The sequence below is a fragment of the Gorilla gorilla genome, chromosome 1 (assembly GCF_029281585.2).
Source record: "Gorilla gorilla gorilla isolate KB3781 chromosome 1, NHGRI_mGorGor1-v2.1_pri, whole genome shotgun sequence".
NCBI lineage: Eukaryota > Metazoa > Chordata > Mammalia > Primates > Hominidae > Gorilla > Gorilla gorilla.
Genome location: NC_073224.2, coordinates 136239583 through 136527940, shown reverse-complemented (window position 1 = coordinate 136527940; position 288358 = coordinate 136239583). Strand labels below are relative to the sequence as shown.

General features: G+C 35.5%; 3 protein-coding genes, 1 non-coding gene and 1 pseudogene across 11 annotated transcripts; 4 read left to right on the top strand and 1 right to left on the bottom strand.

Moving 5' to 3' along the window:
* Positions 1-49343: 49343 nt before the first annotated feature.
* On the bottom strand, positions 49344-164048 carry RNPC3-DT (RNPC3 divergent transcript). 2 transcript variants are annotated; one of them, XR_008675268.2, is made up of 6 exons: positions 163906-164043; positions 101752-101800; positions 100883-100970; positions 65307-65513; positions 61707-61793; positions 49344-50590 (listed from the first exon to the last, which is right to left on the bottom strand). It is a non-coding gene; the product is annotated as an RNPC3 divergent transcript (transcript). The 2 variants fall into 2 exon arrangements; XR_008675290.2 differs by lacking the exon at positions 101752-101800 and having other exon boundaries at positions 163906-164048.
* Positions 164049-164470: 422 nt separating this feature from the next.
* RNPC3 (RNA binding region (RNP1, RRM) containing 3) lies at positions 164471-194069 on the top strand. 4 transcript variants are annotated; one of them, XM_055375347.2, is made up of 16 exons: positions 164471-164629; positions 164873-165068; positions 166501-166548; positions 172539-172657; positions 173566-173649; positions 174122-174233; positions 174922-174990; positions 176141-176283; positions 180153-180278; positions 182105-182256; positions 183756-183917; positions 185066-185160; positions 185796-185854; positions 189770-189902; positions 190550-190621; positions 193864-194069. In XM_055375347.2, the coding sequence occupies exons 2-15, from the start codon at positions 164877-164879 to the stop codon at positions 190607-190609; spliced, it is 1554 nt and encodes a 517-aa protein (XP_055231322.1). In that variant the 5' UTR covers positions 164471-164629; positions 164873-164876; the 3' UTR covers positions 190610-190621; positions 193864-194069. The 4 variants fall into 4 exon arrangements, with proteins under 4 accessions (XP_055231322.1, XP_030863209.1, XP_055231119.1 ...); XM_031007349.3 differs by having other exon boundaries at positions 164483-164629; positions 192103-194069; XM_055375144.2 differs by having other exon boundaries at positions 164495-164740.
* On the top strand, positions 193864-218858 carry AMY2B (amylase alpha 2B). 3 transcript variants are annotated; one of them, XM_031007502.3, is made up of 11 exons: positions 193864-193939; positions 210625-210838; positions 211186-211332; positions 212139-212336; positions 212786-213016; positions 213749-213882; positions 214693-214815; positions 214910-215009; positions 216960-217078; positions 217190-217315; positions 218635-218858. In XM_031007502.3, the coding sequence occupies exons 2-11, from the start codon at positions 210671-210673 to the stop codon at positions 218822-218824; spliced, it is 1536 nt and encodes a 511-aa protein (XP_030863362.2). In that variant the 5' UTR covers positions 193864-193939; positions 210625-210670; the 3' UTR covers positions 218825-218858. The 3 variants fall into 3 exon arrangements, with proteins under 3 accessions (XP_030863362.2, XP_030863335.2, XP_030863412.2); XM_031007475.3 differs by lacking the exon at positions 193864-193939 and adding an exon at positions 204568-204697; XM_031007552.3 differs by lacking the exon at positions 193864-193939 and adding an exon at positions 209360-210049.
* Positions 208571-210459, top strand: LOC101134165 (actin, cytoplasmic 2-like; annotated as a pseudogene).
* Positions 214923-265033, top strand: AMY2A (amylase alpha 2A). 2 transcript variants are annotated; one of them, XM_031007661.3, is made up of 11 exons: positions 214923-215009; positions 256738-256951; positions 257297-257443; positions 258253-258450; positions 258896-259126; positions 259893-260026; positions 260839-260961; positions 261056-261155; positions 263126-263244; positions 263355-263480; positions 264810-265033. In XM_031007661.3, the coding sequence occupies exons 2-11, from the start codon at positions 256784-256786 to the stop codon at positions 264997-264999; spliced, it is 1536 nt and encodes a 511-aa protein (XP_030863521.2). In that variant the 5' UTR covers positions 214923-215009; positions 256738-256783; the 3' UTR covers positions 265000-265033. The 2 variants fall into 2 exon arrangements, with proteins under 2 accessions (XP_030863521.2, XP_063552568.1); XM_063696498.1 differs by lacking the exon at positions 214923-215009 and adding an exon at positions 249679-249698.
* The last annotated feature ends 23325 nt before the right edge of the window (positions 265034-288358 follow it).

Genomic DNA, 288358 nt, shown 5'->3' with positions numbered 1-288358 from the left:
AAAAGTCCAAGGTCTCAGAATATGTTAGATGAAATGAACATGAAGTGGTACATAAATGGTATCTGCTCTACAACCAGGCAATTCACAGAAAATAACTGCAAAAATGGCCAATAAACATACCTTGTTATGTGCAGAAGTTCACTATCAGGAAAGCATGTTGTAAAATAATAATGAGAAATTTATCATCCATCAGATTGGCAAACATTAAAAAGACTGATAACTTTTAGTTTTAATATAAATTTATAAAAATGGTCTTCCCAGTGATAACTACTCCATGGCAAGTAGAGCACAGAATCTAGATCATAGCTGGCAACTTTGCAAAATTCTGCCGTTACACCTTTCTCTTACACATGAAACACAGTTCTCCTCAAGGAAGGTGATATGATTTAGCTCTGTGTCCTCACCCAAATTTCACCTCAAATTGTAATCCCTATGTGTCTGTGGAGAGTCCTGATAGGAGGTGAATGAATCATGGGGGTGGACTTCCTCCTTGCTGTTCTGGTGATAGTGAGTGAGTTCTCAGGAGATCTGGTTGTTTGAAAGTGTCTGGCACCTACCCCTTTGCTCTCTCTCTTTCCTGCTCCACCATTGTCAGACTTGCTTGCTTCCCTTTCACTTTCCACCATGACTTTAAGTTTCCTGAAGCCTCCCAGCCATGCTTCCTGTACAGCCTATGGAACTGAGTCAATTAAACCTCTTTTCTTCACAAATTACCCAGTCTCAAGTAGTTCTTTATGGCAATGTGAGAATGAACTAATACAGAAGGTAAATCCAGTTATCTTATCTAGCTCAAACTCCAAAACCTCATGCTCAGTACCACCCTTCTGGTTCAAATATCACTCTTTATAATCCAGTAAATTATAAATTAGAAAGATAAATTATTTGTCTTCTGCTCCACACCCAAAATAAAGTGCTGAGGCAGAAGCAGGATATCTGCATTAAAATCTCTCTTTTGGAAAGAAAAAGTGGGAATACCTAACTGCGAGTGACTCATAAAAGTAATGGAATTCTGCTGGTCAGGCATTGTGAGAAATCTTTCCTTGGGACTTTTCCAGTGCCCTCATGGATATTCTGCTTTCTGGGAGGAATTCTTTTATACATTGTTCAACCTAATGCCTTCCCAGTGGCTCTTCCCCGTATATTATTTTCTCTGGAAAAATCTCAGTCAAAGCCTTTTTCATGTCAGACTCATAGTTTATCCAGCAATACAATTACAAAGATTAATGAACTTCTAATCAAGTTTCTTGTAGCCATTTTCATTTGTCAGTAACCTCATCAAAAACTATTTCTTGGACATAGTTCACATGCTGACTTTTTTCCTTGCTTTGTCATCTAAATGCCTCTTTTCAATTTGATTATAGCTACTGGCATCTGAAACAACAGACTTAGAGTGAAAGAAAACTCCTTAATATGATCTCTACCTCAAATATAAACCTATTTGTCTAACTGGAACAATTTAATGGGGTTTTATAGCACTACACTTTTTAAAAGTTTATTTTCAGTTATTTGGGGTTTCAAAAACAGATTGCTTTTCCAACTCTACAAGAACAAAATTCTTGAATTTTCATAATTTTCTTTTATTTCTTCTCTTAAACCACTTAATACCTGCCTTAGCTCATATCTTTTCTAGTACCTTGTTACACATAGCAAATAAAAATACACTATAACTTTTTTGAGTTTTCTAATCTCTTTCCTTAGAGGTACAGGCTCTGTGGGTACCTGGCTTGTCTTGATGGTTAGAACAGAAGGTAATTTGTTAAAGGTTTTGATTTCTTATAACAGGGTCTCTATATTTCTAACCTCCAACACCTGTTTTCTCCTTAACACAAAATGTTAAGCCAGTGTAACATATTTTTTGGTTTTGTTATAATAAGACTTGACTTCAAGGTACTAATATCTGTACTATTTGGAAAAAAACTAATGGTTGTAGCAAATAAATATATTAATTCATTGGTAGTTTATTTTTAACTCATAACAGGCTGAGACAAGTGCTCCTGGTCTGTCGTGGCTTTCTGCAACATAATGACCCATGACCCTGGCTCATCTCATCTTTTGACAGCACCATCTTACTGTGGCTTTTAAAAAATTAAACTGTAAGTGATGAATGGCCTACTTCTTGAATAACCTAAGAAAGCATAAAGTTTCCATCTGTTATTTCTAAGTTTATATTTAAGAGAATTCTATATTTGCCAAGTCCAAATGTCAAAGTTTTAACATTGCCTTCCATCAGCCAAGTTTAACTAGGAAGGTAGAGAAAACATTTCTGCAGTCATCAGAGAAATGGTGATGCATAGCTTGGAATTATGTTGCTTTGAGCCAGTGAATATTCCTATATTTCTTCCTAAAAAAAAGAAAAGAGAAGAACAAAGAAAGAAAAAATAGAAAAGGAAAATCGTCATAGGAGATGATGTCTCTCATAGGAGAGACATGACCACTTAATGGGGAGGAGTTTTTACTAATTAGAGTTTTTTGCCAAATATCCTCAGTCATTATTACATTAGATCATTATTGAAGTCAAATAAGTTTATGAAATCAATTATATAAATATATAAAATTTTTATTTTTACATTTTCTTATTTTGCAAAATTTCAAGTCTTCAGAAGTGTTAAGACAGTACAATACATACTCACATACCCTTTATTAGATGCACCTGTTTTTGATCCATTTAAAAGTAAGATGCAGATATCATAATCCATCACCCTAAATATTTCAGCACATATCTATTAAGAATAAGAACATTTTTCAGCACATGGGTAATACCATCACACTCGCGACATTTAGCATTGATTAATATTGTATAAAATAGTTCACATTCAAATTTCCCCATTGTCTCAATAGTTTTTATGGTCATTTTAACATTTATATGGGATCCAATCAAATATCACTTTGCATTTAAGTTATCAAGTCCCTTTACTCTCCTAGAACTGTCAACTCCTTTTCTTTTCCTCCTTCTTCCTCTCTTCCTTCTACTCCTTCTTTTTCTTTTTTTTCCCATGACATTGCCCTTTTTTTAAGTCTGGCCAAGTTATTCAGTAGATCGTATTACATTCTAGAATTTTATAATTGTTTCTCCTTGATTATGTACATATTAAATATTTTTTCAAAAATATAATAGGTATTATATACTTATATTGTAACAAAGTAACAGAATTTGGCATGTCTTCCTATTATTGGTATGATGTTATGTATATACATATACATATTATATACATGTATGCATATGTACATATTATATACATATGCATATTGTATACACATATTTATATGTCATATACATATATGTGTATATATATATAATATCATACCAATAATAGGAAAATATGACAATTTTATATGTACGCCCACACACACTGCTTTTTTTCGTAGTTCCTTGGCTCATAACTTCCATAGCCCTTGTTACAACCTTCTGTTTTAATTTGGGTAGTTAAGCCTCAGGGGCAGGCTTAAGGAAATAGAATCACTCTGATCTTCTGCCTCCTTTTCACCTGCCTCAATGCAGGACTCCAGTTTTACCCAACCTCCCTGACTGTGGGTTTTAAGACCCTTTCCACAGAGGGTCCCTCCCTATGTCTTGGGGTAAAGAATGCTGACATCATGCAGCTTCCACCAAAACCCAAGAGGCTGGATTCCTGGGCTTCCAGATAGCAGAAAATGAGGAGGTTCCTGGAGGGTGGCACACCCAGGGAGGGCATGGAATTCCAGAACCCCAATTTGCAGCCAGTTGATCAGAAGTTCTGGAAGCCCAGACTAATTTCTGGGGTTTGGGGAACAGTCCTAGGGAGTGACCTCTCAGCCTGCGGGATCTAACATTATCTCCAGATAGTGTTGCAATTGAATTGGAGGACAGCCAGCTGGTGTCTGCTACTTGGTGTGTGGGGGAAAATTCCCAGACATTTGCTCACGTAAGTCTTCTGTGTTGATGATTGCTGTGGTGGTGTAAGAGCAGAAGAGAAACACAGTTTTAGAATTTTTCTCTAAATAATTGATGACATTACTTTTGAACGTGTGATTAAGGTCATGTTCATCAACTATCTCATTGCAAAGGACCCTCTTCTCTTCATAATTAACAAGAAATCTGTGGAGTAACACTTTGACCCTGCATGAATATCTTATTCTCAAAATCTGTAATCCAATAATTTCAGTGTTTATTGCTAATCTTTGCCTGAATCAATTATTACAATGATACTTGCAAATGGTAATTTTCTATCTCTATCATTCTTTCTACATTTATTAGTTAGCATTCTTCTATTAAGAAAAGTTAGCCATGCATGCTGGTTCATGCCTATAATTCCAGCATTTTGGGAGGCTGAGGAAGGAAATGGCTTGAACTCATAAGCTTGAGACCAGCCTGGGCAACAAAGAGAGAACCTGTCTCCACAAAAAAAGTTGAAAAATTATCTGTGTGTGGTGATGTGCGTCTGTGTTCCAGGCTACCTAGGAAGCTGAGGTGGGAGGATCTCTTGAGCTTGGGAGACTGTGAGTACAGTGAGCTATGATCGTGCCATTGCACTCCAGCCTGGGCAACGGAGAAAGACTTTACCTCAAAAAAAAGAAAAGAGTAAAGAAAAAGAAAAAAACAAAAGCTTTTCTCCCCTCCTTCCTCCCTCTTATTTAAGCAACATAATGGATCCAGTAACAATCTTTCATTACATTTTAATCCATTGATGTAATTATAATTTTGATGTTCAAAATATTTCATATTTGGTTAGAGGAAGTCCCTTCAAGTAGACTCATCTATTTTTTTATGCATTTCCATCAGTTTTTGATAACTTCCTGCTTTTAAGTTTTATTTTGCAATCTGGTCCTAATTGAAAGATTTACAAAAATTCATATCACTTTTTTGTCTATTGGAAATTTATTAAATTATTGACACACAAATTAGAATAATTGCTAAGCTTAGAATAACTTGGGTTAAAGGCTGAATCTATGATACACTAACTGCACATTCATGGATAAGTAACCTATCCACTTTAACTATCAGACTCTAAAGTATGGATAAATATCATGCCTACCTCATTGAATTGTTTGGAAGATTAAGTAAGATAATACATAAACAGCATTAGCAGTGCCCAGTATTAAATACTTAATGTGTTAGCTATTCTAGAATTACATAATATTGTAAGCTATTGGGCAGTCCGTGGAATATTACAACTTTAGAAATACTTATCCTTTAATCTCCTTTATGAACTGAAGCCACCTATTTCTTATACCAGACTTTTCAATCAGTCTGTCCCCCCCAAAAAAATTTTATTATTCACTTAAAAAAGATTGGATCACTAGAGCCTCACAGGTGACCTTTCAAATTTTGACTATGCAGTTTTCCATTTTATAGTTCACATTATTTTACTAAAATTTGTATTTAATTGACAAGCAGCATTATCTATTTTTACCATCTGATGAAGCCTTGTTTCCACAGGAAAACTGGGTCAGTCAAAGCAACAATAGACTGGCTCATTGTCACAGTGGTTTGATTTCCTAAGAGCTAAATCTTGTGGGAATTTTTGAATGTCTCTTAGGAATGAACAAATATTTTGTTTCAAAATCAATATATATCACAGTCAGCTTCGTACAAACAGAAGGCATTGTATTTTGAGGATTCACATAGTGTCTGGCCCAATACTTAAAGCCATCTCCAATCAATTAAATGGATTTTTTTTTTTTTGAGACAGAGTCTCACTCTGTTACCTAAGCTGGAGTATAATGGGGCAATCTTGGCTTAATGCAGTCTCTGCCTCCCAGGTTCAAGCAATTTCCCTGCCTCAGCCTCCCAAGTAGCTGGGATTACAGGCGTGTGCCATCACACCCTGCTAATTTTTATGTTTTTAGTAGACATGGCGTTTTGCCATGTTGGCCAGCCTGGTCTTGAACTCATGACCACAGGTGATCCACCTGTCTTGACCTCCCAAAGTGCTGGGATTACAGACGTTAGCCTGGCTGAAATAAATTTTTTTGTAAATGTCCACTGACGGTTCTATCTTTCTTAATTCCTGATCACCCAATACCCACTTTAATTAAAGGCTTCAGAAAGAAAAATAGGGCTATCGAAAAACTCTTATCAGGATAAGAATAATGGAGTATTCAAGAAAAAGTGTCAAAGATTATCTTCAAATGAAGCTTATTTAGTTCTTAAACTATTCCATGACAGCTTTTGAGCCTTGGGAAATAAGATAAAAATCTTTATTTCCAGTCTTTTCTGTAATGTCAGATGTCTCATTTTAAATTATATTTAATGGACGATTATGGTCAAACTATTATGTGCATGGTTAGATATACTACTACTCCAAACACATATCAATAGCAATAAAGCATGGATCTGAAGTAAAAGCACAAAATGGTAACCTGGAAGAAAATTACAGGCCTAATGGCCTTCAAGGCTAGAAGCAGGCAGTGTTGCCCAACAGTTTGATAACTATGTGGTAATTAATATTTAAATTATCCATATGAAATGGAAGGCAAGAGTCAAAATCATTGCTTGAGGCAAGAGTTACTATGAGAATTCTCAGTCACACAAGAAGACGTTAAAAAGCTACTGAAACACTGCCATGGGCTAGATTTTCAAGGGAATATTTGTACCTAGGGTAGTGAGCAAAAAAAGACGCACATTCATGACTCAGGAACTGAATCAACTACTCACTATTTATATGACCATTTCTTGGGGCTCCGCTATGTTACAGTAAGACAGGAGACTCAAACCAATGTTATACCAGCTGATACTTCAGTAAGGTCACAAAGACAAGTATAGGAAAACACAAAACCCCCAAATCTTCTATATGGAGAGAAATAGAGGAAAGTTAACAGAATACAAATATGAAACTAAAAATCTTTCATTTCCCATGGATTACCAAACCAAAATATAAAATTTTCATTAGATATAAAAATTAAATGCCAAGAAAGGTAACCAAGAAAGTTAGCAAAGTGTCAACCCATTCCAGATGAAAAGAATGTGGGTAACACTCCAAAGGAGACTTCTCAAAAGCATGTCTAGGTTGGTCAGAGAAGTAAAGAAATAACATTTATTAAAAGCAATTTAAAAAGCAGTACATATAAAACAAAATAGAGAATATGAAAAAGAACCAACAAAAATATTGAAAATGAAATCTATTTTCTGAAAAAAAGCTCAATAGTTAGAATAAATTTTATATAATCAAGATAAAATTTAATTTAAAAATTAGTCTAAAAATATTTACCAAAATTTTCAACATAGAGAAATAAAGAGCAACTATGGGAATTGTAAGATTGATTAAGAAAAATTAAATTATTTAATATTAATTGAATGAAAATCTGATGGAGAAACAATTGTATTTTAAAGAAATAATGACAGAATACTTTCCACAACCACAAAATACCCAAGTCCTCAGATTGTAGTAAAAGTTAATCACTAAAAACATTAAATTATGCTGAATATAAACTAATGAAAGTTTCATAAAACTGCAATCAAAGTGAAAGGGAAGATACAAGTTTATTACAGAGAAAATGTATTTCCCACAAATAACTATTATGCTGAACACAAAATATCCAGAAAAAAACATAAGCCACTAAGTATTTTATTTTATTTATTTTGCATTTTAATTTTAGAGACAGGGTCTCTGCTCTGTTGCCCTGACTGGAGTGCAGTGGCATAATCGTAGCTTCCTGCAGCCCTAAACTCCTGATCAAGGGATCCTCCCAACTTAGCCTCTGGAGTTTCTAGGACTACAGATGTGGTCTACCATGACTGTCTAATTTATTTTCTATTTTTTGGTCTCAAAAAATAGAAAATATTGAGTCTGGTCTCAAACTCCTGAGCTCAATCAATCCTCCCACCTCAGCGTCCCAAAGTGCTGGGATTACAGGCATGAGCCACCACACCTGGCCCTTCTAAGCATTTTGTATCCAGCTAAAAACAACCATGAAATGTGTGGGCAAAATGAAGATTCTCTATAAACAAACAAATGAAAACTACAGTTTTCTAAAACCTTTAGATACTCACTAAAAGAAGAAATGAATATTTGCCAAATGCAATAAACTACGCTCATTTTAAAATAATTTTACATTTTTATTGTAATAAAATATACATAAAATAAAATCCTTCATTTTGACCATTTTTAGGTGTAATGTTCTGTGGCATTAAGTATGTTCACATTGTAGGACAACTATCACTGCCATCCATCTCCAGAACACATTTCATCTTAGAAAAGTGAAATTCTGTACCTATTAACAGTAACTCCCCACTCCTCTTCTCCCAGCCCCTGGAAACCATCATTCTACTTTCTCTATAAATTTGATTACTATAGGTACTTCATATAAATTGAATCACACAGCATTTTTCTTTTGTGAGTGGCATTATACATTGTTAGATGTGATTACATTAGAATTGAAATAATCTGTTTAGTGAAAGACACTGGAAACAAAGTTTAACTCAGATATCAATGCTTATAAATAAGGAAACCATGTAATTCCATTTGCCCAGTGTAGTTCTATTTTCTTCTCTTATCTGGACATAATTATTAAGGATGCACTCTTTCATTCTTAAAAATGTTTTGGTTTAAATAAGTGATTATGGTCACCTTAAATAAAACTTTCTGAAGTTTAATGTACAAATTTTATAAAGAATATTTTAAAGTCTACAAAAAAGGACTAACTATGTTAGAGGACAATGGTTAGTGACTACTGAACAAAGAACTCATTGAAGAGAAAAGCTATATAGCTAATCAACAACAAAAAGATGCTCAATCTCCTCAGAAATCAGGGATATGCAAATACAGTAACTGTTAAACACCATTTCACACAATTAAAATAGGAAAAAAATAAAATCTGACAACTGGGAATGCTGAAGATGTTCTGAAGAAACAAAAGCTCAACCTTACTTTTAGATGTGTATATGGGTATAACCAATTCCAGGATAATTTTGTTATCTAATGTGTATAATCTTTTTTTTTTTACATTTTACTTGTTTTATTGGTATTTTTAAAAATAATGTGCCATGACTATAGTACGATTAATTTTGCAAATCTGTTTGATATGACTGACCTTCCATATTTTTTTTTTAATACTTGAAGTTCTAGGGTACTTGTGCACAACGTGCAGGTTTGTTACATATGTATACATGTGCCATGTTGGTGTGCTGCACCCATTAACTCATCATTTACATTAGGTATTTCTCCTAATGTTATCCCTCCCCACTTCCCGCACCCCACGACAGGTCCCAGTGTGTGATGTTCCCCACCCTGTGTCCAAGTGTTCTCATTGTTCAATTCACACCTATGAGTGAGAACATGCGGTGTTTGTTTTACTAGTTCAACCACTGTGGAAGACAGTGTGGTGATTCCTCAAGGATCTAGAACTAGAAATACCATTTGACCCAGCCATCCCATTACTGGGTATATATCCAAAGGATTATAAATCATGCTGCTATAAACACACATGTACACATATGTTTATTGAGGCACTATTCACAATAGCAAAGACTTGGAACCAACCCAAATGTCCATCAATGATAGACTGGATTAAGCAAATGTGGCACATACACACTATGGAATACTACACAGCCATAAAAAAGGATGAATTCATGTCCTTTGTAGGGACATGGATGAAGCTAACATGTATAATCTTTCATTTAAAAATTCTATTTTGTCTGGGAGCCAAGATGGCCAAATAGGAACAGCTCCAGTCTACAGTTCCCAGTGTGAGCAACACAGAAGACTGGTGATTTCTGCATTTCCAACTGAGGTACTGGGTTCATCTCACTGGGGAATGCTGGACAGTGGGTGCAGGACAGTGAGTACAGTGCACCATGCATGACCCAAAGCAGGGCGAGTCATCGCCTCACCCGGGAAGCACAAGGGGTCAGGGAATTCCCTTTCCTAGTCAAAGAAAGGGGTGACAGATGGCACCTGGAAAATCGGGTCACTCCCACCCTAATACTGCACTTTTCCAATGGGCTTAACAAATGGCACACCAGGAGATTATATCCCGCACATGGCTTGGTGGGTCCTACACCCACAGAACCTCGCTCATTGCTAGCACAGCAGTCTGAGATCAAACTGCAAGATGGCAGCAAGGCTGTGGGAGGGGCACCCTCCATTGCTGAGGCTTGAGTAGTTAAACAAAGCAGTCAGGAAGCTCGAACTGGGTGGAGCCCACCACAGATCAAGGAGGCCTGCCTGCCTCTGTAGGCTCCACCACTGGGGGCAGGGCATAGACAAACAAAAGGCAGGAATAACCTCTGCAGACTTAAATGTCCCTGTCTGACAGCTCTGAAGAGAGTAGTGGTTCTCCTAGCATGCAGCTTGAGATCTGAGAATGGGCAGACTGCTCCTCAAGTGGGTCCCTGACCCCCGAGTAGCCTAACTGGGAGGCACCCTCCAGTAGGGGTGGACTGACACCTCATACGGCCGGGTACTCCTCTGAGACAAAACTTCCAGAGGAACAATCAGGCAGCAGCATTTGCGGTTCAACAATATCTGCTGTTCTGCAGCCACTGCTGCTGATACCCAGGAAAACAGTGTCTGGAGTGGACCTCCAGCAAACTCCAACAGACCTGCAGCTCAGGGTCCTGACTGTTAGAAGGAAAACTAACAAACAGAAAGGACATCCACACCAAAAACCCATCTGTACATCACCATCATCAAAGACCAAAGGTAGATGAAACCACAAAGATGGGGAAAAAGCAGAGCAGAAAAACTGGAAACTCTAAAAATCAGAGTGCCTCTCCTCCACCAAAGGAATGCAGCTCCTCACCAGCAAAGGAACAAAGCTGGACAGAGAATGACTTTGACGAGTTGAGAGAAGAAGGCTTCAGACGATCAAACTATTCCGAGCTAAAGGAGGAAGTTCGAACCAATGGCAAAGAAGTTAAAAACCTTGAAAAAAATTGGACGAATAGATAACTAGAATAACCAATGCAGAGAAGTCCTTAAAGGACCTGATGGAGCTGAAAACCACGGCACGAGAACTACGTGATGAATGCACAAGCCTCAGTAGCTGATGCAATCAACTAGAAGAAAGGGTATCAGTGATGGAAGATGAAATGAATGAAATGAAGTGAGAAGAGAAGTTTAGAGAAAAAATAATAAAAAGAAATGAACAAAGCCTCCAAGAAATATGGGACTATGTGAGAAGACCAAATCTACGTCTGATTAGTGTACCTGAAAGTGACGGGGAGAATGGAACCAAGTTGGAAAACACTCTGCAGGATAATATCCAGGAGAACTTCCCCAATCTAGCAAGGCAGGCCAACATTCAAATTCAGGAAATACAGAGAACCCCACAAAGATACTCCTCGAGAAGAGCAACTCCAAGACACATAATTGTCAGATTTACCAAAGTTGAAATGAAGGAAATAATGTTAAGGGCAGCCAGAGAGAAAGGTCGGGTTACCCACAAAGGGAAGCCCATCAGACTAACAGCTGATCTCTTGGCAGAAACTCTACAAGCCAGAAGAGACTGGGGGCCAATATTCAACATTCTTAAAGAAAAGAATTTTCAACCCAGAATTTCATATCCAGCCAAACTAAGCTTCATTAGTGAAGGAGAAATAAAACCGTTTATGGACAAGCAAATGCTGAGAGATTTTGTCATCACCAGGCCTGCCCTAAAAGAGCTCTTGAAGGAAGCACTAAACATGGAAAGGAACAACCAGTACCAGCCACTGCAAAAACATGCCAAATTGTAAAGACCATCAAGGCTAGGAAGGAACTACAAAAACTAACGAGCAAAATAACCAGATAACATCAAAATGACAGGATCAAATTCACACATAACAAGACTAACCTTAAATGTAAATGGGCTAAATGCTCCAATTAAAAGACACAGACTGGCAAATTGGATAAAGAGTCAAGACCCATCTGTGTGCTGTATTCAGGAAACCCATCTCACATGCAGAGACACACATAGGTTCAAAATAAAGGGATGGAGGAAGATCTACCAAGCAAATGGAAAACAAAAAAAGGCAGGGGTTGCAATCCTAGTCTCTGATAAAACAGACTTTAAAGCAACAAAGATCAAAAGAGACAAAGAAGGCCATTACATAATGGTAAAGGGATCAATTCAACAAGAAGAACTAACTATCTTAAATATATATGCACCCAATAGAGGAGCACCCAGATTCATAAAGGAAGTCCTGAGTGACCTACAAAGAGACTTAGACTCCCACACAATAATAATGGGAGACTTTAACACCCCACTGTCAACATTAGACAGATCAACGAGACAGAAAGTTAACAAGGATATCCAGGAATTGAACTCAGCTCTGCATCAAGTGGACCTAATAGACATCTACAGAACTCTCCACCCCAAATCAACAGAATATGTATTCTTTTCAGCACCACACCACACCTATTCCAAAATTGACCACATAGTTGGAAGTAAAGCACTCCTCAGCAAATGGAAAGGAACAGAAATTATAACAAACTGTCTCTCAGACCACAGTGCAATCAAACTAGATCTCAGGATTAACAAACTCAATCAAAACTGCTCAACTACATGGAAACTGAACAACCTGCTCCTGAATGACTACTGGGTACATAATGAAATGAAGGCAGAAATAAAGATGTTCTTTGAAACCAACGAGAACAAAGACACAACATACCAGAATCTCTGGGACACATTCAAAGCAGTATGTAGAGGGAAATTTATAGCACTAAATGCCCACCAGAGAAAGCAGGAAAGATCTAAAATTGACACCCTAACATCACAATTAAAAGAACTAGAGAAGCAAGAGCAAACACATTCAAACGCTAGCAGAAGGCAAGAAATAACTAAGATAAGAGCAGAACTGAAGGAAATAAAGACACAAAAAACCCTTCGAAAAGTTAATGAATTCAGGAGCTGGTTTTTTGAAAAGATCAACAAAATTGATAGACCACTAGCAAGACCAATAAAGAAGAAAGGAGAGAATCAAATAGACGCAATAAAAAAATGACAAAGGGGATGTCATCACTGATCCCACAGAAATACAAACTACCATCAGAAAATACCATAAACACCTCTATGCAAATAAACTAGAATATCTAGAAGAAATGGATAAATTCCTCGACACATACACCCTCCCAAGACTAAACCAGGAAGAAGTTGAATCTCCGAAAAAACCAATTACAGGCTCTGAAATTGAGGCAATAATTAATAGCTTACCAACCAAAAAGAGTCCAGGTCAAGATGGATTCTCAGCCAAATTCTACCAGAGGTACAAGGAGGAGCTGGTACCACTCCTTCTGAAACTATTCCAATCAATAGAAAAAGAGGGAATCCTCCCTAACTCATTTTATGAGGCCAGCATCATTCTGATACCAAAGCCTGGCAGAGACTCAACAAAAGAAGAGAATTTTAGATGAATATTCCTGATGAAGATCGATGCAAAAATCCTCAATAAAATTCTGGCAAACCGAATCCAGCAACACATCAAAAAGCTTATCCACCATGATCAAGTGGGCTTCATCCCTGGGATGCAAGGCTTGTTCAACATACACAAATCAATAAATCTAATCCAGCATATAAACAGAACCAAAGACAAAAACCACATGATTATCTCAATAGATGCAGAAAAGGCCTTTGACAAAATTCAGCAGCCCTTCATGCTAAAAACTCTCAATAAATTAGGTATTGATGGGACGTATCTCAAAATAATAAGAGCTATCTATGACAAACTCACAGCCAATATCATGCTGAATGGACAAAAACTGGAAGCATTCCCTTTGAAAACTGGCACAAGACAGGGATGCCCTCTCTCACCACTCCTATTCAACATAGTGTTGGAAGTTCTGGCCAGGGCAATCAGGCAGGAGAAGGAAATAAAGGGCATTCAGTTAGGAAAAGAGGGAGTCAAATTGTCCCTGTTTACAGATGACATGATTGTATATCTAGAAAACCCCATCATCTCAGCCCAAAATCTCCTTAAGCTGATAAGCAACTTCAGCAAAGTCTCAGGATACAAAATAAATGTGCAAAAATCACAACATTCTTATACATCAATAACAGACAAACAGAGAGCCAAACCATGAGTGAGCTCCCATTTACAATTGCTTCTAAGAGAATAAAATACCTAGGATTCCAACTTACAAGGGATGTGAAGGACCTCTTCAAACCACTGCTCAATGAAATAAAAGAGGATACAAACAAATGAAGAACATTCCATGCTCATGGGTAGGCAGAATCAATATCATGAAAATGGCCATACTGCCCAAGGTAATTTATAGATTCAATGCCATCCCCATCAAGCTACCAATGACTTTCTTCACAGAATTGGAAAAAACTACTTTAAAGTTCATATGGAACAAAAAAGGGGCCGCATTGCCAAGTCAATCCTAAGCCAAAAGAACAAAGCTGGCGGCATCACACTACCTGACTTCAAACTATACTACAAGGCTACAGTAACCAAAATAGCATGGTACTGGTACCAAAATAGAGATATAGACCAATGGAACAGAACAGAGCCCTCAGAAATAATGCTGCATATCTACAACTACCTGATCTTTGACAAACCTGACAAAAACAAGAAATGGGGAAAGGATTCCCTATTTAATAAATGGTGCTGGGAAAACTGGCTAGCCATATGTAGAAAGCTGAAACTGGATCCCTTCCTTACACCTTACACAAAAATTAATTCAACATGGAATAAAGACTTACATGTTAGACCTAAAACCATAAAAACCCTAGAAGAAAACCTAGGCAATACCATTCAGGACATAGGCATGGGCAAGGACTTCATGTCTAAAACACCAAAAGCAATGGCAACAAAAGCCAAAATTGACAAATGGGATCTATTTAAACTAAAGATCTTCTGCACAGCAAAAGAAACTACCATCAGAGTGAAGAGGCAACCTACACAACTGGAGAAAATTTTTACAACCTACGCATCTGACAAAGGGCTAATATTCAGAATCTACAATGAACTCAAACAAATTTACAAGAAAAAAACAAACAACCACATCAAAATGTGGGTGAAGGATATGAACAGACACTTCTCAAAAGAAGACATTTATGCAGCCAAAAAACACATGAAAAAATGCTCACCGTCACTGGCCATCAGAGAAATGCAAATCAAAACCACAATGAGATATCATCTCACACCAGTTAGAACGGCGATCATTAAAAAGTCAGGGAACAACAGGTGCTGGAGAGGATGTGGAGAAATAGGAACACTTTTACACTGTTGGTGGGACTGTATCTAGTTCAACCATTGTGGAAGTCAGTGTGGCGATTCCTCAGGGATCTAGAACTAGAAATACCATTTGACCCAGCCATCCCATTACTGGGTATATACCCAAAGGATTATAAATCATGCTGCTATAAAGATACATGCACATGTATGTTTATTGTGGCACTATTCACAATAGCAAAGACTTGGAAGCAACCCTAATGTCCATCAATGATAGACTGGATTAAGAAAATGTGGCACATATACACCATGGAATACTATGCAGCCATAAAAAATGATGAGTTCATGTCCTTTGTAGGGACATGGATGAATCTGGAAACCATTATTCTCAGCAAACTATCGCAAGGACAAAAAACCAAACACCACATGTTCTCACTCATAGGTGGGAATTGAACAGTGAGAACACATGGACACAGGAAGGGGAACATCACACACCTGGGACTGTTGTGGGGTGGGGGGAGTGGGGAGGGATAGCATTAGGAGATATACCTAATGCTAAATGACTAGTTAATGGGTGTGGCACACCAACATGGCACAGGTATACATATGTAACAAACCTGCACATTGTGCACATGTACCCTAAAACTGTAAGTATAACAATAATAAAATTAAAAAAAAATAAAAAAATAAATAAAAATTCTATTTTTAGATACACTTCTTAGAGACACTTTTGCACATGTTCACGAAAGGTGTACAAAAAACTAAGCACAACAGTGTACAATAGCAATAATTTGAAACACCTCAGTCATCAATGTTCATCAACAGAGAATGAATCAATACATTTTAGTATAAACATATCATTTAATATTATATAGTAATTACAGTTAGTTAATTAGAGCTGAAAGTATTAGCAGATAAATGTCCTATCAACATAATCATAGTAAGGGAGAAAGCATGTGATGAATAAAACAAATTACAGCATCACTTATATAAAGCTTGAAATCATATAAAATAATATTATATATTGTATGTGGTACACCCATATGTTGTTATGTATACAAATCCATGGGAAAGCCAGATATCAAATTTAATATAATACATAACCAAGGGATGTGGTAAGAGGAAAATTGGATCCTTAGAAATTTCAAGAAGTTTCACTTGTATCTCTAACATTTTATTTTATTTTTTTCTACCAAATTATGAGAAACAAATATAACAAAATTTTAAGGACCTGATAAAATTTATTATTCAGCCCACAGTCACTTTTTATATGTTTGTCTTTTTCTATATAATTGAAATATCTCATTCAAATTTTTAACATTAAAGATAACATAAATGCATAACCTCATGCCTAACCAAAATAGCGTGGTTTTTGTTAAGTTTTATCTTTCCTTGCTATTTTTCTTTTTTTTTTCAACTTTTAAGTATGGGGCTACATGTAAAGGTCTGTTGTACATATTATTTCATCACCCAGGTATTAAGCCCAGAACCCGAGTTATGTTTTCTGCTCCTCTTCCTCCTCCAACCCTCCATCCTCAAGTAGATCCCAGTATTTGTTGTTCCCTTCTTTGTGTTCATGAGTTCTCATCATTTAGCTCACACTTATAAATGTGAATATGTTATTTGATTTTCTGTTTCTGTGTTAAGGGTTGCTGAGGATAATGGCCATCCATGTCCTTGCAAAGAACATGATCTTGTTCTTTTTTACAGCTGCATGGTATTCCATCTTGTGTATGTATTTTTTTTAATCCAATCTGTCATTGATGGGCATTTAGGTTGATTCCACATCTTTGCTACTGTGAATAGTGCTGCAATGAATATTTTCATGCATGTGTCTTTATGGTAAGACGTTTTATATTCCTCTGGGTACATATCCAGTAATTGGATTGCTGGGTTGAATGGTAGTTCTACTTTTAGCTCTTTGAGAATGTGCCACACCGCACAATGGTTGAACTAATTTACAGTCCCACCAACAGTGTATAAGTGTTCAATTTTCTGTGCAACCTCACCAGCACCTGTTACTTTTGGACTTTTTCATAATAGACATTCTGACTGATGTGAGATTATATCTCATTGTGGTTGCGATTTACATTTCTCTAATAACCAATGATATTGAGCTTTTTTTTTCCATACTCTTGTTGACTGCATGTATATTTTTTTTGAAAAGTGTCTGTTCATGTCTGTTGCCCACATTTTTATAGGGTTGTTTTTCTGTTGTAGATTTGTTTCAGTTCTTTATAGATGCTGTATATTAGGCCTTTTTCAGATGCATAGTTTGCAAATATTTTTTTCCCATTCTGTAGGCTGTCTGTTTATTCTGTTGATAGTTTCTTTGGGCAGAAGCTCTTCAGTTAAATTCCATCCCATCTGTCAATTTTTGGTTTTGTTGCATATTGCTTTTGCAATTTTTTGCCATGACATCTTTGCCCATTTCTATGTCCAAGATGGTATTGCTTAGGTTGTCTTCCAGGGTTTCTATAGTTTTGGGTTTCATATTTAAGTCTTTAATATATCTTGAGTTGATTTTTGTTTATGATATAAAGAAGAGGTCCAGCTTCAATATTTTGCATATGGCTAGCCAGTTATCCCATCACTATTTGTTGAGTAGGGAATCCTTTCCCCATTTCTTTTTTTTGTGTAAGCTCTGTTGAAGATAAGATGGTTGTATGTGTGTGGACTTATTTCTGGTTCTCTATTCTGTTCCATTAATCTACAGGCCTGTCTTTGTACCAGTGCCATGTTGTTTTGGTTACTGTAGCCCTGAAGTACAGGTTGAAGTCAAGTAACATGATTCTTCCAGCTTTCCTCTTTTTTCTTAGGATTGCCTTGGCCATTCAGGCTATTTTTGGTTCCATATGAATTTTAAAATGGATTTTTTTCCAATTCTGTGAAGAATGTCATTGATAGTTTGAGTCAACATAGTATTGAAAGTCCTAGCCAGAACAATCAGGCAAAAGACAGAAAGAAAGGACATCCAAATAGGAAGAGAGAAAGTCAAACTATTCCTGTTTGCAGATGACATGATTCTGTATCTAGAAAACACTGTAGTCTCGGCCCCAAAGCTCCTTCAGCTTATGAACAATTTCAGCAAAGTTTCAGGATACAAAATAAATATTCAAAACTCACTGGCATTCCAGTACACCAAAAGCCAAGCCAAAGAGCCAAATCAGGAAGGCTATTCCAATTACAATTGCCACAAAAAGAATAGAATACTTAATAATACAGTCAACCAGGGAGGTGAAAGATCTCTATAATAAGAATTAAAAAACCTTGCTTAAAGAAATCAGAGAAGACACAAACAAATGGAAAACTAATGGAAAAATATCCCAAGCTTATGGATAGAAGGGACTGGCATTATTAAAACGGCCATACTGCCCAAAGCACTTTATAGGGTCAATGCTATTCCTATCAAATTAACCTAAATCTCATCATTATTCTTAAAATAATCTTGATTTTGGAGAAAATATAAAAATGTAAACAAGAAAAATTCTTACTATATCCCTAAGAATTTTTCTGATATATGAGAAATTCCTCATATCTATACTCCTGAAAATGGGACTCTGAATTCCAACAACTTTTCACAAATTTTTTTTTACAAAATCCATGTGCCAAGCACTGTTCTAGATGTTGAAGATACAGCGGTGAACAGACAACAAAACATTTTTCCTGTTGGCGCTTTTATTACAGAGATGAGAGGCGGATAATTAAAAAAAATAGGTAAACTGGATGCTTGTTTGAAGATGCTTAGCATGAAGAAAAGTTAAGTAGGGTAATAATTCCAGAGTAATAGGTGTAATTTTAAGTAAGGTGCTCAGAAAACAACTCATTACAAAGTTGTGATCAGAGTGAAGATCTGGAAGAGATAAGGGAGCAAGCCATGCACACATCTGGGGTGTTGGGGCGAAGAAATGTCCCTGAGAAAAGGAGTAGCAAATGCCTCAAAAGACATCAAGGATGCCAGTGTGCCGGGAGCAGGGCAAGTAAGGGAGAAGAGGTAGGAGATGAGGGCAGATTGTGTGTGGAGCCTTACAGCCTGTTTAAGAATTTGAGCTTTAATTCTGAGTTAGATGAGAATTCTTTTGAGAATTTTGGGACATGAGATGACATTTTAAAAAGCTTAGTCTGGCTGCTGTCAAACTACAGGAGAGAAAGAATGGAAGCAGAGAGGCAAGTTAGGAAGCTATTGCCATACCCCAATGAGAGATTATGGTGCCCTACATCCTGGTGAAATTTATGCTTGAAAATACATCTGAAAATCTTTTGTGAAATATTTGGAATTATGGGATCTTTGGTCCTCTATGTTATTTTTTGAACCAACACGTGGAATATAAAGTTAGAGTGAACCACACAGTAAGGAAAGACACATAATGCTGACACATATATGGTGTGGTGTGCTATGGATAGGTGTTTGAGTGTACGTATTAATGATTTGACCAGAGAAAAGCTAAATGACCACAGGGAACAATCCCTTCTTTCCTTCTTAATCTGAAATATTTGCAAAGAGTTCTGGAAAGTTTCGTAGATGTGCCATACAATGAAAACAAATTAAATGCTGAACTAAATGATTCTTTCTTCCCACAGTGTGATCTTTTTCCTTTCTTTCGGATATATTCATTTGTTTCTGAGAAGATAATCACCACTGTTTTGTCAACCTTTATGAGATGGGTTATGTTAGTGGGAAAAAGTCCTAGGGTCTCTATAAACGGAGAAAATGATCCCTCGTTGGCTAAGTGCTCATTGTACGGACCAAACAGTCTTACACCTTCTGAAAAGGCCTAAGGAAAGTTTTGTAAGTGTTTGGGAGTTGCTGTTTTTGAGCCAAATATCAAGTCACTTTGTGCTTGGACCTAGTTCTCTTTGTTCTCCACTGTGGCAATAAAGAACAGAAATATGTGCAAGATGAGGTGGCTCCTGTGAGCCCAGAAAATGCCAATTTATATGAAACCTAAATCAAATACTTGCTGCCTTACACCAAAAAGAAAAAAAAATCCAATTTTGAGGTCAGTAGACACTAATCTGTGGAATTTGAGGAGATATATTACTCAGTATTATTAACATTTGAAATTTCTACTATGATACTAAATTCATATTTTATAAATTACAAATAACACTATATTGTATTTTACTTATGTCACTAACTACTTACAAAATAATTTTCAAATGAACTATTTAATCATTACAAAGGTTTATTTATGTCATTTTAGAAGGCTTAAAAAAACTTTGTTTCAATTACTAATGAATATCTTAAATATGGTATTTTTAAGAATAATGCAAACAGCTGAGATTTTAATAAGTGACTATCATATCCAGATGATGGCCTATTGTTTCCAGTCTGATGCCTGTGAAGCTGCCAGTCATGAAGACTCCCTCCCACGCAGCAGGCAAGCAAAGTGCAAGCCTCCAAGGTGTTTATGAGTCTCATGCAGCCTGCTACCTACATGTTGATCAAGGCTGACAAAGAAAATCTGTCAGCCCTGGGTTACATTTCAAATAAAAGTTTTAAATACTATCTAAAATGCACATATTTTAATGCTTGCATTATTTACATTCTCACTCAAATTTTATTCTAGCATTAAAATGTATCTTTTGTATACCCAAGATTTTGGAATGGCCAATGTTTTTTAAATGTAAATCAAATTCTATGTGAAATAGAGCCAGCAAATTTAAATCTCAGGAAAATATTTGACTCTATCAAAAATGCAACTTTCTATACTGTTTCAGATATTTTTTTCTTTTGAGATTATTGTCATTAAATAAAACTTACATTTGAGAAATTCATATTTTCATTTGAAATGTAATTTTACTTGTTTATATTTAATTATTTTAATATTTCTCTAAAAATTAAAAAGTATATAACACATCTTATATCCTCAGACTCAATCACTTATATGTGGCATGATCATGTCCTAATATCCCCAAGTTTCTATCACCGGGAAAAGAATCAGCCATCACCAACAAGTAAATAATTTTTACTTTAGTTTTCATCTAGAATCTGACCATTGAGTACACTGCACCAGGCTCTAAGCTCATACCTATCACCCTTGCTATTATTCAATTGGTAGGTCTTCTGGTTTTCTCTTTCCACATATTTTCAACTTCGTATTGCTGTATGTTTCCTCTCTCCTTACCCATCCTACCACTGCACCCTTTCCTCATAGTCTTCTATACTTTTGCTTTTTAGAATTCTATTCTACCCTAAAGATTCTCGTCTAGGTTTCCAATTCCTTCATAGAATGCTAGTTCATCTTACGTTTTCCAGACACAAATGCAGACAGAGGAGACAGATGTCAATATTTGGGACCTTGTATACAACGTTGATTTTACCTTCAGTTTGTCAACCTCAGTTTCAGTGATCTTCACTTCCATTCAATTTCAATCTCCTACTACAGAAAACCTTTTGTCTTCTGTAAGTATCAGCCTCTAAAATCTTGAGACTTAATAGGCTATTAAAAAAAATCATACCTTCTTTCTTTGTGTCTCTCTTATTTAAGTCATCTTCTCCAATTTCACTGAAACATCTTTTTTCTTTACCACTTATTTTCATCCCAACCTATCAGGCTCTTTGATTTTCTTTCCTCCTGATGTAAAATAGATGAAATAGTTTATTGTTTCAACCAGTCTTTCAATCCACTTCTTACACTAATTAAGAACTCCAAACCCTTGACTAATGTACACTCTATCTGATTGTATACACATCACTACAGAAAAATTGTGCATCTATATTTTTGCGATCAAAAAAGTTTAAAGTCTCCAAACTGAGAAGTACCAAACTGGGAAGTGAGAAGTACCTTCCTCACTCCCATTTTCATTGCAATCCAATTCAAACTTCATTATTCTCAAACTGCCTATAGCACCGCCTTCTTCCCTCTGGCAAATGTCTACATTTCCCAATTTGTAAAAGAAAATAAGATCACTTTAGCAAAATTTCATCAATTTTCCTGATACCCCACAACCAGATTTAATTGCATCCATCTCTACTTTTAATTCTATCTCAAAGCAGGTTGTCCTGTTCCTGTCTAAGGTCTATCATTATTCCTGTGGTCTCCATCAATACTAACTGTTTTCATGTCATTAAATATTTTCCCTCATCTAATTCCTTTCTTGCAATCCGCAAATGTGCTGTCTCTCCCACCTTAACAAACAACAAATATGTTCTTTGTTTATAATCGCCTTTACTATTTTCCTTCTCAACACATTCACTTTCAAATCACTAACACACACACACACACACATACACGCATTTATATACAGAGAGAGAGAAAGAAAGAAAAAATTTTAATTACTAAAATCTGAAACCTGGTTTTACTCCACTGAGATGGTTCTCTGCGTGGTCAACAATCCCTAGCTGGGAAATCTGATGTGTACTTTGCAATCACTTTACATGACCTGTTTGTAGTATTTGACTTTTTGATCTTTTCATCTTTGTGATTATTTTTATCTCTTGGTTTACATAAAACCACATATTTAGCCACATACTTATTCCTTCAACAAATATTGATGGAGAAGATACTGTATGCTGCCTCTGTGCCAATTCAGAAGGTTATATTCTTGTCCCTATACCTGGAGTTCTGCCAATTTAATCCTGCCTTTCATGTAGAATTTGCCTTCTCCAATAAGACTTCTGACAAACTCAACCCTAAGTAATCTCTCCAGCCTCTATAATCGTATAAGGGTTACAGTATAAACTAACTCCTTTAGTATTTAATTATAACTACTTTGAATAGTTGAAGTATATCCTTTTTGGTCTTATGTCCTGAAGGAACTCACAATTGAGTTGAGAGTGCTTTCAAGGCAGTGACCACATGTTATGTTTTCTCTTTTCTGTTGCCTTTTAAGTGACAGAAAAATATTCAGTAAAACTATATTAATTTATATTAATCTTCACATTCATGTTTCTCAATTATAAACCTCAAACGACACCAATTTAAACTTTCTTTCTCTAAACTTCTACCTATATGAATCAATCTGGCTACAGAACGATTATGCATTCAGGATATTTGTGCCTCTTCAGAATTTAAGGTCTTCAAACTGCGTTTGAACTGAGTCAAATTGCTCACTATAATATTTCATTTATATTCTCATTAAAAATTTGGAAGTATAAATAAAATTGATAATTGTATAATAAAATAGAATAAAATAAATTTCAGAGTAAGAGAACATTAAATGGCCAATTTCCATTAAAAAATTCCCTTTATCCCTCCATAAAGCAAAAGATCCCATCAATTTCAAAATGTTAAGGAGTAGATAATACATTATTTTTAATAAAATTGATTCCAACACTTAGGAGAAATTCCAAAACATAAAACAACAAAAATACAGACCAATCGTATTCATGAATATTGATGTAAAAGTCCATAATGACATAATTTATTTTACTCTAGCTTAATTTTTATTTTAAGGTCAGGGGTACATGTGCAGGATGTGCAGGTTTGTTACACAGGTAAACATGTGACATGGAGATTGTTGTACAGATTATTTTATCACCCAGGTATTAGACCTGGTATACAAAAACTAACACAAGGTGGATTAAAAGACTTAAATGTAAAACCCAAAATTAGTTATTAGTTATTTCCTGATCGCCTCCCTCCTCCCACCCTCCAACCGCTGAGAGGCTCCCGTGTGTGTTGTTTCCCTCTATATGTCCATGTATTTTCGTCATTTAGCTCCCACTTATAAATGAGAAGATGAGATATTTAGTTTTCTGTTTCCATGTTAGTTCGATGAGGAAAATGTCCTTCAGCTTCACCCATGTCCCTGGAAAGGACACAATCGTGTTCTTTTTTGTGGCTGCATAGTACTCCATGGTGTACATGTACCACGTTTTTTTTTTATTGAGTCTATCATCTTTGATGGGCATTTAGGTTGATTCCATGTCTTTGCTATTGTGAATAGTGCTTGAGGGAACATACACACGCATGTGTCTTTATAATAATAGAATGGTTTATAATCCTTTAGGTATATACTCAGTAATGGTATTGCTGGGTTGAATGGTATTTCTGTCTTTAGGTCTTTGAGAAATAGCCACACTGTTTTCCACAATGGTTGAACTAATTTACACTCCCAAAAACGGTGTATAAGCATTCCTTTTCCTCCACAACCTCGCCAGCATCTGTTGTTTTTTTTTTAATAATGGTCATTCTGACTGGTGTGAGATGGTATCTCATTGTGGTTTTGATTTGTATTTCTCTAATGATGAGTGATGTTGAGATATTTTTTCATATGCTTGTTGGCTGCATGTATGTCTTCTTTTGAGAAGTGTCTGTTCAGTCTTTTGCCCACTTTTTAATGGGGTTGTTTGTTTTTTTCTTGTAAATTTGTTGAAGTTCCTTATAGATGCTGGATATTAGACTTTTGTCAGATGCATAGTGTGCAAAAATTTTCTCCAATTCAGTAGGTTGTCTGTTTACTCTGTTGATAGTTTCTTTTGCTATGCAGAAGCTATTTAGTTTAATTAGATCCCATATGTCAATTTTTTGCTTTTGCTGCAATTGCTTTGGGTGTCATCATAAAATCTTTGCCTGTGCCTATGTCCTGAATGGTATTGCCTAGATTGTCTTCCAGGGTTTTCATAGTTTGGAGTTTTACATTTAAGTCTTTAATCCATCTAGAGTTAATTTATGTATATGGTGTAAGGAAGAATTCCAGTTTCAGTTTTCTGCATATGGCTAGCCAATTCTCCTAGCACCATTTATTAAATAGGGAACTGTTTCCCTATTGCTTGTTTTTGTTAGGTTTGTCAAAGATCAGATAGTTGTAGGTGTATGATCTTATTTCTGTGTTCTCTATTCTGTTCCATTTGTCTATGTACCTGTTCTTGTACCAGTATCATGCTGTTTTGGTTACTGTAGCCATGTAGTATAGTTTGAAGTCAGGTAGCATGATTCCTCCAACTTTGTTCTATTTGCTTAGGATTGCCTTGGCTATTTGGGCATTTTTTAGGTTCTATATAAATTTTAAATAGATTTTCCTAGTTCTGCACAAATGTCAGCAGTAGTTTAATGGGAACAACATTGAGTCTATAAATTGCTTTGGGCAATATGGCCATTTAAATGATATTGATTCTCTCTATACTTAAGTGTAGAGAGTGTTTTCCATTTCTGTCATCTCTGATTTCTTTTAGCTATGGTTTATAGTTCTCTTCATAGAGATCATTCACTTCCCTTGTTAGCTGTATTCCTAGGTATTTTATTCTTTTTGTGTCAGTTGTGAATGGGAGTTTGTTTGTGATTTAGCTCTTGGCTTGATGATTGTTGGTGTATAAGAATGTTAGTTGGCACATTAATTTTGTATCCTGGGACTTTTGCAAAGTTGTTTATCAGCTTAAGAAGCTTTTGGGATAAGATGATGGGGTTTTCTAGTCCTAGGATCATGTAATCTACAAACAGGGATAGTTTGACTTCCTCTCTTCCTATTTGAATGCCCTATATTGCTTTCTCTTGCCTGATTGCTCTGGCCAGAACTTCCAATGTTATGTTGAATAGGAGTGGTGAAAATAGACATTCTTGTGTTGTGCCAGTTTTCAAGAGGAATGTTTCCAGCTTTTGCCCATTCAGTATGATGCTGGCTCTGGGTTTGCCATATATGGCTCATTATTTTGAGATATGTTCCTAAAATACCTAGTTTATTAAGAGTTTTTAACATGAAGGGATTCTGTGTTTTATCAGAAGACTCTTCTTCTGCATCTATTGAAATAATCATGTCCATTTTTTTTTTTTTGGAAACAAAGCCTTGCTCCATTGCCCAGCCTGGAGTGCAGTGGCATAATCTCGGCTCACTGCAACCTCCACCTCCCATGTTCAAGTGATTCTCATGACTCAGACACCTGAGTAGCTTGGATTACAGGTGTGTGCCACCACATCTGGCTAATTTTTGTACTTTTAGCAGAGATGGGGTTTCACCATGTCGGCCAGGCTGGTCTCAAACTCCTAGCCTTGTGTGATCTGCCATCCACAGCCTCCCAAGGTGCTGGGATTACAGGCATAAACTACCATCCCTGACTTTGTCTTTAGTTCTGTTTATGTGATGAATCACATTTTTTGTTTTGCCTATGAACCAAACTTGCATCTGATAGATGAAGCCTACTTGATCATGGTGGATAAGCTTTTTGATGCACTGCTGGATTTGGTTTGTCAGTATTTTCTTGAGGATTTTTGCATTTGTGTTTGTCAAGGATATTGGCCTGAAGTTTTCTTTTTTTGTTGTGTCTCTTCCAAGTTTTGGTATCATGATGATGTTTGCCTCAAAGAATGAGTTATGGAGGAGTCCCACCTTTTCAATTTTTGAAATCATTTCAGTAGGAATGGTACCAGCTCTTCTTTGTACATCTGGTAGAATTCAGCTGTGAATCCTTCTGGCCCTGGGCTTTTTTTGGTTGGTAGGCTATTTATTAATGCTTCAATTTCAGAGATCATTGTTGGTATGCTTAGGGATTCAATTTTTTCCTTGTTCAGTCCTGGGAGGGTATATGTATCCAGGAATCTATCCACTTCTTCCAGATTTTTTAGCTTATGTGCATAGAGGTGTTTATAATATTTTCTGATGGTTGTTGGTATTTCTGTAGGGTCTGTGGAAATATATCCCTTATTATTTCTGATTTTGTTTATTTGAATCTTCTATCTTTTCTTCTTTACTAGTCTAGCTAGTGTTCTACCTATTTCATTAATTTTTTTTTCAAAAAAAAACTGCTCCTGGATTTATTAATCTGCTGAATGGTTTTTCCACCTCTCTATTTTCAGTTAAGCACTAATTTTGGTTATTTCTTGTCTTTTGCTAGCTTTGGGATTTGTTTGCTCTTGGTTCTCTAGCTCTTTTAGATGTGATGTTAGATTTTTAATTTGAGATTTTTCTAGCTTTTTCATGTGGCCTTTAGTGATATAATTTCCCCCAAACACTGCCTTAGCTGTGTCCCAGAGATTCTGGTACATTTTATCATTTTTCTCATTAGTTTCAAAGAACTTCTTGATTTCTGCCTTAATTTCATTATTTACCCAAAAGTCATTCAGGAACAGGTTATTCAATTTTCACATAATTGTATGGTGTTGAGAGAATTTCTTAGACTTGAGTTCTAATTTGATAGCACTGTGGTCTGAGAGGCTGTTTGTTGTGATTTCAGTTCTTTGGCATTTTCCTAGGAGTGTTTTAATTCTGATTATGTGATCGATTTTAGAGTAAGTGTCATGTAGCGACGAGAAAAATGTATATTCTGTTGTTTTGGGGTGGAGAGTTTGTATATATCAATGAGGTCCAATTGATCAAGAGCTGAGTTCAGGTCCTAAATATCTGTGTTAATTTTGTATCTCAATGATCTGTCAAATATTGTCAGTGGGGTGTTGAAGTCTCCCACTATTATCGTGTGGAGGGTCTAACTTTGAAGATCTCTAAGAACTTGCTTTATGACTCTGGGTGCTCTTGTGTTAGGTGCATTTATATTTAGGATATGTAGCTCTTCTGGTTGTATTGAACCTTTTATCATTATGTAATGTCCTTCTTTGTCATTTTTGATCTTCGTTGGTTTAAAGGCTGTTTTTTTGGAAACTAGGATTCCAACCCATGCTTTTTTCTGTCTTCTATTTGCTTGGTAAATTTTCCTCCATCCCTTTATTTTGGGTCTATGTGTGTCTTTTCATGGGAGATGGGTCTTTTGAAGACAGCATACCAATGAATCTTGGTTCTTTATCGAGCTTGTCACTCCATGTCTTTTAATTGGGACATTTAGCCTGTTTCCATTTACGGATAGTATTGTTATGTATGGATTTGATCTTGTCATCATGATGCTACCTAGTTATTTTGCTGACTTGTTTATGTGGTTGCTTTATAGTGTCACTGGTCAGTGTGTTTTTGAAGTCAATGGTAGTAGTTTTTCCTTTCTATATTTAGTGCTTCCTTCAGGAGTTCTTGTAAGGCAGGTCTGGTGGTAATGAATTCCCTCGGCATTTGCTTATTTGAAAAGAATTTTGTTTTTCCTTCACTTATGAAGCTTAATTTGGCTGGATATGAAATTCTGGGTTAGAATTGCTTTTCTTTAAGAATGTTAAATATTGGCCCCCAATGTTTTCTGGCTTTTCGCATTTCCACTGAGAGGTCTGTTGTTAGTGTGATGAGCTTCTTTTGTAGATGACCTGGCCTTTCTCCCTGGATGCTATTAACACTTTTTCTTTCATATCAACTTTGCAGAATCTGAAGATTATGTGTCTTGGGGATGATCTTCTCACAGAGTATCTTACTGGGGTTGTCTACATTTTCTGAGTTTGAATGTTGGCCTGTCTAGCAAGGTTGGGCAAGTTCTACAGAGTGATATCCTGAAATATGTTTTCCAAATTGGTACTCTTCTCCTCAGCTCTTTCAGGTACATCAATCAGTTGTAAATTTAAGATTTTACATAATCCCATATTTCTTGGAGGTTTTGTTCATTCCTTTTTATTCTTTTTTCTCTATACTTTTCTGCCTGTCTTATTTCAGAAAGACAGTCTTCATGCTCTGAGATTCCACTGTTTGATCTATTCTGCTATTAATACTTGCAATTGCATTATGAAATTCTTGTATTGTGTTTTGCAGCTCTATCAAGTTGATTATGTTCTTCTCTATCCTAGCTCTTTTGTCAGCTTCAGCAATGTTTTATCATGATTTTTATCTTCCTTGCAATAAGTTAGAATGTGCTTCTGTAGCTCAGTGAAGATCATCTTTATCCATGTTCTGAGGTCTACTGTTATTTCAGCCATGTCAGCCTTAGTCTCATTCCAAACCCTTGCTGGAGAGGGATGTGGTCATTTGGAGGAGAGAGGGAACTCTGGCTTTTTGAGTTTTCCATGTTCTTTGTGCTGATTCTTTCTCATTTTTGTGGGCTTATCTACCTTCAATCTTTGAGGTTGCTGACCTTTAGATTGAGTGTTTTTTGTTTGTTTGTTTGTTTTTTTCAGTCTGGCCACTTTTCTGTAGTGCTGGTGCAGTTTTCTGGGCATCCTCTTGAGTCCCGAGTCATCTCAGATTTTCTAGTACCTGATGGTGTCATCAGCAAAAGCTGTGAAACAGCAAAGATGACAGCCTGCCCCTTCATCTGGGAGTTCCATCCCAGGTGAATACAGAGCTGTTGCTAGGCTGAATGCACCTACAGGAGGGAGGAGGCTTGAGACCCTGGCTGGGATGTCTCACCCAGCCAAGTGGAACAGAATCAGGTACCTACCTAAATAAGCAGTTTAGCCTGCTTTTGTAGAGCAGCTGAGCTGTGCTGTGCTGTGTTGTGCTGAGATGCTGTTTCTATCCCTCATTGGTTTGGGCTTTCTAAAGCCTGGAGGCTGGAACTGCTAAGTTGCCAAAACAGCAAAGATGGCAGTCCACCCCTCCCTTTAGTAACTCAGTCCCAGAAAGTTTTCAAATCTCTGTCAGCCAAAGAACATCAATGGGAGTGGCTGGAGGCCTTGGTTCAGAAGTACTGCCCAGTGATGAGGAACAGATCAGGGAAATGCTTAAGGAAGCAGTCTTTCCATGCTTTCATAGAGAAGTTGTGCCATGCTGGCATACCACTTCCATCCCCAGATGGTTTGGACTCTCCTAAGCCAAGAGGCTGAAATGGCTAAGTTTTCCAAACAGTAAAGATGGTGGCCCACCCCTTCTGAAATATTTTTAAAAGCCCCAGCATCATATTAAGAGAATTATGACCTAGTGGGATTTATTCCAGAAGTACACAGATGAATCAATATTGAACATGGTGATAACTCCAAGAAAAAATATCCTATGATGGCTGCCTCCATAGATGCTAATGTAGCATTTCATAAAATTCAACAATCTTTTGGATTTTTTAAAAATCACACAATAATTTAGTCATAGATAAATACTTCCTTAACATAAGAATTGTATATTTTTCCTTCAAATCCAGCATCATGTTTAATAGAAAATACTAAAAGCAATGCCACTAAAATAAAAAGAAAACTCAGGGTCTCAGTGATAACATCTTTAGCTAATAGTGTAACTGTGATATTTTGTGCATATATATTCATAAATTTATGATTTAATTATAAATAGAAGCCTTTAGCAAAAGAAATATTCCTTCATCTAGTTTAACGCTTTGGGGTCTGAAATTTATTTGTTTTATATTAAGATCACCACTCCTACTTTTTCTTTTAAATGTGTATTTTCATCATTTATTTCTGTTAGTCACTAAAATTATCCTGCTTAATATTCCCTTTTTGTGTCAGCCATAAACCAAAGCCACTGTAAGTATCATAGCAGTAAAAGGGTTAATTTAGCAATTAATTAGAAATTACACAAATGTTAGAGGAGCTAGAAAAGTGAAGTTCTGGAAATGCGGAATTGGAGGCTCAGAGAAATAGGCACCTACCACACTGCCTAAAATACAGGCATGGGTGTGATGTCTGAATTTGTCAGAATATCCAAGAAGCCATGCACATCTGTCTACAAACATGGTCTGCACTGGGGGTGTTTATAGAGTGACTAGAGAAAATGGCCTGCTGTGTGGGCTCTGCAGCCTCTGCCTGTGCATAACCATGGCCCTGATGGTGAACACTAAGTCAGTGTTGGTCAGCAGGTCAGGTGTTCAGGAGATACTTTGACTCAAAGCAGGAGGAGGACAAGAATAGCTGAGGTCTACCAGGTAAGCTGCATTTGACCATTACCATGTCTGACCACCACGGTCTTCCGAAAGAAATGTCCTTGGCTTCCCTTCCACCCTCCAGACCTTGCAGGAATTCCTGCCTTTGACCACTTCTAACCAGGCACCATTGAATGAAGCGGAATCTGGGAAACAGTTTCCAGACTTAGACAGTAGCAGTAATATCAGTTTGACAACAGATAATTCAGTATTCCTTCATGTGATTTAGTATGCTTATTTATATACTACATAATTAAAATTTTAGAATTACATTGACTCACAGATATTTCAAATATGGCAATCAACAAACTTACTCTATTTTCCATGTTATTTCTCTATTCTTCTCCTACTTTGTAAATGGTTGACATTTTCCCATTGTTAGGGCATATTAAATTTATATTTGGTTTGTCTTCATCTCCACATTCCCTCTAGTCTTGGTTCTTAATAAGATACAGAAAGGAGGAAGGAATAAACCAGTCAGGCATGCAGTAAGTAAACCTCTTTCAAAATAAGAACACCCTAAAAATCAAGCTGCAGCTCCAGATAAGAAAGAGCCCACATCCTTGAATGGAAATGCCTACTCTCTGAACCTAGATGAACAAATTCCACTCCTTTTTTGGACACATTTCCCTCTCCTGTGCACCTTTGTCTCATTTCACGTGCTTCCTCCCAACTGGTCCTTACCTTCCACCTATTTTATGTATACCTATCTTTCTGTGATTGGCCACAGGATGAATCTTCATTTGCAATAAGTGTAATGTCACTCCAGCCCTTGACTGATTGGGGGCTAAGCCTTCATCTCTGCCTCCAATTGGTTCTTTTCACTATTGTGTCTCTTTCTGAGTGGTGCTTTCTTCAAAACAGCCCACAGACCAGTGAGCACATTCCTACCCCTTCCCAGTCCATAAATACCCCAAACGTAGCCCCACAGCCAGCAACTGTCTTTCAGGTCCCCTCTCTTTGCTGAGACCTTTTCTGTCATTTAATAAATCTGACTGTGCCTTACTCTCTTGTGTCCATGTGCCTTATTCTTCTTGACCGTGGGACAAGAACCCGGAGCTCACTGGTGGCAGGAGTAAAAGAGTTGTAATACTCCCTCCCTCTCACCAAACAACGACAGGAGTGCAAAAGTTAGAACAATGTGTTCCAAGTTCATTACTTTTACATTGCTTTCCAGTTGCCCCTTGTTTGATTAAGGTTCATCAGTCAGCAGTTTCCTCAATAAGCACTTATGGGAGCAATAACTCCTGAATAAATTATATATTCAAAACAATTTATCTGTTGAATTTTCACTTGAAGTATAACTTGGCTGAACAGATAATTATTGGCTTACACATTTCACCCTGCCTATCATATAGGTATCGCTCTATTGTCCTGTGATGCTGAATACTGCTCAAGAAAAACATGTTTGGATCGATTTGTTTTATTCTCTTTTACCTGACTTGATATTAGGCCTACTTTTGAAAAGCATTCTTTTTTTTATTTTTAAGAATCAATAACTTTATTAAGATGTACCTCAGTATTGACCATTGTGGTTTAAGTTGCCCTGGCATATGGTATGCCTTTTCAATAATACAAAACCAAGCCTTCTTTTATTTCAGGAATGTTTGCTTTAATTATATGTTTCTATATTCTGTTCTATTATTCTGGCTTTCTTCTTGCTTAACTCCAATTATGTGTATTTTATTTGCTTTGCTTTTCTTCAGTATCTAACCATTCCCTTGACATTTTTTCAACTCCTCTGTATTTCCATTTTATTTTGGTAACTTTTCTCGTTCTGTACTCCAGGTCTCTTCCTCTGTTATCCTCAGTGTATACATTGTCTCGTACTTCTTCCAATTTTTTCTTCATTTCTGTGATTTTTTTTGTTTCTTCTACTTTTTTCCTGTGTTGTGTCAACATACATTTCATTATCTGCTGTTTCCTTACCATATTTTCCCTAAAATCTTGTGTTTTCACTTTTAGGCCTTTCCTCGTAGAAGTGATTATTTTATTATTTGATTTTTCTAACCTTTTAGTTCATGATTAAATTTTTGGTTAGAAATTTCTCCTGTCCCTTTTCATTTTGTGAGTTGTTCTTTGAGGAAGTCTTTCCCATTATATTTCTTATAGTATTTTTTGTGTCAATGTTGGGCTAACTTTTACTTCCAACTATGGAATAAAATAGTTTTTCTTGTCTAGATATTGTAAGATTTTCCTTTAAGAAGTACAATTTCACCAATATTTTCTAAGATATGTCACCATTAATCCATTTTTCTCCTCTGTATATTTATTTTATTCATTTTGCCCCATTTGTCATTTCAGGTTCTGTTTTGTCCTCTCCAGATCCCATGGTCCCTTGTTCATATTGGCCTTTCCTGAGATCTGCTGCTCCTGGGTCACTTTGCTCTTCCACTTCTGTGTGGCTTATTGTATTAGTCCATTTTCATGCTTCTGATAAAGATAGACCCAAGTCTGGGAAGAAAAAGAGGTTTAATGAACTTACAGTTCCACATGTCTGGGGAGGCCTCACAATCACGGCAGAAGGCAATGAGGAGCAAGTCACATCTTACGTGGATAGCGGCAGGCAAAAAGAGAGCTTGCGCAGGGGAACTCCTCTTTTTAAAACAATCAGATCTCATGAGACTTATTCACTATCATGAGAAAAGCACAAGAAAGACCTACCGTCATGATTAAATGATTCAATTACTTCCCACTGGGTCACTCCCATGACACATGAGAATTGTTGGAGTTGAAATTCAAGATAAGATCTGGGTGGGGGCACAGCCAATCCATATCATTCCACTCTAGCCTCTCCCAAATCTTATGTCCTCGCATTTCAAAACCAATCATGCCTTTCCAACAGTCCCCCAAAGCCATAACTCATTTTAGTATTAACCCAAAAGTCCACAGCAAAGTCTCATCTGAGAAAAACCAAGTCCCTTCCACTGATGAGCCTGTAAAATTCAAAAAACAGTTAGTTATTTCCTAGGTAAAACAGGGGTACAGGCATTGGGTAAATACAGTCACTCCGAAAGAGATAAATTGGCCAAAACAAAGGGGCTACAGGCCCCTGCAAGTCCAAAATTCAGCAGCACAATCAAATCTTAAAGCTCCAAAATGACCTCCTTTGACTCCATGTCTCACATCTGGGTCATGCTGATGCAAGAGGTGGGTTCCCATGGTCTTGGGCAGCTCCACCTCTGTGGCTTTGCAGGGTACAGACTCCCTCCCAGCTTCTTTCATGGGCTGGTGTTGAGTGTCTGACTTTTCTAGGTACACGGTGCAAACTGTAGGTGGATCTACCATTCTGGGCTCTGGAGGATGGTGGCCCTCTTCTCACAGCTCCACTAGGTGGTGCCACAGTAGTGATTCTGTGTGGGAGCCCTGACACCACATTTCCCTTCTGCACTGCCCTAGCAGAAGTTCTCCATGAAGCCCCAACCCTGCAGCAAACTTCTGCCTGGACATCCAGACATTTCCGTACATCCTTTAAAATCTAGGTGGAGGTTCCCAAACCTTAATTCTTGACTTCTGTGCACCTGCAGGCTTAACACCACATGGAAACTGCCAAGGTTTGGGGCTTGCAGCCTTTGAAGCCACAGCCTGAGCTATACTTTGACTTCTTTTAGTCATGGCTGGAGCAGCTGGGATGCAGGGTATGAAGTCCCCAGACTCACACAGCATGGGGACTCTAGGCCCGGCCCCTGAAACCATTTTTTTCTCCTAGGCCTCTGGGCCTGTAATGAGAGGGGCTGCCATAAAGACCTCTGACATGCTCTGGAGACATTTTCCCCATTGTCTTGGGGATTGATATTCGGCTCTTCATTACTTATGCAAATTTCTTCAGCTGGCTTGAATTTCTCCTCTGAAAATGAGATTTTTCTTTTCTATCACAATGTCAGGCTGCAAATTTTCCAAACTTTCGTGCTCTGTTTTCCTTTTAAAACTGAATGCCTTTAACAGCACCCAAGTCACCTCTTGAATGCTTTGCTGCTTAGAAGTGTCTTCCACAAGATACCCTATATCATCTCTCTCAAGTTTAAAGTTCCAAATTTCTGGGGCAGAGGTAAAATGCCACCAGTCTCTTTGCTAAAACATAACAAGTGTCATCTTTTTTCCAGTTCCCAACAAATTCCTCAACTCCATCTGAGACCACCTAGCCTGGTCCTTATTGTTCATATCACTATTAGCATTTTGGCCAAAGCCATTCAACAATTCTCTAAGAAGTTCTAAACTTTCTTACATTTTCTGTCTACTTTTGAACACTCCAAACTGTTCCAACCTCTGCTGTTGTGGGAAATCAGGAACCCCAAATGGAAGGACTGGCTGAAGCCATGGCAGAAGAACGTGGATTGTGAAGATTTCATGGACATTTATTAGTTTCCCACTTTAATACTTTTATAATTTCTTATGCCTGTCTTTACTGCAATCTCTGAACATCAATTGTGAAGATTTCATGGACACTTATCACTTCCCCAATCAATACCCTTGTGATTTCCTATGCCTGTCTTTACTTTAATCTCTTAATCCTGTCATTTTCATAAGCTGAGGAGGTTGTATGTCACCTCAGGACCCTGTGATGATTGCGTTAACTGCACAAATTGTTTGTAGAGCATATGTATTTGAGCAATATGAAATCAGGGCACCTTGAAAAAAGAACAGGATAACAGCAATGTTCAGGGAACAAGAAAGATAACCTTAAACCCTGACCACTGGTGAGCCGGGTGGAACAGAGCCATATTTCTCTTCTTTCAAAAGCAAATGGGAGAAATATCACTGAATTCTTTTTCTCAGCAAGGAACATCCTTGAGAAAGAGAATGCATCCCTGAGGGTGGGCCTCTAAAATGGCCCCCTTGGGTGTGGCTGTCTTTTACAGTCGAGCTGTAAGGATGAAATAAGCCTCAGTCTCTCATAGTGCTCCCAGGCTTATTAGGATGAGGAAATTCCCACCTAATAAATTTTGGTCAGACTGGTTGTCTGCTCTCAAACCCTGTCTCCTGATAAGATGTTATCAATGACAATGCATGCTGAAACTTCATTAGCAATTTTAATTTTGCCCCAGTCCTGTGGTCCTGTGAACTCACCCTGCCTCCATTTGCCTTGTGATATTCTACCACCTTGTGAAGCACGTGATCTCTGTGACCCACACGCTATTTGTACACTCCCTCCCCTTTTGAAAATCACTAATAAAAACTTGCTGGTTTTATGGCTTAGGGGGCATCATGGAACCTACCAACATGTGATGTCTCTCCTGGATGCCCAGCTTTAAAATTTCTGTCTTTTGTACTCTGTCCCTTTATTTCTCAAACCAGCCGATGCTTAGGGAAAATAGAAAAGAACCTACATGAAATTGGGGGCAGGTTCCCCCGATACTCTGCCTGTTACCCAGTCCCAAAGTTGCTTCCACATTTTTGGGAATTTTTTCAGCAACACCCCACTCTACTGGTACCAATTTGCTGTATTAGTCCATTTTCACACTGCTGATAAAGACATATTCCAGACTGGGAAGAAAAAGAGGTTTAATGGACTTACAGTTCCACATGGCTGGGGAGGCCTCACAATCATGGCCGAGGCAAGGAGGAGCAAGTCATGTCTTACATGAATGGTGGCAGGCAAAAACAGAGAGCTTGTGCAGGGGAACTCCTCTTTCTAAAACCATCAGATAGGGTAAGACTTACTCACTATCATGAGAACAGCATAAGAAAGACCCACACCCATGATTCAATTACTTCCCATTGGGTCCCTCCCATGACATGTGGGATTTGTGGGAATTGTAATTCAAGATGAGATTTGGGTAAGGACACAGCCAAACCATATAACTCATACTACCTTTCAAGTCATTCATTTTCTCTGCCAATTTTATTTGCCTTTAGCAGCCTTTGCACTTTAAAAATCTATGGGATATATTTGTTTTCTAGTTTCAATAGAAAAGGGAAGCAGTGTTTTTATTTTTTTTTAACTTGCCTTGTTTCTATAACACACATAGTGGGAAAATGGAAAACATTTACTAGAAGTGAATAATTCTATTTTTACCTTTGAAAAGCAATAGTTTCAAAATAATCTGGCTTTATGTTCAGCAGCCAATTATATAATTCCCTTGCATACCATATGCTCCTTTCATTTACAGAGTAGTTTCTTTCCAAATTTCTTCCTGATATATATCTTAGAAATCATCTTTTGTTCCACTGATTGTATTCTCCCTTCAGAGACACTGATTATATTCTCCCTTCAGAGACACTGGTTTATCTCTTTTTGACATATTTACCTTTTCAAGCTGAATGCACTGCATTGATCTCAGCTCTTCCTTTCATATCAGTATTTTAATTTGTATTGCTACTGATTTCTGTGTATTGCTATTTTTAATGGATGTATTTGGGCAATAATAATGTGTTTGCAGGCTCAATTTATTGTCTGGTGTATAATGGATGTTGTGGTGCACCACACACAGAGATGCTAACCTGCCATAAGTGTTAGCTGCTAGTGGCTCACAGCTTAATTTTTGTCTGAGGATTGCCCTGGGTCAAAAGGAGCTTCCTCAATCAAAGTTTCATGCCTTCCCTCCAAAGGAACAGATCATATTAAATGACCGGCCTATGGGAGCCACACACAAGCCTGGCCTCCTTGCCACAATTCAAGACAACAACAGTTACTCCAATTCCAGAACACCCCATGGGATTGCCCTAGGCCCCTGTCGCAGCTTAACTTCTCCCTCTGCCCTACCCTGCTTCCCCCATTACCTAATATGCATTGCTCTGAGTGTACTTATGGCAGATTAAAGATGGCCACACATTCTTTGACACTCCTCCCACCCAGGGGTTGGATCTAAGTTTCTTTCCCTTTAACTTGGGCTAATCTATGACTACTTCGATGAGCAGACTGCAGTGGAAGGAACAATACAACAGTTTAGACCTAATCTTTAAGAGCAGTTAGAACCTTAGGAAGTCCCGGAATTATATGGAAAGAGAGAGGAGTCCAGATGAGTGTGACTTTCTAGCAAGCTCTCCCAACACATCAGATGTGTGAGTGATCTGCAGATCAGTCCAGCTGCCAAGAAAATATAACTCCAAGTGACCACAGTCAACTGCACATGGAATAAAATAATCACTTAGCCAAGCCATACCTATATTCTGACCTACATGATTGTGGGATATATTAAAGCAGTTTTGTAAGCCCACGTTTTTTGTTATGCACCAATAGATAACTCAAACTGCATTTCTCACAGTCTACATTTCAGAGCCTGTATTTTAATAAATTAATTGATATGACAATTTATAAGGCAACCAATATGAGGAGTTATTCTAGGAAGCAGACCCAAAAATGGATTTGCCAATGGTTTGTGTCACCATTGGCAGGTTAGCAATTAGGACATCATTATTTGTTGTTACGTGGAAAATTAATGGCTCCTGTTACACTATGTCACTGCCATTGATGAAACCTCAACTAGAGGTGAATTGGGATCAAATACTAGAGGAAGGGAATGCACTGGCAGATTCAGTGTCTTGAGTGTTTGAGAGATGCAGACGTAATAGTAACTACTAGGACTGCAGATTCAGATGGGTATTGCTGAGTGACACTGATGCATTAGTGAAAGACAATAAAAGGCTTAAAGTGATTAATCACTAGTAGAATTGAGGGCCTTCTTGGCATCATATAAATAGTCTCTTATTTCCTATAGTTGGAATGCAGACAAATGTTGTGAGTGAGGCTTAGATTTTAACTCTAAGGATGGCAAAGTTGAAGAGAAGTTTGCATGGCTAGGGTGTTACGCTATGTTCAGGTCCCTGACTGGACAAAGTGGAACACTGAGATTTGACTGAACCAGCTGGGTTGACACTGTTGAATACATTGAATCTCCAGATTCTTCTGAAACCTCCTGAAGAAGTAGTTCATTCCTTCCAGTTAAAGGCTAGTGTCATCCTTATCAAAGATGGTATAGAAATACCAGAGCATGTGTCCCCAACTTCCCTTTTACCCACCAGATCAAAAATTCTGGCTAAGACAGACAGCCAAGAAAGTGCTGCACCTGCTAAGGGTAGAAGAGAATAAACCAATGTATACAGTGAATCCAAAGGTACTGGATCAAGGACAATAGAAAGTTGAATAAAACACAGCTTAATAAAATACGAACAATTTTCTGCGATACATGATAATCACCCTGGCAAGAACTGTGCTAACACACTGCTTAGATCAGGGGTGCCCAACCCCCTGGGCCATGGACTCATACCAGTCCCTGGCCTGTTAGGAACAGAGACACACAGCAGGAGGTGAGCAGAAGGCAAATGAGCATTACCACCTGAGCTCCACCTCCTGCCACATCAGCGGAGGCATTAAATTCTCATAGGAGTGTGAACCCTATTGTGAATTGGACACGTGAGGGATCTCTGTTGGGCACTCCTTATGAGAATCTAACTAATGCCTCATTAACTCAGGTGAAATAGTTCCATCCCGAAACCAGCCCCTACCCCGTCCATGAAAAAATTGTCTTCCCCAAAACCAGTTCCTGGTGCCAAAAAGTTTGGGAACCGCTGCTCAGATGACCCTTGGAAGCCTGGAGAAAGTGACAGTCCACAGTAAAAGTGATGCAGAAATGCTGGAACTACTGTGGTAGATTGTAAAAGAAGGGATCAAAAAGCTAGAAGTGGGCATGTGATAGTTAATGAAATGCATGTGGTCAGAATTACTAAAATGATAAAAGTGCAAAGCTCAGTGGTAGCTGTTATCTACAACCAGGCTTGTTAAATGTTTGGAATCCTGTTAACAACAGAAAGGAGAGAACCCTGAAATAGTAGAGTCCAGGTGGTATTGACTAAAATTTAGAAGCATGATAAGCATATTCACTATAAAGAGCAGGAAAGTTTGAATGTAAGCCAGATGTTCTTAGAGACAAGATATGTAGATGGGCAGCCAAGAAGGATACTGCTATGTTTATACAAGCAGAAGAAAATAAAGATGGATGATCATGAGCCTGTGGAAACGTCTCTAGTAAAATGATCATGCCTTGCCCAGTTTCTGAAATGAGCCATTTTCTCAGGCCCAGAATCCCATTAATGTAGGAGAAGTCAGGCACCCGTGAGGAAAAATCCTTAAATACCTCTAAATGTATAGTAATGATTCCCACAGTGCATTCCCAAAAAGAACCTATGGCCATTTATTCACACAAACAAACAATGTAGAAAGAGAAAAGCTAATCAATTCACAAGAAATATTGAAGGACAGTGAGCAAAAAAACAAAAGTTGGAAGAGAAAACAAAACAGTGGAAATACATTTTAAAATATCAGTGATTATAGGAAATGCACAATGGATGTTATCAATAAAAGTCAAATTTTGTCACATTTAATTAAAAAGCTAAATCCATGTATATGCTATTTATGAAAGCCACATCTAACACATAAGCACACTGAAAATTTAAAAGTAAAGAAGTGATAAAAAGATATACTAGGTACATACTAATAAAAATGAAGCTGGTGCAGCTATACTACTAGGCTGGTGCAAAACTAATTGCAGTTTTTGCCATTAATTTTAATTGTAAAGGCAAAACCACAATTACTTTTGTATCAACCTAATAATATTAGGCAAATGAACATCAAGGTAAAAAGCATTGTTATGGATATAAAGGGAAACTTCATAACAATGAAGTTTTCAATGTATCAGGTAGAAACAAAAATTACAAACTTGAATATGTATACTAGATAAAATATACACAAAATGCATAAGGACAAAACTTAACAGAACTAACTATAAGGAGAAATAGTTGAACCAAATGTCAAAGTGAAAAATGTTAAAATATCTCTTTTCATAACTTGTATATTCAACAGAAAAAAAGAATAGAAAAGATAAAAAAAAAACAAGTTTAAAATAGTGGACATATATAGAATCCTGCGCCCAACAGTTAGACAAAACTCTGTTTTTAACCAAATTACAAAACTTGATAACAATCTGGCAAAGAAGATACTTTCAACATATTTTAAAAGATTCACAATACGTGTTTGCAAGGTAAAGTTGAAAACTACAAAAACAAACAAACAAACAAATATATTTGGAAACCAATAAGAATATTTCAATAAAACTCATGTGTCAAAGGAAAACTTAATAACAACTAGGCTACATATCTAACTTCATCAAGAAAGGAGATGCTACAGTTAAGCTCATTAAAAACAAAGGAGGCATAAAACTACAGATGCAATGGAAATTGAAAAGATTATAAAATTATGTAAATAAAAATATTCAAAAAATTGAAGTAATTTTTAGAAAATTACTCAAAAATAAATAGAAACCCTGAGTAGTTCTATGACCAGTATATTTATTGAGTGTGTAGTAAATCTGTTCACAAAGAAAGAAACCCCTAGAATTGAAACCTGCCAAATATAAAAGGAACATAAAACTGCCATCTTTCACAAACGTTTCCAGGATCTACTGTTTTTTATCCTTGTCTGGGTAAATTACTTACCTGTCACTATTCTCATCTATAAAGTGGGATTAATAATACTACTCACCTCATAAAGTGATTATGAGGATTAAATAACTTAGTGCTTGTAATGTGCTTTCAACAGAGTCTAGCATATATTAAGCACTTTGTAAGTTTTTCCTATCATTATTATCATAGAAAAATCTTAATACCAGTAAATGACAAGAATAGTATGGGAACAAAAATCATAAGCTAATTTCATCCATGAACACAGAGGCAAAAACTGTAAACAACGTATAGTGTAAATCTGTCATAACACCATTAGTGAAGTCTGAAAATCCAACTTAAAAATATTATGGCTTGCAGTATCGCAGTGAAAAGACCAGGGCAAGTGTGTTGGGAGTTCATTTCCAGCTCTTGCTTATAATTTAATGCCATCTGGTGAGAGTTGTCCACTCTGGACTAAATATCAGTGGAAATGGATAGCACAGGTTAGATTTTCTTAAGACAGGTTTTTCATTGTTGATGCTCGTGAGACTTACTAATGCTGCATTTTATAATTCTTATGCACTAACTTGAACCCTAAGTACGAAAAATATAACTAACCTTTTTTCTCACATAATAAAAGTTAAATGTTCTTATTTCTTTCAATAACTTAACTTGAAAATATATCAAAGTTTGGTGAATTTCAATTGAACCTTAAATTGACTTTTGTCTAGAGAAAGTTGGTTATACTTTTAGAAAAAAATCTATAGCTCAATATGAAATGCCACTCTAGCACAAAATAACTGAAATCCTCTATAAATAAAGATGAAAACAATGTATATCTTTTCTTATTAGTGGTGAATGAAATTGGCAGAGCAATATTAGAAAAGCTTTGAGGTATATATATTTTAAATTCTAATTAAATTTTACCAGATTGGCTGCAATTCACTAATAATAAATATATCATGTTAATCCTGTATTTTTTTAAACACTGGGCTGTTATCCACTTCCATTTTATTTTAACAACATGGAGTTCTAGATTTATTCCTGATCATTAAAGAATTCTAATCACATCTATAAAAAGCATTTTATTTTAATATTTAATGTGCTTTTTTAAAGAATAATATGCATCAGACATCAAATAACTCTATTTTAAAAATAGAAATTTTCTATTAACTGGCAATAAATTCAACCAGCAGAACATTAAATCTGTTCATAGTTATATTTTGTTTTAAACATGGCAAAATATGTTTTCAATTTCAGCTGGTATGTTGGTTGGTGCTAGTACCTTCAATGCAATGACCAGTGTCATTATAATTTTATCTGCAATTTATTACAGAAGACTTCATTTGTTCAGACTGTTGTATGGCAATAGGTCCAATCCGAACCATTTTAGTGACTCTAAAAGTAAATAAATGTCCCACTCAGTCTGTTACATTGGCTTATTTAAAATTAAAAATGAGTCCTTTGTCCTAAAATACCACTGATAATTTAGAAAGTATTATACTAATAAATGTTCCATTTGTCTACATCACAGTTTCAGCAATCAATTTTAATAATATGTGGACAAAAAACTTTGGTTTTCTAAACATATCCTATGTTTGCTAAATAATTATTTCTTAATATTTCATAATGATTGGGTGCCAGTGACATAGGTGCAATTCTAAGAAAGCATAGAATTACATGCAGTATCTAAGAAAGCATTTTTTAAATTAAAATTTTAAATAAAACAGACTTTAAGTACGTAAAAATTTATGGAGAATTCAGAATTTACAAAGATATCCACTTGTAGCTGAGATTTTAAATGCAGTGAAAAATATGCGTTGTTAAATTTGGAAACTATATTTTTTCCAACAAAAAACTAGGAGAATAAGAATGATAAAAAAGTAAAATACCTAGTTATAAGAAAAGTATAAAATTAGAAGATAAGATTTATTCTTGCTATGACATTTCATTAATTGCACACTTGGTTTTATGGGAAGATAATGCCTAATTAACCTTTAAAATGATTATAATTTAATGTCTCTTTTTCTTCCAAGTCTTCGTCATTGTGTTTCAAATCAATTTTATTTTTTTAAGTATTAAATACAAATTAGTAAACTTTTATGCCCCGTAACTATATTAATTTCCCCAATACATAACTCACTTCAAAACACATACTAACCGATACTCAAATGTTCAATCTCCACCTAACATCCATTGTTGTTCAATGGTTTTTGGTATTTAGAAAACAGACTATATTTCTATGACATCTGAGCTAATGACGGTCATTTTGACTTTTGAGACTATATTCAATGTTGGTAAAATTAGAAAAGTAAACACAGGATCTGCACTAAAATGGGAAAGAGCACAAGAAATCACAATGTTTTGTAAATTGGAAAATTCAGGAATGAATAGCAGCCATATGAGCGGACTGGGTGAAGCCGGAAGCTACTTAACTGCCTCTAAGGATGGGGGTTAGGGAAGGGGTTGAAGCACAGTCTGATGTTGAGGAGCAAAGAACATTTCAGGAAGATAATTACCAGATGGTTCTGAAGGCAGGGTCTCAGTTCTAACAGAACAAAGAGGATGATAGGCAGAAAGCCTGTACAAAAAGTCGCCAGAACTCTCAATCAGCTATCCTGTCCTACAAAGCCATGTGAATACTCCTCTCCCTTCACACTTTCACATAATTGTGGATAAGCTCCTGACTTTCAGAAAACCTGTTGTTTATTCTCTGGTAAGTTTGAACTAGAGGTAATGTAAACTTGAGACAACAGGCTCAATGAAGACTGGGGACCTGTATTAAAACTAGCAGGACTCAGTGAAAGTTTGCCATTGGACAGTCAGCCCCCAGGCTCTTCTCTCTATGTGGCCCCCACTGCCACACTAGTACATGGAAAGATTCCTTTCTGGGGAAATTGGCCAAAGAGAAAATATCTTCAAACAATGACATACAGTCGTTCTAAAAGAAAGAGATGAGTGCCTTCCCAGTCATTCATTTTACATTAAAGCTTACCACTCAATAAGTCCCATACTGAAAACTCTCTCTCTCTCTCTCTCTCTCTCACACACACACACACACACACGAGTTATCAATAAGTTTCTTGGTGCTCTATTCACAAATATGGACTGATAGCTGCTAAGACAGAAGCTTAAACAGAGATCAACATTTCAAGAAAATAAAGGAATTTAGAGAAAATAAAAACAACGAAGGGTAAGAATAAAATTTGAGCACAACTAAAATTAATATCCACAAAAATCGAAGATTTTGTATTCATGCATTAAAAAGCTTTTCCTTAATAAAGAAAAATTTAGAGGAAAAGGCACTCTTAGAAACTAAAGTATCACTTTTTAGCATAAATAACTTTAGTATAGAGATGTCTTTTCTTTCTGATGAAATCACTCCATAAGTTGAACAAGGACCAAAACATGTAAACTAGAAAGCTCCATTCATAAATGTAGTATTCCAATAATGGAAGCCTCAGAAAGATTAGAAAAATTAGAAAAAAAAAACAAGTTTTTAACCAAATGATGTGATGACATTTTCTAGAACCAAAGTACATGGACTTTCAAATTGATTGCACCCAGAAAATACAATTAAAAATGTTCCAAATAATAGTAGTTTAGTATGAAATTTAGAATGTCTGAAATAGGTAAAAAATAAGATCTGAAAGTTTGTAAAGAGCATAAATAGGTGACATACAAGGGATCTGGAATAAGAATAGCATTGGACTTAATAATGACAGTGGATTCAGAAGGAGAATGAGCAAATGCTTTTAAAATTCTGACAAATTATTTTCTGTTGTATTAGTTAGGCTTTACCGGAGAAATAAAACAACCTGTATGTGTGTCTGTGTGTATGTACATACACATATATACATGTACATATATAAATATACACCCACATATTTCTCACTATACACACAATAGTAAAACTTGAACAATACAGAAGGAATAAAAGAACAACTGACTTTCATTAGACATTCTAGAAAACGATTGCACTTTTTATACTATATCCATTTCACTTAAAAATAGAATTTCACATATGATTTTGTTATTATGTTATAAAATAATCTACAATTTTAAATCTGAGAGATTCTTTGGAAGTCACCAAATTTTAGAGTTTCCTAAACTAGGTTTAGGGATGTGGGTCAAATGTCTTGAACTCATGGAAAATTCATGACAGTTGTGACTATTAAGAGCATTTGTTCATTTTCTTAGAGAGAGGGTGCATGGCTTCGTTACTGAACATCAGTGAATCTCTCTGTGACCCCAAAAGACGAAATTAAATTATCTTATTTTCTTCTTAAAATCACTGGGGTTCAGAGTAGCTTGAATACATAGAAAATCTTATAATTTACATAGATATTCTTACAAATTGCATGGATATCTTATATATAATATATATCATAAATTACATCTTATGATTACATAGATATTCTTATAAGACTGGAACAAGAGCTCAGGTTTCCTAACTCTAATACATTTTGATAAAGCATTCTTCAACTTAGGTTTCCTAATGCTAATTCCTTTTGAGTGTGAGATATTCTTTTGGCCAATAATATAGTATTGCACATTTCTCTTATATATTTAAATGATACTATTAAAAACATAAAGATAGGATTTTATAGCCCAATGGTCTCGATATCACAGTCCTTATTTTTCATTTGTCTTCTCTTGTTCTTTTTGTTATTTCCATGGTGATTAGGTTCAGGTGAGCTTCCCTGACTGGCAATACTTTGTATATATTGTTACACTCCGTGGCAAGGAGGAGATAACACCATTCACGACTTCATGGGAAGAAAATAAACAGAAACTCCACATTTGGATCTCCCCCAGACTCTGTCTTGACCATCTCTTCCTTTGGCTAATTTTCTGTATCTTTTCTCTGTAATAAATGTAGCCATGAGTTCTGTGGGTATTTTCAGTGAATTATCAAACTAGATGGTTTTCCAAAACTCCTGACCTTGCAATTGATGTCGCAAAACGGGAAGTCTTGTGTCCCTCAGACTTTCTAGGTTGGCTAGCACTGAATACTATGACAGCATATTACTCTACCCTGGGTCTCTATCCTTTTAAAATTCATTCGTTATTGGATAAAAAGAAATGAAAGATACAATACTTTTGTCTCACAAAATTAAAAAGCAAGTGTTTCCAAATTATACTGTGCCTTATATTATCAGTTTCCTTCCGTATTACTTTTTTTGCAAGTCTAGATAAGACATTGTAGGAACTTCATAATTAACAATCAGTTATTTCATTTTCTTTTCTTTTTAAAATGTTGATTGATTGTCTAGAAAGCTGCTTTCAGTATGACACAAACAAATGTTTTGAAACAAAACTGAAAAAAAAAAAAAGTGAGAAATGGGCCGGGCATGGTGGCTCACACCAGTAAACCCAGCACTTTTGGAGGCCTAGGCGGGTGGATTACCTGAGGTCAGGAGTTCAAGACCAGCCTGGCCAACATGGTGAAACCCCATCTGTACTAAAAATACAAAAAATTAGCTAGGCATGGTGGCAGACTTCTTTAATCCCAGCTACTCTGGAGGCTGAGACAGGAGAGTTGCTTGAATCCAGGAGGTGGAGGTTGCAGTGAGCTGAGATTGAGCCATTGCACTGTAGCCTGGGCAACAAGAGTAAAACTCTGTCTCAAAAAAAAAAAAAAAAAAAAGTGGGAAATGAATACTACCATTTATCAACTTATACTTAATTGTTTTTTTTTTACAAACATTGGTTTGCTCATATATACAGAAGTAGGAGTGACAAATAATGAAAAAAAGTGCTGTAGTAGATAAATTATAATGATGCTACATTGCTAATTACTGTAGCAATATTTCATTCTAATTTATAAATTTAAAAAATATCTCAAATACTCTGCAGTTGTAAGTAAATAATCAGTACCTCCATAAACACTGTGATAAACCTAACTGTTGACCTTTCTAGGTTGGAATTCTTAATATGACATGGAATAATGTGTGTTCTTAGTCCAGACCAATGGGCTGCAGTAAAGGCCTTTACGAATAATAACATTTAAAGTTCTTCTCACAGAATGGAAAAAAAAATATGAGTGTTGACTCTGGCAGCTAACAGCATATGCTTAACCACTGATCTTTCAGTGAAGAGATAGACAGAATCATAACTGAACATATTGTATTAATCAAGACCATGATGGACAGAATCATAACTGAACATGCTGTACTAATCAAACCAACCATGTGTTCTTCACAGCTCTTTGCATTTGAAGTGCTTTGCCAAGAGGATCATTTCCCACAAACTGAACAAGGTAACTGCTGCCTACGTTTCAAGCTGCATAATACCTTTTTTCACAAACAGAACTTTATACTTCTTTAAATTAAGAAGCTCATTATAGGGGAAGAAAACCATACACTTAATGTCTCAGAAAATTTTAAATGAAAAGGGCAACCCTTCAAATACTTATTGCAAATCCAAAAGATGTTACCTCTTATTCTACTAAATGGCTCAGGTAGGTAAGAGCATGTTGTTTGATATCATTGTTAGGATGCTTAATCAATGCCATCATACAACTTGAGAAATACGTAGAGTTATATATTGTCAGAAGCTAAAGTCCAGCAAAAGATCACGTTCATCCTAAGTTTTGACAAAATGTATCCTGTGTAGATCTATTATACAAACAAAAGATGTCCTCGGATGGCTCCTGAATGCTAAAAAATGGAAATGGTTGGAGACATTATCGTCAACTGGCTGAAGCAGGCGCCTGATTAACTCCAAGACTGGGTCAGATAAGGTGACGCTTCCTTTGAGGAGCAGTGTTACTATGCACCCTACTGCTGCCATTTAAACAATCTTCACACAGTGACTTTCCCTGGAGGATGCTACTGAGCGTTCAAAAGGGGATGCAGGCTTCGTGTGGTCCCCTCCCACAGATTCAGTTGTTTGTGTAAAGCAGTTGCCTTGCCAAAGACCTCCCGCCCAAAGATTCTAATTTCCATTTATAAACATGGTTTCCAATTTTTTCAACGATCAAATATTTATAATATTAGAAAAATATGTTTAATCAAAGCACTCCATAGTTTAAATAAAAATAAGCATTTAAAATTATATCTCTGCATCATGTAATATGACCATTAATTAGCAATAATAAATTTCTTATTTCACTACTGTAATATATTCCAAAAAGTAGAATATTAAAGTATTAATAGAAAAAGAAACCTTACAGAGGCACAAAAATGTTGAATAAAAAAATTCATTCAAAACAGAATCTCCATGTGTGTAATTAATTCATGGTTACATCAGAAATAGAAATCAGATATTATTTGAATACTCATTCAAAGTATAGAAAGATATAGAAAAAGGAACTCATGTCTCACAGTCTACAGTTGTTCATTCTCAAAGAACACAAATGTGGATTAAAAAATTTGAATTCCTTATCTTTAAATTACATGCTGCCATCTTCTAAATATTTAATCACAAATAAATGAATCACCTATGAAATAGAAGTTTTATTTAAGTGTTATGTAATTTTTGGAAGTATGTTAAAATAATTCACTGTCTTATCTTCAGACTTTACAGAAGACATAACTCACAAAGTAAAATAAACAAATATAATTAAGTAGCTAATTTAACTATCAGGACTAAATATATCAGATTCTACAAAAATATAGCTGTACCAAGACTACAGCTGATTCTACCAAATTAATCCTCTGTTTGGTTAGTAACTCTCATTTTTCAGCCTCTCTTCATTCAAACACAATTTAACAAGGCGAGCATTTACTTGCTATATTGGAACACCCAAAAAAGTAGACACTATTATCTTTGTTCTCAAAGGATTTCCAATGCAGTTAGAAAAACCACCATACACTGAAGAATTATGGATTCATTCATTTTATAGTAATTAGTATTATGAAAATCTGAGTCACAATATTTAATAATGTTTTATTATACTGTTGACCTAAGGATAGACAATCATTGCAGTGCTAGAAACTAGCAGAGTTACTCAGAAGAGTAATGTACTATGTTAGGAAACAGTATTGCCCATCCATTCATTTATTGAACAATGATTTATTGAGCATCAGTTTTGAATCAGATTATCTTCCAAGAACAGTAAAAAAAAATTAATAAAATGTAAAGTTTTATTCTTAAGGAAACTACATCTCAGACTTGGTTAGTTTTCTCCTTTGTCTTATATACACATATCTTCAACTTCTCCTGCCCAGTCTAGACTCATCATGGTACATGCCAAATTCTTCTAGCAATAATTTGTTAAGCATTATGCATATGGTCTATATTAGTCCATTTTCACACTGTTATAAATAAATACCCAAGACTGAGTAATTTATAAAAGAAAGAGGTTTAATTGACTCATAGTTCCACATGGCTGGAGAGGGTTCAAAAAACTTACAATCATGGTGGAAGGCAAAGGGAAAGTAAGGCCCTTCTTCACATGGTGGCAGGAGAGAGAAGTGCAAGCACGAGGAAGTGCCACACTTTAAAACCATCAGCTATCCTGAGTTACTCAATATCCTGAGAACAGCATGGGGGAAACCACCCTCATGATCCAATCACCTCCAACCTGATCCCTCCCCTGACAGGTGGAGATTACAATTTGAGATGAGATTTGGGTGAGGACACAGAGCCAAATCATAGTCTAAATAAAGATAGTAAGAGTCCTTCTCTGGAATTGGTATTTCTACTTAATTGAATGTAAAGTTCTATCAATCCAATTTAAAATATCCCAAGTAATACAACAGATGGGCCATAAATGATCATTAAATAGGCAAATTGGTAGTGCTAAGAAAATTTTAAGTAAATATAAATCTCTGTGATTTGTAGCTCAGAGAAAGGAATAGAGGAAAAATAAGTAATAAACAAACCTTAATAAATGAAGGATTTAATTTGTTAAATTAGTCATTTCATGAAGAAGAAATGATAGAACTTTATTAATCAACAGACTATTCCATTGGACTTATTTTTCCTGTTAAGTAGGAAAAGAGGAACTGATTACAATTTTCAGGGAGCAGAAGAAACAGTAAATTTTGAAGAACTTTATGTGAGTTTCCACTGTCCATGCTGCTCCCTGTAGCTCTTGGAACAAGCTGTAAAGTACTCTGTGCTGTTTCACACACAACTTTCCTTTTCATCTTTGAAATTAAGATTGAAAGCTCCATAAGGACATAAACCTGTCTGAGATAAACTTCCTAAAATAAATCTTGTTAATAGCTTTCATTAGGAAGTAAATGAGTACATATAATAGTAAGTTCTCAGAGGCTATCAAAAGATTTTCAAAAATTCCAAATTCAGCCATAGACTAAATAGGAAGTAAATGGTAGGTCTTTGTTAACTTACGAAACAGCTAAATCATCTTAAGCCAAGGTAATTGAAATTTGTGCTAAATTCGTTATATACACTTATATAATTTTAAAATGTCTTGTGTAATTTTAAATGTACTTTAATAACACCATCTTATGTATGTTGTAGGTATTATCCCCAGTAAAAATTACTGGACATCATGTATCTTCAGCATGTTCATCAGGAGTCACACACAGTATCAAATGTTGAATGTAGATTCCAAAGGTCTACTGTAATCCAAAAAAATAAGAAGCAAATTTAGTATCTACCTCAAGCATCCCAAATTGCCAGAATTAATGAATAGATAATATAGCCTCTCCTTTCCTCTTTACTCTATATATGCATATCCTGAAGCTGCTCCTGAGTCAAGGGAAAACTTCTCCTAATAAAAGATGGCTCTTTTCCAAAAAGCATGCAAGGCACCATGTTCCCTTGTTACAACCACTATTTATAGAGAATTTTATCTATAACAGAGATATACTGGGAAGACTTTTTGGTGAACTGTCAAATGCCCAAGAATTAAAATCAACACTCAACCAGAGTCAACGTTTCAAAGTTAAAATGTAACCATCATAGAATGAACTTCTGCAATGTAAAAATAAATCTGAAATTCTATAAAGTAATTTAATTCTATTAGAAATTTGTCATTAAAATACACTAGTCAAATTTAAAGTTTAACATAATTATGCAGCAACAAATTGCTCCTGTGTTCTCTCTCTTAAATATTTGCCACACAAAATAGAAACTCACTTTCAACTGAGATCAGTAAAGATTCAAGATCTTGTTTGTCTGACTCCTCCAAGAGGTCTGTATGTAGATACCTATGTAAGGTATGTCAGATTACATAACCATTATCAAGTCATTAAGCCTTTCTTGCTAATTAATATAAAGTACATTATTAATATAAAGAAACATACACTCCTTAACTCCTAGAAATAAAGGTTTCGGTTGATGGTGATGATGCAGTTTCAGGATGCAAACCTACAAATTGAAACTTTGCACATAGCTTCAAAAAATAGCATTTTAATATTTTAGATGCAGACTTTAAAAATTCATTTTAACATAGTTATTAATTCTACTATTTGTAGGTATTTTCACATTAAAAAAAAACAGCAGCCAATTCTCCATTCTTCTAATTCATCTGCTTAAGATATAAGGAATTCCCAAGTAGGATATTTGTCTTGAAACACCCATGACCGGGATAGAATTAAATAATTCACTATTAAATATAAATGGTAAAAGTTATTTTGCTCATTCCTGGGAACAATGAACATAGTGAATAATTCCAGAAAGATTAGAATTACAATATGATAGCTTTGAAAAACATCAATGTAGCTTAAAATGTCCTTTACTGTACTTATTGTCATTGATATATAAGAATAGGTCCAGGGTGACCACACTTGCATCTGGTGACCATCTCACAGTGGCCATCAAATATCAAAGCAACAGTGGAAAATTGATACTTCTAGTCCAGATTATTTATCCAGGAACTTAAAGTTTTCAATGGAAAGAGAAAGAGACAGAATTATTTTGAGATGGGTCACATTAAAGTTCTGGCTCCAAAAAGAAGTCCCAGTGTCTCTGCTGGTAAGTTTTCTGGAGCTGTCCTGGTGTCAACCCTTCCTAAGATCTCTGAACCCATTAGGCATCAATATTATCTCAATAAGTTCCATTTTGTTCTTGGCATCTGTTACTTATGACTAAAACTACCTCAAAAGTGAAGATTCTATTACTGTCATTGGCCTTCTGTTACTCGCATTTAAGTATTTCTTATAATATTTAAATATGAAGTTGAATTTTTTCCATTTATAATAAACTTGGAGGACACAACTAGTATATATGAAAATTGTACAATTTTAATACATGAACAAGTAAAAATTGTCTTATCAAGTTTATCTTAATAATAAGTGCTCCAAAATTCATCTGTGATAGTAGTAGACATGATAATTATCTAGGAAAGGTGAAACTCTAGCAACAAATATTTCAAACTTTGTTTTGGAAAGTGAACTTTTAAAAGATTTTAAGATTACATATAGGTCTTTGCAAGAATAGAAAATATTTCTATGTTTTTATAATAGAAACATTTTCTTGATAGAAAACCTCTTGATTTTCAATACCTAAATTTCTGAGAATATACTTATTTCTCAGTACAAAAGTTTTGGTCAATGGTAATAAAGGAAAAAATATATTTTAATCCTCTACACTTTGTAAAACACTTTCATGAAAATGGTGTGCAGGAAAATATTCAAGTTGCAATAAAAATACACTTGACAGGCTGGCAGATTCAGGCATAGATATGGCTGATGATCAGTGCATCACAGTGTCATATGCAAGGCAACTGTACCATTATGTCTTATCCTCTACCATTCTTTCAGCATGATCTTCTTTTTGACTAGTGCTGTGTGTTTAGTATCCACATTTTTGAGAAAGTGTTGGAGGAAATTTTAGAGAATTAAGCAATTTAAGGGAAAAAACTGACTTAAATAGAAGAAAAGGTTTTTCTGCATACAAAGCAGCTAATTTTTAACAACAATGTCAATTACTTTGAAATTAGAAGTCATGTTTTAACCAAATTAAATCCTAAACAAATAGTTCGTCACTCTTACAAATGTTCATATTTCAGCTATACTCTAGGAAATTGGTTGGGTTTTTAGGGTTTCTGTGTAATGTAGATAGATTTTTTTCTAAAAGAATGGCGACAAGCTCTTGCTGGTATTCTCAAAAAGTATATTTATTTGAAAAAACAGTTATCTTTCCGGAATTTAAATTATTCTACAGATAGAGGGGAAAAAAAGTTTCAAAAGCATCCAGCGTGAGACTGCAAGTGATTCTTACTCATTATTTTCAATGCAAAGATTATAAATAAAGGTTAAAAGAGCATAGCAAAGCCAAAAGGGATTTATTCTAGATATGCAAAAAAAAAAGGTTTGGTATCAATTAAAAATCATATAAAATTAGGTCAAATAAAGATCATATAACACAAAGAAGGCATTTTAAAAGTTAAACATCCATATATAATTTTTGAAGCAGAAACCTTATGCCTAATTGTGTAATAAGCATGCATTCTTAGTAAAGTCAGGAGTAAAACAATTGTTACCACTTTATTTTAAATTGTTTGAAAGGTACAATCAATGTAATTAAACAAGAAAATGAAGTGAGAAGCAAACTTATTTTATCTGCAGTGATGGTTTGAATACTTAGAAACAAAAACAATTGAAATTAAAATGAGAATACCTGAAAATAGCATATTATAAAAATCAAAATCCTGCATTTACACAAATAATAATCATTTAGAAAGTATAACAAAAGGTGCCAGGTGCGGTGGCTCACGCCTGTAATCCCAGTACTTTGGGAGGCTGAGGTGGGCAGATCACAAGGTCAAGAGATCAAGACCATCTTGGCCAACATGGGGAAACCTTGTCTATACTAAAAACACAAAAATTAGCTTGGTGTGGTGGCATGCTAATAGTCTCAGCTACTCGGGAGGCTGAGGCAGGAGAATTGCTTGAACCCAGGAGGCGGAAGTCGCAGTGATCGCGCCACTGCACTCCAGCCTGCAACAGAGTGAGACTCTGTCTCAAAAAAAAAAAAAAAAGGAAAGAAAGAAATAAAAGACAGTATAACAAAAGGAAAGATTTTTTGCATAAGTATAAAAAATAATTTTCATATTTCTGAGTAAATCAATCTAAAAATCAATATAACTGTATGGAAGTAAACATCAAAATTCACAAAAGTATTGTAAATGATTTGAATAAATGAAAAATATACTGTTCTCTTGTATTGTCAAATTCAATATTGGAAAGATTCAATCCTTCAAAATTAACACATAAAATTAATATATTCTCAGTAAAAACACCAACATACACCTCAGAGTTCTTGTTCCTTTTCTATGCTTTATAAACAAAACAAGACAAAATAAATCTAAAGTTCACTTGGAAAAATCAACATATAAAATACTCCCTCCAAAATGTGAATATGTGATTAGTGAAGATTCTTCCAGTAACACATTAACATATATTGTAAAGCTACTATAATAAAACAATGCAATTCAAGTCCAAGGACTGGTACAAATTCATAAATCAATACATTAGAATATATCATACAAAACAGGACTCTAGTATACATGAGGATTTAGTGTATGATGAAGTGGTCTCATATTACTCAGGACATTTAGGGTTATAAGTGAAAGAAACCCAACTCAAATTGGTTACTATGGTTTTAATGTTTGTGTCCCACCCAATCCGCCCCTAAATTCTTATGTTGAAACTTAATCACCAATGTGATGGCGTTAGGAGTTGGGGCCATTGAGAGGTAAGTCATGAGGGTGGGGCCCTCATAAATGGGATTAGTGACTGTTTTAGTCCGTTTTGCATTGCTCCAAAGAACACATGATGCTGGGTAATTTATAAAGAAAAAGGTTTATTTTGGCTCATCGTTCTGCAGACTGTACAAGAAGCATAGTGCCAGCAACTGTTTCTGGTGAGGGCCTCAGGAAGCTTTCAACCAGGTGGAAGGCAAATGGGAAGCAGAGGTGTTACGAGAGAGCAAGAGAGAAAGGAGGTGCCAGGCTCTTTTAAACAACTTCTGTCCCATGAACTAATAGAGTAAGAATTCACTCATCACCAAGGGGACAGCACCAAGCCATTCATGAAGAATATGCCCTCATCATCCAACACCTCATTAGGCCCCACTTCCTACATTGAGAGTCACATTTCAACATGAGATTTGGAGAGGACAAAGATCCAATGATACCAGTAATCCCCAGGGAGGTGTGTTGATCCTCCCAGTACGTGAGGACACAGCTAGAAGGTGTCACATACAAACCAGAAAACAGGCTCTCACCAGACACTGAATCTGTTGGCACCTTAATCTTGGACTTTCCAGCCTCCAGATTTGTAAGAAATACACTTCAGCTGTTTATAAGCTACCTAGTCAGTGACATTTTGTTATAGAAGCCCAAATGGACTAAGACATTGGTTTAAGTAAAAGGTGAACTTTATTGACTAGTAAAGCCATACCATGCAAATGCAAGATTTACAGCTATATCAATGGATATCAGGAGTTATTTTATCTGTGACAATCTCTGGTGATTGTCATACTGCCTGGCAGAGAGAAAACAAGCAAAACCAATGTTAGTTGACTGAATGCACGGACTAAGGAGCAGCCTTGAATCCAGTATCAGGAATTGGGATGGAGAATGTAGTGATACATAAATAAAGTGGAACTTGATGCTCAGTCTCAGACAGTCATGAAACTAGAAGTAAAATTGTGTCCAAAATTTTTACTGCCGCATAAGAAACACAAAATTGAGAGTGGAAGAGGAGAAAATATTAAATAAACTCTGGGTCAGACTTTGGGCATACAACTTGGGGGAAAGAGTGCAAGTATATACAGGTATGCGGGGTGAAAACTAGTTTATGAAGTGACAGAGAAAAGTACAGTTTGGAGGGTGAATTATATATATAAAAATAAAATATAAAAAATATAGAAAATAAGTTAAAATGTCAAATGCATGTATTTGAAAGAGAAAATAGCTTATGTCTTAATAAGATAACTTTTAAAGAGATCTATTATTTACTAAATTCTTTCCATGTTCAAGAGAAATTTCTAAGAAATTTAGCAATCAAGAATCACTTAAACAGATCAACTATGTTATCATCTTCATTTTATGGGTGAGAAACTGAAACTCAGAGAGGTAAGCAAGTTGTCCAAGATCACATAGTAAATAAGCTGAGATTCATGCTGTAGCCATCTGACTCCAGAGCCCATACACATAGACCCTACACTAAACCTAATGTGTATGAATAAATTTGAAATGAGAACTAAATGCATTATAAATATATATCAATTTTAAATAAATAGGTTATATGTATTTACATGTGTGTGTGTTTATCACATCACAACACTGCATAAAAGCTTTCATATTCTATTATTGTTTTATATCAAATTTAATCTTCTTTGAACTTGCACCTGCCTGGATGGTAAGAAATTCATTGTCACTCATTTTGAAGTCTCCTCGCCACAATAGATCCACAGGATAATATACAATTTCTGGACAAGTGTCACAATAGAAAAGCAGGGAATGTTCTTGGTCTATGCTCCAAGATTGTTGCCATCTTGACTATTGCTCCCTTGGCCACATTGATGCTAGTCTGAAATTCTGATAGCTACTGTCTATCTGGTAGGCCCTGAGACTTCAGACTGACTGACAGTTACCTCTTAAATGCCTTTTTATTCATCGCAGACTCAGTCCTAGAAACTTTTATGACTGCTTTTAGACTTTAGCATTTACAACTGCAAGAAAATCTGCATGAAACATCTAACTTCCCTACTCCCGAAGTAAAGTAAATACCCCTTATGCTTTCTTGAAATCTTAGACAGCTACATCTGAAATGGTCTTCTTTGCAGTTGAGCAGTATGCTTTATAGTCTTGTGTTAGGTTCAGACTTCCCTTAGAAGTCTTCAGTTCTGTAGTGTATAGCCCAAGCCACTGCAAAATGGTGGATAAAGGATTGCCCAGATACCAAAGTATTGGGATATTAAGGATCTTGTGGAGGAGCACCCACATATAGATTAATGGAATACACAAAGCAACAATCAAGTCTTCAGTTGGTATATTAAGTCTCCATCTGCCCTAGCTGGCAGAGTCTGAAATTGGGTCACTAAAATCATCTCTTTCATGCCTGACTCCCTCTCTCCTGGAGTGAACAACCACTTCCCCCTCATTTTCTTCTCTAATGAGTTTTTAAAGTTGAAAACAGTTGAACAGTTGAAGGGAGGGGTTCAGTTTCCACCAGGCTGAGCTCACAGTGGAGAGTTTACTCAGAGCAGCCCCTCCCTTTGCCTGCTCATGCTGGGCCTGAGCCATACTCCCTGGGTCTATGGCTCCTCTGGCCAAAGCCAAGTCTCCAAAGCCTCTAGCGTCAGAGTCAACGTAGAAACTTTTAACCAACCCTCTGGATGGTATTTTAAAAACTGACCTGAAAAGAAGCTTATTCTAAACTACTGAGACATTCAGCCATGGCACTGAACACTTTTTGAGACTCAAATAGCCTCAGACTCAAGACTTTAACTCCATTTCATCGTTATTTGTATTTCAGGACCCCAGACGCCTTCCATTCTTCTAGCAGTGAATCTTCTCCAAATGGACTTCTCAATTAACCCAAAGTTTCATCCCCTTCAAAAAACAGAGTTCATGGGATTTATCCACTCACTGTCAGTGCAGTTTTCCCTTGTCTAAAAATTTCAGCCCATATTTAAATGATATTTAAGCTAGGAGGAATATGGAAGTTTCCATAAAATAAAACAGAGGTCTCCAACTCATTTGATCTGAATTTCTGTCAGAAATACAGTTTTCATTATGACTCTTTATACAAATTTTTATGTATTTATAAGTGTATATAGGTATATAAAAATATATGTAACAAAAATAAAACAGTACAGAGTCCTATTCTATGTGATGCAATGAGATATTTTCATTTGATTTTTTTTAAATGCCTGTGGTGATTTCCCAGATTGATTTCATAACTCACTAAGGGGCCCCAAAAATAATTTGGAAAACACTCCTGAAGGACACTGAGGACATTGGCTAGTATGTATCCATCTCTCAGATGGAGATGATTAAGTCATTTTTGAAATTTGAAGTCTGAGATAGGGGACTTAAATATCTTCTTCCATGTTCCTTATTTCTCAATAGTCTCTTGGGAATAACAAAGTTATTTATTGAAAAAGGCTAACTTCTCTTCCCTTAATGAGCATTCTGCCAATCACTATATATCTGCTCCCAATTTTTAAAATATTTAATAAGCCCCATTCACACTAAATCTCGTATCAGATCACTGGTATTCCCCAAATCCACAGGGTTTTATGGGAGTTCCCACTATTCATTAATTCTCCAACATAGTAAAAGCCGTTATCTGAAAATTAACAACCCTCAATTCTAAGTATTTTAGTCTTCCTCATAAATATATATTTCATAAAGTTTTATAATAGTGGGCAAATTGTTTCGTGTATAACTGATATTAATTTTACCCCCATAATATTCAAGTCTAAGGAATTTTATTTTGAGTCACCATGTTAAATCAAATATCCTCCAAGCTTCGAAATACTGACAATAATTTCAATTCAGTCAATATTGAGACTCTCTCATTAAACATTGAAAACTCCTGAGTTTATACAACGCCTAAAAAACAGCTCATCATGATTTTCTCCTTAGCCTTGCTCCTTTAGCTTCTCGCTGCTGCAATTGAGCAGTGATGTTGACTACCTTTTAGGCACTGGTTTCCTCTGAGTTTAACCAAATTCAGATATTCATGCCATTCCAGTTCTCTGCACTGACCTTCATCTAAAAGCACACAGCAATCTTGTAATCCACTCCCATTTTGGGGCAATGTATGCCGTCTGGATACAAGTTTCCATAGCAAACTGAAATGCCAAAGCTCCTTTTGTAAATCTCAGGTAACTTCAAACTCTTGGGCTAGTCACATCGGCTCCCACTAAAAGAGGACTTTCACTGCCTACCTCTCTGAAATAATCTCGCCTTTAAAAAATGTTGTTCATTTCCCTCTTGAATATATTACTTACTTGGGGGAACACCGACTTTAAAAAATATTAATATAATGAGGATTTCTGACTTTTAGGGAACAGGGAAGGTATGGAGAAAGAAGATGCTTTATTCTTCCTTGGGAAGAGTCTATAGCAGTAATGAAACCTGAGACACCAGTTCTGTGTCTGGGCGTGTGTGTGTGTGTATGTGTGTGTGTGTGTGTGTGTGTGTGTGTGTGAGAGAGAGAAAATGAGGTGGAAAAAGAGATTCTTGTTACAAATTCACTGTAAGCACTTAAGACTACCCTCTTTTGCAGGTTAGGGGAAGGAAGCTTAATAAGGTAGCACTGGAAAAAGTTACACATACTCTTTGTAAGCACTTTACTTTCCATTTCTTTCATTAGAAAAAATATGAGGTGAGATTATCACTTATTCATTTAATTTCTAAAATTGCATGCCCACTGAATAAACACAAGTTTGGAAAGAATAAAATAGAGCATATAAATTAATACCAGGAGAATAATTCTAAAATTATACTTTCTATTATCCCAGAGGGAAAGAATGTTTATATTTTTGAAGAACCATAAGCATTTGGGATTTAACCACCTTTGCATCCAGGAAACTTCAAAAGTAGGCTTAGTTTAGATTAGGACAACCACAACAATAAATAGGATGGCACTCAATCTTGTGTTTTCATCATGTCCAGGGAAAGCACAGTCCTGACAAGAGAAAGAATTGATGAGAAAATAGGACAGTAGATAAGCAAATGAGTTCTTTTCCCCTTGACTAAGCAGAAATATTACTAGTGGTATAGTATCTAATAGAGAAGTATTGCATTTTCAATTTAGGGATGGTTATTGATTTTCTTTCCATGAATGGCATAGAGGTAGACTAAAATTGTTCTTGGTTGCATTATTATTCTTGCTACCATGTGTATAATAATGACAAAAATAAAATGTAGTCATAGAGTTTTCCTCATTTTATTGAACAAGGGAGAGAAAGAGAAAAGAAAATTGAACATTCAGGAAACAGAAAATTAAAACTTTTCTTTTGTTTGCCCTAGCAATTCCAAGATCTAATTGACTCCATCTACATTTTTGGTTGTTTTTATTTTCATTTTTAAGGTTAGCTTTGTGGTGGTTTTTCCCAGTTTCAATTTCAGCTTAAGAATGCTCAGTATTTTAAAATTATCTGTTCTAAAAGTATTAAAAACACATTTGATTTTACTACGGATAACAAAATTTTTATGTATGTGTGTACACACACACAAACATGAATGAAGAAAAAAATGAAAGAAATGGAGAAAAAGTGGGGAGGAAGCTTATCTTAGAAGGTGAGTATTAAGAGGCACAATTATTCATATAAGAGCTTTAGTTCTTTTTTGAGTTTACGTTAAGTTTGCTAATAGTTTTTCTAAGTTATTTTGCAGTAATAAATAACCCCAACAATCTTAGTGGCAACAACCTTACAGCAACAATGGTTTATTCTTGCACGTTACTCATCCTTCACTGTTCAGTTGTGGCTTTGCCTCATATTGTCTTCACTGCTGGACCAAGGTGTAAAGAACAGCCCTATTTTGATCTTACGAAAGAAGAAAAGCAATGGTGCAACCATGCAATGAATGCTCTACAGGCTTCCAGTGAGCAATGCTATACATCACTTTTACTCCTATTTCACTGGTCAGAGCTACTCATATGGCCAAAGCATGCTGTAAATAAGGCATGAATGAAGCAGGAGTAAGACTCTCTCTTAAGAGGGAGCATTGCACATCACATGGCAGTGGGCAGTGATGTATTCACTCTCTCCAAGTATAAGAGTAAGCAATTCGGAATAACAGTGCCGTCTATCTCAGAGTCCTTGCCAACATCTCATTCTATATAAATTCTATATAAATTTTATTCTAGAATGACTTAGAATGGGACAACTTGGATCTCGCTTTACTCCATTAAAAACATACTGTTGGCCGGGCATGGTGGCTCATGCCTATAATCCCAGCACTTTGGGAGGCCAAGGTGGGCAGATCACTTGAGGCCAGGAGTTTGAGACCAGCCTGGCCAACATGGTGAAACCCCTTCTCTACTGAAAATACAAAAATTAGCTGGGCCTAGTGGCATGTGCCTGTAATCCCAGCTACTTGGGAAGCTGAGGCAGGAGAATTGCTTGAACCCAGGAGGCGGAGATTGCAGTGAGGCAAGATGGGGCCACTGCACTCTAGCCTGGGCGACGGAGTGCGACTCTGTCTCAAAAAACAAACAAACAAACAAACAAACAAAAAGCATACTGTTGGGTTGGGTATCTCTATTTTCTGTTTCCTTGTAACTCAATAAGAGAATAATAGAAAAGGAAAGGAAGATAATTCCAGTATCAAAAAGTTTCAGTTAGAGAACTTTTATTTAAAAACCAAAGACTATTTCTGCTTCCACTTTGCTATGAGTTGCTATAACTCATTGAATGAAATCTTCAATATTACATGCATAGGTAGATAATACATAGCAGGTACATAACTCTCAGCCAAGTTGTTTTTCCTCTTTTCTTACTAGTTGAAGACGGTCCCCGGAAAATACCCCAGAGCACATATATTAAACCAAGAGGGGCTCTGAGCTCCAATATCTTCTTTTTACCTAAAAAGAAGTGTTATTGGGTTTCCCTCAGATACTCCAGAGAGAAATAATCAGTCATCACTAGTAATACCAATTGCTCTCACCTGCATCGATCACCAGCTGGGGGTAAGAGGAAACAATTTTACCAGCACTCACTTCATTCCAGCCAAGGAGGTAAATGGAAATGAGAGAAAGTTCTTACCAATCTGCACATAGAAGTGTGGACATTTCTTCACTTTTAGGGGACATTCAGGTTCGGTTTTCCCTTTTTCTTCTGGAAGAGTAGGACCTAAATATAATTCAGGATGTGGAAGAAAGAAGAATGAGATTTCTCCTTGTATATGAAGAGAAGAAATATGAGGGTCATATGAGAATTGTAGTTATTGAGGCAGACTATAGACAAGTTGCCATGGCAATGACCCCTTGATTTTCGCCTTTTCCTAACTCTGTACTTCTCTGACCATATCTTTTCAGATTTTTTGTTCTTTTACCTATTTGCTTACAAGTATTGTGGTTGTGATAAGTAAAATTAATTTTATTTTTTTCTCTATGTTCTCAGTATAAAGACATAAAGAAATAATATGCTAAGTCATTTGGTGATATTTGAGCTAGAAGTTTTTAAAGGAAAAATTTAAAAGTAATGAAGGCATTCATTTATACATATCTCTTGCCTATTCCAATTAATGGGACACTGAGAAGCAGCTTAAAGTACATGTTGTAAATAACATATATATCAATCCTGAAATAGACATATATAGCTTCAAGTATCTTACAGCATTTCAACAAACGCAACACACAAACGATTACAATTTAAGGGGTTTCTAAATGTAGACTTTTCAAATTAACAATAAACTGCAATTTAATAATTTTGAAAAATGAATGCAGCTTCTTAGGAATACAGAAAAGCATTTATTCAGAATAAATAATTATGGCCCAATATATTAGACATGCTGTCTGCATCAAAACTATTATTTCATTGCAACTGTACTATTTGCTAATATGATAGGGCTTAATTCTATCTGAATTAAAGTATTATATACCCTTTCTACAACCCAATTTTTGGATGTCTAATTGTATGGTGTATCTCTTCATGTGGCTCAATTTTTAGTTATCTTTATTTAAAATAAAATCTATTTTATAAAAACAATACAAATCAATTTTTTGTTTTATATATTATATATAAGTATATAACAATAAATTACATAATTAATAAAAATATTTAATAACATTTATTAAATATTATTTCATAAATTTTAACTTTATAAACTTCTCTTAAGCTGTAAAACTGTACTCCCACTCAATAATGCAGTCATTTTGGTTAGGTACATTTACAATTGTACCTTTGGTTAGGTAATGTATAATTTCTTTGGATGAAAAATCTAAAACTTCAGGGTTTTTGCTGGAGGGTTCCAGGTTATTTAATATTGGTTCATTTCAACTGGATAAAATGTCAGTTCTCTAGGTTCCATTTTATCTCAAAATAATAAAAAAAATTTGTGGCAGTGATCTACATATTTTATAGCTTCCTTGAGTAGTGAGAAAGTTTACCTTGAGACAAAGGAAGATGTAAATACAGAAGGAGTATAAGAAGCATGCTCTAGTCATTTCAGATTTAGATACTGCTTTTTGGAAAAAGAATATGGAAAACACAAGAGAAACAAGGCAAACTTTTAAAAATAACATTGCTTAACAGCATGTTTATATTTTAAACATATAATATATAACGTGCTATAAAGAAAAGTAATCTTCCCAATCAAATGTCAATGACCCTTAAAATTGTGCAATAGATTTGCTTTGCTTTGTTTACATTCTATTTTTCTTCTACACTGTTATTCTTCATCAGTATTTCCTCAATAAATTAAATTTTGTGCTCGTAATACTCTCATCATGCTACTATTGTTATAATTATTAACATGATATCACCATGTTAGTGTGGGTAGATTCGTAACTGCCAAAAGGCTTTTGCACATGAAATACGATAGTCACTAGCACCTTTTGTACCTTTTATAATTTTTTGTAAGCAATAAATATTCTTTTAATTATTAAATAATTATTAATCTTAAAGCTAAAATGTGTACATTTCAACAAGTGATATAGCAGCAATTAGATATCCGTCACCAAAATAAATGCATCTTGAAATAAAACCTCCACTTTATAAAAATTCACTCAAATGAATCAACAGTTTAAGATATAATATTATAAAACTTTTAGACAATGAAGGAAAAAATCTTCTAGGTGGGAGATTAGGCAGAGTTCTTAGATGTGAACAAAACACAATCACTAAAAGAATAAAATAGATAAATTTGACCTAATTAAAGTTTTTTTCTCTACAAAAAAGTTCTGTAGAGAATATGAAAGACAGCTAAAACCTGGAAAAAATATTTGTAAACCATACTTAAAATATATAAAGTACTCCTTAACTAGTGAAAAAAAAACTTTTAACTATCCAATTAGAAAATGGCAAAAGACATGAGTAGACTTTTCATCAAAGACAATATACAGATGGCAAAAAGTACATAAAACGATGTTCAAAATCACTAGCCATTAGGGAAATACAAATTAAAACAACAATTGAATATCACTACGTATATAGTAAAACAGTTATAATTACACATAGTGATATTATCAAATTCTAATAAAGATACAAAGAAATTGTATCTTTTATAAATTGCTGCTGGGAGTGTAAAGTGGTACAACTACTCTGGAAAATAGTTTGGCAGTTTTTTATAAAACCACATACACTTCAGATGACCCAATAATTGCATATCTACACATTTATCTCAAAGCAATGAAAACTTGTCTTTACATAAGTGTTCATAGCAGCTTTATCAATAATAACCAAAAATTGGAAAAAAAAATTTCAACAGGGGACTTGTTGAAGTTACTATGGTACATGGATACAGTGGAATACTACTCAGTAATACAAAGAAACAAGCAAGTTATACATGCAAAAATTTTAATGAATCTGAAAAGCAATAATACAAGCCAATCTCAAAAGGTTACATATTCCAACTCTACTTATGTCTTTTGCATTCTTGAAATGACAAAATAAAATGTCTTGAAAATGAAAACATAAAAGTAAAATAGATTAGCAATTAACAGGAGCTAGTGATTGTGGGGGTGGAGTTGACGAGAAGATGCTTAGCACAAGAGAGCTTCTATGCAGTGATGAAACATTTCTGTGTATTAGTTATATGAATCTATATACACAATAAAATTGTGAAGAACTACACACACACACACACACACACACACACTCACATATTGGTAAAATCTGAATAAGTTCTGTAGTCTAGTTAATGGGATTTTCCCAATGTCAATTTACTTGTTTTAAGATTATATTACAGTTGGCAGGATATAAACATTCAGAGAAGCTGGGTGAACAGTAACAGGACTCTCTTTACTGTATTTTCAACTTCCTGTGAGTCTATAATTATTTCAAAATAAAAAGTTCAAAAGATGTAGCAGGTTAACAAATTAAATTGTCCCAAATATTTAAACCTGATAGAAATATTTAATCAAATGTTTACATTCATTAAGTTCTCAAATTTAGTATATCACATTATTTAAAATGTTAACATTTTAAACCCTACAAGAATCTGAACTTATCGTGTCTGCTTAGTATAGAATAAGCTGAAAAAAGTGTGTGACCACCCTCACACCTAGAAAAAGTCATATAACCTATGTAATCATAACTTTCCATGAACCTATGAGAGAATTAATGTTGCAGGGCAATCAAATAGCCCTAAATCTAAGATGACAGGCACTTTCAGGGAAAGACAGGACACAATTTTTGACTTACCTAGGGCAGTGACAGAAAGGAAATTGGGCTGGAGTTCAAAAGAGTAGGAAGAATTTCGCCAAACTTGTGACAAATTGCTGCTGAGTGTAGGACAGCATGACAGTATAGAGCTGCTTAAAGCCAGAAACACAAAGAGAGTTTGCATCCATTGCCATGCTCTTCACACATCTCATCACGTATTCCGGTGTTGGTATCCCTCGTGCCAATCTGTGGGAGAAGAACAGCCAACACTGTAGAGCAAGAGTTTCACCTGGATCCCTCTTCCCTACAATACACAAGCCTAAACCACTGAGGGAAGAGCAGCAAATGATCTCTTTCATTGATATTATAGATGAAGACATCTTAATATTTTAGATGAATTATAGATGATGACATCTTTCCACATTTTAGGGAGGAAAGAACTGATTTTTTCTCTACCTTTTGTGGGGTGGTAGGAAAGCCTCTGGGCTCAGACTATTTGAGATTCCTTACTGCTTAGGGCAGGACATGATCATTGAGAAAGACACAACCTCAAGAATCAAGGACACAAAGCCTACTTAAGACTAAACCAGGACAACAGAAAACACAAAAGTATATCCTTCTATACCCACCCTCACCCCTTTTGGGTAGGTTGTCAGGCTTATAAGCATAAAATAATAAGAACAAACCACTGGGAGAGGGACAAGAACATATACATATTCTGCATGTACAGAAAGCCTAAGGCTGGGAGTAGTGTAGGAACACAGAAAAACCCTCCTGTAATTCAGCTCCCAATCCTCAAGCACAAGGTAACAGTGGAGCACTCACCTAAACCTGGAGGTGTAAAAAAAAAAAAACAAACAAACCAGCTTCACTGCCAGCTAGATATACTCATAACCTTAATTCACTGTCCAGGAAAGATGGTTGTCACTTTTCAGGCATCAGTAGTATTTCTCTCAGCCTCTGCATGCCAACACATGATGCCTGTGTATAAAATACACAGACACACACACACACATGTACATACCCATACAACACCCCCACCGCCAAACACATACGAAGGTTAAGATACAACTCAATAAGCAATCAACAAAACTAGAATTAGATTAGGCCCTGATGTTGGAATTATCAGTGAATTTTAAATAACAGTGTCTAAGATGTTAAAGGCTCTAGAGGAAAAGGTGGACATCTTTCATGAACAGATGAGGTATTTTGAAGAGATGAAAAGTATAAGAAAGAATAAAATAGTAATGCTAGAAAAAAAATAGAAACATAGTAACAGAGCTGAGGAATGCCTTCAATGGATCCATGAGTATACTCAACATAGCTGAAGAAAATATTAGTAAAGGTCAAGGTAGGTCAAAAAGGATAACCCAAACTAAGACACAAAGAGGAGAGAGAGAGAGAGAGAGAGAGAGAATGACAGAGAATCCAATGCGATGGGACAGCATCAAACAGTCTAACGGATGTGTAATTGGGATACTAGAAAGAGAAGAAGGGCAAAGTATATTTTTAAATATTTAAAAAACATTTTAAGGAATAGTTGAATTTTTTATGTAATAAATTAGATCACAAAACCAAAAACTTGGAGAACAGGAATTAAGAAAAGAAAAAAAATATTAGGTGCAACATATTAAAAGTGCCAAAAGCCAAAGAATAAAACAAGGCAGCCAGAAGAAAAAGGTGTATTATGTATAGAAGAACAATTATATGAAGTTCAAGCCAGGCACGGTAGCTCACACCTGTAATCCCAGCACTTTTGGAGGCCGAGGCGGGTGGATCATTTGAGTTCAAGACCGGCCTGGGCAACATGGTAAAACCCAGTCTCTACTAAAAATATAAAAATTAGCCGGTGGTAGTGACTCACATCTGTAATCCCAGCTACTCGGGAGGCTGAGGCAGGAGAATCGCTTGAGCCTGGGAGGTGGAGGTTGCAGTGAGCTGACATCGGGCCACTGCACTCCAGTCTGGGTGATAGAGTAAGACCCTGTCTCAAAAAAATAAAAACGAAAATAAAAGAAGAAATACAGCAGTCTTCTTGTTAGATAATATACAATCAACCAGAAGATAATGAATTGGTAACATTAAAGTGCTTTAAAAAAACTTTATAAGCCCAGAATTCTATTATCAATAAAAATATATTTAAAAATAAAGAAAAAAACCTTTTTTTTTCCAGAGAAAAATACTGCTTAGAGAACTTATGACCAATGAGTCTGTCTAATGAGACATATTTTTTAAAAATTCTGTCAGGAAAAAAAAAATACCCCACAGTTTCTAGGGCTTTGCAAAATAAATAAATAAATAAGTACCCCAAAGAGAAACTTAAATATAAGTAAATAAATGAAGAGCAATGACAATGAAAATTATACAAATGAAAGTTAAAATATATATATTTGATTTTTATTTTTAATTTCTCCAAAAGGTATTTGCACTTTCTAAGCAAAATTAGAGCCTTCGAATATGTGTTTATAGTATATGTGGAAAATAGAATATATGACAGCAAAGTTCAAAGGTGAGAGGGTGAAATTGGAAGCACATAAAAAATCTAAACTTCCAACTGAACAAACTGGCAAAATCCAAATGAAATATGCCTAAAGCTTGCTAAAAGAATTGAAACAATTAAGATACAAGTAAAAATAACTGAAATTGAAAATAGGAAATCAACAGAGGAAATTGATAAAAAAAAGTTATTTTATAAGATTGATAAAGTTAATAAACTGCTAGCCAGATTGACCAAGACAAAACAGAGAAGAAGCAAATAGTAACTATCAAAAACGAAAGAGATGACATCACTATATCTTCTATGAATACAGACCTGAGATAATTCTGCAAATTACAGATCTAGAGCTAATATTTTCAACATATACACATACACCTTATAACTTGCTAATAAGAAGGCAAACAGGTCCATTAAAAGTACACAAAATGTGTACAGTGACTTCACAAAAGAGCATATATAAATGATTAATAAGTACATTAAAAGATGCTCAATTTTATCACCAAAAAAATACAAACTAAAATTGCAGGAAGATACCACTGCAAAATGACCAAAAAATTAGAATTAAAAAGGTCGATATTGGCTGGGTGCTGTGGCTCATGCCTGTAATCCCAGCACTTTGGAGGGCCGAGGTGGGTGGATCACAAGGTCAGGAGTTCGAGACCAGCCTGACCAATGTGGTAAAACCCCATCTCTACTAAAAATCCAAAAATTAGCTGGGAGTGGTGGCCCATGCCTGTAATCCCAGCTACTCAGGAGGCTGAGGCTGGAGAATCACTTGAACCCGGGAGGTGGAGGTTATAGTGAGCCAAGATCATGCCATTGCACTCCAGCCTGGTCAATAGAGTGAAACTCTGTCTCAAAAAAAAAAAAAGGCTGATATCACTCAGTGTTGGTACATACGTGGAGCAGCTGGAACTCTCATACATTGGTGATCAGAATGCAAAATGGTAAAACCTACTTTGGAAAATTGTTGGGAACTTTCTTTAAAAGTTATACATAAACTTGCAATTTGACCATCAGTTCTGCTTTATTTACCCTGTTGGGGGAAATTCACCCCTGATATTTCACGTAGGTTCTTTTCTATTTTCCCTAAGAGTCAGCCAGTCTGAGAAATAAATGGAAAGAGTACAAAAGAGAGAAATTTTAAAGCTGGGTGTCTGGGGGAGACATCGCATGTTGGCAGGTTCCGTGATGCCCCCCAAGCCGCAAAACCAGCAAGTTTTTATTAGTGATTTTCAAAAGGGGAGGGAGTGTACAAATAGGGTGTGGGTCAAGAGATCACATGCTTCACAAGGTAATAAAATATCACAAGGCAAATGGAGGCAGGGCAAGATGACAGGACCACAGGACCAGGGCAAAATTAAAATTGCTAATGAAGTTTCTGGCATGCATTGTCAATGATAACATCTTATCAGGAGACAGGGTTTGAGAGCAGACAACCGGTCTGACTAAAATTTATTAGGCAGGAATTTCCTCATCCTAATAAGCCTGGGAGCACTAAGGGAGACTGGGGCTTATTTCATCCCTTATCTATGATTGTAAAAGACAGCCGTCCCCAAAGCGGCCATTTCAGAGGCCTCCCCTTAGGGATGCATTCTCTTTCTCAAGGATGTTCCTTGCTGAGAAAAAGAATTCAGCAATATTTCTCCTATTTGCTTTTGAAAGCAGAGAAATATGGCTCTGTTCTGCCTGGCCCACAGGCAGCCAGAGTTTAAGGTTATCTCCCTTTTTCCTTGAACATTGCTGTTATCCTGTTCTTTTTTCAAGGTGCCCAGATTTCATATTGTTTAAACAATTTGTGCAGTTAACACAATTATCACACAGGGTCCTGAGGTGACATTCATCCTCAGCTTACAAAAATGACAGGATTAAGAGATTAAAGACAGGCATAGGAAATCAGAAGGGTATTGATTGGGGAAGTGGTAAGTGTCCATGAAATCTTCACAATTTATGTTTAGAGATTGCAGTAAAGACGGGTGTAAGAAATTATAAAAGTATTAATTTGGGGAACTAATAAGTGTGCATGAAATCTTCACAATTTATGTTCTTCTGCCATGGCTTCAGCCGGTCCCTCCGTTCGGGGTCCCTGACTTCCGGCAACATACCCAAGAGTAATGAAACCATATGGTCCCACAGACTTTATCATGAATATTCATTGCAGTTTTTATTAATAATTGTCCAATAATTGGATCAATCCAAATGTCCATCAATAGGCAAACAAGTAAATTAATGTATATCAATATGATTAAATACTATTTAGCAATATTAAGGAAGTACTTATATATATATATAACAACATGGATGAACATCAATCTTGTTAATAAGCTTTCCTGACACTCATCTGTACCCTTACAACTTTTTAAAAAAAATTAATTTATAGGGAAGGTGAGAATGCTCACAGATAAGCCATGGTATAAGAAGATTCATGTTATAATCATCTAATATGGAAAACTTTCACCATGAAGAAAAGGATGCTCAGACCTTAAAACTTGTACCATGGATCCAAGGGTGGAAAAGTAGAGGAGCTGAGCAACTAAAGTCATCTCAATCTTTCAGTTTTCATGTGCTTGCCTCCCCTCCCATACACACACTAAATATGCTTATTTCCCTCTTCTAGGTACCTGGTGATAAATAAAGTTTAATACAGGGAAGCAAGCTAGTATATTATGGAATGAACTGTTTATTTATTTATTAATTTATTTTTTTGAGACAGAGTCTTGCTCTGTCACCCAGGCTGGAGTGCAGTGGTGTGATCTTGGCTTACTACAACTTCCACTTCTCTGGTTCAAGCAATTCTCCTGTCTCAGCCTCCAGAGTAGCTGGGATGACAGGCACGTGCCACCACACCCGGCTAATTTTTGTATTTTTAGTAGAGACAAGGTTTCACCATATTGGTCAGGCTGGTCTCGAACTCTTGACCTCAGGTGATCCACCCACCTCAGCCTCCCAAAGTGCTGGGATTACAGGCATGAGCCACTATGCCCAGCCTGAACTGTTTATAAAATACATAATACCTCCTCAAAGTCATTCTGCAATGGGTTAAAGGAGATATACCAATCAGAACCTCAATTGAGACATAGGGTGTAGTGGAAAAGAGAGTCAATAGACAATTAGATCCAGTATTATGGAAGGCTCATATATGAATCAGAAGAGTTTGATACTTTGATACAGGACTAGGGCTTCTCAAAATGTTCTGCTTAACTATCCTGAGTAGCAGAGAAGAACATAAATAAATATGCCTCAGTGTTCTCAAGGTATTATTGAAGCTGCTTGCCACTTGCCAAAATACTGAATGTTTTTGTGTTATTGTTAAAACTCAGGAGAAATTTGTGTGTTCATGATTAATACAAGATATTAGTATTATTTATCAAAGTATAAAACTTTCACCTGTATATTAATGTGATGTTGACACTGTGTGAAAATTCCTGTGCTCATGTTGTGGCACTACAGCATGCCACGTAGTTTCTCCTAAGGTATGCACACCACTGTTTCACAAGCATGACATAGGCAATAGCTGACACTTTCTACCTTTTTAAACAGAGGTGAAAGTGCACTTTTTGAAAGATTTACGTGAAAGATAATACCTCGAACTTTATTTTTTGGCAAAGAACTTTCATATTTGACCCTTGATTAACCTCTGGCAGTATGTCAGAGAAAAGTATATTCATGTCCATTTAAAAATAAATGAGAAAATTGAAACATAGAGAATTTAAATTGCACATGTAAAATCAGAGCCAAGAAAATAAAATATTTTCTGACTCTGAATCCAGTGCCAATTCTATAATCCCTACTCATCCTGAGCAGAATATGGTATAAAACCAATTTATCGTGGATCACATTCAAATGAATTTAGTTGTACCACAATGAAAAGCAGGCAGCTTTATAGGTCATCCTAACATAGACCACAAGGACAGTATTACATAAGTCTGCTAGTACAGTAAGCTTTCACATATTGAATTTGCTGGGCAATGCCTGTCCCTGACACAGGGGTGTTTTTTTTAAATACTGAAATGTTACCACTTGTACTTAAAAGAATGAAACTGACATGCTCAAATTTTCTAAAAAGAAAAAAAGCAAAGAAGGTAAAGGAAAGAGAAAAAGAAAAATGCCCACTCTATTGAAAGTAGTTAATATGCCAGGGAGATATTTTTCACAAACCATCTGGTGGTTCTCACAGCTATTTTCAAACTTTTTAGAAGTTCCATGACCAATTAATCTGAGGAATCAACTAGAAATGAGTAAGTTCTCAATTGCATTCTTGCTCTAAGGGATTACACTCTGGTTGACTTTGTGAGATACTGAACTACTCTAGTTGCACTCACTGAATCTTATCCTCATTGCCACAAATTTCTGGCTCTTTCAAAGAGTCTACCTGCCCAGAACCATTAAAAAGGAGGTTTTTTTATTTTTACTATTGCTTTTAAAGTACACTTACTTCTTTGACTAGAGACAGAAGCTTTGAAGGTAGTTGTTGATAACAAACCTGTACCTGATGGGCAACCTGAACATTTGACTGAGTTTTCCACTTGGACTACCTCAAAAGCATTATCATACTAGTTTCTGGTTCCAATAAGGGCAGACTTCCTGGAGTATTCTGAATTGGATTCTCTTGGTCTACTGGGCACAGAAAATCCTGCCAAATTAGACCTGGATTCCTGGACTCCTAGTTTATAAAAAGCATAGAGTGGCTTCCTGGGTATCTATGACCTTCTTTCATATCCACTGATAGCAAAAGTTGCTTGTTTTCCTTTGATCTTATTAGCAAAATTCCCTTTGGAAAAAAACAGAAAAGGAGTAGAGATGATAATAAGAGAATGAGATAAGTAGGCTAACTTTGCAAGTAGCTCCCAAAAGGAATAAACAGGAATTTTCGCTTAAAAATATTTCTCAGGAATTCATATTTGTGTTTTGTCTGTTTTTTCTTAATAGGTTGTCAAAACTAGAAAGGTAAGCATTTAATCTTTCCTCTTATAGTACTTATAAATGCCGATTTATTTTTCACGTTTCTAGCATATGTGATTTCATTGATAAAAACCTACTAATCACGTTTAACTTTATATGTTTAGAGATACCATTCACAGCTTCTGTGAATAAAATTCATGGTAAAAAGCAAATGAGAAGTTATGTTAATGGCACCTTAGAAAAAAGACTAGTTTAGTAGTTTGCATACTCCCAAATTTTGGAATCATCTGAGGATCTTAAAAAAAAAAATACTGCTGCCTGAGTCCCACCCCCAAACATTCCTATTTAATTACTGTGGAGTGCAACTTGAGCACTGGGGTTATTGAACTCTCTTCAGTTAAATAGCTAGTCTAGTGGGATCCAAACTACATGAGAAATCTGAAGTCGAGTTAAATTCAGTCTCTTTTGCTTATTGACTGTAGTGTCTTGAGCAAGACAGTTGACTTCTCCAAAATTTTCTTCCTTATCTGTAAAAAATGGATATTTAGTAATACATTTTCTATATCTCTGATAGGGATTTTGTGAAGGTTAAATGTGATACTGTTTGTCACCTTATAAAGTTTTCATTTGATAAATGTTTGTCATATTTATCGTTAAATGTGAAGTGATATACAAACATCAGTTACATATGTGTATATGTATGTATATATGTGCATATGTACATATATAAACACATACATATACATATTTTCCAGAACTTCACATATTGTGAAGTTCATATGAGATAATGCATGTAAATATGCTTTGAATATTATAAAGGCATGCATAAATATAAGGTGTTGTTACTCCTATTGTTGATAAAACAAACTGTAGAAAATTCCATGAAGTACTTGACTAGTAAAAAACACAGGATTATAGCTATAGCATCTGTTTTAAGTTACTTCTTGGCCCTCATCTTCATCTCTACTTTGGCCCAAACTGTATTAGGTTGGTGCAAAAGTGGTTGTGATTTTTGCCATTAAAAGTAACAGCAAAAACTACAATTACTTTTGCACCAACCTTATAGTTTGAAGGACAGCATGCAGTCCCTGACAAATAATCAGGGAAAAGTCATTTTAAGAGAGAAGTGTTTTTCTGTTCCTTAGCTCCAGAGTTACACCTAGGAAAACATACCTCGGTTAGATTTCAGTGGCTCCTAAGACTGGCCATATGAGTAGGTGGTATGACCTGAGAAATACCAAGAGGTCCCACCTGCTAAACATATCTTTCCTTAGGGACATTCCTGGAATTCTCCTCATTAGAGACAAAGCAGAAAGTTGCTTTTAAAATGCACAGAGATGTTAGCATATCATGGATTAATGTAACAATTTGACTAGAAAATGAATTTTCAAAAGCTTGATATATTTACAAGGTGGAAAAAGAAATAGCTACATTCATCTTTGCTCTGACAGAAAGTTTTTAACTACCAGACAAAAATAACACTGTCTAAATTATTCGGTCTCCTTACCTGAAATCAGATAGGACATAGTATTGGCTATTGTGACCCTATTACCTAATTTCTTACTACCTTGTCCAGGTATCTCCAGGTGTCCATGTTTGATTCTCCATAGTAGGGTCTATAGTAAACTTTAGAGAGATTTCTTCTTGTTGTTAACAAACATTGATGAAGTTTGTGAGCTCCTTGTTTTTAACAGTTAGAGGAAGCATAAATTTGAGATTTTAACCCAAAAAAATGCAAATAGAGAGACATCCACCAATAGGTATACAAGCATATGCAATTAAAATTCCAAAATGAAGGGTATATTTTTGAGAGACAATTATTTGATATTAAAGGACTATCTTTTAAAATTATTTCTCATGCTTGTGAATACCTTTTTTATATTCCATGTACTCTTGGGAAACAAGGGCAAGGATCCTATTCTTTTTTAGCTTTTCACCTTCACTCTCAAAATACTTGTCTCTGAAACTGCATGAGAAAATTTAAATAGTTCATCTTAGCCTAATTTAAATAGTAAGGATTTTTTTTCTCTCTCTACCTAAATACATATGTATAATAGACTCTTCCCGAAGACTACCTCCTGTACTTTTTCACCTCCTCAAAAGCTGGATTTATTCTAACTTCACTGCTACGTTGGCTAACACTACTGTGCATTTATCACTCCTTTTCACTATTCACAGATTACTGTCCTCTCCAAAGCTTAGCCATGAATCTAGTGCTCCTCTAAGTAATAGATTTCTGCAGCATGCACATCCTAAAGTTCTTAAGGAGGTTTACCTCAAACCACACAGCATTTTTTGTTTTGCTTTTAATTTAGAAGGCATTTTACACTACCTTGGGTGTGCTGTTCTCCAGTTGTTCAAGATGCAGAGCAAGTTGCTCTACACAAGACCCTTATAATGCAGCAAATTCAGTGATGCTCAAAATGCTTCTGGCTGATCGGAGCCTATAGCAATCCACAATAAGAAAATCATACTGAAGTCCCACAAAGTTTTGAAGCAAACTTATTCTTTAGCAAATAACTACCTTTCCTTTGAAAAACAGTTCTTATGTTGTTATTAAAATATGCACAAGACTGAATGGCCAACCATGGGATAAATGACCATGTGATTTGCGCTGTCCATCAAAATTGGGTGTTCTATGATGAACCAGAGCCTAAAGTTGAGCATTGTCTAAAAGTCCTTTTTTATTAAGTAGAAGTTAGCTACATAGATCAGGTTAAAGCATAATGTATCCTCATGACCCAGGGAACTTCAACTTTCTTCCTACTGTTGCCATCGTGAGAGGTAAAAGTCATGATGATTAGATAACTTTGTAAATAAATGACATTAATTTCTACACATAAATTGGGTGAATTTTATAGCACAAAGAATATTGTGAAAAACAGCACAAAAATCTTCAATGCATGCAAATTTTACAAAATAATTTAAGTGTCCAGAAATCCCAGGGTGAGATGCAGAATGTTATAAAGAAATCTATTAGTAAATATATTACAAATGTATGAACCAACCTTATTGAAAGGGAAAAGAGAAAAAGACACTGATGTAAGATTTTGGAAATTAATGGAGACTGGAGTAAAGTTTCTTTTCTTACAGGTAAAAAGAACCGTACCTAAGTGCTATACTCTAATTCATACAGTTATTCTCGATTGACCTGCAGGTTAACAATTCTGAAACACAATACAGATAGACTGAAATTGGACATTTAAGGAAATGTATGGCAGATAGTAGGAGCCAAGTTTCTCACTGTTGGAGTAGAAGGTTATAGATAAGCAAGAGAGTGGACCCACTGAAGTGGTCCATGTGGAAATGGAATAGAATTGGACACATCAGTATGCACTCTTCATTTGCTTAATGCAGACACATATGCTGAATCTAGATTTATAGATATGTAAACATACAAACATATATTGACTTGCTCTTTCAGTTGAGAGGGCATAGAAGTAATGGCACCCTATTAACAATGAGCACAACTAGCACCCAGATCTTTGGGTCTAATATCATTCTCTAATAAAAAAAACTTGGGATGCATGGAGAAATGGTTGAATCTAGAGCTGGGACATGAAATATACAAGATGAACACAGCATCTTGTTCTATCAAAAAGTAAAAAAGGGTTTAAAGAAAAAAATGTCCCAACGATGAGGGGAATGACAAAGGGATGCATGAGCTAACTGAAGAACACCCAATGGCAAATTTGCGCAACAATGTGAAATATTATTGGATTACAAACCAAAGTAAAAATAACTATCCATGAGTCAATTTTGATATAAAATGATTAAGCAAACACATAAATGAAAAACAGACAAATCTCTCATACAGAAGAATTACAAATATATTTTTAAATAGTTATTTTCTTAAGGAAGAGCCACGTAACTTCATACTCATTAAGTATGTGTTATATACAGTGATTTATTCCACAAAGTGCAATATGGAAAGGGAGAGAAAAAAAATAAATTTGCAGTGGATAAACCTGATAAACACTAGCTCAAGCCAGGTGGTCAATTAACATTATCAACAGTGATAAGTCATATTTGTGTATGTATCTTTACCACAATGTACTACAAAGACTGGCATGTTACCTATGTGATCATCCTCCCTAAAACACATTACCCCATGTGTAAACTTGAGAAAAACACAAAAATTCCAATTGAGGGACATTCTACAAATATTTAACCAATATTTCTCAAACTACCTAGGTCATTAAAAACAAGGAAAGTCTGCTGAGTGTGATGGCTCGCGTCTATACTCCAAGCACTTGGGAAGCAAAGGTGGGCAGATTGCTTGAGCCCAGGAATTCAAGGTCAGCCTTGGCAACATGGTGAAACCTCATCTCCACAAAAAAAAGAGCTGGCATAGTGGCACATGCCAGTGATCTCAGATACTTGGGAGGCTGAGGTGGGAGGATCACTTGTCCCTGGAGGCAAAGGATGCAGTAAGCTGTGACTGTTCCACTGCACTCCAGCTAGGCAACAGAGGGATACTCTGTCTCAAAATAAAAATAAAAATAAAGTCTGAGAAACTATCAAAACTAACAGGCACATAAGGAGACATAAAACTAATGTAATGTGATATCCTAGATGTGATCCTGATTACTTTCTTTGAGCATTATGTGTAATTTCTTCTTTGATGAATATGTGCATGGTATTTTACATGTAAAATATTGATGGTATCTATTTTACTAATTCTGCCATATTTGAGCATAATCTTCTATAAGGTACAATAGCTATTACTTGCCCTTTCAAGATTAAGGTCTAAATTAGGTATGCAGTTTCATTTTTTAAAATGTTTGTGTTTATCATATTTGAACTCCTTTAATAATTTTATGAAATAGTTCTTTTTTTGTATAGACATATCTCAGAGATACTGCAGATTCAGTTTCAAACTGCTGCAAGACAATGGATATTGAATTAAATCAAGTCATATAAATTTTTTGTTTCTCAATGCATACAAAAGTCATGTTTACACTACAGCCTGTTAAGTGTGCAAAAGCATTATGTCTTAAAAATGATATACATACATTTATTGAAAGATACCTCATTGCTAAAAATTGCTAATGATCTGGTACAAAAACAGACACATAGACCAATGGAACAAAATGGAGAACTCAGAAATAAGACTGCACACCTACAATCATCTGATCTTTGAAAAACCTAAAAAACAAAACAAAACAAAACAAAAACCCAGCAATGGAGAAAGGATTCCCTGTTTAATAAATAGTGCTGGGAGAAATGGTTAGCCATATGCAGAAAATTAAAACTGGACCCCTTCCTTACACCATATACAAAAACTAACCGAAGATGAATTAAAGACTTAAATGTAAAATCCAAAACTATAAAAACCCTAGAAGAAAATCAAGGCAATACCATTCAGGACATAGGCACAGGGAAAGATTTCATGATGAAAATACCAAAAGCAATTGCCACAAAAGCAAAACTGGACAAATAGGATCTAATTAAACTAAGGAGCTTCTGCACAGCAAAAGAAAATATCATCAGAGTAAACAGACAACCTACAGAATGGGAGAAAATGTTTACAATCTATTCATCAAAGGTCTAATATCCAGAGTCTACAATGAACTTAAACAAGTTTACAAGACAAAAACAAACCCCATTAAAAAGTGGGCAATGGGCATGAACAGACACTTCTCAAAAGAAGACATACATGAGGTGAACAAACATGAAAAAAAGCACAACATCACTGATTATTAGAGAAATGCAAACCAAAACCATAATGAGATAGCATCTCACACCAGTCAGAATGACTATTATTAAAAGTAAAAAAAAACCACTGCTGAGGTTATGGAGAAAAAGGAACACTTTCACACTGTTGGTGGGAGTGTATATTAGTTCAACCACTGTGGAAGACAGTGTGGCAATTCCTCAGAACCCTAGAGGCAGAAATACTATTTGACTCAGCAATCTCATTACTGGGTATATACTCAAATGAATATAAATTATTCTATCATAAAGACACATGCATGTCTATATTCATTGCAGCACTATTCACAATAGCAAAGACATAGAGTCACCCCAAATGCCCATCAATGAGAGACTGGATAAAGAAAATGTGGTACATATACATCCATGGAATACTCTGCAGCCACAAAAACGAAGAAGATCATGTCCTTTGCAGGGACATGGATAAAGTTGGAAGTCATTATCGTCAGCAAAGTAACACAGGAACAGAAAACCAAACACTGCATGTTCTCACTTATAATTGGGAGCTGAATGATGATAACACATGGACCCATAGAGGGGAACAACAAACACTGGGGCCTGTTAGTTGGGTCTGGGGAGGGAGAGCATCAGGAAGAATAGCTAATGGATGCCAGGCTTAATGCCTAGGTGATAGGATGATCTGTGCAGTAAACCACTATAGCACACATTTACCTATGCAACAAACCTGCTCATCCTGCATATGTACCACTGAACTTAAAAGAAAAGATGAAGAAAAAATTGCTAATGATCGTCAGGGCCTTCAGAGAGTCATAATCTATTTATTATTTATTTATTTATTTATTTTTATTTATTTATATTTTATTTTGTTGAGATAGGTTCTAGTCCAGGCCAGAGTGCAGTGGCGCAATCTCAGCTCATTGCAGCCTTGACCTCCCAGGCTCAAAGGATCCTCCCACCTCATCCTCTTGAGTAGCTGGGATTACAGGCACACGCCACCACACCTGGCTAATTTTTCGTATTTATTGTATGTATGTATATATGTATGTATGTATTTATTTTTTTATTTATTTTGTAGAGACAAGGTTTTGTCATGTTGTCCAAGTTGGCCTCAAACTCCTGGGCTCAAGCCAGAGAGTCATAACCTTTTCACTGCTGAGATATCTTACCTTGATGTTGATGGCTGCTGACTAATCAGGGTGGTGATTGCTGAAGGTTGGGGTAGCTGTGGCAATTTCTTAAAATAAGATAACAAACAGTAAAGTTTACTCATCAACTGACTCTTCCTTTTATGAAAGATTTCTCTGTAACATGTGTTGCTGTTTGATGGCATTTTATCCATGATAGAACTTCTTTCAAATTAGAATCAATCCTCTCAAAGCCTGCTGCTGTGTTATGAACTAAATTTATGTAATATTCTAAATTCTTGGTTTTCTTTTCAACAATATTCATAGCATTTTCACCAGGAATAGATTCCATGTGAAGAAACCACTTTCTTTGCTCATCCATAAGAAGTAACTGCTCATCCACTCAAGTTTTATCATTAGATTGCAGCAATTCTGTCACATCCTCAAGCTCCACTTCTAATTCTAGGTGTCTTCCTATTTCTACCACATCTACAGTTACTTCTTCCACTGAAGTCTTGAACTGCTTAGTCATCCATGATGGTTCTAATCAACTTCTTTCAAAGTCCTGTTAATGTGGATATTTTTACCTCCTCCCTGAATCATGAATGTTCTTAATGGCATCTAGAATGGTGAATTCTTTCCAGAAGGTTTTCAGTTTGCTTTGTCCAGACCCATCAGAGGAATCACTATCTATAGCAGCTATTTCTTTACTTTTTTTTCTTCCAGACAGGATCTTGCTGTTTCACCCAGGATGCAATGCAGTGGTGTGATCATAGCTCACTGCAGCAGCCTTGAGTTACTGAGCTCGAGTGATCTTCCCACCTCAGCCTCCTGAGTAGCTGAGACTAAAGGCACATGCAAGTATGTCCAGCTATTTTTTTTTAAATTTTATTTTTAATAGAGATGAGATCTCACTATGTTGTGTAGGCTAGTCTCAAATTCCTGACCTCAATCAGTCCTCCCGTCTCAGCCTCCCAAAATGCTGGGATTACAGGCATGAGGTACCACACCTGGCCTCTTAAATCAAAATACTCAAAGGTCAAAATTAGTCCTTGATCCATTGGCTGCAGAATGAACATTTAGTTGGCAGGTATGAAAATAACATTGATCTTCTTGGACATCTCCATCAGAGCTCTTGGATGACCAGAAGCATTGTTAATAAGTAGTCATATTTTGAAATGAATCTTTTTTACTGATTTACTGAGCAGTATGTCTCAACAGTGGGCTTAAAATATTCAGGAAACCATGCTGTAAACAGATGTACTTTAATCCATGTTTTATTGTTCCATTTATAGTGTCCACACAGAGGTTGAATTAACATAATTCATAAGGGCCATAGGATTTTTGTAAATTAGGCAAATAAGCATTCAATTTAAAATCACCAGCTGCCTAAGTCTTCAAGAAGAGAGTCATCTTGTCCTTTGAAGCGAGGCATTGATTTCTCCTTTCTAGCTATGTAAGTCCTAGAAGGCATCTTCTTCCAGTAGATGGCTTTCTTGTGTTGTTTATTGTAGGCAGCTTCATCAGTGATCTAGGCTAGATCTGGATAAATTGCTGCAGCTTCTACACCAGTACTTCCTGTTTCAGCTTACACTTTTATGTTATGAAGACAGCCTCTATCCTTAAACCTCATGAGCCAACCTCTGCTAGTTTCAGACTTTTCTTCTGCAGCTTCCTCACCTCTCTCAGTTGACATAGAATGAAAGAGAGTTACAGCCTTACTCTGGATTAGGTTTAGGTTTACAGGAATGTTGTGGCTGGTTTGATCTTCTATCCAAACCACGAAAACTTTTTCCATATCAACAATAGGCTGTTTTCCTTTCTTATTCATGTGTTCACTGGAGTAGCACTTTTAATTTCCTTTAATAACTATTTTTTTTCCAGTAACCACTTGGTTAACTGTTTGGCACAAGAGGACTAGCTTTTGGCCTATCTCAGCTTTCAGCATTTATGCCTTTTTCACTAAGCTTAATCATTTCTAGCTTTTGATTTAAAGTGAGAGACATGTAATTATATGTAATTCTTCCTTTAATGTGAACAGTTATAGGCTATTGTATGATCATTAATTGGACTAATTTCAATATTGTTTTGTCTTAGGGAATAGGGAGGCCCTAGGAGAGGGAGAAAGACAGGCGAACCATTGGTCTAGTGGAGAAGTCAGAACACAATACAAATTTATCCATCAAGTTTGCCATCTTATATGGGCCTGGTTCATGGTACCCCCAAAACAGTTACAGTAGTAACATTAAAGATCACTGATTATAGATTACTATAACAAACCTAACAATAATTTAAAATTTTGGAATATTGTGAGAATTACCAAAATGTGACACAGACATGAAGTGAGGGAGCACATGCTGTTGGAAAAAGTGACACAGATAAACTTGCTTACTATAGAATTGTCACAAATCTTCAGTTTGTAAGAAAATGCAATATCTGTGCAGCACAATAAAGGCAGGCATGCCACCATATATTCTCTTGTGTATGAGTTTATTGAAACAAAGCATGTGATGTATTCCTCTTAAGTCTTATAATTTCTATAGTTTACATTAAAATGGGTTTTATATAACAGCCTAATAGACTAATTTTTCAGTATTATTTATCTACCATGACTATAAAAAGAGCTATTTAGTCTTTAGCTAATATTTAGAATAGATATATAACTAGCTTTATAAGCCTTTTTTTGCCTGAAATATGTTGAATAAAGTAAACCCTGTATTTTACTTTTCTTAAATTTCTACATTTATTTAAATAAAAATGTTACCTAGCCAAGTACAACACCAGTTTGGTAAAGCTGAATTCCAGCAAAACATGAGCCAGTTCCACATATACAAATGAATGTGGCCTGGTAGATGCTAAGCTTTATTTTTCTCTTAACTACTAATTAAAGCAGTGTCTGTAAAACAAAACCTAAACTATGTGTTGGAAAAACTGAAGATTTCAACTCTATTGTTTTAGGAACAAATATGCTCAAAATACCTTATTCCATTCTTAACAAGCATGAAGAATCTGGTCTCCAGACTGACCTACATCACAAATTTATTTGCAAATATGAGATTCCTCCTGCTCTCTTTATGTACCATGCTAAATACAAAATAAGGTCTAATTTCTCTTTTTAGACTACAATCCACTTGAGGGCAAAGACCTCTTAAATTTCCTGAGACCCACAATCTGCACTTTTGTAATAATTGTAAACTACAATAAAAATCTCTTCTTGAGTTGCTGTGGTCATTTTCTAAATGGCCCCAGTTGTAGTCAAGACAACCTAATCAGATAGCTGGTGACCAAGTATTTTCAACCTTCTTCCAAAAAACAATTTGACCCAAGGCTATTCGATATAGTCTTTACACGGGAGAAGTCACAACACCAAAGACTTATGTTGTCACCCACAGTGAGGCTGAGGTTCGTTCTTTTCTAATTATTATAGTTCTAATCACCCAATATTTCTCCAGACTCATTGAAATGCCCAAAAAGAATTTAAAAAATAAATTTGTAAATTAAGTCTTCAAAAATATTTTACAATTATTCATTATCAGGACTAACAAGACGGTAGGAGGAGTCAGTAAAAATAGCCAGCACTGATAGTTCCCAGGTACATATCATTAAACCAGCACTGATAGTTCCTAGGTACATAACATTAAAAAGTCCATGTGCATATTTTTGCCTGGCTGTTCCTTATAAATATTTTTAACAAGAATCTGACCCACTTTTAGTGCCTGCTAATTGTGAAATTATTAAATGATATGTTTGATATCACTTATCAAATAAAGGCATTGAAACAATGTAAATTCATCTTATCTTTGTGTTGATGGTTAGCTAGAACTGCATCATTCTTTCTTCCCCCCCAAAATGAATTTGTCATGTGTGCGGAGAAGCAATATGATATTGCATACTACATGAAAAACAATTGTCTGTGTAATAGGAGATTGGACTCTTGCCATTTCTTTTTTACTGTCATTTGTGAGTCACTTAACCTTTAGGCTTCTCAATTTATCTATATTTAAAATAAAGGTGCTGTGATAAATGACTTCTAAGATGTGTATCAATTCTGAAGTTCTGGACAACCATATGGAAAGATCATAGTAAACAGATTTTCTAATTAAGATAAAAGAATTCCTGAAGAAAGGAAAATGTCACCAAAAGCAAAATAAAAAATTTCTGTATTTTTACAGGTAAACAATATTGTAAGGAAAAAAATCAATAAATAGAAAAGAATCAACCAGCATCTATTTTTGTTTTCATCTAATATAAATATGAAGAAAATTGAATTTATTGAACTAAATAAAGAGCTTTCAACTGTATTATTTTATTTGAAATTTTTATTATTAAAGCTGTATTTTTTCTGGGATAGTGTGTTATATACAGTTAAGAAGATTCTAGTTTCCCTAGACAGAACTATAAGATCTTGGAGGACAGGTGCATATTTTCTTTTTTCTCTTTTATCATTTGAGTCACTTTTATGGAATAAGGCCACTGTCAATCTGTTTCTTTCCATTCACTCTGAATTGCTGGCACAAGCATGAAGCTTCTCTGTAATACTCCCAAATTTTAAACTGGTATAAAAAACTCCCTGCACAGAAACATCTGGTATAAACACTTGTGGGGCAGATTGGAGATTGTCTGGGACACCTCCCTGTCTTATCTGCCTCCTGTATCTATCACTTGTTTTCTGGATCACTTTGTGGGTTCCTTGGAGATCTCCAATCACTGAGGTCTTGTACCAACGGCTCCCTTGATGAGTGCAAAAACCTAGCTACTGGATAGTTTCCTATGAAACGTATCCTCATTGTCCGTATCTTTCTGTTGTGGTCTCTCCTCTTCCTTTTAGACAAGCGTCTGATAATGGGTCTAAGACAACCCCTGCAGACTCCTTGTTGTAAGAGCCTACATCTGGAGCAGAGGAAACATTCAGCTTTAGTTTAATCTCAGTGAGAGTGCAGTTACCCTCTACCTGCATCCTCTGCTATGCTGCCTCAAGCTGCTTCAGTCAAACTTTGCTGTTTTGATTTCTTAAATGTAAATCAGACACCTGTAAGTCTCTATGTCCCCCAGGCTGCAAGGGGAACTTACCAAGTTGTACTTGTATTGTTCTTAATGTCTTTCTCATTTGACTTGTAAGTGGGAAAGCAATCCATTTCCATTCATGAGGACCCATATTACCTTGGCAGTCTTTCCAACTCCCTACTTTCTAACTGAATTATTAACATTCTCTTATATAAACACTGACCTTTCCAAAGCTGATTTTTAGTAACTTCCTTTGTAATTAGTACTTGATTGTATTGTGGCTCTCTCTCTCAATGAAGGGAAGAAGGTGTACAGTCATCCCTTGGTATCAGCAGGGGCATTTGCTCCAGGAACCTTCCCCTCCACCAGAGATACCAAAATCTTTAGATGCTCAGGTCCATGATATAAAATGGCACTGTATTGGTATGTAACCTACACACATCCTCCCATACACTTAAATCATCTCTTGATTACTTATAATACCTAATGCAAAGAAAATCCAATATAAACAGTTGTTATACTATATTTTTATTTCTATTGTTATTGTTGTTGTTATTTTTTAGTTTTTTAACTATTTATTTTTTGAATATTTTTGATCAATGGTTGTTTGAATCTGTGGATGTGAAACCCATGGATACAGAGGGCCAACTGAATATAGAGTATAAATATAAGAAAACAAATTTATGCTATTGTGTTGGGGGCCCTACTGTTCACCAGCACTGTGACCATGATCAAGTTATTTAAACTTTCTGCATCTCAGTTTCTCCACCTGTAAAATACAGTAAATAATACCATAAATCTCATGGAGTTATGAGAATTAAATTAATTATGTACACATTCTTACACGCAACTCTATACTCATCAGCATATATACCTGCCCAGTATGTATACACACTTACATATATTCTGTACTGTGTTTATGTATATATGTATATATGTATTCATGTTCATTAATAATATACTATATATAATTATTAGTATACAGTATATAGACTTGTCACTTATTTTATCACTTATTTTATTCTCAGTCTATGTATGCCTTAACATTGAGACAAAATTCCCATTTTAAGGTGCAAAAGTGCATAAATAACAAAGTAAGATATAATAAATACATTTATATATGAAGTATAAGAAAAATTTATAAGTAAACTAGGTATGTTGTGTATGTATATTTCACAAAAATGTCTGAAATGCATATGAACGCCAATTTTTGGGCTAAAAAATCATCTTTTTGTCTAACAAAATAGAGTTCATAAGTTCCACTAAAAAGTGGTTGTCATTATTTTAATAATATTTACTACACATATATTGCAGTTAGTGTTCAAAATGTGTTCATTACATTACCTGATTTGATTTATATCATCTAATTTGAAGCAAAAAGCATTTCACACTGCATTATTACACTTTTATTCATTTTTACATGTAAAGAAGCTGAAATTAAGAAACATTGTGAAACTTAGATAAGGTGACCAGCAAAAAAGATGAGGGAGCTAAAAATAAAACAATGCTCCAGCGAGTCCTTATTGAGTGATCTTTAGATTACTCGACAGTGCTTTGGTACAAGAGCTGGTCAGTTTATTAGCTGTGATTGCACAGCATTTGTGAAATCTTTATAAGATATATAATTAGTATGTTGAACATGAAACTTGTAAGATAAGTTCAAATCACAATTCTGTTTTATCTCCAATACCCATTTAAAATTCATTAAGTTTGGCTAATCTTTCCTGCCCCTGGGTGGAAAATTGTTTAGATTTTATTACTTTCCAGCTTACTCTTAGGTAGTAAGTAGTTTATGACTCCTTAAGTCACAAAACACTATCTCAATTCAATAATTATAATATATACAATCAAAATTATTAATCAATATTTCAATGGCCATTCAAATTATGACTTCTTCCCAAAGCCAAGGCCTATAGTTGCCTTCCTCAACACAATGAGAATGGTTGGTTTTCATCTACGCTTTCCCTTTACATGTCTACCTCCTCCTTCACTGAGTAGCTGTTTTCTCAGAACACTCCAGGGTCAAAGTAAGCAGGAATGGTAAGAGAATGAAATGTTCTTGTCCTTGCTGATTGTGCCATATTCTCTGTGCCTGACATGAGGATCAAAGCTTATTCTCTTATGAGATGCTTTTGTGGATTGGATTTGGAAGTTTCCATAGCTGCGGCATTTCAATCTCCTGGCTGGATGCTTCCAATTCAGCCCCCAAAAGGTTTCAGTGAGACCATCCAGGAGCTTTATATGTGTTTCCTGATATTGGAGGGTCTTGAAACTTGGAGTCGGACACTTGCCTAGTCTATTTAAAGGGTGAGAAAAGGAGAAAAGGGCTGACTATCTGCTTGGTGTAGAGCCAGGAGTATTGCTGCTGCTTTCAGACTGATATGGTCTGAAATTCAGGTCTATTTTAAGAGACAGTATAATAATGAGATCTTCGCAAAGTACTTAGAATATCCATTTCTTTTTCTCTTATTTTCTATTTTTTTTCATTGGTTCACGTAGGATCAGAATGAAGGATGTTGGCTTTCACAGCATCACTGGTGAGAATTGCTAGAATTTAGGTATAAATAGAAAATGCCCTGGTTACAGTTAAAGATTTAAGTGACTGCATTGCCCACATTTACAACTAACTCTGATATGTGCCCGCTGAAGCAACAAGAGCAAGAAGAATCCAGATAGTAGCTTGCAGCAAACTGTAAACTGCCAAGGCTTTGGGGTACCATTAAATGTCTAGAAGTCTCAATGTGAGTTCAAACGAGGTTGTAGGAAAGCAGAGATAAATGATTCAATAAAACTAGCTTTGTTAGATTAACTGGCAGGAGACTTAGATATTTTCTTTTCTGTATGTATGTATGTATGTATGTATGTATTTATTTATTTATTTATTTTTTGGAGACAGAGTCTTGCTCTGTTACCCAGGCTGGAGTGCAGTGGCACAATCTGGGCTCACTGCAACCTCCGCCCCCTGGTTTCAAACAATTCTCCTGCCTCAGCCTCCCGAGTAGCTGGCACTACAGGAGCACATCACCACGCCCGGCTAATTTTTTTTTATGTGTGTGTATTTTAGTAGAAATGGCATCTCACCGTGTTGCCCAGGCTGGTCTTGAACTCCTGAGCTCAGGCAATCCACCCGCCTCGGCCTCCCAAAGTGCTAGGATTACAGGCGTGAGCCACTGTGCCTGGCCAGATATTTTCTTTTGAATTTTATTCTTTGTAATAAGTATAGATGGTATGACTTTCAGTTTCTAAAACTTAAGTGTGAAAAATTACTAACTGTATTTTATTATAAATATACTTAATTTATACTATATGCTCCCATTTTGCTGGGGAGTAGAAATAAACTTGGTCTATTTAGAGTAATCTCAATCATTTCAGTTACTAGTCTTCCTTACAAACACTGCAAGTAAGTCATGCACCTCATAACAATTAAGTCATGCACCTTGTAACAATGCTTCAGTCAGCAATGAACACATATATGTAGTCCTATAATATTATAATATGGTACTCTTACTGTACCTTTTCTATATTTAGATGTGTTTAGATACACTAATACTTACCACTGTGTTACAGTTGCCCAAGTGTTCAGTACAGTAACATGTTGTGCAGTTTTGTAGCCTAGGATCAATAGGTTATACCATATAGCATAGGTCTATAGTAGGCTATACCATCTAGGTTTGTGTAATACACTATATGATGTTTGCACAATGATGAAATTGCCAAATTATGCATATCCCAGAATGAAACCCCATTTTTGAGCAATACATGATGTGTATAAGAGGGTATTATCACACAATCAGCAGGTTATATATGGTTCTCTGCAATCACTTCACACTAACTTCCAATGTGTCGTACATATTTTCTCCTGGTCCCTGTCATTGACCTATGCAGATTTCAGCTGCATCATCCTCCTCTTTAAAATAATTTCTCCGCCAGTCTGTTAGTTCTCTGTGCCATGTCCATGCTACCCTCAGCTCACCGGGAAAACATTCTGCTGCTCTGTAGGCTTTATTAATGGGACAAGAGATTCTGAGAAGCCATCTTAGGTCTGTATCTCAGACCTCACCCATCTCTACTCTTTTGTTCTCCATACATGGGGAGGGGACATGGCTGGAGACACGGGAAGAGAAGGACAGTATAAAGCTTGACAAGTCTGTAAGCTCCACTACGGAAACTAGTTGTCTTAATTCTAGAACCTCAAGCTTATGTATTTGTTGTATTGTTAATCATCAAACACAACCCAGGCATTGGGAAAACAAAGTATTTAAGAGCCCTTTTCAAATAATATACCGACATCTAAATACCCTTCTTCTGTTTCTTGTCCTCTCTCCAACCCAGGAAATTTTTCTTGGTGGATTTGAAAAAAACTGGCTTTGACTGATATTAAGTTTAAGTATTAGAAAGTGACTTTTTCCTTCTATCATTTATTGTGTATATGTGGGTGTTTCCAATTATTTACATTTACATCTTTGCTTTTGAAACTTTAAAGTCTATACTTTAATTTTATTGTTGTTTTACTGTTTCATCTCTTTTCTTTTCTTTTTTTTTTTTTGAAATAGAGTCTCCCTCTGTTGCCCAGGCTGGAGTGCAGTGGCGCGATCTCGGCTCACTGCCACCTCTGGCTCCCAGGTTCAAGCGATTCTCCTGGCTCAGCCTCTTGAGCAGCTGGGATTACAGGTGTGCACCACCACACCTGGCTAATGTTTCATCTCTTTTCTAGGACATAAGCTCAGAAAACCCTGCTTCCTTCCTGCTAGAACTGGGGTTAGTACTAGTGGATATTGGGGGTAGGGTAAAGAATACCATGTAGTAACCAAAAGAGGAAAAATGTATCAAAATGTTATACTGCTACAAAAAGATTAGGTAATTGTGTTTCTTAGAGAAGGCCTATATAATTCAATAATAGTTTCATAAATAGATTTGTATTTGCCTTTAAGGAAAAAATAAGTGTTTTCTGAGTCTTCAGTAATATACATCTAAAATCAGTCTTCAAGATAGGACTAAGCTAAATACTGGGTGCAACAACATTCTTGGAACAATTATCAGGATCGTTGGAAAGACTAAAAAAGGAATGATATAGTCACTTGCAGGAAGGTGTGTCTAATAAGCTTTGCCTATTTTATTAATGATAAATATCACAATTGGAACATTCTTTGGTTTTTTCATACATGAAACAGAGTACTAAAACCCACAGTGTACCTTAATCACAGAGAGATCTGATCAAAGTTTCAAAAATAGCTGTGAATTTATTCTCAAAAGTTTAAGCTATGAAATACACCTGAGATTAATTGTAATTACAATAATCAATATGCTCAAATTCTTTCAAATTGGATATAGTCTATGTTTTTATAAAGAATTCCTTAAATTATCTTAGCATTTTAAATCTTTAAATCACTGAATTAAAATATAATTCGACCAAACTCAAATATATTAGAAGAGATGCAAGGTAAAATTATCATATTAGGTTGTATATTATATTTATTATATATGCGTGAGTTTTGTATATCTATTTGGTATTTTAATCTTGCATCTCTTTCAAAATTATTATATATATATTTATATATGTATTTATATATTCACACACATATACATTAGTAGATGTTTATTTTATAGATTCTAATATCATGCCCTAATTAAACTTCTGTATTGCTCTTCTAGAACATGTAATATGAAGTAAAACTCAATTTCAGTGGTTCTGTACTCTGCTCTTTAGAAAATCTAGAAAAAAGAGTTTCAATGTAAGTCGAAGACAGAACATTGAAATTGATTCATATTTCACAGGGATCTGCAGAACTGTGGGTCTAGATTGCAGCTCTTAGCCACTAGCCAGCTTTGCCTGTATTTCCATGATAGGCTCTGTCTTCACTTTTTAAAATACTAACAGGCTTCTTGTGGGTGGGATCAAATGACTGCCCCTCTCCCTTCACCTGTGAAATTTCAGAGCCTATTTGAAAAGGACCATTGTTTCCCAGGAATGCCAGTCCTAGTCCAGGAAAGAAAGTCTTCATTTCAACAGGAATTTGGAGCCTGCCTGAGAAGGGCCAGCCAGTTACTTGGTGAAAACTGTGGCAATTCATTCAAGTTCTGAACAGTTACTATCCTGGCCTTACTTGCTTACTTTCAACTCTTAAGCTTTATGGCTAATATGTTTTTTCCCTTAAATTATAAATGAGTGTGTGTGTGCGTGTGTGTTTGTGTGTGTGTGTGTGTGTGTGCATATCTGTGCTTGCATGTCACAGCAGAGAGAAGTAAGTATGTATGAAGTGCGGCGTGTGCACAAGCAGTGAGCTGATGAAGAAAAACCTCTCTCCCCAAACAGTGAGCTGCTGCCATGAGCAGGACACATAGGTTCCTCTGTTCCAACTTCTGCCCCTACATTTACAGCACTAGAGTGCATTTATGTGAATAAGCTCATATGTTTAACAAGCATTTTGAAATAGGTTCCCAATAAAATATATTTGTACAAGAATACAGAACAAAGATACAGTATTTGTATTCAAGACCTGGACAGAAGGCCCCTGTCTGAAGCACATTAAAAATAATTTCTAAAGTAAAATTATAACTAGAAGCCAAAAGAATACATTGCTTTAGGAAGAAAAAAAAGAAAAAATCACCTTGATACAGAGTCAAATCTTTCTTGTTTGAGTCTACATGGACTAGCAGTTTTACTATCTAAAGTTCTTACTGTTTAGAGTTCTCTCACATTTTCTGCAAAATGACTTGGAAATTCTCCAAGATTTGTTTATTATACTAATAAGATATTTAAGCTCACAGAATCCTTATTAAGAAAATCTACCTTTGCCCCTCAACAATTTCAAATCATCACCCGAACATTCAAACTGACTAACATGTAAAAATAAAAACCAAAAAATAAAAAATAAAAATGAAACAATGATAATGTCAACTTGAAAGCAAAGCATTTCCACTTAATGTGTGTTTATTAACAGAGAAAGAAATAGTGACGCCAATACAGCTTCAGAACAGGACTTTGGAAATATTTTTTCAAGACAAGGACAAGCAGCCCTGAATATGAAATGACATTATTACTAAATTCAACATCTAAAGATTTTGGAAAGCCTTTTTTTATGATTCTGATATGTCACACATTTAATCTCTCATTTAAGAATAAAACACCATTAATTTGTGGTGAACTACCAGAGAATAATTTTCCAAAAAGAATAGTCAAAAATTAGAAAATAGAGTAAAACAGAGGTTAATCAACTCAAACGATGACTTTTTTCTTCTCTTCTCCTTCATCAGATGTTTCCTGTGATCCTGTGCAAAACCTGATGTTGTGACATTAGTAGTCGTTGGACTTGAGGATACATGGTGCACAAAAGGAAGCTTGTCCTTTTGGGACCTGGTTTTGAATCAGTTTCAGACGACAGAAAAATACGCTTTTGTGGCTGCTAAAGTTCAGGAATGAATTCTGGCAGTCTTACCCAATTCCCTAAAGCAGAGTCCACATTACCAACATCTAATTGGCAGGCTTTGCTTGTAACTCCCACTAGGGCCAGGGTAATGAATGGATTTAGTGAAGGTGTCCTGAGTCATCTGTACAGTGGCTGGTCTGGGCACTAAGGCTTTTCCTTATAACCTCCCCAGACATGTCACTCAAGGAGAAGAGAGAGAGGCTTATGTGCACACATAATGGGGACAAGACACAGCAGTTTTATTAAATTGTAGTCCCAAAGAGAATTGTTCTTATTGATCTAGAAAAGTAAAGAAGTCTTAGGAAAAAAAAAACATATTCTTGTTGAATCACCTTATTCTTTAATTTCCATTTTATAAACTTTTATATTTGGCTTGAATATCCAGCTAACTATGGTTGAATGGGACTTCATCCAGGCCTACTCCAGATTATTCTTTAGGCAGGCAGGGAAGAAATTTGGACCATTTCTGTCTAGAAAAGCATCTAAGGGTTTACTTTTATTACTAAGTAACTTTTATTCCCTATGTCTGAGAGAGAGAGAAAGAGTTTGGTTACTCCTAGTTTCATACATATCAATAGCATTAAATGTTTAATGTTGATTCATCATTATTATGTTAATTTTAAAAATCATTTATGCCAAATAGTTTGAATGTAGTATTACATCTCCTCTTCAGTAAAGTTCCACCAGTCTCCCAAATCCAGCAATCAAGATTGGACATTGACAACTTCAGTGCCAATAATAGGGCCTCTCTCAAATTAGGGGCATAGGAGAGAGGTTGATAACAAGAATAAAATGGCAATCATGGAAAATTTAAAAAGTGATTTGTTGATGTTAAAGAAAACACTCTCACTTTCTACCAAGAGAATTTTGATGAAGTAGTATTGCTTATTTTCTTAACAAGCATTTTTAACACTGATTCCTCTTGAACTCATGTATGAGAGACATTGCTCTCTGAAAGTCACAGGGAATTGTATCTTTAGAGTATTTTCAAGCATTGCTATTTTCTTAAGCCCCCTTCATTTCCCAGAAGCAAAAATCAACACATATATGACACTCCAATTTTTTTAATGAATAAAAAGATAAAATAAAGTCTAAGGAACAAAATCCACATTGAAAAGTTAGGTGCTTTGAACTTTCTCATCACCTTACCAGTGTTTCCGCACGGGCAGTCTAAAAGACAACTCAGCAATGTCTGAATGGAACTGCAAACAATGGCTCCTTCACAAGTTGGTCTTTAATTGATTACGGCTGTGTTTATGGAAGCAGAAGAGAATTTACACAAAATGACAGATTCCCTTCATTCTGAGGGCGTTTTACTGGCATTCATGGTAAGGATGGTTTTTCTATTGAACAGTCTTCCTCTCTTTCCCTACCTATATCCACCTGGTTGCCATCTAACTGAAAAGGCTATAAGTTGATTACTTTATATCACTTTTTATTAGTGTTTTCTGCTCGGTTTTTTTTTTTTTAAATGGGTAAAATTCACACTTCCTAGGATACATCTCATGTTCAGAGAATTCAAACAAGGTCTGGTTTCCCTTTGCTTGTCATAGATTCTTATATTAAATACTAGAGAAGATAATTAAATAGAAAAGTATTAAAAGTCAATTCAGTAGGGTCTGTCTTCTGTCAATTTGCTTAAGGAACTATGGAGATTGAGAGTTTAGGAAATCATGATTTGGCTAATTTATTCAGGTAGTAATATCTACTTTAATCATTTAACTATCTAAAAATATAATTTTAAAGCTGTGTTACATTTTTATGATGTCTTAGTGCCAGGTACTGTTATAATCTTTCTACTAATTTGGAGCAGACACAAATTAAAATGTAGCTATTTAACCTGTAATTGCAAAAAGCTTTTCATTTGCCTGTTAATAGTGACCTCTACAGGTCAATCATAACAATAGCATAGACTCCCTAGGTAGCTGCTCTAGACTCAAGATTTATTTAGTGAACAGTGGTATAATTGTACTACTAAATTTAAAATATCTTAGACCCTCAGTGCCAAACTATATTTTAAATTTTTAAGCTCAAGACAAGAATGTAATTGTCTTATATACATTTGTGGAGTCTAATTTCAAAACAAACTAATACTTGACAAGGTCTTAGCTGATTTAGTCAAAGAGAATTTATAAATTTTGAAGAAATAGATTAGAAGCAGAAAACCCCAAAGTGTATGTAATGTTAATCTTTTTATAATGTAAAATTAAGAAGACAACATTATATTATAGATTATTTTTCTGAAAAGTATGTGAATATGGAAAGTTGACATACAAAAATGAATCTATCTTACCTCAGAGCTTTGACAGTATGTTTTTTCTTATTCACCAAGGGAATTACTTTTAAAACAATACTACAAATGAGTAATTGTGGAACATTTGCATTTATAAGACTACATTGTACACTATTGTTTTCTTAATACGTGACTAATGCATGGTTTTTAAGTGACAATGTACTTCGATAAGTCCACACAAGTTAAAGTATCCTGGTTTGAAATACTAAATTTGATAAGTTTACATAAATAAACTGAGAAATATTTCAATATTGCTACACGTAATTAAATTATATATTGGACTTTTATTCTAAAACTTTCTTTTACTCAAGTCAGCTAAAAAAAATTCAATTAAATAACTAAGCTTTCTAGTTTTAATGTTATTTTTCTCTAGTTAAACTGGATGTTTTAATGAACACCTGAAAACTATAAATTCATACATCACATTCTTCTGACTCCAAACTCTTATTCTTTCATCTACTTCCTGTATTTTTGACTTCACTGAGCCATCATGTTCACTGAAATCTCTATATTTTTCCTAGCCATGGCACTCTTGTTAATACCTTACATTCCTTGACTCTATTCTATTTGTGCCACTAGGCTAGCAGAACTCCAACCCTCAATGTCTGCTTTTCTACCTTGGTAGGCCTATTCTCAGAAGGAGGAACTTGACAAAATGAGAATATGATTAAGAAATACAAGTATTTCCCAGTAAAATGAGGCAGAATCTCTTGAAAATAACAAGACATGATTGAAATATCTTTGGCTCTCTGAAGTTAATTTTAGTCAATATTAAATGAATCTTTGCTCTCCCATTTACTTGCTAAGACTCCCTCTAAGCCTCAATTTCCTCTTGTGTAAAATGAGCATAAAAATATCTATATCACAGAAAAATTAGTATGAGTGGATGCTTAATATTTGAAAAGCACTTGGAATAGTGCTTGGCACAGAGTAAGTGCTTTATATGTGTTAAAGAAACTGATTCTACTAAAATTCACACAACAGTAATGAGTCAGAATTTTGAAAAATCTTGGAAGTACTCATTCTGTCTCATGTCTTTAAAAATGTTCTGCTTCTAATCTTGCCATTAAAAATGGAAACCTATTTTTATGCATGCCACATACATTTCACTAATTATGTTATTAACTCTGTAGTGCATTTTTCAATAGAATACTGAAAATGATATTTACTATATTTTTATTTTAAAATTATGCATAATCTCCTCACATCCATTAGAATGGCTACTATTAAAACTAACAAAGAAAATTAAAAAAAAACAAGTGTTGGCAAGCATGTAGAGAAATTGGAACTCTTGTGCATTCTGGTGGGAGTGTAAAATTGTGCTGTGGCTATAGAAAATAGTGCGGAGATTCCTCAAAAAATTAAAAATAGAATTACCACATGATCCAGCAATCCTACTTCTGGGCACACATCTAAAAGAATTAAATGCAAAATATCAAAGATATATTTGCATATTGTGTTTTTTATAGCAGTACTATTCACAATAGCCAAGAGGTGGAAGCAATCCAAATATCCACTGATAGATAAATAAATAAATAATGCGATATTTACACACACACACACAATGAGATATTATTCAGCTATAGAAAGGAAGGAAATCCTGTTACATACACGGAATGTATGTAACACATGGAATAACCTTGAGGACATTATACTAAGTGAAATAAGCTAGTTACAAAAACACAAATAATATATGATTCTAGTTATATGAAGTATCTAAAGTAATCCAATTTATAGATAAAGAAAGTAGAATGGTGGTTGCCAGCAGCTACAGGGAAAGGGAAGTGGGGAGTAGTTAATGGATATAGAGTTCCAATTATGCAAAATAATGATGTTCTGGAGATCTGTTGCACCACAGTGAGAATATACTTAGCACCTCTGAACTGTGCACTTAAAAATGGTTAAGATGGTACATTTCTGTATATGTTTTTTTACCAATATTAAAATTTTAAAAATTATGCAATATTTTAAGCATAAAGGAAATTTCCCAAAATAATATATTAAGCATCCCTGCGCGCATCACATACATAAATACTACGAACTTAAGATTAGAGAAGTACTTCCTGGATCTTCTTGCCTGAATGTCATGAAGATCTGTATTCTGAATATAAGAACCTGTTATAAAAAAGGGTTTGGAGGGAGAGAGCAGATATATAAATATATAATCTGATAAGGCTCAATTTAGCAGTAGATATAAGGTAGTCTAGATGATGAAAAGATGTTCTGAATTCAGATATTTTGTAGAGTGCATTCAGGTACATTGCAGAAGTGATAAAATTTTGTTTAATGATGTCACTTTTTCTATCCCCCAAACTCTCACCAAAAATGCCTAATTCTTTAGAATAAGTTCCATGAGAACAAAGCAAAAAGAATATCTGTAGGAAAATATTAAAGGTAGCTTCACTTTATTTCAAAATCTCATGGCAGATTGCATACCTAATCCAACTATTTATCAATCTGACCAATTCTGACCTGGGATGATTGAAATACACACAGTAACACATTTAATTTATTTTTTAAATAAAGGTAGACTTATAGACAAACAGTAGGCAGAATCTGGTTGATTTGTTAGACAATGAAGATTGTGCTAATTAAATTAATGTTATTTTTCATATATTTAAAAAATAATTCAAAAATATTTCAGGAGCTTGATAAAATAAAAATATTTTTTATAGAATATTAAATTAGCAATTATTATTCTGGCTCCTTTTGCTTAATTGTTCCTTCCTCGATTTATCTCTTTCCTCTCATATTTTACTATAAGCAGCAAAAAGAAACCAGGACACACTTTCCATACTTTCACAGAAATCTCTTCAGCTAAGTATTCAAGTTCATAACTTACGAGTTAACTTTCCACCCACTGACAGAATATAATTCAGCCAAGTTTTCTGCTACTTTATACCAAAGACTGCCTTTCTTCCTATGTCTAATAACATGTTCTTTATTTCCAGCTGAGCCCTCACCAAAATCTTTTTTAACATCCATATTTTTATCAATAGTCTTTTCAAGACAATCTAGGATTTTTCCATCATTCATTTCAAAAGTCTTCTAGGCTGTACACAGTACTCAATTCCAAAGCCACCTCCACTTTTTTAGCGTTTGTTACAGCAGCCTACTCTATACCCTACTGTCAGTATCAAAATCTGTATTAGTTTCTTAGAGTTGCCAAAATAAAATGGTTCTGAACAAGGATTTTCAAGGGACTCTGGACAACCTAGTACAGTAGGCATTAAATTGCCAAGGCATTTTTCATGTTATTAAAGTGGATTTTTTAAAAAATGAAGTGTTTATAATACACAATGGCAATTACATACTTTTGCAACTTATTAAACTTTCAGCTTATAATAAAAAGTTTAGAAGTCAACTTAGAATATGTGTGGTACATAATTTTTCAAAATTATTTGGAGTTGCAGCACTTAGAATAAATACAATTATATAGTGCAAAAGCTTCTTTTTTTTGGAAACTCGAGGAGGTTTTAATAAAATTACCATATGATACAGGACTTTAATATACCATTTTAGGATTCAGAACAAGTCAAAGGTACACAAGCATATATAGATATGAAAAGTTTTAGAATAATTAATGGAAAAATTAAGATGTATGTTTGTGACACAAAACTCTTAAAGTGTAACAAATTTTCCATATGATATTGATTGGTATTCAGTAGTTTGACCACACTGAGATTTGTCTGTCATCAATATGATCCAATACACTTGAATGAAATAGAATGGGGATAGAAAAAGTCTAAAATAGTAAAAGGTGAAAGATTTATATGACTTGAAGAGAAACCAGAAACATATGAAAAAATGCTCAGCATCACTAATGATCAGGGAAATGCAAATCAAAACCACAAGGTGATACCACCTTAATCCTGCAAGAAGAGCCATAATCAAAATTCAAAAAATAATAGATGATGGCGTGATGCAGTGGACAGGGAAAACTTCTATACTGCTGGTAGGAAGTACAGCCACTATGGATAGCAGTGTGGAGAGTCCTTAAAGAACTAAAAGTAGAACTACCATTTGATCCAGCAATCCCACTACTGGATATCTACCCAGAGGACAGTAAGTCGTTATCTGAAAAAGATACTTGCGCACACATGTTTATAGCAGCACAATTTGCAATTGCAAAAACGTGGAACCAACCCAAATGCCCATCAATCAACAAGTAGATAAAGAAACTAGTACATATATATATATATATATATATATATATATATATATATGATGATGATGATGAAATAATAGCCATAAAAAGGAATAATACTCAGCCATAAAAAGGAATGAACTAATGGCATTCACAGCAACCTGGATGAGATTGGAGACTATTATTTTAAGTGAAGTAACTCAGGAATGGAAAACATCATATGTTCTCACTCATAAGTGAGAGCTAACTATGAGGGTACAAAAGCATAAGAATGACACAATGGACTTTGGGGGCTCAGGAGAAAAGGGTGGAAAGCAGGTGAGGGATAAAAGACTACAAATTGGATTTAGTGTATACTGCTCAGGTATTGTGTGAACCAAAATCTCACAAATTACCACTAAAGAAATTACACATATAACCAAACACCACCTGTTCCCCAATAACCTATGGAAATAAAAAAAGAAAGAAAAAAAAAGAAAAAGTCTAAAATAGATTTTATTCACAATGTAATGAAGTACAACTTACCTACTGTAACCAGTTTTATTTTTCTATATCCATACCTTGCAAGGGATATATGTTTCTTGTAGCTATGGAAGCATTCAGAGCTTTTCATAAAGTTTGATTTGACCCAACTGTCTTATAAGAACATCTTCTGTATAAGGAGATATTGTTACTGCTGCTAAAGCAGCGGTCCCCAACCTTTTTTGACACCAGGGACCAGTTTAGTGGAAGACCATTTTTCCATGAACCAAGTGTAGGGGGATGGTTTTGGGATGATTCAAGCACATTACATTTATTGTGTACTTTATTTCTATTATTATTATATTGTAATATGTAATGAAATAATTATACAACTCACTATAATATAGAATCAGTGGGATTCCTGAGCTTCTTTTCTTGCAACTAGATGGTCCCATCTGGGGGTGATAGAAGACAGTGACAGATCATCAGATCATCAGGCATTAGATTCTCATAAGGAGTGGGCAACCTAGATCCCTCACATGCACAGTTCACTTTCTTTCTTTTTTTTTTTTTTTCAGACAGAGTCTCACTCTGTTGCCCAGGCTGGAGTACAGTGGTGCAATCTCAGCTCACTGCAACCTCTGCCTCCCAAGTTCAAGCCATTCTCCTGCCTCAGTCTCCCGAGTAGCTGGGACTACAGGCTCACATCACCAGACTGGCGAATTTTTTTTATTTTTAGTAGAGATGGGGTTTTGCCATGTTGACCAGCCTGGTCTCCAACTCCTGGCCTCAAGTGTTCCATCTGCCCTGGCCTTCCAAAGTGCTGGGATTACCGGTGCAAGCCACCATGCCCAGCCTGCACAGTTTACAATAGGGTTCACACTCTTATGAGAATCTAATGCCATCACTGATCTGACAGAAAGTGGACTTCAAGTGGTAATGTGAGCTATGGGGAGCGGCTGTATATACAGATGAAGTTTTACCCACTCACCCACCACTCACTCACCTCCTGCTGTATGGCCCAGTTCCTAACAGGCCACAGACTGCTACTGGTCTGTGGCTTGGGGGTTGGGGACCCCGTGCTAATGGAATCATTTTTGGAACATAAGAAACCATATCTGAGTTGTCTTAAAAAAAAAAAAAACACTGCTGAGTTTTTATCAAGCTGTGGAAGTGGAGAAGGGCATAGGATATGGAATGAGCAAATGCATGTGGGCATTAGAGAGCATGGTTAATTGGAAGAAGAGCAAATGGTACAGTGTGACTGCAGCTTAGGCTACTCTGGGAGAATGTAGAATGTGGGACCCAGATTATAAAGGTGGATTAGGGAGATGGTGCTAGGTAGAGGGCAAAAGCAGCCTGGGAGGTCACTTACGAGGCCTGATAAAAGCCAATAGCTGTTCAGAAAGCTTTATTTTAAGAGTTAGTAGGGATGTAGAATCAATTAGATTTTGTGATGTGAAAATCAAGTGGGGAAAAAAGTTCTAAAATTAACTCAAGATATATGGGTTGGGTAGCTATTGGCCCCAATGGAGATGAGAAAAGAAAAAGCATCTTTAACATTTTCAGGTTGTATGGTGTGTGTGTGTGTGTGTGTGTGTGTGTGTGTATTTGTGTGCATGTATGTCGGAGAAATAGAAAATGAGACTGACTCACCTTTTTTATTATGAGGCAACAGGTACATAGATATTCATGAAAAAAAGGGTTCATGTTGTTCCCAGTTTTTTGACGTTTATCATTAGAAATAATTTCTAAAAATCATCAAAACTTTGACAAGCTTCAGAATAACAATAAAATAGATAAATGAGGTAGACCTTCTAAAATGTGATACAAAGACATGGAAGCTTATTTATCCACCTCTTTCTAGAATATCATATTAAAGAAAAAACAATGGGCTTAAGGCTATGAAATTTGACTTCCAACCCACAACTCACTAGTTTTGTAACCTTCAGTGGGTCCAAGGCTCAGTTTTCATAACAATATGTTTCTTCAGTCTCTAAAAACTCTGTAATGTTAATCTTTTCCTTGTGTTTTTTTCTGAACTAGACATTATTTTTCTCCATTTAAATTTTTAGAGCCTTACCCCATGTATTCTTAGGTGAATTCCTTTAAACCCGCAGTTGGAATTAGACATCTTTGAATACCCGCCTTCATTTTACTTCATTCTTCAACTGCAATAAATAGTAGAAAATAATGAATTACAATTGCTTTTTGTATAATATTTATACTCATACAATTTAAAAATATAATTTATTTTAATAGGTAGGTATACAAATTAATGTATGCTTGATTTTTTCAATGTTGACAAAATTATGAATAATTACGTATTTTTAATAACATGCAATATTCCATAAAACGTACAGTATTTATTATGCTATATCGGTAAACACATTTTTCTGGAGAATGTTATTTTTTAGAACTTTATTTTTTAAGCCTTTAATGTAGTGCTTGAAGAATTAGAAATACAGGATGATGAAGCTACAGGTGTGAACAGCCTTTAATTACTCCAATGTAAATTAAACTTATAGTTTTGAAAAAACCTAAAGGATTAATCTATGTTTAGTTCTAACACTTCAGAATTTCCATTTATTTCTTAATTTATAAAAAATTCTACTTAGGTTAGGCCGGTGTGGTGGCTTATGCCTGTAATACCAGCACTTTGGGAGGCCAACGCGGGTAGGATCACTTGAGGTCAGGAGTTCGAGACCAGCCTGGCCAACATGGTGAAACCCCCCCCCATCCCTACTACAAATATAAAAATTAGCTGGCCGTGGTGTCACACACCTGTAATCCCAGTACTCAGGAGACTGAGGCAGGAGAATTGCTTGAACCCAGGAGGCGGAGGTTGCAGTGAGCTGAGATCCCACAGAAAGTGGACCTTAAGTGGTAATGTGAGCTATGGGGAGTGACTGTTCATACAGATGAAGTTTTACCCACTCACCCACCACTCACCTCCCGCTTTGTGGCCACTGCACTCCAGCCTGAGCAATAGAGTGAGATTCTGTCGCAAAAAAAAAAAAAAAAGAAAAAAAGAAAAGAAAAATTCTACTTAGGTTAAGCACTCAAGGGTTTCCATAAAATTTTCATTTTTAATCCAACATTATTAAAATTATCAAACTTTTTATCAATTTCAGTTTATAAATAACATGAATTTTTACATTAATGATAGTGATAAGATGGATATATAGAATCCATAAGTAATCCAAAACCTTATTTCAACCAATGTCCTACTTTCCACGCTATTTATGAGTACTAATAATAAATATTATAATTTCCTATATTGATATTTTTATGTTCTATCTCCTCTAAAGACTGAAAGAATTATGAATATCAAAAATTCAGGATAAGTTATGTCAAGTCAAATAATTTGTTTCCAGCTGTAAGGGATTATTAAATTTGTGGTTAAAACATTTAAAGTTTGAGTAAATTTTTTCTTTTTGTTAAAGTTTCGACGTCAGAGATAAATATCTGATTTGAATTCTTTGCACAGGTTACTTGATGTGGTAAATTCCACAAATGGCCACAGTTTTTTGCAATTCTTTCTATAAAAAAGTGAAGTGGTTTCTCTATCTCTTTAATTCAAGCATGGCTAGTGGTTTACTTTGGCTAGAAGAACATGCCAGAAGTACTATTCAGTAAGTTCCAAGAATGGACTTCAAGAAGCTTTGCAATTTCTTCTCTTGCTCCTGAAATTCTGACACCATCACATGAATGATCTCTGACTACTGTAGTGAAAGGTTGAAACAATGTCAGAAGCTTATCATTCCTGTTTTCCTCATAAAACCATCATAAAGGAGCCAGCCCCAGCCAGTATACAAAATGATCATAGACACTTGCGAAAGGTTTGTCAAGATTAGCCAAGTCTAGCCCAGACCAGAACTGCCCAGTGGAGGCCAGCCTGGAATCATAAACAAAATACATAGAAATTTAAAGCTATTAACTTGTAGAGTAGTATGTTATGAAGCAAAGGCTAACTGATGAAGTTGATAAAATTTTTGTACTACAGATTTCTTTTTTTTTTCTTTTTCTTTTTTTTTTATTATACTTTAAGTTTTAGGGTACATGTGCACATTGTGCAGTTTAGTTACATATGTATACATGTGCCATGCTGGTGCGCTGCACCCACTAACTCGTCATCCAGCATTAGGTATATCTCCCAATGCTATCCCTCCCCCTCCCCCCACCCCACCACAGTCCCCAGAGTGTGATATTCCCCTTCCTGTGTCCATGTGAACTCATTGTTCAATTCCCACCTATGAGTGAGAATATGCGCTGTTTGCTTTTTTGTTCTTGCGATAGTTTACTGAGAATGATGATTTCCAATTTCATCCATGTCGCTACAAAGGACATGAACTCATCATTTTTTATGGCTGCATAGTATTCCATGGTGTATATGTGCCACATTTTCTTAATCCAGTCTATCATTGTTGGACATTTGGGTTGGTTCCAAGTCTTTGCTATTGTGAATACTGCCGCAATAAACATACGTGTGCATGTGTCTTTATAGCAGCATGATTTATAGTCCTTTGGGTATATACCCAGTAATGGGATGGCTGGGTCAAATGGTATTTTTAGTTCTAGATCCCTGAGGAATCGCCACACTGACTTCCACAATGGTTGAACTAGTTTACAGTCCCACCAACAGTGTAAAAGTGTTCCTATTTCTCCACATCCTCTCCAGCACCTGTTGTTTCCTGACTTTTTAATGATTGCCATTCTAACTGCTGTGAGATGGTATCTCATAATGGTTTTGATTTGCATTTCTCTGATGGCTAGTGATGATGAGCATTTTTTCATGTGTTTTTTGGCTGCATAAATGTCTTCTTTTGAGAAGTGTCGGTTCATGTCCTTCGCCCACTTTTTGATGCGGTTGTTTGTTTTTTTTCTTGTAAATTTGTTTGAGTTCATTGTAGATTCTGGATATTAGCCCTTTGTCAGATGAGTAGGTTGCGAAAATTTTCTCCCATTTTGTAGGTTGCCTGTTCACTCTGATGGTAGTTTCTTTTGCTGCGCAGAAGCTCTTTAGTTTAATTAGATCCCATTTGTCAATTTTGTCTTTTGTTGCCATTGCTTTTGGTGTTTTGGACATGAAGTCCTTGCCCATGCCTATGTCTTGAATGGTAATGCCTAGGTTTTCTTCTAGGGTTTTTATGGTTTTAGGTCTAACGTTTAAATCTTTAATCCATCTTGAATTAATTTTTGTATAAGGTATAAGGAAGGGATCCAGTTTCAGCTTTCTACATATGGCTAGCCAGTTTTCCCAGCACCATTTATTAAATAGGGAATCCTTTCCCCATTGTTTGTTTTTCTCAGGTTTGTCAAAGATCAGATAGTTGTAGGTATGCGGCGTTATTTCTGAGGGCTCTGTTCTGTTCCATTGATCTATATCTCTGTTTTGGTACCAGTACCATGCTGTTTTGGTTACTGTAGCTTTGTAGTATAGTTTGAAGTCAGGTAGCGTGATGCTTCCAGCTTTGTTCTTTTGGCTTAGGATTGACTTGGCGATGCAGGCTCTTTTTTGGTTCCATATGAACTTTAAAGTAGTTTTTTCCAATTCTGTGAAGAAAGATATTGGTAGCTTGATGGGGATGGCATTGAATCTGTAAATTACCTTGGGCAGTATGGCCATTTTCACGATATTGATTCTTCCTACCCATGAGCATGGAATGTTCTTCCATTTGTTTGTATCCTCTTTTATTTCCTTGAGCAGTGGTTTGTAGTTCTCCTTGAAGAGGTCCTTCACATCCCTTGTAAGTTGGATTCCTAGGTATTTTATTCTCTTTGAAGCAATTGTGAATGGGAGTTCACTCATGATTTGGCTCTCTGTTTGTCTGTTGTTGGTGTATAAGAATGCTTGTGATTTTTGTACATTGATTTTGTATCCTGAGACTTTGCTGAAGTTGCTTATCAGCTTAAGGAGATTTTGGGCTGAGACAATGGGGTTTTCTAGATATACAATCATGTCGTCTGCAAACAGGGACAATTTGACTTCCTCTTTTCCTAATTGAATACCCTTTATTTCCTTCTCCTGCCTAATTGCCCTGGCCAGAACTTCCAACACTACGTTGAATAGGAGTGGTGAGAGAAGGCATCCCTGTCTTGTGCCAGTTTTCAAAGGGAATGCTTCCGCTTTTTGCCCATTCAGTATGATATTGGCTGTGGGTTTGTCATAGATAGCTCTTATTATTTTGAAGTACGTCCCATCAATACCTAACTTATTGAGAGTTTTTAGCATGAAGGGGTTGTTGAATTTTGTCAAAGGCTTTTTCTGCATCTATTGAGATAATCATGTGGTTTTTGTCTTTGGCTCTGTTTATATGCTGGATTACATTTATTGATTTGTGTATATTGAACCAGCCTTGCATCCCAGGGATGAAGCCCACTTGATCATGGTGGATAAGCTTTTTGATGTGCTGCTGGATTCGGTTTGCCAGTATTTTATTGAGGATTTTTGCATCAATGTTCATCAAGGATATTGGTCTAAAATTCTCTTTTTTGGTTTTGTCTCTGCCCGGCTTTGGTATCAGAATGATGCTGGCCTCAAAAAATGAGTTAGGGAGGATTCCCTCTTTTTCTATTGATTGGAATAGTTTCAGAAGAAATGGTACCAGTTCCTCCTTGTACCTCTGGTAGAATTCGGCTGTGAATCCATCTGGTCCTGGACTCTTTTTGGTTGGTAAACTATTGATTATTGCCACAGTTTCAGCTCCTGTTATTGGTCTATTCAGAGATTCAATTTCTTCCTGGTTTAGTCTTGGGAGAGTGTATGTGTCAAGTAATGTATACATTTCTTCTAGATTTTCTAGTTTATTTGTGTAGAGGTGTTTGTAGTATTCTCTGATGGTAGTTTGTATTTCTGTGGGATCGGTGGTGATATCCCCTTTATCATTTTTTATTGTGTCTATTTGATTCTTCTCTCTTTTTTTCTTTATTAGTCTTGCTAGCGGTCTATCAATTTTGTTGATCATTTCAAAAAACCAGCTCCTGGATTCATTGATTTTTTGAAGGGTTTTTTGTGTCTCTATTTTCTTCAGTTCTGCTCTGATTTTAGTTATTTCTTGCCTTCTGCTAGCTTTGAATGTGTTTGCTCTTGCTTTTCTAGTTCTTTTAATTGTGATGTTAGGGTGTCAATTTTGGATCTTTCCTGCTTTCTCTTGTGGGCATTTAGTGCTATAAATTTCCCTCTACACACTGCTTTGAATGCGTCCCAGAGATTCTGGTATGTTGTGTCTTTGTTCTCGTTGGTTTCAAAGAACATCTTTATTTCTGCCTTCATTTTGTTATGTACCCAGTGGTCATTCAGGAGCAGGTTGTTCAGTTTCCATGTAGTTGAGCGGCTTTGAGTGAGATTCTTAATCCTGAGTTCTAGTTTGATTGCACTGTGGTCTGAGAGATAGTTTGTTATAACTTCTGTTCTTTCACATTTGCTGAGGAGAGCTTTACTTCCAACTATGTGGTCAATTTTGGAATAGGTGTGGTGTGGTGCTGAAAAAAATGTATATTCTGTTGATTTGGGGTGGAGCGTTCTGTAGATGTCTATTAGGTCTGCTTGGTGCAGAGCTGAGTTCAATTCCTGAGTATCCTTGTTGACTTTCTGTCTCGTTGATCTGTCTAATGTTGACAGTGGGGTGTTAAAGTCTCCCATTATTAATGTGTGGGAGTGTAAGTCTCTTTGTAGGTCACTCAGGACTTGCTTTATTAATCTGGGTGCTCCTGTATTGGGTGCATATATATTTAGGATAGTTAGCTCTTCTTGTTGAATTGATCCCTTTACCATTATGTAATGGCCTTCTTTGTCTCTTTTGATCTTTGTTGGTTTAAAGTCTGTTTTATCAGAGGCTAGGATTGCAACCCCTGCCTTTTTTTGTTTTCCATTTGCTTGGTAGATCTTCCTCCATCCTTTTATTTTGAGCCTATGTGTGTCTCTGCACGTGAGATGGGTTTCCTGAATACAGCACACTGATGGGTCTTGACTCTTTATCCAATTTGCCAGTCTGTGTCTTTTAATTGGAGAATTTAGTCCATTTACATTTAAAGTTAATATTGTTATGTGTGAATTTGATCCTGTCATTATGATGTTAGCTGGTGATTTTGCTCGTTAGTTGATGCAGTTTCTTCCTAGTCTCGACGGTCTTTACATTTTGGCATGATTTTGCAGCGGCTGGTACCGGTTGTTCCTTTCCATGTTTAGCGCTTCCTTCAGGAGCTCTTTTAGGGCAGGCCTGGTGGTGACAAAATCTCTCAGCATTTGCTTGTCTGTAAAGGATTTTATTTCTCCTTCACTTATGAAGCTTAGTTTGGCTGGATATGAAATTCTGGGTTGAAAATTCTTTTCTTTAAGAATGTTGAATATTGGCCCCCACTCTCTTCTGGCTTGTAGGGTTTCTGCCAAGAGATCCGCTGTTAGTCTGATGGGCTTCCCTTTGAGGGTAACCCGACCTTTCTCTCTGGCTGTCCTTAACATTTTTTCCTTCATTTCAACTTTGGTGAATCTGACAATTATGTGTCTTGGAGTTGCTCTTCTCGAGGAGTATCTTTGTGGTGTTCTCTGTATTTCCTGAATCTGAATGTTGGCCTGCCTTGCTAGATTGGGGAAGTTCTCCTGGATAATATCCTGCAGAGTGTTTTCCAACTTGGTTCCATTCTCCCCATCACTTTCAGGTACACCAATCACACGTAGATTTAGTCTTTTCACATAGTCCCATATTTCTTGGAGGCTTTGCTCATTTCTTTTTATTCTTTTTTCTCTAAACTTCCCTTCTCGCTTCATTTCATTCATTTCATCTTCCATTGCTGATACCCTTTCTTCCAGTTGATCGCATCGGCTCCTGAGGCTTCTGCATTCTTCATGTAGTTCTCGAGCCTTGGTTTTCAGCTCCATCAGCTCCTTTAAGCACTTCTCTGTATTGGTTATTCTAGTTATACATTCTTCTAAATTTTTTTCAAAGTTTTCAACTTCTTTGCCTTTGGTTTGAATGTCCTCCCGTAGCTCAGAGTAATTTGAACATCTGAAGCCTTCTTCTCTCAGCTCGTCAAAGTCACTCTCCATCCAGCTTTGTTCCGTTGCTGGTGAGGAACTGTGTTCCTTTGGAGGAGGAGAGGCGCTCTGTGTTTTAGAGTTTCGAGTTTTTCTGTTCTGTTTTTTCCCCATCTTTGTTGTTTTATCTACTTTTGTTCTTTGATGATGGTGATGTACAGATGGGTTTTCGGTGTGGATGTCCTTTCTGTTTGTTAGTTTTCCTTCTAACAAACAGGACCCTCAGCTGCAGGTCTGTTGGAATACCCTGCAGTGTGAGGTGTCAGTGTGCCCCTGCTGGGGGGTGCCTCCCAGTTAGGCTGCTCGGGGGTCAGGGGTCAGGGACCCACTTGAGGAGGCAGTCTGCCGGTTCTCAGATCTCCAGCTGCGTGCTGGGAGAACCACTGCTCTCTTCAAAGCTGTCAGACAGGGACATTTAAGTCTGCAGAGGTTACTGCTGTCTTTTTGTTTGTCTGTGCCCTGCCCCCAGAGGTGGAGCCTACAGAGGCAGGCAGGCCTCCTTGAGCTGTGGTGGGCTCCACCCAGTTCGAGCTTCCCGGCTGCTTTGTTTACCTAAGCAAGCCTGGGCAATGGCGGGCGCCCCTCTCCCAGCCTCGCTGCCGCCTTGCAGTTTGATCTCAGACTGCTGTGCTAGCAATCAGCGAGATTCCATGGGCGTAGGACCCTCCGTGCCAGGTGTGGGATATAGTCTCGTGGTGCGCCATTTTTTAAGCAGGTCTGAAAAGTGCAATATTTGGGTGGGAGTGACCCGATTTTCCAGATGCGTCCCTCACCCCTTTCTTTGACTCGGAAAGGGAACTCCCTGACCCCTTGAGGTTCCCAGGTGAGGCAATGCCTCGCCCTGCTTTGGCTCGCGCATGGTGCGCGCACCCACTGGCCTGCGCCCACTGTCTGACACTCCCTAGTGAGATGAACCCGGTACCTCAGATGGAAATGCAGAAATCACCCGTCTTCTGCGTCACTCACGCTGGGAGCTGTAGACTGGAGCTGTTCCTATTCGGCCATCTTGGCTCCTCCCCTCTACAGATTTCATATTAACAAAAATGTTGACATCTATAATGTTGATGATCTGTTCTGGAATATTGTAGAATCGAACTATTAATTGAATGACAAAATTCCAAAAATGGCTAGAAGAGTACCATCATAAAAATACATAACTATAAATCTGTATCTCTCATTTGTTGAATTTGGCCACAGTTCGTGTCAGTTATTGTGCTCCTGGGAATATGTCATTTCCTTTCTACATCTGTCTTTGCACATCCAGGTACTTATTGGGGGAAGTCTTCTTATCCTGTAGGACAAAGTTAATGACATAGACATGTAAAGGGGAAGTCAGGTGCGGCTGTAGGAAAGTAGTTGTATGAGACTAGAGATAAATTAAGCATTACTTTCCTATCACTCTGGTAATGGTCTCAAACCTCTGTGGGCCTTCTATTTCATGTGCTGTAGATAATAAAACATAGGACAGAAATTCTAACTTTATCCAGGCTCAGAAGAAAATAGTACTTGCTTATGCAGGGTGTACTGTTTTTACAAGCCATTTCTGAGATGGGAAACTATTAGGTCAGTGCAAAAGTGATTGTGGTTTTTGCTATTACTTTTAATGCAACAAAGTTCTACAACATCTAGTAAAATTAGAGCTTTGATATTAAATTATTCCCATGAATTTTCACAACCTGATTGTTTTGAGTGTGTTTATACTGCAGAAATTTCATCAATAACTTCATGTGATACAATTGATCCTTGGCCAGGGAGATACTGACTTCCAAGAGTACTGTTTTCCATAAGTACTGTCTTCTATTTTTAGCCTAAGTTAGGGTGGGATACCCTGAATTAAAAGTCATTGATGCATTAATGATATCATCTCATGTTTATCTGTTAGGTAATAGTCTTGAAAACATTTCCATTTAATTGTCACAAAAGTTCTGTTTTACCTCTAGAAATTTATTCCTCCTTTCTTTCTTTCTCTTCCTTCCTTCTTTCCTTTCTCCCTCTCTTCCTTTTTTCCTTCCTTCCTTTGACTCTTTCTTTTCTTTTCCTTTCTTTTTTCTTTTCTTTTTTCTTTTATTTCCTTCCTTTTCTCTTTCTCTCTCTCTTCTTTCTTTCCTTTGTATCTTTCTCTCTTTCTTTCCTATTGCATTAGCCCATTTTCACACTGTTATAAAGACATACCCGAGACTGGATAATTTGTAAAGGAAAGAGGTTTAATTGACTCACAGTTCCACATGGCTGGAGAGGGCTCAGGAAACTTACAAACATGGCAGAAGGCAAAGGGGAAACAAGGACCTTCTTCACAAGGCAGCAGGAAAGAAAGAGGAAAGCCCAGGGGAAACTGCCATTTACAAAACCATCAGATCTCGTGAGAACTCACTCATTATCACCTGAACAGCATGGAGAAGACCGCCCCCATGATTCAGTCACTTCATACCAGGTCCTTCCCTTGACGCATGGGGATTGACGGGATTACAGTTTAAGATAAGATTTGGGTGGGGACACAGCCAAACCATATCACAAATATTAGAAAAAAATGAGAAAGTAGAGCTAAAATACCTAGCTTATTAATTATACTGAATATGACCAAAATAAGCAAGAAACACTGAAAGACTGAAAGCTAATATGGAAAAACAAATCAGACAAATATTAGCTAAAGTAATACGCATATTGCTATAGTAACTACAAAAAAAAGCCTTAAGGCAAAAAAAAAAAAAAAAATATATATATATATATATATATATACCAGAAAAGGTCTGGTGGAGAGCACCTGTAGTACCAGCTAATCGGGAATCTGAGGCACAAGAATCGCTTGAGCCCTGGAGGTGGAGGTTGCAGTGAGCCGAGATCATGCCACTGCACTCCAGCTTGAGCTACAGAGTGAGATTCAGTCTCAAAAAAAAAAAAAATCACAAAATATATAGAAATTGTTGATAAATTCAAACACACTAAAAGAATAAAAAAGCTTTTATTTACAAATAGTCAACATAAAGACGGTGAAAAGTCAAGCCATAGGTAGAAAAATACACTTGTTGCATAAATTTGATGAAGTGTTTATTTGCAGGATATGTAACAACCACAGATGTTTCCCCAACTAGTGATGGTTCTACTTACATTTCAACTTTATGGTGGTGTGAAAGTGATACTCATTCAACAGAAACTATTTGAAATACCCATACAACTGTTATACTTTTCAATTTCAGTATAGTATTCAAAAATTACAGGAGATATTCAACACCTTATTATAAAATTAGCTTTGCGTTCAATGATTTTGCTCAACTGTAGGCTAAGTGTTCCTAGCACGTTTAAGGTAGGCTGTGCTAAGCAATAATGTTTGGTAAGTTAAGTGTATTAAATGCATTTTTAACATGATATTTTAAATGTACAATGGGTTTATCAGTATGTAATCAGATTGTAAGTTGAAGAGTATTGGTGTAAACATATTTTTTGCAAAAAAAACATCCACTATGTGGGCAAAGATCTCAAAAAACACATCAATAGGTAAACTAAAAAAGAAAAAAAATGTAAAATTACACTTGAAATTACAAGCAATCAGAGAAATGCAAATAAAAGCAAAATTGAGATACCACATACCAGACTGAAAAATATTAATCTAACTATATTGGCAAGGATGAAAAACAAAAGTGCTTTTCATGCAGTAATTGAGTTGCTACATTCCTACTTCTCTTTTTATAACTTTAAAACACTAAACAGTAGTACAATCAACAAATGTTAGGCTAGATTCCCCAAAAAACAAGACTGAAAGAGGAATTAACATCTAGAAAGATTATTAGGAGAGTTCACTGTGTTACCACACCTGTGAATGGCTAAATAATGTTGGGCAGTGGAAGAAGTTGAATTATTATAAAGTAACACAAGGCTTCAGTCCATCGCCCAAAAAGCTCTGAAACAAGGATGTCACTTCTAAGTTGCACGGAATGTAGGCAAAGGGAGCTGTAACTTTTTTGTTTGTTTGTTTGTTTAGACAGGGTCTCTCTCTGTAGCCCAGGCTTGAGTGCAGTGGTTTGAATACAGCTCACTGCAGCCTCAACTTCCTGGGCTCAAGTTATCCTCCTGCCAAAGTCCCCCAAGTAGCTGAGACCCTAGGCACATGCCACAATGCCTGGCTAATTTTTAAAATTATTTGTGGAGACGTGCTTTGCCATGTTGCCCAGGCTGGTTTCAAACTCCTGTGTTCAATCCATCCACCCGTATCAGCCTCCCAAAGTGTTGGGATTATAGGCATGAGCCACTGCACCAGCCGGGGCAGTGACTTTCTTGCTGGACACAAATCAGTCATTGGATGAAGGCTGCCCGTGCAGAGATAGTAAGGCAGATTCCTTGTTCTAAGGGAGATTTGGAGAGAAAGACTGAGCTATCAGAAACTAACACTGCTGGCATCTCTGTACTAAGAATCTTGGTACTGAAGGGGGAATCTGGGCAGTCTAATACAGCATTATTTACTACAGTCCACTTAAATCCCCTCAAATCCACTCTATATGTATAATAAGTTTACCCTATCTGGTAATATCTCCTCTAATATTCTAGGTGATCATTTTTTTAAGGAAAGTAAAAGAGAAATATTAATGGGAAAGCTTTAGCCCTATTACTACAGACAATGGTTACACTTTTTTTTTTTTTCCTGCAAGTTTCTTGGTACAGGGAACCAGAAGTCATTGTGTAGTACCATAATAGAGTTTATTGAGTCTTTTATTTTGACCTCTGATGGAAGAATTCACACTCTGTCAACTGGAATGTCTAAAGCCAAAGAGCCAAAGCTGTGAGAATAGAATGTACAAGTTCAAGTGTGTAGCTGAGTGATGATAAATCAAGCCACTCCTAATTTTACTCATTATTTTTCTCATCACATTTTTTCACTCATATTTTAAGAATATACATTGTAGCCATAGATAACAAAGTATCAACTACTATAATTCATTTAGCACTTATTTATACTGTGTTCTGGAAAATGGCTATCCATCCTGGCAGAATTTATCTCCAACCTGGAGCCCCAGCTTCAAAATTCTGTTGCATCGTTTTTATTAGACTGGAAACTTTTGGATGAAGCATTGTGTAGACCCTATATGCAAGTGTCTACTACCACCATACCTATTTTGCTGTGAATAGTCTTCCACATTTTGATACAGCAATATGCAGAATCCTTTCTTGGTGATTAAACATTCTCTAAGGACTTGGAAAATAGTTCTGGAAAGCAGTAAGACTTGCACTTGATCTCCCCTAGTATTTTCGCTTTTATCTATATGCTAGGAATCAAGATACAGCTGTAACAACTATTAAGTGTCTCCATTTAAAATTTATGTCAGCAACTAGAGAAATGACCACTCAGTGGGTCCATCAAATCAGTTAACCCACTGTGAAATGGACCTGGACCAAGATTCTATTTATGGGCCACCATAAACCCCAACTCTAACAGAGAATCAAGATAATGCTTTGGATACCTGGGTACCAATGTCAGTTCAGACAAAGAATCAAACCATCTTCAAAATGTTTGAATATTCCCCTTTCTTCAGTGTAATGATACCCTAATAGATAGCTGTAGGTCTCTTGAGGGAAAAAAAACCCTGAAGAATCTTTACTGTACATAATGGCTATAGTGTTTTCATTCATTGGGTTCCATGTATGAACACTTGCTCAGAACCAGAAACTGGACAAGAAATAGTGACTTTTGGCGGGTTTTAACCTCAGTTTCCTGAAAATTCTTCTTTAATTTTTTATAATATAAATTGTGCAATACCCGTTCTGAACACTGTACAATAAAGTGGAACTCATTTATTCAGTAGTTGAGAAGGAAGAGATCAAAATTCTGGGCGCTGAAACAACTAGAACTGTGGGCCAGGTTACCAGAAGGGGGACAGCCTAATAGATAGGAAGCTTATGAGAATTCATGAGGATTACCTGTTTTTTGGTCAGGAGCTAAATGGTAGAAGCAAAATGTGAGGCCCTACATAGCCTAGCAGAGATTGCCTCCCACACATCTGAAAACTGAATGATGATGCCAGAGTGCTGCAACAAACTGGAGTTATAATCCAGGTACAGTGGAGACACTTCACTGAGAATTTTGGTCAATTACTTGAGTTCTGCAAGGCTACATCTCATGAGTACTGATGCCCCATTACAGAAAGAGCTATACCATAAAGATAAATAAATAAAACCATGCCTGAAACATACATAAAATTCACCAGTGATTTAAGAACATATTTTCCAGAACATATTTCAACACCCTGTAAAGGAAGACCACTTAATCTAGACTTTCTGTTATGTACTGAACCACTCACAGTGTCTACTAAAATTATAAATTACTATACCTGAAAGAAACAAGGGAGGGTAATCCACATGAAGAATGTAAAAAGCAGCCAATAAAAACAAACCCAAAGATAACCCAGATGTTGGAATTAGCAGACAAGGGCTTACAGGAGCTCTGTTCAAAGATTTAGTGAAATACGTGGTCATAATGAGTGAGCAGGTTGGAGATTATGGATGCATAGTGTAATCCCTAGAGAAGGCATTAAGAAAAAGAAGTATGAAGGGGAATAACTGAAAAACTGACTTAGTGAGTGAGCAGGTTGGAGTATGGGAATAGAAAATAAACAAATGGATATTCTAAAGCTGAAAAGTACTATATCTGAAATGAAAAAAAATACTGTTTTGATTTAATAGCAAATAAGATATCACAGAATGAACAGTTACTGGGGTAAATATATATCAAAATAAATTATTCAATCTGAAGATTGAATAGAGAAAGGAGATTACAAATTAATAACCAGGGCCTTTGTGCCATGTGAACAAGTATCAAGCAGTTTACTAGGAATTTTAGAGGACAGGATAGATACAGCAAAAAACATATTTCAGAAAACCATCATCAAAAAGTTTCCCAAATTTGGTGTAAAAATCAAGATAATATTCAAGAAGTCCAAGGAATCCAAAGAATAATAAATACAAACAGATCCACAGTATAACTCTTGTAGTCAAACCTCTGAAAAACAGAGAAAAAACAAATATTTCAAAAGCACCTACAAACAAATATACAGGGAAAGAACAGTAAGAATTATTGCTGACTTTTTAGGAGAAAATCTGGAAGACAATCAAACATCTTTGAGGTGCTAATAGAAAAAAGAACTCAGAAGTCTATATTAAGTGATAATATCTCATGTAAATGAAGGCTTAATGTTAACATTTTCAAATAAACAAAAGCTGAGAAAATAAGTCACCAACAGATCTATTCTACAAGAATGATAAAGGGAGTTTTTGAGGTTTATGAGGAATGACACTACATAGAAATCCATACAAGAATAAATGAAAAGCACCAGAAGTGCTAAATTGGTGGGTAAACATTAAAAGAAAAAAAATTATATTTGCTTCAAAACAGCATTTTAAAGTAGAAATAAGAACACTCTATTGTGATGTTTATTACATACATAGATTTAAAGTATATGACGACAATACTCAAAAGAATGGAGTGCAAATGGAATGTTACTGTTGTAAGGTTATTACACTTCATGTGAAGCAGCACAATATTATATTAACTTGAAACAGACTATGTCAGATTAAGGATGCATATTGTAATCCCTAGAGACAGCATTAAGAAAAAGAAGTGCAAAACAGAATCACTGAAAAACTGACAGGAATTTAAAAAGTAATTTTTAAAAACTAGCTTACATGGTTGAGTTGGGTTCAAAGGTGAGGAGAGTGAGACAGAATTTGATTAACAGTAGTATAAGCAACTTAATTAAAGTAGAGGTGAGTAATTAAAAATATTTTGAGCTGATTTCTCCTTTTCACTGTTGCATTTTTACTCTTCAATATACTGTATTACCAGCTAATTTGTGAACTCTTTAACTCTGTTAGCTTTCTTTTCTTTTGGAGTTGTCAGCAGTGTCATATTATGAATGAAATAAGGCTTGATATGTAATATTTATGTTTGCCAAACATGAAGAGCTGAATCCTTGGTGCCAAGATGTTTGTCAAGAGCCAAGAAAGCATCTGTGTTAACAATTATGAGATGTAAGGCACAAAATGCCAAAAATCTATTAGAAGAAAAAAAAGATCACTTGATGAAATATCTGAAGAAAAATACCTGTGAATACAAGGCAAAGGATCCATTTGTAGGCCCACTCATTTGAAGCTCCTGATAACATTAACCCTATAATGGTTAATGGAAAGAGGCTGAACTTGAAGGAAGGCTGCGAAAGATGCTAGAATACAGATAGGATTTTAAACTTTTGAAAACATTTACTTACTGCAACTTGGCTTGAGATATTCTAACTATTTTGATGATGTTGTGGGGAATGGCTTATGTCAATAAATTTATATAAGACTCTGGAAGTCAAAGTAACCAACGGAATGATCCTTGCTATGTTACTCAAGAATCTCAGAGAGACTATAATCCTGTAGAGAATCACCCTTAGAAGAGGACAAATAAAACCCTTACTGCAAGCCCCACACCTGAAAGTTTCCACACTTTGGACTAACATCCTTAATATTTCCCAAGTTCCCTTATGGTTCTTGAAACCATCCAGGGCCATCCAGGAATGCTAAGTCCAGACCAGGGCCCATGTGGACCACAGTCTCTGTTTTTCCCCTTTTGAGGGTTCTCCAAACCTCCATTCTGTGTGTGGTCTTGACCAAATGGTGTGAGTAGTCTGAGATTTTCAGCTATACTAACTATGCTTGAGCCCTGGTTCCTGGGACATGGTTTAGCAAATGGCTCACTCCTGCTGGCCGAAGCAGTATTTCTGTAATGGTGTATTGTGAGATTGGCCCTAGAATCATACTCATATGATAATTTTTGATGACTCACTCATGTTGAACACAAGCCAAGATCAATGCTATTGGCTGTCATTGGTTTATCATCAAATCTTGGCCTTGAACTCTATGTATGGCTCTGTGCATGGGTTATCCTTTGTACATATTTTAACCACAGCATCAACTTTAGTCAACAATACAGAAGGGAGATGGGAGTAGCGGTCAACATTCTTTACTTTGTGAACCTCTGCCAATGGCACACAGAGTGGTCATCCCACCTTTCTGCAGACTCCACATTACATGTTAAGTTATTTTCTAGTGGTGCCTATTAGAAGGCTTTTGAAATGATAGCTCTGTGATGCTAATGGTCTCTTCCAATTGATGTTCTCTATTGTCTTTAATCTGTGTAGTAATGTCATGTTCTTCTGGGTACATTTTAAGACTTGCCCGTTGAAGAACAGCCAATGAGACAACTCTTCTTGCACTGCCAACAGGCCCCTTATCTTTTATCCCCACTGTTGGCAGTATATGTAGGCAGGGGTGCAGTCTGTATTGAAAGAGATTATCTCTTAGGAGTGCAGTCATTATTGCCTACGAGTTCAAGAGAAGACATCATTGAAAATAAGTTGTTCTAAGTTTATACTATTCAATTCCTAGTAGTAAATTTACTAAGAGCAGAAAAGTAATGACAATTTATGAAATTATAATTACATCACATAAGTTATCATTACATATTCTGCTTGCTCTAAGACTTGCATGAGTATCATTACCAGTGAAATACTTTGAGAAAGGCATTGTAAGCCAGTATTCACAGCAGCATGATGGATGACATGGAACCATAAGAAATGACTAACCAGCATTAAATAAGTGGTATAAGAATTGCAGAGGTGAAAAGACCTGCATTGTTTTAATATTAATAGATTCCAAACAGCCACGTCATTGTCAGTAAGAAGTGTTGCTGCCTTTTTCTTGTAATGAGAGATATAAAATTATCCAAGAATTGCACTTTGACAATAAAGAACAAAAACAAATGGTTCCTCAATCTAAATGAGAAAGGACAGTGTCTAAACACTACGAAGAATCCTCTTGCACTGCTTGGCAATTGTAAAAATGTATGTGCTTCTTCTTTATTCACTGCTCTAAATCATCATCATCATGCCTTATAGGGACTCATGAATTTTGCAAATTTTTAAATCAAATTATTTATTTCAATCCCACCAAAAAATATTTTCCTGCTGTCCCATATATTCTAGCAGTGGCCCCACTTCTTGGAAAAGGCTGCGGCAGAGGATGGGCATAAGAAAGTGAGAGAAGAGTAGAATGAACAACTATTTTTGAGTGTCTGTACTAGATGTTTTATATTACCTACTCATTTAATTATCACAATTGCTTATAAAATAGACATGAATCTATTGCTTACTAAGAAACAGTACACAAAAAGGTTAAACAATTTGTTCAACATCATACAACTAATAATGAACAGAACCAGATTTAAAATCCACATCTGTGTCACTGTGTAATTTTTCATTTATGATAAACTAGGTAATGTTTAGAGCTAAGACAAATAATTTACTTCTATCAAGAAGAGTTTATTTCAACAAGATAATTGGTAGAACAAGAATCCAACATTAAAGACATTTCAGCAATAGTCTCTACAACTGTGTAATTTGTCCTTGTGATTTTCAAAGAGTCCTTTTAATCTTTCTTGGCATTCTTCCCTTTTTTAAAAAAACTCATTAGCAATGTAAAGCAAACTTTAAAGTAGCAGTATCTAGCTCCCTAAGGAGGGAATATAACAATGACTTTTCTTGTGACTTTGCTGCCTTCAGTGAGAATAGGTCCATTGAACACCAATTTAAAGAGTAGGGTTAATGTAGTTATAGGAAAACTCATCAAGGAAAATGCTGATCTTTAATTCTAACTGCTCAATTAAATAGAACAACTGAAAAAGACCCATCCTATTTGGTGTCCAGGTAAAAATAAATGTAGGCCGCAGAAAATTTTTTAAATTCCTGATTGATTTTTCTATAATCTCCAAGTTGTTTACTTCAGGGCAAATAATCTTTTATTTTGGCCACTCATAACACAAAGAGATGACTAAGATGTAGATAACCCTAGTCACCACACACTGTTCTAAATGCTTGATATGTATATTATTTTATGTAATCTTTATATCTTTCTAATGAGAAAAATACTATTACTATTTTTATTGCCATTTTGTTGAAGAGAAAAATGAGAATGAAAGTCTTTGTCATTTCTCTAAGGTCACACAACGTTTAATGGCAGAGTAGAATTTTAATCCAGCCAATCAGGCTTTAGAGCCTATCCTTTAATCACTACCCAATACAGCCTCTCCGTACAGTACAGTGGGGATGAGCACAGATTCTGGAGCCAGATATCCTGAATTCAAAATACAGCTTCACCACATTCTAAGTATGTGACTTGGAGCTTAATTTCTCTCAGCCTCAGTTTCCTAATTTGCATAATGGAATGATATATTATACAGATCCTTACCAGGATTAAATCAGGTAGTCCATGTAGAGCACTTGGCTCAGTGCTAAATAATTGCAAGTATTCAATCATTATAAGCCATGATTATGGCAATGAAATAGCTCTTCCCCTCTATTAGATAAGAGGGGTGAGAAAGATTCAATGAGAGATAGCCTAATTCTTTTGTAACATAAGATGGACAGAGAAACAGCCAATATATGGGTATTTTAACATATAAATAATACATATCCTTAACCTTAGAGTTATGATTTTAAGAAAGATCTCAAAAATACTGTACTGTTCATTCATGGAAATTATAATGTTATATTTTATCTAATCCAAGAAGCTATTGATAAGATGTCCCATTACCATTTATTATACAACATTAGCAAAATGCTCCTAATTACATTGTGATAAATGGCTTTTCGCTTATAATTTTATTGAAAACATCATTTTGTATTCAGACAGGGTTTTAACATATATCACATAAGAAAAATGTTAGTAAAACCATTTAATTCATTTACTAAAAACTTTGTTAATGTTGGACTCTATTGGTTTTCAAAACAATATTGTTCTCTGTCCCATCAAAATAATTGGTAAGGCAGCATTTCTTAAAAGAGTCTTGTATTCTAGTCTTCCAAGATTTTCTTTCAAGTTGCTGACACCCAATCTAAAAGTTGTGATGCAGGTGTTTTTTCTATTTTAGTAAGCTCATACTTTTATTTTTTCTCAATTCAATTACATTTTGTTAAAATTGTAGTGGCATCTGTTTGAAGACAACAGACTGTTAACAAATTGATGTTTCAATACTCTAACAGTTATCTTGTGTGATACATTAATATGGTCATAGCAGCCTCTTTTTGCTTTCAAATTTGTTTTATCTACTTCAGTGGATTTGGCAATTTTTCCAGTTTCAAGTGCATCACTAAGTGTATAGTAACAATAGGTCTAGTTCCAACAACACATGTAACTTAACGAGGTGAGTAAAATATAAACTGCTATGCCAGGTTTAGATGTGTACAGGCACCGACTATTATGTCACAATTGAGACTTAGTTGACAATAGTTGTAAGATGCATATTAGCTTCAGATATATTAATATTTGGAAAAAATAAATATCTTCAATTTGATGAAATGCGGTACCTTAATTTACTACATTGCTTATCTGATTATATAAACACATCTGTCACATCCTTCACTACCTTCACTATTGATAGCTTTGCATACTTAACAGGAACATATTTAGCATTCCCAAACTTCATGGAATAGAGATAGCTAGTATCCAGTCACTGTGGTATCAAAAGACATACTGTCTACTAACTCATATGCAAAGAATCAAAATAAAAGCTTATGAGTTGTATTTAATCCAAAGTTGACCTTTTGTACGTCATATTTATATTCAGACCTCCTCCCAACATCCTACACCCATCAATGAACTTAATTGTTCTGTGTTTTGAAGAAATATAATATACCATGAGAGTATGCCCAGTTCTTTCTGTATCTGTAAGGAAATAATAATAAGCCTTACATTAGAGGTTCAAGGTTGTATTGCAAATTTCAAAAACTGTGATCATTTAGTCATCAATCTTTTGCTCTTTCCTGTAAAATCTGCTGAAAAGGCTTACACAAAGTTTAGAACTTGAATTCAATTGGATCTTTACATCTAAACAATAATTTTTTGAAGAATGAACGTTAAGATATGTATCCTCTTAAAATCTTCACATTTATATTGTTTGCTCCAATTGTTAAAGTTCTCCTTTAATATTATTTGTTTTCTGAATATGCTGCTACTTTAATACTATTTGTACTCTGAGTACACCACGCAGAAGCAATCAAAGGCAGTATAATTTTTCAAAGTAGCTACATGATTTACAGATAATAGAGGCTAGAGATTAAAGAACAAAAGGAACATCCTGATTAAAACTGAAATGTCAAATTTAAATCTTTAACAATCTTTCTTAATAAACTAAGTCATTCTCTGTTCTTAAACACAAGGAGAGAAGCATTCTACAAGAATTTGGTCTATAATTACATTTTTAAGTACTTTTTTTATACTGATGTTTTATTTTGTCTCTGGTATTTATCTCTTCCAAGTATTTTAGCTTTCCCAATTATTTTAGAAATTAGAGTCTTTTAATATTTAAAATATTTTAGGTATTTCAAGGTACTTAAGAAATTAGAGGGAATATATGCAGTAAATCTCTGTTCATGCATTTATCGGTGCATCTTAATATATTTATTAGACAGTATTTTGTTATAGGTTGTGAGAAATATAAAAATATATAATTCTAAATATCTGTAGCAAGAAAACCCAAGAAGATGAACAGTGAAATTATATGGTGCAAAATATGATGAGATATAATTTTAAGATTGCTTTAAGAATTAAAAGACCTTTTCATGTATGTTGTGCTAGAACCATATCAGTTAAAATTAGGTTTGACTTTATAACAGAGATTCAGTTTCAATGACTGAAGACAGTGGTGGTTCATTTCTAACCTAGGCCTTCCAAGGACATTCTAGGGAACATCTTCATTTCTGTCAACCATAAGACAAAAAGGAGCACAGAGGATCACTTGTAGGAGGGTTTTATGAGCCAGACCTGGAAGGAGCACAGATCACTTTCATATTCCACTGGCTAGAACTTAGTCACATGACCACTTTTAACTTCAATGAAAATGATGAATGTCTATCAGCTGAGAAGGAAGAAGAGGCTATGGTTTAGGCTGGCACTTAGCAGTTATGTCACTTTTCCTTAGAGGATTTTTGTGATCATTAAATGAATTAATACACATGAAGCACTTAAAAGACCATCGAGGATAGGAAGAAACTGCATCAACTAACGAGCAAAATAACCAGCTAACATCATAACGACAGGATCAAATTCACACATAACAATATTAACCTTAAATGTAAACGGGCTAAACGCTCCAATTAAAAGACACAGACTGGCAAATTGGATAAAGAGTCAAGACCCATCAGTGTGCTGTATTCAGGAAACCCATCTCACGAGCAGTGACACACATAGGCTCAAAATAAAAGGATGGAGGAAGATCTACCAAGCAAATGGAAAACAAAAAAAGGCAGGGGTTGCAATCCTAGTCTCTGATAAAACAGACTTTAAACCAACAAAGATCAAAAGAGACAAAGAAGGCCATTACATAATGGTAAAGGGATCAATTCAACAAGAAGAACTAAGTATCCTAAATATATATGCACCCAATACAGGAGCACCCACATTCATAAAGCAATCCTTAGTGACCTGCAAAGAGACTTAGACTCCCACAAAATAATAATGGGAGACTTTTATACACCACTGTCAACATTAGACAGATCAACGAGACAGAAAGTTAACAAGGAAATCTAGGAATTGAACTCAGCTCTGCACCAAGCGGACCTAATAGACATCTACAAAACTCTCCACCCCAAATCAACAGAATATACATTCTTTTCAGCACCACACCACACCTATTCCAAAAGTGACCACATAGTTGGAAGTAAAACACTCCTCAGCAAATGTAAAAGAACAGAAATTATAACAAACTGTCTCTCAGACCACAGTGCAATCAAACTAGAACTCAGGATTAAGAAACTCACTCAAAACTGCTCAACTACATGGAAACTGAACAACCTACTCCTGAATGACTACTGGGTACACAACAAAATGAAGGCAGAAATAAAGATGTTCTTTGAAACCAACGAGAACAAAGACACAACATACCAGAATCTCTGGGACACATTCAAAGTGGTGTGTAGAGGGAAATTTATAGCACTAAATGCCCACAAGAGAAAGCAGGAAAGAACTAAAATTGGTACCCTAACATCACAATTAAGAGAACTAGAGAAACAAGAGCAAACAGATCCAAAAGCTAGCAGAAGGCAAGAAATAACTAAGATCAGAGCAGAACTGAAGGAAATAGAGACACAAAAAACCCTTCAAAAATCAATGAATCCAGAAGCTGGTTTTTTGAAAAGATCAACAAAATTTATAGACTGCTAGCAAGACTAATAAAGAAGAAAAGAGAGAAGAACCAAATAGAAACAATAAAAAATGATAAACGGGACATCTCCACTGATCCCACAGAAATAGAAACCACCATCAGAGAATACTATAAACACCTCTACGCAAATAAACTAGACAATCTAGAAGAAATGGATAAATTCCTCAACACATACACCCTCCCAAGACTAAAATGGAAGAAGTTGTATATCTGAACAGACCAATAACAGGCTCTGAAATTGAGGCAATAATTAATAGCTTACCAATCAAAAAAAGTCCAGGACCAGATGGATTCACAGCTGAATTCTACCAGAGGTCCAAGGAGGAGCTGATACCATTCTTTCTGAAACTATTCCAATCAATAGAAAAAGAGGGAATCCTCCCTAACTCATTTTATGAGGCCAGCATCATTCTGATACCAAAGCCTGGCAGAGACACAACAAAAAAAGAGAATTTTAGACCAATGTCCCTGATGAAGATCGATGCAAAAATCCTCAATAAAATTCTGGCAAACCGAATCCAGCAGCACATCAAAAGCTTATCCACCATGATCAAGTGGGCTTCATCCCTGGGATGCAAGGCTGGTTTAACATATGGAAATCAATAAACGTAATCCAGCATATAAACAGAACCAAAGACAAAAACCACATGATTATCTCAATGGATGCAGAAAAGGACTTTGACAAAATTCAACAACCGTCATGCTAAAAACTCTCAATAAATTAGGTATTGATGGGACATATCTCAAAATAATAAAAGCTATCTATGACAAACCCACAGCCAATATCATACTGAATGGGCAAAAACTGGAAGCATTCCCTTTGAAAACTGGCACAAGACAGGGATGCCCTCTCTCCTATTCAACATAGTGTTGGAAATTCTGGCCAGGGCAATCAGGCGGGAGAAGGAAATAAAACGTATTCAATTAGGAAAAGAGGAAGTCAAATTGTCCCTGTTTGCAGATGACATGATTGTATATCTAGAAAACCCCATCGTCTCAGCCCAAAATCTCCTGAAGCTGATAGGCAACTTCAGCAAAGTCTCAGAATACAAAATCAATGTGCAAAAATCATAGGCAGTCTTATACACCAATAACAGACAGAGAGCCAAATCATGAGTGAACTCCCATTCACAATTGCTTCAATGAGAATAAAATACCTAGGAATCCAACGTATAAGGGATGTGAAGGACCTCTTCAAGGAGAACTACAAACCACTGCTCAATGAAATAAAAGAGGATACAAACAAATGGAAATACATTCCATGCTCATGGGTAGGCAGAATCAATATCATGAAAATGGCCATACTGCCCAAGGTAATTTATAGATTCAATGCCATCCCCATCAAGCTACCAATGCCTTTCTTCACAGAATTGGAAAAAACTACTTTAAAGTTCATATGGAACTAAAAAAGAGCCCGCATCACCACGTCAGTCCTAAGCCAAAAGAACAAAACTGGAGGCATCACGCTACCTGACTTCAAACTATACTACAAGGCTACAGTAACCAAAACAGCATGGTACTGGTACCAAAAAGAGATATAGACCAATGGAACAGAACAGAGCCCTCAGAAATTATGCCGCATATCTACAACTATCTGATCTTTGACAAACCTGACAAAAACAAGAAATGGGGAAAGGATTCCCTATTCAATAAATGGTTCTGGGAAACCTGGCTAGCCATATGTAGAAAGCTGAAACTGGATCCCTTCCTTATACCTTATACAAAAATTAATTCAAGATGGATTAGAGACTTAAATGTTAGACCTAAAACCTTAAAAACCCTAGAAGAAAACCTAGGCAATACCATTCAGGACATAGGCATGGGCAAGGACTTCATGACTAAAACACCAAAAGCAATGGCAATAAAAGCCAAAATTGACAAATGGGATCTAATTCAACTAAAGAGCTTCTGCACAGCAAAAGCAACTACCATCAGTGTGAACAGGCAACCTACAGAATGGGAGAAAATTTTTGCAATCTACTCATCTGACAAAGGGCTAATATCCAGAATCTACAATGAACTCAAACAAATTTACAAGAAAAAAACTAACAACCCCATCAAAAAGTGGGCGAAGGATATGAACAGACACTTCTCAAAAGAAGACATTTATGCAGCCAAAAGACACATGAAAAAATGCTCACCATCACTGGCCATAAGAGAAATACAAATCAAAACCACAATGAGATATCATCTCACAGCAGTTAGAATGGCGATCATTAAAAAGTCAGGAAACAGCAGGTGCTGGAGAGGATGTGGAGAAGTAGGAACACTTTTACACAGTCGGTGGGACTGTAAACTAGTTCAACCATTATGGAAGTCAGTGTGGCGATTCCTCAGGGATCTAGAACTAGAAATACCATTTGACCCAGCCATCCCATTACTGGGTGTATACCCAAAGGATTATAAATCATGCTGCTATAAAGACACATGCACACGTATGTTTATTGCGGCACTATTCACAATAGCAAAGACTTGGAACCAACCCAAATGTCCAACAATGATAGACTGGATTAAGAAAATGTGGCACATATACACCATGGAATACTATGCAGCCATAAAAAATGATGAGTTCATGTCCTTTGTAGGGACATGGATGAAATTGGAAACCATTATTCTCAGCAAACTATTGCAAGGACAAAAAACCAAACACTGCATGTTCTCACTCATAGGTGGGAATTGAACAATGAGAACACATGGACACAGGAAGGGGAACATCACTTGGGCCTGTTGTGGGGTGGGGGGAGGGGGGAGGGATAGCATTAGGAGATATACCTAATGCTAAATGATTAGTTAATGGGTGCAGCAGATCAACATGGCACATGTATACATATGTAACAAACCTTCACGTTGTGCACATGTACCCTAAAACTTAAAGTATAATTAAAAAAAAAGAAAAAAGAATCCCTTATTAATAGTAAGTGCTCAATTAGTGTTTGTGATTATTATTTTCAATTATTTTCCCATACTCAATTCCAGTTAACTTAGAATAACTAAGTCTTATTAAAAGCATTTTAAAGACAAAGAGTATTTCCGTATTTCTTTTGCTTCCCATGGTATTGTTGATCTATAATAGTCATTTAAAAAGATCTAGTTGATAGACACGTAAATTTAACTTTGTATCAAATATTCACAGTTCCATTGACCATATTGTTACATTATTGTCTACCTAGACTTTTAATTACCCAAACATAAAAAGGTGATGTCATATTGATGTTACATATAAACTTTATGACAAATTAGAAGATAAACATGAATTGATATTTGGTAGATTAAGCATTTTATTTATAACATGTACAATAGTAGTATTATTTCTTTCCACTCCCTGACATTTTGATATAACAATTTAGAAAAAAAATGCCAAAACTAGTTTAATTAAGCTAGATAAAAAAGCGAAAAAGGGATTCATGAGAAAGTTTCCCTATTAAAGTGAATTTGCAATTGACAGCAAAGTACTAAAAAGCTCCATTTACTTAAATGTTTATCTTGTTAAATATTACCATCCTTGGAACTGGTGATTAAACAATTCTTCTAGGCGGTAGTTCAATATGGAAAGTAGTATAACTATATCTCATTTTGTCCTGCTAAAAAATACAGCATTATAAAGTTTACACATAGTACTCTGAAATCACAAACCATTAACTGTCTCAGCATGCTATTAAATGTTGCATTATAATTCAAAATGTGTCTCTAATGATCTCCTAAATGAACTTAAGTAAATTAAATAGTAACTAAGAGCATTTGTTTGGTAAACACAATATGTGAAAGATATTTAATAGAAAGTAACATGTACAGCAATCACTAAATCAAAAAAAAAACCACAGAGCTGAAGTTTTTGAAGCTATAAAAACTATACATAATTTTTGAAAGCTTAATTTTAAAGGACAAGTTATGACTTTTTGTTTTTTTGTTTTTTCGGAGACTGAGTCTTACTCTGTCACCCATGCTCGAGTGCGGTGGCGCAATCTTCGCTCACTGCAACCTCCACCTCCCAGGTTCAAGTAATTCTTCTGACTTAGCCTCCCGGGTAGCTGGGACTACAGGCGTGTGCCACCATGCCTGTCTAATTTTTGTATTTTTAGTAGAGACGGGGTTTCACCATGTTGGCCAGGATGGTCTTGATCTCTTGACCTCGTGATCCCCCTGCCTCGGTCTTCCAAACTGCTGGGATTACAGGCGTGAGCCACCGCGCTCAGCCTAGCGATGACATTTTAAAAGTACCCTCACTATTGGTAAAATGGATAATAATTGATGTTGAACAAAAGTAAAGACAATCTGAGTAGGTTGATAACTCTTATGTGTGATCAATGGTCTTCAGCCAAAGACCACCAGAAACACAATTATAGTTGAACAAGTTAGGGTTATTACTTTTTGCAGTGAGAAAGAAGGGATAATATGGAGAATTATGGAACTTTGAAGGGGGTGTTACTAAAGACTTTGCTTAGGGGATTTGGAGGAGGGTCAAGCAGGAATGCCCTGGACTGGGTTCTGACAGAGGGCAGGGACAATTTTATGGTTGGGTATCTCAAAAAATCTAATCTATAGAAAAGGCAGAGTAAAGTGAGGCTATGGCTATAATTGTTAAAGAAGCAACCGTCAGCCGTATAGCTAGGAGAGGGAAGTGTTTGCTAACTTGCTTCTACATTGTTCATGTTTTGTGTTTAGACATGATTACAAAGTGGAACTCTTTTTGTTTTACTCCACAATGGTCACAGAGTAGACTTGTCTGATGCTTGTGTTCTGTAAAATTTTTCTGTGCTTAACAGAACACTAAGACTTAGCTGTGAATGTGGGGCCAGTGCATAGAAACACCAAAGCCTGGTTGACAGTACCGGGTCAGCTCCCAGATGTCAAGGGCTAATTTTCCTTTCTTAGTATTGACTTATGAAATCAACTAATTGATTTTAATTGAGTAAACATATACATAGTGGCTTTGTTTTTATTGAATTTTATACTATATCTTCACTGCTATTGACACAGATGTGCTACTTAATAAGCAATATAGTTACAGTAAACTCAGTATTACTTTTCCTGTTTATTTTTTATTATAACTAATAATGAGATCTTAAAAAATCAGTTTTTGTAATATTGGATGGGCTTCCACTTTACACTTCGGATCAGGTAGGGGGAATGTTACCATTAAAGTTAATAATCCAATAAGATCTAAAAGCACATATGGAGAAAATAAGGGTGAGGCGAGACATGGATTTTTGATTTGCTTCAAAGAATCAAGGTTTAGATAAAGCAAAAATAACAAAAAGGATATAGGGCAGAAATAATTAATGGCTAACATCTCTTAGCTCTACAAATCAATAATATTAACTAAAATTTGAGTGCTAACTATGGATCAAGTTGCTGACATGCAATAACCCATTTAGCTCTTTTAACAACAATATGAAATGAGTTCCAGCATTACCCTGTATTACAGATGAGGAAAAAGACAAGTTGCATAACTTACTGTAGGTCATCCAGGCTAATGTGTAACAGAAACAAATCTGTAATATGAAACCAAGTCTCTGTGACCTCAGAGCCAAGCCTTCAATCTTTATGCTAATGATTTTCCTTCTAAGGAGTTCCCACTAAGATCACCAATCATAGACTTTAAGATAATGAAGCATCAATATGCAGAGAGTATGCTGCCAGTCATTGATGAGGTAATTATTTTAGCCTAGATAGCACAGCACTACACGAGCATAACAAGTGTGAAGGCCATAAATAGTTTTCTGCTATAAAAGCCCAAGAGACTATCTACTGAGTTACCAGTCTGAAAGGACTCATCAAGTTATGTTTAGGCTATGTTGAGGTGATGGACTAAAGACAAATGATGCAACAAAAAATTAGTTTAATAGATAATGGTTAATTAGATCTTTCACAAAAATGTCTAGTACTTTTCATGATCTGCCTCTATTTCAAAGAGCAAAATTCTAGTTAAATAAAAGTACGAACCTAGATTTCTCTTCCTGGAGTTAAAATTAAATTTCAACAAGATTCATGTTCTCAGGACTATTATTTTTCATTTGTTCATTACTAGATCACAAGTAAAAATGATTAACAGAAGCAAAGTTGTAAAATGATATAATCCTTCCAGAAATTTGGAATAACTTGGCAAAATTCAAAAGCTTTACAAATCATACTGTGCTTACTTACTACATACTTTGAAAAATCTACCTCTCCTTCAAAAAAAGTAAAATATAAAATACAAACAAAAATTTTATTGATCTAAAGAAGTTCATCATACCAATATTTGTATCATTGAAAACAGACCAAATGTGCAATATTAGAGGAATGGCTAAGTTAGTTATATAGCCAAATAATTTAATATGATGTAGTCATTTATAATTTGTCTTCTTTTCAGCTTTATTGAGATTTAATTGACCAATAATTATGGTATATATGTAAGAGGTACAGCTTGATGTTTTGATATATATGTATTAAATGTGTGCGTGTGTATGTGTGTGTGTGTGCGTGTATATATATAATATATATTGTGAAATAATTACCTCAACCAAGTTGAGGTATTAGACATTACCTCTCTGTCTCTCTCTCTCTCTCTCTCTCTCTCTCTATATATATATATATATATATATGCACACATATTGTGAAATAATTACCTCAATCAAGTTAAACACTTTTACCCCCTCATATAGTTATCGTTTTCTCTTTTTTTGGTGAGAACATTTAAGATCTAGGAAATCTTTATTCTTTATATGTAAGTAACAAAAAGTGTATATACACATATGTGTGTATACACACATAACTACAAAATGCATACAAAGACTAGAGAGTACAGCATTTTAATCATTAATATATAATTGAAAGTTTATATTATGTAAATTCTCCTTAAAACTCTCCTTTCCTTTTATTTTTAACAAGTATACTAGACATGTCTATAATTTCTTCTCCTAAACATTCATTTCTAAAATCTGCTATAACCACAGGTCCTAAAAGGACAGGCTTTATGACCTTGTCAACCACCTCCTTTTGTCCAACTATGGAAAATTCTCTGGCCCAAAGCCAGATTTACCATGGCAGCCCAGTGGTAAATCTGAGTCTTTCAAGAATTGAGCTGAGACAAAGAAATTTTAATCAATTACTAACAGGAATACATGCTGAGCAGTAGTAACTTAGAGTTGTTACTGGTGGTTCCAATGTATATCATATAAATGAGTAAGAAGATGGTGGGACAGAGAGAAAAACGGGGTTGCTAAGCAGAAATTAGAAAACTAGAAAAAAGATTTTAGAGTCCACAGGGCTCCTAGGAATCATAGAGAGTGGTTTCAGTTCTTGACATCCCAAATCCAGTCCTCATGAGAACCAACATTACTTATTCCCATTCTTTGGAACACTGAGACATCTGTGGCTTTGTAATAAACAACTCTTTTTCAGTTGGCATAGTTTACATAGGTTTTGGTACCTTAAAACAAAAATAATTGGACAGAAAAAAAACATATTACAGCACCTTAATATATACACCCCTTCATATAAAAACAAGGAATTAGGACAACCAGCCAGCAAAGTAGAAGCCTCAATTTCTACTTTGAGTCCTGATGTTAATGTGTTTTCTTTTATATAACTAGTTGAAGCTTCATTTAAAGGTAGAAGAATGAGTCAGAGTGATTTGCATGTTAATCATTATATACTGGAGTAGGGGAACTCAGAAAGATTCCAAACATGAGAAGGATTCAATACACTGAAGCTGGCTCTGTGCTGTAGGTGTCCACATGCAACAACTGGGGAAGAAACATTCCCCTAGGAGTTAAGGATAACCACCAGCTGACAGCAAGTATAGGAATAAAGACATCAGTTCTACAACTGTAAGGAACTAGATTCTGCCGACAACCTGAATAAGCTTGGGGGTGGTTTCTTCCTAGAGTTTCCCCTAACTGCCCAGCCAGCCAATACATTGATTCTGGCCTTGTGAAATCCAGAGCAGAGAAACCAGCTGAGCCATTCTTGACATCTGACCTATAGAATTGTGAAATAATAAATTTGTATTGTTTTAAGCTACTAAATTTGTGATAATTTGTTCTAGTAGCAATAGAAAACTAATGTCTTCTTTTTATTTTATTTTATTTTATTATTATACTTTAAGTTTTAGGGTACATGTGCACAATGTGCAGGTTAGTTACATATGTATACATGTGCCATGCTGGTGTGCTGCACCCATTAACTAGTCATTTAGCATTAGGTATATCTCCTAAAGCTATCCCTCCCCCCTCCCTCCACCCCACAACAGTCCCCAGAGTGTGATGTTCCCCTTCCTGTGTTTAGGTGTTCTCATTGTTCAATTCCCACCTATGAGTGAGAATATGCGGTGTTTGGTTTTTTGTTCTTGCGATAGTTTACTGAGAATGATGATTTCCAATTTCATCCATGTCCCTACAAAGGACATGAACTCATCATTTTTTATGGCTGCATAGTATTCCATGGTGTATATGTGCCACATTTTCTTAATCCAGTCTATCATTGTTGGACATTTGGGTTGGTTCCAAGTCTTTGCTATTGTGAATAGTGCCGCAATAAACATACGTGTGCATGTGTCTTTATAGCAGCATGATTTATAGTCCTTTGGGTATATACCCAGCAATGGGATGGCTGGGTCAAATGGTATTTCTAGTTCTAGATCCCTGAGGAATCGCCACACTGACTTCCACAATGGTTGAACTAGTTTACAGTCCCACCAACAGTGTAAAAGTGTTCCTATTTCTCCACATCCTCTCCAGCACCTGTTGTTTCCTGACTAAAAAAGGAAAGCCAAAAAAAAAAAAGAAATAAATAACACTGGTAAAAGTAACTACATGGATAAATATAAAAACAATGTAATTATATTTTTATTTGCAACTTTTTATACCATCTAATTTTAAAGACTATTGCATGAAGCTGTAATTACAAATCTGTGTTGATGGGTATACTATGTATAAAGATGTAATCTTGATGACAATAACAGCATTGAAGAGGGGAAGGAAATGGAGTTATGTCAGAGTAAAATTTGTGTACACTCTTATAATTAAGGTTGGAAGTACAGTGGTAAGATGTTCTTTGTGATCCCTAATTTAAAGTAACTTTAAAAACTAGTAAAATAAATGACAATGGAATTTAAAAAAAAAGAAAACTAATAAGTCATCTTAGACCATTCATTGCCAGCTGAACTTTCAGTTGACTGCAGCCTTTGAATATAAGGATCCAAACTATGCCTAGCTTAATTGATGATCCACAGAACTATTTGATATTTTCAGCTGCCAATATTCTATGTGGTTTGTTAGGCAGCAATAAATAATTGATACAGACATAGGTACTAATAATTTGAGTTTGCAGTATTAAAATTGTAGAGCAAATGACATTGACTTTGGAATTGAGTTAAGGGTGGAGCCTTGAAAAGTAGAGATAAAACTATGGGTGAATGTTGAAAAATGGTAAGAAAATTGTTATAGGATTCTAGAAGTGGAAATCATGTGCCTACTTGATATATCTTGGTGAAAATATATATAGTGAGAAGAGTACAATCAGATCCCGGGAAAACATTTTAAGGTGTGCATACAGAAAGAATCTATGAGTAAAGGATATTGACAGATAATGTTTGAGGAAGTAGATATGTAACCAGGAAAGAGTGATTTAAGCAAATCAAGTAGGGGCCAGAAATTTGTTTGTGAGAAATTTGACAATATGTACTCCAGGCTTTAAACATATGTGTAACTTTACAGTGGAATTCTACCAGATCTATAAAGAAAAGTGGTTCTACTCCTACTGAAACTATTTCAAAAAATTGAAGAGAAAGGGCTTCTCCCTAACTTGTTCTATGAGGCCAGCGTCATTGTAATACCAAAACCTGGCACAGACACAACAAAAAGTAAAACTTCAGGCTAATACCCTTGATGAACACAACTGCAAAAATCCTCAACAAAATACTAGCAAGCCAAATCCAGCAGCAAATCAAAAAGCTAATCCACCATGATCAAATAGGTTTTATCTCTGGGATGCAAGGTTAGTTCAACATAAGTAAATCAATAAATGTGATTCATCACATAGAACTAAAAAAAAACCCCACATAATCATCTCATGAGATGCAGAAAAGGCTTTCAATAAAATTCAACACCCCTTCATGTTAAAAACCCTCAACAAACTAAGCACTGAAGGAACATACCTCAAAGTAATAAGAGTCATCTCTGACAAACCCACAACCATACTGAATGGGTAAAAGCTAGAAGCATTCCCCTTGAGACCTGGAACAAGGCAAGGATGTCTACCCCCACCACTCCTATTCAACCTAATTCTGGAAGTCCTAGCAAGACAATCAGCCAAAAGAAAAAAAAATAAGAGGAATCCAAACAGGAGGAGAATAAGTCAAACTATCTCTGCAGATCATACGATTCTATGAGAATTTGGTAAGATTCTATATTATAGTCTCTGTCCAAAAGCTCCTAGATATGATAAACAACTTCAACAAAGTTTGAAGATATAAAATTAATGTACAAAAGTCAGTAACATTCCTACACACCAACAACATCCAAACTGAAAGCCAAATCAAGAACACGATCCCCTCACAATAGCCACAAAAAGAATAAAATACCTAATAATACAGCCAACCAGGGAGGTGAAAGATATCTACAAGGATAATTACAAACCACTGCTCAAATAAATCAGAAATAACCCAAACAAATGAAAAAACATTCCATGCTCATAGATATGAAGAATCAACATTGCTTAAATGGCCATACTTCACAAAGGAATCTACAGAATCAATGCTATTCCTATCAAACTACCAATGACATTCTTCACAGAATTAGAAAAAAAGTATTTAAAAATGTACATGAAACCAAAAAAGAGCCTAAATAGTCAAGGCAATCATAAGCAAAAAGAACAAAGCTGGAGGCATCATGTCACCCAGCTTTGAACTACACTACAAGGCTACAGTAACCAAAACACCATGGTACTGGTACAAAATCAGACCCATAGACCAATGGAACAGAATAGAGAGCCCACAAATAATGTCACGCACCTACAACCACCTGATCTTCAACAAAGTTGACAAAAACAAGAAATTAGAAAAGGACCCCCTATTCAATAAATGATGCTAGGATAACTGGCTAGCCATATGCAGAAGGTTGAAACTGGACCCGTTTATTACACCATGTACAAAAAAAAAAACCCTCCAAATGGATTAAAGACTTAAATGTAAAACCTAAAACTAGGCTGGGCATGATGACTCATGTCTGCAATCCCAGCATTTTGGGAGGCCAAGGCAGGCGGATCACCTGAGGTCAGGAATTCGAGACCAGCCTGGCCAACAAGGAGAAACCTCATCTCTACTAAAAATATAAAAAAAATTAGCCGGGCATGGTGGTGGACACCTGTAATCCCAGGTACTCAGGAGGCTGAGGCAGGAGAATTGCTTGAACCCGGGAGGTAGATGTTGCAGTGAGCCGAGATCGCACCATTGCACTCCAGCCTGGGCAACAAGAGCAAAACTTCGTCTTAAAAAAAAAAAAAAAAAAAAAAATTCTAAAACTGATAAAAACCCTGGAAGGTAATCTAGGAAATACCATTCTGGACACAGGCCCTAGCAAGGATTTCATGATAAAGATGCCAAAAGCAATTTCAACAAAAAACAAAAATTGACAAATGGGACTTAATTAATCTAGAGAGCTTCTGCACAGTAAAAGAAACTATCAACAGAGTAAACAGTCTACTCTGTGAGAATGAGAGGAAATATTTGCAAACTATGCATGTGACAAAGGTCTAATATCCAGAATCTTTAAGGAACTTAAACAAATTAACAGGCAAAAAGCAAACAACCTCATTAAAAAGTGAGCAATGACATGAACAGACACTTTTCAAAAAAAGACATATGCCTGGCCAACAAGCATATGAAAAAATGCTCAACATCATGAATCATTAGAAAAATGGAAATCAAAACCACAATGAAGTACCATTTTACACCAGTAAGAATGACTATTACTAAAAAGTCAAAAAATAACAGATGCTGCCATGGTTGTGGAGAAAAGGGAACTCTTTTTTTTTTTTATAGCTTAAATTTCTGAAAACTTTATTTTCGAAAATAAGCAAGCATGAGAATGGAACAAAGAACACTATGTTGTTCCATTAAATCTGCAGGACACAAATTCATCTACTGTTGATATTTTATGGCATTTACTCTTATACACTGCTGTTAGGAATGTAAATTAATTCAGCCATTCTGGAAAGCCTGTGGTGATTTCTCGAAGAACTCAAAACAGAATTACCATTCAACCCAGCAATCCCATTACTGAGTACATACCCAAAGGGATATAATCAACCTGTCATAAAGACACATGCATGCATATGTCCATCACAGCACTATTCATAATAGCAAAGACATGGAATTAACCTAAATGTCCCTCAGTGCTAGACTGGATAAAGAAAATGTGGTACATATACTCCATGGAATATTATGCAGACATAAAAAGGAATGAGATCATTTCCTTTGCAGCAACATGGATGAACTTGGAGGCCATTATCCTAAGTTAACTAATCCAAGAATAGAAAATGAGATATCATATGTTCCCATTTATAGGTGGGAGCTAAACATTGAGCACACAGAAGGGAAGAACAGACATTGGGGCCTACTTGAGAGTGGAGGGTAGGAGGAGGGAGAGGATCAAAAAACTACCTTTGAGGTACTATTCTTATTACCTGTGTGATAAAACAATCCATATACCAAACCCCTGTGACACACAATTTACCTATATAACAAACCTGCACATGTACCCATGAACCTAAAATAAACGTTAAAAAATAACTATGATAAAAAGCAAATGAAAATATGAGTAACTTTTGACTTAGAATTATACTTTTGGCAAATTATCCTCAGGAAAACCATAGCATTTTTTAAAATAGCCAAATAAAATTTCAAAAACAAACTAAAAATCCAATAATAGAGCTACTGGTTAAATACCTAACAGGAGAGCCATTCTGTGAAACTACCACATATTTATGATGGAATTTAGAATATGCTACCTCATATAGCACCTTGGTATTTGACAGAACAGCAGAAGCAAGAGAGTCACTTGCACCCCTTCCCCCAATCTGCTCCTCTGCAACAGACTGCAAAACCTACCTGATCTTCCTCCAAAGTGAGTAATAAGGCCCTCATTCCAAAAGGATCCTCCCTGTACTTGGAGGAAAGAAATGTTCTTAATGTCTGAAGGCACAGAGATGCCAAGAAGAATCTGAACAAACATGTCCTGCTGTTTCCCCCAGTTTTTTACTAGATTATAACGTTTTGTCCTCCAATCATAGTTCCCCATGACTGACCATAAAATACACAGATTTTTCTTGTTTATTTGAGTCTTCATTCCAAAAGGCATGAATGTGATTTTAATGTCATGTAAAACTTACATTAAATAAATGTATATGCTTTTCTCTTGTTAATATGCCTAAAGGTCTCAACCATGTACCTGGCAATGGGTGAGGAAAAAAGATATTACTTTTCCAAATATGTGTGTGTGTGTGTGTGTGTATTGTGTGTGTGTGAATGTGTACCAGAAAAAAATTGAAAATATATACAGTAAAATGGTAATGGTAATCATCTGAATAGTAGGATGATTGTTGATTTTTATATTCTTCTTTATGTAAGTATTTTTCAAATTTTTCTGTTACAAATATATATAAGCCACGAAGACATCTTCCTCCAAAAAGAGTGCTCAGAAATAGCAAATAATATGGGGAATAAATAAAAAGAAAAAAGAAGTGTTCACTTTATTCACAACTTTAAAAAAACCATTTCATTTTGAATTTGAGGGAATTACAGAGTTGACTAATGAGAGTACCCATTTCACAGGGAATGTCATAAAGACTTAAAAAAAATGGGCAGAAAGCTTGATAGTGCCTGATACATAGTAACAGAGTAGGCACCCAATCAATGAGCACCAGTTGAACATTTTAGGCGAGGATGACAATATCCACATTCTAGTGGGCAGGCTTTGGATTCCAGTTGCCTTCAGCATGTCCTTCAGCCTCTCTCAGTCTCAGTTTCCACATCTATAAATTAGGAATAGGAAATATCTACATGTATTTTGTCAGACACTTAAGAATTAAATTTTATAATGTATACAAAGACCAATCCCTAAGGCTTGGCTTAGAAATATTTCTGGATGACTAAATAAAGTCTTGGAGAGAGCAAACCTGTACAGCCCTGACAAAAAGGGTGGTTGGGAGGTGAAGACATGAGTGTATCTGGGGTACACAGAACTAAGGGAGATATTTTCAATACAGGAGAAATTGAATACATGCATTTATTTTTTGAAGAGAAGGAGACAGCAAAGAGCGAGAAAATGAAGCCAAGAAAAAATAATGGTAATCTGTGAAACAATACCCTTGATGAAATGGGAGTGGATGGAATTTAAAGCATAAGAAATGTATTTACCTAAGTCATCTTTCCCTGTGAGACAGGCGGTAAGGATGGGTATCAATATGGAAGACCCAAATATTTGGGAAAAGATTTTCATGGAGTATCTCATCTTGAGTAAGCTTCCACCTAAAACTCGAAGAATATTCATTTTTGACCCACACATTTATAAGTATCTGCTATCATTATTATTGTCATTTCCTGTTATCCATGGTATATTAGAAAAGCATCCACACCCTTTTAGAAAGCATCTTTCTAAAAGGAAACTTAGAAAGATACTTCATTAAGTAAAAAAAAAAAAAAAAAAAAAAAGGAAAGAAAGAAAGAAGGTCTTTACTTGAGTAGTGCCTTATCCAAACACCTTACCCCAAAGTTATTTATATGTTCCAGCTACCTTCACAAAATTAAGCCTCAGTAATTTGAACTCCCACTTCATATAAATACTGGTTAACACAAGGTATGTGCTTGTTCCCTGAATACTTTGAATTAACATTTTGAACACGAATTTTTTAACTTCCTTAAAAGAAACATTTTAAAGGTGTTTTTGGCAGGTGCTTTGGCTAGCTTCACTGAATCTATTCATTAATACAAGACAGCATTTTCCACTGGTTGCAGACAAAACTGAAGGTAAAACTTACTGGGTAAACATTCCTGTTTACTTGTTATGGTAAATTATTTTATTTATGGTTCAACTAGTTCACTATACACAATAGCTTTGTGTGATAAATTAATAAATAACACATAAGAGCCAGGATAGATGGCAGGTACTAAGTTAATGACAATATAACACTGTGAATTCTTAAAGTGAATTATAATCTAAGTATCTAGTAGCAATTATCATTTTCATCACAATCATCACTTTACGTTTATGTAGAATATAAGTTTCTTCTAGAAAATGCATATGAACATATTTCATATTTAGTAACTTTGGTATGCCCTCTATATATCAAGGTTCTCCAGAGAAGCAGAACCAATAAGATATGTATATGTTTGTGTGTGTGTGAGAGAGTGTGTGTGTGGTGTGTGTGTGTTGTAGATCAACATTCTGTTCAGGCCTTCAACTGATTGGATAAGGCCCATGTACATTACAAAGGGCAATCTGCTTTACTCAAAATCCACAGATTTAAATGTTGCTATTATGCAGAAACACTCTCACAAAAGCATCTGGAATAAGGTTTGATCATATATTTAGGCTATGTGGCCCAACCTCTACAACCCTGCTTAAATGTAACCAATTTTAGTGCAACTTCAAAATTTGAAGTAGAATTATATCCACATATGAGAAAGAGCTGAGTGAAATAAGTCACTACCAGAAAAAAACAAGCAAAAACAATTGTCAAGTACCCATCCCTGTTTCAATCACTTCTGCTATGCTGAACAGATAAATCATGTGCAAGCCATGCTGCCCTGTCTGCCATTGATCTCAGCTTCAATCTCCAATGCCCACTCCTACTAGGAAAAGACACACAATATTAGTTCACCATCAGCCCTCAAAAATGCAGCAGATAGTATTCTATCATACATTTCTTCCGTCTTTTCCCCTCCCCTGTTCTCTCCTTTCCTCTCCTCCTCTCCCTTCTTCTCATTTGTGGTCTCCAAACTCACTTTGCCTATGCCTGAGAGTGAAAAACCTTTGAATTGCTTGCCACCACTGGCTTTGGTGACAAATATTTGACATATAATGCCTTACACAGTTGGGAGTAGGGTAAAGACAACTAGCCTAGTCTGGCAAGGCAATAATAGTACCAAATTCATGACAATTCCTAGAGAGCAGAATTCAGACAGTAAAATTTATATTTTTTACTCAATGAACAAGTGCATTAACACGCATATGTTAATTTTATAATTTCTAAAAATATTTAATTAAAAAATTAGGCCCCCTAATTAGAGTAATTCAAATGAACAGGATATATACCTTGCATTTTTATTACATACATTTTATATACAGTATTAGCAATGGCTTAAACAAGGCAGACATTTATTCCCACATGAGTTAAAGGCCCAAGCTAATATGGTAGCTGTGCTATACAAAGTAATCAGAGTCAGCCTTCTTTTACCTAGTGTTTTGCTCATCTCCATTCTTAAATGGCTTACCACCACCTATCCAAATTCTAGCTAATAGTAAAAGGGTAAAAGAGGAAGAAGCAGCATTTTCCTTTCCTTTAAGGTATTACATACAAGTGGCAGAGATTATGTCTTCTGACATCCTGTTGTCCAGTACACAAATTCACTTAGCTTGAAGGGAAACTACAAACCCTCTTCTTTAGTCCAGATGGCCTTGTGAGGAACTATGTGAAAAATGGAGGAAAGAGAAGATGGGACATACATATGCAGCAGTATTGACCACATATCTAAACCTTAGTTTAATAATTATGTAGATATATACGTGTATGTATGTGTATGTGTGGATGTATACGTATGTAAATATTTAGAGGAAGAAGTTGGTAATGTTATCAGTTAAAATTAATTAAAATTATGGCCATCTATCTGTTAATATGGTGATGGTGATTTAATTTAACTCTGTGAATAAAGCATTCTGGATTCATTTTGATTACGACAATTTGCAAGCACTAGAAAATTTCTCTTTGGATACAAAATAAACTGTGATTTATTCATTAGTTACATGAATAAAAAATCTCTTCATAGATAAGTATCAGTTCTTGCCACAATCGTTCTTGTAACAAACCACCCTGCAACTGAGAGGCAAAAAATAACTACCATTGATTCTCCCTCATAAATGTGTGTGCTTACTAGAGGCTGGCTGATTTAGGCTGAGCTTGGCTCCAAATTACAGGTTAGATCCAAGTTCTCTTGGTTTGTTTTTCTTGGACCAGTGGGACTAATGGGCTACCCAGGACATGTTTTGCACATGAAAATAATAAGCCCGAGGGTAGGCTCAACTGCTACATTATTTTCCGGCTTTTACTTGTGTCATGTTTGCTAATAGTCCATAGGCCATTGCAAGGCGTACGTCCAAGTCCAAAATTAAGAGCTGAAATACCTCCTCTACCTTGACACATGACAAAGGTGTAGACATATGTTATTATTATAAGGAAGTAAAAACTGGGACAAGTCAGTCAATTGACTATAAGATCGTATTGAATCATTTCAATGTGAATGTAATTTCACTTTGCATATTAGACTTAGTACTGTAAATTAAGTAATTTATTTGATATTTATTTGGCTACTATGGTATCAAGGCACAGATATCTTTTCCAAAATTTTTGAGATATCTCCAGCTCTATAGAAGTCAGTCTGGTGAAAGATTATGACAAAGTAAAAAGCAGTCTTAGTACATTGTGGTAAACTCAGGGATAAAGCTATGGAGATAACAATTACAAAGATATGAGAAGAGGCATCTATTCCAGCCTAGAAAAAAAGAAAGAAAATCCAGAAGGTTTTCTGAAAGATATGTTTTTAAAATGTCTGTAATTTTTGCTGGGATGGGTCGGCTCCATACATTTCTCATTCTTCTTCTGGAGCCAATAGCTGGCCAGGATTATTATTCTCATGGTGATGGCAAAGAGCTGGAGGGTAAGGCTGAATTCACAAAAACACATTGTATCTTATCTTCTAAAATCTTACTAGCTAAAGCAAGTCACATGATTGAACTCAACATCAAAGGGTAATGAAGGAAGAGTATTTTTGTGTGTGTACGGGTGGAATTAAAAGGTTACATGGCAAATGATTTCAGAGAGGGGTTAAAGCAAATAATTCAATCTACCACAGAAGTGAAAAAAATCACCAAAAACCTAATTTTCTATAAATATTGCTCTATTTATTTACATTTCCAGTATATATGCATATGTATATACATATATGTATATGTGTGTGTCATGTATACACAGGTTGAACATCCCTAATTCAAAAATTCAAAATCCCAAATGGTCCACAAATCAAAACTTTTGAACGCCGACATGAGGCCACAAGTAAAAAACTTCACACTTGACCTCATGTGACATGTTACAGTCAAAACACAGGCACACTTTACAAAGTTTATTCAGCATCCCCAAGGGAGCAAATACCCTCCCAACTCCCTTCAGCCAGGATATATCTTTTCTGTGCATGCCCAGATTTCCTTATGCATGCATGCCCACAAAGAGTAATAAAATGGGAGGTGCCAACAGCAGGTTCCCATGATGCTCCACGTGGGGCCAAGACTTACAAGCATTATTCACTGTGATCTTTTTTATATTTTTTAATTCTCTTCTAAGTGAAAATACTATTAAAATGTCAAAAAGACCTGTGGATATCCACATTGGTGGCAGTGACTAAAAAAAGAGGAAGCATTTATGTTTCTCTATAGCACAGAAAGTCAAGCTGTTAGAGAAATCAGACAGCGCTGTAAGTGTGAATTATCTTACAGAAGAGTATAGTATTGGAAGGACAACCATATATGACCTGAAGAGATAAAACAATAAATGTTTGAAGTTATGTGCTGAAAGTAGTGAACAGCAGCTAATAAAAAATAGAAAAGCACTGCATAAAGCTAAAAAATGAAGATTTCAGTTGTGTATTGAAACAGTGCATCTGTCAGCGTCACAGTGAACACAGGCCACTTAATGGTATGCTGATCAAGAAACAAGCAAAAATTTGTTATGATTACCTGAAAATTGAAGAGAACTGTGAATATTCAACAGGCTGGTTGAATAAATTTAAGAAAAGACATGACATTAAGTTTTTAAATATTTCTAGATATAAAGTTATCTGTTGATCACAAAACAGCAAAGAAATTCAATTCATTGACAAGTTTGCCAAGGTCACTGCTGATGAAAATCTAATGCCAGAACATGTCCAAAATGCTCATGAAACATCCCTGTTTTAACATTATTACCCCAGAAAGATAGCGGCTACAAATGATGAGATGGCCCCTACAAAAATTAAGGATGCCAAAGACAGAAGTACTGCTAGGATGTGCTAATGCAGCAGATATGCATACATGTAGACTTGCTGTGATAGGCAAAAGCTTTTGTCCTCACTGTTTTCAAGGAGTGAATTTCCTACCAGTCCATTATTATGCTAACAAAAATGCATAGATAACAGAAATATCTTTTCTGATTGGTTTCACAAACATTTTGTAATAGTGGCTCATGCTCACTGTAGGGATGCTGGATTAAATGGCAACTGCAAGATTTTGCTATGCCTTGACAATTATTCTGCTCATCCTGCAGCTAAAATTTTCATCAGAAATAATGTTCATGTATTTTCTTTCAAACGTGACTTCATTAATTCAGCCATGACAGCAGGGTCTACGTAGATCAATGAACAGTAAATGCAAAAGCCCTTTCGTGAACAGCATGCTAGCAGCGGTGAACAGAGGGCTGGAAAAGTTTTTGATAGGCTTTAGCATGAAGGATGTCTTATATTCTGTTGCCAATGCTTGGAAAATAGTAACTAAAGACATAGCTGTGCATGCCTGGAACAACCTCTGGCCTGTGACTATGTTCAATGATGACCATGAACTAGGTGGTGACTTTGAAGTATTTCCACGTCAATTGAAAAAGAAAATCTAACTTCCTTACATACACACAAAAAAAGTAGCATCAGAGTCTGACAGTAAGCTGGAAGAAGTGGATTTTGAAGATATTTTGAACACTGATAATGCAGCTCCAATTGTTTATTGATTGACTGACGGTGAAGTAGCCAAAACGATTCTGAATCAAGGTGATCATGATAATAGTAACAATGAAATAAGGTTGTTAACTCTACAGAAAAAGTGCCTACAGACATCATGATGAAAATGTATATGGGCTTGCTGAAGGACTAGAGAAGCATACAATCATAACAGAACAAGACATGATGTAAGTTTATAAAATAAAAAAGGGATTTCTAAAGCAAAAAACATTGTTAATGAGGCAGATGTGTCTGAAGAAAAAGCCCTAATCCAAAAGACTCACTTTTTGGTCTCTCATCTGTTTCTAATACTTCTTCTCAACTTAAAAAAATACCATGTACAGTAACCTATTAATCAAAATGCAGAATTGTAGGTAGAGACTGAAAGCCTGCAGTTGTTTGTTGTTGCTGTTGTTTAATAGCTGATACAGGAATTCTGCTGATGCTACTGTGCTCCTTAGTTACCCTGAATACATTACTTTTTTTCTTACTGTATTAATGGTATGCCTTTATTTTTGACTATTAAGTATCTATGTGCAAGTAAGTGTAAGAAAATAATTGTTTATTGGTAGCATATAAATTCAGAGTCAAGGATGATGGTGATGGCAACCAACCACAGATTGTCCACATGGGTGACTGAGACAGTGACACCTTTGTTTTCTGATGGCTCAGTGTATACAGACTTTGTTTTATGCACAAAACTATTAAAAATATTGTATAAAATTGCTCTCAGGTATATGTATAAAGTGTATATGAAACATAAATAAATGTTATACTTAAACTTTGGTCCCATCCCCAAGAGGCTTCATTATGCATATAGAAATATTCCCAAATCAGAAAATATCTAAAATCTGAAACACTTCTGGCCTCGAACGTTTCAGATAAGAGATACTCAACTTGTATGCATGCTTGTGTATATTCATATGTATACGTAAATGTGAGATATATATATATATAAATCTTATATACTCCAAACCAGTGAGGTAGATATATGATGTATCTATAACAGTGTAAGAACGCAAGAGAAAAGAAATTAAGATAGCAGGTAACAGTGGACAAAAGTAGTACTTGATTCTTGAATATTTATTTTTCTGATAGGTAATTTTAACATGAAAGAAAAAATGCGACAAACGAATACACTTAAAGCACACTTGAACAAGGTAAGTTAAGATGCAAATTTTTTGTTTCATTATCTTTTGTACTAACTCTGTGGTTATTTAGAATTTTCTAATTGGAAAAGACCTAATGAGATGATTTTCAGGCTCTCTTTGATTTTTACTTAGCAGAAGTGAAGACTTTCAATAATTTGTTGTCTTATTCTTCTTTTATTAAAATGTTCTTGATTCTAATGACTGTGGTTCTAATTAGCTCTAGTTGAAGACTTTCAAAAATTTGTTGTCTTATTCTTTTATTAAAATGTTCTTGATCCTTATGACTGTAGTGCTAATTAGCTCTAGTTCTGTTTCTTTTCTAATAAATAGTATTTGCTATAAAAAAGTAGTTGGACAAGTCAATGAAGATTTTCAACATTGTTGTTGTTAGGCATTCTATAAAAGCATCTGACAGCAATATTCTTAAATTGAAACATTTGATGTGAAAATCTGATATGATTACTTCATAATAATGAATATGTAAAACCAAACATGACTGAATATACTTAGTGTCAAATTTAACTATAAAATTTAGTTTTCAATAAAAATTTAAAAGTTATAACAACACAGTAACAACCAAGCATTATTACATTAAGGCAAAGTTGATTTATTCATTACAACAATAGTAGCTAATATATACTGAACTCTAATGGGGCACTTCACATATATTATTTCATTAACATTCTCACAGAACTTCATTAGCTCACTTTTATATTATTTACATTTTGCAGATGAGGTTTAGAGGAATAAAGTAAACTCTTAGGATCACAAACTAATAATAAGAGTTTTTTCTTACCCATTTATACTATCTGTAGCTTCATGTATTAACCATACATAATTATCTGTTTTTCTTTAATTATCAAATATTTTAAACAATCCTGATTTTTATACTAAATTATAACGCTAAATTCTTATACTAGATTATAATTGTTTTACTCATTTATTCAGTAAATATTAATTGAGCAGGTACAATGTGCAAGACCTTTTTTAAGGATGAGAACAACGACATATATAAGGAAGACATGTTCCAATGCCTTCATGAATCTTCCAGCCTCATATGTTTAACAAACACTGACTGACTGAATGGCTTACTAATGAAAATGGGCCTGCCCATCATTCTCCTTCAAATTTCTATTTCTAGTGTTTGCTTGAAATCCACAAAACAGTGGTTTTTAGAACTGTTCATAAACTAAAGATATGAATTTAAATAAAGAACTAATGAAGTCACCTCTAAATAAATCAATCAGTAAGGGTTCTTTTGATTGCAAGTGATAGGAAACTCAACAAAGTTGGATGACAGAAAAAAAAAAAAAGACACTGGCTATCATATGGGTAGAGTTATTCCCAGGACAGAAAGTAAACTTGACCAGAATAAATTTCCAGGCTCTACTCCCTTCAGAGACCCTAATCTTAGGCCATCTTCTCTCCTTTAGCAAAATGTCCTGCTACTTTCAAGATACTGGTCATTTCAAGTCCAGTGTTGAAGAGAGGATCTGTTTTGGCATTTTCACCACAGAAGCCCTGAAGTGTACTTTGATTGGATCAGCAGTCCTGCTCACTACCAGATCATGATTACTTCAAGCCAATATGAGTTCAGCCTTGAAATAGGGTGAGGTAACCCAGTTCAAACTTTGTGTTTGAGAAACGGTAAGATAGGGAGAAGTTCTACATATATGGGATAAGCTTTATTGCATTACTTTTTTTTTTTTTACATTTATTTGCACTGCTCAGAGACTGTTGCCAATTATTTCTTTTTCTTGCTAGGTTGTATTTTATATAGGATAAGCTGCTAGTTTGTTTAATTTTAGGTAACTGTGGTGTTACTGAATAACTGTACTGACCAAAATCTTTTATTTAGCAAATATTGACTAGATGCTAGCCTTCTATTGGTTAAGTATGTCATAAACATTACCAAGAATAGTGTAAGATACTGTTTTTGTTCTTAAGAAATAGCTATTCTCTGACTTAATTAAATACAATAAATCATCTAGCTAAGATTATCCAAAACTTGCTATCCAAAAGTAGTTAAAACTTTTTAAATCTTGACAGAAGCAGAAGAAAGCTTTAAGTTTGTGGGGTGTTTTTTCATTATTTTCTGAATGTAGAAATAATTTCATGAGCCTTCGGTTAAAAAAAGTAAAGCAAAGATCCTAATTTGGGATTAAAAAATGTAAAAAGATGAAGAGTTACCTATTTTGTATAATGTTGTGAATAATTTCTTTACCATGAGAGAAGTTGCATTAATGTTGCTTGCTTCTTTTATAAGAATAGATCTTAGCTAAATTTAGATTAAGACAATGTCTCCGAAAAGTATTCATTTTGCAGAGATAGGATATCTGTCTCCTTTGTCTGCCTATCCTTATTCAAAGAGTTACACACAGGAATAAATCAAAACAAGATACTAGATAAAGGTGAGAAGGTAAAATTTGAGCTTAAGCAAATGGAGAGATTCTTTAGGAGCAGGACTGAGGTTGCTGGAACCCAACCTGGATTATTCAGCTCTAATTCCCTCACAGGGTATTCTTCTACATTGGGAAATTTACCAGTGTAGAACGATACTGTGTCCTAGTGGGTATACCCTGTTGGATATTCCCTGATGGTGCTTTCTAGAACAAGACCTATTCATATTAATAGGAGTCAAGGTGTTTCCAAAGGGTGTTGGAACTCCAACTGTCAGTCATCTTGGAAGGGAGGAGATTCATGATGGAAAGTAAGGATTTGGAACTGAGACTTGAACATCTAGGAAAATAAACTTTCTCAAAGGCATTCCTTTTTAAATAAGAAGCGAATTCTATAAGCAGAAACTAAAGAGAGAAGGGGCCAATAGGGTACCCATATAACACAAAAGAGGACTTAACTATAAACTCTGGAAGTATTCATCTCTAGTTTCAAGCTTTCTTCTCAAAAATGTATTGCAACTTTCTTCTATTATTCCCCGTCTTTAATACATTATTGTTAAAGGCTGAGGTAACGGAGAGAGAAAATTAAGGAATGAACCTACATCCATATCTGAAACACGATTGCCACACCTATCAAAAAGTGGCAGAGGAGGGGAATGTAAAGCAAGAAAAGTAGGGAACTAAGATGGTAATCAGCCACCCATACAAATTTGTAGGACATACAAGCATTTGGGGGTAACTTAGTGACATTTGAAGTGAAGACCATTTTGCAGACTAAGCCTTCTGAAATCATACAGAAGAGAAATTTAGATTACTTCTGAAGAAGTATAAACCCATAGGTAGATACAACAATATAATGTCATAGGAGGTACAGATACATAGATGCACAGTGTTAGGCAGTGTCAGAATCCTACAAAACATGATTTGCAGAACAATGTATAATCACACAAAAAAGTTAACTAAACATTGCTAACCATTACAAACCAATATGAATGGTAATACTGAGTTCAATTTTTATAAATACATATTAATAATACAGGAAGAGAAAGGAGTAGAAGGAATTATACTAAGTTGTTAGAAGATTATCAATAGTTGTTAGGGTTACATTTTTTTCTTTTGTGAATCAGTATAGTTTCAACAATAACTACATATTATCTTTTGATAACAGTAATGTATAATTTCAACTAAGTTATAATCATTATTTAAAAAGTGAGACAGTGACAAAATCTCAGAGATTTGTAGGATAGTATATAGTTGAAAAATGTACTTGGATAATGCCTTCTCATTATATTAGATTATGTCATTAATATCCTCTCAAGTTGGATATAAAATAAATTTATGAGTCAGAAAGGGAAGTTGGAAATGGGGTAGGAAAAATAAAGAGGAAGTAGAAGTCAATGCAAGTCTCATACAAGTCTTCCGTAATACAGGAAATCACTGTCAATGAATGTTTACTTTTACATTGAATCAATTAACCTGAGAGAGACTATCAGTATGTTTGAATCCCTACATTGCTAATGGTAGCATCTCAGCTATGTTTGGGTTGACTTGGAAAAAAATCAATGCCAGAATAAATTAATATTCATTTTAAAACATTCTTAAAAAGTAGAATAAAGTAACAGATAATCACTTAAAAATTTTTACTTTAAGTTCTGGGATACATGTGCAGAATGTGCAGGTTTGTTAACTAGGTATATACGTGCCATGGTGGTTTGCTGTACCTATCAACCCGTCATCTAGGTTTTAAACCCCACATGCATTAGGTATTTGTCCTAATGCTGTTCCTCCCTTGCCTCCCACCCCTTGACAGGCCCCAGTGTGTCATGTTCCCCTCCTTGTGTCCATGTGTTCTCATTGTTCAACTCCCACTTATGAGTGAGAACATGCAGTGTTTGGTTTTCTATACCTGTGTTAGTTTGCTGAGAATGATGGTTTTCAGCTTCAATCATGTTCCCACAAAGGAAATGAACTCATTATTTTTTATGGCTGCATAGTATCCCATGGTGTATATGTGCCACATTTTCTTTATCCAGTCTATCATTGATGGGCATTTGGGTTGGTTCCAAGTCTTTGCTATTGTAAATAGTGCTGCAATAAGCATACATGTACATGTGTCCTTATAGTAGAATGATTTACAATCCTTTGGTTATATACCCAGCAATGGGATTGCTAGGTCAAATGGTATTTCTGGTTCTATATCCTTGAGGAATTGCCACACTGTCTTAATGATTGAACTAGTTTACACTCACAACAACAGTGTAAACGTGTTCCTATTTCTCCACATCGTCGCCAGCATCTGTTGTTTCCTGACTTTTTAATGATCACCATTCTAACTGGTGTGAGATGGTATCTCATTGTAGTTTTGATTTGCATTTCTCTAATGACCAGTGATGATGAGTTTCTTTTCATAGTTTCTTGGCCACATAAATGTCTTCTTTTGAGAAGTGTCTGTTCATATCATTGACCCACTTTTTGATGGGGTTGTTTTTTTTTTTTCTTGTAAATTTAAGTTCCTTGTAGATTCTAGATATTAGACTTTTGTTAGGTGGATAGATCGCAAAATTTTCTTCCCATTCTGTAGGTTGCCTGTTCACTCTGATTATAGTTTCTTTCGTTGTGCAGAAGCTCGTTAGTGTAATTAGATCCTATTTGTCAATTTTAGCTTTTGTTGCCATTGCTTTTGGTGTTTTAGTCATGAAGTCTTTGCCCATGCCTATGTCCTGAATGGTATAGCCTAGGTTTTCCTCTAGGGCTTTTATGCTTTCAGGTTTTACCTTTAAGTCTTTAATCCAACTTGAGTTAATTTTTGAATAAGATGTAAAGAAGGGGTCCAGTTTCTGTTTTCTGCATACGGCTAGCCAGTTTTCCCAGCACCATTTATTAAACAGGGAATCCTTTCTCCATTGCTTGTTTTTGTCAGGTTTGCTGAAGATCAGATGGTTGTAGATGTGTGGTGTTATTTCTGAGGCCTCTGTTCTGTTCCATTGGTGTATATATCTATTTTGGTACCAGTACCATGCTGTTTTGGTAACTGTGGCCTTGTAACATAGTTTGAAGTCAGGTAGCATGATGCCTACAGCTTTGTAGCACAGGGATCAATGCAATAAGAATAGCTAACTATTCTAAAAATATATGCACCCAATATAAGAGTACCCAGATTCATAAAATAAGTTCTTAGAGACCTACAAAGAGACTTAGACTCCCACACAATAATAGTGGGAGAGTTTAACATTCCACTGTCAATATTAGGCAGATCAAGACAGAATATTGACAAGGATATTCAGGGCTGAACTCAGCTCTGGACCAATGGGCCTAATAGGCATCTACAGAGTTCTCCAACCCAGATCAACAGAATATACATTCTTCTCAGCACAACATAGCACTTATTCTAAAATTGACCTATAATTGAAAGTAGAACACTCCTCAGCAAATGCAAAATAATAGGAATCATAACAGTCTCTCAGACCACAGTGCAATCAAATTAGAACTCAGGATTAAGAAATTCACTCCAAATCGCACAACTACATGGAAAGAAAACAACCTGCTCCTGAATGACTACTGGGTAAATAACAAAATGAAGGCAAAAATAAAGAAGTTCTTTGAAACCAATGAGAACAAAGAGACAACATACCAGAATCTCTGGGACACAGCTAAAGCAGCGTTAAGAGGGAAATTTATAGCACTAAATGCCCACATCAGAAAATGGGAAGGATCTAAAATCAATGCCCTAACATCACAATTAAAGGAACTAGAGAAGCAAGAGCAAACAAATACAAAAGCTAGAAGAAAACAAGTAATAACTAAGATCAGAGCAGAACTGAAGGAGACAGAGACACAAAAACCCTTCAAAAAAATCATTGAATCCAGGAGTTGGTTTCTTGAAAAGATTAACAAAATAGACCGCTAGCAAGACTAATAAAGAAGAAAAGACAGAAGAATAAAATAGACACAATAAAAAATGATAAAGGAGATACCACCACTGATCCCACAGAAATACAAACTACAATCAGAGAATACCGTAAACACCTCTACGCAAATAAAACTAGAAAGTCTAGAAGAAATGGATAAATTCCTAGACACATACACCCTCCCAAGACTAAACCAGGAAGAAGTCAAATCCCTGAATAGACCAATAACAGCTTCTGAAATTGATGCAGTAACGAATAGCCTACCAACCAAAAAATCCCAGGACCAGACAGATTCACAGTCAAATTCTACCAGAGGTACAAAGAGGAGCTGGTACCATTCCTTCTGAAACTATTCCGAAAAATAGCAAAAGAGGGACTCCTCCCTAACCCATTTTATGAGGCCAGCATCATCCTGATATCAAAACCTGACAGAGACACAAGAAAAAAAGAAAATTTCAGGACAATATTCATGATGAACATGGATGCGAAAATCCTCAATAAAATACTGGCAGACCGAATCCAGCAGCACATCAAAAACTTATCCACCACAATCAAGTTGGCTTCATCCCTGGGATTGAAGCCTGGTTCAACATATGCAAATCAATAAACGTAATCCATCACATAAACAGAACCAATGACAAAAAACACACGATTATCTCAATAGATGCAGAAAAGGCCTTTGATAAAAGTCAACACTGTATCATGCTAAAAACTCTCAATAAACCAGGTATTGATGGAACATATCTCAAAATAGTAAGAGCTATTTATGACAAACCCATAGCCAATATCATACTGAATGAACAAAAGCCAGAATCATTCACTTTGAAAACCAGCACAAGGCTAGGATGCCCTCTCTCACCACTCCTATTCAACATCGTATTGGAAGTTCTGTCCAGGGCAATCAGGAAACAGAAAGAAATAAAGAGTATTCAAATAGGAAGAGAGGAAGTCAAATTGTCTCTGTTTGCAGACGACAAAATTATATATTTAGAAAACCTCATCGTTGGCTGGGCGCCGTAGCTCACGCCTGTAATCCCAGCACTTTCGGAGGCTTAGGTAGGTAGATCACGAGGTCAGGAGATCGAGACCATCCTGGCTAATATGGTGAAACCCCGTCTCTACTAAAAACACAAAAAATTAGCCAGGCATGGTGGCACGTGCCTGTAGTCCCAGCTACTCAGAAGACTGAGGCAGGAAAATCGCTTGAACCTGGGAGGTGGAGGTTGCAGTGAGCCGAGATCATGCCACTGCACTCCAGCCTGGGCAACAGAGCAAGATTCTGTCAAAAAAAAAAAAAAAACTCAGCCTAAAACCTCCTTAAGCTGATAAGCAACTTCAGCAAAGTCTCAGGATACAAAATCAATGTGAAAAAATCACAAGCATTCCTATACACCAATAATAGACAAGCAGAGGGCCAAATCATGAGTGAACACCCATTCCTAATTACTACAAAGAGAATACAATACCTGGGAATACAACTTACAAGGGACATGAAGGACCTGTTCAAGGAGAAATACAAACCACTGCTCAAGGAAATAAGAGAGGACACAAACAAGTGGAAAATAATTCCATGTTCCTGGATAGGAAGAGTCAATATAGTGAAAATGGCCATACTGCCCAAAGTAATTTATAGATTCAATGCTATTCCCATCAAGCTACCATTGACTTTCTTCACAGAATTAGAAAAAAAAACCACTTAAATTTCATATGGAACCAAAAAAAAGGGCCCGCACAGCCAAGATAGTCACTTTTCGTAATAAGAAGACATACTAAAGTATGAATGTTTGTATTCTGCCCAAAATTCTTATGTTGAAATCTTACCTCCCAAGGTGATAGATAATATTGGGAGATGTGGCCTTTGGTGTGGTGATTAAGTCATGAGTGGATTAATGGTCTTATGAAAGAGGCCCTAGAGAGCTGCCTTGACCCTCCTACCATGTGATGACATAGTGAGAAGGCATCATCTTTGAATCAGGAAATGGTGGAACTCAGCAGACACTGAGTCTGCTCGTGCCTCAATCTTGGACTTCTAAGGCTCCAGAACTGTGAGAAATAAATTTCTGTTGTTTATAAGCTACTAGTTCATGGTATTTTGTTATACCAGTCCAAATGGACTAAGACAAGAGGAAAAGAGGGAAAAAGTATTTTAGCAGTTGTAAGAAAAGTAACCACATTTCTTTCTTTTAACCTATAATATGACGCATCAAGGCACAGAAAAAAAGGATATTAAAAAATAGTTAATTTTTAGGTCTATTTTATTCAGTAGCTAACTTTCTAAAAGAAAATAATGATTCTTTCTAAATATTGCTATACTAAAAACAATCAGCACCATATTAAAGGTACTATTATTTATATTTGTTTACATGCCCACAATTTTAATGTATTTTGGTAAATTTAACTTGCCAAAGCATATATATACATTTAACCAATTCTAAGAAATTTATATTTATGAAGATAATTGTAATAATTCAATAAGATGATCATTTACAGATTGATTATCTAATTTGTAGGTTCCTTAACACTCTTTTTTGTTCCTTTACACTAGGAGCCTTTTGATAATTTTGCTAAACATAGGTGAAGTTGGACAGGTACAATAGCATTGAGCCTAACAGTTTCTTTTTCCAAGATGGTACATTGAGAGTTTAAAATAATCAAAAGGGACATATACTTCACATTGATATAGGGTGGCTAGTAATCAGAAAAAAAGACAAAGTTCTTGCTCAAAAAGGGTAGCTTATGTCTTAGACAAAATCAAAACATATTTGGAACCAGCAGGTAAAAGGTATGATTTTGAAAGACTTGGGAAACATCTGTTGATAAAGAATACATTAAGAGACCTTTTTAAACATTGCTTTTTAAATAGAAACGTGTGAATATACTAACAAAGGGTCAATGGCATGACAGTAATGCTAAAATGCATCACTATACAAAAGAGCTCCCCAGGAAGGTAGAGTACCTAATGAAATGAAAAAAAGAATAAAATACGGAAAATTATTATTGATAAGTAAATGTTTATCATCCTACCAGTCTACAAAAACACATAAATGACATTTTCCCCTATTTAGGGCTACTCTTCAGTTTCTGGTCTTAAAACATTTTGCCTTGGCTGGGACAAACTTGCCATCTAGTGACAATGACTGGTAACTACAGAATATGAAAATAGGCCCAGTGCACTCAAACATACATGCATGCATGATCTCAAAACTAAAACCAGCTTTTTATAAAAAAGTTCAAAGAATATTTATAGAGTACACATTACAAACTGTGGCTTGAAGATAAAGTGATGGATAAAAATTAATATGGCTCCCAAAAGTTGAACAAAGAAGACAGATATTATTCAAATAATCACCAATTAAATGTTAAAATAACAAATATAACAACTTCTATAGCACTCTGTGCCACATTAATTAATGTAATACTCATAAGCCTATGAGATATACATATCATTATCTCTATTATATATTTGAACATTGAAAAAGACAGATTAAGTAACTTCTCCTAGGTCACATAACAGAGCAGGTATACAAATCTCAGATATTTTGCCTCTCAAGTCTACGATTTAGCCACTTCTGAATATAAAACTAAAAGTGTAATAGTGTGGCAAACACAAGCAAGGTAAATACATGATTGGAAAACTTTCATTCATTCATTTATTCATCTGTTTATTCACTCATTCAACAACTACTTATTGCATACCTATAACGTGCCAGGTACTACTTTTGGCAGGTGAACAAAGTAGCAAACACGACAAAAACTCTTACCTCATAGAGCTTCTAACACACAAATGCACGTGCACACACACACACACATTAGTATATATTTCTGGGCTGTTATTTTACAAGAAATTAATAAGGCAAGGTTAAGTTATTAGTGTTGGTTAGGTGAGGAGAAATGCTATTTCCAGAGATGGCATGAAAGTCCTCTCTGAGGAAAGCACATCTGAATAAAAACTGAGTAAACATGAGGGATATGAGCATCTGGAAGAGGAATGTTAGAGAGATAAAGGACATTTGAAAAGATTCGGTTTTTTATTTTATACCCCTACTCCCACTGCTGCAAGAATGACTAATGGGGGGTGCTCATGAAGCAGAGAAGTAGGACATAAGATGATAGAAGTACCAAGAAGGGCTTTATATGACAAGAGAGAGACTGTAGGTCTTATCCCAACTGTGATGGGAAGCCAATAAAAGGTTGCAAACAGGAAAGTAGTCTGATGTAATTTATGTTTTTAAAAATCACATGAGTTAGTGTGAGGAAAATACACTGTAGAGTGCCTAGAATAGAAGCAAGGAAACTAATCAAGAGGCTATTGGAACATTCCAGGTAAGAGAAAATGATGAAGACATATGATGAAATCTAAAAGTCAACCAAATCACATTTTCCAATAATTATAATAAAAGGGAAATTATATGTGTCATAACAAGCCAAAGAGTTTTCTGAAAATCAAATGAAAGGTCACATTTAGATGAGAATCAAGAAAATCATTAGGGGTGTGGTCTATGCAGCATATTTGAGTATAGAAAGACAAAAATATGTGGGTGTCTTTAAGAAAGTATAGTTTAGCTTCCATGTAGCATAAGGTGAATGTAAGGGTGAAACATAAAGAGTCAACTAAATGGAGGGACTTAAAGGATTCCGGAGATAAAAATTAGGCTCTGCTTTATTTTATTTCTTTTCTCTACTTTCTTAAGCAGCTTTCAGCCCTATAACAACTCAGTTACATGCTGGTTTTCATCTACTGTGATATATGTCTTTTTAATACCTTTGAGAGTGTTGGGCACAGAAAATGTTATTCAGGCATGACTAATAAATTGCTCAAAGACCACCAGACTATGACACATCTATGGTCTGACAAAGGTAAGTTTATCATTTTGCAGCAGTAAAAAAAGACTACACAATTGATGGGACATTTTGCCAAAACAGATGAAGGAAGAGCCAGCATTCTGATTCATTTAAGAGTAAGGTGGGGTTTAAATAAAATTTAAATGAACAGTTCTTTGATAGGCTGAAAGAATAGCCTGGCTGTATTAGCATAAAGCCTGGACTAAGAAGTGGGTATAGGGTTCTGTTTCCTTGAAATCTACAAAAGTTAAGATGACTGTGGAATCTTGTATCTGAAAAACATTATCTGAAGCTTTGCACCTGGGTGGAAAATTGAGGCTGCTTCTCTGTGTCAAAGTACCCACATAGCTTAGCTCTTCAGGCAATAGTGGGGTGTTCCTGTCTCACTAACATAATTTCAAAAAGCAAAATTTCTGACAGTTTGTAATTTTTACAGAACAAAGTTTTTCAATGCTGTCACTGGAGTTAATTGACAAAAGAAATCATTTTATACTTTTACACCACTATAGCTTTTAGTATATTTTATTAAAGTTTAATTTTAATACCTTGGTTTTGATATGAGTCAGGAGCATCCCTCTCTTGTGACTGAATAAGGGGGAGATCAGAGGTACTTAGAGAGTTAAGTGAGGGAGAAATTGTCATTTTGTTCAGGCCACTTGTAAGTTAGTCCTAAGAAGTTTGAGATTTCCTGGAAAATAATTGACATCTAGACCAGCAAATCACTGTAGGTGGTAGCTGGACTCTATGTGTATAGGGCCATACCCAAGAGGTTTATCTGTTGGGGTGAATGACTCAAAGGGGTTAGAGGCAGGAACTGAAGAAGAATCGTAAGAGGTCAACCAGCAAGTATATTACTGATATCATGAGACTACATGGCATAAATGCTGCAGGGCCCTCATAAGGACAACTAAGGTGACCCATATATTTGGTTGCCTGCCTTGATAGGACATCAACAGCAAAGAGAGAACTACTTTTCCCAGTGGATTCTAAAGCAGAAAGAAAAAGAGATGAAGAAAATGAAAGAAAAGACTACGTCACCTTCCCCACCATAGGTTCCCTGAGCTTAGAGAAGGGTGTATATTTAGAAGTGAGATTAGTATTAAAAACTGAACTGAAAGTGAATCTTAATTATAAATAATAGATTGTTTTTAAAATCAAAATAAATAGGAATGCTAAGGGTGACTGCAGAGAAGGGAGATCCAATAAAGCATGTTGAAATTGTAAAATAGTTTGTTTTCTGATTTTCTTTTGGTAGCCCCATTAGGTCCAGCTAATTCAACCTTTCAGCATCTGTATATAGATGCTTTTATTTCTATAACATAGATTTGAAAAGCAGAATTACTGGATCAAAAAGTATGGTAACATTTATCCAAATAAATATGAAGATTTACTTTTCTAAATGCCTGTGACAAACATTTGCCCTCATGCACACACCTACATTAAATTTTATAGCTATGTATAATGTTTTCCAGTTTGAGAACTGAGAATTGGTATATTCTTGTGGGGTCTAATTGGCATTCCCATTACCAATAGTAAGGTTAAACACCTTTCCACATGTTAATGGGCCATTCAGGTTTCCTTTTTGTAAAATCACCTGTTTATATTATTTAAACACATTTTTCTATTAATTTGTCTTTCTTTTTCCAATTTTTTGGTACCAGCTGTATTTTCTGACGTTTTTATGTAAGAGAAGATAATCTAGCATTGTCACATTACAGAAAAACAACTACTTATGACAGTACCATTTATCAGGTGAAACATTTTCTCTAGGCATCTTCTGAAATGTTTAGTACATTTTAATTTTTTGATTGACTAATGTATTAGTCTGTTTTCATGCTGCTGATAAAGACATACCTGATACTGGGAAGAAAAAGAGGTTTAATGGACTTACAGTTCCACATAGCTGGGGAGGCTCCACAATCATAGTGGAAAGCAAGGAGCAGATCACATCTTACATGAATGGCAGTAGCCAAAGCGAGAGTGCTAGTGCAGGGAAACTTTTTTTAAAACCATCAGATCTCATGAGACTTATTCACTATCACAAGAACAGCATGGGAAAGACTCGTCTCCATGATTCCTTTACCTCCCACCGGGTTCCTCTCACAAAATGTGGGAATTGTGGGAGTTACAATTCAAGATGAGATTTGGGTGAGGACACAGACAAACCATATCAACTAATAAATACTTAAATGTATAGGTTTATATTAAGAAAAATAGCCTTCCAGGTTGCATACATTAAAAAAAATGTGCCATCCAAATGGATTCCAAATTGTAAATGGAGTTAAGAAAGTATTTTAGAACAGGAATATTTTTCGGGTGCTATTTCCCTATCTTCTCTAGATTCCATCCCAGAACAGAAGACATAAGCAAGCTATACCCCATAAGAAAAGGCTAATTACCCCTGCAATAGCCAAAAGTTCACATAAATCCTGCCTCTGTTCATTTGTTATTTAAAGGCAGAGACTACGTCTACAAATAACTATGTGTGAGATCCACACATAATCTAATCTATCAATAAATAACAAAAATAATATTGACATTTTAACTTTCTGATCATTTTGCATAGAAATCTTTAGACAGGTTTCCTAAAGTCAACATGCAAACCACTGAATATGTAATCCCTGGTTGTCAGCAGTGTTTTTTATTTTCTTGATAATAACATTAATTTATTCATTGATAAATGTTTTAAAACATATGTCAAATATTCACTAATATATATTTTAACATTCAATGATCATTAATGTATTTGTAAGGTACTATGTTAATGCTTGGAAGATATACAGACGAATATAGAAATTCCTGTCTTCAAGGAGCTTATTAGTAATAATGAAATTATGTACACAATTATTTATAATAAAATATATTTATGATAACTTTTATAACAGAGGTGAAAAGTTCTACAGTAACAAATGGGATGAAGACATGAATTCTACCTTGGGAAAAAAGAAAAGACTTTGATGATGTTTGTTTTAAGTTACTAAGTAATTGGATGGCTTATTACACAGTAACAACCAAAACACTGAAAAATCTAGTGCTCAGGTTTTTTGTTGTTGTTGTTGTTATTGTTGTTTTTGTTTCTTTGCAGTATGGGAAGAGAATAGAGGAGGCAGAGATGGTGTTGACTGACAATGAAGAATTTAATGAGAAAGTCATATTTAAGCATCTGAAGAAAGTCAGGGAGCTAAGCATGCAGATATCTGTAGGAACAGCATCCCTGAAAGAGAGAATGGTAAAGGCAAAGGTCTTAGTTATGGGTCTGAAGTGTTCAAGCACAGCCAGAAGGTCAGTGTATTTATAGCAGAGGGAAAGAAGAGGGGAAGAATAGATGAAGTCATAAAAATAATATACTGGAGGAGTTAGATCATGTAAATTCTCACAGATCAAAATAACTTCAGCATTTACTCTAAGTGAGGGGGAAAGCTACTGCAGAGTTTTGAAGATTTAACAGAATCACTCTAGCTGCTGTGATAAAAATATATTGAAGAAGCAATATATTTTAATCATGTTAAAATGGACTTTGCATGGTAAAAACTAGTCCTAAGCTATCAATACCTTTAAGAGAAAAAAGTTATTTACTACTTATGCAAAGTTTGGTGGGAGTGAAGTTATTCTGTAGGGGAGCTGTCATTCATGTGGTGAGTTGGTACTCTAGGCTATGTTTAGCTTGAGGTTCTATCACCTCAATATGTGGCCTACATGATCACTGTTTTCATACCCAATCTTCCATGCAATACTCTGGAATTGACACATGTTGCTTTCATTAACACCCCATCTACCAAAATGAATCACATAGTCCCAACTAACAACAAGAGAGTTGGGAAATGTAAAGGAATATATGAAATAATTGTTGAGTCTTACTGTGTCGTCCAGACAGAAAGGGCAAAAGTAGGAGACTAGCCATGAGGCTATGACAATATTCCAGGTAGATCATGGCTGCTTGGACAAGGATGGTAGAAACAGTGGGAACAGTGAAAAATGGTCAAATTTTGAATATAATCTGAAGGTAAGATAAAGGGAATTTGCTGAATGTCAAGGCATGAGATATAAAAGATATAAAGGAGTCACAGGTAACTGAGATGGGAAAAACTGAAAGAAAAGTTTTGAATACTACCAAGAGCTCAGTTTTAGGCCTGTTAGTTTTGAGATGCTTATTACACAACATTGAGAAAATGTCAAGTAAGCAGTTCAATATATGGATTGAGAGTTTAGAGAAGAGGTTCAGGCTGAAGATATGATTTGGTAGTCATCAATGTGTGGTTCTTAAAGCCATAAAACTGAATGAGATGACTTGTCCAGTACAAGTAGGGCAAAATGAGAAAAGATTGAGCATGGGAAACTCCAGCCTTTGGAGGTCAAGGAGATGAAGAGCAATCAGCAAAAGAAACAAAGAGAGTGATCAGAATGATAGAAGAAAAACTTGGCAAGTTTGGTATTCAGCAAGCCAAATGAAGGGAGTTTGGTTTATTGGTTGTTCGTAGGGTGTTTTTTGTTTGACTGTTTTTAGAGCAGAGTAAACAACTGTGTTTGGTGAGCAATGCTTATAGATCAAGAAGGATAAGATCTAAGAAATTACCACTGGATTTAGCAATGTGTAGAGGTCACTGATGACCTCGAGAAGGGCAATTTCAGAAAAACAATTGGGATACAAATCTGATTGGAATATTCTAAACAGAATATGGGAGAAGAAAATTGGAGACAGCAAATATAAACCACCATTTCCAAGAGTTCTGCTATTAACAGAAAGAAATGGAATGGTAGCCAAAGAGGAAAGTGGAAAGAAGAGAGTTTTTAAAAATTATTTTATTTGCTTTTGGCTTTTTTAAACAAAAGGGTAAATAATTGCATTTGTATACACTGATGAGGAAGGCTCAGTAAAGTACATGAGAAGGCAGGAGATTTACTTCCCAAGAGAGAGGTTAGCTTAACCAAGACTCACAGATACAGTTAGGATTAATAGGTATGGGAATCCTCTATAACTTGGTTCACTTTTTTTCCCCGAATGAGATTAAGAAGCAAGGTCACCATCTAAGAATGAAAGTGGGAAGGATTCAAGGTGACAGGAAATAGGAGAAAGCACGGAGTCAAAGATTTACTAGAGTAAGACATGAGAGAAAGTGAGATCGAACAGTAGGAGAAGTGGTGTGTTTTGGAAACCAAGGGAAGATAGCGTCTCAACGAAGAAGTGGTCAAGTATGCCAAGCATTGCTGAGAAGCTAAAATGAGAACTGAAAAGGCCTATTAGATTTAGTAACTGGGAGGTAACTAGTGACCCTAAGAAGAACTACCTTGTGGACTGATGGGATCAGAAGTCAGGAGCACACTTTGGAGTGAATGGGAGATGAAGAAATAAGAATAATTATGTCTCTCTCTTTAGAAGCTTGGCTATGAAGGGTGAGGGGAATGCTTTTGGCTAGAAGCCAGGACAAATATTGGGATCAACCCTTCTCCCTATTGTAGTTCTCCAAAGCATGCCAGAGATAGGACCCAGCAGTTTTCCTGTCTTCATGCGGAAAAATGGGGAGTTTGGGGGTAAAAGGGAAGATGTAATAGGGAAGTACAAGTAGCCATGTGGTCAAGTGAGGAAAACTAGGGACATAAACCAAAGGAAGCAAAAAAGGTAATTTTGTCTGAGAAGGTACTCAGTAACATGGAGGAACTGATGAAGATGAAAATTAACCCAAGAAAACCACCACATTAGCGGGGACCTCCATCAACACACAAAACCCCTGAGAATAAGAATGAGATAAAGAACCAACAATTGCTCAGTGAAGTCAGACACTCCCAAGCTCCACTACTTTTCCCGCCTCCCATTCCCCAACATAGAAAATCAAGACTGAAAATGAGTTAAATTCACAGTTCTCAAACTGTGCTAAGGTGCCCCAGGTACCCTTGCCACCTTATAGAGGTACTATAGGATATTTTAAATATTTGAGGGAAACATAGCAATATTCACTGTTTACCAGACACTACCTGAACTACCAGCTTGAGATGTTTCTCAATTTGAACATTAGATACTGTTTAATTCCTTTTAAGAATGTCGTATCTTTGAAAAGCTGGGTTTTTGGCTGTTGCTCTCATATAAAACAAGTGCTTCTTGGAAAACCAGAGTGGAATAGGAAATAAGGTGGCATCAACGGGTGCTAGAAAAAACTGCTGGGACAATAAAGGTACCAATAACTGAAAAAGTTTGGGAACTTCTGGGCTAGACAAAGAGGAGGGAATGAGAAATGTACTTCTCAGATACGACCACACATACCTACACTCAGACACAGAAAAGATTAGAGTGTATTACATATTCCTGCAATCCTTTAGGTCAAGCCTGATATGAGAGGAGTGTAAGAAGAGACACCTTAATGGAGTTTGAACTTGACATCTCAAACCAACTGTACTGATAGCAACTGAAAGTGACTAGAAAATTATGACCTCTACCTGAGATATTGTCAAGGAAAGGATAAGGTAGATTTCATTAAGTACAACTAAAAGCAATTAAGTGGAGAGAAAACAAAATTCTGTCATGTAACTATTCCACTCAGTCATGATACCTGAATTACAGTAGATAATGACCATTAAACTCTGCCTGATAGCCCCTGTAGTAATTCCTAACCGTAGGAGGCAGTGGTAAATATAAAAGTGAATTCCTTCATGCATTCATTCATTGAATAGATATTTACAGAATGTGCAATGTGCACTATGTCTGGAACATTTTACTAAACATAAGAGTCACAGGGAGGATGTGACGGTCATTTTGCATGACACCTGTCACCAACTGATCCCAACAGTTGATTTGGCTGATCTGGCTAACTAGCTGGGTTCCCCTTCCTTCCTAACTGCCCCATATATGTCTCTTCCAAAGCTGCCTACTCGGCTGAGGAGGATGACTTACCCCCATAGAGGAGGATGATTTTTCTGTAAGGGCATACGTGTAGCAGTGCTCCCTTGCTAGAAGCTCCAAACAAGTCTTCAAAGAACACACACAAAAAAGCCGCTGAAGGATAGTGTTTAAAATAGCATGACCACTCCAACCGGTTTATAACACTACCCTATTTTGTCCAAAGCACTTATTATTCTCTGAAAAGAACTTTATTTACATATTTATTCTGTCTTGATTTTAGAAAGTAAGCATTGAGAGGGCAGGAATTGATTGTCTTCTTCTTCTTCCTTGCCTCAACTTCTCAACATCTGCATGTCCCATGACTCCATTCTGGGCACAATTCTATCTATACCCTTTGTCATTCTTCAGATATAAATACCATATAGGTTGATGCCATACCTAGTGGTGACCTTTCCCAAGAATGCCAAACACACACATTCAACTTCCTACTTGAAACAGGGATACTGAATAGATACCTTAAACTTAATATATGTTCCTCTATTCCCAATGTCCCACTACAGTTTCTAACCTAGCTATACTTGGTCAATCTTCCCACATTCAGTAAATGGCATCATCATCTACAGATGGATAATATCTAGCTTAAGCCAAAAATCCAGAATTTATCCTTGCTTACTATTCTTCATCTGCAAGTTCCTATCAACTACTTCTAAAACATATCTCAATTCCAGTTCCTTCTCTACATGTCCACTTTCACCAAACTATTATGGTAGTGTTTTTCTCCAGACTTCTACAGTAGTCCAACTGGTCTTTCTGCTTCTGTTTTTTGCGTTGCAACCGGAGAAATTTTCATACCTAAACTTTGATTCTCTCCCCTCAACACACACCTACTTAAAGAATTTGTCAGTTTCTAAATGTTCTTCAAATAAAAAGGGCTCCTAACAAATCTACAGCGTCTACGTGGTCTGGCTCTACCTATCTGACATTTTGGTGGGTGTGTGGGGAAGGTTCTTCTCATGTTTGTCTTCTAGTTTTCATTAATATCTGTCTCTCTCCTTTTCCCCAACCAATGCGGGATGACAGCAGATTGCTGGTATACTGCTTACTGCTGTATCTCTAACATTTATTTAAGTGGCAAAAAGAACTGTAAGAGGAACTCTGGTTCTCCAGACTGCAGCAGCTACATCTAGCATAAAACCTCTCTTTAGAATCCTCAAGGCCCTCTCTGTATGGGGTGAGGGGTACATTCCTGACCCTCCGGGGATGATCCCTGCCTCACTCCATTCAGAATCTAGGCAGAACAGTGGATTAGAATGTAGACCCCAAGTCAGAACACCAAGTGTCAAAACATAGTTCTTCTACTTTCTAGCTGTGTGATTTAACCTCTTTGTACATCAGTGTCCTCAGCTGTAAAATAGGGAGAAAAGTACCTACACCTACACACACACACACATACACACACACATACACACACACGCAATAATTTATTTATTAGGTTACCTCTCCCTAGAGGCTGCCATTTCTGCGAAATGAACCCTGGCAGGGGCCTATCCGTCTGCTAAATGCCTACTGATTCAAGAAAAAAGTCTGAACTCTCAACGTTTTGCCCCTTAAACTGAGTTCTCCTCCCTACAATGGTGTCTAATGAGTTGACAGAATAACTGGCTAGCTTTATATTTTACCATCTAAATACTGTAAGAACATACCCGGTATTTCCACACCCAAGTTCTCCTCCTTGCTATTCAGGCCAATTCACTTTCCCAAGGCCAGGGATTAAGAGCCGCGCGGTCAGCTCCAGATAACGCTCGCCGCCGTGCGCCCCGCCCCGCCGTGCGCCCCGCCCCGCCGTGCGCCCCGCCCCGCCGTGCGCCCCGCCCCGCCGTGCGCCCCGCCCCGCCGTGCGCCCCGCCCCGCCGTGCGCCCCGCCCCGCCGTGCGCCCCGCCCCGCCGTGCGCCCCGCCCCGCCGTGCGCCCCGCCCCGCCGTGCGCCCCGCCCCGCCGTGCGCCCCGCCCCGCCGTGCGCCCCGCCCCGCCGTGCGCCCCGCCCCGCCGTGCGCCCCGCCCCGCGCCCCGCCCCGCCCCGCGCCCCGCCCCGCCCCGCGCCCCGCCCCGCCCCGCGCCCCGCCCCGCCGTGCGCCCCGCCCCGCCGTGCGCCCCGCCCCGCCGTGCGCCCCGCCCCGCCGTGCGCCCCGCCCCGCCGTGCGCCCCGCCCCGCCGTGCGCCCCGCCCCGCCGTGCGCCCCGCCCCGCCGTGCGCCCCGCCCCGCCGTGCGCCCCGCCCTGTGACGGTCCCAGCCGGCACATGCGCAGTCGTGAGTCCTCTTGTCCTTGAGCGTCAACCTTCTTTCCCTGAAGTGGCTGGGGTTTCTGTTTCCTTCTTTGATTGACAACTTGTGTTAACCCTCGCACATCTCTGGGCCAATTTTTGCTTGTAAGTCTTTCCGGAGACCCCTGGAATTTAAATCATTAGCACCGCGCCCTTCCCCGAAGAAAGAGTCTTCGAAGGGTTACCGCTTCTCGGTGGCGCAGTTCTCGCGAGAAGGTGACTTTCTCGGTATTTCCTGGTTTCCAGAATCCTTAGCGCGAGGCGGAAAAAATATTTCTCCCAGCTTGTGTTGATGCCGCGATTTTGACTGAGACTTCTTCCCACGATTTCTGTTTTTGCTTCTCCAAGGAAAATGGCAGCTCCCGAGCAGCCGCTTGCGATATCAAGGGGATGCACGAGCTCCTCCTCGCTTTCCCCGCCTCGGGGCGACCGAACCCTTCTGGTCAGGCACCTGCCGGCTGAGCTTACTGCTGAGGAGAAAGAGGACTTGCTGAAGTACTTCGGGGCTCAGTCTGTGCGGGTCCTGTCAGATAAGGGGCGACTGGTAAGGGCGCGCCCCTCCGGAGTCTCCCGGGAAGGCATTTGGGAAGTGACCGGGGAGGGGGAGCGCTGACAAGAGTAAAATGGACACGAGTGGGGAAGATGGACTTGTGTGATGAGAGCTCCCCCATCCTACCTCTTTTTTATCAAAATATCTGCTCTGCGAAGTGGAGTTTTAATCGGCTCGAGTCTGGATTAGTCATAGCACTGCAGAAAAGGGCAAGTGAGAACGAGAAAGCAGAAGAATGGAAATTAGCTTAGTTATATTGAGTTTTCGGATCCATCCTGCGAGCCTCACAACTTTTTTGAATTTGGGGTTATTTCTCCTGGACTCAAGAGTATTCTTACAAATGTGCATCAAGGGATTTTTTAAAGTCCTACTTCATTTATAAGCCAATGTTAAATCGTTCATTAAAATAGAGGAGAAGCCAAATTGGTGACTTGCGTAAATTAAATGCAGAATTTCAACTAGAAAAGGAGGCTTTTCATAAAAATTTCCCGATGGCATCTTTTAGGGAACAATTTTTTAGGGCTGTTAAGAGTACCTGTGTAGGAATTTACACAATTACTTTGTTTTGCTTTATATCCAAAGATGTTTTAGATTTCTCTTCATTAAAATAGGAATAGCGATGGTGCAAGACTCAGTGGTTTTAAAGTTTCCCTAGGTGATTTTAATGTTAATGTGCAGCCCAAGTTGAGAGTTACTGAATTAGAAGAAAGACCAATTTTGATCAGTTTAAATGTCACTTACGCCCGCAAATTAAAAAAAAAAAATTATATATGGCTCAATTTAAGTACATCAGGTCATCGTGTATCAGATTAGACAAAATTAGAATGTGCGATATAATTATTAAAGTAACTTTTAATAAGCATTGACCAGAGCTCTTCCTTAGCATAGTGATTCTTTTACTGTTGATTTGTGTTTCTTTTCTGATGGTTTTTAAAATCCATATAATTTATGTTTAAAAATAGACTTCTCCCATTGAACATTATTACAAAGATAAAGCACAAAGGAAATATGCACCTTGAAGAACGATTTCTCTGTTGGTGAATGTTTTTAAACTACGCATTGTTATGTATAGAGGAAAGTTTAAAATCTTTAGATCTGTCATAAATGAAGGAAATAAATTTTTAGTTGGTTAAAAGTGACCCTCTGTGTAGAACAGGTCTTTAAACTTTTGGTCTTTTGAACTATTTGCATGTGTAAAACGTGTGTCTTTATATGATAGAGGTTGCATAGCTTTCATCTCAAGTCTGACTCAAAAAGTATTGAAAACCACTGGACTGAAATTAGTAATCGGTTAAATGGTCTTGAGTTTTCATCCTTTCCCGTGATTTTATTAACATGTCACATTACTCCACTGGTAAAATGTCAGATTTCTTTGTGAGAAACTGAAATTATATTGCAAGTAATTTGTACCTTAACTCTGTTTCAGAAACATACAGCTTTTGCCACATTCCCTAATGAAAAAGCAGCTATAAAGGTATGACTTTTTCTTGACGATTAAAGTTGTCAACAGGATCCTCTTATACAATCTTGGTTCAGATAATGTTTAGCTGTGGTTTTTAAGAAGCAAAAGCGTTTGTATTCCAACAGTTTCCCCAACAGACTACATTTGATTTGTCAGTTGGCAGATCTTGCCCAGTCCTTTAGTAGATTATCTATAAAGCAAAACTAACTGCATATGTAATTAAAATAACAATTTCTAAATGATTTAGATTGATAAATATCTCTGTGACTGTTACAAGGTAAGATGTTTCAAGTGTTAAAAGGAGAATATACATTTCTTTTTAATGCCAGGGAATCATTCACAGGAGGTGATGTTTTAGCTAGAAGTCTAATGATTAAGTGGATTTTTTCAGAAGGAAACAAGTGGAGATGGGCCTTCTGGGCTTGCAGAACACCAAATAAAGCTGTGAGACATTGGAAGTTATAAGTGGAGCAGGAGCTAAGGGTTGAGATGGAAATGGAACTTGAAAAATAGATTTGAGTCTGGGAGAGAGGTATTGAGTTTGGTTTAGTAGGTGGACACTTGATACTTTTGAGCTGGCTCATAATATGATCAGGCCTGTTAAAGATATCTGGTATAGTTCATATCATGGATTGGATGTGCAGAATTATTAGAGGTAGGAGACCAAATGGAAGGCTGTTATAATGGCCAAGGCAAGAATAACTATCTGAAGAAGACAGTAAGAAGACAAAGGGGGAAGTAAATATATATTCAATACAGATTGAGTTTGTAGGTTTTATAATATAGGGGTTGAGAGAGAGAATAGTTCATGATATTTAGATTGAGGATTGAGTTATTTGGGTTGTTATATTAGCTGACATGAGGATCCAGAGGATATTTGCAAAGGCATATGATGAGTTCACTTGTCATCTGTTAACTTGGAGGCGTCATTGGGCTACTTTTATGGAAATATTTAAAAATATTAGTGAGAGCTGAGGCAAGGTGAAGAATGGAAAGATTCTTCAACCGTGTGAATAGATATGATTGCCCAAAGGATAATAAGCTAGGAGAGAAGAATGGGAAGGAGCAGTTAAAGTAGGAGAACTAGAAAGGAAATTATCACTGATGCAAAGAGAAGTGTGTTTTAAGAAAATGAAATCCTGTGATGATGCAAAATGAGGAATGAACACATCTATTAAAGTCTTTTTGCCATGAAACAATAGAAATGACCCAAATTCTCATCGGTAAAAGGAGGGGAAGCCTTAAATCACATTATATCCATATACTGGACTGCAACTGTCTGAGAATGATGTCAAATGGTATGTGTTAATATGGAATGATAGCCCAGATAGAGTACATGAATAAAGTTGCGAAACATTGTGTATGATGTAACCTCAGATTTTTTGAAACTAATAGTATACATGTTAGCATATACACAGAAAAAATATGGCAGAACTATACACCAAAATGTTAAAAGCATCTTTCTCTGAGAGTAGGATTACAGAGGGCTTTCATATTATATTAATATGTACTTTTATAATGATAGGTAATTTTTTTTCAGAAAACAAGTATTTTTAAAAATATATCATAATACATTATAAATAAAGTATGGTAATGAAAAATGCATTGTTTTAGGGTCAAGAATAACTTGGAGGAGAGGACATGGAGCCAGTCATTGTCTTTGGAAATGTTTGTAGTGAAAGGAAGCAGTAAGAGGTTAATGGCAATGTTGATAGGGCTTTTAGGCTAGAGAGCATTTGGCCTTATTGGAAAGTGATAGATTAAGAAAACAAAGGGAGAAATGTTCAAGAATAGAGTAAGTAGCCGAGTCAGGTAGGAGGAGTTAACATTAAAAATGAAAAACCATAAATCTTTGAAAATAAGAACATATGTGATACCCATTTTGAGAAGAAGAAAGTTGGAGTAAGTCAGGTTAGATGACCTTCATTTCAGATAATCAAGGCTTCACTGATAATAAAGAGGTCTAAAGTTCATTTAGGGTCTTGAAAATTATTGAAACATTTTAAAATTAACTTTGTATGATGATGTAAGGCAGGGATCCTCAAACCCTGGGACACGGACTGGTACCCAGCCACGGCCTGGTACCTAACCACCGCCTGTTAGAACCTGGGCCGCACAGCAGGAGGTGACTGGCAGGCTGAGGAAGCTTTATCTCTATTCAGGGCGACTCCGCCTGGCTGCCTGAGCTCCACCTCCAGTCAGATCAGCAGTGCCTTGGCCCCTGTTGTGAACTGCACATGCCAGGGATCTAGGTTGCACTCTGAATGAGAATCTGACTAATGACTTATGATCTGAGATGAATCAGTTTCATCTCGAAACCATCTTCTCCCCACCCCCGACCCCGGCCTGTGGAAAAATTGTCTTGCACAAAACCGGTCTCTGGTTAAGGCTTGTACTTTCATGTGTTCAAAAATATTAAGTACCTACTATGTGCTAGATGCTGTTTTAGGTTTTGGGATTATATGTGAAGACAAAGATGATTATAGTTCATATTCTCAAAAGGGGAGACAGACAACAAATAATAAACTTTAATATTTTAGAAGATGATAAATGCTATGGAAGAAGGACAAGTAGAGCAATAAGATCAGGAGTGCTAAGTGGGGAGAGGTCAGGCTGTATAGTTAGGGTTATATTTGAACAACAATTTGAAGGATGCGAAGGGAGTTAGCTAATGAAATTTCTGGGAGAAGTACCTTTGAATTAGAGGAACAGCTGGAACAGGGGCTCTAGGATGTGACCATGCCTGTCACGTTGTTCAAGGAAGCCACTGTGACTGGAGCAGACATAGTGGGAGTGATCATTGGATTTGAAGTCAGAGAAGTCATAGAATCTATATTATGTAGATTATAGTAAGGAACTTAGATTGCTGTCAGTAAAATAGGAAGCCATTGGAGCAAGGGGGTGACCTTGATATTTCAAAGAATTGCTTTTGCTGTTGTGACTAGACTGAAGGGAGGGAAAGGTAGAAACAGGGAAATCCGTTAAAATATTGTGGTAATTCAGTCCAGAATTGATGGTTGCCTTGACCACAATGGTAGTGGTTAGCGGTGATTAGATTCTTTATATATTTTGAAGGTAGAAGCAAGGATTTCTTACTGTATTTATTCCAGTAGGTTTTGGGGGAACAGGTGGTGTTTAGTTACATGAATAAGTTCTTTAGCCATGATTTCTGAGATTTTGATGTACCTGTCACCCAAGCAATATACACTGTGCCCATTGTGAAGTCTTTTATCCCTCACCCCCACTCCCAACACTTTCTCCTGAGTCCTCAAAGTCCATTGTATCATTCTTATGCCTTTGGGTCCTCATAGCTTAGCTCCTACTTAGGAGTGAGAACATACGATGTTTGGTTTTCCATTCCTGAGTTACTTCACTTAGAATAATGGTCTCCCATTCCATCTAGGTTGCTGCAAATGCCATTATTTTGTTCCTTTTTATGGCTGAGTAGTATTCCATGTTATATATTTATATATACCGTAATTTCTTTATCCACTCATTGATTGATGGGCATTTGGGCTGGTTCTGTATTTTTGCAGTTGCAAATTGTGCTGCTATAAACATGCATGTGCAACTGTCTTTTTTGTATAATGACTTATTGTCTTCTGGGTAGATACTCAGTAGTGGGATTGCTGGATGAAATGGTAGGTCTACTTTTAATTCTTTAAGGAATCTCCACACTATTTTTCATACTTACTGTACTAGTTTACATTCCCACCAGCAGTGTGAAAGTCACTTTCACCACATATTCTGCCAACATCTATTATGTTTTGATTTTTTCATTATGACCATTATTGCAGGAGTAAGGAGGTATTGCCTCATGATTTTGGTTTGCATTTCCATGATCATTAGTGATGTTGAGCAGTTTTTCATGTTTGTTGGCCATTTGTGTATCTTATTTTGAGAATTGTCTATTCATGTCCTTAGCCCATGGGATTTTTTTTTTCTTGCTGATTTGTTTGGATTCCTCGTAGATTGTGGACATTAGTGTTTTTTTTGGATGTATAGATTGCAAATATTTTCTCCCGCTATGGGTTGTCTGTTTGTTGATTGTTTCTTTTGCTGTGCAGAAGCTTTTTAATTTAATTAAGTCCCATCTATTTATCTTTGTTTTTGTTGCATTTGCTTTTGGGTTCTTGGTCATGACGTCTTTGCCTAAGCCAGTGTCTAGAAGGGTTTTTCTGATGTTATCTTCTAGAATTTTTATGGTTTCAGGTCTTAGATTTAAGTCCTTGATCCATGTTGAGTTGATTTTTGTATAAGGTGAGAGATGAGGATCCAGTTTCATTCTTCTACATGCGACTTGCCAATTATCCCAGCACCATTTGTTGAATAAGGTGTCTTTTCCCTACTTTATGTTTTTGTTTGCTTTCTGGAAGATCAGTTTCCTGTAAGTATTTGGGTTTATTTCTGTGTTCTCTATTCTGTTCCATTGGTCTATGTGCCTATTTTTATACCAGTACCATGCTGTTTTGATGACTATGGCCTTATGGTATAGGCAAACAGGATTTCTTAATGACTTGGATATGGAATGTGGGAAAGAAGCATTAAGGATGATTACAAGATTTTTGACCTGAATAATTGGAAGAATGGAGTTGCTATCAACTGAAATACAGATGGCTCCGGGTGGAGCACATTTGGGGCTGGGGGAAAGATTAAGTGGTTTAGCTTCTGAAATGTTGAATTTGAAATGTTTGTTAGATATCTATGGGGCGCTATCCATTATTTGAATATGTGTTCCTTGACTTCAGGACAGAAGTCTGTGCTGAAATTATAAATTAGTGAATCATTAGCATACAGATTTAAAGTTCAGATGCTGGATTAAATCACCAAGATAATATGTTGAGAGAGAGAGGAAGACCAGGGCAAGAGCTCTGGAGCATTATAACATTAAGAACGTGAGAGAAGGCACAAGTCAAAGAGATGGAGGAGTACAAACCAGCGAGCTAGGAAGAAAACTAAGAATGTATGAAGTCTTGAAGCCAAGTGAATGACATGTATCAAGGAAGGAGTGATTAACTATGTTAAATGCAACCAAGTGAAGACTAGGAGTTGATCATTAGCCCAACAATGCAAAATTTGTTGTCTATGATAAGCAGTCTCAGTAAACTTATTAAAGCATTAACCTGATTGAAATAGGTTTGAAACTGAATAGGCAGAGAGGAGTTGTAGATAGAGGGTTTAGATAGCTTGTACAGAGTTTTACTGCAAAACTAATAATACAAATTTAGGATGGGAGAAATAGGAGCATGTTTTCATACTGATACGGATAATCCAATAGAGGACAGTAAATTAACAGTATAAATAAGATCACCCTCCACACCCCTCACCACACACAATTCCAGAGCATAGCTAAGTAAAGACCCTTGAGGAGATGAGAGGATGGAATTTAGTATATAAGTTAAGCAGCTGGATTTAGATAGGCATGTGGATAGTTAATAGATGATAACAGACAGCATGCATATGCTGGTTGATGGGGAGTTATAGTGGGAGTCTGATATTCTCATGTCATCACTTCTGTTGTCTCAAAGTAGAAAACAAGGTGCTAAGCTAACGGAATACAAGAAAAATATTGTGAGGTTAAGGAACGAGGAGAAAGTACAAAATACTCTCTTAGATATAGGTGGAAAAAATAGACTAAGATTGTAATAAGTAATTTTGTGGCATAATTAAAAATCACCCTGAGATTTGTGGTAGTTTTTATAAATTGAAAGTGAGGCCAGGGAAATTTGTTAGTTTGTTTTCTAGCCATTTTCAGCTGCCTGGGTATAAGCAGAGCTGGCATAAAGTGGGATTTAGCTAGATTTTTATTTTCCTAAGTTATAGGAAGTAGTCCTTTAATAAGTAATACAGGCTTGATAGCCTGAGATTAAAAATAAATTAGGAAATAGTCAAGGAACTGTTTACAGCATTAGCAAAAAAAAAAAAAAAGTATAAAAATTGGTCTCTAACAAATCATTTTTGGTACAATTGTGAAATGTTTACTCTTGTTCTTTTAACTGAAGGCATTGACAAGACTCCATCAACTGAAACTTTTAGGTCATACTTTAGTCGTTGAATTTGCAAAAGAGCAAGATCGAGTTCACTCCCCATGTCCCACTTCAGGCTCTGAAAAAAAAAAAAGGTATGTAGATCATACATTTTTGTTACATTTTTAAAGTGTGTGTGTTTTTTTAAGCAGTTATACAGTTATTGTATTGTTTTCAGACTAGCAAGTAATTGGAAGAGTAATGACAGATTTTTCCATTAAACCTAGTACAGTAAAACAGTATGTTTATTTTTGCTGCTAATTGTGCATTAGGAACCAGATTTAATATTACGGGTTAATCATTGTGAAGTGGGAAGGGAGTGGGCTGAAATGAATTCATCTTCAACTTTCAATGGAGGGAAAATAACTAGTATGAAGTCTTTGTATCAGAGATATCACAGTGTCATGAAATCAAGACTGGCATTTTGTTTCCGGCTGTGACTCTTCGTAGTACAGCTTCACAAATTTGCTTTACACTAGTGGTTCTCAAAGTGTGGTCCCTAGATCAGCTGTATCATCTGTAAACTTGATCAAAATACAGAACCTTGAGCTTTAACCCAGTCTTACTGAATCAGAAACTTAACTGAGGGATGGAAGGGATGGGAAAATGTTGCAGAAGTCTATGAGTTTTAATAAACTCTCCAAGTGATTATGACACACATTAAAGACATTTGATTACCACTGTTTTATACCATGTAAACTTTAGTTTTATTTTTGTTCAGTGACAATTATGCCATCTTCATAGTCTTGCTGTGAAGAGTATATGAAAATGTGTAGTGCTCAATGTAATAATAATACAGAAAGGATTCAGTGAAGGTTACTTTTAGTTAATTTTAGTTCCCTTCCCATTTATTGGTGTTTGCTTGAGAAATACTTGAAAGTTTTTTTTTTTTTTAATGAAGCTGTTTTTATAATGACATGTTTGAAAAGGTAATTTATCTTTTCTGTGTGCAGTTTTTCACCCTTTGGAAAGATAAGATTAACTTTGATTCTGTATGTCCTAGGTCTGATGACCCTGTCGAAGATGATAAAGAAAAGAAAGAACTTGGTTATTTAACAGTAGAAAATGGAATTGCACCAAACCATGGGTTAGCATTTTTGTTTGCTTTTCTTTTGCTTTTGTTCTGTGTTATATACAGATATACAGATATCTTACTGCTTTTTGCTTACTATATATTGTAATATACAGATATCTTATTGCTTATTGTATATTGTGTTATATACAGATATCTTATTGCAAATAAGATAATTTTAAAAACAGATATTTAATGTCATGCATATTTTTAATATGTTGAATAAACATTTTGAGTTATGAGTTTGTCACTGAATTCAGTGCAGAGAAAGCATCTATTAAGATGTTCAGAGCTACAAGATAAACCTCTGCCAAGAAATGCAGTAGCTTATTTTTCTTTTTAAATGTACTTTGGATCTTTTAGGAATAAGGTAAATCTAATAGTACTGTATCATTTCAGCAGTGTGTTTGTTATCAGGTTACCTAAAATGAGTTACTGATATGAAATTATGAAAACATAAGCATCTTAAATGTTTTTTGTTTTATAGGCTGACTTTTCCTTTAAATTCATGCCTCAAGTATATGTACCCACCACCTTCCAGCACAATCCTAGCAAACATTGTAAATGCCTTGGCAAGCGTGCCTAAGTTCTATGTACAGGTAAGTAGAATAAAACTTTTCCTAAAAGGACTTGTTGTATAGCTTGATACTTTATTTTTCATGCTGATTCTCATAAAAGTAATCAGACTAATTCTAGACAGCCAGTGATACAGTATTTTAAATGTAATTAAATATTTTCTACTTTCAAGTAGAGACTTTTATAAGGTATCGTATAAGTGGATACTAATAAACAGAAGCTAGTTTGGGAAATGTAATTTGTGATAATTCTCTATTACTTTAGAATACATCATTATCATAGAGATTCTTAAAAGAAAAGTTATAGTAGACCCCTGAGCAAATGCTCAAAAATATTGGCAGTAATAACATATTTTTTTGAAGTACAAAGTATAGATGATGTTTATTTTTTAATGTATTTCTCTGTTTTATAATTTTACAATAATTGGGTTAAAGATATAAAATCATTTCAGTAGTTTTTATATTGCAAGAACGTTACATTCTTAGCGATGGGACTAATTGAACATGTAGAATTGACATTTTAGGAAGGTTAATCTGAGATATACTAATGCCTTGTTTTACCTTATGCAGAGATTATAAAGGTAAGAGATGGGCAGGTCTTTCTTTACACTCAATTAATAAATAGTGTTATAGCAAAGTTTCTTAGTACATAAAATACAAGATGTGAGTTGAATCATTTTATATGTGAATTTAAATGTCTTACCACTTTAAGGTCCTTCATCTTATGAATAAAATGAATTTGCCCACACCTTTTGGACCAATTACTGCGCGACCTCCCATGGTAAGAAAGCTCTTAGAATTTTCAAGTCAAAATTTCTCTTCCTGAATGGGATTATTGAGGCTGAATTATACAGGTGTTGTAGCAACCTCTGATGTACATTGAAAATAAGGAACGGGTATAAAGTAATATGATGATAATAGTAGAACTGAGAACTGTTAAGTGAGGAAAAGCCAGAATATGAAAGAAATGCCTTTGTCAATAAAGGCTATCATTTCATCCAGTGTTGTTAAGTTTTTTGAGCCAAAACATTGCACCATCCTATAAGGTAGTTACATTTAACTAAATTACCTAAAGATTTCATAGTTCTGGTTTTGTCACAAATAGAGCTTTTTTTGCAAAAGACGAAAAAGGGGGCTGATATTTTTATTAGACTTGACTATGCAAATCTGTCAATAATTTAGAAGTAGGCTATACCTGCTCTTGAATAATTTTAGTTATTATTTTGTTGACATATGTACTCCTAGTATATGAATAATAGCAATGCAAAATTATTAATACTTTGAGTGTTCATATATGAATAGAAGAGAATGTGGTTTGGGATTTGTTGCTTTTCTAATGTATGTACTATTAACTTTAGGATTTGTTTTTTTTTTCTTTTTGTAACCCCAACACCTACTCAATGCTTGATATATTACTGGAGAATTAGTTAAGGTTCTACTAGCTGCTGTTAACAAATAAATTATTAGTCATTTAATACAATAAAAGTTATTTTTGGTTATGTCAGATCCTTTCCAAAAGTAGAGCAGAGGGATATTTTGTTCTACTGAGCCACGAAAAACACCTGAATTGTTTCGACCATGTGCCTTCCCAGGTTGATGAAGACATTGCTACACAGTCTGCAGATCAGGAAGGAAGAATTGTATGTGGGAGTTTTTAATGGTCTCATTTCATTGGCTATAACTCAGTTACAAGGGGAAATATAACTGCAGAGGAGCTTTGAAAATTTAGTTCAGCTGAGGGTAAAGGAAGAAGAGAGAAATTTTGTCATCAGCTAGTGATCTGCCATACAAGGTGTTCCCTTAATATGTGTAGAATGTGTTAAAAAAAAAAAAAGACCATGTGATAGAAATGAGAATGAAGTATTCAGATGGAGTTTGTTCTATAAATATTTTGGACTGCCATAGTATTTTTGTTTTATTCTTTTAATTAGTATGAAGACTATATGCCATTGCATGCACCTCTTCCACCCACATCTCCTCAGCCACCTGAGGAACCTCCTTTGCCAGACGAGGATGAGGAATTATCTAGTGAAGAATCAGAATATGAAAGCACTGATGATGAGGACCGACAGAGGTTTGTAACATGAAAAATTTGTTTAGTTTCCAAGAAACATAGAATGTAAGAAAGAGACTCTTGCTCTCCCTAGATTTTGTGTGTATAATACTTAATAATTTGGGGTGATTAGAATTTGCCCTCAGCCCCCCAACACCTCAGGCATATATAGCAGCTATAAATTAAGACCTGAGAATAGATAACAAGACCTAAGTGAAAATTTTTGGATTATGCATAATTTTTTAGATTGATGATTATGGTATTATAAAGTACGTTCGAGCCTTGTTATTTGTGGATTCCATATCTGAGAATTTGCCTACGTGCTAAAATTTATTTGTGACTTCAAAATCAATAATCGACGTGCTTTTTATTTTTTGTTATTATTATTATTTTTTTTTTTTTGATACGGAGTTTCGCTCTTATTGCCCAGGCTGGAGTGCAATGGCGCGATCTCAGCTCACCACAACCTCCGCCTCCCAGGTTCAAGCGATTTTCCTGCCTCAGCTTCCCGAGTAGCTGGGATTATAGGCATGTGCCACCATGCCTGGATAAATTTTTGTATTTTTGGTAGAGACGGGGTTTCTCCATGTTGGTCAGGCTGGTCTCGAACTCCCAACCTCAGGTGATCCGCCTGCCTCAGCCTCCCAAAGTGCTGGGATTACAGGCATTAGCCACGTGCCCGGCCTTGATGTACTTTTTAAAGTTTTTTTGTGGAAATGGACATTGTACCATGTGGTGAAAAATTTGAGTCAGCCAACACACACGTTCTGAGATGAAGTCAAATAAAGACACCCTCTGCCTTCTTGTTTCAGTTCTTATACTACAGACAAGTATCCTTTTCATAGTCTGTTCAGCACTACCTTTTTTCACATTTTTGAGTTTTTTTGTTGTGACTCTTGTGTTTAAAATGGCCCTTGAGCATGGTGTTGAAGTGCTCTTTAGTGTTCCTGAGCTCAAGAACGCTATGTCAAGCCTGATGGAGAAAATACATGGCTTTCCTTCAGGCCAGAGTTACGGTAGTATTGACTGTGAGTCAATGTTAATGAATCAACAGTGTATATTAAGTAAGGTGTTCTTAGACATAAACACATATCAAACAAGGTAATGTATTGATCAGATGACAAGATGTTGTAAACAAAGGCTTCCAAGAACCTAATGCTGAATTTTCCTAGGGACAGTGATTTAGTGTTTATGGTAACCTTAGAACATAACTGAGAACGTAACATACATCGACCATGTTCATGTTTTGACAGATGCTTATTCTTCTGGACTCTACTTACCTCAGAATAATTTCTAGAGTAATTCTTTAGGATTTCATACAAAACTTTTCATAGTAACTACTGCAGATGAATTATTCTTTTTATTGATAGTTCTTGACAATCTATGCATTTTATTTAAGGATTCTGACAAAGAATAGTACATTGTTAATAATGGTCATGTATATAATCCACAGCCTGGCTTAGAACAGGAATTGCCAAACTGTTTCTTTATAGGACCAAAGAGTAAATATTTTTGACTTTGAGAGTCATGTGGTCTCTGTTGTGGCTACTCAGTTCTACCCTTGTAGTAGGAAAGCATCCATAGATAGTATACCTAATGAGTTGGTGTGGTCTTATTCCAACTAGACTTTAATTACAAAAACAGGCAGCTAGCTGGATTTGGTCATTGAGCTGTAGTTTGTCAACCCCTGTCTGCAGGACTCTAATGGGAAAATGATCAAAATCTTAGGTGACTGTGCACGGAAGAAGTGGTATATAGGAGGTGTGAGTGGTTGGCATGAGGCAGAACCCAAGCAGACTCTGAGCAACATATACAAATGGTTGCAATTTGACTGAGTCAGTGTCCACCCAAGTAGTGGTACAATGTGCAGTATATTCTCTTTCTAAGGGAAGAATTAAAATCAAAGCATAGGTGGGGCTGAAACTATAAAATGGGAGTGAATAACACTATCTGTCTTAAACAGAGACATTTAGGGAAGCTGGCAGTGCCTGATAGATGGTTACTTTAACTTGTTGAGTGTTAACTGTGGGCTAATTACTTAACCTCTGTGAACTTCACTTTCTTTATAAAAATAATGATAGTAATTAGAAATGCTACAGTAACCTGGCCAAACCCTTTTTTGTTTGTTTACTTAGGTTTCCATTAAAGGATGTAGTGAGGAATTCTGCCAGTAATTCATCTTGAGTCCTGAGAGAGAACATAGCCTTTGCGTGTACCAAGCTCTAGTTTCATGCTTCTCTCTTATCTTCAGGAAATGTAACAAGACCTAAACAAAAGAAAAATGGTACAGGTTGAGTATCTCTAAACTAAATCTGAAATCCAAAATGCTTCAGACTCTGTAATTTTTTGAGTACCAGTATGATACCACATATGGCTGGCTTAGTGACACCTTTGCTTGTTTTCTTTCTTTCTTTTTTCTTTTTAAGACAGGGTCTTACTCTTTTGCCCTAACTGGAGTGCAGTGGTGCAATCATGGCTTACTGCATATTCAACCTCCCGGGCTCAAGCAATCTGCCCGCATCAGTCCCAGTAGCTGGGACTACAGGCATGTGCTACCACACCTGGTTAATATTTTTCATATTTTTGTAGAGATAGGGTTTCACCATGTTGCACAGGCAGGTCTCAAAATCCTGGGCTCAAGTGACCCGCTCTCCTTGGCCTCCCAAAGTGCTGGGATTATAGGCGTGAGCCACCATGTCCAGCCAACACTTTTGCTTTCTGATGTTTCCATGTACACAAACTTTATTTCATGTACAAAATTATTAAGAATATTGTATAAAATTATCTTCAGTCTTTTGTGTATAAGTTGTATATGAAACTTAAATGAATTTCATGTTTAAATTTGTGTCTCATCCCCAAGAGATCTCACGTATATGCAAATATTACAAAACTGGTATACTTCTGGTTCCAGCCATTTTGGATAAGGGGTGCTCAACCTGTACTATTCATTTATTCAGCCAATAATTACTGAATATATGCCTAGCACTCTTGTAGAGGCTTGGTGTACTTCGGGTCAGCAATTTATAAATACAGACATATACTTTGAATAACTAATTTTTTTCATAAAGTTTTTGGTAAACCATGGTTTTTTAAAAGGGTTTAAATTACAGCATATGTTTTCATTTTTCCTCAGGGAAAAAAGGTTTAAAGCTTATTTGAGCAATACCCTCCTTCCTTTCTTTTGTATTTTGTTGTGTGTGTATTTTACAAATATACAACCCTGAGAAGTAGAGCTGGGACTAGCGGTTTCCAAGTTCCTGCTCTGTAGATGATACAGAAATGCCTAGACAAGATCTATCTTTAATATTAAATATTCATACTCTTAATAGAGAAAAGCTATGTACAAGGTGTTGTCACTTCCTGAAACTACTTCAGAGCATAGTACAGTATTTGAAAACGGTTCTCAGGTAATTTAAGTTACCTTATTTATATAATGATTTGCAACAGTTCTGCACAAAATGCTTTTAAATGACGTATTTCAGTCCAGGCTCTGTTTAATAATTAGAATATGAATAAAAATGATTTAAGAACATTAATATTATATCGATTTTATTATTGTATCTTGTTCAGCTGTTTGGCATGAAATCCAGCCGTTTTATTTGGGCAACTGCTTATGATGAAACATACATTTTAAAAATTGATAACATGTAATTAAGTCTATTTTTAATTTTTTCTAAGTAAGATGAAAGCTAAGCAAGGCAATTTAGTATTTGAGCTTTTATCAAATTGATTATCTCTTAATTGATGGTGTTCTATATACTTGATGTAAGTAAATCATTTTATAATTTAAATTATACACCAAAATACAAATTTAACTTTAATAGAAACAGTGGTAAATAGCTATACTTCTAGAAAGGAAATTTTGTTTATCATCCCTCTCCTCATTGTAGAATGAACAAATTAATGGAACTAGCAAATCTTCAGCCCAAAAGACCTAAAACAATAAAGCAGCGCCATGTGAGAAAAAAGAGAAAAATAAAGGATATGTTGAATACACCTTTGTGTCCTTCACACAGGTAATTTTATTTGAACTAAGAAATGAGGGTTGTCTGTATGTACTTCGTTTACTTGCTTAATTCACATCATTCTTCATTCTGGCATTTGTTTCCTGTCAGTGTTCTTGGTTTACATTGGCTTCCTAGTTGCCAAATTTACAAATATTCATAATTTTCTCACAGTTGACCACTACTCTCTTCTCTGTCATAAGCCTTAAGGTATTTGCTTCCAGCTTCCTGTCTGCAGACTCAGAATATCTTATAGGCACTTAAGATATTGTCGAAAACAAAATTCATTTACTTTCCTTTTATCATTTCTTTTCTCTTTCTCCTCGTGCATTTACAGTTTTGTTAGTGACATTACTGTCACTAGTGTAATATATTAGTGAATAATGTCACTAATATAAACATCAGTGTGTTTATATACAGTTATTTAGTTTCTCTTAACTCCATCACCTGATATCAAACATTTTTTACTTAAAAAGTACCCAGCAGATAAAAATTCACATATCTTTACTTGGCACACAGGACCCACCCGAGTGCCTTTAAGTATTTATTGAGTGTATGGTAAGGTTTTCTGCTAAATATTGTGTGTAGTTTGAAGCATGCTTTTAAAGTTTAATGCTGTCTTTTCAAACAGTGAGTTAATAGTCTTAAGTATAATAAGCCAAATGCACAGATGATTATTGCATTAGCAATTATAATACATGACATAGGAAATATAAACTAAGAACTAAAAGGTTGTGAGAAAAGAGAGGTCACAGCCAGTTGAGAAATTTGAAAAGGTTGTAAGAGAGAGGAGACATTTGAGCTGGCCCTTTAAGGAGGGGAGACAAAAATTAGGCAGGGAAACTGTATCCTATGTGAATGGAAGAATAAAAGGAAAGTTTCCAGAGGTAGGAAAATTTATTGAATAGGAATAGAAATGATGAAAGGGAAAGCTAGAAGGATGTGAAACCTCCCCTAAATGTTAGGCGATGGAGTTTGAATTTATTGAAGAAGCCATTGGAATGCCATTGATATTTTTAAAAATTAAGAATTCCTTTTGCACTACTTTATCTTGTAATAAACTTCCTAAAGAATTTGCAGATTTGGGATAAGGGTCAGACCGTAGTTATCCAAGAATGTTAGTAGATATACCTTACCTTTTTTCCATTGTGTTTTGGACATTTTGTTATAGTCCGGAAGTTGCCGGTAAAATGATACTTGTTTTATACATGTTTGATTTGGAGTATTTTACCTTTTTTTCCCTTTGAATCTTTATAGTGACACTGAACAGTAGAAATTAATGTGAGCCACATTAAAATTGTATGAAAACATAATGTAAAATATCCTGATAACTTTTTGTATTGATTATATGCTGAAATAATATTTTGGATATAATGAGAAATATTAATACATTATATTATCAATATTTCATCTGTTTCTTTTCATGGTTTTAATGTGACTATTGACAATTTTAAGTCATCAAAGTCTAGTATTATATAGATATGTTTAAAATATCAAACATAGAATGCACTGTTTTGCATATTAATAAATATCCTGGGGTTTAGAATCAAGAGTCATCAAATCCCTTCTCTGTCGTTTACAGAATGACCTTATACAAATTATTGACATCGCTGAACCTCAGTCTTTTTATGTGTAAACTAATAATTTAGTAGTACCTATATGAGAGCATTAAAGTTTATTAAACTAATAAGTCTAAGTCATTCACTTTATTGAATATCAAAAGTGTAGTGAGTCCTTTGTCAGTGTTAACTTTTAAAATTTAAAGTAAACTTGAAATAATATTTTACTCAGGATTTTATTTGCAATTACAAACTAATGCTATGATTGTTTTTAAATAGCAGTTTACATCCAGTGCTGTTACCTTCAGATGTATTTGACCAACCACAACCTGTAGGTAATAAAAGAATTGAATTCCATATATCTACCGACATGCCAGCTGCATTTAAGAAAGATTTAGAAAAGGAACAAAATTGTGAGGAAAAAAATCATGGTAAGGATATTCTAGTTATTTCACATGCTGAAATCAACTTATTGTGTTAGAATTAAGTTTTACATATAATGTTTCATATTTTAGTATTTGTCAACTTTATTTAAAATATGCAATTAGTGTTTCCCAAAATCATGGAATAATATCCGCTTTCAACTTTTTTATATAACAGAAATTGATGGTAAACGGTGAGATTGTCACTGTTACCCTTTGCTAATAATGACCTCTAGAATGAAATTTAGTGCTTTTTGCTGATGTTTACACTAAAAATATAATGGAGTTTCTTTTATTGATTTTTTCATTGCTTGTTTCATGCCATGGCCTATGGTTTTATTCGTGTAACTATATTAATACTGGTTAGAAAACAAGCAATGTGACTATTTTGTGAGTTGTAGACTTAATGTAAAAAAAATATATATATATATATTTTAATCCAAAAGACACGGAAGATTGTTGCCAAGAATACTATTCTTAAGTTTAAAACAAATGTATTGAAATTACAGATTTTTTTTACTTGTTTTAACCATGAACTTGATGATATAATGGTGTTCTTTTGTTCTTTAAGTCTTTATTTTGAAATTTCTGAAATAATACAAGTTGATAGAAATGTAACCAAAACAAAGTAAAATTGTTAAAAAGTTAACACCTCAAACCTCACTCTCCTGTGTCCTACTACCTAAAGGCAAATACTGTTAGCAATTTGGTATGTGTATATACATAACGTGTGTGTGTGTGTGTTAGTGTGTGTGTATGTATGTATCCTTCCAGACCTTATCCTGTATATGTATGAACACATTTCACTCTTATTTTTTAAATGAACATAATGTTTTGATGGTATTTATCATTCACTCATTAATGACTTGTTGAAAGTTTGTTATCTAGCGGCCTCCATGGACAAGTTTGCCATGGTCTCTTTTTTGAAGTTTACAATCTAGTTAGGGGTAGCTGACTATGTCAAAGCATAAACGTATACTTTACATTTTTTGGCTGTATAATAGCCCTTAATATAATTTTGTCAATATTTTATCATGCCTTTTTCATAGAAGTTGAGGTTGTTTCCCTTCTTTTACTATTACAGAAAATACTGGAATATGTCTTTGCACATATATCTTTGAGCACTTGTGTGAATATAGGATAGAATTCTAGTAAGTATTGCAAACATAGTGAGTGAAAAACTGTGACTAGTTTTAATTCCTATCTTGGATGGTGAGTGAGAATGTAGTGCCTTTTCAGGTAGCTCCTTTTTAGTGTGTTTACTTAACATTTTTCTTTTTATAAATTTTTCTTATCTCATGGCTAGTCACCCTTTAACACAATTTTTTTTTTTACTATTTGGACCTTTATAGAAAATGTTTGTGCATGCCTCTTTTAGTATATTGAGAAACACCAAAGAATTTTAGTGCCAGAAGATATATTATTGAATATAAAATAGGAGGTGGGGACCCAAAAACTATTTTTAAAGGAGAGATTCTTAATGGTTAATGTTAATATTGAACTCTTAGATTTACCTGCTACTGAAGTTGATGCATCCAATATAGGATTTGGAAAAATCTTCCCCAAACCTAATTTGGACATCACAGAGGAGATTAAAGAAGACTCTGATGAAATGCCTTCAGAATGTATTTCTAGAAGGGAATTGGAAAAGGGCAGAATTTCTAGAGAAGGTAATGTCACGAAATAAACTAAGCACATATTCCATTTTACATATCTTTGACTCTATAGAAACAAAACAAATCTGTCATGCCATTTACCTTAATTTAAGGCACATACTTTAAAACATCTCTCCGATTAATGTTTGTAATCACTTCTTCTGTTTTTTTTTAAATACTCATACTTTATAGTGGAGGGAATGTTCCTTTCCATACAGTGTTTCCAGTCTATATTTAGGAAAAAATTTTGTTTTCATTCCTAAAACTTTCATGTGGCATTTAAAATAAGTCAGTGTGTCCCACAAGTCTGGAGTTATATTTTCCAAATGCAGCTGATAGACTGTCACAAATACTGTGTCTGAGATACATACAAAGCGATTTAAAAAAAAACGGTGATTAGAAATACATGATTTTAGGATTTTATATCCTAACATGATAATTTTCTACTTCTCAAAGACTTTTACTGTTTTGGTACATTGTCAGAAAATATTTAGAGGCTTTAGATTGATGTGTAGCACATAATTTTTCCTACGGTAATGGGAAATAGACTTCTAGCTAGGATTTTTACACAAAACATCTATCTGATTTTCTAGAACAGATTACTGACATTAAATGAGAGGAGCTATACAAGGGTTCTTAGGCCGTGGTTTGTCTGAGATGCCTCATACTGTGTTTACTTCATTCTTGCATTTAAATATGGAGGTGGCTGATGGTTTGGGAAATTCACTTTAAGCAAAATAACTACCCAAATCAATTAACATATATACTTTGCTCTTTTTTATAACATGATTCATCTTAATGGACCTTTAATAGTAGATATTTTATTGGACAAATTGTAGTTACTCTAGAAGTCTGAAATTTTTAAAACAAAAGTTATATATATATATAAAGTTTTTTATATAATCAATTCAGATTTTCAGTGAGTATATTTAAACCCATTTGTAATATTGTTACTAATTTTGTTACTAATTTTATGTAATATTGTTACTAATTAGTTCATATGAAAATGAACTAATTTTCATTTTATGTTAAAGTGAAAATTTTAACATTTTCATAAAGCTTATTTTGTCTATTTAACAATTAGGTTTCAAAATTGTAATTATCTTTAAAAACTTGCTTAAAATATTTTAATTTTATATCTTTGTTTTTTGTTTTTTAATAAGAAATGGAAACACTTTCAGTTTTCAGAAGTTATGAACCGGGTGAACCAAACTGTAGAATTTATGTAAAGAATTTAGCTAAACATGTTCAAGAAAAGGTAGGTATAAATTGATTTTTTTCATGTAAATGAAAATAATTTGAAGGTTTTATAGTTGATGTGTTAAAGTCTGTTTGAAACTACCTTTAAGAATGTGGTTTTCTTACTGTGTTTCAGGGCATGACAAATTATTGTTTAGTATTTTCAGGTTAATTTTTTATTAAAATAATACTCTCATAGCTTGGGTTCTCTGGCAGTAAATACTGAGACAGAGTTTGGGGTATGTATTAATTTCCTAGGGCTAAGTGGCTGAAACAACAGAGATGTGTTGTCTCACAGTTCTGGAGGCAAACTGAAGTCAAAAGTGTGGCAGGATTGGTTCATTCTGAGGGCTTTGAGTGAAGGATCTGTTCTGTGCCTCTCCCATAGCTTCTGCTGGTATGCAGAAGCTGGCAAACTTTCACCTTCCTTGGCTTGTGGAAGCATCACCGCAATTTCTGCCTTTGTACATAGCATACTCCCTTTGTGAGCATCTGTCCAAATTTCCCCTTTTGAAAGGCCACCAGTCATATTACATTAAAGCCTACCTTAGTCCAGTATGACCTCTTCTACTGATGCATTGATGTATTTATTTATTTATTAACAGTTTTTTTTCCCTGGCTTTGTTATTTGTCTTTTTCTTATTGAAATCCTAGGACCTTAAATATATTTTTGGAAGATATGTTGACTTTTCATCAGAAACACAGCGGATCATGTAAGTGACAGTAAAATACAATCTTAAATTATATTTTGTTTTTATCTATTACAAATTTACCACTATTTTAATCCCATCATTTTCCTTTTAGAGATAAAAATTATATGAAAAGGTTGGTCTATTCTGTTGCACAATTAATCTTTTAGATGTCTAGAATAGGAGTTGGCAAACTTTTTCTGTAAATGGGCAGATAGTAAAAATTTAATATTTTTATTTTATTGCAGACCATACAGTGTCTGTTGGAATTACTCAGTTTTTTAGTTGTATTGTGAAGGCAGCCATGAAACCTGAATGAATATTCATGGCTGTGTTCTAATAAAACTCTTTACAGAAACAGGTCAGTGGTAGATTCCGACCTTAATCTTCCCTCTAAATACATGGTTCTCAGACTTTAGCATTGCATAAGAATCACCTGGAAAGCCTGGCAAAACAGTTTTCTGGGCCCACCTGCAGAGAGTCTGATTTTCTAGGTTTCATGGGTAGGACTCATGAATTTGTTTCTAAAAAGCTCCTGGATGATGCTGAAGCTTCTTATCCAAAGACTACGCTTTGAAAACCATTCTTTCAATGCATCATCCAGGAATATGAAGCGATGAGTCAAAACTTTTTAGGTTCTTACTCTGACAGTAGATTGTCATCTTTTAAAAGAACTGCATTGAGCAAGGCTTCCAGTTTTGTGAAAGCAAAAGAGAGGGTTGTGATTTATAAATGTTATAAAAGCTAATGTGTTAGTCTGTTTTCACACTGCTGATAGACATACCCGAGAATGGGCAATTTACAAAGGAAAGAGGTTAAATGGAAAACTCACAGTTCCACCAGGGAAGCCTGGATCCAGGCATTTCCATATATCCTCTGAAATCCAGGTGGAGGCTCCCAAACCCCAATTCTTGACATCTGTGCACTGGCAGGCTTATCACTATGTGGGAGCTGCCAAGGCTTGACGTTTGCATCCTCTGAAGCCACCACCCAAGCTCTTTGTTGGCCCCTTTCAGCTACAGCTGCCGTGGCCGGGACACAGAGCACCAAGTCCCTAGGCTGCACACAGCACAGGGACCCTGGGCCCGGCCCACAAAATCACTTTTTCTTCCTAGTCCTCAGGTGATGGGGGGGGGCTGCCATGAGACCTCTAACATGCCCTGGAGACATATTCCTCATTTTCTTGGGGATTAACATTGGGCTCATCATTACTTATGCAGATTTCTACAGCTGGCTTGAATTTCTCCTCTTTCTTCTCTTTCTTTTCTGTTGCATTGTCAGACTGCAAATTTTCCGAACTTTTATGCTGTGTTTCCTTTTAAAACTGAATGTCTTTAACAGCACCCAAGTCACCTCTTGAATGCTTTGCTGCTTAGAGATTTCTTCCAACAGATACCCTAAATCATCTCTCTTAAGTTCAAAATTCCATAAATCTCTAGGTCAGGGGCAAAATGCCACCAGTCTCTTTGCCAAAACAAAGAGTTTGCTAAAACATAACAAGAGTCACCTTTGCTCCAGTTCCCAACAAGTTCCACATCTCCATCTGAGACCACCTCAGCCTGTATTTCATTGTCCATATCATTATCAGCATTTTGGTCAAAGCCATTCAACAAGTCTAGCGAGTTCCAAACTTTCCCACATTTTCCTGTCTTCTTCTGAGCCCTCCAAACTGTTCCAACGTCTGCCTGTTACCCAGTTCCAAAGTTGCTTCCACATTTTTGGGTATCTTTTCAGCAATATCCCACTTTACTGGTACCAATTTACTGTATTAGTCTGTTTTCACTCTGCTGATAAATACGTACCTGAGACTGGGCAATTTGCAAAGGAAAGAGGTTTAATGGAAAACTCACAGTTCCACGAGGCCAGGGAAGCCTCACAATCATGGCAGAAGGCAAGGAGGAGCAAGTCACATTTTATATGGCTGGCAGCAGGCAAAAAGAGAGAGCTCGTGCAGGCAAACTGCCATTATTTTAAAACCATCAAACCTTGTGAGACTCATGTACTATCATGAGAACACAGGAAAGACCCACCCCTATAATTCAATCACCTTTCACAGCATTCCTCCCATGACACATGGGAATTGTAGGAGTTACAATTCAAATGAGATTTGGGGACACAGAGCCAAACCATATCAGCTAATGTTTGGAGTTAGAATTTCATTCTTTACAATACCGTATTTGTTAATTCCAAAGTATGAAAGACTCCCCGTCATATAAATTAAAAGTAAGAAGAAGTAGAAAAGGTAACAGGCTTTTGAGTGCAGATAAAATAAAGAAGTGACTATAACTAAATTTTGTTTTAATCTTCAAGTGACACCAATACTTTACAGATCTTATCTGGCCTTTGTATTTTTTCAGATAAGTATACACAAATGGAACCGTGTTTTACAATTCTCTATTTGTATCCATTAGGGGCAAATACCTCTTCTTATCAGAATGCCAAAATATTTTTTTTTCTGCTGGCCATGCAAAATGCTAGGTCTTTTTCTTTGTTGCCATCTTTGAGTCATGATTATAAGGAAAAAAAAAATACTTTACTGCATTTTTTGATAGTTTTTTATGTATTACTTTGGTAGTCTCATAGACTAAATATTAGGCAATATTTCAGTTGCAAATTGCAATCTGATTTTTCTAAGTAGCTTTTGAGTATGATTTTCTCTCAAAAATTTCAAAAAATGGATACATGGAATAGTAGATCACTATATTAGGAATTTAAAAATTTGGTTTGTGTTTCTGACTTTAGATCTCAGCTATCTGCTTTGAAGAGTCACTCACTGTCTCTAGACATCACCTGTAAAATTATGGTTTTAATTAGATAATCATTGAGGTTCCTTTCTACTCCGAAGTTCTGTAATTGCTTATAATAATATAATGAACTCTAGGCCAGGTGTGGTGGTTCACGCCTGTAATCCTAGCACATTGGGAGGCCGAAGCGGCTGGGATCACTTGAGGTAAGGAGTTCAAGACCAGCCTGGCCTACATAGTGAAACCCCATCTCTACTAAAAATACAAAAATTAGCCAAGCATGGCGGTAGACGGCTGTAATCCCAGCTACCCGGGGGGGCTGAGGCAGGAGAATCGCTTAAACCCAGGAGCTGGAGGTTGCATTGAGCCAAGATCACGCCACTACACTCCAGCCTGGGCAACCAAGCAGGACTCTGTCTCAAAAATAATAATAATCATAATCATAATAATATAATGAATTCTATAATTGCTTATAACTGGCTGTTAATCCTTTCTATTTTTTCCATTCTTGGTTATGTAGTAGTTGTTGTTTTTTTAATCACTTGAGCAGATAGTGCCAGATTGTAAGGAACTTAAAAAATTGAAATAAATAGTAATTTAAGAAGTTTGCAGCCAGTGCGGTGGTTCACGCCTGTAATCCCAGCACTTTGGGAGGCCGAGGCGGGCGTATCACGAGGTCAGGAGATCGAGACCATCCTGACTAACATGGTGAAACCCCATCTCTACTAAAAATACAAAAAATTAGCCAGGCATGGTGGCGGACACCTGGAGCCCCAGCTACTCGGGAAGCTGAGGTAGGAGAATGGCGTGAACCTGGGAGGTGGAGCTTTCAGTGAGCCGAGATCATGCCACTGCACTCCAGCCTGGGTGACAGAGTGAGACTCTGTCTCAAAAAAAAAAAAAAAAAAAAAAGAAGAAGTTTGGTTTTCTAGTTGCTAATAGTATAATTTTTAAATCACATACTTTTATGATAGTTGAGAATAGTTAAAAATATATCTTAAACAAATACTACCTACTTGTAGAATCAATTTTAGTGCAGAACATGAAATATATTTTTAGAAAACTGAATAATTGACGTGCCTATCAAATAGTGTAGTCACTTTTATTTGAAATAGCAAAATTTTAGATTATTCAACACATTTTCATTCACATTGAAACTGACATTCTTTGAATCAAAACTGTTTCTTCCTTCTAGGTTTGATATACGTTTGATGAAAGAAGGTCGTATGAAAGGACAAGCTTTCATTGGACTTCCTAATGAAAAAGCAGCAGCAAAAGCCTTAAAGGAAGCTAATGGATATGTGCTTTTTGGAAAACCCATGGTGGTTGTATCCTTTAAATCCATCTATTTCAAAACTATATAATTTTTAGAAGGATATAACTGAAATTAATTTTCATGTTACCCTTTAGAAATTTCCACAATTGGTATTCTAGCAGTAGATATTCATTCATTACAATTAAACCCACCTTACTGAGTCAGATGACAGTGTTATTTAGATTTTTAATAAAAGAGCTTCAGCAGCATGAGGTTGTTCAATTTCAGCCAAGTTTAAATGTTTCACTTATGCAGCTCAAAAGTACACAGGCATGCTAAGAGACTAGAGTATCCAGAAGTACATTTGGAGTCATAAAAGAACTAATTCATTTTATCATTTTATTGTAATTTATATTTCTACATGAGAATTTTAATAACTAGAGTATATCATTGATTAACCATCTTGCTTTTAGTAGTCAATGCAGTTTGCAAACTAGAAATCAGCAAGATAGGTAAAGAAGCAAAGGCCCAGGTATAAAAAATAATGACTGTAAAGGAAAAGTTAATTATTAATTTCCTCTCAAGTCATGGAGAGAGGCAGGAGGCACTCAAGGTAAATTAAAAAACCATACTCCCACCATACACTAGAAAGTTTTTGAGAATTATTTAGAAAAGATTACTTGCATATTCATGAAGGAAACCTTAATTTTAAATTATTAGCAGTTTGCTCGATCTGCTAGACCAAAACAAGATCCTAAGGAAGGAAAAAGAAAGTGTTAAAAATTAATAAAGGTAAGTGTGAATAAAACATAATAAAAAGACAAGACTAATTCTTGAGATAAAATTAAGAATAAAAGTTTGACAAGGTAGTAGTAATTCAGGTATCTCTTATTTTTTTTTTTTAAGGAAATACCTATCTGTGCAGTTAAGTCCCATTAAACGTCGAAACTGTAACTACAGATTAAAACCCATTTATATGTGAAAATTAAGTTTGGAGAACGAATCTTATAAGGGGAGTGTGCCTGTTACTCTTTTTTTAACTTTTTCTGCCTATAGTAAAGCAATGGTTCTTAAATCCTAATATGTATCATATCACTTGGAGAGCCTAATAAAACACAGATTCGTAGGTTCCTTCCTTCCCTGAAAGAGTTGATTTGGTAGGTCTGATGTGGGGACCTAGGGAAACTGTTTATACCAGTTTTCCTTTTAATGAGGGGATTTCCAGGATGCCGGACATTTAGTGCTGAAATGGGGAATGTGTCTGGTAAGCCAAGACAGGTTGGTCACCCTTGTTGGCACCTGAAAATTTGCAAGATTAATGAGGTTTCAGGTTATGATGAGGCATCTTATCCAGAGACCACAGCTTGAAAACTCCTGGGATAAACACTTACAGATACATTTTCTAACTCTTAAAATTAACCTAAAGTAAATGTTAAAATAAAAGTTAAAAAAAAATAGTCAAACTGTCATTAAAAAGAATTCTGGCTGAGCACGGTGGCTCACCCCTGTAATCTCAGCAGTTTGGGAAGTGGAGGTGGGCGGATCACAAGGTCCAGAGATCAAGACCATCCTGGCCAACATGGTGAAACCGACTCTCTACTAAAAATACAAAAATTAGCTGGGTGTGGTGGCGCATACCTGTAGTCCCAGCTACGTGGGCGGCTGAGGCAGGAGAATCGCCTGAACCTGCGAGGTGGAGGTTGCAGTGAGCTGAGATCAAGATCACGCCACTGCACTCCACACTGGCAACAGAGCAAGACTCCATCTCAAAAAAAAAAAAAATCTACAGTGCTGAGTATATAAAATTATTAACACATTTCACAACAATATGTGTTTGTGGAGTTAAATATTTTTTGTCTTTAAAACAGGTAATTTTAGTGCATACTTAATTTGATGATTAAATATGGTAGAATTAAGCATTTTAAATGTTAAGTTTGTTACATTGTTCAAGAAATAAGTAGAAATATATTCCTTTGTTTTTTATTTAAATTTTTGTTCCTCTGTAAACTAAAAGAACACAAAGTAATTGGTCACAATTACTGGTGTTTAACTGCCAAATATGGGTAAATAAGGGAAAATTTTGTTTAATGTTTAGTCCTTCTGAGATGGCTTGAATATTTGAATTTTGTTGTACGTCTATACTGGGTAGTCACAAGTCTTATAAACACTTTAGAGGAAAGATGGATTTCAGTCTGTATTTTTAAACATTTATTTTAAATCTGGTGCTGAAAAATAAGAAAAAAATTAAACTGCATTCTGCTGTTCTTCTTTAGAAGCATTCCTGCGTAAATACTGCTGTAATACTGTCATGCAAAGTGTATCCTTTCTTGTCGTATCCTTTTTGGGGCAGTGTTTTTTTGTTTTTTTGCTAGAAATGTTTGTCCTTCCCCCACCTGTTGATCCAGGTTAAGGAATACTTTTTTACACTTTATTCAAATGAAATATTTCTAAAATTATTTGTATAGACTGAACAGATCTTTTATGTGTTTTTAGATTTGTTGTTGAATTTTCTGTGCTGTCCTTTATATAATTTTTTGAGGGAAAGTTAGTGAATCAGGTCAACTTACTTAGAGAATGTGTTCATTTACTTTAACCCAGAATACAGTCTTGTTTCTTCTATTTGTATGTTTCCTAAACCTAATTCAATAACATATGCTTTCTGTTGTGTAATATATCTGGTTTAGGTATTTATAATGTGTTTAAAATTTGGGCAAAGGAAATGTTTTTCTTTTAAAAAGTACTTACATTGAAAATTAAGATGTCTGGATTACTATGTAAATTCTAGAGAGTAGCAGACCTCTCATCTGAAGTCTTAGTGAATCTCTTTTGACATAGATAGCAATAGAAGTATCTTTCTTCTTTCCCCTTTCTTTTTCTAAACAAGAGAAGAAAAGCGTAATAGAGGGGAGAACACATAATGCCCACTAAGGGTAGTGCATTAAGTGAAAAACAGTCTTGGCAGGTATATAGGAATAGTGGTTTCCAGACTGGTTGATGACCGTAATCACCAAGAACAGTGGTTCTCAGTCTTGGCTGCACATTACAGTGATCTGGAACTTAAATACTAATTTTAAAAGGGTGCAGTGGCTCATACCTGTAATCCCAGCACTTTGCAAGTCCGAGATGGGAGAATCACTTGAGCCCAGGAGTTTGAGACCAGCCTGGGCAATGTAGGGAGACCCTGTCCCTACAAAAAATACAAAAATTAGCCAAGTGTGGTGGCTTGCACCTCTGGTCTCAGCTACTTGGGATGCTAAGGCAGGAGGATTACTTGAGCCCCAGAGGTTGAGGTTGCAGTGAACCATGATCACACCACTGCATTCTAGCCTGGGTGACAGAGTAAGACCCTCTCCCTCCTAAAAAAATCTTTAAGAAATATATTGATGCTTGGTTCCTTTGGTCAGAATTTTGATTTAAAGTGTTGGGAGTGTAGCACAGATATTGGAATAAACCTCTCAAACTGATTTTAATATACAAACAAGGTCGAGAACCACCAAGGAAGAGTTTTTATGCATAAAGATTCCTGTACTGTACCCTAGAACTAATACATCTGAATCTCTGGGAATGGAGTATAACAATCAGATTTGAAAAGGTTTCCTTAGTAATTCTAAGGACTGACCAGTTTAGACACTGCTTTGTTAGAGTAAAATGATTAGGTACCTAGTATCAACCTAGCCATCCAACCTTATATTAATAACTAGGAAAATAAAGGGTTGGAGCCTCTGTGTTTCTTTGTTGAAAAATCTGCTACTATTATTAGATCTGTGAAAACAATTGAAAATTCGGTTATTATCACCTTAAAAGTACAAAACCTATAGATATTGAAAATGTAATTATTTTTCTGTAGGCATAGTTAAAATGATTTTGTAAATGTCATAAATCAGTTTCTTTATAAGTGGTTTATTTAGATAAATTTTGTTATACTGACATGATTCACTAATTTTCTAAATATAAATGGTTCAGCTCTTAGTTATTTTTAAACTAATGACCTGTGTTGTACTTCCTATTTTTAATGGGCTTTTATGATGTTTTAGGTTTTTTTGAATCCCGTGTCCTTCAAGTGCTTTCTAACTTTGAGAGGAAGAAATTGACCACCTGGACTATGGAACTGTGCGTAACAGCTTTGAAAGTGTATTTAAAAATTAAATCTATATGCCTTTAAATCAGTGAATTGGAAACATATTACATGTATTTTAATGATTTTCCTCAAATATAATAAATTGTTTCCTTTCCAATAAAATAGTGTTTGTATTTCTTCTTTATCTGGTTTAACACATCTAGGAAAACATAATATTATAAAAAATATATAAAATTTATAATATAATTTTTTTATGATTACAAATACTGCCTTTTAAAAATTCTTACCTGGATACCAAAGCACTTTCACTTTTTATTGTAATGTTGTTTTTTTTTTTTTTTTTTTTTTTTTTTTTGAGACGGAGTTTGGCTCTGTCGCCCAGGCTGGAGTGTAGTGGTGCGATCTCGACTCACTGCAAGCTCCGCCTCCCGGGTTCACGCCATTCTCCAGCCTCAGCCTCCCGCGCAGCTGGGACTACAGGCGCGCGCCACCATGCCCGGCTAATTTTTGTATTTTTTTTGGTACAGACGGGGTTTCACCGTGTTAGCCAGGATGGTCTCGATCTCCTGACCTCGTGATCCACCCGTCTCGGCCTCCCAAAGTGCTGGGATGTAATCTTGTTTTTTGTAATTATTTTATATTTGTCTGGCTTTGAGTTTTACTGGGCTTTTGGTTTTTTGGAAATGGGGGTTTATCCCAATTTAGAAATTTGTATCCTTGCTGTAATACAGTCTTCCATTTTTGTTCCCCCAAATCTTTCATCTGTCAGAACGTCACTCAAAGGTGAAAATATTTCCCACGTAAAATTACTCTGTTCCTTTAATGAAATGAGTTTCAGCTGTATATACGTAGGAAAACATTCTGTTCTGTCAACTTGACGTTGACAAACTTGGTGGATATCAGGAGTAAGGGTATTCAAGAGAATTTTGAAGAAGAATTTAATATAGTGCGTATCGAAGACAACTCTTAAAGAGCCTTGCATTCAAGGGGTTGTGAGAAATGGGTTGTTAATGGAGGGCAATGTAGTATCAAAAAGCTGTTTATTTTAAGATTGATGATATAGCAGGTTTGTATGCTAATCGGACTGATTCAGTAGAGAGAAAAAACATAATGCTGGAAAGAGAGGGATATTGCTGAAGCCATAGACCTGGTATACAAATAGAAGTGTTCATTTTAAAGATAGGCACACAAACAGCTCATTAGTAACAGTAGGATGAAGGGCAGATTATGGAGTTCTAGATGTTGGTAGTTCAGTAAATAGGAGCATGTCAAATTTTTGTTATATTTTCTCAGAGAAATAGGAAACAAGGTCATAAAGAGGGAGGAAGTCATGAAGGATTAAGGAAGGAAAAGGAGATGTAAAATGGGTATCCAGGAATGTAGGAAAGTAAACATACTCTTAGGCAATCTGTGGTTTATTTAAGTGGTATCAGTCAGTGTGGTTTTGTGTTTTTCTCCAGTTGAGTTCAGCATAGGTGCTATCACTGAAAAAGTACAGAATTCAATTTAACTAAAGTTGAGATTTCCCTAGGTGAATAAGACAGTGATGAGATGTTACATTTAAGAGAAAGATAATAAAAGAGGGATATGGAAAGTAATCTGGGTTAAGGAGTGAAGTGAGAAAATAAAGAAGGTTGAGACAGTGGAAAATGGTATCATCAATTGTAGATTGCAGTGTGGTTGAAGATGCATTGGAGTTCTTGAGGTACGAACTAGAAATTTGGGAGATTTAAATAAGAGTGGGGTGGCTGAAATTGAAATTAGAGTATAATAATATATAATAGTACTAAGTATAGTATACTAAGTATAGTATAATAGTACTAAGTATAGTATACTAAGTATAGTATAATAGTACTAAGTATATTGTACTTAGTGATTATAAGTTTTAGGATGTGAAGATGGGAGTAGCGTAGAGGCAAGGTGATGGAAGGAGATGAATTCAAGAAATTGGGAACCTAGGAGATTGAAAGCATTATCTAAATGAATTTTGAAATCTCAACAAGAACTGTGCTGAGTGCTTTTTGTAATTATTTTATCTTTACTACCCTGTGAGAAAACAGCACATCCTTTTGTGAGTAATGGAAAGCTCTTTAATGTGTCAACTATAAGATACTTTATTACATTTAATTATCTTTAGTAATGCATGCTAACAAATAATGACCTCAGTAGGATTATTCAGTAGATATGTGAGCTAACCCCCTGTGTCAGACACCTAAGAGGTATAACTGATGATTTTCAAGAAGAATAGAGTTCTCATCCCAAGTACTTAAGCTGCAAAATGTCCCACCCTATATTTTCTGAAAACAAACGGTATATAGAGCGTCCACATAAAAGCTAATAGGAAATCTTAAAGCGTGCACACACACACACACACACACACACACACATACACACAAAACATTGAATAAGCATCAGGAAATATATACCCTGTACCCAACATGTACAAGGTCTAAGCAATGAAGAAAAAGCCAGGATATCAAGTAAGACTGGAACATCTATGACTAATATATAAAGACTTGAGGTGGTTGTATCTATTTAAAAGGTTATCAATTAGAAATTAAGAAAGAGGCCAGGTGCAGTGGCTCACGGCTGTAATCCCAGCACTTTGGGAGGCCAACGCAGGTGGATCAACGTGAGGTCAGGATTTTGAGACCAGCCTGGGCAACACGATGAGACCTCGTCTCTACTAAAAATACAAAAAAAATTGCTGGGCATGGTGGCTCATGCCTGTGGTCCCAGCTACTCGGGAGGCTGAGGCAGGAGAATCATTTGAACCCGGAGGTGGAGGTTGCAGTGAGCCGAGATTGGGCCACTGCACTCCAGCTTCAGTGATGGAGTTAGATTAAAAAAAAAAAAAAAGTATTTTACGTAAGAAGTTTTAATTTTTTGTAAATTATAAAATAGCACTTAATATGGTATTTGTATACCGGGATCTTTGAATATCCAAAATTTAAGAAGATGTGAGCAGTTTTATGAAACTTTTCAAAGCTTAGAAAAAGGTAACTACATAAAATTCCATTATATGTTATTTATGGGAACATTAGATGAAGTAAGTCACAAAAACATGCATAGAAATGATCATACAAACTTGGAAGAAATTGAATGTCTTGCTATCGAAGGAAAGGATGGAGGTGTAAGAGATTGAGGTTGAATGTGAGAAGCTCTATATATTGTATTTTTCTTTAAAAATATATATTTAAACTCGCATTTCTTATTTTTCAAATGTTCACCCCAATGAAAATTCTTTTATTTTTCCTGTTACAGTTTTTATTTCTGATCTCATATATGCAATATACTATTGTTCATAAATATTAGTGATCCGCCCTGCAAATGAAATACTCCCATCCTGTTGAATTTGGGAATGTCCATGTGATTTGTTTTGGCTGTGAAATGTGAGCAGAAAGATTGTTTTACTTTGCGGAGTTCCCGATTGCTAAAGCATGTGTCAAAATGAAGTTTTTGTGACATTACAAAGGGACTAATAAGAGTGCCTTTGTTGATCCTAGTTGAACATGAGAAACTTGGTTATTGTAAGCCACTGAAAAATTTTAGTTTCTTTTATTACTGCAGAATAACCTATTCTGTCCTGATTGATACAGCCACATTTCCTTAAGCTCTTTGATTTTCATATTTCCATTAGGATGTAGAAAGTCAAGAGAAGAATAAATCATAGGATCAGAGAATATTAACAGTGAAAGAGACTATTGGAATGAATTTGTTCAATGGTCCAGACTTTGGGTTCTAAATAATCAGTAATATTTCAAAAAAAAGTATTAAAGACATTTCAATATAAAAAATGATGACATTTAACTTTGTAAACAACAACAACGAAAACCTACCATTGCTGGGCATAATTGGTCATGCTTGTAATCCCAACAACTTGGGAGGCTGAGGAGGGAGGACCACTTAAGCTCAGGAGTTTGAGGCTGCAGTGAACCGTGATTGCATCTCTGCACTCCAGCCTGGGTGACATAGGGAGACCCCAACTGAAAAAAAAAAAAAAAGCTGTCATTAATACATTTTTCCTCTGTCTCTCTTCCCATCCTCCTTACCACTTAGTTTTAAATCTAATCTTATTAAACAAGATCTAAGGATAAGACAAGAGAAAGGATGGTTGCATCTATACTGAACATGTATTGAGTTTTTTTCGTCATTATTTTCTAAACAACATAATATAACAAGTTTTGACATGGCATTTACGTTGCATTAGTTATTATAAGTAATCTGAGATGATGTAAAAGTTATATGCAAATACTACATTGTATATAAAAGACTCGAGCAGTTGTCGCTTTAAGTATCCATGGTGGGTCCTGGAACAAATTCCTCATGGATATGGAGGGACAAGGAACCACTGTAGTTAAACAAATAATCACTTTAAAACTTAAAACCTTTTGCATGGTGAATACAGTCGTGCACCGCATATATGATGGTGGTCCAGTTAAGTTTATTATGCCATATTTTTATCGGAAGTTTCCTATGTTTAAATATATTTAGGTACACAAGTACACTGTGTTACAGTTGCCTATAGTATTCAGTACAATAACATGCTTTACAGGTTTGTAGCCTAGGAGGAATAGGCTATGCCATCTACGTTTATGGAAGTCCATTCTATGACATTTGCACAGTGGCTTAATTACCTAAGGGCTTTCTCTTCAGAACATACTCCTGTCATTAAGCAATGCATGACTGTAGTTGGACAAAAAATAATAATACAGGCATACCTTTGGCACTGTCCTAATTCATACCAGCATTCATGATTACTTAAATTTACACTGGGAAGCCTTCAAAAACCAGTGATATATTAGGAAAATATATTTGCAATACATGACAAACGATAACAACATAAGAACTGGAAACATTCAGTAAGAAAAATAATAAAAGCAAAAGAAGATGGAAAAAGGAAGCAAATTTCAAGAGAAAACTCAAAAGGCCAAAAAATGTGAAATGATGTTCAGTCTTGCTAGTAATTGGGAAAAGCACAAATCATTTTTAATCTTTTAGGCAAAAATTAGAGCGATAATATTTTTGGTGGGAGTGTGACAAAAGGTACTGTAATATATTGCTACTAGAGAGTAAAAACTGACAGGTTTGTAAGGGCAATTTTGCATAATATGAAAATATAAAAATGTGCTTCAAGTTTCACTACGTTTAGTCTACAGAATTACCTATGTGTAAACATGTATACAGATGTTCATTATAACACTTCTTATAACAACAAAATATTTGGAAATAAATGTTCATATTAACAAGTGCATACTATATGATCTTAGTCCAATTAGAATATTCTTTTTTATTTCAATCCTTTAAAAGACTCAACTTCTGACTGTATATAGACAATTAAAACAATAATGTGTTCTCTGTATGTGCATTTGGTCAGGTTAATTAAAACTTGTTGAAATCTGCCTGTTCTTAATAAGGTTGTTATGTTAAAACTCTCTCATAATTGTAGATTTCCCTGTTATTGTACTGTCAATATTTTTGCTTTAGTAATTTTAAACATGTTATAACATGAGTAAACACATATATTTGTTGAATTTCTAGTCAGAGAGTCAAACATTTTTAATTATAAATGTACAACCATTTTATTGTGGTATTAATTTTGCCTTAGATCTTTGTCCAATGCTAATAAAGCCTCACTATCTTTCCTTTGGTTAGAATTTACATCATTTATTTGGTTCTAGCTTTACCTTTACCTTTTTTCTATCTGTTTTTAAAAAATCTGTCTAAAAATGCATTTAGCAGAAACATTTAATCAATTTACATTGAATATTTTTACCCTATACCACAGGAATTAGGCACACTTTCTGTTTTGTTAATGATTAGCACTGATTATACCCATGCATATTCTCAAAGTCCAAAGTTAATGCCTATGTCCGTTGCCAAAGACAATAATGTGCCCTTAGAATACTTGAACACTGTTTTATTCTAGTTTGTAGTCGTTTTTATTTTTGAAATTACTTCTGTATTTTTAATCCTCCAAGACATTATTTTTGCAGAATTTTTACTACTGTTAGTCTTTTAAAAATTAATCAGATTAAGCAGAACTCAGATTTTAAAATATTTTCATATAATATTTGATTTTTCTAACAATCCAATGAAAGGGAATATAAGACTGATAAGTAGGTAAGAGCTCACTGTGGAGTTAGGCTTCTTGGCTTTGAAATTCAGTCCCAACATGTACTACAATTTGACCATTAATAAATCCCATTATTTAATTTTTAGTGTTTCTCATTTTAAAAATGAAGATAATCATATTTCTATCATGTAGGGTATGCATGTGTGATAAGTAAAAGTGATAATGCATAGAAATGGCACATAGTAACTATATGTTATTAGTGGTTATTTTATTTTTATATTTATCAACAATATCTTCATTTTCTAATTGAGGACATAGTATGAAATCCATAGACTTTAATTTTTTTCTAAGGTTCATATAGAAAAAAATGTACATGGTGAAGCATCTAGTAGATGGTGATGCATGGAGTTAAATTTTTTTGGTTTTTTGTTTGTTTTGAGATGGAGTCTCATTCTTGTTGCCCAGGCTGGAGTGCAGTGGCGCAGTCTCGGCTCACTGCAACCTCCACCTCCTGGGTTCAAGCAATTCTCCTGCCTCTGCCTCCTAAGTAGCTGAGATTACAGGTGCCAGATACCATGCCCAGCTAATTTTTGTACTTTTAGTAGAGACACGGTTTTGCTATGTTGGCCAGGCTGGTCTCAAAGAGTTAAATTTTTGGTTTAGTGACTTTGCTTACATTCTAGTCTCATTTAACTAATTTAACCCAGCCCTATGCCAATCAGGTCTTTAAGGTGATTTTATTTTATATGGTTATTTTCTTTTTAAGGTTATTTTATTAAGATTATTTTATTCCCTATATGTTTATTCTCTGTATATTCCCTATATATTGTTATAAATATAAATGGTTCAGGGAGAAAAAATAGTAGAGATTGCGAGAGGATATTGTAGAAAAAGGAAGACAGAAAGCAGACGAGATATAGTGTAGTAAGAAGAGGTGGCAGGGCAGCAAACTGAGCAGAGGAAAGAAGACAGTGGTTTGCTTAGGAAACAGGAGTGTGGTGATCAACCTGTTGTAATACTGGAGTTCAGAGAAGATTCCTTGTACAAATCTGATTTGGAGAATTGGAGTAGGACTCTAGGGCGACATATTGAAAGTAAGAGGTTATAGAAAATCTATAAGATTCTAAATTCAGCAATTTTTTTTCCAACTGAAGAAAAAGCAAAACCAGAACTGTGAGATTTTTATTTTATGATTGTAAAACACTCAACTGTGGGTTTGGGAGATTGCTGATTGAAAGAAGTTAATGTGGTAAGTTGTTTTAATGTTTTTTGAGTATTATGTAAGTCCTCCTCCAACTTTTTGTCTTGAAATAAGTGGTTTCTGTCACATGATTTGATATAGAGTTTCACAATCTATTTTCAGTTTGTTGACAAATCATGTTTCAGTGCTGTGCAGTACAAAATGTACTATTTATATTGAAAATGTGTCTTAGCCTTGGCTCAAAAGGTTTCTCTGATTTCAGAGATCTGTTAGGCAAACTTGATTATCTGTGCTTTCTTTTCTCTAACCTTTACATTGCAACTTATCCTGAGTTCAGGTTTATTTTCTTTCTTATTTTATTTTCAAAAGAAAAACAGAAAACTATTGGGGGAAGGGCTGGTGGTTGAAGGTTTACTATTTTGAGAAAATTGTACCTAATTTATTGCACAACTCAGAGGAATTAAGACTTTATTTTTTAGTAAGAGAAACAACTAACTTGATCAAGTTCATAAATGTGACATTAAAGTATTTCAGTTGTAATTTTTAATCACACTTAAATTACTTCCAAAGATATTTATAAGGCATCTAGGCTAAGAACTACAAATGACATTAATAGATAACTTGTCTTTTTTTTTTGTCAATGTTAATTCATTTGCATGTTAAAAAACTATAATATCTGGTACAAATGTAAGGCTACTTTGGATAGGGGGAAAGAACTTGTAAATAACTGGTAGTTATATAAGTAGAAAGGGAGCTCTAGAAAGACAAGTTATTTGGAAGTTGCTACTTTCTGCTTAACAATAGAGCTCTTTCATTTTATTTAAGTCAAGGCTTTGGTGTGATTTAAGTAGGCTTTGAGCTAAATGATTAAATTTATGGTACTTGATGTGTCAAGAGGGATACTGAGTTTACACTAGAGCCGTTTTCCTATAATGCCATTTATATTATGGATGTCAAAATAAATACCTCATATATGATATTGATTGAAAAAATACTTTTGAGACCCTCAGAAACTGGCTAATTTTGAGTTAATTCTTGATACCGGATATATTTTATTTTTTATATAAGCCCAGATGAGAAGAGAGAATATGTTTTGACACTCCAAATATAAATCTTTAGTGACTATTGCTTTGTCGTCAGGATATTATCAAATGTCCTATTTCATATTCTTAGGGAATTCCCAAGATATGTCATTTGGCACATTATAGTAACCGTTAGAGCTTTAGAGTAAAGGGAAGTTTTCTCTTTGTAGAGCATTCTAGGAAGTACAAAATATGGGCAATAATGCCGTATATTACTAATAACTGAATAGCTTCTCTAAGGATAACTCTCTTAGAATAACTATTTCAGAAAGTAGATATAACAACTGTTTTAAATCCTTAGTTTTGTGTTTTTGATGCCAAAGATGCTAAGAATTGTTTGTGCAGATTTTTATTTCAGAAGACATATACTTTAATTGTTTTAATGCTCTTCAGATTGCTTGTTTGAGGTGAAAATTAAGATCAAATGAGAAAATATATGACAATGCCTGACTCTTAGTAGAAGCTTATTATATGTGTGTCTAACTCTACCTTTCATGTAGTGCTAAATTCCCTAAATTATGTCTGCAAATTATCCCTTTTTTTACCAACATTCCAAATGCATTGTGAAAAATGGTGATTTGCTATTACAAGAACAGAGTTCATTGATCTGGCATTGTTGAAAAGTATATTTCAAAACTAACATGGATCTGCCAGAAATCCTAAGCGAATAAGCAAGAAGAATAGTGTGAGGGAAGGAAGGAAAAAATTGCAGGTAGAAAATATTGGTGATTCTTTTTCATCTCTGTCCATTCCTTTACTGGAAATGAAAATACTTCTGAGAAGTAGAAAGTATTAGAAGTTAAGAAGGGTAGAATGGGAAGACAGAATGGCCAAGTGTTAGTAGAGTGAAGGCAGAAAGACAGTATGAGTTGATAGGATTTTTAATAGGACCAGGTAAAAATATCAATACAAAAATAACGTTATCAACCATATTGAGCTTTTACCATATCCATACATTGGGATAACAGCTTTATTTGCATTATTTGTTTAATCACAATAACTCTATGAGGTAAACATTACTTTTTCTAGTTAATAGATACATTTAGAGAGGTTATTTTCCAGCATCACACAGGTTATAAATGGAAAAGTCAGGATTTATAGTTTGTCTTAACTCCTAATAATTACGTTTTCACATTTGGAACCTTGAGTCAAGCATAAAGTTCAAATGGTGCCCCTCTTCTCTGTCAACTCTTTACACCATCAGCCCTGTATCACTATCTAGTCAGTCTTCTATTTAAATTCTGATACTCACCCGTATCCAGTTAGTCTGTTGTACTCCCTGCAAATTTTCCTTCCCTATTTGTTTTTAAAAATCATCTCGGGTAATAAAACTCCCTTTGCCACTTTGAAGGCACCTCTTTATTCTCTCCTTCATACTCCCTGTACCCCATTATTTATAAAGATTGGTGACTTCATCCAATATCTTTTTTGGTATTTTGTCAGCCCTCAAGGGTACAAGTCTCCAGGCCTGATAATTCAGCCAGTGTACAATGCCCTCTGTATAGTAGTTGCTTAGGGATAGCATCTGTTCTGTTCAGTGTCTGTGTTAAATCAGTTAAGTATTTTTTGTGCCATTTCTTAGACTGTCATTGCTTTGTTGAAAACTCCCAATTCTCTGCTTCTTTTATCATATCTTTTTTTAATTGATTTTATATACCCATTTATTTTAAAAGTGGTACCTCTAATTCAATATGTCCCCATATTCATCGGTTTCTCTAAACCAAATCTGCCTTTAGATTGCACTATCAGTCATAAAGACATTGCCATTCTAATATTCACCCAAAGTTTAAATCACAGAGTCCCCATTTGACTCTTTATATTCTCTATTCTCTTATATCTGATTAACCACCATTTTCTGTACAGTCTCCACCAAGTCTGTTATATCTCCCCTCTCTGTTTTACATAAACATTTCCCCTCTATTCCAGGGGTATATGTTCCAAGACCCCCAGCAGGTGCTTGAAACCACAGATAGTACCAAGCTTTTTACAGTCATCTCTCCAGTATCTGTGGGGGATTGGTTCCAGGACCTCCCATGGATACCAAAATCTACAGATGCTCAAGTGCCTTATATAAAATAGCATAGTATTTGCATATAACCAATGCACATCCTCCTGTGTACTTTAAATCATCTCTATATTGCTAGAGATGTAATATCTACTGTAATATAAATGCTATGCAGATAGTTACGGTGTTTAGGGAATAATGACAGAAAAGTCTATATGTTCAGTACAGATGCAACTATCCTTCTTTAAAAATATGTTCTTCCACAGTTGGTTGAATCTGGCGATGTGGAACCCATGGATATGGAGGGCTGACTATATACACCATGTTTTTTCCTGGCACATCACTCAACTACTATTAGCTGGCGAGTCAACTCACATTGTTGGAATGACTAGGGACAACTAGACTTCAAGTGATCTTTCATCCCAGGTAGGCTCACAACACAATGTATGATCTCAGAGTTCCAAGAGATCAAACTCCCTTCTGCAAACCCCAGTCAAACTTTGCTTGTGTCTTGTTTGCTGATATCCCATTGGATAAAACAAATATCAAGCTAATTCCATAGTCTTTGTAGAGAGAGACTTTATATAGGTATGGATACTGGGAAGTGTCATTCATTGGATGCCCTGTAATATAACAATCTATCACACTTCCCTAATTTTCATTCTTACTGCTGTAATCCTAATTCAGATTTCTGTCACTGCTCTGCTTACTAATGTTCCTATCTCTTTGTTTTCTGGTCCATCTGATATAATTAAAAGTTTTTATTATTACTTTCCTGTTTAAAACAACCAAAAAACCTTCTGAGGTAAGTACTTTTTTCTTCTCCCTGATTTTGAGTGTCCCCAATATACCTTTCTAAATTTAACTGTCATGTCTCCCTCACACTTGACTTAAATTTCTAAAACACTGTATTGACTTCTTGCCATTTTCCTTGCTCTTCTACATGTTTTTCTTAAAAGCAATTTTACCTATCTCTTTTCATTGATGTCAAACCCATTCTTCAAGTCAATTTTATCTCCCCTTATTCCCATCTGTCAGAAAGCACTTTTCCTACCAATTAAATCCTGAAGCACTTAATCGTAACCCTCTTAAAACTATGTTCATATCTTTCACTTTATTGTTTGTTTTTGTGTATGGACATATCCCTTCTCTAACTGAACATAACTTCTAGAACAGCTCTATCTAATACAAATAGAATGTAAATCATATATGTAATTTAATGTATTTTACTAACTGCATTAAAAGAAACAAAAAGACACTAAGGAAATTAATGTTAATGGTAAATTCTGTTTAGCCTAATGTATCACAGTATGTTATTTCAACCTGTAAACATCATAAAAATATATTTTTTTACTTTTTATTTTCACACTATCTGAGTGTGTTTTACACTTATTACTCATCTCTGTTCAAACCACATACATTTCAACTGGTTAGTAGCCAATTGTTTCTAGTGGCTACCATATTAGACATCACAACTCTAGAATTCTAGGAGAAACATTAGTGTAGTACAGAGAATGTTGACTTGAAATCAGACTTATTATCAAATCCTGTCTTTGTCACTTACCATATGAGCCTGGACAATTTACTCAGTCTCTCTGGGCCTTAGTTCCAACATGTGTACAACACTTTTGCTAGGATTAGAGTCAAGTTTATTGCACAATTTCTAATATAGAGTTCATTGATTTTTAGAAAATCAATGAGGACATAACCCATGTTATGCCAATGTTTTGCACAATACCTGGAACCTAGAGTTTTCATGTTATAGCCATTTATTGAACACATAAGACAATGTCAATCATTTTACTAGGATTTGGAAATACTAGATATGAAGTCTAACTTCAAGAAGCTTGGTCCAGAATGACAGACAAGTAAATTGTTAATTATAATATACTTAGAAAAGAAGTCAAATATAGCTTAATGTCATATAAATTAAAAAGCTTTCATACAACAGAGGAGCTAACTATGCTTGAGAATATGAGGGTAAGCTTCATAAAGTTGTGGTTTCAACTTAATGTGGAAGGAAAAGTAGTTGCTTCCACACTAAGTTGGATGTGGAAGGGGATGATATGGGAAACAAAACCACTAGGAAAGTCATGAAGGTATGACATTTCATATAAAATATGAGGAACTTCTAGTTTTGCAATGAAGAGAGTTCACAGGATTGGCTGGGGGAAGGACCAAAGGGCAGCATCAGGATCGACAGTGGAATAGTTAAGATCCACAGCTCTCCTGATACCCTTCGTCAAAGCTGGTACTTCCTCATTTTGTCTCATGTTAAAAAAATGGTATCATCCCCAAATACCTATATCTTTAATATTTTTCCTCATCCTTCAGCTCTAATCTATTCATAAATCTACTGCCTGTTTACCTCTGAAATATACCTTGTCTATGCCCTAGTCCAAGCCACTCACCTCTTTCCTGGACCACTGTAAAAGTCTTCTAACATCTACCCCTTTCCACTCTTATCCTCCTATAATCTGGTTTCTTCCCAGAAGCAAGGGTGATTTTCTTTTAAAGTTTATTAGTCTTTCAGTTCCCCATGTCACAGCCTTAACAGCTCTCTCTTTCTTCATGTTCTACAAGGTTCTACATGATCTGGCCTACCTCTCTGATCTCATCTCATTTTATCCCACCCTTTATCACATGTGCTCTAGCCACACTGATTTCTTTTTAATGTGTCTTATGTACTAGCTTTTTCCTTTCTTGGGACATTACTCTTGCTCTTTCCTCTATCTGTTGCTCTTTCTCTGATCTCTAAATGACTGGACACTTCTAATCCTTCAAATCACATCATAAAACTCTTTTAAGGGATGTCTTCCCTTACCTTCCAGTCTACAATACCCTGATGGAAAAGTCACTTTCTATTTTATGATTTTATACTAGTTCTTATTGCTATCTGAAATTATTTTTATCATCACTGTTAGTACTGTTGCTATTACTGTTATTTACTAATGTATTTTCTTTTCTTTCCACTAGAATGTAAGTTCTCTGAGAACAGAAACCTGTCTTTTTCATCATTGTCTCCTGAACATCACCTGCAGTGCTTAGCAAAAAGCAGACACACACTTAACACTTGTTGAATGGATGGATGAAGTTTTTCCTACCTGTACTATTACTCCCTTTCATAGCATTTCACTTACATTACATTAAGAAGGAAAAATTGCACAAATTTATTTATTTAGCATTTTGTCAGGTACAAGAAATATTTGCCTATAGGGAGAAAACCCCCACCACCACCAATCCTACTACTATATGCACTATATTAAGCATATGAGTTGATCAAGGGGAAAAAAGTTAGTTTCTCCAATTCATGGGCTTTGAGATTTTAAATGTTTTCTTAAATCATTAATGGAGAAATTTAAATAACCAAAAATTTGAATTAAGGATGGGAAACAGGGCTGATTTTAAAAATGGAAATATCACATAATATGTCTGTTTGAAATGGAAACATGACAAAAATTTGAAAATAGTTAAATATTTTGAGAATTCAGTTGGCTTCAATTATTATTTTCTATTAGTGACGGATATCACAAACAAAAGACAGTCCTTATTTATTTGTTATTAGGATTTATATATATACACACATATATAAAGACTATATAGACTATATATATATACACTGCGTTATATATATATGGAATATATATATATGTTTGTGTATATATATATATATATATGTTTGTATGTATGTGTGTGTGTATATATATGTTTGTTCTCATGCTGCTATAAAGAAGTGTCCAAGACTGAGTAATATATAAAGGAAAAAGATTCAATCCACTCACAGTTCCACATGACTGAGGAAGCCTCAGGAAATGTACAATCATGGTGGAAGGGGAAGCAAACCCATCCTTCTTCACTTGATGGCAGGAAGGAGAAATTCTGAGCAAAAGGGGGAAAAGCCCCTTATGCAACCATGAGGTCTTGGGAGAACTCACTCACTATCATGAAAACATCTGTATGGGATTACCGCCCCCATGATTCAATTTCAGTTACCTCCTACCAGGTCCCTCTCATAACACATGGGGGTTATGGGAACTACATTCAAGATGAGATTTGGGTGGGGACACAGCCAAACCATACATATATACATATATACACACACACACACATAAGGACTGTGTAGATATGTGTGTGTGTGTGTATATATATATAAATACAGTCCTTATGTGTTTAAATATATATTTACTGTCCTTATTTATGTGGGTTTGTGTGTGTGTGTGTGTGTGTGTACACACTGCCAGAGGTTTGAAAAGGTTAAGATTTTATCAGTAAGAAAAAACCAGTCACCTCTGCCAGCCCATGCACCATGTTGTCCTGCCGCTCCGTTGTCCCACTCCTCCACCAGTCGCAATGGAAGAAGTGATTGCCGCACTGGTGATTGACAATGGCTCCAGCATGTGCAAATCTGGCTTTGCTGGGGACGACAACCCCCAGCATGTTTCCTTCCATCATCGGTACCCCCGGCACCAGGGCATGATGGTGGGCATGGGCCAGAGGGACTCCTATGTGGGCTACATGGCTGAGAGCAAGCACAGCATCCTGACCCTGAAGTACCCCCATTAAGCATGGTATCGTGACCAACTGGGATGACATAGAGAAGATCTGGCATCACACCTTCTACAAGGGACTGCACATGGCCTTGGAGGAGCACCTGGTGCTGCTGACCGAGGACCCCCTGAACCTCAAGGCCAACAGAGAGAAGATGACTCAGATCATGTTTGATACCTTCAACACCCTGGCCATGTACGTGGCCATCCAGGCTATGCTGTCCCTCTACACCTGTGGGTGCACACTGGCATTGTCATGGGCTCTGGAGATGGGGTCACCCACATGGTGCCCATCTATAAGGGCTACGCCATCCCCGACACCATTCTGCATCTGGACCTGGCTGGCCAGGACCTGACTAACTACCTCATGAAGATCCTTACCAAGGTTGGCTATAGCTTCAGCACCACTGCCGAGCGGGAGATCAGACACTACGTCAAGGAGAAACTGTGCTATGTTGCCCTGGACTTTGAGCAGTAGATGGCCACTGCCACATCCTCCTCCTCCCTGGAGAAGAGATATGAGCTGCCTGATGGCCATATCATCACCATCGGCAATGAGGTTGCGGTGTCCCGAGGCGCTGTTCCAACCTTCCTTCCTGGACATGGAATCTTGCGGCATCCACCCAGACCACCTTCAACTCCATCATGAAGTGTGACGTGGACATCCGCAAAGACCTGTAGGCCAACACGGTGCTATCTGGTGGCAACATGTACCCAGGCATCACCGACAGGATGCAGAAGGAGATCACCACCCTGGCACCTAGCACCATGAAGATCAAGATGATCGCACCCCCAGAGCACAAGTACTCGGTGTGGATCAGCGGCTCCATCCTAGCCTCACTGTCAGCCTTCCAGCAGATGTGGATTAGCAAACAATAGTACAATGACTTGGCCCCCTCCATCGTCCACCGCAAATGCTTCTAAATGGACTGCGAGCAGATGGCTAGCAATTGCTTCATGGGTTAACTCAGAAGTAAAAATTTGCCCCTGGCAAATGCATACACCTCATGCTAGCCTCACCAAACTGGAATAAGCCTTAGAAAATAAGTTGTCTTTGAAGCTTGTATCCGATATCAGCACTGGATTGTAGAACTTGTTCCTGATTTTGACATTGTATTCAAGTTAACTGTTCCCCTTGGTATCTGTACATATCTTTGATTTCAGTCTTTAGTACATGTGGCTTGGTCACTTCATGGCTAAAAACGTACTTGTGGAAGACAAGTCTGGCTTGGTGAGTCTGCATGGCCAGCAGGCTCTGATCTGTGCAGGGTATTAATGTGTCAGGACTGAGTGTTCTGGGATTTGTCTACAGGCTGGTAAGGGCTCCTTAACCAGTTGTTTCTATCCTGTCGGTCTGTCAGGGTTGGAAAGTCCAAGCCATAGGACCCAGTTTCCTTTCTTAGCTTCTGTTGTCTGCCAGAACACCACGGGCTGTTACTTGCCTTGAGTTGGAAGCGGTTTGCATTTATACCTATAAATGTATTCATCCTTTTAATTTATGTAAAGTTTTTTTGTATGCAATTCTCGATCTTTAAAGAGATGACAACAAATTTTGGTTTTCTACTGTTACGTGAGAACATTAGGCCCCAGCAACATGTCATTGTGTATGGAAAAATAAAAGTGCTGCCAGAACCAAAAAAACATTAATTTCTAAAAGGTCATTTAGATGATTTCCATGACAGACTTTTTAATGTTCTTCACCTGTTAGGATTATTATTGATAATCCTTTTCAGATTATGAATAAACAGTTTGCTCTCAAGTATTTATTCATGCTAATATTTACTTTGTAAAATGTGCTTCTTACAGGAATACAAATAGTTTCTGGAAAGGACACTGACAACTTCAAAGCAAAATGAAGTTCTTTCTGTTGCTTTTAACCATTGGGTTCTGCTGGGCTCAGTATTCCCCAAATACACAACAAGGACGGACATCTATTGTTCATCTGTTTGAATGGCGATGGGTTGATATTGCTCTTGAATGTGAGCGATATTTAGCTCCCAAGGGATTTGGAGGGGTTCAGGTGGGTATGATTCATAGTATCAATTGCAGAATTCACTGTGCTTGTAGTAAATAGTATTCTGATCTTATCCGTGAAGCTTAGGCAACATTTTACTTCACAGGTAAGTATTCTAAGTAAGAGTTTTCTGAGGAAAAAACAATGTAGTATTCTTTCTTGGCAACTTTTTATTTTGTTTCTGAGATAATCTTTCTTCAACAAGAGCCCTCCAATGTGCTGTTAATATTTTCAAGAGATAGCTGCATATACCAAGATTCAAGAATTTTTTATATTATTGATTAGTTTCTAGAACATTCAATGATATACAGTAAGACAGAATTTGGTACTTATGAAGACTGTTTAATTTGTAGGTCTCTCCACCAAATGAAAATGTTGCCATTCACAACCCTTTCAGACCTTGGTGGGAAAGATACCAACCAGTTAGCTATAAATTATGCACAAGATCTGGAAATGAAGATGAATTTAGAAACATGGTGACTAGATGTAACAATGTTGGGGTAAGTGAATTCTAGTTTCCTTTAAAAATAACAGATAGGAAAATGATTTCTCTCTCTTCTTTCTTGCTCCTTTTCAGCAGAAAGTTTTCCATATTTTATTTTTTTAATTTTACTTCATACTTTAAAACTCAAAATTAACCGTTGCCTTATGTTCAGCTTTTGTAAATATTTGTGTATGTGCTCTCTATCTACTAAAGCAATAAGTTTAAAGCAGAATTTACTTCTAAAGCAAAACATCAAATTTTGACTTTTATACCTATCTATATTTCCTGGAAAGACTTTTCTGGTTAGGAGTTATAATTCCAGTTACAATATTTGCTATCATTTTTAGGTGACTTGTATCTCCATCCATAATTCCTGGGTTTTTCGTGGTGACTAGCTAGCTTCTCTATTTAATGAGGAGCATAATTTGAGACTAATAGCTCCCTTATTTGTCTTCAAAAGCTTAGTAGAGAGTACAGGCTTTCTCCTGGTGACCGACTGTAATTTCCAAAACAGTAACCTTTCCAGTCTCATCTGAGTTTTGTCTCCCTGAAATGGGCTTTTTGCATTTCCTCCTATTTATGGTAGTTTCTGGTTCTCTCAATTTACCATTACTATAAATATTTGACCAAGTGTCTAGAAGGCACGTAGGTGTTTAGTTCACATTACTTCTTCACAGTTGATTTTTGATCTTGTAGGAAAATAGTTATAAGATATCATGAAATATTTTGGAGTTTTATTAACATGCTATAAACCTGAATCAATAATGCTTTAAATTTCTGCCTCTCTGTAAGTCACACTGAAGTAGAAACTTTGCTTTATAGGTTCGTATTTATGTGGATGCTGTAATTAATCATATGTCTGGTAATGCTGTGAGTGCAGGAACAAGCAGTACCTGTGGAAGTTACTTCAACCCTGGAAGTAGGGACTTTCCAGCAGTCCCATATTCTGGATGGGATTTTAATGATGGTAAATGTAAAACTGGAAGTGGAGATATCGAGAACTACAATGATGCTACTCAGGTAAATTGTTTTATGAGAGTCATCTGAATAAGGGGTGATATATGCCTTTTCTTGTAGACATGTAGCTAATTGAACTTCATTTTAAATACGAATTTAGATCTCTTAGGGACACATGTTAACAGGTTTGACTACTTTAAGAAACTCAAATCCATATTTAAAAACTTTTAAATATTAATTTAAGATTTTTAATCAATACACATTTGCCCACTTTTAAAAAGCTCCCAACCAATTAAAAAGCTCATCGACTTTATTTCCTAAATTCTCTATTTTCTATTGGAAAATATTTCTAAGATACATCTATAGTAGAATGTGAGCATCCCCAGCGCCCAATGCAAGGAAGTCACTATAGAATATCTCTTGAGGAATCATGGAATAAATGAATAATCAAATGGATTCTCAGGTGAAAAATGAGGTTTTATGAATCAATCATAACATTTTTACCTCAACAGGTCAGAGATTGTCGTCTGGTTGGTCTTCTTGATCTTGCACTGGAGAAAGATTATGTGCGTTCCAAGATTGCCGAATATATGAACCATCTCATTGACATTGGTGTTGCAGGGTTCAGACTTGATGCTTCCAAGCACATGTGGCCTGGAGACATAAAGGCAATTTTGGACAAACTGCATAATCTAAACAGTAACTGGTTCCCGGAAGGTAGTAAACCTTTCATTTACCAGGAGGTACATCAATACATATATGCATATAAAATATCATCTTATTCATTAGAAAATAATGGCAGATTTAATTAAAAATGCAATTCCTATAGGATAAGGACTGAGTCATTTATATAAAATGGTGTTCTTTAACCTCCTCTTCTTCACATACAGCATATCTAATTCTTTATCACAACATGTTTTATGGAGGTACACAGAATGTAGGATACTGATAATAGTTATGTCTTAATTTTCTTTGGAAAATAAAATGAGTTAATATTTATCAAGAAATGTCAGATAGCAAATGTTGTATTAGTGTGAGCTGTTATTATCATTGATGTACGAGACTAAAAATTAGGTAAGTATTCTCACAGGACAACAGGTAATTTTGACATTATGTTTCTTTCAATATTGTAGTGTATTCTTTATCAAAAAAAGAATATAAGAATATTACCTGTTGAGATAATAAGAATAAGAAAACCATTTTGAGCATTATCATATAACAAATAGGACCAGGCGTGGTGGCTCGTGCATGTAATCTCAGCACTCTGGGCGACCGCGGCATGAGGATTGCTTGAGGCCGGGAGTTTGGGACCATCCTGGACGATATAGCAAGACCGTGTCTCTAAAAAACAAAACAAAACAAGACAAAAACAAATAACAAATAGCTTAAAGCTATCTTTTATATAATATTAACTTATTGGTTAAAATGCCTTAAATTCCTTATGCAAAATGTTCTTTTTCCTAATTTTCTACTAGGTAATTGATCTGGGTGGTGAGCCAATTAAAAGCAGTGACTACTTTGGTAATGGCCGGGTGACAGAATTCAAGTATGGTGCAAAACTCGGCACAGTTATTCGCAAGTGGAACGGAGAGAAGATGTCTTACTTAAAGTAAATAAATACAACTTTTCCCCTGAAGTATTTCATAGATGTATTAGTCATAGTACCCCATTGTGAGTTATCTTCTGGAACATTCTTATTCAGACAACTATCAAGGAGTCAATTGTTAATGATAAGTATTCTAGTGCCCTAAACTCTAATCAATCATCTTTTGTATTTAGAGTGTCTGTCACAAGTGAGTTTGCCTAGGAACGCTAAACATATCCTAGGAGTTTCCATCTAAGTACGAGATGAATATACTGGATTTGACTGATGTTTGCATATAATATTTTAAAGCCAGGTTATTATCAAAATGATCCTATCATTTATAAAGTATGTACAAAGTTTCCATACTGTAGAATTTACATATATGAATTAAAATATAAAAATATTTATAACAATACAGTATTGAAGCCTTATTTTAACCTAGTTTGACATTCCGTAAAATGTGATATGGATATTGATCCTTCTGGAGTGCCTCTAAATGATAATGTGCTGAAACCTCTGAAAGGACCTTTTTTAATTACAAAAATCTTATATTTGTAATATGAATATAAGTATTCCATACTTGTATATACGAATATAGACTACATATGTAGATTACACACGTGTGTGTATATGGTGTGTGTGTGTATATATATTTGAGTGTGTGTTTGTGTGTGTGTATGTATATATATATATATATCTTACAGAATAACCATTTAATTAGAGAAAGAATTTAATCTTCAGATGCCATGCCATGCAGAAAGAGATGCACAGTTAAGTTACTCGCAAACTATTGTGAAATGATACATCAACATATATCTTATTTTTCAAAAATAGGAACTGGGGAGAAGGTTGGGGTTTCATGCCTTCTGACAGAGCACTTGTCTTTGTGGATAACCATGACAATCAACGAGGACATGGGGCTGGAGGAGCCTCTATTCTTACCTTCTGGGATGCTAGGTAGAAAACCAAGTTCTCTATTTTTTTAACACATCTTTTAATGATGGTAATGATATTCTGATATTCTATGATAATATAATTATGTACCTTTCAGGCTTTATAAAATGGCAGTTGGATTTATGCTTGCTCATCCTTATGGATTTACACGAATAATGTCAAGCTACCGTTGGCCAAGACAGTTTCAAAATGGAAACGTAAGTTTTGAAATTGTTCAAACTATCCTTTTCTCAAGAAACAGAAGGCAATCTTGTTCTAACTTAATATGACAACTATTAATTATATATTTATTCAACAAATAATTGATTAGAAACCTGATATAGGGCTGCGATTTTAGTAATGCAGGTTATATTAAAGGAGTAAAATATATATTTTCCATTGACAAAGAGTATGCAAGCCTTTTCAGACATATGATAAACATCCCCCTAGCCCTCAGGAAAAAAAAAACACTTAAAAATAAGAGCTAGGCACAGGGATTAAAATATATACTTCGAATAAGTACCTACCTCAGGGTTAATAGGAAGATTATACATGCCAACACTTTTAGAGAACTTAAAACATCATCTGCCCACAGTAAGAAAAATATAAATGTTCATTAAATATTTTTAAAAAGTTATATGGAATACAAAAAAATGATTCAGTTGAGCTGAGTTAAATAGGGAAAAGTATATAATAAGAGGAAGGAAATTATATGTACTAAAGAATGGAAATTTAGAGAGTATTCCAAGAAAGGTAAGAATGAGAAAAATATTTGGGAGTATGGTAAAGACATTTATCTGATGAGTAGTTTCAAAAAGGAACAGAAATAAGAGTGTACAGATATTTGGAAAGCTAGTAGAAGGTTTTCTTTAAACTAAAGGGTTCAGAAACAGCATCAGAGACTTCAGATCTGAAGCAGAAATTCCTCCTTCCTCTGAGTCACACAGATATCTAGCTAGCTTTTTTTAGATTCCTTTCAGTTTGAGAAGTCTGTTACTTTGTATAGCAACTGATTCTATTGTTAAACAGCTTTAATATTTAGGTGTACTTTTATATTGAGCCAACTTATCATAATTTCTACTAATTGGTCTTATTTCTGATGTTAAGGGTCAGAGAGTATTTTTATTTTTTCTATCACTATAACTTTTCCACTTTCCAGGAGTGCTGCATGCTAAAAAACTCTTAGTTTTGTTCACTTTTCACCATATGACATGATTCTAAGGTCAACACTGAAAAACTTCCTAGGGTTACTCTGGTTTTTTTAATTAAGATTTTTTAAAGTGCCCATCAGAAAAACATAATATTAAAACTGGTGTCAATTTATAAAAAATGTTCAGATGTATTGTTTTGTACAATTATCTAAACAGAAGCATGATGGACTCTAATATTTATTGAGCACATGTCACGTTCAAGGCATTTTCACATATATTACTTAATTTTTATAGCAAAAAAACAATATTCCCATTTTACAAATGAGGAAACTGAGACACAGAGAAATTATGTATGTTGATTAAATTTTCTTAGCTACTGTTAATAGAGCCTATGTTTTAATCCTGGTGTTTCTGGTACTAATGCCCTTCCCATTTCAATGACATTGCATGGCTTACAGTGATGTTAAGAAGCCCTTGCAGGCCAGGTGCTGTGGCTCACACCTGTAATCCCAGCACTTGGCGAGTCCAGGCGAGAAGATCAGCTGACCTGAGGAGTTCAAGACCTATCTGGGCAAGCTAGCAAGACCTTGTCTTTACTGAAAATTTTTTAAAAATTAGCTGGTTGCGGTGGTGCACACCAACAGTCTTAGCTACTTAGGAGGCTGAGATGGGAGAATCGCTTGAGCCTGGGAGATCAAGGCTGCAGTGAGCTATGATCATGCCACTGTACTCCAGCCTGGGTGACAGAGCAAAGAAGCCTTTGCAGTTCCTTGGAATGAAAAGGAGAGGATAACAATTTGTTACCTTTGTTTGAAATATGGCAAAAGAGAACCAGAGGATAGAGAGATGATGAAGACCCAGTAAAGGGCTATAAACATTAATGAAGGCATTGGATTCTAGATAAAGTCACTGAATGCGGAGACACAAGTAACAGGATAGGTTGGGTTTGGTTTAAAGGAGAAGGAAGAGGTAAATATATATATATGTTAAAATCTGGCTTTTCCCCACCTAATTAAGGATGTTAATGATTGGGTTGGGCCACCAAATAATAATGGAGTAATTAAAGAAGTTACTATTAATCCAGACACTACTTGTGGCAATGACTGGGTCTGTGAACATCGATGGCGCCAAATAAGGTGAGAATATTTATTTAGACATGTCCTCTAATAGTAAACTTTCCATTGCATTTTATTTAAAACAGTTGAAGTTTAAGAATATCAACGTTTTATACGGTATTGTGTTTTTAGGAACATGGTTAATTTCCGCAATGTAGTGGATGGCCAGCCTTTTACAAACTGGTATGATAATGGGAGCAACCAAGTGGCTTTTGGGAGAGGAAACAGAGGATTCATTGTTTTCAACAACGATGACTGGTAAGTACATATCAATTAAAAATAATATTTTGTACCTGTATGCTCTTGGTTTATTCCTTTTTTTCTGTTCATTGACATTTATCATATCTGAAAAATCATGTAGTCAGTGGAGCAAGAAGACAATAGACATCAAAATTGGGCAGAAGTAAAAAGATGAAGGCTGTTACTCCTTCATTCTCCTGTTTTCATAAGGGCTTTCTGTTGTAAGCAGAGTCCTTTCTGTGCACCCTTGCAATATCTTATGCATATATTGAATGCACATACATATGCTCACCTACACATGCCACAAAATACACAAAGTAGTTAATATGAGGATTGTGAAATCATTAAAAGAACATGTCTTATATTCCTGTTTTTTTAATTATGGAAAAATGCTGCCTCAGTACTAATATATCTTTATTTCTAACTCTTTTTCTCAATGACTGCTCTATGTAGTTTTTTGGTATACTTTCTTCACTTCTCTGTCTCCTTGTGACAAATAACATTTTTAAAGCATATGCATAAATAATATGTATCTTGTGGTTAATGATTTGCTTCAGGAGATTTGAGTTTTAGTTCTGAAACTTATTATTGGCCTTTCATCTGTGATTCTTATATCCTTTACTGAAGTATAAATGATTCCCTAACCTATAGCTCAGAAGACCTCCTTGCAAACAGTTGAATTGTCTCTGTCCAAAGCCAACTGATACTCATACTTAGCTCATTCTAGTATAAATTATATTTCACTGATGAAAAATAAATAAATACATAAGTACATAAATCTAGTTGATCTCTTTCCTGCCAAAAAAGCCCATGTCTATTTCCTTAGTTTCTTTCTTTTGTGGATGAAAATACCAAAATAAATTTTTGTGACAAAGCTTTATATTTCAAACTATCACTTCTTCATAGAAATGCTAGATTGTTTCTATGTATGCCCCAAATTGTTTTTTACCTTATGGGGAAAAAAGGAGATTAAAAAAATAAAACCCTTTAAATTTTTAAAAGTAATTTGTATTAAGTTCAGTTGAGAACAAATTTGATTTTAACAAGCTAGCACTTTTATCAAAGTGTGACCATTCCTGCCAATCTTCAGCGATATTCTTCAACTTTGATTTTTTGGTAATATTTTCACTATGGACCAGGGAACTGCTACATTTTCTGTAAGGTTACTTTTGGTCCTAGAAAGCTATTTACAACTACTAGGGAGGCATATGGGTTTTCTTCTTAATGAGACTTCACTGCTTAGGGTTCTACAACATAAAGTTATGCTGTTTATTTGTGTTAGTCTGTATTCTTGATTTTCAGTGTATTGAAGTTAAATCTGAAATTTTATTTTACAGGACATTTTCTTTAACTTTGCAAACTGGTCTTCCTGCTGGCACATACTGTGATGTCATTTCTGGAGATAAAATTAATGGCAATTGCACAGGCATTAAAATCTACGTTTCTGATGATGGCAAAGCTCATTTTTCTATTAGTAACTCTGCTGAAGATCCATTTATTGCAATTCATGCTGAATCTAAATTATAAAATTTAAAATTAAATGCATATCCTCAAAACAATAGCCAAGTGTGTTTCTTTTCTTACATATACAGTAATACTTATATTTCATTAATTTTTAGTAAAAGCTCTAATTAGTAATCAACTTGTAAAATTCACAAAAAAACTCAATAGTATTAAAATCCCACTTAATTATTGAATAAGTGTAAGATAGTAATAGTCAGCAAGTTGTTATGCTTTAGAAGACTGACTTTAACCTATTTAAGCTATGAACTCAGAAAAGCATCTTAACCAATATGTTTGTTGCCATTAGCATCATTTACCGAGCTGTGTACCTTTAATTTCTGCCATTCTATAATCCTTCCAAGGAGTGTTTTTATCAGTTAGTTAGGGATAGCTGGTTTAATGTTGATTCCCATGCAAAGTTAGCCAGGTTGTATGCTTTTTATAATATGCAAGTACTTTTGGTGTTAATAAGGTTAAAAAATAGAAGAAACCTAAATTATACAGTCTACAGTTCTCAATTCTATTGAGCTCACTGGAATCTTCTCCTACTTTACAGACTTTCTTCTTTTTCATTTTTTTCCTAATTGCTTAGACTTGTTGTTTATGACTTTTTGTTCTTTTTCTTATTCTACAATCTGGATATTTATTTAGGGCTTTCATGACACCTTGTAGTCTGGGTTTTCTTCCCAATTCTCTACCTATTCATTCTTCTTCATCTTGACTTTACATATGGAATTCATTAGGGCTCTCATCTAGGTTTCCTTATAACTCTCAGTTGTTTTGTTTATGCTTAAATGAGAACATAGAGGCCATAACTCAGAAACTGTCTATTCTTTTCACCTATAAATTGTCCCTGCCACAAAGCAGATTCACTGTGCATTGGTACCACTTCGGCTCACTGCATCTTCGGCTGCAGTTTCTACTACTTAAGATTGAGTCCAGTGATTTAGAACATACACACAAAAAGTTGCATGAAGCAGGCTTATTGCTTATAGATAGGCATCAAGTGACACAAAAACCTGGCGTTCAGGAGGAGCCAGCCTCCCAAGACTCGGACCATTTGCCCAGGGTGTTGAAGACTCATTTGCACATGCCCTATTTGTACCACAGCTGAGGGACCCTTGAAAGAAGCCTGCCCCGTGTTTTATAACCCAGGCATCGCATGATACACTGGGCTAAAGCACTTAAGGAAATGTTCTAAGAGACACAGTAAGAGAGTCTGAGACTTATCTCAGGATGTTGCATTCCCAGCTCATTCTACAGCTATTCTTGAGATGCACAAGTTATAGAGGAGGAAAAACTGGTTTGCTCCAAGGCCACTTGGAGAGTTGTCCTGCATCTTCCCCTAGCATTTTCCTTTTTTTCTCCTATTATAATAAAGAAAGTACATGTCATTCTAAGAAACGCCATTTTCTCTGCTTAAGTTAATGACACCATTCCATTTTTATCTTTTGGAGGACTTTAGATTATCCTCCCTCTTTTGATTTAGCAGTCTTTCCCTTTCTTCTGCATTAGTCATCCTAGATTACATGTATTACTGTCTTCTAATTAAAAACATCTATGACCGCCCTCAGATATTCTTCTTGGTATATTTCTTTGCTCATTTCCTTGCTCCCTCTCCTAATTAAACATCTCTTTTTATCACACTGTCTCCACATCCTCAGCCTCAGTCATTATTCATCTCTCTACTGTCCAGTTTTCACCATTATCACTTCATTCAGTCTGCTCTTGTCAACATCATGAGTGACATTTATGTTACCAGTCCAATATATTTCTCTGTCCTCACCTTAAACCACTTCATAGCAGTATTAATGATGGTGAGTCACTTTCTCTATCTTCCTTTTGTCATGTTATTCTACTCTCCTGGTTTCCTTCTGTCTCATTGATTGCTCTGTTTCAGGTTTTTTTTTTTTTATCTTATTCTTAGGTGGATCATCTTATTCTGTTCCACCTAAGTCCTAACTTTTATCTATTTCTCTTCTTTATCTTCTCTTCTCTAGGTGATTGGAATCATTTCTGTGGATTTTAAACAAATATTTTCTGTGGACACCTAGGTATCTTCAATTCAGAACTTGGACTTCAGCCTCATACTTCCATCAGATGCTTGTTATCACCACTTCCATGTTCCACAGACATCTCATAATTAACATATTTAAAATGGAACCCTCATTTTTTTTCCTGCATAAACCTTTTACTACATTATTTTCTTACTGCTTAGAAACCCAGGATATTTTCTGATTTATCTCTCTTAGCTCAACAACTGTATCTCTTCATATAAACCTTAGCATGAACTATTAATTGTATCTTCAAAATATCTCTTCATTTATTGCACTTCTTTTGTATCTTCTATCACCCCTTTATCCAGGTCACAATTATCTGTTCTCTGCATTCCAAAACAACTCTGCAACTGGTCTCCTATTTCCATTATTTTACCGTCTCCCTTTATTTTACTAAAGACCAAAACATTATATTCATACAATTTAAATCCAATTAAAATGTTAATGCTTAAAACTCTTAAATTTTTATTGCATTCAGAATAATTCTAACCACTCATGGTAGCCTACAAAATCACACCTTATCAGACATGAACCTCAGTTCTATTCTTTTCCCTTGACAATCCCATAGCCTTTGGTATTCTGGTCTTTCATCATTTTATTAAATATGTCATGTATTTTTATTGTATGTTGTGGACTTTTTGTATGTTTTTCTCCACTCTTTTGGAATCCTCTTAACTGAGTTCTTAGCATGGTTGGCTCCTGTTTTTATAAGTACTCCCAAACACAGGAACTAGCATTACCATTTATTCAGTCCTGCAGTTCAGAAATCTGGGGCTTACGTTTGAAACCCTCTTCTCTTACATTTCCCAGAACAAATAAAGCACTGAATACTTTAGATTTTTGCATTCTATTTCTTCACTATATTATTTTCTCTTTCTACTTCTACTATCTAGTAATCCTTTTCTTCAATGACCAAAATCTATTTTACTTCCAGCAATATGGTGAAAAGACTATCGACTCTTAATTTAAAGCCAGACTTTATTGTTTATAACAAATGCATTGCAGAATGTAAACAGAGAATGTAATCACAAGCCAGGGGCTGGGAGCACTTCATATTAGTTTCTTAACATGTCAGAACCACATTCTTTCATTTTTATAAGAGAGTAACCAGAGAGCCACTTTAAGAATTTTTAGTGGTTAGCAGAGGAATAGAGGAGAGTGCCCTTAATACACAGGTAGTGGTGAACATGTATCTTTACCCCCAGCAGGAGAGAAAAGATAAACATTAGAGACATAAACTAGCAAGCTTCAAAAAGGATATTTGAAAGGGGTTTTGTAATGGGATATCAGTTTTTGTACAAGAGAATTTATTTGTACAAGAGGTTACAGAGCTTTTCTCGGAGAATAAAACATCAAGCCTGTCTATTACTTGAAATTTTAACTTTTAGAATAGCTTACGTGCACTTATGCTGATTATTGAGGGGTTGACTGCAGCATCAGCATCCACTTCAGTCCTTTCTCCAACCATTCCATTATCTACCATGCAATCAGAGTGATCTTTTCAAATCAGAAAACCACCACCACTTACCTTAGGATAAAAAGCCAAAATTCTTATCAGGACTTGTAACCCTGTGCTTGAAGTCTTACCTCACTCAATTCTCCTCTTTAATTTCTGATCTATAACCATGCTAATCTTTTAGTTACTGCAACTCAACAAGATATTTTTAGTTCTTTAATTTCAATTCAAGAGACATTCTGCTCTTTCTGCTTGGAATGCTCTTTTCTTACCTCTTCTCCTAATTAACTCCTGTTCATCATTCAAATCTTAATTCAAATGCTGATCCTGCATGAATATTTATTCAGTATTAGGTCAAGTCCCCTGATGACTGTTAGCAATCTCTGTACTTCTTATCACTCAGCATAGTACTGTGGGAAATATCTGCATTGTTCTTTATTGAATCCTTAGTCTCAGGACATTATCCAGAATGTCTTACGAAGAGATCAATAATTATTTGTAAAATGAATTGAGATAATAATAAAAGAGAAAAATAAGAGAAAAAAAATGTATCTATTTTTGAGAAGGAGAACATTTTTAATGAAGATATGGCCCTAGAATACAGATGTTTCTCTCATTTTTTTCCTATTTCTTCCCAAATTTAATTAATTTCTGGTTAACCCTGATTTCTCAGGTCATAAAAATCATGGGGAAATCAACTACTTTGGCAATAACCCATCATGTTTTCAGGATTTGTAAGCCATAACAACAGTAAATTCTTTGGTGAGCTATACTCTTAGTAAGTAAATGAAGAATAATTAAAATATTATTGGGAAAATGATGCCACATTCATCTGAATATAATAAATGTGAAATTCATTTTACTATGTTCTTAGAACTTTGTAATACTAATTTATAATAGCAGTTTCATCCTTTAGATATTTCATTTTATCTACAGATCTAATTCTGCCTGTGAAATTACTGAGCTATTTCTCTATTCTTAGAAGAGAAAATAACTCTTTGTGATAAAAATCATTACTATGTATAATTAGACTTCCATTTACAAGTCAAACTGAACCAACGAACTTACAATCATAGAATGTGACTAGTCACAGGGAATGGTTGGGGCATTAGCTCAGTACCGGTCCAAGGTGAGCTCATTATTATGATTATTAGTATCACCATTATCAATCAGCTTCCACATAAAGTACACCTAAATGCTAGATCTATATGATAGCTTCCAAAATGACACTGATTTTCAATAATACAAATCTTTAAAGAGATCACTTTCCATTTTAGAAAAATGAGATTTTTTTTTTTTGGAAAAGATAGAAAAACCTCTAACCATTTTAACCAAGGGTTTTAGAACACTTTATTTTTATGAATATATCAAAGCAAATTCCTTCTTTTATTTTGAAAGTGACTGGAAACAATTTCACAGTCTTACTAAGGGCTAGTTTAAGTGAGTCTCAATTTTTCTTCTGTTTTGTTTGCTCTTACAACTTTCCTCACACACACACACACACACACAAAGGGAGATATAAAAAAATCCAGATATAACAGAGGCAACTTACAATTTTTTGGTAAGAAATCATAAAGTTTTAGAAAAAATCATTTAGGAGTGTCAATAAAAACGATATTTAAGAAAACAGTAGGAAAAGTGATATATTAAAAGACTTTTAAACACCTTTCACAAGAAATTGAACAGATGTGCAAATACACATTATACATTATCTATTTGCTCATTTTGTCCTGTCCTTAAACATAAACTTTGAAGATAAAAGAAAGAAGTGTGGCTCAGGGTCACTCATGTAATCTGTTTTTAGGCAGAAACAGGTGTGTTGAAAGGTTTTTAGGTAAAACAAACACCACTTAGACTTCAATAAAGTAGTATTTATTATTTTCCTATAATTGCAAATTTACCAAATGTAACTCATTATTTTTTCTTTAATATTTTCAAAGATATTTTTGAATAATTATTATATTTTCACAATTCAGTAGACATTTTTGAAAAACTTATCTGAACCTAGTTTTCTCATCTGTGAAATGGAAACAATATATACTCTCTCAGTTTGTTGTGTCAAATGAGAAACCATATATGATATACTAACCACTGGTTCTGGCTAAATGCATACCTCCTCATCTTTTCAGTAAAGACATGACTGTTGGCCAGGCACAGTGGCTCACACCTGTAATACCAGCATTTTGGGAGGCTGAGGTGGGCGAATCACTTGATGTCAGGAGTTCAAGACCAGCCCGACCAACGTGGCAATACCCCATCTCTGCTAAAAATACTAAAATTAGCCGGGAGTGGTGGTGCATGCTGGTAGTCCCAGTCCCAGCTACTCGGGAGGCTGAGGCAGGAGAATGGCTTGAATGGGGCTGGGAGACTGCAGTGAGCCAAGATCATGCCACTGCACTCCAGCCTTGGCAACAGAGTAAGACTCCATCCCAAAAAAAAAAAAAAAAAAGTAACTGTTATTCTCAGTACTTTGGGCCAGCACAGTACTGATACTCTCCTAAAATCTAACTCAAAGAGAAAAATCACAAAGCATTGGAATTGGAGCAGAAAGTAATATATTCTTGTTTGACATCTTTCCACATTCAGTCTGTGTACTGTTAGCTGAAAGCTAGTTGACACAAAATGCTGTCTTAACTTTAGTGTTGTTTCTAATTTAGTTCTAGGTCATAAAATTTGTAGGAAAGTCTAATTCCAAAACTTTATCAACAGCTTTGTTATGCTCAGGTATTATGATCAGATCTCTTATGTGTGCTCTATGACCTCAAGCAAAGATTAAATAAATCTGTACATTACAGTGAAGACCCACATTAACCAATGCAACATACATTTATTTTTCGCAGCACTCTTTTAGGTGCTTTGAAACATGTAACCCATGTTTAAGTACAGAGGATAGCTGGCAAGGCAAAGTATAACTATATGATGTGTTAATAAGAATACAGAGGAATAGTTAAAGCGATGCATAATAAAGTACGGAAATATGTTGTTTGATTTCAAAGGAAGGGGATAGTACATATGCTGAAATGGCCTGGGAAAGCTTAATGATAAGGAAGGTCTTGAGATGGGTAAGAGAGATTTGTAAGGAAGAGAAAGGAGGGAAATTTATTCCAAAAGAAGAAAAAGTACGACAAAAGCACAAAGGAATAAATAAGATGAATGGCAGAAAATAGATCAGTTAATCAGTGACGCTAGAGAAGCACATTTATGGAATACTAGTGAAAAATATGATGAAAAGGTAGAATGTGACCAATAACAGAAGGATCCATTTTCTATCAAGACTTTCTTATTAGATTTGATATGTTCATACCAGCAATGTCATCTCTGAATATAAAAGATATCTGTACTTACACAACATAATTATATGTTATCACTGGGAAATTCTAGGAAGTAATTATCAGTCCCTTTATTAATATTACTATAGAATTAACTTATTCAGTTATAGGGTACACTACATTTATAGTTTACTTCCTTCCTCCCCCAGCCTCCAGCTTTGTAATTTAAATGAAACTAAATTCCATCATAATTCACTCACTAACACATAGGACTGCCAACCTCTGAATGGCTTTAGATTTGCGTGAACCTGTATTTGTCAATGCTTGCTCCAGGCTTCTATTGGCATATGTCGAAATAATTGATTTTTATGACAACCTGCTTCCTGCTTACTGTTTTTTACCATAGGGAGGGAAAAAATAGAATTATCCCTTGATTTAGCTGTCAGTCAAATGACAACTCAAGCATGCTATAAAATTAAAGAAAGCCCCACATTCTACCAGGAACTAATGATTTTAGTGATACTGCTCTCTTTGTAGAAGAAATAAAGTATTTTCATATCTTATGATGAATATCACTATAATACATTAAAATATAGAATTGCATCCAGCAAAATATCCTGAAGTGGACAAAATATGACCCTCCAAAATATGCCATTTTTGCACAATAATTTTTTTGAGCAGAATGCAATTAGCTCACTGACTTTCACCTTTCTAAAAGCAAGACATAAATTTCAATTTGTAAAGACGTCTCCCTCTAGTGTACTTGTAAGAAAACTATTCCATAGAGAACTCTTAATAGCTGATGACTTATCTGCATAAGAAACTTTATTAAACAATCCTGATTTAGAATACATTTCTTCCCCCACTTTCCCATAACTTACCTCCTGCACCGAGCAGCCCTAAACTTCTTTTCTTTGGCTAGTCTAAGATATACACCCCAAATCCTAATTGCCTCTTTGCATCACATTTCTTTGTGAATTTCTATGTGTATGTACATAATTAATTGTTATTTTTCTTGTTAACTTGTCTGTGATCAGTTTAATTTGTAGGGTCTCAGACACTGAACCTAGGATGGAAGAGAAAAAGTGTTTCTGCTTTCCTATGGCTTAGGCAACCATGAATGGACAGGCATGGCATCCCACTTGCTCCAGAGGCTGCAGCTCAATTGAGATCTGACAAAGCTGATGTGAAAACTTTACTGAACCAGATCCTGGAATTTTGCCTACAAAAATACAAATACAGAACTCTGTTTTTTCTTTTCCAAATTCAGATTTGCACGAGAATAAAATTATAAGAATTAGTTCTTTGGAATGTGATTCTGGTGAATTTTCTCCTGAGTATCATTGGTTATTGACCCTTTCACTCCCAGGGAGAGCCATTGCTTTCCTGTGTGTCTCATTTTGTGTCTTGAGTGCTTGGATTTGCTTTCTTCCTGGTGGCAGGGTCCACATTGTTGGGCTTGCTGTACAGGCAGTCAGTCATCAGATTGTATGCCCTGAGAATTTGTAGATGGTCAGATAGAGATGCAGGTTGCACTGTCTTGCTACTGATGTTCTACCAACCCTCTCAGAGGGTTTGTCTAAATTTTTATTTCTTTTGGCTATTGCTGGGAGGAACTCCATATCATAAGGACTTCATTTTTGCACTCTCTTTGTGGATACCTCTTACGTTCTTGGCTATCTACATTATTAAATATATTTTTCCCTCTCTTATTAATCTTTTATTTGTTTAAAAGTGGTGGGTTCCCATGGCCTTGGGCATCTCTGCCTCTGTGGCTTTACAGGGTATAGCCTCATCCTGGCGGCTTTCCCTGGCTGGTGTTGAGTGTCTGCAGCTTTTCCAGGTGCATGGACAAGCTGTCGGGGAATCTACCATTCTGGGATCTGGAGGAAGGTGGCCCTCTTCTCACAGCTCCACTAGGTGGTGCCCCAGCAGGGATCCTGTGTGTGTGCTCTGACCCCATATTTCCCTTCTGTACTGACCTATCAGAGTTTCTCCATGAAGGCCCCGCCACTGCAGCAAACTTCTGCCTGGACATCTGGGTGTTTCCATATATCCTGTGAAATCTAGGGGGAGGTTCCCAAACCTCAATTCTTGACTTTTGTGCACCTCCAGCTCAATAATACATGGAAAATGCCAAGGACTGGGGCTACCACCCTCTGAGGCAATAGCCTGAGCTGTTCCATGGCCCCTTTTAGCCATGGCTGAAGGGACTGGGATGAGGAGCACCAAGTTACTAGGCTGCACACAGCTCAGGGGTCCTATGCCCAGCCGAAGAAATCACTTTTTCCTCCCAGGCCTCTGGGCCTGTGATAGGAGAGTCGGCTGTGAAGACCCCTGACATGCCCTGGAGACATTTTCCCCATTGCCTTTGAGTTTAACATTTGGTTCCTCATTACTTATTCAGATTTCTGCAGCTGGCTTGAATTTCTTCTCAGAAAAAGAGATTTGCCTTTTCAATCATATCAGGCTGCAAATTTTCCAAACTCTTATGCTCTGTTTCCCATTTTAAAACGGAATGCTTTAACAATATTCAAGTTACCTCTTGAATGCTTTGCTGCTTAGAAACTTCTTCTGCCAGATACACTAAATCATCTCCCTCAAGTTCAACAATTCACAAATCTCTAGGGTAGGGGCAAAATGCCACTAGTCTCTTTGCTAAAACATAAGAAGAGTCACCTTTGCTCCAGTTCCCAACAAGTCCCTCATCTTTATCTGAGACCACCTCAGCCTGGATTTTATATCATTATTGACATTTTACTCAAAGCCATTAACAAGTCTCTAGGGAGTTCCAAACCTTCCCACACTTTCCTGTATTCTTCTGAGACCTCCAAACTGTTCCAGTCTCTGTCTGTTACAGAGTCTCAAAGTCACTTACACATTTTTGTGTATCATTTTAGCAGCACTCCACTCCTGGTACCAATTTACCGTATTAGTCCATTTTCTTGCCGCTGATAAAGACATACCCAAGACTGGGAAATTTAGAAAAGAAAGAGATTTATTGGATTTACAGTTCCACGTGCCTGGGGAGGCCTCACAATTATGGCAGAACGTAAAAGGCATGTCTCACAGGGCAGTAGACAGGAGAACAGAGCTTGTGCAGAGAACATCCCCTTTTTTAAACCATCAGATCTTGTGAGATTATTAACTACCCCGAGAACAGAACATCATGGGAAAACCTGCCACCATGGTTCAATTATCTCCCATTGGGTCCCTCCCACAACATGTTGAAATTAAAATTGGGATTTGGGTGGGGACACAGCCAAACCACATCACTGGAGATGGAACTTTTTATTGTGAGTATGTCTGCACAAGTTACCTGTGTAGATTTTCTTGTCTGTGTGGCTGTGGGAATGTCTTAGTCAAACACCCCTATGCAAGTTTACTTATCTATGACTATAGTTTGATTTTTTAGGCTGTTCTTTTGTTTGAATGAATTCAACTGAGTACCCACCCTAACTGCCTGCCTGGCTGGTTTGTTTATTTCTCTTCTCTCATTTTTACCCACGGGGGGAGAGCCTAACTGCTGTTAGCGAGGTGGGGTGATGCTCACTACTTCCTGCTGGAAAGGGGCATTGTATGGGGAACAGCAGCTAGGGTTCCTTCTGTGAGCTTTCTAAGGGTCCTTGGAAGAAATTCGTATCCATTCATGGTTTCATTTGCATCAACATTTGTAGTTTGATAGACTTTAGGCAAGAAAAATAAATGGGTTATTAGAGGACATGTATAAAAATGAAACAAGCGGATAGGTAATGAAAGCTCAAAAATCTCAAGGCTTCAGCCATGCCCAGATAAATAGTGGCTATAGTTATGCCTGCTAAGATTTGGGTGCATGGGGCTTTGCTTTGGTTAACTTCCTTGGTTTTATTTTCCCAAACAAAGAAACCTCTGGGTTATGGGAACCCTGTATACTCCCATAACCTGGTAGGATTTGCAGGATAATAGCCCAAAACTAGAATATTGATTCAGATTTTTACACTACTTATTCCTTTTTTATTTTGAGTTGCAGCCAGAGATTGCTGGTTTGTTTACAGGAATAAGCAGAGTTAGTCTAAAATGTACGTGATATGGTTTGGCTTTGTCCCCACCCAAGTCTCTTCTCGAATTGTAGCTCCCATAATTCCCATGTGTTGTGGGAGGGATCTGTGGGAGATAATTGAATCATGATGGGTGTTTTTCCCCATACTGTTCTCATGGTAGTGAATAAGTCTCAGGAGATCTGATGGTATTATAGGAGGAAATCCCTTTCATTTGGTTTTCATCCTCTTTCTTGTCTACTTCCCAGTTTTTGCCTTCCATCATGATTGTGAGGCCTCCCTAACCATGTGAAATTGTGAGTCCATTAAACATCCTTTTTAAAATAAATTACCCAGTGTCAGATGTGTGTTTGTTAGGAGCATGAGAACAGACTAATAGAGTAGGCAAAACTTAAAAACAACTAATGAGATTAGAATTTAATGACAAGTGTATGAGAAGTTTTGAATCAAATTTTGCTCTCTCCAGTCCTCATTTTTGTTCAAAACAAATCATGATAGTCATTTTGTTAAAAACAAATTACGACTGAGTTGTTTGCAATGTAAACTTAGGCTCATACTTGGCTTGATTATTTGCATAATGTGCAGCAAAAATAATTATTTTTGCAGTCTTTTAAAATAAGCTTTGATGGAACTCTGTTCCACAAGAGATCTCAGATAGGACTTCTTTAAAGCCAAGCCCAGCCATGAGTTTGTACCCTCAAATACCTATGAGTTGAGTGAATTCCTCTCTTCCTAATGTCACAAGAATATGTGGTTCCTGGGACTGTTATATAGTGACATTCTTTACTCATCACAGATTAGAAACCCTGTACACAGATTATGTAGACAAGGTAGGAGGCCACATTTCCCAATGGGCTTTTATTGGCTCTGTAAGTGAAGCTTGATTCCTCAAAGAGAAGCATATCCATCCAATCAAAGCCTTGGTAAAACAACCAGTTTATCCAATTGTGTCATGTTGCAAAAGAAAATGGATTCTTACTGCACTGGTGCAAACAACAATATTGCCATAAGTTTAGAATATTCCCAAATAGTTTCCAAATTCTGGAGTAACTTGGCAGAGAGAAACAAATATGCTCCAAATTTTGTTCACCGGTGTATACCTTACTTAATTCTTAAAAGCTGTAGATAGCTTAAAAGAAAGGTTTCCTTAACTCTGAAGAACAAAACAAAGAACAGCAATGTTTTAAGCAAAAAGTAAAAAAGATTATTTCAGACTTCTATTAGTTTAGTTCATGCAGTTAACTCCTGTATGATATTCATAAACAGTTAAGATCTTCATGACTCTTGTATGATTTCATTTATTCTCATGTCATGATTTCCAAAGTTATCAGAAACCTGCATTTGAGAGCACATTGTAAAGTCCTATAGCTGATTGTAAAACATCTTTTGAAGAGGATTAAAACAAGACAACATTTATCTGTAGATGACATAGTGTTCAGGTTAGTTACAGTGAAAAACATGACTGGCAAAGATATTTGGTTATTTCTGTGGTTTGCAATAACTTAATATAATAATCCTAATTATGATCCATAGCATATTCTCAAGCATTAGAATTTTTAAAATCCCATACAATTTTGGAACATATATTAATATTATCACTAAAATATAACCTGAATAAGGTTAAACATAATTTTGTCAATCCCACTTACATGAACATGTCAAAAAATTCTGTTTACTTCTCTTCTGGATGCTTCAGGGCCCTCTGTAGCATACAAAAGGTAGGGTTCAGGAGAGACAATTTTGAATGTGAAGTTTGATTTTGGGAAGCCTGTCAAATGTTACAGGTTTAAAACACTTGATAGTGTGAAATACAATTCCAGGTAACACATAAGTTACTTATTTTGGCAAAAGGATGACTCAGAAATTTTAAAACTAGGCAACATCCTTTACTCATTAAGAGGGAGGACTTCGCTTTCCAAACAGTTTGTCTCCTGTCTACTCTTTTCTCTCTTTGGCAGTCTCCCAACAAGGCAAACAAAATATTTCATTATTCTTCTCTATTACATGAAAAATCTGTACAAGGGAAAGAAAGCCAAATTTTACCCTTACATTGGTTTTACCCTTACATTGGTTTCAAAACAATCCTTTTTCATTGGCAAGGTTTATATTTTATGCCTTTTTATAATCTTTTATGACAAACACATTTTACTGTTCTTACACACCTTGCAGGTAAATTTATTTTTAGTTGTCTTATTTACATGTTTTAATGGTAAATCTTACCATTTTTTAACGTTAATGTAAAACCTGGTAAGTTGTTTTAATTATGTACTAGATGCAGATAAAGTCTGATTTTTCCATCATATTTAGGGGCATGGTTAATTTCATATGTCCCCAGGCCTTACCAAGTTGTAAGGTAGGTAGCGTACAACCTTGAAACATTTAGCAAACCTGGTATCTAACTTACATGATTTAAACTTTCTATTTACATTTTGATGACATTTGCATTGTACCAATTTCATCTTTAAAACAATTACTATTTCTTAGAGGTTAAAGTCCCATAAACTAAAAGGCATTAGAGTTTTAACTTTCCTCTAAAATATTTAAGTGCTTATTTTTATTTAACGCAATCAATTAGAGCTCATTACAGACATCACACACAACACATATATCACTACACAGGCAAACAGAAGAAGATCCAGTAGTTCTAAGATTTTTTCTTGTCCCATTTCCTAATTGAATTATTAGCTTTCCAGTGGAGCCCTTTAAGAGCAAGGATAGAAAACCATGAAGTTTCTAGGGCCTAATCAACTTGTATCACTGTAAGACAAAAGCAGATTTTGAGTGGAATCTATCTATGAGCCTCTAAATTCTGGTATTCCATGAGGAAAACAGAGGTTTCTCCCAAAATGGAATCCATCATGCCTTTTCTGTTTTTCCCAAGAAGTATCAGGCCAGCAAAAGTTATCTTGGGTTCATTAAGAGTGGAAAGACAGAGTGGAGAAAAATTATTCGGTCAACACAAAAGTTATTTTCAAGAAAAACACAGCCCAAGAAGAGAAAAACATAAAGGCCTTTTAAATATACCTATAACATGAATATCCACTTTTAATCAAGCTGAGCATTCTTTAAGAAAATCATTTGAAATATGCTGTTACCTGACTTTAGCTAAATCAAGCAGGTAATATTTCTGGCTTTTGAACTTTACCAAAAGTAATATCACAGGTGAAACAACAACTCTCAATTAGGTTATAAGTTAACCACGAGTATACAAGATATTTTATAAGTGGTGGTAAGCAGCTTTTACCAGATCTAGAACCTTTAAAGTCAATTCAGAGAAAGGAAGATTTCAGAAAGGAAGTTAGAGTTGTTCATAGAGGAGGAAGAGAAGATTAAAAGTCACACAGCTATTAACTTGTAAGTATTCATTACCCAAACCAGGAACGAACCTGGGCCACCATTGTAAAAAAGGCAATGGCTAAAAAGAAGTACTGCCACATTGTTACAGGTTATGCTCGAGGACATAAAACAAGATGGAGACTTGCAGCAAAGTTTGTTACTAACCAGTTTACAGGGGTGACTTGAACAGTGAGCTTACAGAGTCCCAGGCCTGGATTCCGTTCCAAGGTACCCTCTGTCTGATAGTTTCTTGTATTTTCTCTCCTTTTTCTGAGACTCCTCCTAGTACCTGTTATGAAAGACTGGGGTGGCTACTCTTAGAAGGTTTTTTAAGGTGCCATCTGGTTCTATAGCCTGTTTCTGTAGCTTCCTTCAAATATCAGGAGCTGCTTGAGCAAACCTGTCTTTCAAGATGAGCTGTCCCTCAATTGAATTAGGAGATAGGGAAGCATGTTTTGCCAAAGTCTCTCTCAGCCTTTATAAAAAGGCTGAGGGATTTTCATCTGGGTTTTGATCTATCATGGATAGCTTAGAGTAGTTAACAGGTTTGGCTCTGGTCCCCTGTAAGACTTCTACCGTATACATCTGAAAGTGTTTTTATTTTTCAATCATCTATGGGCTTAGTAGGGTTCCAATTAGAGTTTTCAAGGGATACTGCCTCTTTTCCTACTGGGAATGGGGATTCTGCCTGTTTCTCACCCTCTTTCCCTTTTTGACTGGCTATAGGAAACACGCTGCTCATCTCTGATTTTTTCTGCTACCTGTAGGGCTGCCTGTCTCTCAACAGCAGTTAGGGTTTCAGAGTAACATAACATCCTTCCAGGAGAGTTTAAATACTTGGGTTATATCCTGGAAGGCCTCTATACATGAGTGAAGTTGGCACTTGCCCAGAGCAAACTTCAGGCTCTGAAGTCTGAAGAATAACTCAAGGGGAATGCAGGATTGAAGATGGGGTGTTAGCCATGCAGAAAAAGAGGGGAGTAGAAGGTGTCCCTTAGTCTCCTTTCAACTTTTGAAGTGACCTAGGTTGAAGAGAAAGATTACAGGGGTGTCCCTCTTCTCTTTCCTCCCATCTCCTTTGGGTCCTGGCAACCATCATAGGTGCAGCCCATGGATGCAAGCATCAATTGCACCCATGTATCTGGAGGTGCTAGTTGGCAGGGGTAGTCATGCTTACCAGCACAATGCCTCATCTCACTGCCCTTCTGGGTTCCTAGGCCTCCCAGGAGATTGTACAGTAGATAAAGTTGGGTGAGACACTTTAACAGAGGGAGTGTTTTAACCCTATTCCTGCTTCCTCTAGCTATGGCCCTGGAAAAGCAGTGCATTCCCAGAAAATTTTACCCATTGCCTTTTAAACATAAAATCCCCTTTCTGATTAAATGCCAATGTTGTTGGAAGCAGAACAGGTGTCTCAAAAGAACATATGGATTTAATGGCTGTCCTCCTTCTAATGGGAACAGCACTGAGGCTAGAATTTGTCTCTCAAGGGTGGCTTCCTCCCAACTGTTGAATGCGGAGTTTTTTTTCCCTACAAATGGGGCATAGAGTCTGCTTGCTGATAGAGGAACACAAAAGTGGAAGAAATCTGGGTATTAGAGGTTTTTGGCAAAGGGCCAACAAGACTCTATGCAGAAAAAAATCCTATCTCATGCGGTGGTGCTGTAGGTTTTGAAAATTTAGGTAAAATCTGTGACTCTAAATTTCTTCCAGGCAGAAGCTAGAAAGAGAGGCTTGAGGTTTAACAGACTGTCACTATATATGCCTCCCAGGAGTAGAAAATTAACTTGTCTCATTAATAAACTGTTCAAATTCATTTAGCAGTGGTGAGCTTTTACATGAAGGAAAAGCAACTAAAATGGAGAGGGATGAGGGTATTCACTCGGGATGAAATATCTTTTCATAGAGTACCATGAATGACTGTTATTGTGGGACAAAAAGCACTTATTGGGTGAAGGTTTAGACTGAAATCTTGAAATCCCCTGGTATTTTGAATTTCTGCTTAGCCTTTCCAAAGGAATAAAATCAGATATGTATCTATCTCAGTGAGCAGAGGAGTGACTTTGAGTAGAATGGGAGGAAGGTTTGTCCTAGGCAGTTTCCCACTTGAATTTTCCCTAGTGATTTCAGGGGCCCAGTATATTGTCCTTTCACACATCTGACAAGTAATTGATAACCAGAATATCTAAGCAGCTCAAACAACTCTAGAGGAAACATATCTAATAGTTGGATCAAAAAGTGGGCAAAAGATTTAAATAGACATTTCTCAAAAGCAGACAGACATATGGCAAACAAGCAAATGAAAATGTGCTCAACATCATCGATCAGAGAAATACAAATAAAAACTACAATGAGATATTATCTCACCCCAGTTAAAATGGCTTTTATATAAAGACAGGCAATGAGGATTGCTGGTGAGGATGTGGAGTAACGTGAACCATCATACACTTTTTATGGTTATGTAAATTAGTACAGCTGCTATAGAAAACAGTTTGGAGGTTCATCAGAAAACTAAAAATAGAGCTATGATGTGATCCAGCAATCTCACAGCTAGGTATATACCCAAAAGTAAGAAAATCAGTATATTGAAATGATATCTGCACTCCCATGTTTATTCCAGCCCTGTTCACAATAGCTAAGACTTGGAAACAACCTAAATATCCATCAACAGATGAATGGATAAAGAAAATGTGGTACATACATACAATGGAGTACTATTCAGCTATAAAAAAAATGAGATCCTGTCATTTGCAACAACATAGATGGAACTGTACATTATTATGTGAAGTAAAATAAGCCAGGCCCAGAAAGACAAACATCACATGTTCTCACCTATTTGTGGGAGCTAGAAATACAAACAGTGGAACTCATGGTCATAGAGAGTAGAAAGATGGTTACTAGAGGCTGAGAAGGGTGGATGGGAAGCAAGTGGGAATGTTCAATGGGTATAGAAAACAGAAGAATGAATAAGACCTAGTATTTGACAGCACAACAGGGTGACTATAGTCAATAACAACTTAATTGTGCATTTTAAAATAAATAAAAGAATATAATTAGATTGTAACATAAAAGATAAATGTTTGTGGTGATGGATAACCCATTTACCCTGATGTTATTATTACACATTGTCTGCCTGTATCAAAATATGACATATGCCCTGTAAGTTTATACACCTGCAATGTACCAACAACAATTAAAAATTTAAAAAGGTGTATCCTTCCCAGTGAACCAAAATATTTTACATTGATAATTTTTAAGTTATCATAGTGTGTTGGAATAATCACAGCTTTGGAAAGAAAAAAGTTATAGATATAAACTTTCAAAGATGGCAGGAGATATAGATCTCTCTTTCTTTAGTGGATTAAAATATGCCATTTGTTATTAACATTACACTGAGAATTTTTAACACAGGACATCTTCTGGAAATGATATGATTATAGGAATTATAGGAAAAAGCATTTTTTTCATACTGTGATTACCTATGCTATGAGGAAAGGAGATATTTCCTCTATGATGTCTAATTTAGCATAATTATTGTTTTTAAACTATATTTAGATTTAATTAAGAGATACACAAACAAATTACTTTTAGTAGTAAGAAGATTTTTTAAAATTTTTTGTGTAAGATGACTATGTAGTAAAGAAGGTTACAAACTTACTTTTTAACGTAGAAAAATAATCTCACCTTCTTGCCCCATGGAAAATTGAAATGTTATGTGGAACCCAATGTAGAAAAACTCTCAGTGAGGTTTTCTGTCTTAAGTTTCAGTGGATTGAGGTGAGATCAAAGCCTGTTCCACCTTTTTCCTCCCTGTCCTAGCAGGCTTGAAAACATTTATACAGCCATAAAATGTTGCCTTTAAATTCAAGTATAGAAAATAAAATTTAAAATGTGATATTTTTATATATTTTATTTTAATATCTTACATGGGAAATGTTTTTGAAATGTCAAAAAATTAAAATTTTTAAAAGAGTACTGTGAAATAATCTAATCACATGTGGAAATTTTGTTACTATTTCCCCATGCATTTTTTGTACATTTAATGAGTTGAATGTAACTCATAAGTAGTATAAAAATGCTTAATATTTAATTTTCTGCTGCAATAATGTTACAAAACAACCTTAAATTCTCAGTAACGTTAAACAACATATTTTTTTCTCCCAAATCTCTAGGTTATTTAAGGGCAGTTCTGCTTCATATTGCAGTTTGCCTAGGCTTTACTCCAGGCTGTGTGTTGGAGTTAGGTCTAATCTATTGTATCCCTACACATCCCAGTTAGAAAGCCTAACAAATTTCTTTGTACTTCAGTCAGCTCGATTGTATTTGTCATTCAAAAGCCAAAGCATTTATCCTAATACCAATTGCTTCTTTTTTTTTTTTAGATGGAATTTCACTCTTGTTGCCCAGGCTGTGGTGCAATGGCATGATCCTGGCTCACTGCAATTTCCGCTTCCCGGGTTCAAGGGATTCTGAGATGGGGTTTCTTCGTGTTGATCAGGCTGGTCTCAAACTCTCGACCTCAGTTGATACACCTGCCTCAGGCTCCCAAAGTGCTGGGATTACAGGCGTAAGCCACTGCACCCAGCCTAACTGACTGCTTCTTTTGTTCTGTAGTCTTTTTCCAAAACTGTTTTTCTCTGAACTCACTTTCACCTTCTCTCACACATATATGTCCCTCATGTCCCTTTATGTCTCCAGGGTCTTCTATTTCCTTGTATCTTAATTGTTCATCATATCCTGGACTCATGTGTAATTAATCTGTTATTCTCTCTGAAAGTGCAGCCTTGTTGAATAGAATGTGTTCTTTAAACAGCAGCTTTGTTTCTTGCGTGAGGTATTAACTTCCAGATTTAAGTGAAAATGAGTTCCAAGTTTTATGTTTCATTGTGTGTCTAAGACTGACACCGTTTATTACTGTGGCACTTACAGCTTGCTTTCAATGTCTCCAAATTCTCTATCTGAAGGGCTGGGTACCATATCTCATGTCTGAACATATTCCTCAGAATCATGCAGTGCCAGCTATGTTCCTTCTTTATATTATGGCTCCTGAGGTGCTGTTAAGCAGCCAGGTGAAATTGCCTTTTAATCAGTATAGGAACAGTCTCTTTCCTGCTGATGCTAATGCTTTTTGTAAAAAGGCCATGCTGTATTGAAGTTCTTCTTTCAGGACAAAACCACTAATGGAACTCATCTACCTACTGAGGGGTGGAAGCTCTTGGTATGCCAAAGTCTTGTTTTGTTTGTGAAGAATCTCTTTCCCTCAACAGTGATGTGCTACGTTAGGTCTCAAATCATTGTTGCATTTTAATACAAATTTATGACAAAGATTTTCAGTTTGTATGCATAATTTCCTTCTCTGGCCTTAACCATCAGTCTGTGGACTTGCCAAGCAACAACAACAACAAGAACAAGTCTGAGGTCAAGAGACACTATTTAGATCTCAGAATCATTTGTTGTCCTTTATTCTTTGACAAAGTTTTGCCTTTCTTTCTTTATGAGATTTTTTCCCTAATGGTTTCTCAATCTCTTGAGAAGAAGAAAGTTCTTGACTCTTGCAGTCTTTCTCATTAGTTGAATTATACCGTCAGTACAGCTTCTGATCATGTCGAGAAATCCACCATGAAGAAATAAAACATTTCTGATTACATGGATTACATTTCTTGGATTCTTATAGGCATTAAACTTACTTCTAGGATACAACCTCATCATTTTGTCTTATTCTCAGAACAAGAAATATATTACTATATATGTTACAGTATATATATATTGCAGTTTCCTTGCTATATATATATATATATATATATATATATGTATGTATTATAGTAAACCCTGTAGGCAAGCAGGAACACTTCAGAAGTCTCAATGAATCCATCATTAGCTGTTAGTAATGACAACACTGTTAGAATTATTTCAATAATCACACATTGTTGTGGTCTGAATGTGCACCCCCAAATGTAATATGTTGAAATTTTAACACCTGAGGGCATAGTATTAGGAACTTGGGAGTGGAACTCTTTTTAGTGCTATTATGAATAAGATGCTTGCCTTTTCCAGCAAATGAGGACACAGCCACAAGCTACCCTCTAGGAACTAGGAAGTTAGTCTTCACCAGACACAAAATCTGCTTGATTTTGAATTTAGCCTCCCGAACTGTGGAAAATAAATTTCTGCTTTTATAAGCCACTCAATTTACGGTATTTGGTTATTGTATCCCAAACAGACTAAAACACACACATTATTTACCTCCTTTTTGGACTGTCTGGGGTTGTTGCTTTAAACTTGCTTCAGTGCCTAAAACTGCTCCAAGCTCCCTGTCCTCCAGCACACACGTATAAATAATTCTGCTGGAAACCGACATGTTTCACTCAGTCATCCAAATGTATTTATAATGTTGTCCAAATATATAGCACTTGTTACAATGTTTACATTTTAGACATATTTTGAGATATGTGCCTTAACAGAGTGCTGTGATTATTATTAATATTTAGTAACTTATCTTACCAGACCTAAACTCAAAGTTTTTCACAATGGCAATGCCTTATTTGGGACTTATTTGGGACTGAATGTATGAAGATCTTACACTGAGTCCAAATTGATTTCTCTGTTAGTCTCGCAATAACATTAAAGCCACAGAATTATCTGCTGTATATTTCTTGTCTTGTTGTAGATGATATTCTACATATTAGGACAATTAGGACATTACTAATATCTATTAACCTTAGAATAAAATGTCATATTGAAATTGAAGAGGAATATTGGAACTTTGCTAAGAAAGAATGCTTTTCACCCACAATGATATCTAAAATGGAGCCTCTGTTCCTGGAGGTATATTTTACAAAAATTCAGTGTTACTATAGGAATTCTGTACACTTCTTTCTTAGACATTTGTATTCCATCAATGTCAGTCCTCTCTGTATTTTAAACTAAATAGGATTTCTTTTTCCATCTTTCTGTTTGACAAGTATTCTTTTGCTGAAAATTTGCTATTCATGTTCTTTTAACTCATTAGAAAGAATATTTAGGGTCTTTAGTGACAAATGACATGGTATAAATGAAAAGAAAACACTGACATTGTAATTGAGAAATACTAATTAATTAGGAGAATATTAATTAAAAACATTGTTTAAATATTTCTTTGTTTTATTATTATTATACTTTAAGTTTTAGGGTACATGTGCACAATGTGCAGGTTAGTACATATGTATACATGTGCCATGCTGGTGTGCTGCACCCATTAACTCGTCATTTAGCATTAGGTATATCTCCTAATGCTAACCCTCCCCCCTCCCCCCACCCCACAACAGTCCCCAGAGTGTGATGTTCCCCTTCCTGTGTCCATGTGTTCTGATTGTTCAATTCCCATCTATGAGTGAGAATATGCGGTGTTTGGTTTTTTGTTCTTGCGATAGTTTACTGAGAATGATGATTTCCAATTTCATCCATGTCCCTACAAAGGACATGAACTCATCCTTTTTTATGGCTGCATAGTATTCCATGGTGTATATGTGCCACATTTTCTTAATCCAGTCTATCATTGTTGGACATTTGGGTTGGTTCCAAGTCTTTGCTATTGTGAATAATGCCGCAATAAACATACGTGTGCATGTGTCTTTATAGCAGCATGATTTATAGTCCTTTGGGTATATACCCAGTAATGGGATGGCTGGGTCAAATGGTATTTCTAGTTCTAGATCCCTGACGAATTGCCACACTGACTTCCACAATGGTTGAACTAGTTTACAATCCCACCAACAGTGTAAAAGTGTTCCTATTTCTCCACGTCCTCTCCAGCCTACAATGAACTCAAACAAATTTACAAGAAATAAACAAACAACCCCATCAACAAGTGGGCAAAGGATATGAACAGACACTTCTCAAAAGAAGACATTTATGCAGCCAAAAGACACATGAAAAAATGCTCATCATCACTGGCCATCAGAGAAATGCAAAACATTGTTTAAATATTTCTATCACAAATTGACAGCAGTACAATGCACACCACCAGCAATGTATAATTCTAGATATGAGAGGTAAAAAGATAAAACAGGTATTGCATTTTCTCCAGAAAACTTATCATTTAGTGGAAACTGGCCAATAATTTCTTAGGCCTTAGGATAATTTCACCTTTGATTCTCTAGTTAATCCAAAACATATAAAAATATTAACCAAAAGTATATATTTTTAAAATGCCTACATAATCTAATGCAATATTTTTCGCTCTCTTCTTGAAGTGAATTAAATTCCTTATCACTGACCATCAAATTGAACTCCATTGATGATTCTTATTTAAAATAGTTAAAAGTGAATGTAAAGATCAATTGTGGTTTTCCTTTTCTTACCCTCGTTTTTACACTTATATTTGCCTGTGTCATTCACACACTTTTAGAATCCAAAACAATAACTAGAAATGTAATCATTTGCTTTTCAAAAGCTTTTCGCATCTTTCCAAAGTAAATATAAACTCTTACAAAACTTTTAGCTAATTCACAAAAAAATCAAACATATATAGTTGAAGCAATTTTTTTTTTTGGTAGACTTCTTCAAACCACAGAAATTTCAGTTATGGCATGGTAGGTCTTTTGAAATGTTTCATTTTTTGTATTTGAAGATGCAGAGCAAAAGTATTTCCACTCCAACTCCCCTTTAATAAAAATAGAATGTAACAAAAAACTCAAAATCTATAGGAAAATAACCCCTTCGTCTATGTTAAAACTATGAGATTTCCAGCCCAAATAAGTTATAAGAACCAGTATAGAGGCCAGGCTCGGTGGTTCACGTCTGTAATCCCGGCAGTTTCGGAGGCTGAGGCCGGAGGATCATGAGTTCAGGAGATCCAGACCATCCTGGCTAACATGGTGAAACCCTGTCTCTACTAAAAATACAAAACAAATTAGCCAGGCATGGTGGTGGGTGCCTGTAGTCCCAGCTACTCAGGAGGCTAAGGCAGGAGAATGGCCCATACCTGGGAGGTGGAGTTTGCAGTGAGTGGAGATTGCACCACTGCACTCCAGCCTGGGAGATAGAGTGACACTCCATCTCACAAAAAAAAAAAAAAAAAAAAAAAAAAAAAAAAAAAAAAAGGACCAGTATAGAAATACTAATACAGTAAAAGGTGGACTTATATATAAAGAAAATAACCAACAGATTTTGTCTATGGCACAAACTTCTTAGAAATTTTGAGGTCTTTAGCCTTAAAGACCTAATCAAATATTTATTACTTTGAACAGTGAGCCACTGGGATATGCTGGGCTTTGAGCCTATGTACAAATCTAATTTTAGAAGTCAGGAAGTGTTGTAAGCAATAGCAAAGAATATGCTAGATGATCAGCTTGGCAATTGTTGAACAAACTTCATTCAGCAGTGTGAGGACGTAATTAAAGCAGTTGACCTTCAATCTATTCACTCTCTTTATTGGCAAATGGCCGAGGAATAAGACTAGAAGGAAGATGAACTGGTTTAGTCTCTTTGTCAGCTGAACTTGTGGTGAAAGAGACTACTGATATTTACTAGGATGAAGAGATCTTATCTCTGAAATACCCTTTGCAGGTTGCTCCTGACTGAAACAAATTCACAGATTCTTTCTTCTTGCTCAATTTTGCTGTTGATTCTTCATTTTACATTCTTTATTTCATTTATTTTATTCTTTAGCTCTAGAATTTTAGTTTGGGTTCTATTTTTTCAATCTGTCTGTGGAACTTCTCAATTGGTTTGTGTTTGGTTTTTTTTCAAGTTTTGAATTGCCTATTTATTCTCTTGTAACTAATTACTCTCCTTTAAAACAATTATTTGACATGAAAAACCGTGCAAAAATACAAAAATCTATAAACTTCTTGACAAAGAATTCAAAATAATTATTTTAAAGAATTTCTGAATTTGCAGCAAAAGTTTGCTATAGAGCAACATGAAAGCACAGAAAAGTATGAAACTCATTGATTAAGGTAAATATATAAAAAATACAGAACACTCTAATAGTGTAGTAGTGGTGTGTAAATCAGTTTTATTGCTAGTATGAAGGTTAAAATCCAAAATAATAATAATTATAGCTACAATAATTTGTTAATAGATATAGAATATTAAAAATATATAATGTGACACCAAATATATAAAATATAGTGGGCTGAGTAAAAGTATAGAGTTTTGAATATGATCAAACATAAGTTTAAAATAGTTTGCTCCAACTACAAGATAGTATGTATAAGCTTCATGCTATTCGGAAAGCAAAAATCTATAGTAGATACCCAAAAGACAAAGAGAAATCAAAGCATGTCACTACAGAAAATCATAAAATCTCAAAGAACGACAGCAAGGGAGAAATAAAGGAACAAAAATATGTTAAAAGGCTGAAAAGCAATGAACAAAATGTCAATTGTATGTTCTTATCTATCAATAATTACCTTGAAGATAAATTCATTCTATTCTACATTCAAAAGCCAGAGTGGCTGAATGGATTACAAAAGGAGACCCAACAATATACTGCCTACAAGAGACTCACTTCAGCTTCAAGGACACATATGGTGTGAATTTAGGGGATGAGAAAATTTGATATTCCATGCAAATTAAAACAAAAAAACAACATGGATAACTATCCTTATATCAGGCAAAATATACCTTAAGATAAAACTCTAACAGGTGATAAAGATGGTCACTATATAATGATAAAGGGATGAGTTGATTAAAGGGATGAAACAATTATAAATAAATATGCACTTAACATTAGAGCACTTGAAAATGTAAAGCAAACATTAATATCTGGAGGGAGAGATACAGAGCAATCAATAATATTACAGATATAGGTAACCTTATTGACACTGTTGAAATTATCAATACTCCAATTACAACAATGGATAGATCATTTAGACAGACAATCTGTAAGGAAAAAATAATTAGACTTGATCTGCACTTTAGACCAAACGGACCTAACAGATGTATGTTCACATTTCATCCACAGCCGGAGAACAGGTGTTCTTTTCAAGCTAACAAGAAACATCCTCTAAAATAGAGCATACTTGAAATCACAAAATGTCTTAATACATTTAAGAAGATTGAAATTTTATCAAGTATCTCTTTTGACCACAATGGTATACAACTAGAAATCAATTAACAGGAGGAAAACTGGAAAATTCAAAAATAAGTGAACATAACACAATTCTTAAAAACTGGTGGTTTAAAAAGGAAATAAAAAGGAAAATAAAGAAATCTTGATACAAAAATGAAAACACAATACACCAAAGCTTGTGGGATGCAGTAAGACAGTGCTAAGATGAAAATTTGAAATGACAAACACCTACATTAAAAAAAACCCAAATATTTCAAATAAACAATCTATCATTAAACCTCAAGGAACTAGAAAAAAAGAAGAGCAAACTAAGCCCAAAGTTAATAGAAGAAAGAAAATAAGAAAGATCAAAGCAAAATAAAGAAATAGAGAGTAGAAAAGTAATAGAAATTGAAAGACATTCTGTGTTCATCAATGTGAGAAATGAATATTGTCAAAATGCTATTACACAAAGCAATCTACAGATTCAATGTAATCCCTATCAAAAGTCCAATGGCATTTTTCCAGAAACAGAAATAAATCCTAAAATTTGTATGAAATTACAAAAGACTATAATTACCCAAAATGATCTTGAGCAAGACGAAAAAAGCAGGAGGTACCACACTTCTCACTTTCAAGTTATATTACTAAACTACAGTAATATATATATATGATATATATATTATATATATGATATATATATAATTATTATATATCATATATATATATGATACTGGTATGAAAACAGTCACATAGAAGAATGGAACAGAATAGAAAGCCTACACCAATATTGTCAAAGAATCTTCAATAACATGCCCAAAACACCTAGTGGAGACAGGATAGTCTCTTCAATAAATAGCGTTGGAATTATTGGAGGCCCACATGCAAAAGAATGAAATTGGAGTGTTATGCTATGCACAGGAATAAACTGAAAATGGAAAAGGAACTTAAACATAGCATCTGAAACCAAAGAATCCCTAGAAGAAAACAGGGGAAATCCTCCATAACATTGACCTTGGCATGATATTTTGGCTATGAATCCCAATGTATAGACAAGATAAACAAAAATAAACACATACGACTACATCAAACTAAAAGATTGTGGCACAGTAAATAAATAAATAAATAAATAAATAAATAAATAAATAAATAAATAAAAATAAATAAAAAGTCACCCATGGAATGGTAGAATATACTTGAAAACAATATATCTGATAATGCATTAATATCTAAAACATATAAGAAACTCATAATCAGAAAAAAATAACCTGATTAAAACATGAGCAAGAGACCTGAATAGACATTTTTTCAAAGGAAGATTTACACACGGCCAACACATGAATGAAGAGGTGCACAAAATCACTAAACATGAGGGAAATATAAACTGAAATCAAAATGAGATGTCACATTACATCTTTCAAAATAGCTAATATCAAAAAGGCAAAAGATAAATAGTGTTGACAAGAATGTGTCGAAAAGAGAACCCTTATAGAGTTTTGGTGGGAATGTAAATTGGTACAATCATTATGGAATACAGCATGGAGACTCCTCAAATAATTAAACATGTACCATATGTTACAGAAATTATACTTTTAGGCATAAAAGTATATACCTGTGGGTGTGTTGGCTCACACCTGTAATCCCAGCACTTTGAGAGGTGAGGGAGGCAGATTACCTGAGGTCAGGAGTTCACGACCAGAGTCGCCAACATGGCAAAACCGCATCTCTACTAAAAAACACAGAAATTAGCCCAGTGTGGTGGTTGGCACCTGTAATCCCAGCTACTTGGGAGGCTGTGGCAGGGAGAATTGCTTGAACTTGGGAGACAGAGGTTGCCATGAGTCAAGATTGCATCACTGCACTCCAGCATGGGCATCAGAGTGAGACTCCATCTCAAAAAAAGGGTATATACCTTTTATATACTTTTCCTTTTATATACGATAGAAATAAAATCACTATCTTGAAGAGATATCTGCATTCCTGTGTTCATTGCAGCTTTATTCACAAAAACCAAAATATGGAAACAATCTAAGTGTTGATAGATCAGTAGGTATGTAAATTATGATATCTATCATCTATCTGTCCATTTATCTATCTATCTATCTACAATGGAATATTATTCAGTATTTAAAAGAATGAAATTCTGCCATTTCCAACAAAATGAACGAGCCTAGAGGATATTATGCTAAGTGAAATAAGCCAGGCAGAGAATGAAAAATACTACAGGTACAAACATGAAAACTTGCCATTATAAGATGAATAAGTTATGGAGGTCTAATGCACAACAGGGTAAAAATAGTTAGTAATAATGTATGCTTTAAGTTCACTGAGTGTAGATCTTAAGTATTACCGTTTCCCAACACATGATAACTATGTGAAGACATGAATATGTTAATTAGCTTGATTGTGAAAGTCCTTTTAAAATATACTCCATGGGTGCAGGGTGAGAGGAGAGTGAGGGTCAAAACACTACCTGCTGGGGACTATGCTCACTAGCTGGGTGATGAAATCATTTGTACACCAAACCCCAGCACCATGCAATTACCCATGTAACAAACCTGCACATGTACCTCCTGAACCTAAAATAGAAGTTGAGAAAAGAAAAAAAAAGATATCAATTTCCTATAAGGAGCTCCAGGTTTGTTCCAAACAGTAGCGAGACGAACAGATCAAGGATGAAATATATAAAAGAGTAGGCAAAACTTAAACAACATGTGTAAGGCAATCAATTCTATATAACTCAGCAACTCCTAGGGTTCTTATCAAATAAAATCACTGATGTGTCATAACTTCTAAACTAAAAACAACGCAAATGCCCATCCACAGTAGAATGAATAAATAAATTACTTTTGCTTCCCGCAATGAATACCACACAGCAATTAAACAATGAACTGCTGCTACACAAAACATAGATGATTCTCACAAATTTCAACTGAGTGAAAGAAGTCAGACTCAAAAGATTACATATAGCAAGTTTCCATTTATATGAAATTGAGGAGCAGGGAAATCCATCGTGATAGATTTCTTGATAATGATGACCATTGGTGAGTAACTGGTTGAGAAAGTGCAAGAGCCAGGGATGTGGAAGCTGAAAGTCGTCCATATCTTGCTTGATTTGGGTGGTGGTGATAGGGATATATACACTTATAAAAATTTAATGCTATATGCTTAAGATTTATGTATTTTACTACTTATAAGATATATATTAGTTGAAAAAATGCTTCAGTGTAAAGGAAACCAGTAAAAATATGCTACCTACAATTGTAGCTTTTGTTTATCAAAAAAGCATTTGAATAGTCTATTGATTGGTAGTTAGCAAGTTTATGTTAAGCAGCCTTGTCCTGAATACATTTTAGTATGTACCAGTAAGCATTTGCCTTTCTCAACTAGGGCTAATTAAAAAAAACTCAAAACCTCACATTGTACACGTTGAATATATATAATTTTAATTTGTGAATTATACCACCATAAAACTAAAAATCTAATTAAGATGAGTTTGAATATATTTTAGGGAAAATACGATAAAGAAAATTAGGAGCTTAAGAATATGCATAGATAAAAAATAAACTGTTGATAGAAATATTATTTATTATTATATATTATATATATTTATATATAATATATAAATAATAATATATATATAAATAATACTATATGTATTTCAGAAAATCATATAAAAAGCTGTGCTAAAATTTTCCAGAGAGAGAGTAAATAGTTCTCCTGAAGTGGATTAAAATGAGATTAGCATTGGAGTACTAGTGTGATACAACAGAGTCTGAAGTCAGATCTCAAAAATACAATATATTTCCTAAGTAGTGCGAGACAAGCTATTTAAAGTTTTTGGACCTAAATATCCAGTCTGTAAGTTTGTTGAAAAAAATAAATATGCTAATAGAGAACTTAACTTACAGAGAGTGCCAAATTATTACCTGTTACTGGAAAACGTAATATCAGTGACGTTAAAAGCTTGAGTGTTGTAGAACAATATTTTGAAATATCATTTTTTGAAGTTATATACATATTTATGTTACTTTAATAATTTGCACAACATAGGAAGGAAAGCTTGCTTTGCACAGGCAACATTTTTGCCAAATAATCTTTAAATCATCATGAATTCTCAATTAGATTAACAATAATAAAATTTTATTGTAGAGGAGGAATATTTTTTCATTAATATAGTTGTACATACACATAGGGTAAATGTAATATTTTGTTACCTGCCTAAGCTTTATAATGATCAAATCAAAGTAACCAGGGTGTCCATAATCTCAAGTATTATCTCCATATGTTAAGAACATTTCAAGTCCTTTAGCTATTTTGGAATATGCAATACATTGCTGTTTATATGTAGTCACCTTACTCTGCTATGAAATATTAGAACATATGTCTTCCAAGTAATTGTATGTTTGGACCTATTAACAAACTTTTCTTTATTCCTCCCACCCAGAGAAACTTTCCAGCCTCTGGTATCTATCTATAATTCTATTCTCTACCTCCATGAGATCAATATTTTTAGTTTTCATGTAAGAATAAGGATATGTGATACTTGTTTTTCTGTGCCTGGCTTATTTCACCTAACACAATGACTTCCAGTTCCATCCATCTTGCTGTAAATGATAAAATTTCATTCTTTTTTATGGACAAAAAGTATTCTACTGTGTATATATATACCATGTTGTTTTTATTCATTCATCCATTGATGGACAGAGGTTGATTTCATATCTTCGCTATTGTGAATATTGCAATAAATATGAGAGTGTGGTTATCTCTTTGATATACTCATTTATTTACCTTTGGATAAATAGCTGGTAATAAATAGCTTGCACCTCTGGTCTCAGCTACTTGGGAGACTAAAGCAAGGGGATCACTTGAGCCCCTGAGGTTGAGGTTGCAGTGAGCCATGATCACTCCACTGCATTCTAGCTTGGTTGACAGAGTGAGAACCTCTCCCTCCTAAAAAAATCCTTAAGAAATGTGTTGATGCCTGGTTCCCTTGGTCAGAATTTTCATTTGATGTGTTGAGAGTGTAGCACAGATGTTGGAATAAACCTCTCAAACTGATTTTAATGTGCAACCAAGTTTGAGAACCACCAAGGAAGAGTTTTTATGCATTAAGATTCCTATACTCTATCCTAGAACTAATACAACTGAATCTCTGGGAATGGAGTATCAGAATCAGATTTGAAAAGGTTTCCTTAGTAATTCTAAGGACTGACCAGTTTGGATACTGGTTTGTTAGAGTAAAATGGTTAGGTACCTAGTATCAACATAGGCACTCAACCTTATATTAATAACTAGGAAAATAAAGGGTTGGCCCCTCTGTGTTTCTTTGTTGAAAAATCTGATACTATTCTTAGTTCTATGAAAACAATTGAAAATTTGGTTATTATCACCTTAAAAGTACAAAACCTATAGATATTGAAAATGTAATTATTTTTCTATAGGCATAGTTGAAATGATTTTGTAAATGTTATAAATCAGTTTCTTTATAACAGTTCATTTACATAAATTTTGTTAAACTGACATGATTCACTAATTTTCTAAATATAAATGGTTCAGCTCTCAGTTATTTTTAAACTAATGACCTGTGTTATACTTACTATTTTTAATGGGCTTTTATGATGTTTTTAGGTTTCTTTGGATTCCCATGTCCTTCAAGTGCTTTGCAACTTTGAGAAGAAGAAATTGACCACCTGGACTATGGAACTGTGCCTAACAGCTTTGAAAGTGTATTTAAAAATTAAATCCATACGCCTTTAAATCAGTAAATTGGAAATATATTACATGTATTGTAATGACTTTCCTCAGATATAATAAATTGTTTTCTTTCCAATGGAATAGTGTTTGCATTTTTTGTTTACCTGGTTTAAGATGTGCAGCAGAACATAACCAGATGATTACATAAATTTCTTTTTAAGGCAATTTTATAATATATTTTATTTATGCTTATAAAAACTGTCTTTAAAAATTCTTACATGGATATCAATGCAGTTTCACATTTTTTTATTGTAATCTTCTTTTTTATAATTATTTTATATTTTTCTGGCATTGAGTTTTATTGGGCTTTTGGTTTTTTGGAAGTAGGGTATCCCAATTTAGAAAATTTGTATCCTTGCCATAATACAGTCTTCCATTTTTCTACCCCCAAATCTTTCATCTGTCAGAACATCACTCAAAGGTGAAAATATTTCCCACATAAAATTATTCTGTTCCTTTAATGAAATGAGTTTCAGCTCTATATAAGTAGGAAAACTTTCTTTTATTCTATTTGATTCATTCTTATAGATACTTTCTTGAGGCTGTGATTACACCTTTACCTTAGAGGCACTGCCCAAAAAGACTCAGCTCTTCTGTAAAAATGCTGTTATGAATCATAGCTTCTTAACTTTTACAACATAGTGAGGTAGGGAAAGTAAGAACACTAGAGATAGGAATTAGAAGCATGGAGAAGTGAACCCTGGAGCATCCCAATGGTGAGATACCAAATAGTTCAAGAACTAGTAAAGAAGACTACGGAGGAATAGCTAGAAGCTAAATGAAGAAAGTATCTCAAACAGGAAGGAATGATCTGTTAATGTGTTAGGAAAGATGAGTTCTTAGGATTAAGCATTGGGTAGAGCAAGATTTGGGACCTTGACTTTGACAAACTTGGTGGATGTCAGGAGTAAGAGGAGGTGTTCAAGAGAATGTTGGAGAGGAATTTAATATAGTGAGTATTGAAGACAACACTTAAGGAGTCTTGCTTTCAAGGGGATGTGAGAAATGGGTTGTTAATGGAGGGTAATGTAGTATCAAAAACCTGTTTATTTTAAGATCGATGATATAGTAGGTTTGTATGCTAATGGGACTGATTCAGTAGACAGCAAAAGCATAATGCAGGAAACAGAGGGATATTGCTGAAGCCATAGACCTGGGACACAAATAGAAGGGTTAGTTTTAAAGATAGGCCCACAAACAGCTCATTAGTAACAGTAGGATGAAGGGCAGATTATGGAGTTCCAGATGTTTGTAGTTCAGTAGATAGGAGGAGAATGTCAAATTTTTGTGATATTTTCTCAGTGAAACAGGAAGCAAGCTCATAAAGAGGGAGGAAGTCACGAAGGAGTAAGGAAGGAAAAGGAGATGTAAAATGAATAGATAGGAGTGTAGGAAAGTAAGCATACTCTTAGGAAATCTGTGGTTTATTTAAGTGGTATCAGTCAATGTGGTTCTGTGTTTTTCTCCAGTTGAGTTCAGCATAGGTGCTATCACCGAAAAAGTACAGAATTCAGTTTAACTAAAGGTGAGATTTCTCTAGGTGAATAAAACAGTCAGTGATGAGATGTTGATACATTTAAGAGAATGATTATAAAAGAGGGATGTGGAAAGTAATCTGGGTTAAGCAGTGAAGTGAGAAAATAAAGAAGGTTGAGACAGTGGAAAATGGAATGATCAATTGTAGATTGCAGTGTGGTTGAAGATGCAATGGACTTCTTGAGGTAGGAACTAGAAATTTGGGGGATATAAATAAGAGAGGGGTGACTGAAATTGAAAATATTAGAGTATAATAGTATATAATATTACTAAGTATGGTATACTAAGTATAGTAGAATAGTACTAAGTATAGTAGAATAGTACTAAGTATTTAGTACTTAGTGAGTATAAGTTTTAGGATGTGAAGAGGGGAGTAGCTTAGAGGCAAGGTGATGGAAGCAGGTGAATTCAAGAAAATGAGAATCTAGGAGATTGAAACCATTATCTAAATGAATTCTGAAATCTCAAGAAGAACTGTGCAGAGTGCTTGTAGTCATTATTTTGTCTTTACTACTCTGTGAGAAGACAGCACTTCCTTTTGTGAGTAATGGAAAGTTCTTTAATATGTCAACTGTAAGATACTTTATTACATTTAATTATCTTTAGTAATGCATAGTAATAACTAATGACCTCAGTAGGATTATTCAGTAGATATGTGAGCTAACCCCCTGTGTCAGACACCTAAGAGGAACAACTGATGATTTTCAAGAGGAATAGAGGGTTCTCATCCCAGGGTTTTAAGCTGCAAAATATCCCACCCTATATTTTCTGAAAACAAACGTTATATAGAGTGTCCACATAAAAGCTAACAGGAAATATTACACACACACACACACACACACACACACACACACAGCATTGAAAATGCATCAGGAAAGATATACCCTGTACCCAACATGCACAAGGTCTAAGCAATGAAGAAAATCTAGGAAATCAAATAAGACTAGAACATCTATGACTAATATATAAATACTTGAGGCAGTTATATCCATTTAAAAGGTGTCAATTAGACATGAAAGAAAAAGGCCAGGTGCAGTGGCTCATGCTTGTAATCCCAGCACTTTGGGAGGCCAATGCAGGCGGATCAACGTGAGGTCAGGGGTTTGAGACCAGCTTGGCCAACAAGGTGAGACCCCGTCTCTACTAAAAATACAAAAAAAAATTGCTGGTTATGGTTGCACGTGCCTGTGGTCCCATCTACTTAGGAGGCTGAGGTAGGAGAATCATCTGAACCCGGAGGTAGAGATTGCAGTGAGCTGAGATTGCGCCATTGCACTCCAGCTTGGGTGATGGAGTAAGATTAAAATATATATATATTTTTACATAAGAAATTTTATTTTAATTCTTTTGTAAATTAGAAAATAGCAATTAATATGGTATTTATATATCAGAATCTTTGAATATCTAAAATTTAAGAAGATGTGAGCAATTTCATGAAACTTTTCAAAGCTTAGAAAAAGGTAGCTATGTAAAATAACAATGTATGTTTTTTATGGGAACATTAGATGAAGTAAGTCATGAAAACATGCATAGAAATGATCATATAAACTTGCAAGAAATTGAATGTCTTGCTATCATAGGAAAGGATGGAGGTGTAAGAGACTGAGGTTGAATGTGAGAAGCTCTGTATATATTGTATTTTTCTTAAAAATATATATTTGAACTCGCATTTCTTGTTTTTCAAATGTTCACTCCAATGAAAATTCTTTTATTTTTCCTGTTACAGTTTTTATTTCTGATCTCATATATGCAGTGTACTGTTGTTCAGAAATATCATTGATCCTCCCTGCAAATGAAATACTCTCATCCTGTTGAATTTGAGAATGTACACATGATTTGCTTTGGCTTTGAAATGTGAGCAGAAAGAATGTTTTACTTTGGGGAGTTCCCGATTGCTAAACCATGTGTCAAAATGAAGTTTTTGTGACATTACAAATGGACTAATAAGAGTGCCTTTGTTGATCCTGGTTGAACATGAGAAACTTGGTTATTGTAAGCCACTGAAAAATTTTAGTTTCTTTTATTACTGCAGAATAACCTATTCTGTCCTGATTGATACAGCCACAACATTTCCTTAAGCTCTTTGATTTTCATATTGCCATTAGGATGTAGAATGCCAAGAGAAGGATAAATCATAGGATCAGAGAATGTTAACAGTGAAAGAGACTATTGGAATACATTTTTTCAATGGTTTCCAGATTTTGGGTTCTAAGTAATCAGTAATATTTCGAAAAAGTAGTAAAAGATATTTCAATATAAAAAATAATGACATTTAACTTTGAAAAAAAAACCTATCATTGCTAGGCATAATGGGTCTAGCTTGTAATCCCAACAACTTGTGAGGCTGAGGAGGGAGGATCACTTAAGTCCAGGAGTTTGAGGCTGCAGTGAACCATGATTGCATCTCCGCACTCCAGCCTGGGTGACATAGGGACACCTCAACAACAACCACCACCAAAGCTATCATTAATACATTGTTCCTCTGTCTCTATTCCCATCCTCCTTACCACTTAGTCTTAAATCTAATCTTATTAAACAAGATCTAAGGAAAAGATAAGAAAAATGATGGTTGCATCTATACTGAACATGTGTTGACTTTTTTCTTGTCACTATTTTCTAAACAACACAGTGTCACAACTTTTGACATAGCATTTATGTTGCATTAGTTACTATAAGTAATCTGAGATGATGTAAAGGTTATATGCAAATACTATATTTTCTATAAAGGACTTGAGTAATTATTACTTTAAGTATCCATGGTGGTTCCTGGAACAAATTCCTCATGGATATGGAGGGAGGAGGAATCACTGTAGTTAAAAAAATAATCACTTCAAAACTTAAAACCTTTTGCATGTTGAATACAGTCATGCACCACATAAATGATGGTGGTCCCATTAAGTTTATTATGCCATATTTTTATCGGAAGTTTCCTATGTTTAAGTGTATTTAGATAAACAAGTACACTGTGTTACAGTTGCCTATAGTATTCAGTAAAATAACATGCTTTACAGGTTTGTAGTCTAGGAGAAATAGGCTATGCAATCTAGGTTAATGAAGTCCATTCCATGACATTTGCACAGTGGCTTAATTACCTAAGGGCTTTGTCTTCAGAACATACTCCTGTCATTAAGGAATGCATGAGCGTACTTGGACAAAAAATAATAATGCAGGCATACCTTTGACACTGTCCTAATTCTTACCAACATCCATGATTGCTTAAATTTGCACTGGAAAGACTTCAAAAAACAGTGATATATTAGGACAATATATTTCCAATACATGACAAACGATAACAACATAAGAACACGAAACACTCAATAAGAAAAAAAATAATTAAAGCAAAACTAGATGGGAAAAGGAAGAAGCAAATTTCAAGAGAAAACTCAAAAGGCCAAAAAATGTGAAATGATGTTCAGCCTTGCTAGTAATTGGGAAAAACACATATCTTTTTTTTTTTTTTTTTTTTTTGAGACGGAGTCTCCCTCTGTCACCCACGCTGGAGTGCATTGGCGTGATCTGGGCTCACTGCAAGCTCCACCTACCACGTTCAGGCCGCCATTCCCCTGCCTCAGGCTCCAGAGTAGCTGGGACTACAGGGGCCCGCCACCATGCCTGGCTAATTTTTTGTGTTTTTAGTAGAGACAGGGTTTCACCATGTTAGCCAGGATGGTCTCCGTCTCCTGACCTCGTGATCTGCCCGCCTCAGCTTCCAAAAGTGCTGGGATTACAGGAGTGAGACACGTGCCCGACCCAAATCATTTTTAATCTATTAGTCAAAAATTAGAGCTATGATAATATTAATTTTTGGTGGGAGTGTGGCAAAAGGTACTATAATATACTGCTACTAGAGAGTAAAAATTGATAAATTTTGTAAGGGCAATTTTGCACAATATGAAAATATAAAAATATGCTTCATGTTTACCATACGTTTATCTAGCATATAGAATTACCCATGTGTAAACATGTATACAGATGTTCATTATAACACTTCTTATAAAAACAAAATATTTGGAAATAAATGTTCATATTAATAAGGCGCATACCATATGATCTTAGTCCAGTTAGAATATTCTGTTTTATTTCAATCCTTTAAAAGACTCAACTTCTGACTCTATATAGACAATTAAAAAAAGAATGTGTTCTCCCTTTGTGCATTTGGTCAGGTAAATTAAAAAATACACCACATGCTAGCCGCACCAAACTGGAATAAGCCTTTGGAAAGAAGTTGTCCTTGAAGCTTGTATCTGACATTGTAGCAGGACGAGCCTCAGACAAAACCTCTCAGACACCGAGTTGTAGAAGGAAGGGCTTTATTCAGCTGGGAGCATCGGCCAGCTACTGTCTCAAAATCTGAGCTCCTGGAGTGCACAATTTCTGTCCTTTTTAAGGGCTCACAACACTAAAGATTTCACATGAAAGGGTCGTGATTGATTTGAGCAAGCAAGGGATACGTGACAAGGACTACATTCACTGCTGGTCAGGGAGAAACAGAACAGGGCAGGGAGTTTCACAGAGTTCTGTTATACAATGTCTGGAATCTGTGAATAATATCAGCTTCTAAATCATAAGTTGATTTTTAACTACTGGGTTTAGGCCAATCAGGCCCAGGCCTGGTTTCAGGCCTGGCGCTGGGCTGCATGTCTTTGGTTGTACTTCCTTGTTGTTTTTACAGAATAGAAAACAATATAAAACAAGGAGAGGGTCTTTGTCTCCTCTCAGTATCAGCACTGGATTGTAGAATGTGTTGCTGATTTTGACCTTGTATTCAAGTTAACTGTTCCCCTTGGTATCTGTACATATCTTTGATTTCAGTCTTTATTACACGTGGCTTGGTCACTTCATGGCTAAAAACATGCTTGTGGAAGACCAGTCTGGCTCGGTGAGTCTGTGCGGCCAGCAGTCTCTGATCTGTACAGGGTATTAATGTGTCAGGGCTGAGTGTTCTGGGATTTGTCTAGAGGCTGGTAAGGGCTTCTGGACCACTTGTTTCTGTCCTGTCGGTCTGTCAGGGTTGGAAAGTCCAAGCCATAGGACCCAGTTTCCTTTCTTAGCCTACGTTATCTACCAGAGCACCGTGGGCTGTTACTTGCCTTGAGTTGGAAGGGGTTCGCATTTATACCTGTAAAAGTATTCATCCTTTTAATTTATGTAAAGTTTTTTTGTATGCCATTCTGGATCTTTAAAGAGATGACAACAAATTTTGGTTTTCTACTGTTATGTGAGAACATTAGGCCCCAGCAACAGGTCACTGTTTAAGGAAAAATAAAAGTGCTGCCAGAACCTAAGAAAAACATTAATATCTAAAAGGTCATTTAGATGATTTCCATGAGAGACTTTGATTTTCTTCACCTGTTAGGATTATTATTGATAATCCTTTTCAGTTTATGAGTAAACAGTTTGCCCTCAAGTATTTATTCATGCTAATATTTACTTTGTAAAATGTGCTTCTTACAGGAATATAAATAGTTTCTGGAAAGGACACTGACAACTTCAAAGCAAAATGAAGTTCTTTCTGTTGCTTTTCACCATTGGGTTCTGCTGGGCTCAGTATTCCCCAAATACACAACAAGGACGGACATCTATTGTTCATCTGTTTGAATGGCGATGGGTTGATATTGCTCTTGAATGTGAGCGATATTTAGCTCCCAAGGGATTTGGAGGGGTTCAGGTGGGTATGATTCATAGTATCAATTGCGGAATTCACTGTGCTTGTAGCAAATAGTATTCTGATCTTATCTGTGAAGCATGGGCAACATTTTACTTCACAGGTAAGTATTCTAAGTAAAAGAGATTTCTGAGGAAAAATCTATGTAGTATTCTTGGCAACTTTATATTTTGTTTCTGAGATAATCTTTCTTCAACAAGAGCCCTCCAATGTGCTATTAATATTTTCAAGAGATAGCTGCCTATGCCAAGATTCAAGAATGTTTTATATTATTGATTAGATTCTAGAACATTCAATGATATACAGTAAGACAGAATTTGGTACTTATGAAGACTGTTTAATTTGTAGGTCTCTCCACCAAATGAAAATGTTGCAATTTACAACCCTTTCAGACCTTGGTGGGAAAGATACCAACCAGTTAGCTATAAATTATGCACAAGATCTGGAAATGAAGATGAATTTAGAAACATGGTGACTAGATGTAACAATGTTGGGGTAAGTGAATTCTAGTTTCCTTCGAAAATAACAGACAGGAAAATGGTTTCTCTCTCTTCTTTCTTGCTCCTTTTCAGCAGAAAATTTTCCATATTTTATTTTTTAATTTTACTTCATAATTTAAAACTCAAAATTAACTGTTTCTTTATGTTCAACTTTTGTGAATATTTGTGTATGTGCTATCTACTAAAGAGGTAAGTTAAAGTTTAAATCAGAATTTGCTTCTAAAGCAAAACATCAAATTTTAACCCTTATAACTGTTCGTATTTCCTGGAAACAATTTACTGGTTAGGAAATATAATTCCAGTTACAATATTTGCTATCATTTTTAGGTGACTTGTGTCTCCATCCGTAATTCTTGGGTTTTTCATGGTGAATAGCTAGCTTCTCTATTTAATGAGGAGCATAAATTGAGATTAATAGCTACCTTGTTTGTCTTCAAAAGCTTCATAGAGAGTACAGGCTTTCTCCTGGTGACCCACTGAAATTTCCAAAACAATAACCTTTCCACTCTCATCTGAGTTTTGTCTTCCCAAAGTGGGCTTTTTGCATTTCCTCCTATTTATGGTAGTTTCTGGTCTCTCAATTTATCATTCCTATAAATATTTGACCAAGTGTCTAGAAGGCATGTAGGTGTTTAGTTCACATTACTTTCCTTTCACAGTTGATTTTTGATCTTGTAGGGAAATAATTATAAGATATCATGAAATATTTTGGAGTTTTATTAACATACTATAAACTTGAATCAATAATGCTTTAAATTTCTACCTCTCTGTAAGTCACACTGAAGTAGAAACTTTGTTTTCTAGGTTCGTATTTATGTGGATGCTGTAATTAATCATATGTGTGGTAATGCTGTGAGTGCAGGAACAAGCAGTACCTGTGGAAGTTACTTCAACCCTGGAAGTAGGGACTTTCCAGCAGTCCCATATTCTGGATGGGATTTTAATGATGGTAAATGTAAAACTGGAAGTGGAGATATCGAGAACTACAATGATGCTACTCAGGTAATTTTTTTTACGAGAGTGATCTGAATAAAGAGTAATATATGCCTTTTCTTGTAGACATGTAGCTAATTGAACTTCATTGTAAATATGAATTTAGATCTCTTAGGGACAGAGGTTAACAAGTTTGACTACTTTAAGAAACTCAAGTCCATATTTTAAAACCTTTAAATATTGATTTAAGATTTTTAATCAATACACATTTGCCCACTTCTAAGAAGTTCCCAATTAAAAATCTCATCGACTTTATTTCCTAAATTCTCTATTTTCTATTAGAAAATATTTCAAAGATACATCTGTAGTAGAATGTGAGCATTCCCAGTGCCCAATGCAAGGAAGTCACTATAGAATATCTCTTGAGGAATCATGGAATAAATGAATAATCAAATGGATTCTTAGGAGAAAAATGAGGTTTTATGAATCAATCATAACATTTTTACCTCAACAGGTCAGAGATTGTCGTCTGTCTGGTCTTCTTGATCTTGCACTGGAGAAGGATTATGTGCGTTCTAAGATTGCCGAATATATGAACCATCTCATTGACATTGGTGTTGCAGGGTTCAGACTTGATGCTTCCAAGCACATGTGGCCTGGAGACATAAAGGCAATTTTGGACAAACTGCATAATCTAAACAGTAACTGGTTCCCGGAAGGTAGTAAACCTTTCATTTACCAGGAGGTACGTCAATACTTATATGCATATAAAATATCATCTTATTCATTAGAAAATTAATGGAAGATTTAATTAAAAATGCAATTTCTGTAGGATAAGGAATGAGACATTTACATAAAACAGTGTTCTTTAACCTCCTCTTCTTCACATACAGCATATCTAATTCTTTATCACAACAGGTTTTATGGAGGTACACAGAATGTAGGATACTGATAATAGTTATGTCTTTACTTTCTTTGGATAATGAAACAAGTTAATATTTACCAAGGAATTTCAGTCGATACTAAATGTTTTATTAGTGTGAGCTCTTATTATTATCATTGATGTACAAGACTAAAAATTAGGTAAGTATTTTCACAGGACAACAGGTATCTTTGACATTATGCTTCTTTCAATATTGTAGCCTATACTTTATCAAATAAAAGAATATAAGAATATTACCTGTTGAGATAATAGGAATAAGAAAACCATTTTGCACATTTCATATAACAAACAGGACCAGGCGTGGTGGCTCGTGCATGTAATCTCAGCACTTTGGGAGGCTGCGGCAGGGGGATTGCTTGAGGCCAGGAGATTGGGACCATCCTGGACGACATAGCAAGACCCTGTCTCTAAAAAACAAAACAAAACAAGACAAAAAGAAATAATAAATAGCTTAATTTATTAATAAATAACAAATAGCATAAAGCTATTTTTATATAATATTAACTTATTGGTTAAAATGCTTTAAAGTCCTTACACTAAATGTTATTTTTTCCTAAATTTCTACTAGGTAATTGATCTGGGTGGTGAGCCAATTAAAAGCAGTGACTACTTTGGTAATGGCCGGGTGACAGAATTCAAGTATGGTGCAAAACTCGGCACAGTTATTCGCAAGTGGGATGGAGAGAAGATGTCTTACTTAAAGTAAATAAATACAACTTTTCCCCTGAAGTATTTCATGGATCTCTTAGTCATACTACCTCAGTGTGATTTATCTTCTGGAACATTCTTATTCAGACAACTATCAATGAGTCAATTGTGAATGATAAGTATTCTAGTGCCCTAAACTCTAATCAATCATCTTTTGTATTTAGAGTGTCTGTCACAAGGCAATATGCCTAGGAACGCTAAACTTACCCTAGGAGTTTTCATCTAAGTACGAGATGAATATACTGGATTTGACTGATGTTTGCATATAATCTTTTAAAGCCAGGTTATTATTAAAATGATCCTATCATTTATAAAGTATGTACAAAGTTTCCATCCTGTAGAATTTACATATATTATATGAATTAAAAATATAAAAATATTTATATTATAACAATACAGTAGTGAAGCCTTATTTTAATCTAGTTTGACATTCTGTATAATGTGATATGGATATTGATCCTTCTGGAGTGCCTCTAACTTACAATGTGCTGAAACCTCTGAAAGGACCTTATTTAATAACAAAAATCTTATATTATAATATGAATATAAGTATTCCATACATGTATATACAAATATGGACCATACATGTAGATTACACACGTGTGTGTGTTTGATGTGTGTGTATATATATGTGTGTGTGTGTTTTTGTGTGTGTATATATATATCTCTCTTACAGAAAAAGCATTTAATTAGGGAAAGAATTTAATCTTCAGATGCCATGCCTTACAGAAAGAGATGCACAGTTAAGTTACTCTCAATCTGTTGTGAAATGATACATCAACGTATATCTTATGTTTCAAAAATAGGAACTGGGGAGAAGGTTGGGGTTTCATACCTTCTGACAGAGCACTTGTCTTTGTGGATAACCATGACAATCAACGAGGACATGGGGCTGGAGGAGCCTCTATTCTTACCTTCTGGGATGCTAGGTAGAAAATCAAGTTCTCTGTTTTTTTAACACATCTTTTAATGATGGCAAGAATATTCTGACATTCTATGAAAATATAATTATGTAACTTCCAGGCTGTACAAAATGGCAGTTGGATTTATGCTTGCTCATCCTTACGGATTTACACGAGTAATGTCAAGCTACCGGTGGCCAAGACAGTTTCAAAATGGAAACGTAAGTTTTGGAGTTGTTCAATATATCCTTTTCTGAAGAAAAAGGAAGTAATCTTATTCTAACTTAACATGACAACTATTAATTATATATTTATTCAACAAATATTTAATTAATTGTAAACTGGATACAGGGCTGTGATTTTAGTAATGTAGGTTATATTAAAGGAGTAAAATTTATATTCTCCGTTGACAAAGAGTATGCAAGCTGTTTCAGAGATATGACAAACATCCCCTTAGCCCGCAGGGAAAAAAAACAAAAAACAGAAAAACACTCAAAACTAAGAGCTAGACACAGGGATTAAAATATATACTTCGAATAAGTACCTACCTCAGGGCTGATAGGAAGATTATACATGCCAACACTTTTAGAGAACTTAAAACATCATCTTCCCGTAGTGAGAACAATATAAATGTTTGTTAAATACTTTTAAAAAGTTATATGGAATAGAAAGAAATGAATCAGTTGAGCTGAGTTAAATAGGGAAAGTATCATATAAGAGGAAGGAAATGATATGTACTAAAGAATAGAAATTTAGAGAGTATTCCAAGAAAGGTAAGAATGAGAAAAATATTTGGGAGTATGGTAAAGACATTAATCTGATGAGAAGTTTCAAAAAGGAACAGAGAAATAAGAGTGTACAGATATTTGGAAAGCTAGTAGAAGGTTTTCTTTTAAACTAAACGGTTCAGAAACAGCATCAGAGACTTCAGAACTAAAGCAGAAATTCCTCCTTCCTATGAGTCACACGGATATCTAGCTAGCTTTTTCTAGATTCCTTTCAGTTTGAGAAGTCCGCACTTCGTATAGCAATTGATTCTATTGTTAAACAGCTTTAATATTTAGAAGGTGTACTTTTATATTGAGCCAACTTCTTTTAATTTCTACTAATTGGTCTTATTTCTGATGTTAGGAGTCATAGAGTATTTTTATTTTTTCTATCACTATAACATTTCCACTTTACCAGGACTGCTGCATGCTAAAAATTCTTAGTTTTGTTCACTTTTCACCATATGACATGATTATAAAGTCAACACTGAAAAACTTCGTAAGATTCCTCTGGATTTTTTAATGAAGATTTTTTAAAGTGCCAATCAGAAAAACATAATATTAAAAATGTGGTCAATTTATAAATAATGTTCAGATGTATTGTTTTGTACATTTATCTAAAAAGAAGCATGAATGATTCTAATATTTATTCAGCACATGTCACATTCAAGGCATTTTCACATATATTACTTAATTTTTATTGCAAAAAAACCAATATTCCCGTTTTACAAATGAGGAAACTGAGACACAGAGGTATTATGTGTATTGATTAAATTTTCTCAGGTACTAGTAATAGAGCCTATGTTTTAATCCTGGTGTTTCTAGTACTAATGCCCTTCCCATTTCAATGACATTGCATGGCTTACCATGATGTTAAGAAGTTCTTGCAGGCCAGGTGCAGTGGCTCACAGCTGTAATCCCAGCACCTAGCGAGGCAAGGCAAGAAGATCAGCTGACCTGAGGAGTTCAAGACCTATCTGGGCAAGCTAGCAAGACCTCGTCTCTACTGAAATTTTTTTAAAAATTAGCTGGTTGCGGTGGTGCACACCAACAGTCTTAGCTACTTGGGAGGCTGAGATGGGAGGATCGCTTGAGCCTGGGAGATCAAGGCTGCAGTGAGCTGTGATCATGCCACTGTACTCCAGCCTGGGTGACAGAGCAAAGAAGCCTTTGCAGTTCCTTGGAATGAAAAGGAGGGGATAAAAATTTGTTACCTTGTTTGAAATATGCCAAAAGAAAACCAGAGGATAGAGAGATGATGAAGACCCAGTAAAGGGCTATAAACATTAATGAAGGCATTGGATTCTAGATAAAGTCACTGAATGCAGAGACACAAGTAACAGGATAGGTTGGGTTTGGTGTAAAGGAGAAGGAAGAGGTAAATACATGCATGGTAAAATTTGGCTTTTTCCCCCCTACTTAAGGATGTTAATGATTGGGTTGGGCCACCAAATGATAATGGAGTAACTAAAGAAGTTACTATTAATCCAGACACTACTTGTGGCAATGACTGGGTCTGTGAACATCGATGGCGCCAAATAAGGTGAGAATATTTATTTAGAATGTCCTCTAATAGTAAACTTTCCATTGCATTTTATTTAAAACAGTTGAAGTTTAAGAATATCAATGTTTTATATGGTATTGTGTTTTTAGGAACATGGTTAATTTCCGCAATGTAGTGGATGGCCAGCCTTTTACAAACTGGTATGACAATGGGAGCAACCAAGTGGCTTTTGGGAGAGGAAACAGAGGATTCATTGTTTTCAACAATGATGACTGGTAAGTACATATCAATTAAAAATAATATTTTGTACCTGTATGCTCTTGGTTTATTCCTTTTTTTCTGTTCATTGACATTTATCATATCTGAAAAATCATGTAGTCAGTGGAGCAAGAAGACAATAGAGATCAAAATTGGGCAGAAGCAAAAAGATGATGGCTGTTACTCCTTCGTTCTTCTTTTTTCATAAGTACTTTCTGTTGTAAGCAGAATCTTTTCTGTGCACCCTTGCAGTATCATATGCATATATAGAATGCACATGCAAATGCTCACCTACACATGCCACAAAATCAATATATAAAATCACAATCAATATAAGGATTGTGAAATCATTAAAAAAAAGTATCTTATAATCCTGCTTTTTTAACCATGGAGAAGTGCTGCCTAGATACTAAAATATCTTTATTTCTAACTCTTTTTCTCAATGACTGCTCTACGTAGTTTTTTGGTATACTTTCTTCACTTCTCTGTCTCCTTGTGACAAATAACATTTTTAAAGCATATGTGTGAATAATATGTATCTTGTGGTTAATGTTTTGCTTCAGGAGATTTGAGTTTTATTTTTGAAACTTCTCATTATTGGCCTTTCATCTGTGATTCTTATATGCTTTACCTGAAGTATAAATGATTCTCTAAGATATAGCTCAGAAGACCTTGGTGTAAACAGTTGAATTGTCCCTGTCCAAGACCAACTGACACTCATACATAGCTCACTCTAGTATAAACTATATCTCACCGATGAAAAGTAAATAAATACATCAATATACAAGTCAAGTTGATCTCTTTCCTGCCAAAAAAGCCCATGTCTAGTTTTTTAATTTCTTTCTTTTGTGGATGAAAATACCAAAATAAGTTTTTGTGAGAAAGCTTTATATTTCAAACTATCACTTCTTCATAGAAATGCTAGATTATTTTTAAGTGCTTCCCAAATTCGTTTTGATCTCATGGGAGAAGAAGGAGGTTAAAAAATAATACCCTTTAAATTTTTAAGAGTAATTGCTATTAATTTCAGTTGAGAACAAATTTGATTTTACCAAGGTAGAACTTTTATCAAAGTGTGACCGTTCCTGCCAATCTTCAGTGATATTCTTCAACTTTGATGTTTTGGTAATATTTTCGCTACTAACCAGGGAATTGCTAGGTTTTCTGTAAGGTTACTTTTGGTCCTAGAAAGCTATTTCCACCTACTGGAGAGGCATATGGGTTTTCTTCTTAATAAGACTTCACTGCTTAGGTTTCTACAACATAAAGTTATGGTGTTTATTTGTGTTAGTCTGTATTCTTGATTTTCATTGTATTGAAGTTAAATCTGAAATTTTATTTTACAGGTCATTTTCTTTAACTTTGCAAACTGGTCTTCCTGCTGGCACATACTGTGATGTCATTTCTGGAGATAAAATTAATGGCAATTGCACAGGCATTAAAATTTACGTTTCTGATGATGGCAAAGCTAATTTTTCTATTAGTAACTCTGCTGAAGATCCATTTATTGCAATTCATGCTGAATCTAAATTGTAAAATTTAAAATTAAATGCATGTCCTCAAAACAATAGCCAAGTGTGTTTCTTTTCTTACATATACAGCAGTACTTATATTTCATTAATTTTTACTAAAAGCTCTAATTAGTAATTAGAGGTTCAAAACAGTTGATAGTATGAAACACAATTCCAGGTTACACAGAAGTTATTTATTTTGGCAAAAGGATGTCTCAGAAATTTTGAAACTAGGCAACAATCTTTATTCATTAAGAGGGAAGACTTAGCTTTCCAAACAGTCTGTCTCCTGTCTACTCTTTTCTCTCCTTGGCAGTCTACCAACAAGGCAAACCAAATATTTCATTATTCTTCTCTATTACATGAAAAATCTGTACAAGGGAAAGAAAACCAAATTTTACCCTTACATTGGTTTCAAAACATTCCTTTTTCCATAGGCAAGGTTTACATTTTTATGCCTTTTTATAATCTTTTATGACAAACACATTTTACTGTTCTTACACACTTTGCATGTAAATTTATTTTTAGTTGTCTTATTTACATGTTTTAATGGTAAATCTTAACTTTACCATTTTAGTTAAAATGGTAACTTTAATTTACCATTAAAGTTAAAAAATGGTAAATTTTTAACTTTAATGTAAAACCTGGTAAGTTTTTTCAATTATGTACTAGATGCAGATAAAGTCTGACTTTTTCCATCCTAGTTAGGGGCATGGCTAATTTCATATGTCCCCAGGCCTTATCAAGTTGTAAAGTAGGCAGTATACAACCTTGAAACATTTAGCAAACCTGTTATCTAACTTATATGATTTAAACCTCCTATTTACATGTTGATGATATTTGCATTTCCCAATTTGATCTTTAAAACAATTTTCATTTCTTAGAGATTAAAGTCACATAAACTAAAAGGCATTGCAGTTTTAACTTTCCTCTAAAATGTTTGATTTAAGTGCATATTTTTATTTAAGGCAATCAGTTATAGCTCATTACAGACATCACACACAACACATATGTCATTACACAGACAAACAGAAGAAGATCCAGTAGTTCTAAGATTTCTTCTTGTCCCACTTCCTAATTGAATTATTGGCTTCCCAGTAGAGCCCTTTAAGAGCAGGGATAGAAAACCATGAAGTTTCTAGGGCCTAATCAACTTGTATAGCTGTAAGACAAAAACAGATTTTGAGCGGGATCTACCAGCCTCTAAATTCTGGGATTCCATCAGGAAAACAGAGGTTCTCCCAAAATGGAATCCATCGTGCCTTTTCTGTTTTTCCCAAAAAGTTTCAGGCCACCAGACATTACCTTGGGTGCATTAAGAGTGGAAAGACAGAGTGGAGGACAGTAATTCAGTCAACAGAAAAGTTCTTTTCAAGAAAAACACAATCCAAGAAGAGAAAAACATACAAGCCTTTTAAATATACCTGTAACTTGAATATCCACTTTTAATCAAGCTGAGCACTGTTTCAGAAAATCCTTTGAAATCTTCTGTTACCTGACTTTTGCTAAATCAAGCAGGTAATATTTCTGGCTTTTGAACTTTATCAAAAGTAACATTACAGGTGAAACCAACAATCTCAATCAGGTTATAAGTTAACTGTGAGTATTCAAGATATTTTATAAGTGGTGGTAAGCAGCTTTGACTAGATCTAGAAACTTTAAAGGTAATTTAGAGAAAGGAAGATTTCAGAAAGGAAGTTAGAGTTGTTCGTGGAGGAGGAAGAGATGATTAAAGGTCATTCAGCTATTAAAATGAAAGTATTCATTACCCAAGCTGGGATTGAACCTGGGCCACCATTGTAAAATGGCAATGGCTAAAAAAGTACTGCCAAAAGGTTACAGGTTGTGCTCAAGACATAAAACAAGATAGAGGCCTGCAGCAAAGTTTGTTACTTACCAGTTTATGTGGGTGACTTGAACAGTGAGCTTATGGAGTCCCAGGCCTGGATTCCATTCCAAGTTATTCCAACCCGTTCCAAGATGGGTTGTTACCCATGCAGAAAACGGGGGGAATATAAGGTGTCCCTTAGTGTCCTTTCTCCTTTTGAAGTGACCCAGGATGAAGCAAAAGATTACAGGGGTGTCTCTGTTCTCCTCTTTCCTCCCATCTCCTCTGGGTCCCGGTAACCATCATAGGTGCTGTCCACGGATGAAAGCATGAATTGCACCCATGGATGTGGAGGTGCTAGCTGGCAGGAGTAGTCATTTTTACCAGCACAATGCCTCCTCACACAGCTCTTCTGGGTTCCTAGGCCTCCCAGGAGATTGTACAGTAGATAAAGTTGGGTGAGACAATTTAATTGAGGGAGTGTTTTAACCCTATTCCTGCCTCCTCTAGTTATGGACCTGGAAAAGCAGTGCATTCCCAGAAAATTTTATCCATTGACATTTAAATATAAAATCCCCTTTCTGTTTAAATGCCAATGTTGTTGGAAGCAGAACAGGTGTCTCAAAAGAACATATAGATTTAATGGCTGTCCTCCTTCTGATGGAAACAGCACTAAGGCTAGAATTTGTCTCTCAAGGGTGGCTTCCTCCCAACTGTTGAATGTGGAGTTTTTTTCCTTAGAAATGGGGCATAGAGTCTGCTTGCTGTTAGAGGAACACAAAAGAGGAAGAAATCTGGGCATTAGAATTTTTTGGCGAATGGCCAACAAGACTTTTTACGGAGAAAAATATCCTATCTCATGAGGTGGTGCTGAAGGGTCTGAAAAGTTATGTAAAATCTGTGACTCTAAATTTTTTCCAGGAAGAAGTTAGAAAGAGAGGTTTGGGGTTTAACAGGCTGTCACTGTATATGCCTCCCAGGAGTAGAAAATTAACTTGTCTCATTAATAAACTGTTCAAATTCATTCAGCAGTGCTGAGCTTTTACATGAAGGAAAAGCAACTGAAATGGAGAGGGATGAGGGTATTCACTTGGGGTGAAATATCTTCTCATAGAGTGCCATGAATGACTGCTATTGCGGGACAAAAAGCACTTACTAGGTGAAGGTTTAGACTGAAATCTTGAAATCCTCTGGTATTTTGTGTGTCTGATTACCTTTCCAAAGGAATAAAATCAGATATGTATCCATCTCAGTGAGCAGAGGGGTGACTTTGAGTAGAATGGGAGGAAGGTTTGTTCTAAGCAGTTTCCCGCTTGCATTTTCCCCAGTGATTTCAGGCACCCAGTATATTTTCCTTTCACACATCTGACAAGAGATTAATAACCAGAATATCTACGGAGCTCAAACAACTCTAGAGGGAAAAAAAAACTAATAATTGCATCAAAAACTGGGCAAAAGATTTGAATAGACATTTCTCAAAAGCAGACATACATATGGCAAACAAGCGTATGAAAATGTGCTCAACATCATTGATCAGAGAAATACAAATAAAAACTACAATGAGATATTATCTCACCCCAGTTAAAATGGCTTTTATTTAAAAAACAGACAATAATAAATGCTGGTGAGGAGGTGGAGAAAAGGGAACCATCATACACTTTTTGTGGTTATGTAAATTAGTACAGCTGCTATGGAAAACAATTTGGAGGTTCATCAAAAAACTAAAAATAGAGCTATGATGTGATCCAGGAATCCCACAGCTAGGTATATACCCAAAAGTAAGAAAATCAGTATATTGAAATGATATCTGCACTCCCATGTTTATTCCAGCCCTGTTCACAATAGCTAAGACTTGGAAACTACCTAAATGTCCATCAACATATGAATGGATAAAGAAGATGTGGTACATATATACAATAGAGTACTATTCAGCCATGGAAAAATGAGATCCTGTCATTTGCAACAACATAGATGGAACTGTACATTATTATGTGAAGTAAAATAAGCTGGCCCAGAAAGACAAACATCACATGTTCTCACTTATTTGTGGGAGCGGTAATTCCAAACAATGGAACTCACAGTCATAGAGAGTAGAAAGATGGTTACTAGAGGCTGAGAAGGGTGGATGGGAAGCAAGTGCGAATGTTCAATGAGTACAAAAAACAGAAGAATGAATAAGACCTAATATTTGACAGCACAACAGGGTGACTATCGTCAATAACAACTTAATTGTACAATTTAAAATAACTAAAAGAATATAATTAGATTGTTTGTAACATAAAGGTAAATGCTCGTGGTGATGGATAACCCATTTACCCTGATGCTATTACTACACATTATCTGCCTGTATCAAAATATGACATATGCCCTATAAGTATATACACCTCCTAGGTACCAACAACAGTTAAAAATTTAAAAAAGTGTATCCTTCCCAGTGAACTGAAATATTTTACATTGATAATTTTTAAGTTATCATAGTGTGTTGGAATAATCACAGCTTTGGAAAGAAAAAAATTAAATGTAAACTTTCAAAGATGGCAGGAGATATAGATCTCTCTTTCTTTAGTGGATTTAAATATGCCATTTGTTATTAACATTGCACTGACAATTTTTAACACAGGCCATATTCTGGAAATGATATGATTATAAGAGTTATAGGAAAAAGCATTTTTTCATACTGTGATTATCTAGGCTATGAGGAAAGGAGATATTTCCTCTATGATGTCTAATTTAGCATAATTATTCTTTTTAAACTATATTTAGATTTAATTAAGAGATAGACAAACAAATTACTTTTAGTAGTAAGAAGATTTTTTAAAATGTTTTGTGTAAGATGACTATGTAGTAAAGAAGGTTACAAACCTGCTTTTTAACTTAGAAAAATAATCTCACCTTCTTGCCCCATGGAATATTGAAATGCTATGTGGAACCCAATGTACAAAAGCTCTCAGTGAGGATTTCTGTCTTAAGTCTCAATGGATTGAGGTGAGATCAATGCCTGTTCCACCTTTTTCCTCCCTGTCCTAGGTGACTTGATAACATTTATACAGCCATAAAATTTTGCTTTTAAATTCAAGTATAGAAAATAAACTTTAAAATGTGATATTTTTATATATTTTACCTTAATAATTTATATGGGAAATATTTTTGAAAGGTTAAAAAATTAAAATTTTTAAAAGAGTATAGTGAAATAATCTAATCACATGTGGAAATTGTATTACTATTTCCCCAAGCATTTTTTGTACATGTAATTGAAAATGAGTTGAATGTAACTCATAAGTAGTATAAAAATGTTTAATATTTAATTTTCTGCTGCAGTAATGTGACAAAACAACCTTAAATTCTTGGTACTTTAAACAAGATATTTTTTTTCTCCCAAATTTCTAGGTTATTTAAGGGCAGTTATGCTTCATATTGCAGTTTGCCTGGGCTTTACTCCAGGCTGTGTGTTGGAGTTAGGTCTAATCTATTGTATCCCTACACATCCCACTTAGAAAAGCTAACAAATTTCCTTTGGACTTCAGTCAGTTCGATTGTATTTGTCATTCAAAAGCCAAATCATTTATCCTAACACCAACGGCTTATTTATTTATTTATTTGTTTATTTATTTATTTTTTAGAAGGAGTTTTACTCTTGTTGCCCAGGCTGGGGTGCAATGGCGCGATCCTGACTCACCGCCATGTCCCCTTCCCGGGTCAAGGGATTGTCCTGACACAGCGTCCTGAGTAGCTGGGATTACAGGCATGCACCACCACACCCAGCTAATTTTGTATTTTTAGTAGAGATGGGGTTTCTTCGTGTGGATCATTCTGTTCTAGAACTCCCGATCTCAGTTGATCCGCCAGCCTCAGGCTCCCAAACCGCTGGGATTACAGGCGTAAGCCACCGCGCCCAGCCTAACCGATTGCTTCTTTTGTTCTGTAGTCTTTTGCCAAAACTGCTATTCTCTGGACTCACTTTCACCTTCCCTCACACATACATGTCCCTCATGTCCCTTTATGTCTCCAGGGTCTTCTATTTCCACGTAATCTTAATTTTTCATCACATCCTGGACTCATGAGTAATTAATCTGTTATTCTTCCTGAAAGTGCAGCCTTGTTGAATAGAACGTGTTCTTTAAACAGCAGCTTTGTTTCTTGCGTGAGGTATTAACTTCCAGATTTAGGTGAAAATGAGTTCCAAGTTTTATGTTTCATTGTGTGTCTAAGACTGACGCCGTTTATTACTGTGGCACTTACAGCTTGCTTTCAATGTCTCCAAATTCTCTGTCTGAAAGGCTGGGTACCATATCTCATGTCTGAACATATTCCTCAGAATCATGCAGTACCGGCTATGTTCCTTCTGTATATTATGGCTTCCGAGGTGCCTGTTAAGCAGCCAGGTGAAATTGCCTTTTAATCAATATAGGAACCAGTCTCTTTCCTGGTGATACTAATGCTTTTTATAAAAAGGCCATGATGTATTGAAGTTCTTCTTTCACGACAAAAACACTAATGGAACTCATCTACCTACTGAGGGGTGGAAGCTCTTGGTATGCCAAAGTCTTGTTTTGTTTGTGAAGAATCTCTTTCCCTCAACAGTGATGTGCTACGTTAGGTCTCAAATCATTGTTGCGTTTTAATCCAAATTTATGACAAAGATTTTCAGTTTGTATGCATAATTTCCTTCTCTGGCCTTAACCATCAGTCTGTGGACTTGCCAAGCAACAACAACAACAACAACAACAACAAGAAGTCTGAGGTCAAGAGGCAATATTTAGATCTCAGAATCATTTCTTGTCATTTATCCTTTGATAAAGTTTTGCCTTTCTTTCTTTATGAGTATATTTCCTCTCATGGTTTCCCAATCTCTTCAGAAAAAGAAAGTTCTTGCCTCTTGCAGTCTTTCTCATTAGTTGAATTATACCAGCAGTTCAGCTTCTGATCCTGTCAAGAAATCCACCATGAAGAAATAAAACATTTCTGATTACATGGATTAAGTTTCCTGGATTCTTATAGGCATTAAACTTATTTCTAGGATACAACCGCATGATCTTCTCTTATTCTCAGAACAAGAAATATATTACTATATACATTACAGTTTGTATATATTGCAGTTTATATAGAGTATATGTATATGTACTGTATATATATATGTACACATATATATAACAGTAAACCCTGTAGGCAAGCAGGAAAACTTCAGAATTCTCAATGAATCCATCATTAGCTGTTAGTACTGACAACACTATTAGAAGTATTTCAATAATCAAACATTGTTATGGTCTGTATGTGCACCCCCAAAAGTAATATCTTGAAATTCTAACACCTGAGGGCATAGTATTTGGAACTTGAGAGTGGAATTCTTTTTTGTGCTATTATGAATAATATGCTTGCCTCTTCCATCAAATGAGGACACAGCCACAAGCTACCCTCTAGGAACTATGAAGTTAGCCTTCACCAGACACAAAATCTGCTTGATTTTGAATTTAGTCTCCCGAACTGTGGAAAATAAATTTCTGCTTTTATAAGCCACTCAGTTTATGCTATTTGGTTATAGTGGCCCAAAGAGAGTAAAAAGACACATTATTTACCTCCTTTGTGGACTCTCTGGAGTTGTTGCTTTAAACTTGCTTTAGTGCCTAACACTGCTCCAACTCCCTGTCCTCTAGCACACACGGATAAATAATTCTGCTGGGAACTGACATGTTTCACTCAGGCATCCAAATGTATTTATTATGTTGTCAAAATATATAGCACTTGTTACAATGTTTCCATGTTAGACATATTTTAAGATATATGCCTTAACACTGTGCTGTGATTATTATTAATATCTAGTAACTAATCTTACCATACCTAAACTCAAAGTTTTCACGATAACACTGCCTTATTTGGGACTGAATTTTTTAAAGTATGAAGATCTTACATCAAGTCCAAATTGATTCCTCTGATAATCTCACAGTAAAATCAACGCCACAGAATTACCTATTCTGTTTCTTGTCTTGTTGTAGCTGATATTCTGTGATTGGACATATTACTAATATCTATTAACCTTAGCATAAAATGTCATATTGAAATTGAAGAGGAATATTGGAACTTGGTTAAGAAAGATTGCTTTTCAGACACAGTGAGAACTAAAATGGACCCTCTGTTCCTGGAGGTATATTTTACAAAAAATTGGGTGTTATTATAGGAATTCTGTACAATTCTATCTTATGCACTTGTGTTCCATCAATGTCAATCCTCTCTGTATTTTAAATTGACTATGATTTCTTTTTCCATCTTTCTGTTTGGCAAGTATTCTTTTGCTGAAAATTTGCTATTCATGTTCCAACAGAGAATAGTTTTTTTTCTTTTAACTCATTGGAAAGAATATTTAGAGTCTTTAGTGACAAATGACATGGTATAAATGAAAATAAAACACTGACATTGTACTTGAGAAATACTAATTAATTATGAGAATATTAATTAAAAGACATTGTTTAAATATTTCTATCAAAAATTGACAGCAGAACAATACACACCACCAGCAAGGTATAATAGTAGATATGAGAGGTAAAATGATTAATTATTTTCTCCGGAAAACTTATTATTTAGTGGAAACTGGCCAATAATTTCTTAGGCCTTAGGATAATTTTACCTTTGATTCTCTAGTTAATCAAAAATATATAAAAATATTAACCAAAAGTATATATTTTTAAAATACCCACATAATCTAATGCAGTATTTTTCGCTCTCTTCTTGAAGTGAATTAAATTCCTTATCACTGACCATAAAATTTAACTCCATAGATGATTCTTGTTTAAAATAGTTAAAAGTGAACGTAAAGATCAGTTTTGGTTTTCCTTTTCTTACCCACTTTTTTTACACTTATATTTGCCTGTGTCATTCATATACTTTTAGAATCCAAAACAATAATTAAAAACATAATCATTTGGTTTTCAAAAGCTTTTTGCATCTATCGAAAGTTAATATAGAGTCTTACAAAACTTTTAGCTAATTCAAAAAAAAATCACACATATATAATTGAAGCAAATTTTGTTTGGTAGACTTCTTCAAACCACAGAAATTTCAGTTATGGCATGGTAGGTCTTTCGAAACTTTTCATTTTTTATATTTGAAGATGCACAACAAAAGTCTTTCCACTTCAACTCCCCTTTAATAAAAACAGAATGTAACAAAAATATCAAAATCTGTAGGAAAATAACCCCTTTGTCTATGTTAAAGCTATGAGATTTCCAGTCCAAATAAATTATAAGAACCAGTATAGAGGCCAGGCGCGGTGGCTCACACCTGTAATCCCATCACTTTTGGGGGCTGAGGCAGGCGGATCAAGAGTTCAGGAGATCAGGACCATCCTGGCTAATACAGTGAAACCCCATCTCTACTAAATATACGAAAAAAGAAATTAACCAGGCACAGTGGTGGGTGCCTGTAGTCCCACTACTCAGGAGGCTGAGGCAGGAGAATGGCCTCATCCTGGGAGGTGGAGTTTGCAGTGAGCCGAGATCACACCACTGCACTCCAGCCTGGGAGATAGAGTGACACTCTGTCCCCCAAAAAATAAAAAAAAAACAACATGTAGAAATAGTAATACAGTGAAATCTGGACTGATATATAAAGAAAATAACCAACAGATTTTGTCTATGGCACAAAATTCTTAGAAATTTTGAGATCTTTAGCCTTATAGACCTAACAAAATATTTATTAGTTTGAACAGTGAGGTACTGGGATATGCTGGGCTTTGAGGCTATACACAAATCTAATTTTAGAAGTCAGGAAGTGTTGTAAGCAATAGCAAAGAATATGTTTGATGATCAGCTTGGCAATTGTTGAACAAACTTCATTCAGCACTGTGAGGATGTAATTAAAGCAGTTGCCCTGCAATCTATTCACTCTCTTCACTGGCAAATGGCCCAGGCATAAGACTAAAAGGAAGATGAACTGGTTTAGTCTCTTTGTCAGCTGAAATTTTGGTGAAAGAGACTACTGATATTTTTCTAGGATGAAGGGACCTTATCTCTGAAATACCCTTTGCAGGTTATTCCTGGCTGAAACAAATTCACAGATCCTTTCTTCTTGATCAATTTTGCTGTCGATTCTCATTTTACATTCTTTATTTCATTTATTTTATTCTTTAGCTCCAGAATTTTTGTTTGGGTTCCATTTTTTCCATCTCTCTGTTGAACTTCTCATTTGGCTTGTGTTTTGATTTTTTCAAGTTTTAGTTGAATTGCCTATTTGTCTCTTGTAACTCATTACTTTCCTTTAAAACAATTATTTGACAGGAAAAACTGCACAAAAATAGAAAAATCTATAAATCACATGACAAATAATTCAAAATAATTATTTTAAAGAATTTCTGAATTTGCAGCAAAAGTTTGCTAAAGAGCAACATGAAAGCACAGAAAAGTATGAAACTCATTGATTAAGGTAAATATATAAAAAATGCAGAACACGCTAATAGTATAATAGTGGTGTGTAAATCTCTTTTATTGCTAGTATGAAGGTTAAAATACCAAAGTAATAATAATTATAGCTACAATAATTTGTTAATAGATACAGAATATTAAAAATATATAATGTGACATCAAATATATAAAATATGGTGGGCTGAGTAAAAGTATACGGTTTTGAATGTGATCAAAGTTATCAGTTTAAAAGAGTTTGCTCCAATTACAAGATAGTATATATAAGCTTCATGCTAATCAAAAAGACAAAACCTATGGTAGATACCCAAAAGATAAAGAGAAATCAAACCATGTCGGTACAGAAAATCATGAAATCTCAAAGAAAGACAGCAAGGGAGAAATAAAGAAACTAATAATATGTTAAAAACCAAAAAAAAATGAACAAAATGGCAATTGTATGTTCTTACCTACAAATAATTACCTTGAAGATAAATTCATTCTATTCTACATTCAAAATTCAGAATGGCTGAATGGATTACAAAAGAAGACCCATCAATATGCTGCCTACAAGAGACTCACTTCAGCTTCAAGGACACATATGGAGTGAATGTAGGGGATGAGAAAATTTGATATTCCATGCAAATTAAAACTAGAAAACAGCATGGATAGCTATCCTTATATCAGGCAAAATATACTTTAAGATACAACTGTAAGAAGTGATAAAGATGGTCATTAAATAATCAAAAAGGGGTGAGTTGATTAAAGGGATGAAACAATTATAAATAAATATGCACTTAACATTGAAGCACCTGAAAATATAAAGCAAGCATTAATATCTGGAGGGACAGATACACAGCAATCAATAATATTAGGGATATAGGTAACCTTATTGATACTGTTGCAATTATCAATACTCCAATTACAACGATGGATAGATCATTTAGATAGACAATATGTAAGGAAAAAAAAAATTAGACTTGATCTGCACTTTAGACCAAATGGACCTAACAGATGTATGTTCAAATTTCATCTACTGCTGGAGAACAGGTGTTCTTCTCAAGCTAACAAGAAACATCCTCCAAAATAGAGCATACTTGAAATCACAAAATGTCTTAATACATTTAAGAAGATTGAAGTTGTATCAAGTATCTTTTTTAACCACAATGGTATACAACTAGAAATCAGTAACAGGTGTGAAGGACCTCTTCAAGGAGAACTACAAACCACTGCTCAAGGAAATAAAAAAGGATACAAACAAATGGAAGAACATTCCATGCTCATAGGTAGGAAGAATCAATATCGTGAAAATGGCCATACTGCCCAAGGTAATTTACAGATTCAGTGCCATCCCCATCAAGCTACTAATGACTTTCTTCACAGAATTGGAAAAAACTACTTTAAAGTTCATATGGAACCAAAAAAGAGCCCGCATTGCCAAGGCAATCCTAAGCCAAAAGAACAAAGCTGGAGGCATCACACTACCTGACTTCAAACTATACTACAAGGCTACAGTAACCAAAACAGCATGGTACTGGTACCAAAACAGAGATATAGATCAATGGAACAGAACAGAGCCCTCAGAAATAACGCCGCATATCTACAACTATCTGATCTTTGACAAACCTGAGAAAAACAAACAATGGGGAAAGGATTCCCTATTTCATAAATGGTGCTGGGAAAACTGGCTAGCCATATGTAGAAAGCTGAAACTGGATCCCTTCCTTACACCTTATACAAAAATTAATTCAACACGGAATAAAGACTTAAACGTTAGACCTAAAACCATAAAAACCCTAGAAGAAAACCTAGGCATTACCATTCAGGACATAGGCATGGGCAAGGACTTCATGTCCAAAACACCAAAAGCAATGGCAACAAAAGACAAAATTGACAAATGGAATCTAATTAAACTAAAGAGCTTCTGCACAGCAAAAGAAACTACCATCACAGTGAACAGGCAACCTACAAAATGGGAGAAAATTTTCACAACCTACTCTTCTGACAAAGGGCTAATATCCAGAATCTACAATGAACTCAAACAAATTTACAAGAAAAAAACAAACAACCCCATCAAAAAGTGGGCGAAGGACATGAACAGACACTTCTCAAAAGAAGACATTTATGCAGCCACAAAACACATGAAAAAATGCCCATCATCACTGGCCATCAGAGAAATGCAAATCAAAACCACAATGATATACCATCTCACACCAGTTAGAATGGCAATCATTAAAAAGTCAGGAAACAACAGGTGCTGGAGAGGATGTGGAGAAATAGGAACACTTTTACACTGTTGGTGGGACTGTAAACTAGTTCAACCATTGTGGAAGTCAGTGTGGCGATTCCTCAGGGATCTAGAACTAGAAATACCATTTGACCCAGCCAGCCCATTACTGGGTATATACCCAAAGGATTATAAATCATGCTGCTATAAAGATACATGCACACGTATGTTTATTGTGGCATTATTCACAATAGCAAAGACTTGGAACCAACCCAAATGTCCAACAATGATAGACTGGATTAAGAAAATGTGGCACATATACACCATGGAATACTATGCAGCCATAAAAAATGATGAGTTCATGCCCTTTGTAGGGACATGGATGAAATTGGAAATCATCATTCTCGGTAAACTATCGCAAGAACAAAAAACCAAACACCGCATATTCTCACTCACAGGTGGGAATTGAACAATGAGGTCACATGGACACAGGAAGGGGAACATCACACTCTGGGGACTGTGGTGGGGTGGGGGGAGGCGGGAGGGATAGCACTGGGAGATATACCTAATGCTAGATGACAAGTTAGGGGATGCAGCGCACCAGCATGGCACATGTATACATATGTAACTAACCTGCACAATATGCACATGTACCCTAAAACATAAAGTATAATTAAAAAAAAAAAAAGAAATCAGTAACAGAAGGAAAACTGGAAAATTCAAAAATAAGTGAACATAATGCAATCCTTAACAAAAAGTGGTTTAAAAAGGAAATGAAAAGGAAAATAAAAAAATCTTGATACAAAAATGAAAACACAATACTCCAAAACTTGTGGCATGCAGTAAGACCGTGCTAAGAAGAAAATTTGTATGACAAACACCTACATTAAAGAAAAAAGATCTCAAGTAATCTATCATTAAACCTCAAGGAACTAGATAAAAAGAAGAGCAAACTAAGCCCAAAGCTAATAGAAGAAAGCAAAGAAATATCAAAGCAAAATAAAGAAATAGAGAGTATAAAAATAATAGAAATTGAAAGACTTTCTGTGTTCATCAATGGTAGAAATCAATACTGTCAAAATGCTTTTGGACAAAACAATCTACAGATAAATGTAATCCCTATCAAATGTCCAGCGGCATTTTTCACAGAAACAGAAATAAATACTAAAATTTGTATGAAATTACAAAAAGACTATAAGTACCTAAAGTGATCTTGTGCAAGAAGAACAAACAGGAGGTACCACACTTCTCACTTTCAAGTTATATTACAAAACTACAGCAAATTTTATATATACTGACATGAAAACAGTGACATTGAAGAATGGAACAGAATAGAAAGCCTAGAAATAAACCTACACCAAGACGGTCAAAGAATCTTCAATAACATGCCCAAAATACCTAATGGAGACATGATAGTCTCTTCAATAAATAGCGTTTAGAAAAACTGCAGGCCCACATGCAAAATAATGAAATTTGACAGTTATAATATGCACAGGAATAAATTGAACATTGAAAAGGAATTTAAACTTAACGTCTGAAACCAAAGAATCCCTAGAAGAAACCAGGGGAAATCCTCCTTAAGATTGACCTTGGCATGATTTTTTGGCTATGAATCTCAAAATATAGACAAGACAAACAAAAATAAACACATGGAACTACACCAAACTAAAAGGTTGCTGCACAGTAAAAAAAAAAAAAATTGATTAATTAATTAATTAAAAGGGTCGCACATGGAATGGTAGAAAATACTTAAAAACAATATATCTAAAAAAATATATATATATCTGATAATGGATTAATATCTGAAACATATAAGAAACTAATAATCAGAAAGAAAAACCTGATTAGAACATGAGCAAGAGACCTGAACAGACCTTTTTTCCAAGGTAGACTTGCACATGGCCAACACATAAATGAAGAGGTGCACAAAATCACTAAACAAGTGGGAAATATAAACTGAAATGAAAATGAGATGTCACATTACATATTTTAAAATGGCCAATATAAAAAGCCAAAAGATAAATAGTGTTGACAAGGATGTATCAAAACGAGAATGCTTACAGAGTTTTGGTGGGAATGTAAATTGGTACAACCATTATGGAATACAACATGGAGGCTCCTCAAATAATTAAAGACTTACCATATGATTCAGCAATTATACTTTGAGGTATAAATTTACATACCTGTGTGTGTGTTGGCTCACACCTGTAATTCCAGCACTTTGAGAAGCTGAGGCAGGCAGATTACATGAGGTCAGGAGTTCAAGACCAGAGTTGCCAACATGGCGAATCCCTGTCTCTACTAAAAACCATAAAAATTAGCCAGGTGTGGTGGTGGGCACCTGTAATCCCAGCTACTTGGGAGGCTGCAGCATGGAGAATTGTTTGAACCTGGGAAGCAGAGGTTCCAGTGAGCCGAGATCTTGATGCTGTTTTATATAATTATCCTTTCACATACAAAAGAAATAAAATCACTATCTTGAAGAGATATCTGCATTCCTGTGTTCATTGCAGCATTATTCCCAAAAACCAAAATATGGAAACAACCTAAGTGTTGATAGATGAGTAGGTATGTGAATTGTGATATCTATCATCTATCTATCTATCTATCTATCTATCTATCTATCTATCTATCTATCTATCTATCTATCCATCTATCTATCTATCTACCTACCTACAATGGAATATCATTCAGTATTAAAAAGAATGAAATTCGGCCCTTTGCAACAAAATGAATGAGCCTAGAGGATATTATGCTAAGTGAAATAAGCCAGGCAGAGAAAGAAAAATACTACAGGTACAACCATGCAAACTTGCCATTATAAAATGAATAAGTTAGGGAGATCTAATGTACAACATGGTAACAATAGATAATAATAATGTATGCTTTAAGTTCATGGAGTGTAGATCTTAAGTATTATCTTTTCCCAAAATGTGATAACTATGTGAAGACATGAATATGTTAATTAGCTTGATAATGAAAATCATTTTAATATATTCTTGATGGATGCAGGGTGAGAGGAGAGTGAGGGTCAAAACACTACCTGCTGGGGACTATGCTCACTAGCTGGGTGATGAAATCATTTGTACACCAAACCCCAGCAACATGCAATTACCCATGTAACAAACCTCCACATGTACCTCCTGAACCTAAAATAGAAGTTGAGAAAAGAAAAAGAAGATATCAGTTTCCTATACGGAGCTCCAAGTTAGTTCCAAACAGTAGCGAGACAAACAGATCAAGGATGAAATATATACAAAAGTAGACACAACTTAAACAATGTGTGTAAGGTAATCAATTCTATATAACTCAGAAACTCCTAAGGTTCTTATCAAATAAAATCACTGATGTGTCATAACTTCTAAACTAAAAACAACACAAATGTCGATTCACAGTAGAATGAATAAATAAATTACTTTTGCTTCCCACAGTGGAATATGGCACAGCAATGACAAAATGATCTGCTGCTACACAAAATGTAGATGATTCTCACAAATTTCAACTGAGTGAAAGAAGTCAGACTCAAAAGAATACATACAGCAACTTTCCATTTATATGAAATTGAGGAGCAGGGAAATCCATCATGATAGAGTTCATGATAATGATGACCTTTGGTGAGTAACTGGTTGAGAAAGTGCAAGAGAGTGGTTGTGGGAGCTGGAAATACTCCATATCTTGCTTGATTTGAGTGATGATGGGGATATAAACACTTATAAAAATTATAATGCTATATGCTTAAGATTTATGTATTTTACTATTTGTAAGATATATATTAGTTGAAAAAATGCTGCAGTGTAAAGGAAACCAGTTAAAATATGCTACCTAGAATTGTAGATTTGTTTAACAAAAAAGCATTTGAGTAGTCTATTGATTATTAGTTAGCAAGTTTATATTAAGCATCATTGTCCTGAATACTTTTTAGTATGTACCAGTAAGCATTTGCCTTTCTCAACTAGGGCTAATTAAGAAAAACTCAAAACCTCATGTTGTACACATTGAATATACATAATTTTAACTTGTGAATTATACCACCATAAAACTAAAAATCTAATTAAAATGAGTTTGAATAAATTTTAGGGAAAATAGGATAATGAAAATTAGGAGCTTAAGAATATGCATAGATAAAAAATAAACTGTTGATAGAAATTTTATTGTTATATTTCAGAAAATCATATAAAAAGCTGTGCTAAAAGTTTCCAGAGAGAGAGTAAATAGTTCTCCTGCAGTGGATTAAAATGAGATTAGCATTGGAGTACTAGTCTAAAACCACAGATAGAGTCTGGAATCAGATCTCAGAAATACAATATATTTGATAAGTAATGCGAGACAAGTTATTTAAATTTTTGGGACCTAAACATCCAGTCTGTAAGTTTGTTGAAAAAAATAAACAGGCTAATAGAGACCTTAATTTACAGAGAGTGCTAAATTATTACCTGTTATTGTAAAACATAATAGCAGTGACATTAAAAGCTTGAGTGCTGTAGAACAATATATTAAAAATCACTTTTTGAAGTTATATACATATTTATGTTACTTTAATAATTTGCACAATATAGGAAGAAAAGCTTGCTTTGCACAGGCAACATTTTGCCAAATAATCTCTAAATCATCATGAATTCTCAATTAGTCAGATTAACAATAATAAAATTTTATTGTAGAAGAGGATTATTTTTTCATTAATATATTTGTACCTACACATAGTGTATATGTAATATTTTGTTACCTGCCTAGACTTTACAATGATCAATTCAAAGTATCCAGGGTGCCCATAACCTCAAGTATTATTTCTATATGTTAAGAAAGTTTCAAGTCCTTTAGCTATTTTGGAAAATACAATACATTGCTGTTTATATGTAGTCACCTTACTCTGCTATGAAATATTAGAACTTACGTCTTCCAAATAACTGTATGTTTGGACCCATTAACAAACTTTTCTTTATTCCTCCCACCCACAGAAACTCTTTCCAGCCTCTGGTATCTATGTATTATTCTATTCTCTACCTCCATGAGATCAACATTTTTAGCTTTCACCTTCTATTCTTAGAATAAGAACATGTGATACTTGTCTTTCTGTGCCTGGCTTATTTCACCTAACACAATGATTTCCAGTTCCATCCATCTTGCTGTAAATGATAAAATTTCATTCTTTTTTATGGACAAAAACTCTTCCACTGCATGTATGTATACCACATTGCTTTTATTCATTCATCCATTGATGGACACAGGTTGATTTCATATCTTTGCTATTGTGAATAGTGCAATAAATATGAGAGTGTGGTTAACTCTTTGATATACTCATTTATTTTCCTTTGGATAAATAGCTAGTAATAAATAGCTTGCACCTCTGGTCTCAGCTACTTGGGAGACTAAGGCAAGAGGATTACTTGAGCCCCCGAGGTTTAGGTTGCAGTGAGCCGTGATCACACCACTGCGTTCCAGCCTGGGTGACAGAGTGAGACCCTCTCCCTCCTCAAAAAATCCTTAAGAAATATGTTGATGCCTGGTTCCCTTATTCAGAATTTTGATTTAATGTGTTGAGAGTGTAGCACAGAAGTTGGAGTAAACCTCTCAAACTGATTTTAATGTGCAACCGAGGTTGGGAACCACCAAGGAAGAGATTTTATGCATAAAGATTCCTATACTCTATCCTAGAACTAATACATGTCAATCTCTGGGAATGGAGTATAAGACTCAGATTTTAAAAGGTGTCCTTAGTTATTCTAAGGACTGAGCAGTTTGGATACTGGTTTGTTAGAGCAAAATGGTTAGGTACCTAGTATCAACCTAGCCATCAAACCTTATATTAATAACTAGGAAAATAAAGGGTTGGAGCCTCTGTGTTTCTTTGCTGAAAAATCTGCTACTATTCTTAGTTCTATGAAAACAAATTCAAAATTCGGTTATTATCACCTTAAAAGTACAAAACCTATAGATATTGAAAATGCAATTATTTTTCTACAGGCATAGTTAAAATGAGTTTGTATATATTATAAATCAGTTTCTTTATAAGTCGTTTATTTAGATAAATTTTGTTATACTGACATGATTCACTAATTTTCTAAATATAAATGGTTCAGCTCTCAGTTATTTTTAAACTAAAGACCTGTGTTATACTTATTATTTCTAATGGGCTTTTATGATATTTTAGGTTTCTTTTGAATCCCGTGGCCTTCAAGTGCTTTCCAACTTTGAGAAGAAGAAATTGACCACCCGGACTATGGAACTGTGCCTAACAGCTTTGAAAGTGTATTTAAAAATTAAATCTGTATGCCTTTAAGTCACTGAATTGGAAATATATTACATGTATTTTAATGACTTTCCTCAAATACAATAAACTGTTTTCTTTCCAATGGAATGGTGCTTGTATTTTTTCTTTACCTGGTTTAACACATGTAGGAGAACATAACTAGATGATTACATCAAATTCTTTTTAAGGCAATTTTATAATATATTTTATTTATGATTACAAAAACTGCCTTTTAAAAGTTCTTACCTGGATATGAATGCAGTTTCACATTTTTTAAATTGTAATCTTGTTTTTTGTAATTATTTTATATTTGTCTGGCTTCGAGTTTTATTGGGTTTTAGTTTTTTGGAAGTGGGGGATTTATCCCAATTTAGAAATTTGCATCCTTGCCGTAATACAGTCTACCATTTTTGTTCTCCCAGATCTTTCATCTGTCAGAACATCACTCAAAGGTGAAAATATTTCCCACATAAAATTATTCTTTTCCTTTAATGAAATTAGCTCCAGCTGTATATACGTAGGAAAACATTCTTTTTTTTATTCGATTCATTCCTATAGGTACATTCCTGGGTCTGTGATTACACCTTTACCTTAGAGGCACTGCCCAAAAAGACTCAACTCTTGTGTAAAAATGCTGTTGTGGATCATAGCTTCTTACCTTTTACAGCATCGTGAGGTAGAGAGAGTAAGAACATTAGAGACAGGAACTAGAGGCATGGAGAAGTGAACCCTGGAGCATCCCAATGGTGAGATATCAAATAGTTCAAGAACTATTAAAGAAGACTAAGGAGGAATAGCTAGAAGCTAAATGAAGAAAGTATCTCAAACAGGAAGGAGTGATCAAATATTTTAGCTGTGTTGATGAGTTAGGAAAGATGAGTTTTTGGATTAAGCACTGGGTAGAGCAACCTTTGGGACCTTGACGTTGACCAACTTGGTGGATGTCAGGAGTAAGAGGAGGTGTTCAAGAGAATGTTGGAGAGGAATTTAATATAGTGAGTATTGAAGACAACACTTAAGGAGTCTTGCTTTCAAGGGGATGTGAGAAATGAGTTGTTAATGGAGGGTAATATAGTATCAAAAAGCTGTTTATTTTAAAATCGATGATATAGCAGGTTTCTACGCTAATGGGACTGATTCAGTAGACAGCAAAAGCATAATGCAGGAAACAGAGGGATATTGATGAAGACATAGACCTGGTAAAAAAATAGAAGGCTTGGTTTTAAAGATAGGCACACAAACAGCTCATTAGTAACAGTAGGATGTACGTCAGATTATGGAGGTCCAGATGTTTGTAGTTCAGTAGATAGGAGGAGCGTGTCAAATTTTTATGATATTTTCTCAGTGAAATAGGAAGCAAGCTCATAAAAAGGGAAGAAATCACGAAGGATTAAGGAAGGAAAAGGAGATGTAAAATGAATAGCTAGGAATGTACAAAAGTAAACATACTCTTAGGCAATCTGTGGTTTATTTAAGTGGTATCAGTCAATGTGGTTTTGTGTTCTTTTCCAGTTCAGTTCGGCATAGGTGCTATCACTGAATAAGTACAGAATTCAGTTTAACTAGAGGTGAGATTTCTCTAGGTGAATAAAACAGTCAGTGATGAGATGTTCATACATTTAGGAGAATGATTATAAAAGAGGGATGTGGAAAGTAATCTGGGTTAAGGAGTGAAGTGAGAAAATAAAGAAGGGTGAGACAGTGGAAAATGGTATCATCAATTGTAGATTGCAGTGTGCTTGACGATGCAATGGAGTTCTCGAGGTAGGAACTAGAAATCTGAGAGATTTAGATAAGAGTGGGTTGATTGAAATTGGAAGTATTAGAGGATAATAGTATATAATAGTACTAAGTATAGTATACTAAGTATAGTAGAACAGTGCTAAGTATATACTATCTTGTGAGTATAAGTTTTAGGATGTGAAGATGGGGGTAGCGTAGAGGCAAAGTGATGGAAGGAGATGAGTTAAAGGAATTGAGAACCTAGGAGATTGAAAGGATTATCTAAATGAATTTTGAAATCTCAAGAAGAGCTGTGCTGAGTGCTTGTAGTCATTATTTTATGTTTACTACTCTGTGAGAAGACAGCACTTCCTTTTGTGAGTAATGGAAAGTTCTTTCACGTGTCAATTGTAAGATACTTTGTTAGGTTTAATTATCTTTAGTAATGCATACTAAAAAATAGTGAGCTCAGTAGGATTATTCAGTAGATATGTGAGCTAACCCCCTCTGTCAGACACCTAAGAGGCAGAACTGATGGTCTTCAAGAGGAATAGAGACTTCTCATCCCAAGTGCTTAAGCTGTGAAATATCCCACCCTATGTTTTCTGAAAACAAACGTTATATAGAGTGTCCACATAAAAGCTAACAGGAAATCTCACACACACACAGAGACACACACACACACACACACAACACTGAAAAAGCTTCAGGAAAGATATACCCTGTACCCAACATGCACAAGGTCAAAGCAATGAAGAAAAAGCTAGGAAATCAAATGTCTAGAACAACTGTGAGTAATATATAAAGATTTGAGGTGGTTATATCCATTTAAATGGTATCAATTAGAAAGGAAAAAAAGAGGCCAGGCACAGTGGCTCATTTCTGTAATCCCAGTACTTTGGGAGGCCAACACAGGCAAATCAACGTGTGGTCAGGGGTTTGAGACAAGCCTGGCCAACATGGTGAGACCCCATCTCTACTAAAAATACAAAAAATATTTGCTGGACTTGGTGTTGCATGCCTGTGCTCCCAGCTACTTGGGAGGCTGAGGCAGGAGAATTGTTTTAACCCAGAAGGGGAGATTGCAGTGAGCTGAGATTGCGCCCTTGCATTCCAGCCTGGGTGATGGAGTAACATTCAAAAAAAGGTATTTTACATAAGAAATTTTATTTTATTTTTCTGTAAATTATAAAATAGCACTTAATATGGAATTTATATACCAGAATCTTTGAATATCCAAAATTTAAGATGTGAGCACTTTTGAGAAACTTTTCAAAGCTTAGGAAAAGGTAACTACATAAAACACCATTATGTGTTATTTATGGGTACATTAGATGAAGTAAGTCACAAAAACATGCATAGAAATGATCATATAAACTTGGAAGAAATTGAATGTCTTGCTATTGAAGGAAAGGTTGGAGGTGTAAGAGATTGAGGTTGAGTGTGAGAAGCTCTGTATATATTGTATTTTTCTTAAAAATATATATTTAAACTCACATTTCTTGTTTTTCAAATGTTCACTCCAACGAAAATTCTTTTATTTTTCCTGTTAGAATTTTTATTTCTGCTCTCACATATGCAGTGTACTATTGTTCAGAAATATTAGTGATCCTCCTTGCAAATGAAATACTCCCATCCTGCTGATTTTCAGAATGTCCAAGTGATTTGCTTTGGCTGTGAAACGTAAGCAGAAACAGTGTTTTATTTTGGGGACTTCCCGATTGCAAAACAACATAGTATCGCAACTTTTGACATAGCATTTACGTTGCATTAGTTATTATAAGTAATCTGAGATGATGTAAAGGTTATATGGAAATACTACATTTTATATAAAGGACTCGAGTAGTTATTGCTTTAAGCATCCATGGTGGGTCCTGGAACCAATTCCTCATGGATATGGAAGCACAAGGAACCACTGTAGTTAAACAAATAATCACTTTAAAACTTAAAACCTTTTGCATGGTGAGTACAGTCATGCACCGCATATATGATGGTGGTATAGTTAAGTTTATTATGCTATACATTTATTGGAAGTTTCGTATGTTTAAATGCATTGAGATACACAGCTACACTGTTTTACAGTTGCCTATAGTATTCAGTAAAATAACATGCTTTACAGGTTTGTAGCCTAGGAGGAACAGGCTATGCAATCTAGGTTAATGAAATCCATTCTATGATATTTGCACAGTGGCTTAATTACCTAAGGGCTTTGTCTTCAGAACATACTCCTGTCATTAAGGAATGCATGAGCGTACTTGGACAAAAAATAATAATGCAGGCATACCTTTGGCACTGTCCTAATTCTTACCAACATCCATGATTGCTTAAATTTGCACTGGAAAGACTTCAAAAAACAGTGATATATTAGGACAATATATTTCCAATACGTGACAAACGATAACAACATAAGAACTCAAAACATTCAATAAGAAAAAACATAATAATTAAAGCAAAACTAGATGGGAAAAGGAAGAAGCAAATTTCAAGAGAAAACTCAAAAGGCCAAAAAGTGTGAAATGATGTTCAGCCTTGCTAGTAATTGGGAAAAACACAAATCTTTTTTTTTTTTTTGCGAGGGAGTCACCCTCTGTCGCCGAGACTGGAGTGCATTGGGGCGATCTGGGCTCACTGCAAGCTCTGCCTCCCAAGATCACACCACCATTCTCCTGCCTCAGCCTCCAAAGTAGCTGGGACTACAGGGGCCCACCACCATGCCTGGTTAATTTTTTGTGTTTTTCGTAGAGACAGGGTTTCACCGTGTTAGCCAGGATGGTCTCCATCTCCTGACCTCGTGATCTGCCTGCCTCAGCTTCCCAATGTTCTGGGATTACAGCTGTGAGCCACCACGCCTGGCCCAAATCATTTTTAATCTATTAGTCAAAAATTAGAGCTATGATAATATTAATTTTTGGTGGGAGTGTGGCAAAAGGTACTATAACAGAATGCTACTAGAGAGTAAACTTTGATACATTT

What these genes read in the sequence shown, in the direction of transcription:
- RNPC3 (XM_055375347.2), top strand. Translation starts at nt 164,877, where the DNA reads ATGGCAGCTCCCGAGCAGCCGCTTGCGATATCAAGGGGATGCACGAGC. An exon ending in GGAATTGCACCAAACCATGG is followed by an intron (nt 173,650 to 174,121) that starts GTTAGCATTTTT and finishes TTTGTTTTATAG; the next exon opens with GCTGACTTTTCCTTTAAATT. An exon ending in TGCCTAAGTTCTATGTACAG is followed by an intron (nt 174,234 to 174,921) that starts GTAAGTAGAATA and finishes TACCACTTTAAG; the next exon opens with GTCCTTCATCTTATGAATAA.
- AMY2B (XM_031007502.3), top strand. Translation starts at nt 210,671, where the DNA reads ATGAAGTTCTTTCTGTTGCTTTTAACCATTGGGTTCTGCTGGGCTCAG. An exon ending in AACCTTTCATTTACCAGGAG is followed by an intron (nt 213,017 to 213,748) that starts GTACATCAATAC and finishes ATTTTCTACTAG; the next exon opens with GTAATTGATCTGGGTGGTGA. An exon ending in GAGAAGATGTCTTACTTAAA is followed by an intron (nt 213,883 to 214,692) that starts GTAAATAAATAC and finishes TTTCAAAAATAG; the next exon opens with GAACTGGGGAGAAGGTTGGG.
- AMY2A (XM_031007661.3), top strand. Translation starts at nt 256,784, where the DNA reads ATGAAGTTCTTTCTGTTGCTTTTCACCATTGGGTTCTGCTGGGCTCAG. An exon ending in CTAGATGTAACAATGTTGGG is followed by an intron (nt 257,444 to 258,252) that starts GTAAGTGAATTC and finishes TTTGTTTTCTAG; the next exon opens with GTTCGTATTTATGTGGATGC. An exon ending in GACAGTTTCAAAATGGAAAC is followed by an intron (nt 261,156 to 263,125) that starts GTAAGTTTTGGA and finishes CCCCTACTTAAG; the next exon opens with GATGTTAATGATTGGGTTGG.